A 209,754-nucleotide genomic window follows, 5' to 3' on the forward strand; every position below is an offset into this window, starting at 1 on the left:
CATGCTGTTAAGCAATGCAATCACAACAATTTTTAAGCTAGAGAGGGGGACACAAAGAATTACTGGATGGTAGATGAAACAATCAGAGTGGCACCATTATTTAGAATGTGAATAATGCCAAAGAGTAATGCTGGTGTAAAGTTTTAAGTCTATAACAATTCAAAGTGTCACACTCTAGGCAGATTAAAACAACTTGAGAAGGATGGCATACATTTCTTGCTGTATTCATTTACAGGGAAATTATCACTTTGTTTTAATATTCATTCATGGGATGTGGGTTCACTGGCAAAACTGGAATTTAGTGCCCGTCCCTAATTGCCCTTGAGAAGATGGTGGTGAGCCTCTTTCCTGAACTGCTGTCATCCCATGTGGTGAAGGTACTCCTGCAGTGCAATTCGGTAGAGAATTTCAGGATTTTGACCCAGCGACTATGAAGGAATGGTGATGTATTTCCAAATCAAGGTGGTTTGTGACTTTGAAGGGGTGATATTCCCATGTGCTTGTTACCTTTGGTGTTTATAGATTCTTCTAGTATGGCTGCAATGTGTTGTGAAGGGTTAATGTTCCACAAATAGCTGCTAACTTGTCTGTGATATTTAAGAAAATTACTCTGCTTGTGTTTTACATCTTTAATGAATCACTATTTTCCTTAACTGTGAAAGCTAAATATTATAGTCAAGGGAATCCAAGTAAAGCTTTTTTTGTCAGACAGGCATATAAACTCATTTATTCTTGAAAGACTCGAAATCAAACAGATTGTAGGTTTAAGTTGCCAAGAGTCAAGATTGAGATCTGACAGAGGTACAGTTGGCAAAAGCGGATAAAACACTGATAAGCGTCTCACTTTTATCCTGTTAAGACTATTCCCTCTGCTACACTGCTGCTTTGCATAACAAAAGTGAATTTAACATCTGCCATGAAGACCACCTCTTTCCTTTTGAGGTATTCTAACCAAAGCATTCTTATATTTTTATCAATTATGACCTCTTCATTTTCATCTCCCTGCCTCCTAATTTGGTGAATATTTAATTCAACTACCTTAATATGAATGTAATGAGATACCAGTGGAGGTTAAAGCCTTTTCTCATGTTGACAGCAAACTGGCACTTACTGAAAGATGGTCCATCAACAGAGTAGAAAAAAGCTAGATCAGTATTAACAAGTATAAGGTGAAGATTTGATGCTTCTTATCGCTGTTGGCTTACCTGTTTGGTTTTCAAGACTTCATGGTGTGATGTTCATGATGATTTGGGCTGCATTTTGCCCACTACCAGGAAGTCACAACAGGCGTCATTTTTTTATTACGTTCAATCTGTCTGTGATAACGAGGATCAATCAGCCATATGTTATGTTTATATTCAACTAGCTAAACTTTCCAATGTTTACATTGAGTATGAATATATGTACTGTCTTAAGTCTTACAATTTACCCTTGGTGTCATTAAAGACCTACCTTTCATATAGTCATTTTCATTCTTTGAATGTAGTTTATCCATGCATATATCCATCTTTGGGTCTATTATTTGCCATGGAAAGGGAGTCAGACACTGCCTTTCAAGGAGTAACATGATTATAACTACCCCAGTGTGTGTGGACACAGATGATTCATCACTTATTTTTAACAGAGTTACTTTGGAGTGTATCTTAGGTTTATTCAGTAAAGGAGAACGTATTAAAGTTAAAAAATAATGTTCCATTACCTCAATCCAGGATTAGAAGTAAGGGACAATGTATAAAAAAGCCACAGTCAAAATGACCCAATCTTTATATCCTTATTTCTCCTTCACAAACAATTTGGAATTTTGCTGATTTAATTCTTTAATTGAGAGATGTCCATTAAAAAAAACAACTTGCTGCTGGCCCATGCGAAGCTGCAATCCCCAGAATCACTATCTGTGCCCCAACTACTGGCTGGCTAAGTGTGGGAGCTGAACAGATACTTGCCTTTCTACAACCAGTCAGCTGCAATGGGCTACCCACGTGATGTTCAAGGATTGCCAGCGAGGCCTGAACCGAAAGCAGTCAGCTCTTGCCGCAAGTTAACAACTAAGCCCAGCATTCTAGGTGTCACTTTTGTATTTGGGTCAGCTGGTTGTGGGTTCAAATCCCAGTCCAGTAACTTGAAAACAAAATATAGGTTGACACTCCAGTATGGAATTGAAGCAGTGTTGCAATGTTGGAGGTGCTGTCTTTTAGATGAGATGTTAAACTGTCCAGCCCCTCAAGAAAATATCCCATTGCATTAGCTTGGAGGGGAACTCATGGTGCTGATCTGGGCAATATTTATCCCTTAACCAACATACGAAAAAAAACAGGTTATCCTGTCATTACATTATTGTTTGTGGAACATTGTTACAAGCAATTTAGCTGTCATATTTCCTACATTACCACAGTGACGACATTTTAAAAAGTGTTTAATTAGTTAAGTGCTTTGGGATATCCTCCAATGGTAATGAAAAGTGCTACATAAATGCAATTTTTAAATTTGAAATGAAACCTAACCAAGTTCTTGTACCAGGCTTTATATTAGGCCAACCTAAAAGTATGTCCTAATCTACTTGTTTTTGCTACAGTCCAACAGCATTGATCATGAACTTTTGTAGACTAATGAACTGTAACACCTAGGTTTCTTTTCTGCTTTCATTCAAAACTCTACACAGTTACACATATGCCCGTGTATTTAGCACGATCCACATGCATAAAACCTACATTAAATGAGATGTACCAGACATGAGCCACCTCCAAATGTATCTAGTTATGACCATAGTCCTTTATCTCATCCAAGGTTCTAACAGTAGCAGAAAACCTTTGTATAATTTGTAAGCTTGCATCTAGTTCCCAAAACACCTCTATCCAGATCATTAATACAGATCTTGAGCTTGCATCCCAAAACAGATGTATGTGACTCAACGTGTAACTGATCTCCACCCAAAGTACTAACATTAATAAAAGCCCTCTGTCTACAAGAATACAACAAAAAGTTTTATCTACCCTAGAGTTTGTCTTTCTATCCCGTAACATTTTATGTGGCATCTTGTCAAAAAAACTTTTAGAAAATCCAAGTATACGAGTTTGACCCAGCTGCTTCATCCACCAGCCTAGTAACCTTTTCAAAAATTTCAACCTAATTGGTGATAGGTGACCGTCTCTTCCAGATACTACAGAGTCTCTAACAAGCTCTCCTCTGTACAAGAAGCTAAAAATCCAACTGGTTCGCTAATGTCCTTTAGCAAAGGAATCGTGCCATCTTTACCTCACCTCTTCTATATGTGACTCCAGTCTCACACCAGAGCAGTTGATTTGTAACTGCCCTCCGAAGTGGCTAAGCAAGCCATTCAATTGTATCAGACTTCCACAAAGAAGGCATCCCCTCCCCACCTTCTCAGAGCAACTAGGGATAGAAAATAAATACTAGTCTTTCTATAGTCATCTACATTCTTAGAATGAATTAAAAGAAACATTATTTTTAACGATCCCTTCAGGGAATTTATTATAATCTGGTCAAACTAATGGCTGATAATTTCTAGTTCTGATTTACTGCCCATTTTGAATTATGTTAACCTCCATGGGAATAATCCCTGGCTCTAAGAAGCTTTAAATATATAAGCAAAAGACTCACTTGGCTTATCTTTCATTTCTATCAGCATCCTCAGGTGAATGCTTTTGGAATGTGAAGCCGATGTGATCTGAAAATCTTCATTCTTCCCAGGATTGCAGCTGCATCCATTTTGACAGTTACAAACTTTAGTGTTAACGACATATGGGCCACTGAGCATGGTCTGTTGGATGAGAAGCTGCCATTTAAAAGCTGTGCCGCATCCTGCAAGTTCACTTGAATCTATCTAGTGGAATCCTTTAAAAGCTCTATGCAGTCCTACATTGCCCTTTGATTCCTAGCAGAGTGAAACAAGATTTTATTACTGCTATTATAGTTATAAAACCAACTAACTATGGAATTGTGTTGCAGTCACCTAGACAGCTTCTCTTTTGCATTCCCAAAATGCTGCAGATCAACTCAATTAACAATTTCAAAACTAAGATTGATAATATTTTTGTTAGGTGGGAGTACTGAGAGTTAGAGAGCCAAGGTGGGTAGATGGAGCTAATACAAATGACCCATGATCTAACTAACTAAATGGTGGAACAGGCTCAAGGGGTTGAATATCTTTCTCCTGTTGCCACCACCTTCTCAAGGGCAATTAGGGATGGGCAATAAATGCTGGCCCAGCTGGCAGCGCCCACATCCCATGAATGAATAATTTAAAAAAATAAATATATGGATGCATGAGCAAATTAAAGAAAGAAAAGCACATTGCTGAATCAAGATAACTCTTTTCTCGCTCTTCAGAACATCAAGCCCAAAGCAAAAATGTATTGCGAGCCTGTTCTTGTTCGAAGCCTACTGCCTTATGAATGAGTCAAACTGCTTACCTAGATCCTAGCCAGTCCATTTCAAACACAATGGATAGTTGAAAAACACACATGTTGAATATCAGAAATTGACCTTTATTCTTGTACTAATCAATTGCTTTACATTTGATACAAAGTAACATTCTTCTTTCAGCACAGAGGAAAAAAACATCAGTACCTGTTTGCTCTGTACCATCTCTGTCACACTTTGACTGTGCCCTGCAACAACTTACACTGGCAGTAGGTGTGTAGGGAGCAAGTCAACAGATCAGTGGGTTTGGATTTTCATATTGAGCCAAAACAAAAATTCCAACAGTATGACCGGATACTTTGAATGTAAAAGGGAAGCTTCCTCACTGCTAGTTCAAGCTATTACAGAAATAACCAAATTGTTCTACATGTCTGCAGAATGTGAAATCAAATGAATGACCTGACCAAATGCTACTTTCGACCTTAATTCTAATTTAACTACAATTTTTAAAAATCGAATTGTTAAAACTTAGAACAATTTTTTGCTCTTTGAAACAGTATGCAAGAAAACATCCCTTTTCATCATAGAATGCAAAAATAAGCAATTTCGTTGAATGTATGAAAGGCTATCATGCACCAGGCAATTAGTGAAATGTAAGGAAATTGTGTTTCTTTAATGATTCAGTTGCATTGAAGTGTGTAGGTACAGTAGAGGACTACTTCAAAAACATGACACAAACTGGAGGACCAAAAGCAATCCCGTGTTAGGCACACAGGATTCACAAGTGCAACGTGAAAACAGAGGACATAAATGTTGACAATTTGGCACAATATATGGGGGTGTGGGGTGGGGGGAGGGGAGGGGCAGGGTTTGGTGGTAGGAGGAGAAAAACATAACATAAGCATTGCATTGCAGATTCAATGACCAATTTCCAAACAGTGGCAACACTACAATTATTTACTGTGCCTCATTACTACATTTACTTAGACAAACCTCCAAGCAAGGGAAATCATTTTTCAAAGTTAAATAAATCTATCTGACTCGCTACACACTCTGAATTTTACTTTTCTTTAAAAAAAAACTGCTCAACATATACTGCAAAATTGCACCAAGACGAGTTTCTTCAATATTTACAGCTTTTAGAAAGTGTCATATCAGCATGCCAGGCCTAGCTAATAGCTCATTACCCCTTGCTACATATCATTAGGCCCAACAATTAATGTATTAGTTTATACAATATGATCAGATACATTATGTTGTTTAAATATCAAGATCCATGCAGAAAAATATATCTTCGACAGACAAAAAGAAAACAAAAATGCAGTGGTCTGCCCTTTACAGGAGTGCACAAAAAATCAGAATTCACTCCAAACAGTACCAATCACAATACCTTTTCCCAACTACATGATCACTCTACACCAATTTTATTAGGTTTAACCTGCCAGTAGAATCACAGGGCACTATCATGTAACCAGGTAAACAAGTCCGTACACGTGCACAAACTTCACCCCATTCAGAAGAGTTGCTTTATCCAAAAAACAAAGAAAAAGAAATAGGATATAAACATTCAAGTAAACATTTAAAACAAATACTCAGGAAATATTACTTGTAAACGTGTGTTTCTAAGTTTTAGTTGCAGCATCACTTTTTCCAACTTCTATTTTAGGAGGAAGGGGGAAGAGAAGGTGGAATAAAATATATATATATTTTAAAATTAGTCCTGAATATATCCAATTTGAAGGGTATTTTTTAACATTGCAGGAGTACAGTAGATGCCAGGACAATGTGTAGTAGCCTATTTAACAGCGTTTGTCCAACACCATCAGGCTGAGATTTTTTTCGGTTCACTATAAATCTCTTCAGCATACTGCCCATTCCGTCTAATCTGCAGTCTGCAGACTGTTTTAATGTGTACTCAATACAGAAATCATCAGCTTCAGAACCTTTACAGGTGCATTTGTCAGTTTGAGCTGCCCAAGTGGGGTCCTAGAGAGTTCCAGCTGGAATCCACAGGACTTTGTTTTGTTCTTGATCAACAATTGTCATGATCTGGGTGCAAATGTAGGGCAGGCTGCCTCCCTGGACAATACCTGTAAAAAGATAGAGGATGATTAATAGTTAGAAAGAGACTGTCCGTCTTGTAGGGTTTTCTTTGATCTAAAAAAGTACAAAGCAATGATACAAGGTTAGAATTTCTAGAGGTGATCACAAGCACAAAACTATTTCAAAATCTTTACTTTCTGCTGGGTTAGTATAATCCTGCCTTTCACTCAACTTTCCTGCAACACATATTTAAACACAATTTGAGATCTTCCCCATTCATTATTTATATTTCAAAGGAATATGACAATAGAAACTAAATGATGTAAGGAAAACATAACATTTTACAAAGCTATCACAATAGATACATCAATACTAACTGTATTTAAAAGCAAAATAATTATCTAACTTTTTTTAAGCTCCAATGTCCTCCTATTTTTGCCCTCTCCTTCTGAAGGCAATGATTCATCTGGTGCAGCTTGGAAGGTGTCTTACCCGTTTGGCCCTTTTGCCATGCAGGAATCAGTTAGTATATTCAGTCAATTTTACAACCTGAGGCCCAACTGCTGAGCCTGATTCTGCCTTCATCCGGAACTTCACAGAGACACTTTCCAGCAGGTATCGATGGACAGCAAAAGACGCAGAATTCCCCCTCACTAGCCCAAGATAGCCAAGGCCAATTGTAGTGCCCCAACTGGAATGAGTTAGCTGATAAAAGACCAGGGATTCAACATGGGCTATCCCAGTCTAAATGGTTTAGTGCCTCAGGATACAGATCAATCACTGTGCCATAAGGAAGTCTGACTTTAAATATTTCAACTACTTAATGAATTATGTAAAGAGAACACGTGATGAAGAATCAAGCAATATTTTAAATACCTCACGTGTAGCACCAGCTATTAAATTACCCTACTTATAGAATATTAGTCATATCTTAAGGCTTATCATATATCCTGCAGTTTAGCATCAATTCTTTTCCCAGAAGAAGCGAAAGGCAAAAAATAAAAACTTACACAAGTGCAAAGAATATGAATTTACTCCACATAATTCTTATGCTGATCTGTTTTTCTTTTTAATCTGTCTACAATTCCAAGCATCCCATGGGGTAGCCCTGTGTGTATCATTTTAGTTCAGCAGATGTGTCAGAAAATCAAGGGCATTTAACTACAAGATCTTCACAATATTGAAAATATAGAGCTTGTATTACTGACAGCATATTTACAGAACTTTCATAGGCCTTTTTCTCTTCTTGCAAAAATAGATTAAATCCATTAAAACAAACATTTTCATATGGAGCAAACATATTGTAATGAATGCTCATTGTTACATCTGAAAACTTTGAAGACCAGAAAGTGGAAGTATAGTTAAGCAGTGTAATGTTGTAGTATCAAGACATTGTGCTTGAGAACAGATCTAATTCTCTACTTCCTCCTCATGATATTGAACGGCTTATCATAGTTTGGCATAGTAAATCACATCAAGTCTGTTCAGTGTGAAATTACTTTCAACATTACCACATTACATATCTGTGCAGAAAAACTATTAAACAACTTAAGGCTATGCATCCTTGAATTACTACTGTGCCCTTTGCCTGCTTTCATTTCTAACCACTGAAATCAATATGAACCATTATTGATTAAACATCTGATACCTGCAATCTCAAAGGCAATTTTAGATTCAAAATACATATTCTAAAGCTGTTTAATGTAGTTGGGAATGCACAGCAGAGTGGCATTGGGCACTGCCATCTAGTGTTATCACACTGTTAGTGCACAGATAAAGCAGTCAGCAAATCAAAAGTGCTCCTGGAACAGCAGCAGAAAAAGGAGAAATGAAACAACAACATTTAATGTTTTAGAACCAAGTTCAACCCTTGCATTGGACTATGCCACATGCAAAAATTAAGCTGGTGCATGGATCTGTGTTGAGTTGTTGCTTAAATAAAGTTTCATACTAAAATGCAGCATGAAACTAATCAACGAGGGCCTTACATTTTCCAATAATTCTTCATGTGAGGAGGACAGGATATTTCACTTAGCTTTTTCCCATTTCGTTTATAGAAACTACATAACCTCACTGTACTGGAAAAAACAAATGTCCTTATTTCAATAATGTTAGCATACAAAAACAAGATTAATGGAGATTTTAAAGTCTAAATAATCTGAACCATTCTTGCACACCAATTATTTCTAGTGAAACCTGTAACTCCATTTTATTTAATCTTTCCTTGAACAATGGTTCGCCCTGTGATAATGATCTAATATGGATTTCTATTCATCTTTAGTTACAGATTAAGGATGAACCTGAATATTAGATCTTGTCAAGTATAAAGCATTTTAACTGAATGCTAGAAAGGATTCAAATTGTTCAAATGAATGAAATAATCAGTAGGCAGAATTGAGATCAAGTGTTGTTGGCTATTTAGTAAATAGGGGTCAGGTCACAGTTTCAAACTATGCAATAACTAATCTCCACTTGGGAGTCCTTGAATTTGGGGCATTAACTGGTATTGAATTCTTCATTGCAAAATATTTTGGTATTATTGAATTTTAATGTCATACAGAAGACTTCAACATGCATGGAATTAAATGAGGTTTATATGTGTCCCAACAAGTTTTTGAGCTTTGTCAAACACCATACTGACATGAAGTCTCCTTGAATGAATACCTGATTAGGTACATTAGTGCTTATGATTGCCAGATAAAAGTTAACAAACCAGTAGTCTTACATTTAGATAAACACCTCCCCTTCAATGTAAAGGTTAGAATGCGAGTTATAAGTCTACCTTAACAGTTGCAGTCTAACACAGCAGATCCTTACCTGTGAAAAACTTAGTGTACTCCTGTTCAATTTTCTGAGCAGCCTCAAACTGTTCCTTGGAATGTTTTTTTTGCGTACCTTTATCCCGCAGAAAGATCGGGTCCTTTTGCTCTCTGTAAATGCAATGCAACCATTACAGTTTAATGAAACCAATGTAATTGAATTCTTAAAAAGGACTAGAACATACACGTGTTCTTACAATCAATCAATATTTAAATTATCAGTGTCTTGTATAAAATACATCAATATTAATTTGACATACCTTTGTAATTTTCTGTGGTATACTTTACTTACAGAAAACAATAATGAACAGCACAATATACTGTAATATAAACAGAAAACATTGGAAATACTCAGCAGGTCAGGCAACATTTGTGGAGGGAGAAACTGAGTTACTATTGCAGTCAATGACCTTTCTTCTGAATTAATGCTGCCTGACCTGCTGTTGTCCAATTTTGCACTGTTTACTCTACAAACAAAAATTTAGGCATAAAACAGCACTGCACTATTTAAAAGAAAAGTAAATTATGCAGAAACTAGAAAATACTGAAGCTGATTCAACTTCTTTGTCAGAAGGAAATTAGCCACTTACTTCATGGCTTGACCATGTCTAAGACATAAACTTGTGTAATGCTGGTATTGGAATATTGCCTTTGGATCCCATTAAATTATCAACTTAAGTGATTCTCTATTTTCCCCCCTCCCCTTTTCTAAGAATTCCAACAACCCTATCTTAGTTGAGAGGGCAGATCAGTAATCTCTGCCCCCAAAGTTTAACTGCTTAATAAATGCAAGTGAACATAACATAGCTGGTTGACCCTACAATCTCCATTTATCTTCTTAGAAGGAGAAGTTTGACTCCTAGATCACATGGTTGAGATAGGGTGCTTATAGTGTGGGAAAATATAACCTCAGGACCTACCATTCTATGCATTTTTATTAGTTTCATCATTAATATATTTTAAGATACACAACATTTTGCTATTGACAAATTCAAAATTTACTGCCTTGTAATTCACTGTCAATCACCACTGTTACATTACACTATCGCCACAAGTCTGCACTGACCCTTAAGAACAAACCAAAACAAACAGGAATTGACATGCTTTGTACATCAAGAAGAATGCACGTTACTCAACTTCAGAAATGGACACAAACATCTCAATTTGGATCTGAACAATGCTTTTTGCTGATTCTGTTTGTTTTTAAACTTGTACTTTCTTCAATGAAGAGGTCTTGGAGTGCAGTGGTAGTGTCTCTACTTGTGGGCCAGAGGCTCTGGGTTCAAGTCCCGCTTTAGGGCTTGATGGATATGGAAGGTGTATGCATAACCTGGCCAAACAGTTTGGTTATCAGCCTGTAACTCCTTCCAATAGCCTGATGGCTGGTGGTAAAGAATGGGACCGTTTCCTGGTCAGCCTAACTGCAGAAGGCAATGGCAAATCACAACCAAGCATAACCATGGACCAAACCAATGGAAGTCTATGGTCGCCATTGACCTCTTAGGGCATGGGGGAGGACTTTCTTCAACAGCAACCAATTACTGAGACTCTTTAAAGTGCAGCTCTGTTTATTCTACAGTCTTATTAGTGATCTACAAAGAAAAGCTACCTATTCATTATGCTTTAAATAATTTACTCTACTCACTTGATTTGCTTCAAGTTTTTGTACCGTATGAATATGACAATTGGATAGATGTGAATTCGGTGTAGACGCTCAATGGCATGTGGTGCGATATCAAGCAAGCAGTGGCAGTCCTATGAATAAAGTCAAAAACAAATTAAGGAAACCAAACATAATGGTAGACACTCATATTTTATAAGTAGAACTACTATCTGCGTAAGTGTCAGCCTTGGCTCAGTCAGAAAGTCACAGGTTGAAACCTCACTCTACAGACCTGAACACACAATCTAGGTTGACATTTCAGTGCAATACTGAGGGAGTGCTACACTTTCATCTTTCAATTCATTTGTTAAACTGAGGTCCCATCTGTCCTTTGAGCTAGATGCAAAGAATTCCAAGGCATTTCTTAAAAAAGAGCAGGGGTGTTCTGCTGGTGACCTGACCAACATTTACGCCTCAACTGACACCACTAAAGTAGATACTTCTACTGTTGGTCACCCCCAACACCTCAACCCCCTCCCACAGCACCTTCCCCTGCAATCGCAGAAGGTGCTACATCTGCCCCTTTACTTCCCCCCTCCTCACCATCCAAGGGCCCAAACACTCCTTTCAAGTGAAGCAGTGCTTCACTTGCACTTCCCTCAATTTGGTCCACTGCATTCGCTGCTCTCAATGTGGTCTCCTCTATATTGGAGAGGCCAAACGTAGACTTGCAAGCATGACCCAGACCTTCCTGTCGCTTGCTATTTAAACACACCACCCTGCTCTATTGCCCACATGTCCGTCCTTGGCCTGCTGCAATGCCCCAGTGAAGCTTAACACAAACTGGAGGAATAGCACCTCATCTTCGATTAGGCACTTTACAGCCTTCCAGACTTAACATTGAGTTCAACAACTTCAGATAATGAACTCTCTCCTCCATCTCATCCCTTTTTGATCTTCTTATTTCAAATATTTATTTTATTATTTTTATATATATATATTTTTCCCCACCTATTTTTATTATTTTAAAAATTTATTTCCATTCGTTGTTTTATCCCCACCTTTTAGCCTATTTTGATCCTTTTTCCCACACTGTCCCCTCCCCCAACTAGGGCCATCTGTCACTTGCTCATTCTGCTTTCTACTCTTAATGTCATTATTAGTACCTCCTTTAGCCAGTATCACCACCATCAACACCCCTTTGACCTTTTGTTTATGACATCTTTTGTAATCTCTCCTTTGCCTCCACCTATCACTGGCCTTCTATCCAGCTTCACCTGTCCCACCTCCCTTAAACTGTATATATTTCACCACATTTTTACTTCTCCTTAGTTCTGAAGAAGAGTCCTATGGACTCGAAACTGTCTTTCTCTCCACAGATGCTCAGACCTGAATTTTTCCAGCAATTTTTGTGTTTGTTTTGGATTTCTGCAGTATGTTTCAGCAACTGCAGTATTTTGCTTTTATCACTAAAGTAGATTATCTGGTCAATAACCACTGCCGTTCGCAGGACTATGCTGCGTGCCACATTTACCTATAATGAAGTGCTTTGGGACATCCTGAGGATGTGAAAGGTGCTACATAAATGCACATGCTTACTTTTTTTCATATCTTGAAGCAATTTAAAACATAGCTGCAATTTCATTGTTCTTAAATTTTGGAAAAGCTTGGTCACAGATGTTGAACACAGGACAATGCAGAGTTTGGAGCGTAGATCAAACTTATTAAAGCACTAAGACATAGAGATGGCTCTGAATTGTTCTTTTTACAGTCGAACATGTTATAGTGAAAAGTTGAGGAACAATGATCTGATCACAAAGAAGTGATACTGCAGACCAAATAATATATGCAGCAGCCACATCACAACTTCACTACAAGGAGCCATCATATTTTCGCTTGTACACATTTTAATGGTCTTGCAAGACAAGCGTTCCCTATCTAACATATAACTATTGTGTGTGAGCTTTCTGCACAGTGGAATGTTAGGTCCAAAGCATTATGAGAGTTATCAACTAGCAGTCAAATCTTCTGTGCTTTCAAAGACCTCATTCCCAATCTTATCAGAGAAGATTTCATTTAAAGAAATAAAATAACATTAAAAAGTTTGCTTTACTCCCCCATTCCTATTTGATAGCAGACTGATTTAATTCTGTAGCACACGGAAAGGTGGTGGTTGCCCGATAATTCAAAACTGCACTAGGTGTAGGAACTGGGGTCAAACAGTATATTGACTTGATATAAAGAGACAGGGCTTCCCAAGTGCAGCTATACATTGCATTGTCACATCAATTTGGGGGTTTCTCTAAACTTTTGCTCATAACATATGCATTTTTTTTCATGTGCTTATTGCTTTAGGCCAAGGACAATAAAATTTCGGGGCTTGAGAAATACCTGAACCAAAAACTCAAATACAAAGCTTTCTTCAAACTTGGTACATAAGCAAATAAACATCTGGAAAAGAGGATCTGGGTTTCTTTATTCATTCATGGGGTGAGGGCTTCGCTGGCTGGGCCAGTATTTATTGCCCATTCCTAGATGCCCATGAGAAGGTGATGGTGAGCTGCCTCCTTGAACCACTGCAGTCCTTGTGGTGTAGGAACAGTGCTATTAGGAAGAGAGTTCCAGGATTTTGACCCAGTGATAGTGAAGGAACGGAGATATACTTCCAAGTCAGGATGGTGAGTGACTTGGTGGGGAGCTTCCAGTTGGTGGTAATCCCATCTATCGGCTGTCCTTGTCCTTCTAGATAGTAGTGGTTGTGGGTTTGGAAGCTGCTGTTGAAGGAGCCATGGTGAATTCCTGCAATGCATCTTGTAGATGGTACACACTGCTGCTACTGTGCATCGGTGGTGGAGGGAGTGAATATTTGTGGATGTGGTGCCAATCAAGCCGGCTGCTTTGTCCTGGATGGTGTCAAGCTTCTTGAGTGTTGTGGGAGCTGCACTCATCCAAGCAAGTGGGGAGTATTCGAACACACTCCTGACTTGTGCCTTGTAGATGGTGGACAGGGTTTGGGGAGTCAGGTGGTGAGTTACTCGTCACAGGAATCCTAGCCTCTGACCTGCTCTTATGGCCACAGTATTCATATGGCTAGTCCAGTTCAGTTTCTAGTCAATGGTAACCCCCAGGATGTTGATTATGGGGGATTCGGTGATGGTAATGCCATTGAACATCAAGTGGCGGTGGTTAGATTCTTGCTTGTTGGAGATGGGAATGGCAGTTTTGCGGCGTGAATATTACTTGCCACTTGTCAGCCCAAGCCTGGATATTGTCCAGGTCTTGCTGCATTTGGACATGGACTGCTTCAGTATCTGAGGAGTCACAAATGATGCTGAATATTGTACAATCAGTGAACATCCCTACTTCTGATCTTATGTTGGAAGGAAGGTCATTGATGAAACAGCTGAAGTTGATTGGGCAGAGGACACTACCCTGAGGAACTCATGCAGTGATGTACTGGAGCTGAGATCATTAACTTCCAACAACCACAAACATCTTCCTTTGTGCTAGGTATGCCTCCTATGTATGAATTGATGCTGTCATTATAGTTCTTCTTTGCTAAATCTTCGGTGGAATAGCATTAAAAAACTGTGAGTGATGACAATTGTTGAAGACATAGCTGAAAAAGATGTGTTCCCCTCCTAGCCAACTATTTGCCAAGTTGCACTTTTATCTTGAACAGGAATTGCTCAGAATATTGAAGATCAAAGTTGGAAGAGAAAGGGGAAACCAAAGTTAACATGAGGTTTGGTAAAATAAAGTTGATGAAAAAGGAGATTTCACTAAATGGAAAGGGTTTATAGAGCCTACAACTAACATCCTTTGGATCATAATTCTGATGCAGCAATGTGATTCAACGCTACACATCATACCTTGATATGCCATGTTTTTAGGAACAATCTGCCTTCCATTTATAACAACACTTATGCACACTCCTAACAAGTGGCTAAGCTTTATCACTGGCTCATGTTCTGCCAGGACAGTGTTTTCAACCTCTTCCGTATGGAGACTTGCCTGCAAGTATTGTTACACTCCTGGGGACACCTTGCAAATACTGATAGACATTCAGGAGTCCATTATCATAACTTCCAAAGACACTGGCGTAATTGTGTAAAATGCTATGAGTAAAGAACAATACAAATAATGTGCTAATACATCAACCTTTGTGCTCGTGAATATCTCAAGGCATACTTTACCTCAGTTTCCTATGCACCTAAGTAAACAGAGGGCTTTTAGTCTCTTAAGGGCATGGGTGCAGGAGTACTAATGTCTTCATCATAATCCATGATTCAAACACATTTAATCTTGCTATTGGGATTAGAATCAATCTAGATTGCCATGGCATTTACAACTTTTGAAATGCTATAACTGATGTTGAACTGATAATATACATTGTGACGCCAACGTGAAGTATAAATGATCAAACTAAATCGTAGAAATTAATAGAGAGGGGAGAGAACACCTTCTCGGTTATTTCTTTAATGGAGGCAACAGTTGTGACATCAAAATGGCCACTCCTCCTCTTGTAATCAATGAAGAGATAGTCTGCCACTCCTCGTTCAATGGCCTGCTGGGAAGCCTTCATAACCTCTGAACAGAAAAATGGAAACACAAATTAGCATGTGGAGCAGCTCTGTCTTCAAACAGATTTCATTTTATCTGACTATCTAATAACAAACTGCTCATCATAAAACGTAATCTAGTCTTCAACGAACAATGAAGCTTCACTAACCTCTGAATGCTACCTCTAATGGGACAGCAAAGCTAACAAGAAAAATTCAGGTGTAAAAAATGTTGTTATTCCTTCAAAAGAATACTCCAATTCAAGCAACTGCCAGGGTAATAAATAAAACTGAATGTTGAAAAGTTGAAATAAAGAAACAAGTGTGCAAAAAGTCAAGCAATATCTTTTTTCTAAGCTTGTGGCAGCCCACAAATTCCCAGAGCAACGTGTCATTTTGGAATTTTAACTCTCAACTTTGGGGTTAATAGTCAACAGCATAACCACTGTACTATAGTACCAGTTAGTTCTCATGAAAGATTATCACTGAAATACTAACATAACTTTATTTTTCAAATGCCAGAACCTCCTGTGCATTTCCTGTTTTTAGTCTAAGTTAATATGTACTTCAAACTGCAGACTGACTCCTGATTTCATGTGGTAAATGAAATTGCAGTCAAATTATATGTTCAAGACTTTTGCAAACAGCGGACAAATCAGTCGATTTAAAGAAAAACACACTTTGAAATGATTTAAATGCTAGTAGAAAACTGTAGCAATTTGCCAAAGCTTCTTCAACAGCACCTTCCAAACCTGCGACTTCTACCGACTAGAAAGTCAGTATGGGAACACCACCAACTCAAAGTTCTCCTTCAAATCTCACACCATCTTGACTTGGAAATACATCCTTGGGTCAAACCCTGGGGCGCCCCACCCAACTAACAGCAGTGTGGCAATACATTCATCACATAGACTGCAGTGGTTCAAGAAGTGGTTCACCATCACACCACTTTCATTTGCAGATTGGTGGTCCGAGTACAAGAACAAAGTAAAAAGACCACTTAAAATTGGAGTAAGATCTATTATGAACAGTAACTGATTAAAAAAAGAATAAATCCAAGTGTATATTCTAACCTCGTGGTTAGAGGATAGCATTTCATCTACACCCTTACTGTTTATGAAAACATCCCGAGTCTCCTTTTAATTAGACTAACGTCTTGCAATAAATCCCAAGTGTCCACTCATTCTCTATATAACTCCTTTGTGACAATATTTCTACCTGACTAGCCTAACTATGAGCTTTACCTGTACAGTAAAGCCTCCAGTTATATGAATACTGTAATGTCTCACATGTATTCTTCACTAAAGTAAATAATGAACTATAATGAAGGTCCTTAACGGGATTCTTCAGAGTTTTTAAAAAAATGGGCTGAACCACGTTGACAAGATAAACTCATTGAAAGAGGCTCAACCTCTGGTTTCTGATGCAAGGATACATCATGAAACGTTAACTCTGTTTCTCTCCTCATAGATGCAGCAAGACTTGCTGAGCATTTCCGACATTTCGTTTTTATTTCAACCTCTGGTAATGTCACTGTACCTCAACAGTTTTTTCCCCCTCCAATTGTTGCAGAAAAGAGCACATTTTCAATGAAGTAATGCCACCATTTTTTGAAGTATGATTAAGAACTACAAACAGAAACATTTTAATGGCAGATGAGGTACTTAATTGCAGATGATTCTTAATTTTCTCCTACAAGGAGAAACACGGAGTAATTATAAAGAATCGCCGATATTCAGATAAATCTCCAAAATAAACCAAAGAACCACAAGAACATATTTGAAAATTAAATCAAATCTGTTGATTTACACTTACCTAGTGGACATCTGCAGAACTTTCCAGAGGAATCTTTAACCAACATGTCCTTCACAGCATCCACTAATGGTCCCAGGATAAGCACGGGCCTCGGCGAGATGCATTCTATCTTCTGCACTCTTTGATAAGCCAAACTTCCGCAATCTAGCAGTGAAAATAAATTCCAATATGCACAGTTTTAAAACATCTAAAATAGCAGCGATAACTGACAAATCAGAGCTGTATTTAGTAAATGAAGCAGACTGGTGGTCCTAGTACAAGAACAAAGTAAAAAGACTTCTTAAGATTGAAGCAAGATCTATTATGAACAGTAACTTGACCAGAATCCCGTGGCAAATAATGTAATAATCTTACAGCTTTAAAATTCACCTCAGTGCTCTCCATTTAATACATTAGGGTAGCATGGCAACCAACATTTCCTCAGAAGTTAGGCTTTCCCAATCTTCTTTTCGCATTAACCACAGTTAAAGCCTAGGGTTGGTTGTTTGAGTAGAATCATCTCTTGATAAAAATTTAACAAAACCAATACCTTCCAACAAAGGAATAGAATCAGTGCTTATGGCATCAAGGGCCAACACCTCTTTTCCATCTTTTGAATTATTCCTTTTATGTTTTTGCTTTCGTCGAAAGAATGATCTTCGGGCCGCTGCTGACAGAGTCTTCACCGAGCCATTTTCATCCTTGACCTCTGACATACTATGTCTTCTGCAAAATTCCTGATCCATCCTGCCAGAAAACAATTTATCAGTATGCCACGGTTAAAAAATAAAACGAGGACTCTAAATAGCAAGGAAGTGAGTCCGCAGTGGCACACAACCTAAGAGTTCTTTCTGACATATAATCTCTGCTCCCGTATAGGCAAATGAAGCAGCCGATTTGAGCACAATAAGGTGTCACAAATCACAATGAGACAAATGGATAGTTAATCTATTGTCATCCTGTCAATGAGGGTAAGAGTAGGTCAGGGTACTACAAAACTTGTCAACTCCTTTTTTAAAAAAAAGGGCCACAAAATCTCTCTTGTCCAGCTGTGCTGACAAACAGGGCCTCATTTTAACATCTTATCTGAGAGGTGGTGCCTTTGACATTGCAACATTAAGTAATTACTGAAATGAACTGTCAGCCTAGAGGATGTGCTCAAGTCCTGGATTACAGTTTGAACACAAGACCTACTGATTCAGAGGTATGCATGCGCTACAAAATGACGTAAGTTTCTACTTAATTTTGTAGAATGCACAAAAAAGTGACAGTCTATTATCACTAGAATCATATTAAAGATCATAACCTTAAAATCAATAATGAACAAAGGAGTAAAAATCCTAAGTGAACAAACGCAAAATAACAGCAATTCTGAAAAATTCTGGTATTACAGGTCATCATTACTGAAGCCTTTAACAATAGTGAGATAATCCCTGGCACTGTCTTTCACTCTGAAGAATCACTGGAGAGCAAGACCCTTGCTATAACCTTACTCATCTTTAAATTCTGGATATGGTGATAAAGTAATCTGTACTCTTTGCCAGAAGGAAGCAGTCACCTCCCTATTGGTGCCACTTTCTGTAGGCAATGCAAAATTTCCATCATAAGCCATTCATCACAATATTCCACTGGAGTTTTACCTCTGGGTGTTTAGGATGTGCACATGAAAAGTCACCATGACGTTGTAGGTTGGTGTTGCTATATGTTCATTCCTGTGTCCTACTAAACCTCAGGGTCTATGTGTAATTTTGTGTCATATAATATTGTGCCTGATGCTAAACTGAAAATGGCAAGTGGGAAACATTTGGTACAGCATGCCCACAGACCAAACAATTCATCTTTCTGCAATTCAATCAGTAGAAAAGACACAGGCTTCCCACCATATCCCGGCAAGCTTTCTGAATTAGCAGAAATCACCATGCAGACGGGCCATGTAACTCAAGCCATAAATGAACTTTGTTCAAAACCAACAATGCAAATAATGCCAAATCATCTCTTTCAACAGGAATTTTAAAGTCCAGACAACATGTGTATTTTTGTCATTCTACAAGATGATGAGAACTCTGTTTAGAAATTCAGGTTTCAATCTTTTACCTACTTGTCAAGTAACAAATTCATACAGAAAAGTACAATGCAGAAAATGATACAAATTGAAACTGACTGGGCCATAGGATCCATTCTACTCAGTTAGGAAACTTTTTTTGTTGGGTGACTCAAAGCAACAGACCTGAAAACATGAGGAATTCAATGTACTGTAGCTAAAGCTTTATTTACTACAATGTCACAACAGCAATGAGACAAATGTTCACACTTTCCATTTTTTGATGTGCTGATTGAGAGAGGAATGTTTTTAAAAAAACTGCAATGGGAGCTCCTACAAATGAACAGACAGAACCTTGGTTTAATTTCTCATTTAAAATACAGCAATTCCAACAGTGCAGCACTCTGCCTAATTGTCAGTCTAGGCTATAAGATGACTCCTGAAGGAACACTTGAACCTTTCGACATGGAAGCAAAAGTGTTGCCACTGATATTTATATAAAAAAAAAAGCAAAATATGGAGAATTTCTCATCTTCTGAGTGCAGTGTTTTATTTTAAACTTATTTATTCACACTCCCTCTCATTCCCTGATATGCTTACATGTATTTGCTGGGGATTTGCCCTCTTTCCAACTTCTGAGCATTTTCATCCAATTGCCAGGCCATCCAGTAACCAAAATTTCCTTGCGGCAGAGTGTCATCAACGTAAAGAATATCATCCTTCTTAAAACTCAAATCATGTTCCATTTCTGCAACTCGATCATAAAGTGCTCTGGAAGAACAAGCAGAGGGAAGTTCCGTGCAACTCAAACGATTGCTGCCAATCTGTGTTACTCAAACACACTAGTGCTTAGCTTGATGAGTAAAAATTAAAAATGAGCATCAAATTTTCAAAACAAAGTAAAAAACTGAAGACATAAGACAGCTGAAGATAAAATTAGAGCCAAGTAAAACACCACCAATGACACGTGAGCGTACATTTGTATGATGTTAAGTATCAGAAAAATACACAAATTTTCAACATAAAAAAACTGAAATTAACACTGTTGCCTGTGTAAAATTATTGCATTTGTAAAGAACTAACACTAAAGAAATAAAACTGTGACTTAATGACTACTATTTCTGGGTGCTATTTGACAGTCTTATCACAGAATTACTGTTGCTCAGCCCTAATCATTTATATGTATTCAGTTATCATTTTTGCTTGCCCCTGTATCCTACTGAATTTGACCATGAAGTGCTAATTTTTTCCATGTGATGATTATAAGAAACTTTCAGTTGATGATCTCAAATGATACCTGATATAGAATCCATCTCCGGCTTCACCTCTGACCTTGTTGAATTCCTCTATTCTGTACTGAGCCTTCACAGAGATTGCCTCTGCAGGTTTTAGCATTTCGACATAGGCCTGTTCAGCTGTCACATTCCGCATATCAGTGCCATTGTACTGTAATGAAAATGTAACAAAATTATAATCAAGAATTAACATACACTTCATCTACAATCCAGCAAATAGGGTTATAATAAAATTTCCTGTGTATTACTAAAAATGGTGCATAATACTTTCATGGTTCTTGAAACTTCTCTGAAGTTGAAGTTTTTCTTCCCTCTCCATCTCTTTTGTTTCCCTGGGTTGCATACTGTTCCCTTGCTAATGCAGTATGGTAGGGAGTGTGGACTGCCAATCAGCTTGAAGGCCTATATTAATGCTGTTCCTGCTCCAAATTGTCTAAACAGTCACAGTAAGTATACTTTGATGAGGATTTTCAGCAAAAAGTCCAACTTTTGTTTCACTGCAATTTCCAATTCTCTGGTATAATGTTTATCAGATAACGAGTTAAACCCCAAACAAAGGGAAACTTATGCTGCAGGAATATTGTTCCCATCCAGTTTCAATGCACTATTCATTGCTACTGAAAAATACCAAAAGAAATTGGTGAGTAATTCTCTTGGCTGCACAGAATTTGAAATTATTTCCAGTACTGACATGATTTTAAACACATGTAAAACTGTACAGCTGGGACAGGAAGACAATGGGTTAGGAAAACTACAACAGCAATTTGTAAATTGGTGCATAGTAAGACTTCGGCAAATGTGATTTTTTTCTCAGCAAAAACTTTGGAAATCAGATTTTTTCAAGCTATATGGTAAACAGAGGCCAACTATTCTTTCACAGGACATTGCCACAATTACTGCAGTGACCGAAATCAATATATTTGTCATACCTTCTCTAAGGCCTTTATGTTGATCTCACTATAAACAATGACAAACATAAACAAAAGGAAGGTATGAATAGTGCTATAAAAGCTTATAATGCACTAATATTGAGCAATGCCATCTCCATAACTTTACAAATTTTTCATCCAGTTAAATAATCACAGAACTGATAAAAATAAAATATTTAATGCAAAATGAAATTATGACTTTGTTCAGAAATTAATTATCAAAGATGATAATAAATCACTAATACGGAAAGCTTTAAATGTGTGAAAGCCAGCAATGTGAAAATTAATCATTCTAAAGTGCTGGCACACTGTAGTATCAAAGAACCATCTGGCTACCCTACTAGGCGCATACAGAGACAGGTCTAATGTCTGAGTGCAAAGTGAATGAAATAGTTGTCCGATCAGTAGTCAGGAACATAGCTACGCAGTTGATTTTTTTTTTATTTTAGGGAGCATGAGGTCCTACTGCCCTCCTGTGGACTGTACTGTATTTGCTTGATTAAGTATAAGATATTTTAATGCATGAAAGTTGCAGCACATTCTGGGTATCTCATGGAAGGACAAAATCACAAATGTGGCAGTCCTCTCAAAGGTATCACACCCAAGTATCTTGACACTCAACATGCAGAGGCAACTTCGCTGGCTCAGGCTTGTTCACAGGATGGAAGACAGTCACATACTTAAGGATTTTCTGATTCGCAAGGTAGCCAGAGTGGGAGTCAGTAGGATGCCAAAAGCTCCACTTCAAGGAAGCTTGTAAGCATGACATCAAGCCCCTAAACATTGATTCTTACACCTGGAAAATGGCAGCATCGTTTTTGGGCTGGTGTGTACCATCATGACAATTAGGTATCTAGCAGAGCAACAAGTGTCAACACCAAAAACAACAACCCATAATGACACCTGTTAGCCACTTCACTTATGGTAGAACTTGCGCCTCATGGATTGGTCTCTTCAGCCATTAGACAAAGTGCAGCATATGAAGCTACCCCATTTCCCAACTGATTTCATTTGCTGCATGTCCATCACCCTACACAGATGGAAGGATGACACCGGCACCGGATTTTAATGCATAAATTAAGTGTTCATACTTAAAAATTCAAGTATCTATTTATTTTCATTCAGCATCTTGAGAAGCCCTTCATCTTTTTTGGTGGATGCAGGGACAGGATGTGCTATGATGGTCTGCAAAGTTTGTTACTTCAGAAGTTTTGTACTTAAACAGAGTTACATTGGGAATGCAGTGACTTATGTTATATTGACAAATGTCGCAGCTATACTGTTGCAACCTTTACGGGAATTGCTGTCATTCCATTTGAGACAATATTCCTTTGAGGAGTTGTTGCTTGGGAACTCAGGTAATCTTCCCCAATCTGCAAGACAATAAAGCCTCGCTGATGTGCAATTAACACTTAATCAGAAAGAGGCAGCAGGGAAACCCCAAGTAAAAAGACTGAAGCACAACAGTAAACAATAATCACATCCAAGTTGGATCCGGTCAGCGAAAGAAACAAGACAATCCTGAGGGAGTTTTGCTAGTGGAGGTTAAACTTTTTTTTAAAAAGTGAAAGAATATCGACGGTTGCAAATCTTATTATCTTTCTCATTCATTCAGTCTCCACTTACAAATAGGGAATATTCGGAAGTATAAAAACTAATGGAGCATTCTGATGACCTGGAGCTCCATGCCAGCTTGGAGGACAATAGCGTTGCAGTAGTTGTCTCAAGCAGTCAAGACAATGACTTTTTTAGTAAAAGCACATTAACTGTGCCAGGTGCCTGCCTTGCAGATGTCCAATGCAGGAGCCTCCTGCTTAGAATAGAATCATAGAAAGTTTACTGCACAGTAAGTGTCCACTCCAGGTAAGCCCAAGAGTTGAAAACTACACACAGTAAGTTTCAAAAATGTTGCAGTGGGTGATATCCTGCAGCAGAGGAGGATGAACTTTGCTAAGCAATTTACTAATCTCTACTCAGTGATGTGTTTACTTAAAGTCTTGCTCCTAAAGGAAGGAAACCAGAGCAAGGAATATGCAGGGAATCCAAAATAAAGTGCATGAAGAAATAAAGGGACATTCCAGAACAGACCGCAAGATGACTCATCAGATGTTAACTTCTTCACGGGAAAGTGTCACAAACTGACTCCTTATTGCCATGACAGCAAGTTCTATTTGTATTCAGACAGTTGAACAAATAACAAAGATACAAACCAATTATATTCTCTTGGAAAATAGACTTCAAATTATGTCTCAAGAGATAGTGCTGTTAAACAAATCACTTGGAATGAGTGAGAGATTGAATTTGTTACTTGATTTCATTAGTTATATTACTCCTCTGGGCACAAACAACTAGTTAAATATTAATTTTTTCTTTTTTTTTATTCTTTCACAGGACGTGGGCGTCACTGGCTAGACCAGCATTTTTATTGCCCCTTTCTAAGTGTCCTTGAGGTGGTGGTTGTGAGCTGCCTTCTTGATTTGCTGCAGTTCATGTGGTGTAGATATGCCCACAGTACTATTAGGAAGGGAGTTCCAGGATTTTGACCCAGCAACAGTAAAGGAATAGCGATATAGCTCCAAGTCAGGATGGTATGTGGCTTGGAGGGGAACTTGCACGTGGTAGTGTTCCCACGCACAAATATCCTTGTGCTTCTTGGTGGTAGAGCTGGGTTTGGAAAGTGCTGTCGGAGGAGCCTTAAAGTTGCTGCAGTGTATCTTATAGATGGTACACACTGCTGCTACTGTGCATCGATGGTGGAGGGGACTGGATGCTGAAGCTGTGGATAGGGTGCCAATCAAGCTGACCGCTTAGTCCTGGGTGGTGTCAAGCTTCTTGAGTGTTGTTGGAGCTGCACTTATGCAGGCAAGTGGAGAATATTCCGTCACACTCCTGACTTGTGGCTTGTAGATGGTGGACAGGCTTTGGGGAATCAGGAGGTGAGTTACTCTCTGCAGAATTCCCAGCCTCTGACTTGCTCTTGTAGCCACAGTATTTATATAGCTGATACAGTTCAGTTTCTGGTTAATGGTAAGGCCCAGGATGTTGATAGGACGTTGTTTTATCATCTCTTCTGGCCTGAATGGGATGCAGATCTCCCAGCTAACCCAAATTTCAAGGGCGACAGCCAAATTTCTGGACAATCATTCATATTTCTAGTATACATATTTATCAGCAAACTAAGCAATAAGATTCTATTTAGTGCTAAACTGATAGACTGAATTGTTTGTAAGCTACAAAAGTTTCTGGAATCAATGTAATAAACAACCAGATAATCTATTTTGGAGGTACTGATACATCAGTCTGTAAACTGCCCTAGATGCAATCTGAGATAACCAGTTCCACAAATTTTTCTTGTCTTGCAAGGAAAGTAACTGAGCTTTGCACCAGATTTCTTCATGCCAGCACAGCCAAAATTATGGTAAACAAAGTAAATCCACTGTGTTAGCCACTTTTTGATACCTGGTCCTGAAATCTCAGGTAACTTACTTATCATACAACAAGTGTTTGCAAGGTAAGGAGGCAAGTGCATTGTCCTGCGAAGCAAGCCAGAATCAGTTCTTCAACAGAACAGTTATATAACATTGCAGATTATGTGAATGAATAAGAGCACTGAAAAGGTTCAAAGTAATTTGTCAAATTTTGGGGAAAATGTATACTTTTGTTTAAAAGTATGCTATGCTATTCAGGAGACAAAATGGTGCCTGAGTGCATAACATTTATAAATACAATTTGACACACTGTGGGTTAACAATAACCCCGATGAGAAGAGATAATCTATAGCTTAGTGAGATCACCTCACTTCAAGGCTAGAAACACCACAAATGTACAGCATTTAAATGTGACCACTTACAAAAGGAACCCAGAATGTGAAAGGCAAAGGGCAATTGTCACACAGTTACTGAACTAATGTAAACTGTTATGCTAGAAGTTTGTGTGCAGTGTTCTCACAATTACTCCATCGACTTACTGAATGTGTAAATAACCCAAAAAGCCTATAAGGTTCCATTTTTACTCTGTGTAGAGTTAGCTGACATCAGCTGGGTAGAAATTAGCCTCTGCACCCTGAGGTGACTGGAAGTTGCATGTCTGAAGATAACATCATTTTTGGCTTTAATTTCATCTTTCCCATATGCTGGTGAAATAGCCTACGATTTGCTGATTTTTTTTAAACTGCTTATGTGATTCATGTGGGAGATTTAAATGCAACTTTTAATGTTTGAAGAATTATGGGCATTATCAATATTCTGAAAATCACAGGGCTTCTGAGCGAAATGTTGGTACTGAGTAATGCTGCAAATCTTTCTATCTTCTTACCTCCAGTAACTTATCCCCAGGTACCAGCCCATCAGGGCTGTTTGCTGGACTGTCATCTTCCACCTTTGCCACAAATACTCCGAACAAATTTCCACCACAAATTTGGATCCCTAATTCCATCTGAGTTTTCTTTAGGAAAAGAAATCTTGGCTCAGGAATTTGATTGGTTGAATCAATTGACTTTCTGTTGAATTAAAAATACGGAGAAGAAAATTAAGGAACATAGTCATCTGTAGGTGAATGTTGATACACATACAACTGGCTTATCAAGAAATGGATGAATCAGGACATGATGGTTTTTGAAAATCCTTTTGTCCATTATTTATTTTTTACTTTACATTTATTACCAAATCATTGTAGGTTTCTTAAGTTTTTTAAAGACTGTTGCCCTGAAAACCAGTAGCAGCATCACACCAAGGTTAATCCTACATAAATGCTTTTCTTCTTTCCTTGTAAATTTTCTTTCTTGCCCTCTGTTACAAGGCAATGGTTGCTCACTTGGTTTTGTTCAACAGACATGTCATCAATTTTTCACTGTTAATAGCAAGGGTAGCATCACAGCTCAGCACATATTCTATCCTCAATTGATGAATACACACAGTCCAGCAAGGAGTGGTGCAATAGGTCAATAGTTGATTTACCCTCCTTTGACCACTGTACTGAGTCCAACCGTACTGTCTTACTATTGCTTTAGCTAAGATGATAAATTCAGCACAGATCTGACATCAAATCTGGGACTTGCTTGGTCTGTGTGGATCAGTTTATTTGCTGGAAAAATTTACCAAGCCATTTTGCCATAACTTCCATGGAACATCAAATTCATTGAAACATCTAGCAGTATGCCTTCTCCTCCTCTTAATTATTACCTCCTTACCCCAAATACCATGTCCTGTGATAGGGTGCAACTACTGGCACTGATAACACTCCAATACCTAATCAAATGGCAATTATTAGTGTGAGCCTGGATTGTAAGGTTTAATCATGGAGGAGACACAGTCAGGCCCTGTCCAGTCATCACCCAACATCCAAATATTCAAAGTTCTTCGAGCATAGTCTCTCCCTCTGGAACAACGCTACTAACCAGGAGAAGTTTCCTGCATTTTGGAACAGTCTCATAGATTTTAACAAGACCACAACATTGAGTTGTCCAAGACTGAATCTATGTGCCTCTAACCAGAGGAGAAAAAGTTACAATGTATGTAACAAGATAGATTCTAAACTATAAAAACAAAACCAGTTTTAAAATAGCAAAATATATAGGGCTGCAGAAAATATTAAACTTTCCACTTAATTATGCTGAATGAAAGGTTGACAACATTCTCAGTAATATTTTGAAATTAATTCTATTTGGAACAATAAAGTCATTGAATGGTTACAGCACAGTAGAAGGCCACTCAGCTTGTCATGTCATGTCATATCTCTGCAACTCACCTAGACCCACGCATTGCCTTTTACCTATAGCCCTGCAAATTTTCTCTTCCCAGATAATTATCCAATTTTCTTTTGAAAGCTTCAATTGAATCTGCCTGCGCCACACTGTCAGGCAGTGCATTCCAGTTCCTAACCATTCACTATGTAAACACCTTTTTCCTTATGCTGCTGTTGCTTCTTTTGCCAATCACCTTAAATCGGTGCCCTCTTGATTTCAATCCTTCCACCAATGGGAACAGTTCCTCCCTATCTACTCTATCCAGAAGCCTCAAAACTTTGAACACCACAGTGAGCAATGCCCTGTTTTAAACATATTCTTGTTGTTTTTGCTTGCCAAATTCCAAATCTGACCATTATCTTCAAAGTAGCACAACTATTCTAACATTGCAGGTGGTTCACTGGCCAGGCAACAGAAATAGGTGTGTGGAAGCTCAAAGAAATTCCACTTTGACCAGAGTCAAAATGGAATAAAAAGAACAAAGTTTTATTGCTACCCATACTGAAGATAGCTTAGTCAAAGTGTTGTAGAATAGTTCTGTTTACAACTGACCTGAGAGAGTTACGCGGGCTAGTAGTTGGGGTGGTTTGCTTTGATGGTGGGGTTATTGTCCCTTCATCTTGTTCACTCACAGCATCAATTATGGAGTGATTGTCAGGGGTTGTTGCTCCACTACCCTGGGGAGTCGTATGGTTGCTTATTGGTTCCAGTCGAGAACTAGCAACACAGATCATACAAGCATTAGCTTTCAGTTATTAAAATATCTAGAAGGCTTTCAGAACAGCCAGCATAGAAAACTAACAATGGTTATCATACACATTCACAAGTCCAATATACTCATAGCTACTAATCAACACCTTGGCTGCAATGAGGTGCAAACCCCAGGGACACTACTCTGCAGCAAATTTCTCTCTTTCTCTAATACCCACTGAAAATACTACAGGGCGAATGGTCAAAAGATAATTTCTGCCTTTGCCACTTAAAGCTGAAATAAACTGCAGTATCAACTTGGAGACAAAATAAAAAACATCCAATGTCAGTACCATAATTAATCCATAGAGGCATTTTTTTATAAATTACCATATCAATATTCCCATTCAATTTCTTTTATAAGCAGATTTCAAGAGAATATTTTTAAAAATATTCTGTAAAAACACAGATGTGCAAAATTGATGAATAGCAATTGTTTTTTAAAAATTACATGTTATTGCTAATTTATACCACTAGCCTAACTGCATTGGAAATTTGCACTGATTAAAAGGCACTAAAGTCACATAAAAAGCTCAATGATCCATTTAAAAAGAAAAACTGATTATGCTTCTTTGACTTGGTAATAGCTGAAGATGACCAAAGATGAAAGTACATATTCAAGAAAAGCTTAACATGTCAATTTCTAGAGCAACCATTGGACGTGACCTGCTGCATTGCTCAAAGAAATCAGTGTCCAAACCTAAGTTCTAGTTTGTACGATTGAAGTCTCACCTGGAACGCGAGTGGTTACCCAGTTGATACATATGTGGGTTATATTGTGCCAAGATGGTGATAGTCTCGCATGGCTCTGTCTGTCCAATAATTAATCGAGCCTGTTGCTCAGTGGCATTCCTCAGATTAATGCCATTATACTGTCAAAAGATATTAAAACATCACCTGTACTGCTATGTATGCAACAAAGAATGCTTTCTTAAAACCAAACAGTTAAGAACAGATGACAAAGAAAAAGACTGATAAAAAGAACCTGCGTTTTTGCTGCACCCTTCATGTCTCGAAGACATTAGAAAGCACTTCACAGCCAGTTAATTACTATTTCTATGAAGTAGGAGAATTCAGCAGTCTATTTTCACGCCATAAAACACAAGCATTTTATGAGATAAATTACCCAGAAATCTGTTTTGGTGGGGCTGTTTGAAGATAAGTATTGGCCAGAACATGGAAAACCTCTCTGCACAATATCTGGGATCATTCCATTTAACAGGTGGATGTGACATTAGTTCAGTGGTCCTTTAAAAATAGTTTTTAAAACAACACTCCTGCTCAGTTAAGCCCAAAATGTTGGATCTAGGTTATTTGCAGTGGGGCTTGAACTCTCGATCTTTTGACTCAGTGGTAAGAGTGCTCCCACCAAGCTAAACTGGCATATTGCTGATAGGAATGCCATAACACAGAGTATTTGGAGTATCAACCTACCTTGCAATGGCAATCACTTCAAACCGCTGGCCACTAAGCTGTTAGTTTCTGCTGTGCAGCTGTGGGAGATTGGTGGCGCCAGCCAAAGCTCTTGGCTGTCGGTGGTCTGTAGCCTTGGGAAACTGATTCATACCCTATCAATGGCTTTGGGGAAACTTAGGGAAGTGTAAAATGTTTGGAAAAACAGGAAAATAATTGCACTGTTAAATCAACTTGATCTCTCATAATTTTAGACCTGGTTAAAAGGAGCACCGCTACCATACTCTGACAAACCATCAGTACAAATTACTATTTTTTTTAAAGCTTTGAAGGAATATTGGGTGGACAGGAAACGGGATTGTCATCAGAAAGTACTTATTTGTGCAAAATATCTGGTCACACCACCAAGAATTTTCACGGTAGCAACTTATGAAGACAAAAGCAACAAGTTATAGTTCCATGCTATGGTGAAGTAGAATCTGAAACAAAACGTAGATAAAGTGCTTTTGGGAATATGCCAATTTGAATAGATAATGTACAGCTTCTAATTGGGATCAGAAAGCAACTACACAATATGGGTCTCTTTCTTAGAGATACCACTCTCAAGGAACATCACAGCAACCCTAATAAAAGTAAAGATAATTGAAAAATGAATAGCATCCTCTCTCAAAATTCCAAAATGAGTGATGACCCAGGCCAGGAGGACCCACCTGCAAAAATCTGCTCCAATCCTACAAAATGGCATACACACAAGCCCAGACAAAACATTAAAAGCAAATGCATAAGGTTACCAAAACTGACAACATAATGCAAACTGACTGAACTGAATTGCAGTTGGGCATTGACATATACTGGGATTATCCCCTTCCCCAAACATGTAAAATTTGTGCAAAACAACAAAAACTTCAAATATATAAGATTTTCCTCATTATCATCAGCTAATTTTGCTATCACAATTAACTAGTTAGATGCCTTTACCTCAAGTAACTGGTCACCATATTCAAGTCCTGCTTGATGAGCGATGCTTCCACCAATTACTTTGGAAACAAATATCCCTCCATTTTCTCCACTTACTATCGAAATTCCAAGGGGTTCAGTTCCTTTCTGTACTGTCACATGACGGGGTTCTTGTAAATAGGGCCTTTAAAATAAAATCATTTTGAATTCCATTAAGTGTAACACTCAGTGAAATCTAAGGTTTTTATAGGAAATTGAATAAGTCAACAGAGCACCTGAAGTTCAGTTTAATTTTTAAACTGAGCAAGAGATGACAAATTGAACTGGTATTCAAAATGGGATTTTAATCTGCACTGGGCGGACATGGGTGCATTACAAACAGAAAACAGAAACGCTAACATGGGAGGCTATTTGACCTATTGTCCCTTTGTTGGTGAGAACGTTTGACCTGAGGAAAACTGTACGGGGAGAAATTTGCTCATGTACAGTGGTAACATGGAGATATATGTCAATTTCCCGTGAGTAGGCAGGCAGGCTGCATTCTTCACTGATTTCATTGGAGAATGCCATGAAGGTAGCAGCTCTGCCTGCTCTAGCGAATCGAAGCCAGCCTGCCTAGCGGCACTACTCGAGCAAATTTCTCTGCTTACAACTTTTCCAATCCTATCATCCTTAAAATTTAATAAGCAGGAATGTACAGAAGAAAAAGGCAGTTTTGCATAGCCTGTCAATATATTCTATACTTGGTTAGTTTTCTTATGATTTGAGCACAAGATAAATTATACTGCATGGCACAGTGACAATCATGGTTGAAGGAAGCCACGAGAGCAACAAATGTCATTGAGGTATCGATGTCCATCCTGACAGCAGCCAACAAGGCAAAGATGTACTTGAAAATTTGTCTTCTACCAGCTTCCAGCAGAACCAATTTTATACATTATGTGCAAATCAAAGTTGCTGTATTTAGGCTATATTCCACACCAAAATGTATCAAAATATGTAACAGAGTGAGAAAGATAGCTGGTAGTTAATGCGTACAATTCCATCCTGTTTCCAGTAACAAAATCCTGAAAAATGTTAATATGTTTGTGGGCTCTTACAAGCTGTGTAACCAGCCTATTTCATTTGTGGTTCTGTATACAGTATTTTATTTGATATGCAAATCTAAATAACCCAATCAGCTAATAAAGTTTTTTGTTTACACATTTACTATCAAGTTAAATTACTAAAAAATACTGATGTCAATAAGCCAAGGTTTTTTAAATAGCATGCACTGCCAAAAGGTTGCTGACCTGAAATGTGAACTCCGTTTCTTCGCCCCACAGACACTGTCTGACCTGCTGAGTATTTCCAATTCCTCCAAGTGTAAATGCAAATTAAATTTTGCTCAATTGCTTCATGCACAGCTAATGTTAAAAGTCTGAATAAATATAGGGTTGAAAATGTAGCCACCAAACAATATTCATGACATCAACACGGCATAGATGCTAATTTATTTGGCTATCACTAGGTTGTTCTGCTTCAGTGCATGCTGTTTCTATCCAACATATGAATTATGAGGGCAAACCTCAAGCCCACCTACAAGTCATAGTGAAATTCTTATTTTTTTGTTCTTAGTGTCCTTGCACCTTTTGACACAATGACAGAAATTATTTTTATTCACTTTTTGACATTTAAATGTTCAATTAGCTGCTGTCAGGCAAACAAGAGAGCCTCAAACAAACAGCAACCTTGCATGGGGTTAGAGTTGCCATGCAAGAGCTTCCAAGCAGTCATTGAGAAATGGGAAATGACACATATAAAAAGCAAATCTTCAGAATCACAAGCAGGAAAATAGAAAGCAAGTTAATTTGTAACAGGCCAACCTCAGACTCCGTAGTGATGAGAATCGAGGCCTAGGAGTGAGAGGAATTCTCAGAAAGGACCTATTACGGAATAGGTATCTAAAAAGAAGGGGCAGAATTAAAGAAAAACAGTCGTAGAGAAAGAAGTGTTCAAAAAGCCTAAAACTTTCATGCTTCAGAAAGCTGAGTAAGAAATAAGAAAAATATAAGAAACAGTGATAAACACAAAATTATTTCTAAATTACAAACTTATTCAATAAGTTAATCAACTGGTAAGGACATGGCTATAAAGTACAGCTTTGGGACCCACTATTTGATGCTGTTTTCCAAGGAATCAAATTAACCTCAAGGAAGATGCAGATTTTTAAAAAACGCACATCGCTATCCATAATAATTTGGCTTCTGAGAAATCACAATTCATATTGAAAATGTGCCCATAGATAGAGGTGTTGCAGCGTTGGCAAAATGAATTTATTCAACACCTTAAAATACCAAAGCACTCACCCTTTGCTAATAGAACATTTGTTATTAAGCCAGATTCATTAAAACATCATTGGAAACTAAATTAGAACATTCCAGAATGCTGTAGACATAATACAACCATTACTTCATGCACTATAAGAATTATATAAAAAGTTTCCTTAATAGTTATAGATTAATCACATAATTCCTGTAATCTAGAAATGCTGCTTTTAGAGAGCACACATTAAAATATTTCTATATTAAGCAACAAGCCTAACAAGAGCACATTTTGACTTGTTTTCTTGTATTTCAAGGAAGTAGTGGTTACTTTGCTTTGCATGGAGCTGGAATAGTAAAGAAGATGTTATGTCCTGCCACCACAAAATGACTATAATCACAAAGTGAAACAATGCTTTTCAAAGACCAACTGCATGGCTTTGCTGCAATGAAAATGGTATTAATGTCATAAACTATAAAAACATTAACAAATCATTTCTGTTGGCTCTGTACAGTATTAAAAAAAATGATTGACTGAAAACACAAAACATGCAAGTTACTTGCATGAAGGAAGGGCTGGGCTCAGAAGTCTGAACCAGGCATTTAAAGCACAATTCCACCACCACAGGTGATGGAAAAAGCATTGGGAAAAGTATTTGAAGATTTCAATTGAAATTTTCTTTTTAAACTGTCTTCAGGTTGTGAAACATGCTGTGAAAACATACCAGTTGTTTACAACGTTTGGTTCAAACATATGCACCGAAAACCAGAAAGTTCTCACAGCTTAGTTAGAATCACTATTAAAACAAGGAAAGGAAAGCAAGGTACTTTAATTCTGCAATGACAGGAAAATTATACTTTGCAAAAACATGATGTTTTTCACTGTAGTCTCACTTTGTCACCTGACGTAGGTGAGCAACAGTAATCTACATGTGGTTGTTCAATGTTTGATTTTTTGAGTAGGTATGGAGTCTGATCCTCTCAATGCCATGATGGCAGATTGGACTGTGAGTAGTACAAAATAAAAAAATGCAACACAAATTAGTTAAGTCTCCACTTGTAAATATCAATGTTAGGATTTAATTAAGGACTCAATTATACTCCTACCAGAGGATAATTTTGTAAGAAATGTATTTTTTTTATCTCAATTACTCTTCACATTGAATGGACTGACTTTCCAATCATAACCCATGCATTTTAATGGATTGCCATTGAACGGCAAGGCTGTAATCTCTAGTAAAAGTACATTCATGTCACACATGATCCTGTGCTGACAATGCTCTGTGTATTTCAGTGAGTACTATTAAGTATTATCACAAGTACAATAGGAAGCAAAGCAGGAAGTCATACAATTCTAAATATAAAATGTGCAATAAGGACACACCATTCATACCTGTCTTTCCGGTGTTCTCCTGTTGATACAGGACTGATGGAGATCTTAGTTAGAGAAGAAATTGAACTCTGTGATTGGCTGCTGCCAAATGAAGATGTCTCCAGATTCATTGGTGACTGCGGGGGTGTAATCAAACTGGGGCTGCTACGCTCTGAACCTGATTATAAACACAAGTGGGTTATTTAGAAATCCTCTGTTTAAAACAAAAAACAAGTTTCTCTATGTTCTCTACAGTAATTTCCGAGGAATATTCAATTTAGTCTCAAGTGTATCACATGTACCAACTCAGTTAAACATCTGTGGCAGAAAATTTACTCACTGTTTTCAACAATTCAATTCTTCTCTATTTGAAAAGTAGCAGCCCTTCTTTTCAGTCAGCTTTCCTACGTGGGTTAACAGGCTTTTTTGTGAAATAAAAGGGCCACCAAAATCTTAATTCTTGGTTTTCTACAAAAAGTCGCCTGCAGGATTACTTTTAAGATATTATGTATTGTATAAGTATTGTAAAAATGCAAAAATTGCGTATTCTTTAAAATATTGTGCCATATTGCAAGCCAGAATCTACCAAACAAATAATAAGCAAATGAATCAACATCTAGCATAGCACAACAGGCTCTTCATTATATGTCAGATTTATGAAGCGTTTTGCAATCCAAATGCATTGCAGCAAAGCAGATCCATACAACAGTATCCCAGGCAGATGTTTTTTTCTTGCGCATGTGCCTTACTACTTGTGTATGATAAACACTAGAAATGGTTAACTCATTACTTTGTTGAGACAAGGGATAAGGTTTTAGGTTGAATAATAGCTTAGAAGCCAAACATTGCCATAGCAACACAAGACAAGGTGAACGTAAAAAGGGCAACTGTCATACTGCACCCAATGAGAAAATAAAAAGATTGTAAAGTACTAGCAAAGTCATTCCACTCTTCCACACACTGGCACTTCCACAATTTTAGAATTTGCTTTTGATGCATCAACATTCTGGGGGTTACCATTGACCAGAAACTGAACTGGACCTGCCATATAAATACTGTGCTACAAGAGCAGGTCAGTGGCTGGGGATTCTGTGGTCATCTTCTGACCCCCCAAAGCCTGTCCACCATGTACAATGCACCAGTCCCTAATGTGATGGAATAAATACTCTTCATTTGCTTGGATGAATGCAGCTCCAACAACATTCAAGAAGCTCCACACCACCCAGGACAAAGCAGCCTGCTTGACTGACAGCTCATTCATCACCTTCAACATTCACTCCCTCCACCATCAACGCACAGTGGCAGCAGCGTGCACCATTCACAAGATGCACTCTGCAACTCACCAAAGCTCCTTCGATAGCACCTTCCAAGCCCTCGATTTCTACCACCTAGAAGGGCAAGGACAGCAGATTTAAGGGTGCCACCTGCAAGTTCCTCTCTAAGCCACACACCATCTGTTCCTTGTCGTTGGGTCAAAATCCTGGAACTCCCTTCCTAACAACACTGTAGGTGTACCTTCACAATGTGGACTGCAGCAGTTCAAGAAGGCAGCTCAACACCACCTTCTCAAGGACAATTAGGGATGGGCAATAAATGCTGGCCTAGCCAGCGATGGCCACATCCTGTGAAAAAATATTAAAAAATGTAGAAAAATTAAGAGTTAAATTGATCTTATTTAAGGAAATGAAAATGCTTTCCCAATTTATCCACACAAAATACTTAAACACAAGCACTGCATCATCCTTCCCCGAGAGGGGCAAATTTAATTATTCTTAATAGATTAGGCTGGCAAGGCTGAAGGCCATTACTAAGTGCCATGACTTGGTGAGCACACCCAACCCCCAGTGGACTGAGCCAACAAAGTAACAAAGGTAAACGAGCAAGCAACTTGATAGAAAAAGATCCTCAAGAACACTTGATTTAACTTGTTATAGTTGACAACAATAGCACATTAGGAAGATTACGAACATCTGGTATAGTCCACACACTAGCTCTATTTATTTGGCAGTTTCCAAGTAAAACCAATCTCTTATTTCTGAAATATGTGCAAATAAAACTATTAAAATCAACTGACCGGAATTTAGTTGAGGGACCCCAAGTCGGAATCCACCCCTGGAGTGTTGCAGAGATATGAGCTGTCAGCTGTCTGCAGTATCATAACTCAAGCAACATCAAAACAGTTACAAGTCCTTAAACATTTTTAGTAATGTCTGATTTTTAACTTGAGCGTAATTCAAATAACAAACTTCCTTGCTATGAAACTCAAAGTGCTTCAATATAGATCTCTAATTTCCTATTACAAACCCTTTAAGGTTTTAGAAATGATTCTAGATGCTCACTTGCTGTGGTTGGAGAGTTTCATGACAACCACAGTCAAATCCATCAACTGACCATACACCAGTCATTCACCTGATATGTTCCTTACCTCCTCCTCCCTGAGCTCCAGAGGGAAAAAAATGGGGGAGCAAAAAGAAGAGAATGCTTGTAACAGTTAAATCATGTGTTGCAGAAGATTACCTCTGTCAGAACCTGTTGTCAATCGGGGATATCGGGTGTTTGAAGGGATTCGAATCCGTCCACTTTTACTTGGAGCAAAAGCCAGGCTGCTTGATGAACCTGCTGAAAAACCAGAAAAAGGTTCAGTGGTCACTCTTTTGCAAATAAATCTGGCAATATTCCAAAAATAAATCAACTGAGCAAGTGAAGAGTTACCGATACGCGCACTGGCAGGCAGAGACTGTGTTCCATGTGGTGTTGTGCTTCTGGGGGACTCAGACAAATCACTCGAGTGTTTGTGATCTGGGCCAGTCAGATCCAAGCTGTGGTGTGCATGATGCTGTGGGCTAGAAAGCAAATTAAGTTTTATTCTGTTCTAGTTAAATGTTCTTTTATAATAGCAAGTAAAATTATACAACAAAAGTGCAAATTCAAAACATTAATTTAGAAATGAGAATATTAAATCAGTTTAACCCTCTTACAATGTGTCCAAAACCAAATGTCATTCTATTTCTCCACCAAGCAGTTCTAAAGATCTTCTTACCTAACAGTTACAACCAATTCTGTAGCTTTTGAGTTGCAGGGATGACAACGTCTAGTCCAGAAGATCCGCTTCCCTTGAATCCCTTCCCACTAAACTGATCACCCAATTTCCCTCCCTGGCCCACAAGCTAGCTGACATGTAAATTGTCCCTTCTCAAATATTGTCCCTTTTCTCTTGCAGAACTACCATCATCTGCCTCTTTGCTATCAGAAAGCCTGCCTAAATTCATCTCAGTGCACTGTCTGCCTCAGCTGACCTGCTGCTCAAAGTCTTACCCATCCCTTTTCCAGACTCATCTATTCCAATGCTCTCTTTACTGGCTCTCATCCTCCATTAGATCCAAAGACAATGAAAGAACATAGTTCCAAGTCAAGATGGTGGAGTTTGCAGGGGAACTTGCAAGTAGTAGTATTCCTATGTGTCTGCTGTCCATGTTCTTCAAGGGGTAGAGGAAACAGGTTTAGAAGGTGCTGTCGAAGGAGGCTTAGCAAGTTGCTGCAGTGCATCTTGTACATGGTACTTACTTCTGCCACTGTGCACTAGTGGTGGAGAGAGTAGATGTTTTAAGGTGGTGGATTGGGCGCCAATCAAGCAGGCTGCTCTGTCCTGGGTGTTGTCGAGCTTCCAGGGTATTGTTGGAGCTGCACTCATGCCTTGGAGATAGCGTACAGGCTCTGGGTAGTCAGGAGGTGAGTTACTCGCCACAGAATTTCCAGCGCCTGATCTGCTCTTGTAGCCACAGTATTAATAAGGCTGGTCCAATTAAGTTTCAGGTCAAATGTAAACCCTATCACTTCCCCTTCCCCTATTAAGGCCCTCCTTACAACCTGTTTCCATGACCATGCTTTTGCTCACCTTCCATAAAATCATCTTCAGCACTAATTTTGTTTATGATGTCTGTGAAACAGCACGAGATGTTTTCAAGGTTAAAGTTGCCCTGTAAATCTTAAGTTGTTGTTGCAGCAGTAGCGGTACATTCAATGCTTTGTTATTTTATGGTCTTATTTTAAAGCTGCTTCATACATTGTGGCATTTTAAATTTTTTGATAAGTCTGGTTTAGCCAGACCATACCTATAATAAATGTTTTAAGTATTCTCACCTAAAACTGTCAAAGGCATGTACAGATTCTGGAAAGCAAATTGCACTCTGAGGCCTATGCCGGGTCCGTGGAGAACCATTAAAGCTTTCAGTTGGTGAATGGTTCCTTGTTCTACTTTAAACAGGAGGAAAACAAACTGTAAGTGATTTAAAAAGGTTTTCTGACCCAATGTATAATACTTGAGCCAGAATTTCTCTTCCTAAAATAGAAAACTCTAATTTGGTTCTAACGTGGTTTTTACTGTTGCAGATGTCCTCAGAAAGGTTTGTACAATAAACTTATCAATTGTATATTATTTGAACATAATAATGGTTTCAAAATACCTGTTTTAAGCCACTTACATTGAATCAAACCCAAGACTTTGTGCTATAATTAGTATTAAAATACACACATCTTTATCGAGTAAAGTTCAGCATGGCTGCATAGGCAGCTAACAGTGTTATTTTAAAAATTTGCATAGAAGTACCCTTGAAGAAGTATATGCTCGTTAGGTGTTGAAAGTGCACTATATGAGCATTTTTTGTTAAATTTTCTTCTTAAAGATTGTCCAAGATCATGGGGGGCTCAGCAGAAATAAGGAATCTGGATTGCTAATCAAATCTATTGGGTGATGAATACCTATGCTGTGGATGGGGGTAGCACATCTGACTAGCCACGGAGGGATAGTTGGCACTGTGGACCATGCGACTGCGAACGGTGAAGAAAGGAACATTCGGATTCCGCAGGACCGCTGTCACGGCTGGACAAGGCACAAAGTTTCTCTGCACGTTGCCTGAGTATAGAATGTAGAAATTAAATTTAAAGGGTTGCACCAACTAAATAAATACCTTCACTTATACATTCTTAAATGAAAAGGGTGTGACAGATCGAAGCAGAAGTGAGCAATGCTCACCAGAAAGCCAACAGTTTAGTTCAAGCATCCTGTTGCTCAATTTCAAAAAAATATAATTATAGTACACAGAGGGAGGCACCTAGTGAAAACCTAATACTTTATCCTCCTGCCAAGGGAAGAATTTCTCCTCACTCCATAAAAAAATTTCAAGATTTTGAACACCTCTGCCAAATCCTTCTTACTTTTTCCTGCTCTAAGGAGCACAATCTTAGCTTTTCTAGTCTCTCCATACAACAGAAGGCTCTCGGTCCTGGCACGATTCTGGTAGATCTCATTTGCACCCTGTCAAAGGCTATCACATCCATCCTGAAGTGTGTTGCCTGGAATTGCACACAATACTTCAGCTGAATCTAACCAGTGATTTATAAAGGCTTAGCTTAACTTGCTTGCTTTTGTGCTCTATGCCATAATTTATAAAGCTGAGAATTCAGTATGCATTTTAACAGCCTTGTCCACTTGTCCTGCAAAGATTTGTGCACGGGAACCACTAGATCTCTCTGTTCCTGCACCTTCTTTCAAATTGTACCAGATTACACAGTCTCTCCTAATTCTTCCTTCTAAAATGCATCTGCAATAAAACTGTAACAACGACATGAATATTTGAAAGTTTTTTATTTGAACTGAAATCCATAGTTTCAGCCTCCTACATATAAACCACTATAGTTGCAACATGTATATCTGCATCAAAGGTTAGAGACCTACTCTATCCAATGATATTTAATTTGTTGTGCAACATTTTTCATCTGCACATAATTACGTTCTAAAAGAGCATCCACCAGTTTAACTGGAGCTTTGGTTTGCCACCATTTAGATTTGACAGAGTAAACAATAAAATTTACTGGTCAACAATAACTCTCATCTTCAATTCCATATCCAAAAGTTTTGACAACAATTTTTAAATGACATTTCAAGAAAGAAATGAATCAGGAATGTGATTCAAAATGCTAAAATAAAGAGCAGATAAAGTATGTTTCTTAATATAGCACCAGATATCCCAAAGATTTCTTTCTCTAAACCAACCTGCTGTTGCTGCACCATTATAGACTGTTGACACATAGCCACCACTGTGAATATGTGAGCGTTTTGGTGTATACCGGTGCCATTCATGTAGTTCCAAAGACAGACATTCTTCACTTGTGTTGTATTTGAGAATTGGTGAGCAAGATGCATGACTGTCATACTGTGAATGAGGGTCAATATTTTCCTGTGAATATAAAAAATGGCACTCAAGTCATCTATAGTACAACAATTCCTCACTAAAAGACAAAAGGACTTCCAGATTAGATTCTGAACGTGCTTTCTCTATATTGTACAGCACTTTTTTATCTTCTCTATATGGCATCTTCATTACTCTCTCGGTGCCACAACATTACCACCCTTTAAAAAGGGAACCCACTCATGCTCTGTGTTTTTGCTTCTCTTCAACCAGCGAGCACAGCCCAGATTGGTTTTACTCAGAATTTCCCTCTTTCAATATTTGGAAGTCTCTGAACTTCCCAGGCATCTTACCACTCTGGGGCTTAGTATATTGGAAATCTATTAGATCCCTCCATCTCCCTCAACATCACTTCCATTAAACCTTTGCAACATGAATCCTCTTAGTTTTTAAACGCCCTTTCTTGCCTGTTTCTTGAACAGGTTTCCACCTGCAACCTTTGCCGCTTCCATGCTGCATTTTTCCAAGTCAATGCAACCAATAACATAACTTCACTTTAATACAAATTTTGCTAGCTATCAGAGTACTTTTAAGTTGTTCTTGTGGGTAATGGGTGAAAAAAAGGGGTAATGAATGACAAACTTAAAAATCTACCTACTTCTGCTTCTCAATTTCTGTTAATTTTAAACAATTTTTATATCAAGTATTGCTGATACCACTGGGCAAAGCTAGCTGCACGAATATATGAAATTCACCAAAGCAAAGGGACAAAATTCAAACAAAGCTGATGTTAACTGTTTTGCTCATGCACTTGAGCTGCATGTAATCGTGACCATAAAGCCGTGCTTAACACAGCTCCTCTGGCTGTACTTAATATTCCAGTTTCCCAGAAGTGTACCTTTGACTAAAGACATGCCTTCTTAAGACCACACTCAAAAAAAAAGCCAACACTGTGCTTCAACAATTATTTACATAGAAAAAGATCTGCTTTAAATCACTGTTTGCATATGTGAGAGCAGATCCAGCCTCGAAAGGTAGACAAACACACTTGAAAAGAAGTTGCTTTTTTTCATGTGAGATGGAGTTGCTATTCCAGTAGGGCATTGTATTTATTGACCTCCTACAAAGAAGGGCATTGAATTCACTTCGGTGCCTTGTTTTTCACTATACAGGGTACCTGTTTGTAGCACACAATCCTGAGTGCAGAAATTGCTTCATGGATGACTGGACATGAATAGATTACATTTGGGATATTTTCAGCTTGAGATGCTCACTTGTGCACAAAATACATTTACTAAATTCTGGACACACTCATTTCTCTTTTATTGCAAATTGTGAATCCTTAAAAGTACTTCATCACACCACATGGTGTTTATATCCCTGATTCCAGAGCATGAGACAGGTTAAGCTGACTTCAACTATTTAATCCTGCATCCCAAAACATGATTGCTCACAATCTGTACTGTTCATTTTATACTCTGCATAAACAGCAAAACTTGTGTGCTCATCTGGAAAAATGTCCATGGCCCTGATATTCTGTGGGGCTCTCCCAAATTCCTGCCACAATTTCAGCAGGAAACCACCTTTAAGTTTTTTATTCCATTTCTCCAGTTTGTCTGCTGATTTCCTGCCACAGAATTCCAGTGAAGTTCCAGGAGCATAGTTTTCACATTGCTCAGGATGAAGTTTTGCTGAGATGGTTCCCATGGTCAAATAACATGCCAAAATTCATTACCGAGACTCACAAATGAATAATGGCCACATGATGAAGTACCAAGGATAAACTGTACCTGTGGAACTGCACCCCAGCAAGGAATCAGCACCTTAAGGAAAGGAGGTAGGGGAGAAATTTGGCAAGAAAGACAAATTATTTTGAATCCTGTCAAATAGATTGTGTTCCTTTCTTCTAACATTCTCTTACAACAGCCCTTAAAAAGTTCAAAACTATCCAAGTAACACTATTTACAGTGATCAGAAAGATGTTAAGTTCTAGCCCTTGAATGGTGCCACTCCTACCGGCTGCCTTAGTTCCAACACCACCTAACAGTGCGCTGTTGATAAGGCCTTTTCTTGTGTTTGGCACGTACCATCAGTTTGGCATTGCCTGCTGTCCTTTTGATGACTTTAGTCTGAACAGCAACATAAATTTCTATCTCCATCTCCTCCAGTTGTTTCTGCATCTACACTGACCAAACTAAGCCAAACAGGTTAACTATCCCTCTTTGGGGAAGTCAATTCAAGAGTTGCTCAGATAGATAATGGAATGTATTATCCCCCATCACTGATCATCACCAATGCCTTTTCCTAAAAGGAATAAATGCATAGAAGTAGGCCATTTAGCCGCATGATCCTATTCCATCATTCAATGAAATCATGGTTGATCTGTGAACTGACACGATATCAAGAGTCATTCCACTACACAAACCGCCCTAAGAATCGCAAATACTCTCAAAATTTTCACCTCACAGTAGCCATGGGGTCTTCCATTAACAGGTGTTTGTGCAACTGAATCAGTCCACCAAACCTAGATAGGGATGTGTGTACTTCCATTGATTCCAACTTTTAATTTCTCATGTAAACAGTTATTGATCATATTTTATTAACTGGTTAAGATTTCTTAGCCAGTTTTCTTGTTAATTTTCCTCCCCCTAATAAAATAATGCATTGATTATATGGAACTCAATTTTAGTGTAAAGGACAACTATCATAATTACCTTTCATTATTTGGTAAGTTTTTCACACACATGAAGACTTCACTCTTCTGACCATTCTCATAAGGATATTGAAAACAGTCAGTGCTAGGTTTGGCATGTTTTTTAAAGGGAAGCTTGACACTCAACATGCAAGCAGATTCCCAAGAGATGCTTAAAGTCCCTCATCTGGTCAAGGAAGAGTTACTGTTTTGACTGCAGTGGAGATGGTCAACAATTTAGAGGAGTCTCAGCATCAACTCATCTGTTCAATGTCAATTATTACATTAAAAAGTTAAAAAGCCTGATGTCCAGTGCATGTCCACTAAAAATATATTGGATAGACATACAGACTTTGCACCAATCCACATCCCCATCATGCCGGTCAGTCATTTCTTGTTTTTTATTTCTGATCATGACAATCAGGCTTCTCTCAAAGAGCTGGAACTTGAGATTTACAAGCAGTTGCCAATCTTCAGAAATTCCACCCACCCACACAGGCATTAGTCTCTCATTCAGGACATTCTATATCAGTCTCTATATCAATTATATTTCCACAGGAATTACCTGAATGGCAGCCTTAAAATGATGATTGTGAATATCACATTTTTAACCTCCTCCACGTCTACAAAATTACTACCATTCGTGATGGCCTTAAAGAAAAAATAGAGATTTTGTCATTTACCAATCAAATGCCATTACGTACCTGAGGGGACAGTCCAGAGATGATCAAGGGAGCAAGTTTGCTCGGTCTCAAAACAGGAGCAGATTTTGGTCGACGTCGGTTCACAGGCTCTACCTCCTCAACTCTCTGATTACCTTCTGCCTCCTCAGAAGTCCTTGGAGGCATTAAAGTACTTCCCTCTAAGTACTGAGTAGGTTGATAGTGGCCAGCCTTTCTATCATGAGTTTCATGCGTTGTCTCCTGTTTTACTCCAAGGGGAACAGGGGATTGAGGCCCTGTGGGGCTGGTCGGAGGTGACCCAGTAGTTATCGTAGAGTCTGAAGCAGAGCTAGTTTGTTGTTTGTGTTTAAATTTGAATGAATCACTCCTCTTAGGAGGTGTGGGAGGTGTTGAACCAGATTCACCCTTTGAGGACTGTGAAGAATGTATCTGTTTTTGTGTTGGAGAGAGGTAATCCATCTTTGGAGGAGTCTGTGGCCTTTTGAAGGTATCAGGATCAAAGATGGGCTTCCTTTGTTTTGGCAGTTTGAATATGGAGAGTTTCCCAGGTTCAGAAGGTGAAACATCCACCATTGTTTTTGGCCAAGTGCCGCCACTGTGTTTAGAATTATGCCCTTTTTCCACATCAGTCTCTACCACCACACAATCCGTAACTGTTGGATCAAAGGTGAAGCGTCTTTTATTGTGTTCCGCAATCCCATAGCCTCGATCAGAAAATATCTCAGGACTGAAAGGACCAGCTTTGTGGTCAGAATAATTGTGGCGAGTATGTTCAGCTGTCCTATGTGTAGTAGGCTGCAAGGGACAGCTTGAAAATTGTTTGTGTTCACAATAAGTGCCATCTTCATGATCAGCTCTATCATTTTTGCTGTCAAGTATGCTTGAGTCTGTACTGAAAATATCAGTCTGTGTTGAACTGTTATGTTTCAAGTTTCGAGTATTAGGAACCTGTACTTCTGACTCATGAACCCTACAGTTACCAGATTTCTCAGACTCCTTTAGTGTTTCAAGTATATTCTGTCCACTCCAAGAGGAACTCTGAGGAACCACCTTCAAAGACGGGGAAAAATAAGTACACATTTTCAGTAATCCACAATACTACTCAACTAGGACCTGCTTTGAATAGCTTGTGTGCCAAAATATTGTCTCAACAATTAAGGAGACTACATCATATGTAATTAGGTTAAAAAGTAAATGTGTCAGAATATTTAAATTTCAAAACAGAATGTATTCTTATCTACACGAAACTTACAAAACATTGATAAAAAGCATTGCTATGGACAGAAGGTCTACCAAATGGTAATATATCTGTGGAGGTAAAAGATTGCAGTTTAATCAGGATTGAAATATTTATTATTTCTTAATGTTTGGTACAGCCTGCACTGCTATTAGTGTTAACACCATTTGTCCACAATAAATGGTGGACAATATCGCTGGTGTTTCTAAGCTTAAATAAAAGCAGTAATTTTTAACAGCTTACCATCATGGCTAGATACAACAAAAACGTTTGCTTTGAAGGAAACGTCATTGAAAGGTTTTATAAGAGCTCTAAACTTAAGACGATAACTATCTATTGTTAGGTTTGTAATAACTCTCCAAAGCAGTTTGAAAGCTCATATCCAAATACAAGCGTAATATGTATGCACATACTCCGAACCAAAAGAACAAAAGGTTTACCCTGCAGAAGTATTAAAACTAAGTACAGAGGATTAAAGTAATCGCACTTTAGTGATCTGCAAATTTTACTGAAAAGCTGTCTCTCCAAAATAACTGTTGTACTAGATTATAATTAGAGCATTGTAATTGATTTCTATGACGATTCAAAACATTTATTGTTATTTGTTCAATAAAGGTGATAAGCCTGCTATAGAGTGGGCGGGATGAGCGGTGGGGGTGGTACTTTTAAACAATGTTTTTCAAGTACGAAATTCAAATTCCACAAATTTCAACTAAGTTACAATAAGGCAGTTATCAGAATTACAATTGCTTTCTTGAAATATTTGGTTTTGATGAGCTATGAACAATTTAACGTAATTCTCTGCAATCGGTCTATATAACCATCCAATATAGCATGATGGCATGTACAGTCATAGCGTCTACAGCACAAAAAAAGGCCCTTCAGCCCATCGAGTCTGCGCCGGTCAAACAAGTACCTAACTATTCTAATCCCATTTTCCAGCACTAGCCCCATAGCCTTGTCTGCCATGGCATCGCAAGCGCACATCCAAATACTTGTTAAATGTTATGAGGGTTTCCGCCTTTACCACCCTTTCAGGCAGTGAGTTCTAGATTCCCACCACCCTCTGGGTGAAAAAATTCTTCCTCACATCCCCTCTAAACCTCCTGCCCCTTATATTAAATCTATGCCCCCTGGTTATTGATCTCGCCACCAGGGGGAAAAGTTCCTTCCAGTCTACCCTATCTATCCCCCTCATAATTTTATACACCTCAATCATGTCCCCCTCCTCAATCTCCTCTGCTCCAAGGAAAATAACCCCAGTCTATCCAATCTCTCCTTATAACTAAAACTCTCCAGCCTAGGCAACATCCTGGTAAATCTCCTCTGCACTCTCTCTAGTGCAATCACATCCTTCCTATAATGCGGATTCCAGAACTGCACGCTATAATCTAGCTGTGGCCTAAACAACATTTTATACAGTTCCAGCATAACCTCCCTGCTCTTATATTCTATGCCTCGGCTAATAAAGGCAAGTATCCCACATGCCTTCTTAACCACCTTATCTACCTGTCCTCTACTTTAAGGGGCTGATGGACATGCACATCTCTGATCCTCGGTACTTCCCAGGGTCCTACCATTCATCGTGTATTCCCGTGCCTTGTTTGTCCTGCCCAAGTGCATCACCTCACACTTATCCAGATTAAATTCCATTTGACACTGATCAGCCCATCTGGCCAGCTCGTATATATCCTCCTGTAATCTAAGGCTATCCTCCTCACTATTTACCACCCCACCAATTTTCGTGTCATTGACGAACTTACTGATCAACCCTCCTACATTCAAGTCTAAATCGTTTATATATACCACAAACAGCAAGGGACCCAGCAACACTGTGCTTCCAATATCATTTGCCATATTATCTAACAAAAAGGGTCTTATTTACTTTTCAGATGAGTTCTTCACACACTACAAAAATATAATTTAGCTTGATAGTTTCTGTGAAACCATGTGCTGAGCAAATATGTGGCGCTGCCTCCTATTACATTTTATGAAGCCACAGGACCAACATTGCTATACTTATCTACTCCAACCTAAAACAAAGCTGAAACAACTTACTGCTCCAATGTTACACCCTTTGCAGGGTGGGATTGTGATGTGTGCAGGACACATTCAAAGAACAAAGACAACCTTTTAAGGCAGGCAATATATCTTGCATTGATGATCTACATTTTCCACACATCTGGGAGCATATTCAAATATGGTAGATTTAGGATGGGGAGACTCCTGCAAAGCTGCTGTAACACCAGCTGTCAGGATTGATCTGCCAAAACTTTAGTCACGTGCTATAATAGTGTAGTAATTCTTCTCAGTGTTTGAGAACTCCACCATCTACCAACCTTCATTTCCCATAAACTGGAACAAAATGCCTATTAAGCATGGATTAACCTTTAACACACCTATGGTTCTTTGTTATCACTCCTACATAGTAGCCCCTCCCAAATTCACTTTTGGATAGCATCCCTCTAGCATAATGACTAGTGGATGAGTAAACAGTAGTTAAATAGCTAAATGTGCTCAATTTTCAGCAGAAATTTAAGGGTTCTTGATTGCCCAGAAAGACAAACATCGCTGGATGCCCCTAACTGCTGAAAATGTATTAAACGGTTTCTATATTAAATAATCTCTGAGTGTGTGGTCCATCAGCAAAGGTGTTCTAACCAGTGACAAAGAGGCTGGGTTGCTCTGTCGCTTACCCTGTAAAAAATATTAAACTGAACATGGAATCTAGTGATCTAGCCACCAGAATCCTATGACCTGATTCCAAAAAGGAAGCAGGGTTGAGTGTTCGCTCCCACAATGGTTAGTGAGTTAGTTACCAACTAGTGAGTTAATCAGAACCAACGCTGAGGTGATAGAATTAGGTGTTCCACACCAAATCTTTCTACACCTACTTATAAAAGGGCTAAATGGGTGCTTCTATTTTCATTTTTCTGAGCTCATTCTCTCTGTAGAACTTTTTTTTTAATATTCACTCATAGAACGCGAGCATCGCGGCATTTATTGCCCAGCCCTAAACTCACTTGAGGTGGTCGTGAACTGCCTTCTTGAACCGCTGCAGTCCATGTGCTGTAGGTACATCCACAGTGTTGTCAGGGAGGGAGTTCCAAGGTTTTGGCCCAGTGACAGTGAAGGAACGTGATATATTTCAAAGTCAGGATGGTGAATCGCTTGGAGGGGAGCTTCTAGGTGGTGTTCCCATGTGTCTGCTGCCCTTGTCCTTCTTGGTGATAGTGACTGTGGGTTTGGAAGGTTCTGTCTGCGGAGCCTTGGTGAGTTCCAGCAGTGCATCTTGTAGATGGTACACACTGCTGCCACTGTACATCAGTGGTGGAGGGAGTGAATGTTTGTGGGTGGAGTGCCAATCAAGCAGACTGCCTTGGTCTGGATGGTGTCAAGTTTCGAGTGCTGTTGGAGCTGCACTCATTGAGGCAAGTAGAAAGTATTCCATCACACTCCTGACTTGTGCCTTGGAGATGGTGAACAGGCTTTGGGGAGTTAGGTGGTGAGTTACTTGTTGCATGATTCCTAGCCTCTGACCTGCTCCTGTAGCCACACTATTTATATGGTTGGTCCAGTTGAGTTCCTGGTCAATGGCAACCCCCAGGATGTTGATAGTGTTTGTAGAGCCACTGAATGCCAAGGGGTGATGGTTAGATTCTCTCTTGTTGGAGATGGCCATAGACCGGCACTTGTGTGACATGAATGTTACTTGCCACTTGTCAACGCAAGCCTGATATTGTCCAGGTCTTGCTGCATTTGGACGTGAACTACTTCAGTATCTGAGGAGTCACAAATGGTGCTGAACATTGTGCAATCATCAGCGAACATCCCACTTCTGACCTTATGTTGGAACAAAGGTCATTGATGAAGCAGCTGAAGATGGTTGGGCCTAGGACACTACCCTGACGAATCTATACTGTAAGGGACATATCTGTTATGGCTGTCAAAGGTTGCACACTGTTCACCTGTAACTATCACAAGGACCTGGCTGAGGTCTGCCATGTCCTCACTCATCTGGAAAGGGAGGTTTTTCAAGGGATTATAGGTGTGAGCTAGGCATTCTTAAAACTATTTGAAATTTAAAGAATTAATACATAATTATTTTAGCTATATCTGAACTGGGTTGATATCTGTTCTGCAGAGGCATGCTATACAAATATAACTGAACAGAATACATGAGCAGAACAATAAAGGTAATTTAAAGGTGGAACTTTTAAAGATAGCAAAGTACATTTTGGACCTGTTCGTCGTATTACTCACAAAATAATAAAAAACAAAAATAATAAAATCATGTCATGTGAATCATACCTTCATCAGTGAAAGACTGACAGAATCCCTGCAATTTCGCAACAAAGCTTCACATTCTGTCAGTGACTTGTTTTCTAGTGCAATACCATTTATCTGTGAAAGAAAAATACTAATTAATAAAGCACAAGGTACATTAATATCAACTGTGAGAGTCCACCTTCAGTTTACAAAATCGTAGTGGTTACACTAGCTGATAAATAATGAGAATTAAGTTTTTGCATTCTGGTATCTATGATAATTAAACTGCTTACTTCCACACCATCCATATCTGTATTATGTCTCCCCTTAGCTTTTTCTCCAATGAACATGTTAGTTGTTTAAGTCTTTCTCCACATTTTAATCCTCTAAGGCATAGAATTATCCTGATCGCTTTTTGTCAATGCTCTTTCTAAAACGTCTATATCCTAGGACACTGTACTCTAAAACTGGTCTCACTACCGTGTGGATCTACCACTGATCTGTACGTTGGCTTATTAATAATTATCCCACACTGACCAAATGTTCTGAGTATGAGAAATGATCGCTCAAATCCTTTTCAGTTTCTTCCAATGCAGACCTTTCATGTTATGCACATGTTGATGGTTACCTGTTGCTATATGCATTAGCCTATATCTCCCAAGTCCCTTACCCTAATTTAGAGGGATAACTGACCTTCACTTGCTACCTCCCACAGTAGTATACCTGAGATTGGAAACTTAGTGACATGAGGGAACTGAATCTTTGTCCCATTGCTTCCATGGCACAGCATGTTGCAGCTCCAACAAGCTGTTTCGCCAGAGGGAAAAACTGCATATGCTTTAGGCACAGTCGTAAATTCAGATTACTAACTGTAATGAGTCTGTCTCCCACTGTTAAGGATCCTTCTCTTGCAGCAGAGCTGCTAGGAGCAACAGTAGCTACATATACTCCAGTCTCCAAGCTGATTCCAATGTCTGCAAAAGACAGAAATGCACAATTAACAGAGTATTAGCTATTCACCCTAAATTCAAACATCAAAAAACCCTTTGTACTTTAAAAAGCATCAAATACAGTTAATTTCTCCCATACATCAGAGGTCTCCAAGCTTTCTTTGTCTTCATAGTCCATTAGGCAAATGCTATGGTGATTCATGGGCCTTATAAAATATAACTCAATGTTCCCATTAATTTTCAAAGATCTCAAATTGTAGATCTAAAGATCTAAGCATATTGATTTAATATTTCTCTAACAATGAGACATTAGCACTAAAACAGCCCTTCTCAATTTTCCAGGCCCAAAATCTTCAAACAGGACAAAGTTGCGGGTAAAAAATAGTAGTGTAAATAGAACAGAGTTACCAAAGGTTCTAGGACCAGATTGTCAGGGCTCATGGTGTTAAAAAGTATTAGAGTCCATAATTTTGACACTTCTGCTTCATATTAATATCAAAGTAGTTTCATCTACAAGGTTTTGCCTGTTGGAAGAATGCACTTCAAATATGAACTGTATACAACTCAACAACTGATTGTTACTAAATGTTTAAAATGATTTACTTTTCAATTTGGGAACATAATTCATTTTCAATATAGCTGATTCCTTCAAAGGAAAGGACCCATATACTGAAACATGCAAGTTAAATGTGCCACTGTACAACCAACTAGTGGGTTGAAGGCCTTAGGTCCCACGTGTAAGATCCATCCTCAATGCAGAAATTTACCCTCCTTAACCATGTGCATTTTTCTTCTAATAGAATTTCAGCTGTAAATGAACATACCATTTTTTGGTTTTCCTTATTACTAAATCCAGCCTATTCAATATATCCCAAGGTCAGGGATGCAAATATGTATCTACATTACCAATGCAAATAACATGCGTAACCCACTGGGCACTGCACAACAGTGGAGATACAGTATGCCGGTGAACAAAACACATTCAGTTCAAGTAATTCCACTTGTCGTAAATTTCATTTGCATTTATTCCAAATACATTCTTAAAAGACACATAATGCTGAGTCATCTGGATCAGCAGTTAATTAGAATTGGAGTATTTTTGGAGTTAGAAGCTGCTTTAGACACAGACAACAAAATTTAAATTACCTTTGTGGCCCACAAGGTTGATATGAACTGGAGTAATAGCTCTACCTCCCAGGGATTTTCTCCTTCGAACTATCATATTAATGACCCCTCCGCCATTTAGTATGGCTTTAATGACATGCTTTCTGTCCTTATTGGTAAGGTCTACATCATTTATCCTGAGCAAGCAATCATTCACCCTAAGATGGAAATAAAAATATGCAGCAAACAAAGCCATGAAAGACAACTTTTGCATCATTTGAAAGAACTCTGTTTTTAGAAAAAAAATAATTTTCATTCAAAATGAGATCTTATAGTCACAGGAAATGAGAAATTAGCTCGTCATACCTTAACCTTCCATCTGCAATACTCCCTTTATCTACCTTAATAACAAATATCCCAGAGTCTCCAGGTAGATAAGGTTCATCAACCCCTCCAGCTACATCAAAACCTAAAGCCTTCAAATCCATGTCATCCTACATCAGAAAAAATAAACTGAAGTTTATTCTACAGGGTTTTGAGTTTACAACTGTAAGATAAGCAACAACAGATTCCTCAATACAAAAACATTCATCAGGGCAGGCAGAATATTTCCTTCACAAATTTGTTGTATAGCATGCATGTCTACAGATAGTGATGGCAGACCCAAGGGACACTGCCAGCTCCCATGACATGGGGCTATGGAGCCCCGCACATATTTGTTTGCTGCCATGCACAGAGCTCTGCTCATTGATAACCAAATGCTGGTTACAATTTAAATGTTACCTGAGAATGGACAGGAAAAGTAATGCTATGTTAATAGTAAGTTGTTAAGGAGAAAATTTTTAAAAGCTCCTAAGCAGTTCAATGGACATGACTTTGATGTACAGCATGAAAGTAAAGGCCCAGAGCTCCTGGAAATAGTCTTGCACTTGTTAGCTGTGTTTCAGGTGACTTTGCATCTTAATAACATGACACAGCAAGTTGGCTAAGAGCAGCAGGGATGGGAGATGGTGTCTGAGTTGGGGGGCGGCGAGGAGTTAGGTAAGACATCAAAGGCAGAATTAAGGGAGCTGTTGAATGCATAAACAGAGGTAGTGGAGCCATGGCAGCTGGAGGGCCAGAACAGAGAGTGTTGGAGAGCTAGTGTGTTAGTGAAATAGCTATGGAGATGAACAGTTCTTCTCCCAAGCTTGGGACTGAGGTTAATTGGTAGGGGGTACATGGGAAAATGTCAATGGTGAGGCAGATAAGGAAGTGGCAAGGGGTGTTCTGTAGTTACATGTAAAGGTATTCAAAATACAGAAATAACTAATTCTAATTTATTATGTAGTTACAAATCACTTGTTACAAATTATACTTTCATTTCTCAGAACTATATTCACATTCAACCCAAAATGAAGGTATGAGAGTTACGCTTTCCATTTGCTGAAAAGCGACCGAACAAACCAAACTCAGCTCCTAAAAGTTCAGTCCACAGCATACAATTAATCATAATTTAGTACAATTTATAAATCTCACTCAAAGGCCATATTGAAAACTGCCGCAGAGAAAAAAATCCACAGAAACAATAAGGACACTTCTCTCAGATATGTTGTTAAAGCAGTTTTACTCTGTTTATACTGCATCTATTCCAGTTCTTGGACTGATTATTTTTGTTGTGGCTAGCAATGAGAGCAAAATCATTACAGCACTAACCATTGAAGTTTATAAACATACCCTGTCCTTTGCAAATTCAACTACTTCAGTCTCCCATTCAAGGGAATCTGTGTCGATAGCAGAATCATGGGAATTATGAGCCATAAGCTGACGAATCCGGGCCTCCTTCTCCAGCTGGTTTTCCATCTTCTCCCTTAAACAAGGGAAGAAAAATGAGAAAATACAACATAATAACAGGTTCCAAATATTAAACAGGAATTAAACAGGCAATTCAGATCACCTCATTATTTAAATAGTGGTCACCCTGGTTCCAAGAATTGTCTAAAATTGTTAATTGGTTTCTGTTTTGTGTTGCAGGTTTGTTGAGCCTGCCTGATTTGCAGCTTTCTTCATCTGAAATTATAAAGTATGTAAAATAACTGAAATTTTTGATGCCAAATGAAATTTACCTCAGTTGGGGCTTGCCACAACAGTACAAAAAATTAACCTGGAAATGTGGAAATTACATGGAGAGAAGGACCAAGTCCTGCAATATCAAGTACTCTCCTCAAATAGGAGAACTCAAAATAAAGCAAGTGATATTTCCTTGTTAGCAATCCGAATAAGAACCAAAATACTAAGGGGATAACTTTAACCTAACCCATCTGGTGCGAACAGGTGTGGATTTTGCAAGAAGCCTGTTTTACAGCCCCTCTGATTTCACTTTCTATTAAAGTCAATAGGTGGAGTGCAAAGCAGTCACCTCAACCTGAACCTGCCAGGTGAGTTAAATTTAAATTTTCCACTAAATCTCAGCAGTGGAAAACTGTCACAACGGTCTCTTCCAGTGCTAAATAATGAGATCCACAGTAATATGGGTTGGTATTCCTCTCAGTCCTGCATACTGATCTTGGAGCTCCCAGTGGTGTAAGAATTGAGCACTAAATTCAGAATTGTTTAGTCCATGTAAATCTTAATCCAAATCTAAAATAGAATCCCTTCTTCACTGAGGTTTTTGGTTGGATTGATACAAAGGATCACCATACATCAATGTAAGACCTGTGGCATAATGCAGATGGTGAGTATTCATTTTAAATGTTAAAATCAAAAAATACAACTTTGGTTATCACCTTTTACTGTATAATGATTTAAATCTTTTAAGATTTAAATCTTGCCAGCTTTAATTGCTGAAAATTTCACCCCTAATCAGATGTCAGCAAGTGAAACTCCAAACATGTATTTGGATACATGTGCTTGGAATTACTAACTCAGCAGCAGAAATTGACTAGAAATGTAACTGGACCAGCTACATAAATACTGTATCCATAAAAGCAGGTCAGAGCCTGGATATTTTGTGGCAAATAACTCATCTTCCAACTCTCCAAAGATTTTCCATCATCTACAAGGCACAAATCAGGAGTGTAATGGAATACTCTCCACTTGCCTGGATGAGTCCAGCTCCAAAAATGCTCAAGAAGCTCGACACCATTCAGGTCAAAAGAGTTCGATTGATCAGTACCCTTTAACTTTTACTCCCTCCACCACCAGTGCATTGTGGCTCTGGTGTGTACCATCTACATGACATACTGCAGCAACTTGCCAAGGCTCCTTTGGCAGCACCTTCCAAACTCAAGACCTCTACTGCCTAGAAGAACAAGGGCATCAGATGCATGGGAACACTACCGCATGCAAGTTCCAACCCAAACCACACACCATCTTAACTTGGAAATATATTGCTGTTCCTTGGTCAAAATCCTGCAGTGCTCACATCCATGAGTGAATGAAAGAAAATCAGCAGGTGCCTTTCTCTTTGACAAAAACAGAATTACCTGGAAAAACTCAGGAGGTCTGGCAGCATCGGCGGAGAAGAAAAAGAGTTGACGTTTCGAGTCCTCATGACCCTTTGACAGAACTTGAGTGAATCCAAGAAAGGGGTGAAATATAAGCTGGTTTAAGGTGTGTGTGTATGTGTGTGTGGTGGGGGGGGGGGGGAGGTGTTGGTGTGGTTGTAGGGACAAACAAGCAGTGATAGAAGCAGATCATCAAAAGATGTCACAAACAACAGAACAAAAGAACACATAGGTGTTAAAGTTGGTGATATTATCTAAACGAATGTGCTAATTAAGAATGGATGGTAGGGCACTCAAGGTATAGCTCTAGTGGGGGTGGGGGGAGCATAAAAGATTTTAAAATAGTTAAAAATAATGGAAATAGGTGGGAAAAGAAAAATCTATATAATTTATTGGAAAAAACAAAAGGAAGGGGGAAGAAACAGAAAGGGGGTGGGGATGGAGGAGGGAGCTGAAGACCTAAAGTTGTTGAATTCAATATTCAGTCCAGAAGGCTGTAAAGTGCCTAGTCGGAAGATGAGGTGTAGTTCCTCCAGTTTGCGTTGGGCTTCACTGGAACAATGCAGCAAGCCAAGGACAGACATGTGGGCAAGAGAGCAGGGCGGAGTGTTAAAATGGCAAGCGACAGGGAGGTTTGGGTCATTCTTGCGGACAGACCGCAGGTGTTCTGCAAAGCGGTTGCCCAGTTTACGTTTGGTCTCTCCAATGTAGAGGCCCTTTCTTGGATTCGCTCAAGTTCTGTCGAAGGGTCATGAGGACTCGAAACGTCAACTCTTTTCTGCTCCGCCAATGCTGCCAGACCTGCTGAGTTTTTCCAGGTAATTCTGTTTTTGTTTTGGATTTCCAGCATCCGCAGTTTTTTTGTTTTTGCCTTTCTCTTTGAGATATACTGTGAGGGGCTAAGACCTCACACTGTATATTTTTATAAAATAAAAATAAATAAGCTCATTTCCATTTCTAAAATTTTAAAACTGAACAAAGACCTTTAAAATGGCTGTAGCTATGTTTGTCTGCGATCCTCCCAACAAAAGCTACTTGGCAGTTTCGGGAAAACTCGCACGTCGTTATCTCTGAGGAGTCATTGATAGCCACCAGTGGACTGTACAGCCCAACTTCAAAGAGAGCTATATAAAGTTCATCTGCATTTAATAAGCCAGACTGGCCTGAAGGAGATGTATCGCCTGCTAAGACAAAGGCCCCGCAACCTTCCTTTGAATTTCTAATGGCTGAGAGATGGCTCAGTCTTTGGAATCCAAATGATGGTTACACACCTTTTGTCAAAGACCTGGTGCAGAGCTGGGAGTCATGTGACATGGGTGTCTGGCTTGTGGAGCAAGTAACATTGCCTTGCTGAACTCCACAGCTCAGTCTGCTGTTAACCATCTGATTAGCACCCTCATAGGCAAGGAACTCTGCCTATGTGGAATACCTGGCTGCCATCTACACAGCTTCTCCTGAAACTTCATTACCATCACCTATAAGACTGATTCATCTCTGCATGCCTATCTTATACTGTGAAGTCAACACCACTGGAAAAGTGAATTATCCAGCATCAGTTTTCAACCTGCTGACCTCTGTGAAAGAATACCTCATTGGGCTTTGATTCTGGACTCTGGAACTCATGTGAACCAATATTTACTGTCTCTGTGGTCTCTGTATTGTAAAGCCTTTTCTCTATTCCTATCTTTACTGTCTGAGTTTGAAGGCAAAATTGTGGCCCTCCTTTCACATTTTGAGTGTGTGCAAGCAAACTAACCCTTTGAGTTAATCCTCTCTCGAGTTTGCTGTGGGATTATTAATAGAAAATTGGATCACACAAAAACCGAGAGTTTGGGAAATACACCACCACTTATAAAGAGGGAAACAAATCAAAACTTTCTGTTTATGCCGGAGAGATGAGAAATTAGTGCAATTTAAATTAATCCCCCTCCTGTCCATAACACTACCCAACATTCCACCAACTATTGCAGAACAAGTGCAGAAAATAATCCAACAAGATAGTCAGATTACTAGTAACTCTGAAACATGCAAGGAATTGAGCCCTTAGTGAGAAAGTGTCAAATCCGATGTGAGCTTTCAAAGTGTTAACTATGAATAAACTGAAATTAATAAATTAACAATTTGCTTACTGAGAATGGAGTTGTTTGTATCACTTTTTTTAAGCATGCAAGGTAAACAATCGATTTGATGGGTTGGTTGAACCATTGTTAAATTTTAAATACTGTCTGTGTATTTATGTATTCTTTTCAGTCTAATTCATATTTGAATCTTTCCAATGAGAAGAGATGGCATCTATGGTTATTTTTTCCAATTTTATTAGATTGTTTAAGAGCTTTCACATTCAAAAACAGAATTTCATCTCCGCTTGTTTATAACTCCCCACATTCTTCCTGGAAGTGAATCGGAAAGTGGCAGATGTGGAAGTCCTCCTCCTGTTCACAATTTACATGAACAATCTGGACTTTGAATCAAAGATACAATTTCTAAATTTGTGGATGACAACATTTTGGGTGGTGGGGGGGCGGGGTGGAGAAACGGGAACATAATTAATACAGAGGAGGACTGTAACAAATTATGGGACATTAATACACTTGCAAAATGGGCAAATAATTGGCAAATAAAGTTCAACACAGGTAGTACATTTTGGTAGGGAGGTCACATTACTTGGTAGGTGCAAGTCCAGGTGCACTAGAGAAACAGAGAGATCTCAGAGTACAAATAGACCAATCACTGAAAGCTGCACCACAAGTTAGCATGACTGCAAAAACAGCAAACCAAGCCCATGACTTTAAAGCTAGAGGGACAGATTTGGAAAATAAGGAAGTTACACTAAGCCTGTCTCGAACCTTGAGAGGTTACATTTATAGTACTGTGTGCAGTTCTGGTCACCATATTGATATAGTGATATAAAAAAAAGATATAGAGAAAATTTACAAGGAAGACATCAGAAAGGTGTGGATACACACATCAAGAAAGGATTGATAGGTTGGGTTCCTTTTCTCTTTACAAAAGGCTGAGGGGTGATCTAACAGAGGTCTCTAAAATTATGAGAGTGGATAGAGAGAGAATGTTTCCTCTTGTGGTGAAGGACATAACCAGAGGCTATCGATATAAAGTTGATAAGACCAAGAAATTCAACAGGGAATTGAGAGGAAACTTTACTCAAAGAGTAGTAATAATTTGGAACTCGCTACCACAGGTTGAAGCAAAGTGTATAGATGCATTTAAAGGAATGCTAGACAAACATAATGAGTGAAAATGAAATGGATGGTCGAGATGGTAGATTTAAATCCAAAAAGAGGGGAGGCTTGAATGGAGCATGAACACCAGCACGGACTGATTGGGCCGAATTGCATGTTTCTGTGCTGTATATCCTAACCATTGACTGATGCAACTTTCTGACTGCTCCACGGATTGCTGGGTTGTCACTGAATCCTTTAGAGGGTGCACTTTTCTTATGAAGGAAAATTACAAGATGTGTAGGCAGGAGGATGTGAAACAAAAAGCCTGCAGACCTAAATTATACTTGTTATTTTAAAGAAATGTTTTCAGGCTTGTAAATACAATAGCTCCTTAAATTAAACTCAATTTATTTTTAGGTCACCATTAAGAAATTTATATTGAACACTAAACCAGCAATATTATGAAATACCAAGCATGCAAATAAATGACAACGAGTGTAACCGAAGTCTTAATCCTCCTTTGAGTTCCACAGAATTACAAGGAAACAATGTGAAGGCTTAAAATACTGATCTTTTATATCCAGCGGGATGTAGCTGTTACTTCAGCTTTTAGGCAACTAAGTTAAAAAAGGCTTATTTCAAATAAATCCCTGCTTAATCCTAATAGAACAGTATAATCTGCAACACGTTGAAAGCTGAATAATGCTTTACCACACAATGTTTTATTTTGGTACACAATAACTGATTCATATAAAATTTTGCTATTGCCAAAAACATAGCATGCAGAATATGAAATTTACTTTAGCGACACTAAATTTCAGGATTTTTTTAAAATGAGAAATTGAACTATTTCTGAGAGAGATGCTTTATTCATATGTAATCTCTGTAATCGACTAAAGCAAATACATGAGTGACATTTACTTAAGTTGTAAAGAAATATATTTTATTTCCCCGAGTTGTAAAGAAATATATTTTATTTCCCTCAAAGGTTTAAGAACAAGTGTCAATTTTTAACTGCTACAAATTGGATATTGAGTGTATTTTTAATGTTGAGTATTTGTCGAAGACCATCTCCTGAATTTCACTCTTTCCTGACGGACCTGGAAAGATCGCTTTGCTAACATCACCAAAGCTTATCTGCTTTACTGAGCAAATGGAGGATGAATGGGGCTCTATAGCCTTCAAACTAATCATTTAATAATATTAAAACCTTATAGATTAGGTACATTTTACCATTGTACCACATCATCATACTAATTTCATCGCCCTTTCCCCGGGCAGTATTCAGTAAACTAGTGATCATTTGACTCCAGAAAACAATTTCAAGGCTTAAATTTAGCCAGTGTCTTTGAGTGAATCTCTTTAAAACTTTTTGTTATGGTTTTGAACCAACAACCTGGATCTTGTGAATCCTCAAATCCCATTGTGGTAAGTTAAAGGAGTGCACTGCCTGAAAGCAGGTGCAACAGTAACATAAAAAAAAACCCTGGATATGGGGAAGAGCAGGGAGTGAGATTAATTGAATAATTTTGCCAAAGAGGCAGCACAGGTATGACAGGTCAAATGGTCTCCTATGCAGTATCATCATATGAAATTTTTAGCAATTATGCAGCAGAAGCTTTAGTTAACTATTCCTGAATATATTCTGCATCTATTCTTTCAATTGGTAATTTAAAATGGAATATTTCCCTTTTTGAGGGCTGTGGTGCACTTCTAATATATAGCCCGGTTCTAATAATTATTTAAAGCTAAACTCGCATTGCTTTTTGTGAACCCTTAAAAGAGATACACTCCATTAATCAATTACAGCCAACTGCAGGGCTAACCTGGAGAGAAGTCAAGACCTTTTATATTGACTTAGGTAATGGATCCATCAGCAAATGTAGTATTATTGTAAGAACACAAATCTGCACATTTCCCAGTCTTAGGGTGCCAAATATAGTCCTTAAAGCAACTGAAAAATTATTCAGACATGGTTTGGGACACTTTACAGCCGATTCTCTAGCATTAGGCAAAAAATTTTAAGAAGTTAATTGAAAACCAAAGACGTATATTAGGCAAGGTTTAGAACATTTGTCCCACCATCCTCTGCCTTCTCCTCAACCAACAATTGAAACTCGAGATTAAGTTCTGCATCAATAGAACAGACTGGCATCAATTAAACCTGATTTAAAGGTGAAGACATCACTACTTACTTCAGTTCCTTCAGTTCACGTATAGCATCATTCTTCTGTTTCATCATATCATCTAAATCTCGAAGAGCTTCAGCCAGGTCACTCACGGCTCTGTCCCTTTCCCGCCGTAAGTTATCACATAAAGTTCTACACAAAAAATGTTAAACATTCTGGATGAGTTAAGCAAAAATTTACAGAATATAAACTTTGTCACAACACAGGTCACAGACAACACTTAGGTGAATGCTTGGAGCAGGATTGAAAACTGAATGACATGGCAAACCATGATAACGACACCTTTATTTTTTACAAATTGCCCAAGACAATTTTTCAGCCTGTATATCACTTTAACAGAACCCATTCTTCATATACCGAGGAAAATATTATTGTAACACTTTGAGGTGGTAATGGTAATTAAAATGCAGCAGGATTGTGGACACTTGTGAAGCAGCTTCGCCATGGAAGTCCATTGAAGACAGTAGAAGTTGGATGACTGTACATGGCAATCAGCAACATCAAAATATGTAAGGTACCTATGTGTGAGAATGAGAGAGTATGTGATTGATTGAGAGGAATAAGTAGAGAGAGAGGAAGCAAAAATTATGAGGGGATAAGTGGAGAGAGAAAAATGAGAGAGAGAGGAAACAGAGTATGAGTTGGACGGGGAGTGGGATGGGGAATGAGAAGCGAATGACAACAGAATAAAGGAGGAGAGAAAGAGCGAGAAAAATATTAGTACGTTATGGCTACAATGTCATGTGAAATCATGGCCAAAAGGCTGAAATGCTTTCATGAAACAGATTAAGTTACAAATCTGTTATTTAGTTCACTATATCCATGTCATTGTTTCAGGGGCCAAACAAAAATGTTGTGCAGCAAGATTTATCTCACCTAACAAACAAAAAAATACAAGTAAGAAGCTTTGCCCCTCCCTAACAATGTGAATAACTGAGACATACAGACCAAAAGATCTTAATTTTAATTCTTAATTGAGATAATAGCTGGTGGAAGCTGGGGTACCGACACTAAGATTGGTCTCAATAGAGTAGGGCCAGGGAAAGAAAAATTAAATTAGTGTTCAGACACTAGCACCCTACCCAGTAACCTCAGTATGTGAATATTAGATAAGGATAGGATTCTGAAATTGATGGCAACTGACAGCTTCAATTGACAGAAGATGGGTCTTTTTAAAGACTTCATGTTGAAAACTTCAACAATTTCATTTTAAAAAAAAGTCACTCTATTGCTAAAACAGTCAACAGTTTCAAGAGTGTGGCTGAGTTGGTAAAAAGATTGCCTTGGTGGCAACCCCAGGTGTGAAGTGGACTTTGCTGTCATACCCTTCCCCCATCCTCCATATTAAAATACCTGCCAGAAATCATTTCCAAAACTCTATTATAATATGATGGCCCAAATCTTCTGATCAGCATCAGAACCGATGCGGCCAACGCCGATCAGACCAAAAAACTACTCACTTACCTGGATACGTTTAAAAAAGCCACGCTTCCAATCCACGTCGCAGAAGAACTCTCTCAGGACGGGAATCCACACAAACTGCAGCAAAGAGAATCAGTGCAGAAGCCATGCTCCCTTTTTTCGGCACTAGCGGCCATAAGGAAAGTTCAGTTGCTCAGTGTGAATGTTAATGAATGGTTGAGTGGATGGATGAATGAATGAATTGGTAGGGTAGTAGGGTGTGAGGTAAGTGTGTAGGGTGGGTGAGGTGATAGGTGGGTAGGGTAGTACAGTGGAAGGGTGGTAGGTGGGTATGGTAGCTGATGGATAAGATGGTGGGGTGGCAGGTGGGTAGGGTGGGTGAATGTGTAGGTGAGTCAAGGGGTGGTTGGATTGAGAGGGGTCATCAGGTTGGGTCAGCAGGGTAGTTGGGTTGGGTTGGGAGGTTCAAGGTGGGATAATCGGTGGGGGGGAGGCAGAGGTGGTAGAGGGGGTCAGTGAGAGTGATTGGAGGGGTCAGCTATATAGCTATCCAGGAGTTAGACAAGGATTTTTCTGTCTAACATTTCCTGCGTAACTATCCAGATAAGGACGTTGGAACTGTCCAAAGCCTTCGACTCTAGCTCAGTGGGAGACATTTTCAGCAGGTCACAGGAAGCTGGGGAATTGCCAGTTGCAAGTTCAAACATCCAGGGCAATTCCCACAGAGTCATCATGCGTGGCTTCCATGGGGTCCTGACCCTGACCTTGGGTTTTACACTCGGTCTCAGATTATCCAGAGACCGGAAGATCTGGTGACTTTGATGACTGGCTAGCACGACGATCTGTATTCGGGATGTGTTGCTGCCTTCTCAGTAGAAAAAAAGAAATTGTGAACTATTAGAGGAGAGGCATAAACTGGAAATGCAAATGGTTCACAGATGCACTCACCGTATGCTTTCTCTTTCCGCAACTATCTTATCTCGCTCTTGGAATGCCCAGTCTCGCCTACGTTTAGCTACTTCTGCCTCCTGTATGCCTTCCTTCAGTTCCTGGGACATTGCCTCACACTGCTTCCGAAGCATCTCGATTTCCTTACTGGCCCTTTCCATATCCAATGTAGCTGAATCTTGTTTCTGTAAATTCAAACACTAAACAATTTGTGCTGCTTTGAAAATTTTAAGTGATCTAAAATTCTATTATTGTGAACCAATATAGAAACAAATAACTTATAAATAGACTGTATTTGTACAAAAATAGAAAATAGTTATTCAGTGCCAGATCTGAGGATATGCCAGATGTTCATATATTATTTTTAAAAATTAAAAAGGAAATCTATTGTGAAAAGCATTCAGTTTTGATAAGGGCAAGATATTTTTACTCAGTCACTCTTTGCTCACTAATGTTAATTCTGATGATTGCTACCAATGCCTTTATTATGAAAGTGATTGTTAAGTTACATCACTTTCAAAAGTACAATAAGAAACTTTCCAAATGTTAGTTTTGCACAAACCTATGTGATATTTATCCAGGAAACAGAATTAAAACTGACATTTGTAGAGTGCCTTTCATATCTTCAGGACCTCCCAAAGGTCTTTATGCCCAATTAATGTTTTTTGCAGAAAAACTGCTCTAATATGCACAAATACAGTCACCAATTTGCACACAAGACCCAGAAGTATCAAATGAAACAAAATAAGGAAAAATAATTTCAATTGGGTTTGTTTTAGTTTAGCTGAGTTTAGGAAGAACTGTAACACTTGTCAGGCAAAATAAGCACACCCACAACTGTCATATCAAGATTGCCACCTTAAGTACTAATTGTATGATCATTGTGATCACACAATTAGTAGTTCGTGATCAATTAAAGTATTTATTGATCTTTTACCATTGCAAGTGATTATTGATTGACCTAATCTACTTTTAAAGTGAATGCAAACAGCATTTGATGAACTCATGCTTATTGAACACTCATGAAAATTGCTCATTTCTTATAAGAGAACAATGCAGTTTAAAATAACGGAATAATGTAACTCCAAGTATTTACTTTTGTCTTTAAGGTAAAGGAATTTTTCATACTGTTGTCACTTGAACATTGGGAGACAATGAACAAGATAATTTTTTTAAAAGGCTGCAAATGCAGAAATCTGGAATAAAAATAGAAGATGCCACAGATACACAGCAGGATTCCTCTAAATAGTAGTTCGTGGAGGCCTGCCTCTTCGCCTTGCCCCGTGCTTGTGGAGTGGTGCCCCTCAAGCTATATATAACCAATTTCTCTCTCTCTCTAAGGAACAGGGATGCCTATGGTCCTTACTGGACGATGACTGATACCCACCTTCCTCTGTGAAGCCAGGACAACAGGCTGTCAATACGTGTTCCATACCTTCATCGCCCTTGTTTATTCCCCTCACATGTGACAAGAATAATAGAAAAATAAAAGTAATGCACTTTTAGGCAGATGAACAGGTTTATGTATGATCAATGGCAGAAGGTGGTATATCTTATTTTGGTTTCAAAGTGGCCACCATGTCAGACTAGGAATGGGATTGCCACAGTAAATGTACTGGTCATCAGAAAGCTGTATACATTTTTCAAAAGGTAAAGCTAGGAATGGCACTTCTCCTGTAGTGCACGCATCAGGGAAAAAGACCATGTTCCTTAATTGACCCATCTTTCAGCAGAAAAACTCAGGAACTCAAAACAACATTGAATAGAGAATGCTGAATTCAGAGGAAGCCCAGTATAAATAGAAAAAGGGCTGTGGTGCAAGTTTCCTGCTCTCCTGGAGAAGTTATCATCTAATGGATGTCCATTAAAAGAAAGGCTATCACCAAAGGATTCTATGGCTGTAATAGTATGAACCTATTGCAGAAAGAGTTACCCATCAAAACACTGCATGCACAGAATCAGTCACATCCAGGTGCAAGCACAACAACTAGCATCTTATAATTCTTCCATGTTGCAAGGCAAGCTGGACACATAAGCTCTAAATAATGACTAGAAATTGCTCAGCATTGGACATCAAAGATTTCTAGATTTCCTGCAAAATCCAGTCTAATGATTGCATGTTTCCAGAATAGCTGAATCCTGAACTTCTCTCATAAGAGGCATTATTTAATGAAGCAGTGAGTTCCAGCCAAGGCCATCTTCACATGGGGTGATTGTCCTGCACACCATGCAGATGAATTCCTTCATAGCAGGAATATCGGAAGTACCTTCTTCTTCTCTTAATATAACATCATTCCTGGAGGGTGTTCTGCAGAGGGTCAAGAGGAGATAGAAGTACCAGCTGCTATCATCACTCTTGCATAGGATGCTAATCTTCTGGTAAAACTCTATGTCACCATATGAAGGACAAAATTGCTCTAGTCATAATCAGCAATTCTTGGAAACAGTCAAGGACCAATATTCAAGCTGGCATCATTAAGAGGGAATCTGAGGCTTCAAGGTCATGTCTAGCACAGACAGACATGGACACGGTGTAAAACTACATGGTCACTAACGTCCACCTATCAAAACAATTGTCAGGATCCATGAGCTAGAAGAAGGTGACCTCAGCAAGTGCCTATTGTCCAAAAATGACCAGGGACATCAACTGATGAAGATAATGCTGCTGGTGTTCAGGATGAAGCCAACAGTGACGCCAAGGAAGGAGACTTCAGGAAGAGATGTTGTTCTATAGTAGAGGAGTATTGTATTGAAATAATTGCAACAGCAAAATGAACCCACACCCACAAATGTCATCTTCCTCAAGCAGTGACAATGCATGCCAACACTCAAGTTCAGAGCTTTTCTTTGTGTATAAATTCCACTATTGTAAGTTTCTACAGTAAATTTTTGTTGCATAAGTATTAGTGGAAGATTTGAAATTTTCCTCTTGTACACTATTTCTACAGTAAATACTGTACAGCAAATATTAGAAGCTTTGAGTTTCTCATCTGCTGTAAAATTTCTGAAGCAAACGCCTCCAAACCAAGACTATTTCAGAACTTTGAGGGCTCTTTGGTTCTGAGGTGTCTGTCATTGGTTCCTGCTGTATTTGATTTCTTTGTTGCAAAGAAAGACTTGCATTTACTTAGCGCCTTTCTTAACATCAGTACATCATAAAACGCTTCACAGACAATGAGGCATTTTTGAAGCATAGCTACTGTTGTAGGAAACACAACAGCCAATTTTCACAGAAGGTCACACAAACAGCAATGTGACAATGGCCAGATAACCTGTTTTTGGGGGTAAAGCTCCCTCAGTACTGTACTTGAATGTCAGCCTAGATTGTGAGCTTAAGCTCCTGGGATGGACTTGGAACCCACAACATCCATCGGTAAACTGTGGATAATGACTGTGGATTCAATTCAGTTGCTATGTATATCCAATTGTTAGAAAATTAATTTTAAACCATTGCGAGAGACTGAATGTTTCCAATCATACTGGGAACATATGAATTGCTATGGCTTACTTTCACCAGGTAGGTATTAGTGATAGTGCATTGCCCAAAGAGGACAACAATTTTTAATGATTTTTATATCCAATGGTAGTGACTAAACTGAGCAGCATGTCAGCAGCACCATTGGCTGGTCCCTTTCCCCAAGCACTTGACAGTAAGCAGCTCGCTGATGCTCTCGGCAGAATGAGGTAAAATGAAAAAGACAGTGGTGATTGCCAATATTCTAGTTCTACTTCAGAATTTTCATTTTCTTGAAAAGCAAATTCCAATTCTAAGAAATCAGCAATACTTCATGTCTATTTAATGATTTGTCAGAGTTGAAATTCTCCTTCAAAAAGGTAACATTTGAAACAATCTAGTTTTTACGATGTGTGCAAAAATGCAATGGGGTACTCACAGGATTAAAAGGAAATGTATAATAGATACCAATGAACGAAACAACTCCATACAAGGGCAAAATTCACCTGTCGGGCCTGGTAGTACTCCCGCAGCAACTGATCTCTCTGGATGATAGCTTCTGTTCTTTCCTTCCTAGCAACATCTCTCTCTTCTTTCACAGTCTCAATATCCTTACAAGCCTGATCAAGCTCCTTTTGAGCTTCTGCTTTGTCCTTCACTTCATGGCAGTATTTCTCCAGCAGTTCATTCCTTTCACAGATAGCATGATCTCGTTCTACCAACGCAGAATGAAGCTCCTGAAATTTAGTCGCAACACACAAATCACATCACTATTTTCATCCAACATAGTAAAAACACTATCTTGCATGTTGCTCCCATCTTGAACCCAAATACAGTTGTATTTTCAGAAGATGCACTCTGCAAAAGATCTATGACCGTTTTGGTTGGATTTAGTCATTTATGTAAAGGGGAGAATACTTCACATTAAATTTTCTCCCCCTTCTCAATAGAAACATGGGTCAAAATGTATTATTGGAAGAGTTAAACATCTAACGCCAGCAAACATTTAAAGACACTAGGTCATTAAAATGTTCAACTACTCTGGTAGCTTTGTGAAATACTGACTTGTTTTTCTTCTGTTTCTCTCCTTTTATCCTAATGACCTTGTTTTGCCTTCGGATTTCTTTTCTCTTTCCATTTTATCAACAAATAATCACCTTCAGTTTCACATCTTCCTCTTGAGTGTACTAATCCTGGTTGAGTGGCCAGGTGAGTAATGTGTTCTCAGCTTACGTGCTGTTAGTTAAACTGCCGGTGAATGAACAATGACTGGCCCTTTCCACGGTCATTGAGGGGAATTTCTGGCTCTTGCCTTGACTCTGTAAACATCACAACAGCTAACCCCAGAAACAGGGAAGTTTGTGAGCATATTTCCATTTTTTACTGCTGCAGGGTGTTCAGAGGACTTATCATTGTGCCATCTCGTTTTACTTCAAAACACACTACTTTAATCCTTTGATCAACATGCGATTCTTGCAATTATTCTAGTGCCCAATTTTCTGACCGAGCAGCGCTACATTTCAATATTCAATGTAATGCCATGAAGTGGTTTGAATATAGAAGTATATCAAATGAACAGTTAATTTCATTATATTGAGGTGGAACTTATTCAAGCCACTTGATGGCTTTATACCGAATAGGGCAACACACTGCAAACCTATCCAGCCATTGTGGCCTAAAGTAGTTACAAAACAACATACTCCTTTGTAACCTCCAGTGAAATAAAACCCATCCCTATAGCTTGCATGATGAAGTGTAGCCATGCGTATCTACCATCCACTCTGGTTTGCCACAATATCTACTGCCACCAAAAAATAAAATAAAACTGGAATGAAATCTATTCCATAGCTCCAGCTCATTGGGATGGACCTTGCTGGAAAAACAATGATGTGTTAACGTTGTGTGCAATTATTAATAAGCAAATCGGACACAGAATTCAGGGATTAAGAGGTACACCATGAATTGTGAATCTCCTGAACTTGCTGATCGATTTATGCCACTCCATTATTTGCTTTGCACAAAAAGCATTTGCCCTTGGCCTCCCTGTTATTTGAAGAACTTGTTGAGTTTGCACATTAATTGTCCATTAAACCTGTCACAGAAATTTAAGGCCGGAATTTAAATAGCATTTAGTACCTTTATTAACATGATTATTTTTTATGCAACAATTCAACCTCTCTGGCCCAGAAAAGGAACAATTTAAAACTTTCAATTTTACTCCTACATATCGTCAATTGTTGTTAGAGATTTTTAAAATGTCAAATTTTAAAATGTTTTCCTACTTTTCCTTTGTTCCTTCCTCTATCTCTCACAATCCAATTTCTCTTTCTGTCTCTTTATTTTTCTTTCTGTGTCTGATCTGATTCTAATTTATCCTTCTTCTCTGTCATTCCTTTGTTACCTCCCCAATTCCTAAATTCCACTGGTTAAGGAGTTACACTGTTGGCCTGCCATTTATTGAGGTGCAGATGGCACATTGCCCTCACCACAATGTTATCAGCTCACACTTCCAGCAAGCCAACAACAAATTTGAGCTGAGGAGTACAGGAAAATGTCGAACCGACTGTGCCAAGGGATTCCCACTCCAGCAAGATCTAGTTCAATGTATGGTAAAGAGATTACCTCAAATCCCACTGGGTCTTAAAGACTCAAGATACATCAATGGGTTTGTATGGTGTGGCTATCAGATGGAATTTTGAACAATCGCAGCAAAAAAATTGAATTTATCTCATTAGCATTCTGGCATGAAATTCCTCCTGGCTCAGACCAAGTAAGAGTAGATCCTAGACCTCAGACCAGCACTCAAATGCTCCTCCAGATTACAACACAAACAAAAACTCCCTGAATGCAAATTGCAAAATGTCTAAAATATATATGACAAAATGTTTAGGCAGGGGGCAAGGCGTGGGGGTGCCAATGCAAATAAGATTGAGTGATTTTTAGCTTCATTATTTGGGAGCAGACAAAACACACCCAATTTCATCCCACTAATTTCAACTGAAATAAAACCAGGCATCTGCTATGATGGGCTGATGATCTACTCCACTAAGTTACAGCCCAGGTGGCACAGCTCAAAATAAACCCCAATGTGTGGACTCCAAGGCTGTGTTAATTTTGGAAGGTGACAAGGGATGGAAGTTATTTGATATTGTTATTAGAAATTTTTGATTCAATTAAGCAGCGAGCATTGGCATACACTTCTCCAAACTCCTACTGAATACCTTTCTTGCAAAACCACAGTAATCATCGTCAATGGAATGAGTCATAACATAATTGAACCACATTTTAATAAAGGCCTTTGCTTGGCTTAGAGTAGCACTCCTAAAATAATGCATTTGTTTTCCGTTAATCATTTCTCTATTATCACAAGGATGAAATTTGTCCTGAGAATTTGGGAACTGTATAAGTGGCTAAAATAATTTCAAACTCCAAATGGCTCTAAATGGATGCTTTTATTGTCTGCTGTGCATGATACACCAATCACAATGAGCTTCAGAATAAGATAAAGCATACTACACAATTTTAAACCATACTGTAATTGTTAGTTTCAACTGTTCTATCAGACAGCTCTCAACAATACTGAATGGGGTACTCTATTATAACATACTATATATATTTTAGAAAGACTCTACTCCACCCAAATTGTAATTGTGGAGGGGCTGAAAAGTCAATATCCTTGGGAATGTAAAACTGCTAATGTCAGAAACTGGAAATCACTTATTCAGGGATTATGGATGGAAGGATACCACTTTCCTTCAAAGTTGTCTCCAATAAGCTGCTTTACCTGATTTTCTTTCTTGGGAATATATGAAGCATTTTAATTAAAAAATAACTGTTGGATCATAGCTGCCCACCCCACGGGAAGTGACGAAAAGAGAAACTGGCTACTCTTGGCTATCCAAAAACCTGAGTAAACTACCATATATTCATTTTTAATCCACCTCTTAATACGTGCAGCATGAATGAAAAGAAGAGCGAATCAGTAAAATATCATAATACATCTTTTATATAGAGAAACCTAGGTGAAGGTTGTGGATAGTAGGAAAAATGAAACATACGGGGAAGTAAAGAATTCCAATTTAGAGGTACTGGAAAGAAAGCTGGAAGAGCATTAAAAGGATATCCTGTTTGGCCTTACCTGTCGTAGAGCTTCAAGTTCTTCACCAGCCACTTTTCTCTCTGATGAGGTGTTCTTTAGATGACCCTGTGCCAATTCCAGTTCGGTCTGTAGCTTGTCAATCTCTTTGTGTACCTGGTCTCTTTCACTCATGACTAGGCGGTATTCATTCAGTACTGTATCCCTCTCTTCCTTGTACTTCTCTGCATCCTTTACTGCTTTCAGCTGTAATGTCTTGTATCGAGTCACTTCAGTTTGTAACCGTTCCATTTCCCTCTGGAGCTCTTTGTTCTGTACCGTTGCTTTACTTAACTCGTGCTGTATTGAATCATACCTTCAGAAACAAAGTCAAAGTAGACAAAGTTCATTGTTTTCCAATTAAAACAATCACAGAGATCATTTTACTGTAACAAATATATTTATTCTCTACTTTTTCTTAAGCGTGCCAAACAATATCATTGTTTTTAGAAGGTTCAGCAGAAATACAAAATTTCATAACGGATTCTCATTTGAACATTTCATCTTTTAAATCTTTGCCACCACCTCTTCCATCACTTACACTCCAAACACAATATTTTCTGATTAAACATTTACAGTGAAGAAATTGCCTTTATAGATGAACAGTCTTGCAAACACCATTCTTATTGCAATCACATTTGGTGCACTAGGTACAGATGAGTGATTTTTAAGTTGGTTTTCACAAACTGCTTGTGATGCTGTTTTAAAAAAAACAGAATCAGCTAAGGGGTGAAAAATCCCTGAAATCTGGTCTCCCCAGCCCATACACCAATTGCAGCATATATTGGAACCTGTACAACTCCCAGCTTGCTCTGAAATTTTCTCTCCTTCAAAATAAGCAATAGTGTGAACTTTTGTTCTATCCCTCACTGGAGCAACATACCCAAGACTGAGAACTCAGCTGTTTAAAGCTGAGTGTGAATGTGCATGTCATCATCTCATCACTCCTTGATATCATGCACCATTTACCACATCTCGAAATTCTAACTTTCATTTGGGTTTTACTATATGCGCCAAATCTTTGCAATACATTTTGCTATCACTCAATTTGTCTTTTACACTTCTGACAAATGTTTTTATGTCATCAAATTGAAAAATGCTACTAAAGTAGAAGACTGGTAGGTCAGTTGTATGTGGAATACAGGTGGTTTTGAAAAAAATATTCATGTTCAATAAAAAATATGAAGGGAGAGATATACTGGAAGCTTGAAAGGCTACAATTTAATAAAATCATATGCTAAGAGAGAAGTTGTATGTTTTTCTCCACTGGCCTAAAACTCTTGTTTAGGTTGATAGACATAACAGTTGGGGAAAAAAATGACACAAAATCATCAGACCATCACACTCACCTGTTCCATTCCACATTGTAATCTTTGATACCAGCCTCTCCTCTTAAGAGTTCAGTGTTCCAAAAGTACAATATTAAATATGTCTTAAAAAACTAGATTGTCAGAAGATTCCTCTTTGTGCTATTTATAATGGATTAATATGCTGCCTTTCTCATGCCACATTTTTTTTTTGGGGGGGCATATACCAGTTTCTTAACATAACTATTGTGTGTCAGGTTAGTCCTTACCTCTTCAATGTAGATAAATACTGTTGCTGAATTGATGTTTTCTCCACAACAGCAGCATCTGTCTGCTTCATCAACATCTCATTCTGTTTCTGAAAACGCCGATTCTCCTCTTCCACCCGCTCTAGACGGCTGAGGTCAGTGTTATGATTGGCAATCTTCTCATTGTACCGTTTTCTTAGTGCATCATAATCTTTCTTTAAGCCTTCTAATTTGTCCATGGCAGTATCGTATAATTTATTTAGAATCTCAGATGAGCCATTTTCCCTCATAACCTGCAAAGAGCCAAAGAAAATTGAATCCATTTATTCTGGCCCAAATCTTAAGAGCTACTATCCTGATGTCTTATTATTTTAAAAGATGTAACAGTGCTGGTGGATATCATCACAGTCTAAAATATCCTGAACAACCCTTTTCGATATATTAGTCATTTTTATTCTGATACTGATCAGCTGTATCTCAATAAGTTTCTGCTTCTCACTTAAGTTTCCTATACAAATCACAAAAGCAGAATTTATACTTTTTAAAAGCAGCTGTTCTTAATGTGAGGCTTTGTTGTTTATATAGAGTGAATGCAAAGAAGAAATGATAGTCTTATGTGGCTCTGCTATCCATCACAACATGATTTTCCAGGGAGATGAAGCGTAATATGCACTAAAAATACTCACTCCTCCTCTGCCCTCACCAATTTACCCATTCTTTTAATGAACAACACTCAACAAACTGCAAATAAATAAAAAATGGGTCTGCAGCTTTGAAAATATATCACTGGTAAACAAAATTAAATTTTTTATTAAATTTAATTAAATGCGACCAAAGGCTAATGTATTGCCCAAAACTAAACCAAAGTCCTCACTTTACAAGGTTTAGTTAGAATTATTCCTCCTGGGTTTCAGTGGTAGCTGAAGAGTAAAGACAAAAGCTCTGATCTTCACACACCAAGATCTCAGGTTTGCTCAATGTTGAATTGTCTGATCTCAACCAAAGCAGAGGTAGGGGCACCACAAGTGGCTGCAGTGCCCTGGTCAGGACAAAGGAAATCAACCACTGTTGACTTCTAGCAAGAGTTGACATGAGAAATTGTGCGCTGTGTAGGAATTAGTTGAGAACAGGATCAGGGACATCTTTGATGTATTCCACAGCTAAATTGCCTGCTGACACTACCAATATTCACAAATCAGCAACAACCACTTGAGCAAAAGGCCTAGAAAATGATATATAGTGTTGTACCCTGGTAAGGAACTCACACTACAAGTAAAAGGACTGGGAGAAAAACAGAGCAAAAAACAAACTCCTTTTGAAGCTGGTCTTATAAGAAATATTCCTTCACATTAATGTTATTTTAACTGGATGCTCATTCTATGGGTCATTGCTAATCAGCTGCAGCATTTTGTTTGATTTGATTTTGACCAGATATCATCTACATTATACAACCCAGAATTTTTTCCTGCTTAAAACATTTGAAAATGTAAGCAGTACAAACTTTGTTTATCTGCCATTAAGGCTAAATGAATATGGTTTCACAATGGTCTTATAACAATGTATCAGCTCTCTAAAGCATATATTTCCAAACTGAAAAATGCCAACTCTGATATCTTTGCAGCATTTCAAATGATAACCAATGAAACATATTGCTTTTTCAATCAGTTTCATCTCTTAGCGTTGATCACGTTCACTCAGAATCATAGACTCTTCAGTGCAGGAGGAGGCCATTCAGCCCATTGAGTCTGCACTGGCTCTCTGAAAGATCATTCTATCTACTCCCACATCCCTGCCCTATCCCCATAATTTTGCACATTCTTTCTTTTCAGATGGCAATTTAATTCCCTTTTGAATACCTCGATCAAACCTGCCTCCACCACCCTCTCAGGAAGTTCGTTCCAGACTCCAACTACCCTCAGGGTGAAAATTTTTTCCTCACATCACTATTATTCCTTTTGCCAATTATTTTGAATCTGTGCCCTCTAGTTCTTGATGATCTCTCAAGTGGGAACATTTTCTCACTATTTACCTTGTCCATATCCCTCAGTATCTTGAATACCTCTATCAAGTCTCCTCTCAGCCTTCTTTTCTCCAAAGAAAACAGTCCCAGCTTCTCCAATCTATCCGCGGAGTTACAGTTCTTCACCCCTAGGATCATTCTTGAATCTCCTCAGTACTCTTTCCATTGCCTTCACATCCTTTCTCCTATATGGTGTCCAGAACTGGTCGCAGTACTCCAGATGAGGCCTAACTAGTGTCTTATACAAGTTCAGCAGGGTGTCCTTCCTCTTGTACTCAATGCCCCTATTAATAAAACCTAAAATACTACATGCTTTTTTAACTGCTCTCTCAACATGTCCTGCCATCTTCAGTGGCTTCTGTACAAATGCACCGAGGTCCCTCTGTTCCTACATCTCATTAGAGTTTCTCTCTTTACTTTATACTGTTTCTCCATATTCTTCCAGCCAAAATGAAACACGTCACATTTCTCAGCATTGAACATCATTTGCCACTTGTTTGCCCAATCCACCAATAAGTCTATGTCCTTTTGAAGTTCACAACTATCCTCACAGTTGACGTTTCCAATCTTTGTATCATCTGAAAATTATTGCCCATTTTCCAAACCAGCCTCTAATGGGTTTACAAGAGGCACATGACAGTATAAAGAATTCTCTGATTTAAAAAATCTCAATTAAAAAATTGTTGCTGTGAAAATACATGAAGCCGATCTAACGCAACAGAGCCCAACTCAACAAATTCAAAAGATCAAGGGAGGGTGGGTCCCAGGGTGATAAAAGTAATAAACAATGACTTTCTGCTGTGGTCAACTGAATAAAGAAAGAAGAAATAATGATTTGCATCTTTCACAATTGCAGGATATCCCAAGTCGCTTTACAATGAAGTATTTCTGAAGTGTCATCAGTGTTGTAATGTATTTGTTCACAGCAAGCTCACACAGACAGCAATGTGATAATGGTCAGATAATCTGATTTTAGTGATGTTGATTGAGGGATAAATATTAGCCAGGGCATTGGGGAGGATTACTGTGTTACAAGGCTTTAAAGTTTTTAATTGCTACTGTCACTCACTCCAAAAGATCTATGCATCAGGAGCTGACAGTGGTGCACTAATGTAAAAGTGCCCTAATACTGAAATACATTGGACAGAAGAAAAAAAATTTCAGGCAAGAAATTATCTCTACAACCATACAAAAACTTGCAGTTCTCAAAATGGGCATCAGATGGTGCCATACTCAAATCAATGGAGTAACCAGCTTCCAAGCAATGGAGAGCAACACACAGTATATATCAGAAAAGAAATATAACAGAACCCTTGAAACGTCAACTTTACTGAGCCAAGCTAAACATTCCTTTAACCAGCAGTTTCAACCAAGGGTACAAGTCTGGTGCCAGATCAAATGTGGCCTTTAAAGATGTGATTGTACTGTCTGGGTGCTCAGTAACTGGGAACAGCTCAAAATTAAACTAAAAATTATAAAAAAGAAACAATGAGAACATATTTTCCAACATTTGGACTTATCTGTGTCAGCTGCCCCACACACAGAACAGTCTCTCAACAAAGGTTTCATTTCATGAAGCCCCTTTCTAAAATCAAGTATAATTAATTATTTACAATCTTGACAGTTCACAAATCTTGTATTAATTTCTGTTTGTTTTGAACATTTGACACGAGACATTAATTCTCTTATTTGTTCAGCTACAATGAAACTCATGCATTAACAGGCTGCACCATTAAGACAAAAAACTTATTTACGTTCTTAATTTCCCATAAACACATATCCCACTCTGCTTCCCAATCCAAAGGCATCTGTCTCTAAACTTTGATAGACTCTTGAAAGGTTTTACTCAAACCAAGGATGGAAAAGCTCCAACTCATATCAATTCAAATATCACAATGAGCTGGAGGGCAAACTCATAGACTAAATGCCTGAAAAGCACAAAGTGGAGCTTCCAGGTCTCAGTCAAATTTTCCTATATTTTCCCTTGTGTTTTTCTGTATACATATGCAAGTAAGAATCAGCAAAGTATGGAAACGGTTAAGATGTCCGTATAACAAGAAAATTAAGATGTGGTATGCACTTAATGTGTTTATAGCATGTTTTTTTCTGTGGTCTTTAAGAAGGGATGTCAGTGCTGGGAAATGGAAGAGTTTTTTTTGACACTTAGGGTCCAATTTTTACTAATTCAAAATCCACCCACTTGCAGAGAATTAAAATCGGGCCTTTAGTGTCAGAAACAACTAATTTCAGATTTAAATTCCTGCAACTGCACTCCAATAATGTGCTTTAACCCAGCAGAGAATCCAGAACACCACCAGTGTGAACATGTTCAATTCCCATTAAAGGCATCTCTAAGAAGTCCCTATTTTCTGGCAATCTCATGTCATTTACTAACCACCCCTTTGCTCCATCTCCTTGGAGAGGGAAAAGGAAAACCTGTAGTCAATTAGGGCGACCTCTAGCAATAAATCTTCGCCAACTCCTCAAAGACAGCCATGCCCAGAGAAATGGCAACACGCAATAATTATCCAGGAATAAATTGAGGGAACTGGATGGTGACCTAATCCTCTGTTCAGTTCCTCCAATTTTGTTTTTTTCGCTTTATATCTTTCTCAGTCCTGATTTTCTCTGTTACCCATGACTTAGATTTCCCTCATTTCACTTTGCTGCAGTGGCTTTCCTTCACTGCCTTGCCTCCCTTTTAGCACCACCCATCTAAATTAAGGATGTTAATTCAGGACCTGCTGAGATGTCAAGAACCAGCTGTTGGACCACACAAAGAAGCAATAATAATCATGACTGCCGAGTTTTGCCCGACAGGATCTGAACCTAATCAATGTTCGTTTTGTTCACTCTGAAATTCATAGTGGTTATACCTGAAAACGGATTTGATTATTTTACCCAATATTCATGGATTTGTAGTTTCCTGGGCCTGTATTATATCCCATTTGGAAAATGGGGCTAGCTCCAATCTACTAGGGTTTCTTATTGTTAATCAACTCCATCCTAGTTACTTTCAACACTTCACAGACATTATTCATTGTCTCTCAGAATTTAAGGGTAAATATCATCAATTGCTGGGAACTTATTTGCATTCAGCCACATAGTTCATTTGACAGTTTAATCTTAGATAATATTTCATAGTTCTAAATAGATTATTGCTATTTAGGGAAAGCTTGTTGTTCATGTCTTCTCCAGAGAACACATGAAAACAGTTACCATTTAATATATATTATGCTAAAAATTCTATGGCATTTAAGCAAATGAAGGACATTTACCTAGTGCCCTAAACCAACAATCCTTCCTCAAATCAATAACACCAAAAACAGATCAACTAATCATTCATTTTCTGTTTGAGACATCGCGGTTTGTGTTATGATCCCCAGCTGAGGTTGCCACTGGACAAGCCTGATCCCAGGGTGGAACCCAGCTTGACAGATCCTAATTTTTATTTGTTTGCTTTGATTCATGGCGAGCGGCTACTGAACAGAGTCACCAGAGTCAGCTAATGAACTTTTAACAAAAACATAAAACATTTATTTAACAAGAAAAGATTAACTATATTAAAATACTCCTTCACCCACAACTATAACTTTACAGATATATACAGGTTTGTAGGGATAACACAAATTACAAAAGCTCTCTTATACAGTAATGTTCAGTCCATGTAAGCCAATTGGCAACCTGTGGTCAGGCACACCACACTATAAAACCAAGTGACCAAGTGACAGATAGCACCCCCCCACCCCCCCAACCCTAGGCAGATGCCATGGATCTCTCAACTCCCCGCAGACGCTTGTCACACTATGAGCCAATCAGTCTCACTGAACTCCGGCTTTCACATGAGGGTTTCCAATCTCAACTTTCCAAGAACCTGCCTTGGAATCTTCTCCCAAACCATTGCTTTTCACAAAGGTTCATCTCCAGGGTTTCAAACTCTCCTTCTGAGGTTCCTCTGCCGTGGGTCACCACATGCATTCAAGCTTTCTTCCACTCACTCGCTCTCACCGACTCAGCTGTCAACAGTACACCACTGCTTCACATGCCCATAGCAAAGAGTTACAGACCTTCAGTTGCTTCTTTGGACCTTATGACTTCTCACAAGCCTTTACATCGCTTTGACTCCTGCAGCTAGGAGCTTTAAGCTTGAAGCCTTTCTCTGCCCCTCACTCTTAAGTTCACTTAACAGGACCCTTTCCAGGTTCCTGTCCTTTCTTTGACTGGAAGTCTGGTTGGGACTTTCTCCTGTTCTACTCCCCTGGATTCTGGGGCTTTTCCTTTAGCTTGGGACTTGCTATCTGTACCCTTTGCTCCACTCTCTAATAGCAGTTACTTTCAACTAACTTTAGTTTGGAACTGGCTATCTGAGCCTTCTAGGCTGCTTCTGCTTAGCAGCTGTCTTCAAAAACAACTGAACTCAAACAGCTTCCAAATCAAACTGCTGTCTCTAGTTTCTTGTATATGTGTGTCTGTGGGAGGGGCCTGCCTCTCTGCACCCCTGCTGCTAGGCAACAGCCCAGTTTTTCCACTCTTGTGTTTGCTTAACTTCTCTTAGTCGTAAACTCTCATTAGAAATGCAGGCACCTTTTAAAGTGAAACTAAAACTCAACTTGACCTTTTCTCAACAAACAGATACAGAAATACAAATAAACTTAAACAATAAAACTAAAACTCATTCCTATCACCCACAAATACCAATATAAATTACTTAAACTATCTATATTTCCTAATATGTGCAAAATGCATATCATTTTGAACTATAAAATAACCGTTTGATGCAACATACATGAAGCGCTTTCTCGTGACGCAATGAACTATTATTTAAATGCAAGTTCATTTATTCTTTAGTGAGCAGCATTCACTTAAATCTCAAGCTGCGCCTGCCAGACTCCTGCTTGTTAAAGGTGCATTAAAATCTACTGGGAATGTCAAGTCCCTACGCCAAAAGTAAAAGAGGAAGCAAGTAGAAGATGCCGAAATCAGGCTGTGGTCAGGTCTGCTCGGCAAATTGTACTGGAACAATAAAATAGGAAATTAAAATAAAATAAAATTGCAGAATCTGGGGATTGAGAAGGGAAACTTGTTCATGTTTTAATCAGGAAATCTGGTTTATCAGCATAGTGTAACAATGTGCAGATTAGCTTGAAAAGCAATTCTATTTTAAATATCAGTGGTTTAATAAATTGCAACAGTTTAGAATATCTTACGTATATTTGATAATAAAAATGGACCCTGTGCTGTAGAAATCAAAACTAAAGTTCTATAGCTTTCAGAGGAAATACACTTGATAGATAGCTATCAAATGAGCATTTTTAGTCAATCTATCCTGATATTAACCAACAAAAGAGTGTAATATCTGATTAACACTTAAAAGCCATAAAGCTTCTGCATAGTAGGCTTAGGAGATGTTACAACAGAGAATAAGAACTGGAATTTTAGTCGTGAGGGACTGATTTGTCCGATTAAATAGCCACACCATCAATCTGAAGTTGGATGTAACCAGATGTTAGCACTCATCTTACATTTTGATGCATGCAAATCCCACAACTGGTTTTGAGGCTCAGGAAATTGTAAGAATACACTTGTTAGTTTATGCAATCCCTTCAACTAAGCCTTTTGGCTCCATGGATTCCCTGAACAGTGCTGAGGCTCAATGTTTTGGCAGAAGCCTTCCAGTGCTACAGCAATGGATGTTCATTTTTCAATATGTAGTGGAAGGTCATGGAGGTATTACATGCTGAAGCATGCTAGCTAGTCTGTGTTTACTTTGGGCATACACTAGCTATGCAGTGGTATAAATAAGCCAACATTACATGCAAAGGTAAACTTCAAAAAAAACATTTTGTCCAAGATTAAATACCCAAGGGACTACCCCAAACACCCAAAGGACTCCCCCAACCCCCAGGGGACTCCCCCAACCCCCAGGGGACTCCACTCCCGCCCCCATCACGGAACTCCCCCCAACACTACCACCACCCCCCCAGGCCTGGCCCGGCCTGAACACCACCACCTAGGCTGACTGCCAGTTCCCTACCCGCTGTGACTGGCCTGATGTGCCCCCTGCAACTGGCCCGATATACCCCCTATGACTGTCCTACATCCTCCTCCCACGAGTATCTGACATCCCCTCTCACGAGTGTCTGACAACACCCCTCCCCTGGGTGTCAGACAACATCCCCGCTAACTGTCCGACACTCCCACCTCCCAATGGTCCGATAGCCCGATGACCTGACAACACCCCCTCCCCATCGAATGTCAGTGCCGGAAAAGTGGGGGGCATGGCCTCCTTCCATCTGATTCTGCAGCACTTGACTGAAGGCCTCAGAAGCGCACTGCCCCACACAGACCACACTCAGCCTGACTTGAAACGTTGGGCAAGACAGGATCAAGATGATTTCCAGGTAAGAAAGTAGGAGCAGAGTAATCCGACTCTGATTGACTTATTGGGCCTGAACCTCCATGGAATGGCAATGTGGTAAGGTTTGCTTTGCATGGATTCAGATCATGGTGCCAATCTCAAAATAATCCACTGCAAACTAATTAAGGACTAATTAACTAACACATATGGTACAAAGTTTTTGCTTGTACTTGTAATTAATGAGTTATTCTTCATGTGCACTGTACAAAGTTGCAGTACAGACTCAAATTTGGTTAGATTTGATTCACATTAAGAATTTGTATTGATAAAAATCTAATTCATGCACATATTAAGCACTGAAAAACAAATTATCCTCTAACTTCAGAAACTTTCCAAATGAAAAACAAACTCTGGAAGGACAAAACTTCACTTGTGTAGTTCACAGAGGTCTTTGACTTTCGCGCCTGTCAAGTGGTTACTCTGTTTGCAAACTCTGATTTTGATTCTGAAAGTTTACTTTCAATTTGGAGTTCAGGAATTGCTTTTCAGTCAAATAAGTCAGCTCCACTCACACTTTTGCTTATTTTGACGCACAGTGGCTGGTTTTACAAACTAAGCTCTTTTCTTGCATCAAATGAACCGCAGACTTAACATTTCCAAGAACCTTTGCCACATCGCTGCTTCAGTTCTTTCTTTCTAAACCATGAACTTTTCTATAAAATCTCCCCCTTGGAGATGTGTCAGCTAAATGTTTATATATAGTTCCAAAATGTTCACTTCATTCAATTTGCAAAGGCTTTCTTTTTCTAATCTGAACTTAAAAAGCATTCATCAAACAAGTAGCATTGTCCTACATGAATAGAAGCTGTGAACCTGAATAAGCAGGCTTTATTCAATCATTCCCTTGGCCTTTAAGTGTTTCAGGCCTGAAGGGAAAAGTCATCTATCTGCAGCTCCTCTAAAAAAAACAAAGCTGATGCATCACTATCAGGAATAAAAACATCACCCTTCACTATCAGTCAACCTTAAAGGCAGTGTTTTTTGCTCTATTTAATGTTATATACATATGTAAGTTTCAACACAAGCCAAGTAACCCTTTCAATTAATTCAGCTCATACGCTACAATATTAGCATTAATGACAATGCCAATAAAGCTTTTAATCACCTGATGGTTTTCAAAGATCACTACATTAATAAAAAATGTAACACAGAGAAAAATCATCCTTACATTTCCTCCCTCTCTAATTGAATCAAGGATTCAAGGGGCATGCTTACCAGAATGTATACTTTCCAAAAATTGCATTTTCAGAATAATCAGCATCTGGGATTCAGAAAATATCCATTTGTTCCAATGCAGAGTCTTAAATGTAATGTGCAAAGAGGAGGAAAATCCAGATGGTAGTGTTTTGGTCCTTATCATTTTGGAGTGAAAAACGTTATACTTAGAAGAATCTGATTTTTTGTCAACTGCAGAGAGATCTGCATGGTCATGTCTCCCTCCCTGCTAGGTGCCACTTTGCATCCCCAGTTGGTAGCAACACTTCCACGGTCATATCGGTCTGGATTGACTCCTGGATTAGTGTGAAGCTGTAATCCCCATTGTTTTCAATGGAATGGTCATGAAGCAGCTGAGCATGGAAGGATTTTGGATTTGATATGTAAAACTCCACTAAATTCAAGACATACTATGCAAACTACAGTGAGAGAATTGGACTGGAAGCAAATTCTGCATGCAAATTTCAAATCTATGGATCTCTCCCAGGTAAAATCATAAATAAATCATATAAAGAGAAAAGATTTTGGAATGATTTTTCTGGTGTTCCACTAGGAAATTCCAGTTTAGGAGCATCCATAATCTCTAGATGCAGCTGATACGCGAACACACTGCTCATGGAATAACTAAGAGGATAGCATGTTGATAGAACTCAGGTTCATATTTGTTATTGCCACACAGCGAACTCCTGAATTTAGCCAACACATATTTGAGAAGAACTAGGAATGCAGGCAGTAAATGGGGAATTATATGCATTTCTTCCCAATTTTGTGTCACCAACCTCAAGTATCCCCTAGCCTGTGCATTTCCCATGGAGTCCAGAAGCATTTTTTTATTCGTTCATGGAATGTGGGCATCACTGGCTGGGCCCACATTTATTGCCCATCCCTAGCTGCCCTTGTTCAGAAGGCATTTGAGAGTCAACCACATTGCTGTGGGTCTGGAGTCACATGTAGGCCAGACCAGGTAAGGACGGCAAATTTCCCTCCCTAAAGGAACCAGGTGGTTTTTACAACTGACAATGATTTCATGGTCATCATACGAATTTTCATTCCAGAGTTTTATTGAATTCGACTTCCACCATCTGCCATGGTGGGATTCAAACCCGGGTTCCCAGAGCATTACCCTGGGTCTTTGGATTACCAGTTCATTAGCAATGCCACCATGCCACCACCCACCTCTCAATGAAAAGGTTTGAATTATCACTTATTTAAAAAGTGCATTTTGGATCATTTTAAAACACGTACCTACTTCACACTAAGAAAAGAAAAAAGTGGCATGAGTTTTATGCGTATTCAGTATATCAACCAGATTATCGCTTCCCTATTCTTCACACAAATTCTCTCATCCCATCATAAATGAGACTTCTCCCTTCGCAATTCACAGAAGCACTCTCCACCCCATAACCTGGCTAGTTTCAAGGTATTTTCGCCCTTTGTCAATTTGCAGTGGCACTCTCCCTTCCTCATCTATTAAAAGCCTAAGAATTTCCAGTTTCTCCAAGCAATGTTCTTCTATTGGAGTCAAGTAACAGTGTCAGGTGAGAGCTGCAGAACAGTGTTAAAATTGAAGCAGAAGAACATCAAGAAATGGGATGAAAGCAAAATTCCAGGCAGATAATTTCAGACGTCAAATCACCTGTCGCAGTGAGAATTCCTAATTTGCCAAATGTCCATGTTTGCATATAGTGCACACATTCCCCTGAGGTAGAGCCTGGATATGTGAGAGAGGGAGAGGAAAAGGTGGGGAGGGGAGCAAAATGAATGAATCACTATGGCTCATTCACACAACTCTCTTTGTAACCAATTGGAAAACTGTATTAACAGGTGTCCAAATTATTCGTTTAACTGAGGAACAGAGTTATGCATTAGGGCACCATAAAAAGGAAAGAAATTAAAAGCCATTAAAAATCAAAAACAAATTTGTACAGATTGTGCGAAATTTTAGGATTTTATTAAAATCACCTCAGGTAAAATATTGCTAAAGCATAAGCACCATTCTCTAATGAATAATTTAAAGATAATTACAATTTGATAGATCAGACCTCATAATAGAAGAGTGATTTAAAATTAATGCATTGCCCATTGTGTACAGATCTTCCCTGACACTTTATAGAAAGCAAACCTATTCTTTCCCCCATTATTCAGCCTATACAAAATGGTGCATTGAATTATTCAGCTTCTTTCACAAAGAACAGGATTCTACTAAGTCCGAAAGTGGCTACACTTGGCAGTCTCTAGCAGATACACAACACCACTGAAAAATAAAGCTTTCTTCATAATGCTGGGGAGATAGATCACAACATTTAGCTCTTGAAAAGCACACTTAGGCTGCAGTAGGATGTAAGAATACAAGGAGTTCTCCCATGGCAACGCCCTATGAAATGGAGTGTGGTTTCCTATGGTCATCGCAGTCCCAGTCAATCTAAACACAACTATGGTTCATCCTTCATTGCAATACAGCAAACTTAGCAATGTGACACATGGTGAAAATACTGCACACTTTACTGACACTGAAAGAGTTGGAACTGCACAACATTACTATTTACTTATCTCTTTACAAAACTTGCTTCAGATGCAAGTAACAGTTTAATCTTCCCTTCTTAAAAATTCCTTATCTTGTTATCAATATTATTTGTGAGATATATGTTTTGTCTTGCCTCCAATGGTGAATTATTGTTCTTGCAAAGTGAAGAAAGAAAAAGCATTTATTTGGTGCTTTATTGTGCTTTTAAACTTTCACAACGGCGAATTGCTGTATGAAATGCAATGAGAAAATTGGGTGGCCAATTTGCATACAGCAAGGGCTGTTTTTGATGCTGTTGGTCAAGGAAGTAATGTTGATCACGTACAACAAAAAGAGTGGTGGATAGAACGGTGAGGAGCGAGGAGGCAAAAGGACAGCAGTTTCAGCTCCTGTGCTTGCATAGGAAAGTGCCATGGGAAGGGGATGGGGTGATTGAGGAGTGGGCCAAGGCATCACAGACTACAAGATCCTTGTAAGATCCAATGGGTAATCCACTGAATGTGGAGGCTTGTGGGGCAGAAGGGGAGAACAGGGGAATCCTAACATGGTTTTAAAAGGTTTATGAGTAGAAACACGGGAAATGAAACAAACACAGTCAACCGTAGATATCCGTGTTCTGCAGATGAGGGATGAAGCTGACGGCCACGTTGAAGTACCGCTCACTGATAGAATTTGTTAACATGTTCTAAAATGCTTTACTGTACAAAATAATGACAAAAATTGAAATTTTGTTTTGCTGCTCATTCCTCACTGGTACTTGTAAATTTTCCACTAGTGTGTCACATGCTATGTGTGGTTACGGAAATTTAGTACTCAACAGGAGAGAGAAGAAAGTGATGAAAAATTTTTCACACGCACGCACACAGGCGGGCCCGGGGGCGAGACGGTGCCATCATGTGTGGGAGTGAGAGCAGGCGCGGGAGCGAGAGCAACAGCGCGCGCGAGTGGGAGCAGGCATGCACGGGAGTGAGAGCAAGAGCGGACATGCACGGGAGCGAGAGCGGGCATGCGCGTGCGTGGGAGTGAGAGTGCGCGTGTGGGAGTGAGAATGTGTGCATGTGAGAGCATGTGTTTGTGGGAGTGAGAGTATGTGTGTGGGAGAGAGTGTGTGTGTGGGAGTGAGTGTGTGTGTGGGAGAGAGTGTGTGTGTGGGAGAGAGTGTGTGTGTGGGAGAGAGTGTGTGTGTGGGAGAGTGTGTGTGTGTGGGAGAGTGTGTGTGTGTGGGAGAGTGTGTGTGTGGGAGAGAGTGTGTGTGTGGGAGTGAGTGTGTGTGTGGGAGTGAGTGTGTGTGTATCGGACTGAGAGAGAGTCTATGTGCATGTGTGAGTGAGAGAGTGCGTTTGTGTGGGAGTGAGGGTATGTGTACATGTGTGTGTGTGTGAATGGGAGTGAGGATGTGTGTGTGTGAATAGGAGTGCGAAAGTGTGCATGTGTGAATGGAAGTGAGTGTGTGAGAGAGAGAGAGAGAGAGAGAGAGAGAGAGAGTGTGTCTGGCTCACTTCCAGTGTCAGGGTTCTCACTCACTGTCACCACCACGCACCAACACAAATATACAGAGCCACTCTCAGTGAGTGAGGATCCTGAGACTGGGAATGAGCCGGACACACACACTGACCCAATACACTCGGGTCATTTTTATTAATTACTCCTTTTTAACTAACAATTTGTTATGACATTGTTTTACTTTTGCTCAGGAATTGTTCCTTTTCTTAACACTTCAACTTTTTTTTAAAATTCAGTTTATTGTTGAGCCAAACCTTATATTTTCAAAATGTGCTCATCGGCCGCGTGAGTGACCAAAAAATGCAAATGTGGCCCCTCTGCGCAAAAAGTTTGGACAAACCTGGATTAGAGCATTTGGGGGTTGGACTCAGACTTCTAGACTCAGCCTCAATGAGCGCTCTGAAGCCTCAGACACGCACCTTCTATTCACCAATCCCCATCACCATTTTCAGATGGCAAACTGTTCTCAATTTCTTTGTAAGCTTTAACTATTACAGCAGTAACTCATGCAACAACCTCAGGCTATGCCAGCCCCAATACCACTTGTTTACTGCTTTCCCAGATCTTCTGTTTTCAATTTCATTTACATGTGTTCCAGCAGCTCCAAGTCTTTTAACCTGTCTGATCCTATACCTACTATTCAGCTGAGTAGGTGTTGTCCATTACCTTTTCTCCCCTACCTGTAAGATTCTCAGGATGCCAGAGATTTCCTTAAAGATGTTATAGTTACAATGGTAGCGTGCCCTGAAAAGGAGGCTTAAAAAAAGTAATGTGCATTCTTACAAAGTTTTAACAGAAAATGAAATTAATTCACTGTCTTGCATTTCACCTATAATGTCAGCTTTCTTATCTTTGAAATTTCTGGAATTGTTCCCATCTCAAATCTGCTCTGGATCTGGTAAACTTGAGTTACAATCCAGGGGTTTGTATCATCTGTGGATGCTCAACCAGAATTGGACAACAACTTCCAGACTGCATCACTGTCACCCTACACATAACTCCAAGAACAGAGTGGTGTCACCGATTGATTGCAACTCTCAAAATGCAGCTTCCGTCCATTTCCTTGAGCTCTAACTGAGGTTGTGTTTACAAACTGCAAACGATGAATCTTGTTGTCAATCACCACTTGGTGAAGTCATCCCATGTTTTAAATATATAAACAAAAACTCTCCCAGATGCAGTTTCTGATTGTGAGTAAGATTCAGGAAAATAAATTCTCAAAATACCACAACACGCCATCCGCTCAGCATTTTTTAACAGGTAAACCTTGTAGAAAAGTGGACTAGCAAATTATGTTTAACTTCCAACATGGAAGTGATGAACCTCAAAGCACTTTGGATGACAGTTGTAATAGAAATTGTGTGTAAGTAAAACATTTTTGTTTATTGTTTTGAGGCATGAGTTTGTGTTAACAGTTAAGTTATTGAAAGGAAAATCATAAAATGAAATCCAGTACACCTCAAAGTTTGTTAAAGTTCTGTACCCTACTCTTCAGCCTTTCAATGCTACCTGCCCATCACTACCTACCCCCTGCCAAAACCACCACCATCACTGCACCCTGTGCAGTACCTTGCTGGCTCAGGATAAAAGCATAATAATCATCATAAAGTTACTCCATAGCCCAGACCAAATGATCAATAATCTTTCAGTGTTCCAAAAGGAAGTATCTGAAGACTTACTATTGCCTTTTGCCTTATTACTAGGTAACAGTGATTACTGGCAGCATAAGAGCAAAAATTCCACACAAAACTTGCTCCCCATCCCTTATTTGCCATTGTGCTGCCCTTTGCCCATTGTTCCAATTCACAGACATCACATACAGGTGGGGAGAAATTCAATACAAAATGGATGATGGATGGTCCCAACTGTTCTGAAATATAATTCATTAAAACAGATGATAACTGAAAGACAACTTTAATTATACAGTTCAGAAGAAAATGCTTCACTGTGTGCTTAACACCTACTTGCTGCTGCTGACTGCGTAGGTCAGTGATCTCCTTCTGGTCCTCCTCATGGAGCCTCTTCAGCTCTTCACAGGTCTGTTGGACATGATTGTGTTCCCGTAGCAACTGAGTGTTCTCCCTCTTGATGACCTCCATTTCTTCCTTGAGTTGCGACTGATCATTTCGCAGGCGACTGTGCAATGTGCTGAAGGAGTAAGCAAAGAAGTAATTTGGAAGTACCGGCAAGATTTTCTTGTTGCATCACCAGTCTAACCCATTGTTTAATGGTTAACAAATTTAGAATGCAATCACTGTAAATAATTTACAATTAATTAACAGTATGGCCTCCACTTTTCAAGCTAAATATGGACTTGCTTATTTCAGAAAAATTGACCTCTGTTCCCCTCATACCTCAGTATAAACAACCAACTTTACTGGAAGACTGATAAGAACAAATTGTTGGATTACAAGAGAATGGACTTTGTGTTTCAAGTGCTATACATGTGGAAATTTGGCAAATATACATTTCAGCATCATAAATGATTGAGGTTATATCCATTGGACAACCAGTAGGTCCAAGAAAATGACAATCCCAATGGGTCAAATGGTTTCTTCAGTTTCAGTTCTTGCATTGTCATACTAAAAGAAACACCTTCATAGAAGCAAAGCTGCCAAACTGTCATGGGCATCTTTATTAGTGGATTATTAATTCCATGCTACAAAAATTCACTTTGTAAAAAAAATTACAAAGTCAAAGTTAAACACTTAGATTTTGCTCAATCTAACTTTTTCTGCCTTGATATTCTTGACCCTAGATTATCTCATACTTACTTAAATTTTCCTTTTATGTTCCATCCAATGTAACTTAATCTATTGACTCATACCACTTAAGAATCACTTTTACAGCACAGAACATAACCACTGAGTACAGTGTCTGCACCAGTTCTCTAAAGAGCTATCCAGTTAAACCTGTTCCTCCTGTTTTTTCTCCACATCCATAATTTTCTTTTAGAAATATTTATCCACTTTCCTTTTATTTGCAAATCATGGATTCTAATGTTCATTGCTGTTTATGGTATGGCATTCAACATCCTAACCATACACTGCATAAAAAAAAGGGCTCCTAATTTCTCCCTTCATTCTTTAGGTGAAAATCTTAAAGGTTAACATAAGGTCAAAAATCTAAATTTGTATTTAGCAGGCTATACAAGTATTCAAGTTGATTGTATTTCCAAATTATTTGAAACAAGCTGGAAATTAATTGTAAAGGCTTTTTGAGTAGAGTTTTGAAGGAAACCTATTTTCTTCAAAGGGATTTCAGGAACTGTGCATGCAGGAGTAGAGAACATACTAACAGGACTTGTATTTAAACATTCTTTTTATTAAAATAAACGATTACATAATTAATTATACAGCCATGTAAGTTAATTCTTTATCATGCTGCAGTGAGTACAAAAATATTAATTACTAATTTTCAGGAATCAGTCAAAAACACCTTTATCATTTTCTCCGAACAGAATTCTTAAAAATATCTTTCTACATTCTTTCAATCAAGGTGTGCATTATGTCCTACCTCTGCACTAGAATAACCATCTCTAATTCAATCCAATGGGATATCTTCCAACAGTATTCTCAAAACAGAAAAATTCAAATAAATGCCACATGGCCAAGTAAACTTTACAATTTTTTCCACAAAAGCATACACATTTCTTTAGGTGATGTAATTATATACCACAGTAAGGGATTTAAGATAATTAAAGACAGCAGGACAGTTAAGGACTATGGCTGTTAAGTGAATACTTTCAGTAACCTTTTAGATGATTTTTGTGATTTTGATGAGCAGATTGTACATTTGAAGTCATGTTTAGGTATTATAAAAATATCAGACTTTCAAAGTAAGTACTTGATGGTGATTCTAGGTATCAAAATAAGAACTTCAGGAATAAAAAACGAATGGGGAGGAAAATAGAGTAGACTTAAACTGCGCATGTTCTTCTATTTAAATGAGTAAAACTGTCTCATGTGTATAAAGTAACTCTTTTTGCTATACTCATGGGCAATGTAATTATTCAGTCAGCCACAGGAAAATGGTGCGATGCATTTACCCTTCAGTGCTGCTGTTGATGCCTACAGCACTGGAAACTGAGAGACAAAGCTAAAAAGGTGGTTTTCATAGCAGCAGTATAAACAAGGACAGAGGTAAACATAGTTTCTGGCTGTCTATACATGCTGGCAGTGCATTTTTTTTTTGCTCACCAGCAACTGCGAACAGTATTACAGTCAAAAACAAACTGTCAAGTTGAAGTGGTTCCGTAGGACAAATAAAGTATTGTAATTTACTTTAGTCCCTTTACACAGTTGGTTACTCCTGTATGTGTGTTACACACACCAGCAACCAACTGTCTAGTTGGATTAAAGTCAATTTTATTCAGCCCAAAAATGTAAACAATCCTCAAAGGCAAATCAGATTTTGAACAACTTTAACAAAACTAGTACAGAGATATTACAAAATAAGCAAACAGAATTACCTCATTATTTTGAAAATGACCATAGTACCAACCAGATTCCTTCATTAATCACCTTCAGGGGAAGAAATCTACCACACTACACTCAAAATATACAGGAGTCGTGGGCATGTTCACCCTCAAAAGCTTCAAAATAGCCATGAAAAATCAAACTCAGGGCATGAAAAATTGAAAATACCAAGAGAAAAGTCACTCCCCCCACCCCCGTACAAATACAGGAACTGAGCTGTAACTGTGTATGCTCAGTATATTCTTTAAATACTTCCCGCTGCTTTGCTTGCCATCACTATTCCAACTCCCCTCGCTCATTCCTGCCCACTAGCCCTCCCGAACCCCTTACCCACCGATCCTTCCAATACCCTCTCGCTTGATGGCGCTCCCGACCCCTCCCACTCACCAGTCCTTTTTTTAATTCTTTCACAGGGTGTGCTGATGCTGGCAAGGCCAGCATTTATTGCCCATCCATAATTGCCCTTGAGAAGGTGGCAGTGAGCTGCCATCTTGAACTGCTGCAGTCCATGTGGTGTAGGTACATGCACAGTGCTATTAGGGAGGTTAGTTCCAAAATTTTAACCCAGCAACAGCGGAGGAATGGCTATACAGTTCTAAGCCAAGATGGTGTGTGACTTGGAGGGGAACTAGCAGATGGTGGTGTTCTTATTCATCTGCTGCTCTTGCCCTTCTAGTTGCTAGGTTTAGAAGGTGCTGTTGAAGGAGCCTTGGTGAGTTGCTGCAGTGCATCTTGTAGATAGTATACATTGCTGCCACTGTGTGCTGGTGATGAAGGAAAAATGTTTAAGATGTTGGATGGGGCATTAATCAAACAGGCTGTTTCATCCTGGATGACGTTGAGCTTCTCGAGTGGAAAATATTCCATCACACTCCTGACGTGTCTTGTGGATAGTGGACATGCTCCTGACCCCCTTGCGTGAAACGGCCCTCCAGGCGCCCCTCCCACTCAGGGCACGTTCATCTCCCTTCTCTTTGTCCTTTTCTTGAACTCTTGCTCACAGTGAGGGCTTGGGAGAAAGTCAGCGAGAAGGGTGGCAAGCAGGAAGCAATAAGGGGGTCAGTGAGTGTGAGGGGGTGGGAGGGCAAGTAAGTAGGAGGGCCTGCTAGCAGGATGTGGTTCAGAAGGACCAGCAAGTGGGAAGCAGCAAGAAGACTGGTGAGTGGAGGCAAGTACTAACAGTAGTAAGTAATAATGATAGAGATCTGGAAGCTTTTCAATTGATTATTACTTTTATATTAGTGAGTAATTATACTATTGTACATAAGTCTTGCTCTCTGGTATTTTGTAAACAGTTTGCACAATTATTGTGAACAACTTGAATTTTTCATGAGGAACGCAAGATATGGTATCTTTCCGTTTTGTATTTGTGTCATCTATCCTAAGCAGGAAACCCTAAAAAAATGTCCAAATTAGATATAGAAGGAAATGTCACCATGTGATTGATTCACGAAATAAAGGAGTTAGCAAAAATGAAAAAGGAACCCCTGAAAACCAAAAAGTAGCCCTCAAGAAAATTAAGCTAGGCGTTCTTTTTTCTCCTCAAAAAGAGCCCGCGAAAAGAGCTCTGCTACTGCCCTCTGCCTTCATAAGCATAATACCTACATGGGCAAGGTGTCATAGGCCCTGGGGAACTGTACCCCAGAATGGAAAGGAAAAGATGAAGAAAATTGAAAAAGGAAAGATAAATACAGTTACTGCACTTATATATTGTTAATGTACTCAGCTCTGCAGCAGTTCCAAATAATTGATTCCAGATCAATATGCAAACAATTGTCAATTCCTGTCATACTCAATAAGATAACACTTCGCAACACCACAGAAGTCTATTTGATTACAATTCAATTTGCAACTTTAGTGTATCTTTGCACAGGAAAAACATGCAGGATTACGAAGAGCAGGGTGTAGGATTAATTAGATAGCTCTTTCAAAATATGCACGATGGACTGAATGGCACTGTACATGAGAAACTACTAAAGTTATCAACAGGGTAAGAAAAATGTCATGGCTTGTTATTATAGTCCACCGAATGAGAATTTGCTGTACATCAGAATGGATAACTACAGGAAGTTGAAAACATAATTACGGGGTACCGCATCACAGATTGCTCATGGACAGGTAGACTAGTATAGAATTCTTTTATTTTGTAACTAACATAAGAGAATGGGACTGGACTCGCATTCATCAATGAACAATCTGAATTATTTGTTTATACATAGCACTAAATTTAGCCAATCTTTAATTTTGACTTTTGTGTGCCATATTGATTAACTTTGAGACCACTATTTTGCAACTATACTCTGTGCTAAAATGACCTGACGACCAGGTGCCTTAAAGTTTTGACACTTTGAGAACTTGCGCTGACAAACTATATTAACAGAGTCTTCCAAAGTTAAAAAAGCACGGATAATTGGGACACATTACAAAGGTGAATGAGGTCTCAAATGGTTTTTAACCATTATCTGGACAAGAGTACAGACACCCCACACAAACAAATCAAAAACAAAGTGCAGGCTCACACAATTGCACATACATACAGTAATCTCAATCTCTCTGATTTAGTCACACTGCACACAGTAAACAATGTTCCTTTCCCATCCATTTCTGTGTGTGTAACTTTGGGATTCCAACAATTTCCATCTTGAGTGCTATGACTACGACAACGTGGATACGTGGATTCAAAATATGAAAATTAACTACTTAATGAAGATATAACCATAACTTGGCAATCCTAGCAAAAATGGAGCTTGCCGCCCATCGACCATGTTGAATTTTAAGAGAGGAGGCCCTCACTTCAGTTGGAGCCAGGTGGGTTATTTCGACAATCGACAATGGTTTCATGGTAATCATCAGACATCCAGATTTTTATTGAATTCAAATTTCACCATCTGCTGTGGTGGGATTTGAACCCAAGTCCCCAGAGCATTACCATGGGTCTCTGGAACGCTAGTCCAGTGACAATACCACCATGTCACCACCTCCTCTAAGTAAGAGTTTCTACAGGTACTTAAAAAGAGAGTAAATAAAGTGAGCATTGGTCCTCTAGAAAGTGAATCTGGGGAATTAATAATGGAAAATATGGAAATGGCAGGTGATGTGAACAGATATTTTATGTCTGTCTTCACTGTAGAGGATACAAATAACATCCCAGAAATAATTATAAATGTAGAGGTGAAAGGGGGTGGGGGGGAGCAACTTAAAACAATTGCAATCAACTATTGGCAGCATTTCAGAATAACATTTTATGGGTTTACTTAGGATGTCATGTGATTTGTTTTCTGTAGGGAAGGATTAAATTATGTAGTCTCCCAAAATTCTGACATAGGCTTCACAAACTCCAGAAACAAGTAGGCAAATTAGAAGAATGCAAGAAAAAGCTAAGGATCAGAAAATGCCATTCAGTCCATCAATACTTACGCTTCTAATTAACTCACTAAAAGACTAGCATTAAATTATGTCTTCAATATCCCTAATGGCTGATTCTTGGTAGATGTTAAATGTTGATAACTCTAAAGAATTACTACAAAGAAACTTCCATAAATATAAAAAATCAAGAGGGTGTAAGTTCTAATCCCCATCCACCTGCCCAATGTCATTCAACACTTCATATCTCATGATTATTTACTGTTCAATTTTTTTTTTAAACACAATCTCTTTAGTCACATACCTTAGTTTAAATTTTCAAGAATATGCCTTTCTACTGAATTCATCAGAGATTATTTGAAGGTACAAATAAACTATATACAGAGAGGTCAACGGTCCATTTTATTGATAATATATTTAAAGAAATCAAGGTGGTTTGGGAGACATGCTCATTTTTTTCTAAAGTGATCCTAATTTTTTTTTAAATCACGGATTCTCCTCCAGCCTTTTTCTTTAAATGGTCTCCATTTTTTTAAGTTAATGGAGCTGTCTTTGTTTCCTTTTTTAATATTAAGTTTGATTCCTATTAACCATGTGGAACTTCATTAGTAGCCAAGGCAATTCTTATAACTTTCCTCTACATGAAACATGTTGTCGGATTGAATGTTCAGGGATCAGGAGTTCAAGTCTCATCACGGCAAGTTGTAAAGCTGAATGTGATAAATCTGGTAATTTGTTGGCCAGCACCAGAAAACATTATCATGAAAGCTGTTGTATTGTTATGAAAAGGGACCTACCCAGTCAGGTTTACACATTTTGCACTATGTAGTTGACTCTTAATGCCCTCCAGACAACTAGGAATGGACAATAAATTCTGCCTTGTCAGTATCATTCATATTCCAAGAACAAATTCAAATAAAACATGCTTGCCTTTTCAAATGTATTTCCTTCAGTTGCTGATCACCTAGCAACCCTGGATATGATTTCAACTGAGTGTCAATGAGGCCACAATGACAGAAAATGAGATGTATGAGGTTAGCAAATCATTACCACCTTATTTAAATACACCCACTCATTTTACAGCAGTAGTTTCCACTGCCTGACAGAAAATAAGGTAAAAAATTGAGCAAGCGATAAAGTGTGCTAAGATGCAGCACACCAGCTTGCCACATTTCCCACTCACTGGAATACCAAACAAAAATTGTCTGATTTTTAATGTAAACCTAAACCCAGGGATCCGCGTCAATGGCCTCAGGGAGCAGGCTCTCTCTTTGTGGTCTCTCCTCTCTAATGAATATTACTTCATACTCCACAGGAGAGAAGAGTAAGTCTAAGACTAGCGTTTTAAACTTAAATAAGGGAAATTACGAAGGTATGAAGAAAGAGCTGGCTAAAGTGAACTGGAAAATTAGATTAAGGGATAGGTCAGTAGAGATGTGGTGGCAGACATTTAAGGAGGCATTTCAGAATGCTCAGCAAAGATACATTCCAGTGAGAAAGAAAGACTCTAGGGGACACACATTCTGTGGCTAACTAAGGAAGATGAAGATAGTATCATATTGAAAAAAAAGCGTACAATACCACAAAGATTCGTGGCAGATCACAAGATTGGACAGAATATGAAAAACTGCAAAGAATGAGCAAAAGAATAACAAGGAGGGAGAAATTAAGAGTTTGAGAGAAAGCTAGCTTTTTTTTATTTGGTCATGAGATGTGGGCATCTCCGGCTAGGCCAGCATTTATTGGCCATCCCTATTTGCCCTTGTTCAGGAGGTATTTAAAAGTCAACGACATTACTGTGGGTCTGGAGTTGCATGTGGGCCAGCCAAGTCATTAGTGAGCCAATTGGGTTTTTACAACAATCGACAATGGTTTCATGGTCATCATCAGATATCCAGATTTTTACTGAATTCAGATTTCACCATCTGCTGTGGTGGGATTCAAACCAGAGTCCCCAGACCATTACTCAGGGTCTCTGGAATGGTAGTCCAGTGACAATACTACTATGTTACTGCCTACATAAGAGCTTCTACAGGTGCTTAAAAAGAAAAAAAGAGTAAATAAAGTGAGCATTGGTCCTCTAGAAAGTGAATCTGGGGAATTAATAATGGAAAATATGGAAATGGCTGATGAAGTGAACAGATATTTTGTGTCTGTCTTCACTGTAGAGGATACAAGTAACATACCAGAAATAATGATAAATCTAGAGATGAAAGGGAGGGAGGAACTTAAAACAATCACCACAGAAAGGATACTGAGAAAATTATTAGAACTAAAAGCTGACAAGTCCCTGGGTCCTGATGGACTCCATCCTAGGATCTTAAAAGAAGTGGCGGCTCAGATTATAGGTGCATTGGTTTTATTTTCCAAACTTGCTTAGATTCTGGAAAGGTAACATCAGATGGAAAATAGTGAATGTAACACCTCCATTCAAGAAAGGACGGGGACGGATTACAGGCCAGTTAGCTTATCATAGGGAAAGTGCTGGAATCTATTATTAAGGAGGTTACGGTGGAGCATTTAAACCATTTCAATGGAATCAGACAGAGTCAACATGGTTATGTGAAAGGGGTGTTTGACTAATTCATTAAAGTTCTTTGAGGAAGTAAAAGCAACTTGGATTAAGGGGGAACCTGTGGATGTGGTGTACTTAGATTTCCAGAAGGCATCTGACAAGGTGTCACATCAAAGGTTACTTGCCAAAATAAAAGCTCATGGTGTAAGGGCTAACAAATTAGCATGGATAGAGGATTGGTTAGCTAACAGGAAACAGAGTAGGCATAAATGGGTAATTTTCGGATTGGCAAGATATAATGAGTGGAGTGCCACAGGGATCAGTGCTGGGGCCTCAACTATTTACAATCTATATCAATGACTTGGATGCAGTAACCAAGTTTATACTTTTGCTAAACTTGCTGATGATACAAAGATAGGTAGGAAATAAGTTGTGAAGGGGACATATGGAATCTTCCAAGGGATAAAGATAGGCTGAGTGAGTGTGCAATAATTTGGTAGATGGAGTATAATGTGGGAACATGAGATCTTGCCCACTTTGGCAGGAAGAATAGAAAAGCAGTATAAATATATTTAAATGGAGAGAGATTGCAGAACTCTGTGGTACAGAGAGATCTGAGTGGCCTGATACGCAAATTACAAGAGGTTAGTATGCAGGTACAGCAAGTGATTAGGAAATCAAATGGAATACTGTTGTTTATTGCAAGGGGAATAGAATATGAAAATAGGGATGTTTTGACACAGTTGTACAGGGCATTGGTGAGACCACATCTGGAATACTGTGTACAGTTTTGGTTTCCTTATTTATATTTGTCTTAGAAGCAATTCAAAGAAGGTTCACTTGACTGATTCCTGGGAAGAGGGGTTTTTCTTATGAGGAAAGGTTGGACAGACTGGGCCTGTATCCGTTGGAGTTTAGAAGAATGAGAGGTGATCTTATTGAAACATAAGAGATCCTGAGGAGACTTGACAGAGTGGATGCCGAGAGGATATTTCTTCTTGTGGGAGACCAGAACTAAGGGGAACAATTTAAAAATAAGGGGTCTCTCATTTAAAATTGAGATGTGGAGAATTTTTTTTCTCGGGGATGGGGATGGGGTTGTGAATCTGTGAAATTCTCTTGCCCTGAAAGCAATAGAATATTTTTAAAGCAGAAGTAGGTAGATTCTTGACTAACAAGGGAATGAAAGGGTATTAGGGTAGATAGGAAAGTGGCATTCAGGCCACAGTCAGATCAGCCATGATCTTATTGAATGGAAAAGCAGGGTCGAGAGGCTTCTACTCCTGCTCCTAATTTGTATGATCGTAGGTCACTGCTTTCCACTGATATATATTTAATGCCACGCTCTCCCAAAAACTTTTCTATTCATATTATTATCCCATACTGCATAGAGTTTTCTAAGATTTATTTAATTCCATTGACATATTTGATTTTTTAAAATTTATTTCTCAATACCCCGCAAAGCTTTTCCAACGAAAGATATTTATTTCTCAGTAATTCAGAGGTTTTCCATGGTCTGCTGTTACGTACATTTTATTCTATTAAATCTCTCATTTTTGACGTTTTATATATATATATATATATATATATAAAATTTAATTCCTGGCTTAACACTGAAATGTATTTAATGAATCTATTGAAGGATTACAGCGCTTTAAAATAGATTTTATTTTAATACAATTAATTTTTAAATACATTAATAAAGAATGATTTAATGCATCATGTGCTTAATGCAGGTGCACTGAAGACTCTCAAATGGTTGGGAATACAGTGATGTTAAAATTATTTCAATTAAGACTGCCTGCTCTCTCTCATTAGCTTTGTTGCTCCCTCTTAGGCTCCATATTCAGGCACCCCCCTGCTCAAACATCTGCCCCTGTCCCAATCACTTTTCTCTCCTGCACTGGTTCTAATGAAAAGGCGAGACATACAAATCGCTCCATACTTTTAAATTGGAATTACAAGCTTCCTTGATTGAGACATCAGCAGGAGGTTGAAGCAAAGCCTTGTTGTGGAAAATGTCAGCCAGTGTGGATGCTGTCAGGGTAGTCACCAGACTGTTTGCAGCCTCAGTGCCATATTTGACCCTGAGATGAGCTTTGACCACATGTCTGCACTACAACCACCTATTTCCATCTCCATAACATTGCCCAACTCCATCCATCTCAGCTCATCTGTTACTGGAACTCTCACCCATGCCTTTGTTACCTCTAACTATTCCAAAATACTCCAGGCTGGCCTCCCACGTTCCACCCTCTTTAACTCTCAGCGTCTCCCATTACCCCATCATCGCTGACCTACAGTGGCTCCTGGTTAAACAATGTCTGTATGATAAAATTCTCATCCTTGTTTTCAAATCCTTCCATGACCTCGCTATTCCTTATCTCTTAATCTCCTCCAGCCCCACAACCCTCCGAGATATCTGCACCCCTTTATTCAGGCCTCTTGAATATCTCGATTTTAATCACATCACCATTGCTAGCCGTGCCTTTAACTGCCTAGGTCCTAAGATCAACAATACTCTCCCTATGCCTGTCTGCCTCTCCATCTTGTTTTTCTCCTCCAAGATGCTTTTGGTCACCTGCTCTAATGTCTCTTTGTGTGGCTCAGAGTCACATTTTGTTTTGCAGTGCTCCTGTGAAGCTCCTTAGGTCATTTTAATGTTAAAGGCACTATACAAATACAAATTTCTGTTGTACTTACTGATAAAAATCTGCTTCTTTGACTGCCTCCTCACATTTTTTCAGTGTTTTTGTGTGTTGGTTCTGCAGAGACTGCAGGTCTGACATGGCTTTCATGCACTGCATTTTCAGTCTCTCATAGTCATGGCTCGGCTTTGGACTGGGTCTGTTGAGACAAAGAAACAACATATTGGTAACAGCAAAATCAAGGAGTCATTCTATACAAGATTAAGGAACATTATGAACAGGGATAGGTCATTATGCCCCTTGAGCAATTAGATCTGGCATTTCTGCATTTTCCCACCTTGGCTTTATATTCCTGAATACCTTTTCCCAACAAAAATTAATTGGTCTCAGTACTCAAAGTTCCCATTGATGCCCACTCCACCCCCGCCTACATCCACAGCCTTTCAGGTAGAGACCGTTTCAAATTTCTACGACTCTTGATGTGAATAAGTGCTTCCTGCTTTCACTCTTGAATGGCTCAGTTCTAACTTTATTATGCCCCCTATTGTCTAAAAAGGTAACAGTTGAATAAAATTGGCTCTAAGACAGAAAATCTACCTGTTAAAATTTATGTTTGAATTTAAAGTTGACCTTGAGTAAACAACATTAAAAACTGCAGTTTAGTATTCGATATTTCTGTCACCAAATGTCTTTCATATGTTACACCCCATCAGTGCTAAATACATTCAGTTAGCAAAAATGACATCTCCATGACAAATGTTGAGAAGTCTATTTCTCCCCAGTATTATATCCAATGGAGACTTTAGAGCGCACATCATTTTTTTGCTTTCCAACAAAATTTGACACTCAGAATAGCATTCCAGTAAGTATTACAAATAATATCTACCAGTAACATTAATATTTTTCCACAATTTGGTTAATTAAAGCAATTATCCTGGGAGGCTCAAATATCGCACTGGCAAGTCTTACCCTTGCCTGGCAGCTGCTAGGGTTCACAAATAATTGAAGAATTTATGTGATCTAGATTGATGTCGTCCAATAGAAATTGCTGGCCAGCTAGAGGCCTTAGCTGTGGAATGAGAGGTGGAATGAAACATGCAAGATCCTGAGGGGACTTGAAAGAGTGGATACGAGGCGGATGCTTCCTCTTGTGGGGCAAACTTCAACTTGGGGGTACAGTTTAAGATAGAGATGAAGAGAAATGTTTTCTCTGAGGTTCATTAGTCTGTGGAAATCTCTCCCCCAGAGAGCAGTCGAGGCTGGGTCACTGAATTCAATCAAGGCTGAGTTAGATTTTTGATAGTCAAGGGTGTCAAGAATTAGAGAGCGCAGACCGGTGGGCAGAGTTCAGACCACAACCAGATCAGCCACAATCTTATCGAATGGTGAAGCAGACTCAAAGGGTCGAAGGTCCTACTCCTAAGTCCTTTGTTTTAGACAAAAACACTAATTTTAATTAAAAATGCCTGACAGGCTAGATAGGCAATTGCACTTCATGTGTATATTTACCAAACAAAGGTCTACCACCATTTGTTTCAGGCATTCTCTTTCACTAAGATTTGAAATTCTGGCATGAGATCAAATCACACCTTAGTGCAGCTTCTGGTTTTTGTCTAGTAATTGCGATTGTTGCTTTGAATTCATCAGAATGCTTGCTCAGAAGGTTGACTGGCACAGTGAGATGTGCCAGATCCAACCTAACACTCTGCCCAAACAGCTGGGTGCTCTTTACTCTTCACCACATCATGCCCTGTTGGAACTGTTCGTTATTGCTTGGGCTTGCATTCTTCAGTATGCCTATAGGCTAATTCCAATTGATTGAGCTGATCATGGTGACAACTCTCCTCTGTGTTATGGATCTTTAACGATGATTAACTAAATGCGATGTTTTCATCCATGTTACATACTATTTTAGCAGATAACCAAGAAGTAATGTAATCAGATACAACTCTAATGGTCAACTTCTCATCTTCTCAAATATGAACAAATGCACAAAGTTAAGGTGAAGAAAAGTTGAAGTATATATGGATGCATTGTGTGAATAATTGGGGAAGAGGGGGTGGAACAGCGTAGCTAAGGGATATGGTCAGTCATGGCTTTGGCTATGTTCGAGACAATGGGAATAGAGGAGCCATACAAGATAGAATGGTCAAGGGGTGGCTGTAAATATGGGTAAGCTGAATACTATTTATGGTGTTTCTTTAGAGGTTCTTTGGATCTTCTCTTAACACAGAAAGTATACTGATAACAGGTGTCACAAGGTTACAAGTGCAATCATTAACAAGGTAGAACTTGCAATTCTCAGTAGCAAGTCTAATACAGGGAAATCACATTTGAAAGGAATGACTTGTGCTTATTACAAAATGTGTAATTATTTAAAAACATAGATAATTGTATGTAGCATCTTCAAAGTTGCTCTTTTAGAGCTTTAAAGCACCTTCATAGAATACGCTGAAGTTTAAGTCCAAGAATCATACCTGCAATCATCAAATGTAGACCCAGGAGAAGAAAGTGCTAGCTGTTTGCGTAATTCATCCCGTTCACGAGTGACCTGTCGAAGTTGGAACACTATGGCTTCTAACTTCTCACTCATCTGCCTGGTATCCATGAGTATTGGTGGAGGAGAAGCAGCTTTCCCAGATGTGCCTGTACCTATTTAAGAAAAACAGTGGCAACAGATTTGTGTCCATTATTCCTAGAATCAAAATTAATTTAAAATAAATGCAGACGATTTGCTGAAACAACATTTCAGGAGCAATTTTAACCCTGCCCTTGTAGAAAATAGATCACCCATGGGACTCACCTGCTGTGTCTTGCACTGTTCTGGCAGGCTAAAATTTTAACCTGCTCTTCGAATCAGGATCCAGGATCCAATAACATCGTTAGGATCAAACTACTTTTTTATAAAGCTTAAACAAGGAGTTCTAACTTTCCTACCAAGATCACCGAGGTGGTGGTGAAATCAGGGCCAGAAGCCCAATAAGGCAAGTTTTTTTTTAAAAACTTCTTTCAATTTGGCAGAGCAATCTTCTATGTGCAATAAGAAAAGTTTAAGCCTCTCCTGTCCCAGACATCCACCCCCAACCCCTGGCCCCCACCCTCAACCCCAAGCATGAGGCGCTCCCAATCTTACAGGAGTGCCAGTAGCAGATCCTGGCAGTGGTCTGCAGTTGCCCAACATTACTTGTTTCAGATGGGAAAAAGATTGGGCAAATGTAGATGAGGCCTTGACGTTAAGGTCTGAATGCTAACAAGGGTAACTGCTTAGGAAGGAAAATATCTTGACATAGTTCAAGGTTAGATATCTTGCTTTAGTCTGCTAGTTCATAAGCATATAATAAATACACAACTGCTGCAGTTCATGACTATTAAGCCGAATGTCAAGAGGAATTTTAAAATCTGAAACTTCCATGAGGTGAATAATATATTTGGTATATTATCAGGTAAAAGGGAAATGCGATCATCCACTCTGAAGGGTACTATTCTGGTGAATATTTTGTGTTCAGTCCATAATAATTAATGTTTTTCAACCTAGACGGTTAGCATCCGTGAAAATAAAACTTTAACATGTTACTCAGTTGTTCATGTATTTTGCCTAAGAAATACACAAAGAGAAATCCAGTTAGTCTCACTTCTAGTTCTTTCTACATATTTCTAAAATTTGTTCTTCATGTATTTATCCAACTCCCTTTGGCATTGTACAAATCAGTATATTTGAAATGTCCATTGATGCAGTTTGGAGTTTAAGCCCCACACGAAGACTTCAGTACATAATCACAGAATCTTTAAATTGCAAGAGGAGGCCATTCGGACCATTGAGTCTGCACTGACTCTCTTAAAAAGCATTCTACCTAGTCTACTCCCCTGTCCCCTCTCAGGAAGTTGGTTCCAGGCTCCAACCACCCTCTGGGTGAAAAATGTTTTCCTCATATTACTTTTACTCACTTAGCCATTTTTTTGAATCTGTGCCCTCTAGTTCTTGATGCTACCTTGAGTGGGAACAGTTTCTCACTATTTACCCTGTCCATACCCCTCAGGATCTGAAAACTCTATCAAGTCTCCTCTCAGCCTTCTCTACTCCAAGGAAAACAGTCCAAACCTCTCCAAATTTATCCTCAAAGCTACAATTCTTTATGCCTGGAATCATTCCTGTGAATCTCCTCTATACTCTCTCTTATCTCAGCCAACATTCCTCCTTCAGCAATAAGATAAATTAATCTTTTTGCTGTTTACAGGAAGTTGTCGGTACAGAATGGGTGCTACCATTCCCAGTGTTACTGTTCTGGAATCCAAAATTTATGTGAAGTGTTTGAGACATGATATGATGCTGCGTAAATACTAGCATTCTTCTGTTTAAGTTCAAAGAAAAGCTATTCTTTTCATTTTGCTTAAGTTACTAGCATCACACAATATTAGTATTTGCAGTCATAGAAATAAGATATTAACACCAACATATTTTATACCAAAGCTTTTGTTACCTTTGGAATAAAAGAAGCCCTTTGTCAAATCTTTTAAAAAGTGTCAAGATAACCCCAACATAGTTTCCCCTCCCATATCCATCCCATGTAGACGTTACAGAAATGAAACTTTAGGGAAAAAATCATATCGCACAAAAGTCCAAAAAGAAAATGAAAACATTTATCACCAGCTCTTCCCTTCTGAAGAAGACACATTATAATATATAACCGTCATGCTGCTCAAAAGCCTTTAGTTCAAAAGATCCTTAACACTTACACAATGCTGCCACAATGCTGCATGCATTCTATTTGATTTACAGTGCAACATGCTTTTTTCCCAAATTTGTTTCAACCAGTTGGTTTGCACAATTGCCTCAACTTTCAACTGTAGCTGTTTGTTTGAAATAAAATAACCTTTGTGAATTTATTTGGGCCACTATCTTAAGTCATGTTTTCCTACTGCAAATTCACAAGGAACAACATTGGTCTTTATAAAACAAAAAGGCACAAAACAATTGGTATTACAGTTTTCCAACATCTATATACAGACAGTTCAATACATAGATGTTTTATGCATGGAAGTTTTTTGAAAATCATTCCAATTCATTTATTAAAGTTACAGCGCACCGAATTTGAAAATAATGAAAAAAGATCACTTATCTCAAAATGCTTTTTAAAATATACTGCATGTTTGTTTTTCTATAAAAAAATTGTCAAAATATTGTGACAAATTCATTGTGGCAGTTCTATCTTTCATCAAATAAAATCATAGAATTTTACATTTTGGTTCACTTGGTTTCAAATCCTAGTCCATTCCCCATACCACTTTTTCTTTTTCAAATATTTAACTACTTCCTTTTTAAAAAGTATTGATATCGATTCTGCTTCTATCTTTGGGAAATTTCATGTCTTAATCCTTTGGATAAAAAGAAATTCTCCCTTTGTCTCCCTTCACTTCAGGTGATGATGGAAAATCAATGTCCTCTAATTACAACAAATGCAGTCATTATTGGAAAATTTTATTTTCCAATTTACCTGATCAAAGTCCCATATAATTTTCAACACCTCTGTTACATCTGCTCTTAATTTCTTTGTTCGAATGAAAAGAGCTCCAGTTTATCTATTTCCCTACCTCATATATAAAGCCACCTAGCCCTAAGATCATGCTAGTGAATCTCTTCTGCACCATATCCACTGGCCTCAATATCTTTTGCAAAGTAAAGCACCAAAAATTGGACACAGAATTCTAACTGTCATCCAGCCAATAATTTGTATAGGTTTAGCATATTGTACTTGATGAAATTGTTGAATATGGTTTTTTAAATAGATGGATTCAGACTTCTAAAGTGATTAAATAGAGCTCATAGAATCGTACAGCACAAAGGAAGCCATTCGGCCCATTGTATGAATCAAAGAACAATCTATCCCCAACTCTTTCCCCATATCCCTGCTATTATTTTCTCCTTCAAGTATTTATGCAAATACTACTATTGAATCTATATCCACTACCCTAACAAGCACTGCATTCCAAATCCCAACTACTTGTTGCGTAAGAAGTTTTTCCTCATGCCTCTGGTTCTTCTGCCAATCACCGCCCCAAATCTGTGCCACCTGACTATTAACCCTTCAACAATTGGAAAGGGTTTCTCTTCATTTACTCTACCTAAACCCATCATGATTTTAAATACCTCTATCATATCTGTTCTTAGCCTTCTCAGCCCTAAGGAAAATAACCCCAATTTCCTCAGTCTATTCAAACAGCAATCCTAATCCCAAGGACCATTCTAGTAAATCTGTTCTATATCCTCTCCAGAATCTTCAAGTCCTTCCAAATTGTTAGGTTTGATTGGTTATTTTAAATGGATATGGATAATAAGACCAAAGATTATACTGACACTAATCAATAGGCATGGAGTCATGTTAGATGTCAGGAACTACTTATTTTCTCAAAGCTACTGGCTTCGAAAACAAACTTTCCCAACATGCAGTGGGATCACATCTGTCCTTTAAAAGGAGGTTTTATAAGTCTTGAGAGAGGAGCACATTAATCCAATGTAGAAGCTTTTGGTGACTGGGTTGTTTAGATTGCGATATATCATGAACAACTATAGTTTCCTGAAGCCATTTTAGAGTTGGAGAGGAATTTCCCACAGCTTGCCCTGGATTGGCCAAGTTTGTTTTTGTTTTTCTGAAGAGCTGCATCATTAAGAGTGCACTGGGCTGCACTGCCTGACGGATGGGTCTTTCCCACCCTTCTTTTCATATGGTCGTACTAGGTTTGCATTTTTCAAAGAATAAATGACTGAGTAAATGTGCAGAACCTGGACTATCACAGTGAAAGCATGAGAACTTACCAATACTGCTGAGGGAGCTGCTACTTTCTGAGTCGGAAGGCATTGTTGACAGCACACTGTAGGTAGATCCTGAAAAAGAAGCATACAACTTCAGACTCAAAATTCTTCCTCCACAATGAGGTACTTTTGATTTGTAAATGCTGTTGTAATATAAGGCAATGTGGAAGTTAACCAGCATACAGCAAGATCTCATAAACAATACAAATGACTAGATAATGTGTTAATGGTGTGATTTCAGGAATAAATATCGGCCAGAGCATAGAAACAGCTTTCCTGCTCTTCTTCTAGTGGTGCCATGGGATTTTTTTTTATCAACCTGAGGAGGGAAAATATGGTCTGGGTTTATTAACTCATTAGAACTGCACCAAAGTGCGAGTCTACGTGCAAGTTAAGACTCTGGAATGGGGCTCAAACTTAGCGCAATGGGACTCAAAGTAGTATTACCAGTGGCAGCTGCAAACATTAACACCCCAAGGTGAGCAAAATTAGTCACTCAGCAGAGGTTTTAACACCACACCTATCAGTTGAGTAATCTCATGAACTACTCAGGGCATAGTTTATAGATATTTTAAAGCTGTGAATAAAATAATTGCAGTAGGCGGAAGTGCAATTGTGTAAACAGTGCTTAATAGCACAGCCTTATTTCAGCATTGTTAAGTTACTAATGTTCTTGCGCATGCTTAGAATGTGTAAACAAGAACAAAACTCAAGCTTACAGGGAGAAACTCATAAGATGCTATATTCTATCCACTTTCCTATATGCCTCTGAAAACTGAGCAATAAGTAAAGATCTATGGAAGAAAATAGAAGCCTTTGAAAGGGATGCTTAAAATTCCATATACAGTCTGAGACAAATAAAGAGGTGCAAAAGGAACACTAAAAAGTGACATCCAGACAAAAAAAAGTCTGTATTTCAGTCATATGATCTAAAGATCTCAACTAGAGGACAAAGTGGAGGCCAGCAGAAAAAGGGGTCGACCTAGGCATGGTTGGATGACGGACATCACAAAACAACTGCAGATGAACCAGAGTGCATGTGAGGGTGACGCAAGACAGACGAGTGTGACAGAAATGATAGCAGATCTCCTGGGAGTAGCAGCTACAAGCAGCAACAGACTGGCTAAAATTTGAGCTATAAAGTGGAGCCCAGCTCCAATAATAGGTTGTATTTTTGAGTTATGTATTTTTGTTATTGTCATATTTTAATAAGTAGGAATGAAGTATTTTTATGGGCACCATATTGCAGCAGTAGAAGCCTTGAACCAATAAAGATTTCATTTCAACCAGCTACTGAAATAATAATGTCCTTTAATTCCTGCTCACAGGTTTCAAAAGCAAGTTAAAGAAATCTTCTGCGGAATATCTGAAGGCATTTAAAGGTATGTTGAGCTTGCAAGTGCCTTCCAAACTTAAAACACCCAAGATTAAAGCAAACTTGGCATAATATATAGCATAGTTTCCAGTTCAATTTACAGCAGACATAATTTGAATATTCAACGGCAAAGCATTGAATATGGGATATCTTTCCCTCAAACATGACCTTTGCATTCTATTTCACAACACTTCCAAGTTATTTGCGAAGTTGAGTGTACATTCAGCAGCTTGACATCAGGCATAATATATACTACAAACATCTATCCCCACCTCTGAAGGAGGCAGATGTGCACAGGTGGCAAAACAAACCTTCCAAGATTTTCTTTTTGTTTATTCATTCATGGCATGTGGCCATCGCTGTCAAGGACAGCATAGACTGCCCATCTATAATTGTCCATGAGAAGGTGGCAGTGAGCCACCTTCTTGAACCCCTGCAGTCTCTGTAGTGTAAGTACACCCACAGTGCTGTTAGGGAGGGAGTTCCAGGATTTTGACCTAGCAACAGGGAAGAAACGGCCATATGTTTCCAAGTCAGGATGATGTGTGACTTGGAGCGGAACTTGCAGGTGGTGATGTTCCCATGCATCTGCTGCCTTTGTCCTTCTAGGTCATAGAGGTTGTGGATTTGGAAGGTGCTGTCGAAGAAGCTTTGATGAGTTGCTGAAGTGCATCTTGTTGATAGTACACACTGCTGCCACTGTGCATCGGTGGTGGAGGGAGTGAAGGTTTAAGGTGGTGGATGGGGTGTCAATCAAGATGGCTGCTTTGTCCTGGATGGTGTTGAGTTTCTTAAGTGTTATTGGAGTTGCACTCATCCAGGCATTTGTAGAGTATTCCATCACACTCCTAACTTGTGCCTTGTAAGTGGTGGACAGGCTTTGGGGACTCAGGAGGTGAGTTACTTGTCACAGAATTCCTAGCCTTTGACCTACTCTTGTGACGATAGTATTCATATGGCTGGTCCAGTTCAGTTTCTGGTCAATGGTAACCCCCTGGATGTTGATAATGGGGGATTCAGTGTTGGTTATGCCATTGAATGTCATGGGGAAATGGTTAGATTCTTTCTTGTTGAAGATAGTCAATGCCTGGCACTTGTGTGGTGCGAATGTTACTTGCCATTAGTCAGCTAAGCAAGTGCCGCTGGATAGCACTGTTGATGACTTCCTCCATTACTTTACTGATGATGGAGAATAGACTGATTGGGCGGTAGTTGGCCGGTTTGGATTTGTCGTGCTTTTTGTGCACAGGACATAACTGGACAATTTTCCATATTGCCGGGTAGATGCTTCTGTTGTAACTGTACTGGAACAGCTTGGCTAGGGGCGTGGCCCATTCTGGTACACAAGTCTTCAGTACAATTGCCAGAATATTGTCAGGGCCCATAGCCTTTGCACTACCCAGTGTCTTTAGCTGTTTCTTGATATCACACGGTGCAAATCGAATTGGTTGAAGATTGGCATCTGTGATTCTGGGGAGATTATCCACTCGGCACTGCTGGCTCAAGATTATTGCAAATGCTTCAGTTTTATCTTTTACACTGATGTGCTTGGCTCCTCCATCTTTGAGGATGGGGATATTTGTGGAGCCTCCTCCTCCGATGAGTTGTTTAATTGTCCATCACCATTCACAACTGGATGTGGAAAGGCTGCAGGGTTTAGATCTGATCTGTTAGTTGTGGAATTGCTTAGCTCTGTCTTGCTGCTTATGCTGTGTGGCATGCAAGTAATCCTGTGCTGTAGTTTCACCAGGTTGACACCTCATTTTTAGGTATACCTGCTGCTGCTCCTGCCATACCCATCTACACTCTTCATTGAACTTCGTTGATCTCCAGGTTTGGTGGGAATGGTAGAGTGGGGGATATGCTGGGCCATGAGGTTACAGATCGTGGTTGAGCACAATTCTGATGCTGCTGATGGCCCATAGCGCCTCATGGTTGCCCAGTTTTAAGTTGCTATCCCTGTTCAAAATCTATCCCATTTAGCACGGTGGTAATGCCACACAACACGAATGTATCCTCAATGTGAAGACGGGACTTTGTCACCACAAGGATTGTACGGTGGTCACTCCCACCAATACTATCATGGACAGATGCATCTGCCGCTGGCAGGTCGGAGAGGATGAGGTCAAGTATGCTTTTCTCTCTTGTTGGTTCCTTCACCACCTGCCACAGACCCAGTCTAAAAGCTATGTCCTTTAGGACTTGGCCAACTCGGTCTGTGGTGGTGCTACCAAGGCACTCTTGGTGATGGACATTGAAGTCCCCCACCCAAAGTACATTCTGCACCCTTGCCACCCTCAGTGCTTCCTCCAAGTGGTGTTAAATATGGAGTACTGATTCATCAGCTGAGGGGGTCAGTAAATGGCAATCAGCAGGAGGTTTCCTTGCCCATATTTGACCTGATGCCACGAGACTTCATGGGGGCCGGAGTCAATGTTGAGGACTCCCAGGGCAACTCCTTCCTGACTAAGCTGCCACCACTGCTGGGTCTGTCCTGCTTGTGACATGACATACCCAGGGATGGTGATGGTGGTACCTGGGACATGATCTGTAAGGTATGATTCCGTGCGTATGACTACGTCAGGCTGTTTCTTGGCTAGTCTGTGAGACAGCTCTCCCAACTCTGGCACAAGTTTCCAGATGTTAGTGATGAGGACTTTGTAGGGTCGACAGGGTTGGCTTTACAACTGTTGTTTCCGGTGACTAGGTCGATGTTGGGTGATTCATCTGGTTTCATTCCTTTTTAGCGGTTTGATACAGTGGAGTGGCTAGCTAGGCCATTTCAGAGGGCAATTAAGAGTCAAACACATTGCTGTGAGTCTGGAGTCACATGCAGGCCAGACCAGGTGAGGATGGCAGATTTCCTTCCCTAAAGGACATTAGTGAGCTAGATTGGTTTATATGACAATTGACAATGGTTTCATGGTCATCATTGGACTTATAATTCCAGATTTTTATTGAATTGAATTTCCACCATCTGCCGTGGTCCACCTTTCAAACCTGGATCCCCAGAGCATTACCCTGCGTCTCTGAAATACCAGACCAGTGACAATACCATTGTGCCCACACTGCTTGGGGCTGAATCCAAAGCAGTTCTGCATCCCATTTCTGATCTATTGCCAATGGTAAGTCTATATATCAACAAAATACCCCATGTACGTTTTGACATCAAATATCTGGACGCTCCTGTAGCCCATCCAAAGAACGTCCCTGCAGTTCTGGTGGCATCCCTGAACTTACTAATCATTGGGACTAAGGACAAACACATTGTAGAACTGTTAATACTCCACAGAAGCAGTCTACCACGTTATCCATGAATAGATCACTCATTAACTCAATACGCCATATGTATTGAATTTTATATATTGTGATGAAACAAGTGAAATTAAAAGAAAAATAGGTAAATATGCCATTTTAATGAATGTCTACACTTCCTGTCTGGGTCAAAAGCTCTCTTTTGCACTTCAAAATTGTAATCTGAACAAAGTTATGAGGAATAAGAGCCTTTAATATTATTTTATAACAAGTTTCTTTTTTGTCAATATGAAATGAAGACAGTAGCTGCAAAAATCAGTGAAGAATGCACCAAAACAGGTCTTCATTAAATGACTGTCATTCAGCGTAACAAAGCAACACAGTTTAATCCCTACCATGTTTTCTCTTTTATTCCTCACTCACTCTCCTATGACTATCACAGGTGACAGAAAAACCACAACATGGTAACTGCAGAAAACACTTGTTAAACCACTGCATTATGCATTCAAGATGCTTATGCCAATCCTAGCAATCATCTGGTCACTACTCTGGCTCTATTACAAGTCTGTTGAATCACATTACTATTCAGGCAATCTACTTCTACAAGTGTGAGAATGTGTTCAATACATCATTGACTTGTAGATAAGCTTTTTGAGAGCATCATGGAATAACTAACCAAATGCTTCTTAAAGTAGCAATGTGCAAAAGAGTTTGAGGAGTTGAGGACAGGGCACAGTTGTGTATAGTCCTCAATCCTATGTGACAGGTTATAAGATACAGTACAGACTTTGCCTCAAAAATTGAAGATTGCACATTAAAGCTAACATAACTTCTTCATGAATATTGCTGACAAGAGAGACATGTTGCTGAAGGTTTTTGTCTTGCACTCTTCAGGACAAACACAAGAATGTCCTCATGAGCGCATGATGAAAACCTTCAGCAATATGTCTCTCTTTTCAGCAATACAACTTCTTCTATATTATATAATCAATATAGCTTAACAATAAACTATAACTTCTTGTACAATGTGCAATGTCGTCATTACAACTCTAAATGCATTAACAAGCTTTTCAAGATAACATGCAAGCCTTTTATTATATCAATGTCCCACCGGAAAGAAAAGGAGGAAGCATTTAGCCATGTTTGAACAGGTGAACAGATTTTCCTTCACTGGGTATGTAAGAAAGCATACACATTATTCATTTCTCGATTTCCAAAGACTTCAAACAGTATCCATCTTCAATAGCGTGGTGTGTATATACAGCATGTAGATCTGAGATAATGATCTGTCCTTATGTTATCACTACACCTAATATTTTGCAATATTACTTCATGATATACAGATTTAAAAATTACATGGTTTCAGCAAAAATGTGCTCAAACAAATTTAAGACTTCAGTAACCAATTTACTAGCCTCATCTTTGGGATGGATTTTTTTAAAAGGGGTGGAGTGAATTAGATCTGTCACAATGCCAAACTACTGACCTTAACTGACTGTCCTGTTTACCCAGTGAGATTAATAAGGATGTGGCTCCTTGTCTTCCATACTCCAACAGTACATATAACAATTATAAACCATAGAATTAGAATCATAGAATGCTTACACCACAAAAGGAGGTCAGTTAGTCTGCTGTTTTCTTGCCAGCTCTCTAAGTTACTCAGCTAGTCCCACTCCCTTGCATTTCCCCAAAGCCCTGCAATTATCTTCTTTTTACATAATTATCCAATTCCTTTTTCAAAGCCATGGTTCAACCTGCCACCACCACTTTCAGGCATTGTATTCCAGATCCAGACCATTCTCTGCGTAAAAAGACTTTCCTCATTTTGCCATTGATTCTTATGTCAATCACTTTAAATTGGTGAACTCTGGTTGTCGAACCTTCAGCCAATGGCAAGTTTCTCCCGATCTACCTTGCCTAAACCCCTCACGATTTTGAGCAATTCTCGAGATACTACATTTTTGAGATTGTTTTGATAAAATATTGCCAGCCAAAGCTTAAAATGTTTAAATCTCTGCACTTGAACAATTGATCTTTATGACAGAGGACCCAGATATTCCACAATTAATACCAATAGCCTCAGATTTCCATGCTCTTTTAGACAGTATACTTGTCTACTGAAGGGTAGTAACCTCCTTGGCCCAAAATGGGAACAATTTAAAGTGTTCAATATCATTTCAGCATGTAATTTACTTTTTTTCTTACTCTACTGTCTTTTCTCTCTATCTGGTAATCCAGTATTTCGTTCTCTATTATTTCTCTTATTATATCTGATTTGACTGTAATTCACTCTCCTTCTCCATTGTTCCTCTATATCTTTCTCAATCCTTAATAGTTGATTAAGAAGTTACACTGTTGGTCCCACCATTCACTAAAGTCCCAGATACCCTAATGCCCATGTTGTACTATTATCAGCATGCATTTCCAGCAAGTTATGGCGCAAAAATCTTTCAGCTGAAGGGTGCAGAAAAATGTTGAACTGGGTGCCCTGCAAGATGCCCCACCCCAACAAGATTTGACTGATTAAATAATTGTGTTGAAGTCAACATGTAATGACTACATATATATCTAATCACAACACAGGCATTTTAATCCACCCACTGTATATCAGTAGTCTTTCAAGAAAAACTATCACAATAGTTTGACCAACATATGTACAGAAGTAAACAATATCTATATTGTAAGTTGATAACACCGAATTTTTTTTGTTACCCTTGAATTTCATTTAAGTGGTATATAAAGAGATAGTGTCAGTTTTTGAGGAAATTAATACAAAAGGTACATATTCTTAAATCGCATCTTTTTAAATGGTCACTGTTGTCCTTTTTGCAAAACAGTGTATTTTTGTTCTTCCATAGGTAACAGCTCTCAGCTTCTCATCTGTCACATAGGTCAGTTGCTGAGGCCTGGTGCTCAAAACCTTACGTGGCGGACAAACACTTCAGTTTACTGTATGTGGCTATCTACACAGTGAATCAGATGTGCTGGCAGCAGTCCAGCTTGCTGTGGGGTACCAGAGTGCTAGACTGAAATTGGAAGAGACCCAGCTTACAAAGTCCTTTTACATTTCACCATTGAAAACAATGTGCCTGAACACTAAAGGCATCAGATGAATTTGCCACACTGAACCTCAGTGGTTGTTCTTTCCCATGGGTCTGTGTGGCCGGGAACTGTCAGAGAGGGCAGACTACACAATAAAACAATTACTTCTTCAGTAAGTCACATGATTGAACAGTGTAAATACAAAGAAGGTTAAAACTTACAAGGAACACTTGCAGGTGCAGCAATCTACTGCAGCATTACTTTTACATCATCATGCATAGAAACTCAACAAAGTATTTAGACACCAATTTTCTCCTGGCACGCTTCATGCCTCCAGCATTTCCCTATGAATAAGTTGCATGTCTATCACAAATTCACAGTGGTTACAATTATGTCTTTGCTCCTTTTAAGAAAGGAACATCTTAATTGAGGGAATTAGACAGCAAAACCTCATGGGCATGGAAATTTCCCACTGACTGATTGCCACAGACTAGCTCTTGCTTTAAGCAATCATGCATACGTATGATGCATAAAAAAGAGTTGCATTTTAGATTTAAAGGAGGTTAGGAGGGAAACAATAGGGCAAAAATACAAATGCCTGGAGAGACCGGTAGTCATCAAGTGATACAACAGTCTGTCGTCCCTGCACAAATGAAAGGACACTTGATTCAGCTGGTTGTGTCCTTACTTCATATGTGCAAGAATAAATTAATGTGGTAAGGATGCACAACTGCCTCTCCATTCGTTCTCAATGGCTTTGACTTTGTTCAATCACTGTGTTTTGAAGTCTGAAACCAATATCTCACTCTCTGCACCCTCTGCTTGCAAAATAAGGTTAGTGGTATATTGGTTCACCCATCTCTCCGTTTACAAACTCCACCTCAAAATGGGTGGATGTCCAAAGTTAAAAAAAATTTTAAACACATTATATGATTAATTTTGATGTTTGATATTAAATTCAGCAAATGCAAACTGACTGCTCTTATGAAAGTGGCATTAGACATCAGTGGTCAGTGCGCTTCAGTTTAGCTTCAGGTAAAACAAATCATTACTTTGGGATTATCAAAAATCAATTAATTTCAGGTTTAGAAAATATGCACCATGCCTACCTGGTCTTGAACATCATTCACATTAGATATAACCTGTCAGTAGTCCTACTATACAGTACATAGCAAGGCTGTTTCTATCAGTTCAAACTCATCACTTCAGTACAGTACTAAAGAGGTGCTGCTCTGTTGGAGATGCTATCTTTTGGATGAGATTAGGTCATGGTCCTGTCCACACAGGTTCAAATTGGGTTATTAGAAAAGCAGATTCATCCAGGAGTCAGGTGAGTGAGTGTCAGCCATATACTCACTGGAACTGAAGCTAAACAAACTGGGCAGATAGGGAGAAACTGCTCCCACTCGTGAAAGGGTCAAGAATGAGAAGGCACAGACAATTAGTAAAAGAAGCAAAGGCAACTTGAGGAAGACCTTTTCACAAGAGCAGTTAGGGCCTGAAACACGCTACCTGAGAGTGCGGTGAAGGCAGATTCAATCGAGGCATTCAAAAGGGAATTGGGTCAGTGTCTGAAAAGGAAGAATGTGCAGGATTACGGGGAGAAGGTGGTGGAATGGCACTAGGGGAACTGCTCATTCGGAGAACCGGTGCAGATGCAATGGGCCAAATGGCCTCCTTCTGCGCTGTTACAATTCTGATCTCAAGCCATTTCCACAATTGTGCTGCTTTAGTTCTGATTCCGAAAGACTAAAGTTCATGAACTAGTTCCTTGCATTTAAACAGCTAAATTCAGCTACAAACTGGATCGACAAGTCAGTGTCGAGTTGAGGCACCCAGTTCACAGGTGCCAGTCCCTGACAAACCAAACTATAACAGTTCCATGATAAAACAGGCACACATTCCCTCCCCACATTCCCAAGAATACATCCCCCAGACTGGCATTTTATTCAAATGTAATCTGAAGGGTTGCTAAGGACAAGTAAAGAGGGAAAGACAGCCAAGTATGGACATTGGAAACAAAGGTGATTCAGCCTAGTCCTGGCAACAAGTGAAGGAGAAATCAATGGTAAAAACGGAAAGGGAAGAAGAAAAATCGGATGGGTGGATAACATTGAGATGTGGACTGAGGGAGGCTTGAAGCAAGCCAGAGAAGAAGCCAAACGCTGCCAACAGTCCACTAAGTCAACAGCGAACAAACAAATTAAATTGCATTGTGTTTCCATGTTCATCCAACTTGTTTGTGTGATTAGAAAGTGTGGGGGATACTTCATTTCATACTTTTAAGATCCTTTTCCTATTATAATTCCCTTAACAAATACCCAATACTGTACATCCTTCCTGCCAATTTCATTTCCAGGTTTTACCTTGAACTATTGTTTCAAGCTTATGTCTCAAGTCTTTTATAGGGAACTTGGTCAAAGACTTCCTTAATACCCAAGCACAACACATGATATGGTTTTTCCATGTGCTACACATGCCCACATGCTGCATCACTTCTAAAAAGTCAAGATAATTGGTTCAGCAATATTTATCCTATTTGAAAGATGTGCTAGCTCTTTAACTTTGCCTTACCTGCTAACCTACCCTTGCAGAAAAGCTCAAGGTGCTTTCCATTTTTAGTTATGACAAAACAGAAGAGAGGCAGAGGACACAACCTTCGCAGAAGCGAATGGGCTGGCCCAGGCCCCGGAGTTTGCAAGGGTGCAAGATTACATGTGGCTCTGCCTTTCTGCAACACTAATAATATTTTCGCATGTATGCATTGCAGCTGCTTTACCATCAAGTTAGGCTTTACTCCAGTATATGGAAGATATTCAATGAGATGCCATTTAGTGTTGGCTCCCCTCTCTCCCTTATTACTACTCCTGTTTTTAGTGAACCAAAGAGAGAGAATTAGAACTGGATGGCGAGACTGGGAACCAATTAGCATGTTTCAGTACCCAGCCCGAGAAACTCTGTTAAGATGTTGACTCCAATCAGGAGCTCAGCCATAAACCTAAGATCATAAGAAAAAGGAGGAGTGGGTCATCCAGCCCCTCGAGCCTGCTCTGTCATTCAATAAGATCATGGCTGATCTTGGATCTCAATTCCACTTTCCCATCTGATCCCCATTTCCTTTTATTTTCCCCTAAGGTTCAAAAATCTACATATCCCAGCCTTAAATATACTCAAGGACTGTAACAAAATAAATCTCCCCTTACTGGGAAAGGGGAAACTTACATTTTTTATTACAAGGGGGAGATGGAGTGTGTGGACACACAGGGATTGTAGGGCTTTATCAAAGTATGTTAATTTAAACAAATATGTTAATAGTTACGTTGAAGAAATTGAAATGAAAATTAAAGCTATGTCCAGTACATAAAAAGCAGGACAAATCCAACCCGGCCAATTAGTACCCAATCAGTCTACTCTCAATCATCAGTAAAGTAATGGAAGGGGTCATCAACAGTGCTATCAAGCGGCACTTGCTCAGCAATAACCTGCTCACTGATGCCCAGTTTGGGTTCCGTCAGGGCCATTCAGCTCCTGACCTCATTACAGCCTCGGTTCAAACATGGTCAAAAGGGATGAACTCCTGAGGTGAGGTGAGAGTGAATGCCCTTGACAGCAAGGCCGCATTTGGCCGAGTGTGGCATCTAGGAGCCCTAGCAAAACTGGAGCCAATGGGAATCAGGGGGAAAACTCTCCACTGGTTAGAGTCATACATAGCACAAAGGGAGAGGGTTGTGGTCATTGGAGGTCAGTCATCTCAGCTCTAAGATATTACTGCAAGAGTTCCTCAGGGTAGTGTTCTCAGCCCAACCATCTTCAGTTGCTCTGCTTCATCAACGACCCTCCTTCCATCATAAAGTCAGAAGTGGGGATGTTAGCTGATGGTTGCACAATGTGCAACACCATTCGCACTCAGATACTGAAGTAGTCCATGTCCAAACGCAGCAAGACCTAGACAATATCCAGACTTGGGCTGACAAGTGGCAAGTAACATTCACACTACATAAGTGCCAGGCAATGACCATCTCCAGAGAGAATCTAACCATCTCCCCTTGATGTTCAATGGCATTATCATCACTGAATCCCCTACTATCAACATCCTGGGGGTTACCATTGATCAGAAACTGAACTGGATTAGCCATATAAACACCATGGCAACAAGAATAGGTCAGAGGCTAAGAATCCTGCAACGAATAACTCACCTCCTGACTCCCCAAAGCCTGTTTTCCATCTACAAGGCACAAGTCAGGAGTGTGATGGAATACTCCCCGCTTCCCTGGATGAGTGCAGTTCACACAACACTCAAGAAGCTTGACACTGTCCAGGACAAAGCAGCTTGCTTGATTGGCATCACATCCACAAACATTCACTCCCTTCACCACTGTCACACAGTAGCAACAACATCTACAAGATGCACTGCAGAAATTCACCAAGGCCCCTTAGATAGCATCTTCCAAACCCATGACCACTACCATCTAGAAGGGCAAGGCAGATGCATGGGAACACCACCACCTGGAAGTTCCCCTCCAAGTCACACATCATCCTGATTTGTAAATATATCGCTGTTCCTTCACCGTTGATGGGTCAAAATCCCAGAATTCCCTCCTTAACAGCACTGTGGGTGTACCTACACCACTTGGACTGCAGGGCTTCAAGAAGGCAGCTCACCACCATCTTCTCATGGGCAACAAGGGATGGGCAATAAATGCTGTCCCAGCCAACGAAGCCCACATCCCATAAATAAATAAAAATAGAATGCCAATGACGTAAAACCAGTTATAACTTGGTCCTAATTTCTTTCTGGGTCGCTAGTCTTTTACAGTACAGGCAGACCCTCATGAGGCTGCTCACAGTGAATCTGAGGATTTAAAAACCATTGGAACATGATCAATTAATTGCTACAGATATTACAAATGCACAAAGTACTGGAAATCAAGGTAAAAGTACTGGGAAAAATAAAAAGGAAAGAACTGCACTGGTGGGAATTTGAAACAAAGGTGAAAGGTGGGCCACCCAGCAGTAGCTCAGCATCTATGGAGAGAACAGACAAGTTGCAACTTCAGTGTGGGCCCTTTGCCAGAACTGGAGCTAGGTACAGACAGCAAGGTAGAGGGGAAAAAAACACAAATGCACATGTGCACGCATGCACGAAGAAGTGGATTGGTCAATCAAGCGGTTGGATGAAGGGCAAGAATGATTGATGGACTGATATTAACATGAGTTAATAGGCATATAACAAGAAAAATTGGTGACTTTTCTAATACTGAGAACGTACATTGCTGGAGCATGTGAGGGGGTGAGGTAGGTGGAAGCGGAGATGGGAATGGAGAAGGGCTGGTGAAGTGGAGTGGGCTTTAGTGATCCAAGAGCCTCAGGGAGAAAAAAAGTATTTTGAACACCAAGCTCAATAAGTACAAGAGATGCAACACCCGTCCAGTCATCATCTCCCACTTTACTTTCCAGGACCCCAAAAAATCCTTAATATAGTGTTAGCCATGGCTCAGTGTCAACACTCAGCTCAAAATCAGAAGGTTGTGGGTTCCAGAAACTTGAGGACAAAATATAGTTCGACTCCTCAGTGCAGCACTGAGGGAATTATGCACTATCAGAGGTGACCTAAAAGATCCATAGCACTATTTCTAAGTAAAGGAGGAAAGTTCACCTCAGTATCTTGCCCAATATGCATTCCGTAACCAACATTACTAAACAGATTATGTAGTCATCATTACTCTACTTGCATTCAACTGTCTATGACATGTATCCTGCACTACAATAGTGATTATACTTAAAAAACACTTCATTAGCTGTAAAATACTTTGGAACATTCAGAGGTTATGAAAGATGCTATAAAGTCTTCCTTTGAAAGAGGACAATTTAAGGGAACTGTGACATACAGAAAGCGCGTACTTTTTGCAAAGCTTTTAATATATTATAGATAGCTTTTCCCACCCAGTAATTTGGGCTACTATCTGTGGAACTCTGAAAACTCTCAGAAAATAATGCCTGAAACTTGAATCTGTCTTGTTCAGATTCTGAGTGACCCCGACTTCTCCAGCACTTTAGTTTCATTATAGTGTGGCCTTTCATGGCCTTTTTAACAACAATTGGAATTATAAACATTACAAGGATTCGAATTCACTTATTCAAATGCATTAATACACATGTGAAAAATAACTGGCAATAGAACATTTGTCCCAGATGGAAATTGCTCAGTCTGAAAAGCACAGAAACTCTACTGCAAAAACAATTCAATAAATTGACAAGAAATGAGAAGACAAAGCTAAAAATGTATTTTCAGTGAGGTGAAAGTGGAGTGATTATGGTATCATAGCACAAATTTATATTAAATAACATTAATTGATTCTTTCCTTAAATGGAAAACAATAAAATCAGTCAGCTCCGTAATATCTCAGTTTTGAATAAGCTGTGGAGAGGACAGATCAATTAATCACTGAAAATCTTGTTTCATCTGCACCAAGTGAAGCATTTTGAACATAGGCCAATGTAACACACACGCAAATTTAGCCAGAAACAACAAAAACTATTCTCCATGTTCCAGCTGAGTTTAGTAATGGAAGAAAAACAGGGCAAGTAACCACATGTACTGTAAGTTCTAACTATAACATGTAGATCATTAACAAGGGTTTCCATAATTATTCAGTTTACTAGTCAGAGCTGACATATATCAAATTGCATGTGGCTCTACATATTGATGCAGAACTGTTGATATTTTGAACAATTTAAAAACTATTGTGTCAACTTTGTGTTTCAATATTTTAATTTGAAATATACAAAATTGAAATTCAAGGTTGCAGAGGTAGCTTCATTTTTAACTCCTATAAGTATGAATGTCATTAACAAGGATTGGTGTGCCATGCAATAGTTCCAGTGATTTGACTGAGAACCATTAAATTTATCAAAAGCAGGCAAAATATAATATGAACCATGGTTTGGTTTCGAACATGCTGCCTTCTGGCTTGGCAATGAATGTTCTGAAGCTAAAGGTTACTGTGTTCTTTATCAGCAACATTTAACATTTACCCAAAATCGAATAAGTGGATTCACTTTGTTCAGACAACAGTATTTTCATTCAAAGGATTTAATAAAAGTTAAAGTCAGATGTTCCAATATTCATGATGCCACTATGCACCTTGACCCTCAACGAATGCACTGACACACATAGTGATCATTCAACCTACATTAGACTCAGTGCCCAACATATTAAAAAAAATGCCTTCAGTCAATCTTACTATTGTATTAGTAAGCTTCAGATTATTAATTTATACAAAGTTCTCTTCACCAATCCTAATTATGATTCTAAGTGTTTAGAAACAAGTTAATCTGGAATTTTAGTGACACCTTGGAACTTAAGATCACTATTCTGAAGAACATATATCCTGAGTATGAGAGGCAAGCCTTACCTTGCTTTATTTCACATGGGTGATTTGGTATTGTCGAGTACATCAAGATCTAGAGGACATGTCTAAACCAGTACACTGAGTGCTGATGAACAAATTCAGACAGGCTACAATGCTTCTAACTGCAGAGCCCCTTTTTAGTTTCATTATCTGGACAAATTATTCCAAGAAAATTTCAAAGACAATTGTTGTTTTAACTTTAAAGGCTCCACAAGCTGATTCAAGGTTTCCTAGCCATTATTCTGTCAATAGCAATTAAAAATTGAGATTTTTAAGGTACTTCTCCCATCATTTTAAAATCTGCAAGTCTGGCACTTAGCTAATTACCAATGTGTGTGTAGGGAAATCTAGCTGGCATTTCAGTTTAGGATTTTACTATGGTACTTAACCCAGCTCAAGTTGCCTTACACAAACTGAGTCAAATTTAAAAGATCCAGTTCGCCAACTGCAAAAATGCAGAACATTAGCTTACCAAAAAGTCATTAAGGAATAATTTGATATATGTATAAAAAGCTATTTGATTTCATACCTCCACGTAATCAAGGTTAATACAGTTGTGAACAATCATGAATAATTTGGTTTCAGAATTACAACAGTACATCTAGCACAATATTAAATAACTGTTTCAGCATCAGAGCCTTCCATGTGCGGTTTAGTAAATTATAACTCAATTACAGTAATGCAATCTTAGTGAACTGTAATGTATAATTTCAAGGGTTATGACAGTTACATGTCAAAGTTAGCCTCCTGCAGGTTAGACAGTAATGAGGCATGTAGCACATAAACATTTATGTATGACTGTAAGTTACATTGCATATAATCTCATCAGTTTTCTTCCATAGGTACAAGTTTTTATTGTGGGGTACATCTTCAGTGAGTTGGCTGAGTATGTTTTTCACTAATTTGAAAGCAGATTTTTACTTCCAGGTGTCCCTCACATTTTTGCTTGCTTGCACCACTGAGTTAACAGTTGGATTACACCCCATTACACATAAGCATTGCTGCATTCTACATCATCTCCAAATAACCTTGCACTCTTGAATTCAAATTCTGACTGGTTTTTGATCATCAAGAACAGCGGTAACAGAAGTATCTTAACTTAGCAGAGCCAAAGTATGCTATGTGCAGTGTGAGTACTCTTCATAAAAGTTAGAATTCCAATTAAAATGTTCTCAAATGCATCCATTAATTTTAGTTGTTTGACTAACTTAATCTTTGTAAATTCTTTTTACCCGTATTTCATAAATGGCAGTTGGGGAGTACATTACTGTTGAAGTTGTCCTAAAGATGTGGTTACTCCCTCAGTCCATTTTTGTCCAGTACAGGATAAACAGAAAAAGGTTCTTTATTTGCAAATACCCTTTGCTTATCCGTGTCTCTTTTAGGATTAACAGGTCAGATGTATCAGTGTGCTTGGGTACACAAATCTTGTAATGAAGCTAACACATTTTGTTGATTCTTTCTAGATTAGCCTGCACAAGTTCAAAGCAATTAACTATTATGACAAAAGATCAGCAGTGCAGCAATGTTATCAGTAGTGTATGACTGTATGTATCTCAGCTTGGGATGAACTGGAGGTCATTGTTTAAAAATAAGGGTCGCTCATTTAAGACAAAGATGAGGAGAAATTTTTTCTGAGAGCTGAGATTCTTTGGAACTCTCTTGCTCAAAAGGCAGTGGTAGCTGAGTCTTTGGATATTTTTAAGGCAGAGGTAGATAGACTCCTGATTAACAAGGGGATGAAAGGTTATCGGGGATAGGTAGGAAAGTGGGACTTGAGGTTACAATCAGATCAGCCATGATCTTACTGAATAGCAGAGCAGGTTCGAAGGGCCGAGTTGCCTACCCCTGCTCCTAATTCGTACGTTCATATGTATGTAAGAAAACTCTCGAGATGGATTCAGACTAAAAGCAATTTTTTTTCACTTCAGATCAGTTCTGCAAGAAAACTTTGAACACACTCTCTACTCTTTCACTGTCTTATCAGATCACGAAGCTTTTGCCATCCCATATTAAACACAAACCACTTAGAACTGAAATAGCTGTTCTCGGAAAAACAATTTCTCCACAAGAGCAAAGTGGAGGCAACCTTTCAAATTGCACCAAATCATTACAACACACCACAGTACTAAGAGTTACTTTTTATGTCTTGTGCTGTAGCTTTTCAAAGATAGATAGGTGCCCTATGCTTCCTATTGATTTACACAAATTCAGTTTAAGTCATGTGTAGTCACACAATTTAAAGTAATGTAACTATCACACTAAAAGTCAACAATTATATTTCAATAGAAGAGTTCAACACAACATCTGGTAATATATTCATCCAGAGCCATCAGGGGGAGTACATATTAACGTTTCAAAGGAATATTAAACATGTCTTAAAAGGAATACATAGTCACTGGCATGTTATGCACAGGATGCAATAATAAATAAACAACGAGGAACTGAATACCATTAATATAACAATGGTTTCACACTCGATTATATACAAACTACATCTGTTAGAAGTTCAGTTAATTTAAAACCCTGTTGCATTAAGCACCTGACTGAACCCAATCCTGCTTTCTATCATGATCTAAGAAATTTTTCTGGCCTCAGTGCTGAACATAACATTTATACTGAAAGCACACACAGGAAATTTATATTTAAAACATGGTTGAATAACATCTTGAAGAGCAGAAAATTTGGAACTGGTTAGCCCTTCTGAACTGTGTAAATGTGCTGGGCTAGTGCTATTAATGGCCAAACTACAGCAAAAGCATTCAAATCAGAAAGTATGTCTAAACATACATACATAACTGTAAGGCACATCTATCGAGATCTATTTTATTTTCCAACATTAGATATGTTTTAGCAAAAGGTGGCAAGCATGTTAGTGAAGCTGTTACATCCCCTGAAGCGCACACTGCCCAAGGGCTGCAAAATCATATCTCACATTATTTGAAGTTTGCATTACAAGATTCAGACGAAGTCTAGCAACATGTAAAACAAATATACCAATATCAAGAGGGTTTTATCTGCATTATTTGTACAAAAGAGAAACTTGGCTTAAGACAGCAGATAATTTTTGTCTGCTAAACAGTCTATGGGTAATTTTGATAGCAATGGTAGTGGCAGACAGCACGAGAAATTAAAGTTGATTTTATAATTACTCTGACGCCAATACTTTTTATGTCTATCTTTGATGTCTTTCCCAATGTCTGACTGGAAATGCAATGGTCAGTATTTCTGCAGTTAATGCGACTCTTTAAGAGCCTTAATAGCTCAAAGTAAGATGTATAAACAAAAAAGTACAGCATAAACAACGAAAGTACAAGTACAGTTGAATCTTGGCACAAATTCTATTCACTTACATAATTTCAAATTGTAATATACACAGCCAGTGTCTCATTGTATATGACATTCAATACATAATAAAGCCAAATAATGAACAATCCCCAATATCCAAATGCATTGGGAAGCCACGTCTGGTTCTCAGATAAGCACAGCATCCTACAATATCTTGGTGCACTCCTCTCTATACAATGGTTCTTAAAGGCTTTGAAAAGTGTTATTTAAAAAAATTCAAACATGTTTTAAACTAAGCTTATGTCAGTGCTGTGGAAACAATAAACTAAAACTTTAGTACTTCTGGAGTACGCAGTGGCTTAGTATTGTGTATACAGGACTGCAATTATAATGGTAACTGGGAGAACTCCACGTATGATCGAAAGGCATGACTTATGGGAACCATCAGGCCTCCTGTTAATTCAGTTAAATCAGTTATTTTTCTAGTCAGAGTATAAAAATAATGCTGCTTTGGTTAAAAAAAAATCATCAACGTATCGCCCAAACTTAGTTCTGGAGTTTTCAACTCCAAAGGGGATTGTACAATATGCAGTCAACCATTGGTTTTCTATTATGTTGTATTTCAATAATTTTTTTTAAAAACTGCAGCAGAGGCATATAAAACATGAATGAGCAGACTAAACCCCTAACATCTTCAACATCAATTAGCAGAAATCATTGGATAGGGATCGTAAGGGGTAACCTTGCTTATTCCTGTCCCAATCTCTGGAGAATTGAAGCCAACTCTAATGACCCAAGCATTGAGACAATCGAATGGTAATAAATTGTCCAGATTTTGGGATTGGTCACTGAATGGATATTAACAAGGTTATTAAAACTTAGAATCCTACAGCACATAAAGGAGACCGTCACAACTGGCACAATTCTAACCTCCATGATGACAGTTGACAATAGCCATATTATTCATAAAACTGATGATTCACAACAAAGAATGGGACATAAAATGCTCTGCAGTGTGAAACTATTTTTCTACTTGTTTGTTAATGCAATCAAGAGTTCAGAGCATCATCACATTCCTTATCTGGTCAATAACCGAAACAATATGCATGTCCACCAAAAATTTATTTGTATATGTGCTCCCTAAACAAAGACAAGGGGGTGGGGGGGGCAATTGAGATTCTGGGTTTTAAATACGAAACACCAAATACATAAGAATAGGAAATAGAAGGAGTAGACCATTCGGCCCCTTGAGCCTGCTCTGCAATTTAGCTAAATCATGGTTGATCTTCTACCTCAACACCATTTTCCAAGGCTATCCCATATTCCTTGATACCTTTAATATCTAAAAATCTACTGATCTCTGCCTTGATTATACTCAATGACTGGGCCTCCACAGCCTGTGACATAGAGAACTCCAAAGGTTCACCAACCTCTGAGTGAAGAAATTCCTCCTCATCTCAGTCCTAAATGGCCTACCTCTCATTATGAGACTGTGTCCTCTGGTTCTAGAACCCATTTGGGGGAAGCATCCTTCCTGCATCTACCCTATCGAGCCCTGTAAGAATTTTGTATGTTTGAATGAGACCATCTCTCATTCTTCTAAGCCCTAAAGAATATAGACCCAGTTTCCTCAATCTGTCCTCACAGGAGAAATGCAAGGAAGCGAAAATGAATCTGGGTAGGCCACAGCTGGAGAATTAGGTGCAGTTTTGGGTACCTCATTATACAAAGATATATGGAAGATTGGACTTGCTGAGATGCCCCCAGTTAAAAAAAAGACTTACATTTTATATAGTGCCTTTTATGACCACAGGACATCCTGTAGCATATCCAATGAAGTATTTTTGAAGTATAATCACTGTTGTAATGAGAGAAATGTAACAAAGGTATCAAGAAATATGGGAAAGTCTTGGAAAATGATGTTGAGGTAGAAGGTCAGCCATGATTTAGCTAAATAGCAGAGCAGGCTCAAGGGGCTGAATGGCCTACTCCTCCTATTTCCTATATATTTGGTATTTCATATTTAAAACCCAGAATCTCAATTTCCCCCCTTTGTCTTTGCTTAGGGAGCACATATGAATGAAATGTAATGAAAGAAATGCAATAGCCAATTTGTGCACAGCAAGTTCCCACAGTCATATGGTATTGACCAGATAATCTGTCTTGTCCCGTTGATTAAGATATAAATATTGGCCAGGATGCCGGGTCTAACCTTGCTGCTCCTCTTCAAAATACAGCCATGGCATCTTTTACATCCAACTGAGAAGGCAGACTGGACCTCAGCTTAACATCTCATTTGAAAGACGGCACGCTCAATAGTGCAGTGCTCCTTTAGTGGTGCACTAGAGTTTCAGCTTTGATTTTTGAGCTTAAGTCCTGGAGTGGGACTTGAGCCCACAACCTTCTGAGCAGATAAAGTTATAATTGTCATCTTAAAGCTCTGGTATTATAAAGACTAGCTTTAAATCAAATCATTTGAACCCGTCAAGGCTATAATCCACAGCTACAGTCATCAGGATAGATTTTTGCTTAGAAATTTAAAAATATTTTAAGCATTAATTCCTCAGAAAGGTCTGAACAATTTATAAGACAGGTGCTTTTCACTAGTAAAGTCAAAGTAGGGAAGCCTTTTGGATTGCTATTTTTCTTCAGTTAGTTGCTAAAAATGCCAGGAGAGCATACATTGTTTTGAGGACAATTGGTTTAAAATTGACAAATTAGGAGCTTCAAATATGTGAAAATATGATGTTTCAGTTCATGCCTTAGCTCGGTGACATACACCTCTCTAATAAGGTGTCTTCATTTTGACTACAGAATTTCTGGCATCAGCCATAAGTAAATATCCAAGATATCTATGGCATGTAGGAGAGGGAACTGAACGCAAAATTCTGCTTAATGTATTTAACAAACTTCACTGACTAACATTTTCCAAAACATCAAAGATTTAGACAGCTATCAGGGTATGAACTAAATGAAACTAAATAGAGGCATGCCCCTTAAATACAGGCAGCCAGCAGTCATGCAGGGCACCCAGAATCCAAAAGCATGTCTCACTGAATTTGGAAGCTGTGCGCAAGGCATGAACTGAAACATCATATTTTCACATATTTGAAGCTCCTAATTTGTCAATTTTAAACCAATTGTCCTCAAAACAATGTATGCTCTCCTGGCATTTTTAGCAACTAACTGAAGAAAAATAGCAATCCAAAAGGCTTCCCTACTTTGACTCTACTAGTGAAAAGCACCTGTCTTATAAATTGTTCAGACCTTTCTGCATCTTCTTTGGATCATTAATTCCTGCTGCAGCAATTATAGTATTGGCAGGTTCATTTTGCAGAAACTTTGGCAGCATGGTCATTAGCAGCAGCTGCTTGCTTTCCAATAACCAAATTGCTAAACCTAGGCATTCCATTGGCATCCCAAATGAAATGCTAGATTTGGGAGATGAAGAGTTCAGGCAGAGGGAATGCCAGCCATGGCACAGGATCCCAGTGGCCATGGTGCACTCTTCCAGTGCTTGGGGTAATTTGCATTGGAATATTCAGCCTGTCTGTCTTATTTATTCCCAGGTTTTAGGCTAATCCCCAATGATTTAAATTTGACTAGTAACTTTTGAATTGCAACTTCAAATCTATGTCCTTGACCAAATTTTTGGTCACCCCTCCTATCTCCTTTTGTAGCTTGGTGTCAAATTTTATTTGATAATGCACCTGTGAAGCATCTTGGGACATTATACAACATTAAAGATGGTTATAAATGCATGCTGTAGTTGTAGGCAAATACTTTTTTAGAACTCTGGATTCAGCATATTGCAGGGCTTTCCAGAGTTCCACATAAATCACGAATCTTTCCCTTTCTACATTTTTGCACAGTAGACGTCCAAAACCAAACACAGCGGTCCAAATCTTCTACAGCAGGTGCGTCCACTATTGACTGTGATTTAATTGCCCTTTTACCATTTTATGTTGGAGCCTTTGCACCTTCCCAGCTTGGCTCCAGCGACTAGCAGAGTCAGGAGGGCAAGCGGCAAGTGAAATCCAGCGAAGCCACACTCTCTTTTTCAACAATCTGAAGTTCATAAATTTACTGAACTCATCACTGTTGAATGGGGTCTATTGTCACTTCTCATCACTGGAGAAGTTCCAAACAAAGCGAAAATATGGTCAAGCTTTGGGATGATTGCTTTCGTCAAAGTAGACATTACTACTTCCACGGCTGGAAATCTGCTGCAGTCACCAGTGACAACAGGCAGGTATTCACCGGTGTGCAAATCTGCAAAATCAATGCAAACTTCAATCTATGCTCCTACAGGTAGTTCACACATCTTGAGAGGGTCATGAAGACTTGACGTTGTGATTCCTTGACAAGGCAAACACTGATTTTGTGCTGTACATGCAATCAATTCCTAGGAACCACACTTTTTCCCCTAATGTGTTGTTCAATTTTGATAATTCCCTGGTGGCCTTCATGTGCTATATCTACAACACATTCCCTCAATGATTGTGGAATGACAATGCAGTTGCTGCGTAAGACAAGATTCCAAGTGGTTGTAACAGTGAGCTCATTTGGAACATTGTGAAGACCTTGTAGTGTGTGAGTGATTTCGTTTGTAGACAGTCACGTCTACACATCTTTCAAGTTTCATGATCCCTTAGCTGTCGTGCATGGTTGCAATGCCTCATCTTGTTTGTTGCCGCTTTAATGTCAGCTAGTTTTAGTGACTTTTCCCTGCATTTAGGCTTAGATTGTTAAGATGTTATTCGGCAACATTTTCTTCACAACTAGTAGGACAGACCGTTGGCAATGGATGTCACAAAAGATAGTCCACTGGGTTGAGCTAGCCTGCTTGAAACTCAACATAGAACTCGTACTCTTGTAGTTTGAGTAACCAACACTATTAGAGTAGTGGTTTACTATGTGGGTTGCTGAACAAGCTGAACAGTGGTCTGTGATCAGTTGGTATTTCAAACTCGCTTTCATACAAGTGGCGATGAAAGCATAAGGCCCCCATGTGATAGAATGCTTCTGTGTTTGTGAATAACGTTGCTCTATGGGTGTTAGCGATCTGCTTGCCATTGCAACGATTGACGGGTTGCCTGCCTTGCCTTTCTGCACAATAAATGCAACTAAGCCATTCACAGCTAGCTAGGTGATTTTCTTAGGGTTGAAATCGGCATTTGTGCAACTTGCTGATAACCATAGTTTGATCTGGTATACAGCCTGTTGGTATGATTCAGTCCACTCCCATTTGGTGGTCCTTTTTGTCAAACCGCATAAGGGATGGGGTGGGGTGCAGATTATGTCGCAAGATCAGGAATGAAGCGACTAAAGTAAATGGTGAGTCCAAGCAGAATCTGGACTTGCTGCATGTTTGTTGGATCTGCAGCATTTGCAATGGCTTCAACTTTCCACAGATCAAGTGATATTCCTTCACCATTGAACATGTGACCAAATAATTCAATTCTGCTTTCATTGAACAAGCTCTGGTCTTTGTTCAAGGTGAGGTTACAGTCTCTAAGATGTTGCAGGCATACATGTAGGCGTGTCACGAGTTCACTTTCAGTGTGACTGCTGATGAGAATGACATCACTGATGTTCAGTGTGCCTTCAAGACCTTGAAGTGCAAACTGAATCATGTGCTGAAATACCTCAGCTGCTGAAAAGAATCCAAAGTTGAGCCTCTTGTATCAAAAAACTCCAATGTGAGTGGAGAATATTGTAAGTTATCTCAGTTCTTCAGCGAGCTCTGGCATTGAGGTCAAGTTTAGAAAAGTGTTTAGCACCTTTCACTTTCTCTATATCATTGACTGTCGGTGTCAAGTATCTTTCTCGGTGCATGGCTTGGTTTGGTGAACGCATATCAATACAGATCCTAATCTCTTTCTCACTCGAGTTTCTTAAAGACTTGTATGGGTGAGATCAAAGGGATACACTCAGCCTCCACTTTCCCAATAATGTCAAGTAAGTACTGAAATTCATTCTCTATCTGCTTTCTGACATGAAATAATATTTGTTGTCATGATGCACAACTAGGGGCACATTATAGTTTACATGCACCTTGCATGTAACACCTTTCAGCTTACCGACACCAGTGAAGTGGTCAGCATGCAATTTGAGAATACTGCTGGTATGCATAGGAATTGCATATGTGACTGCAATCATTTGCAGATCTGTTGCTATGTTGAAACAGATAAGTGTGTCACAATCTCCAGATATGACAAGAGTACAGCATTCTTTCTAGTGTCTTTGAATGAAACTGGCATTTCAAAAGTCCCAAGAGCTTTAAGTGGTTTGTTGCTGTTGTAAGGGAAAATATCTGTATTCCCTGGCTTGCAAAGAATGGGTTAGTTCTGAAGCTTATTGAACATTTTGTCTCCCATGATATCCACGCTTGCTCTTGTATCTATGAGAGCATCGACTTCCAAACAGCCAATGGTCATTATCACATGTTAGCTGGCTGCTGTGTCTCAAAGAGAGCAAAGAAATATATTCAGGGTAATTCGCCTCTACATTGGCTACATGCTCTTGCCCTTTTGTGGTACGCGTACGTACCACCCTTCTGGTAGTATTGGTCTTAGTAGTTGATTTTGCTGATGAGCAACAAACATGAACAAAGTGGTTGAGTTTTTCACAAATTTTATGCTGTCAGTAGCAGGACATTCTGTCCAGTGTCAATAAGCACCCTCACAGTGGAAATATTGTTTGAACTAGTCGCATCTCTGTTTGTGAGACTGTCGTTGTTTTGCAGGTGGTTTCCTGGCACACGAGTGTTGAACAGTATTCACAGGAGTTAAACTTGAAATGTGGTAGTTACTGTTGGCAGCCTCAACTTCCGTACTTCTGGACGCTGAAAGCAATAGTAATCTTACTAACTGCAACAGCTCTGACAGCTTCCTGTCTTTCTCGAGTGCTTTACAGCATAGTTGTCTAGAGAGTAAACTTTTGATTTTTGTAATAAAAGCAAAACACTGCGGATGCTGGAGATCTGAAATAAAAACAGTAAGTGCCGGAAAATCTCAGCAGGTCTGGCAGCATCTGTGGAGAGACAGAGGTCCAAAGAACAGTCACATTGGACTTGAAATGTTAACCCTGTTTCTCTCTCCACAGATGTTGCTAGACCTGCTGAGATTTTCCAGCACTTTGTTTTTACTTTGATTATTTGTGCTTTAAGCCAATGATGTCATGCCACGATAAATAATTGTAGGAATAAATTGAATCCACATAAACATGCTTGAAGGGTGAAACAATCAGTAAAGTAACCTTACGTGATTTCAAGACTAGTCAATATAAATCATTAACACAGGAAGCAACACAGGAAGTCTACAGAGATAAACACTTATACTTGGTCAAGTGCTTCTAGTTCATGCAAAATTTGCTTACTGTACACATGAAATGCAGCTATTGATGTTTTTTCCTTCAGGGTTTCATTTGCTCAATTTCCCACCTATGCAGAATACACCTGGTTCCCCAGAAAGGAACTTTTTAAGGGTAAGCATTTAATAGTTTGCACACAGTGGAGAACCAAAAATGTAGGTAATTAGAAAGTTTGAAAAGCTATTTATACTACAGGTTGGATCTTGGGTGAGTGGCCAAACAGCATTTCTCATCTAAATGTAAGTCATGTCGCCAGTCTCTTGTAAAGTAGCTGCCAAGTGTATTCTAGGAGATGAATGCATCCAGAGCAAATGTGACCAAGTATCCATTCTGTATGTGCAAAGTGACATATCAGGGAGTTACATCTTGACATCAATTTAAAAAAGGCAGATAAGCTTGACTTGTACCATTATAATATGCAGGGAATTTGGTTCAAATGCACAAAGATCACACTATCAAATTCAGCAATTCAACTGATTGCTGTTAGACCAGCAATAGACAGGAAGACCAAGGATCATTATTAAAGCATTGAATACTTTACCAAAGACAGTAGTTTAGGCAGTGATCAGTTCATCTTTTGAGGGAAAGTGGATAAATTTTTGAAATATGAAGATGTTGAGGATAACAATTGGTTTTTGATTGGTCTAGCAAAGAGCTGATCGAGACAAAAATCGGCAAATGACCTCCTTCTGTGTTTCAAATTTCAAAATTACATGGGTAAAATGGATCTTTTGGGCACCTGTCTAAGAAAATATAACAATTTTATATTCATCTGGTTGCTGGAGGCTATTCTTGGTACGCCAAACAATCAGACAGACAGGAAGAAGGCACGTATTATATTCACTCAGTGACTATGCTTCATGCTATTATTCAACTCTGAATAATTCAGCTCTAAATAAAAAGGCATTAGCTGAAAACCATCTTTTATATGCACTGATCCTTAGAGTATGTGTCAGGAACATTGCTTGCTATCAAGAGCTGGAATAACACAGCCACAACATCAGAAAAAATCTGCCCCAAGCTAGCAAGTAGGCATTTCATCCAAATGAACTATGATCTGCTGCAAATACAATACTTTCTATCAGTAGTCTTGCATCTTTATCAATACAAAATCACACTTCATTTAATTTGAAGAATTGATATTTTTAGATTGTAATTTTATTTCCAGTTCTTTTTATCCTGCAAGAGTTACATATTTAATTTCCTTTTTATTCTATTATACAGAAAATGTCAAAATTTCATCCATTCGTTAAGTAAACTTATTTCATGTAAACAAAGCACACAATGAGAAAGGCACATTCAGTGAATTAATCCCTTTCTCTCCAGTATATCATGCACTATTTAGAATGTGAGAATGATACAGCACAGAAGGAGGCCATTCAACTCATCATGCCAGTGCCACTCTTTGGTAGAGCTATCCAATTAATCCCATTCCCTGCTATTCCCCATGGTCCTATAAATTATTCTCCTTCAAGTGTTTATCAAATTCTCTTTTGAATGTTACTATTGAATCTGCTTCCACCATCCTTTCAGCAATGTGTTCCAGATCACAACAACTCACTGTGTAAAATGTCGATCAATCTTCATGTTAAGGACTCGCTGACACTACTCCATACAATTCAAGCATAAATTGGTTACCATGTCTGCCGTCCAAACCGTGACTATAGGAATCCGGCAACTAAAACTCTTTACAAGTGAATAACTATAACTTCCAAGATGGTGCAAAATAATCAAGTAGAAATTCTAGGATTTCAATCAAAGACAAGAGTTCATTGTTTAGCCCTGACCTCATCTCCTCTGGGGATCTTCCTCCCACAGCTTCCAACCTGATAGTTGCCCAACCTCAGACGGCGCGCTTCTACCTCCTACCCAAAATCCACAAACAGAACTGTCGCGGTAGACCGATCGTGTCAGCTTGCTCCTGCCCCACAGAATTCATTTCTCGTTATCTTGACTCCCTTCTCTCTCCCCTTGTCCAGTCCCTTCCCACCTACATCCGTGATTCCTCTGACACCTTACGTCACATCAACAATTTCCAGTTCTCTGGCCCCAACCGCTTCTTCTTCACCATGGATGTCCAATCCCTCTACACCTCCATCCCCTACCAGGATGGTCTGTGGGCCCTTAGCTTCTTCCTCGAACAGAGGCCCGAACAATCCCCATCCACCACTACTCTCCTCCGCAACAAAACAAAAACAGAATTACCTGGAAAAACTCAGCAGGTCTGGCAGCATCGGCTGAGAAGAAAAGAGTTGACGTTTCGAGTCCTCATGACCCTTCGACAGAACTTGAGTTCGAGTCCAAGAAACAGTTGAAATATAAGCTGGTTTAAGGTGTATGGGGGGGGCGGAGAGAGAGAAGTGGAGGGGGTTGGTGTGGTTGTAGGGACAAACAAGCAGTGATAGAAGCAGATCATCAAAAGATGTCACCAACAATAGAACACATAGGTGTTAAAGTTGGTGATATTATCTAAACAAATGTGCTAATTAAGAATGGATGGTAGGGCACTCAAGGTATAGCCCTAGTGGGGGTGGGGAGAGCATAAAAGATTTTAAAATATTTAAAAATAATGGAAATAGGTGGGAAAAGAAAAATCTATATAATTTATTGGAAAAAAAACAAAAGGAAGGGGGAAACAGAAAGGGGGTGGGGATGGGGGAGGGAGCTCAAGACCTAAAGTTGTTGAATTCAATATTCAGTCCGGAAGGCTGTAAAGTGCCTAGTCGGAAGATGAGGTGGTGTTCCTCCAAGAATGTCCGCAAGAATGACCCAAACCTCCCTGTCGCTTGCCATTTTAACACTCCACCCTGCTCTCTTGCCCACATGTCTGTCCTTGGCTTGCTGCATTGTTCCAGTGAAGCCCAACGCAAACTGGAGGAACAACACCTCATCTTCCAACAAGGCACTTTACAGCCTTCTGGACTGAATATTGAATTCAACAACTTTAGGTCTTGAGCTCCCTCCCCCATCCCCACCCCCTTTCTGTTTCCCCCTTCCTTTTGTTTTTTTTTCCAATAAATTATATAGATTTTTCTTTTCCCACCTATTTCCAATATTTTTAAATATTTTAAAATCTTTTATGCTCTCCCCACCCCCACTAGAGCTATACCTTAAGTGCCCTACCATCCATTCTTAATTAGCACATTTGTTTAGATAATATCACCAACTTTAACACCTATGTGTTCTTTTGTTCTATTGTTGGTGACATCTTTTGATGATCTGCTTCTATCACTGCTTGTTTGTCCCTACAACCACACCAACCCCCTCCACTTCTCTCTCTCCGCCCCCCCCATACACCTTAAACCAGCTTATATTTCAATTGTTTCTTGGACTCGAACTCAAGTTCTGTCGAAGGGTCATGAGGACTCGAAACGTCAACTCTTTTCTTCCCAGCCGATGCTGCCAGAACTGCTGAGTTTTTCCAGGTAATTCTGTTTTTGTTTTGGATTTCCAGCATCCGCAGTTTTTTTGTTTTTACTACTCTCCTCCGTCTGGCTGAACTTGTTCTCACACTGAACAATTTCTCCTTCAACTCGTCTCACTTCCTCCAAATAAAAGGTGTGACTATGGGTACCCGCATGGGCCCCAGCTATGCCTGCTCTTTATGGGGTATGTGGAACATTCCTTGTTCCAGTCCTACTCCGGCCCCCTTCCACAACTCTTTCTCCGGTACATCGATGATTACTTCGGTGCTGCTTCATGCACTCGTCTGGACCTAGAAAAATTTAATAATTTTGCTTCCAATCTCCACCCCTCCATCATTTTCATGTGATCCATCTCTGACACTTCCCTTCCCTTCCTTGACCTCTCTGTTTCAATCTCTGGTGATAGACGTCCACCAATATCCATTACAAGCCTACCGACTCCCACAGCTACCTCGACTACAGCTCCTCACACCCCGCTTCCTGTAAGGACTCCATCCCACTCTCTCAATTCCTTTGCCTCCGTTGCATCTGTTCCGATGATGCTACCTTCAAAAACAGTTCCTCTGACATGTCCTCCTTCTTCCTTAACCGGGATTTTCCACCCACGGTCGTTGACAGGGCCCTCAATCGTGTCCGGCCCATCTCCTGCGCATCCGCCCTCACGCCTTCTCCTCCCTCCCAGAAACATGATAGGGTCCTCAATTATCACACCAGCCTCCGCATTCAAAGGATCATCCTCCGCCATTTCCGCCAACTCCAGCATGATGCCACCACCAAACACATCTTCCCTTCACCCGCCCGGCGGCATTCCGTAGGGATCGTTCCCTCCGGGACACCCTGGTCCACTCCTCCATCACCCCCTACTCCTTAACCCCCACCTATGGCACCTCCCCATGCCCACGCAAAAGATGTAACACCTGCCCCTTCACTTCCTCTCTCCTCACCGTCCAAGGGCCCAAACACTCCTTTCAAATGAAGCAGCATTTCACTTGCATTTCCCCCAACTTAGTCTACTGCATTCGTTGCTCCCAATGCGGTCTCCTCTACATTGGAGAGACTAAATGTAAACTGGGCAACCGCTTTGCAGAACACCTGCGGTCCGTCCGCAAGAATGACCCAAACCTCCCTATCGCTTGCCATTTCAACACTCCACCCTGCTCTCTTGCCCACATGTCTGTCCTTGGCCTGCTGCATTGTTCCAGTGAAGCCCAACGCAAACTGGAGGAACAGCATCTCAGCTTCCGACTAGGCACTTTATAGCCTTCCGGACTGAATATTGAATTCAACAACTTTAGGTCTTGAGCTCCCTCCTCCATCCCCACCCCCTTTCTGTTTCTTCCCCCTTCCTTTTGTTTTTTCCAATAAATTATATAGATTTTTCTTTTCCCACCTATTTCCATTATTTTAAAATATTTTATGCCCCCCCCCCGCTCCCCCCCCACCACCACCACCAACCTTAAACCAGCTTATATTTCACCCCTCTCCTTGTAAAGAAAAATCAGTTCTGTTGAAGGGTCATGAAGATTCGAAACGTCAACTCTTTTCTTCTCCGCTGATGCTGCCAGACCTGCTGAGTTTTTCCAGGTAATTTTGTTTTTGTACCAGTTCTATTATGTTTTCCTAAAGATCTGGGTTTACATTACACCATTCATTTTATGATCAAAGTTAAAATCTTCAATATTATGTTAAATTCACGTCGTGAAATTCATATTCATCAAGATAAGGAGTAGTATAGTTTGGAAAATAAATACTTTGCATTTAAAACACCCAGAAGCATGACTAACTAATCACAAGATAAAAGCAAACTACTGCGGATGTTGGAAATCTATTTTTGTTTCTAATTAATCACAAGCTCTTTTACCCCATAACTAACTATCTTCAGAAAATACACACCTTTACCTACCCACTACACTTCCAATACCAAACTATCATGAATACGAAAGAAATGAGCGGAAAACTTAACATAAGTAGCTTGTGGAGATTATTTACTAACTCTTCAACAGAGAACAAATGAAATATCTTTTAAGGACCAAAGTGGAGCACGCAGGATACATAAATACTGCGAATCAGCAAGCCCCAATGAAACAGTAGAGCAAATGGATTAATAAACCTATCACAGGTAAAATAATTAGAAAAAAGGCCATTACAACTCCTAAAAGGAGAACGTAAGAGGAGTCATTAGGATGAATATCAGAACATGTTAATATGATCAGAAGAACAAATAGAGAGACAGAGAAAAAAGGACAGACACAAAGTGTAACAATGAGAGATTCTTTCAGTTTCAAGAGGTAACAAGGTAGTCAGAGAAATTATAATAAAATATGTGAATAGGTTCAAAACAGCATAAGCAGAAAAAGTAAACATTCCGAGTAAAGAGACAAGCAACATGTCCTCTTCAATGCTCTCAGAGGAAAAATGAATGAGTGTAGATGAAAGGCACAACTCAGAAAATACAGAACAAGGTAGACAAAATATGTAAATTGTCAGAGCTATGGTAGGTGAATTACTAGAGACAGAAAGACAAATGTAAAGTATCATATATTGGAAGAGAAAAAAGAAAAATGCATATTCTATGAATGGTGCTCCATTGCTTTCAGGTCCGTAGGTCGTCCAGGTGTCCGAAGCATCTAAGAGGTGCGGGCATCACTGCTGCCTGGTAAACCATGACCTCAATCTCGAGTTTCAGATCCTGGTTTTCAAATGCTCATTTCCTCAGTCTGCGATGATGAATTGCATCATCTATGTCTGCCTTCACGAGAGGAGGCTCCTAAGATATGGAAAATGGTCCACATTTACCTGAGTCTCACCAATGATCTTAATCAATAGGGGGAGACGTTGTGCTGTGCGAGCTGGTTGGAAGAGAATTTTAGTTTTCGGGGTGTTTAGTGAAAGGCCCATTTTCTCATATACTTTAGAAGAAGCAGTTGACAATGACCTGGAGCTCAGGTCCTGAGTGAGCACGCACACTAGCATCATCAGCACACTGGAGCTCAATGGCTGAAGTTAGTTTTAGATTGAAGGTGGCATAGGTTGAATATTTTTCTATCTGTTCTGTAAATTACTTCCATGCCTATGGGTAATTCGCCACATCTTCAACACACTTCTATCTTCTACACCATCACAGCATTCCTGAGATCCCCCAGCAGGCATGCCTTTTCCCAGATGAGGGAGATGAAGGGTACAACCTTGTCAGTGCGTTTCAGAATTTCAGCAGAGATTCCACCTGCTCCAGGGGCTTTGCTGTTTTTCAGCTGTCAAACAGCTTTTTCAACTTCGCTCCAGATCATGGTGGCACTGAGACTGAACTGGATGGGGTATTAAGGAATGGAGTTGAGGGCGTTCAAGTCAAAGACAGTATCAGTTGAGGAATTCTTCAAAACGTTCTCTTCAGTGAGCACTGCCTACTTGCCTGTCCTCGATGAGTTCCCCTCCATGCTTGCATGCTTGGCTCTCAGCAGGGTGGGCCCTTGATTACTCAGGTCATGGATAGCGTTGACAGCGCTGAAGAAATCACACTCTCGGACTCTTTCTATCCACCTTTGTTCTTTATGTTGTGGGTTTTATGCTGTACCATTGCTTTCAGACACTTGCAGAACTGCTGTTTTTCTCTTGAGATAAGGTGAAGTTTCCAGTCTGTGAAAGCTTTGTGCTTACGCCCAATTAGGTTCTAAATCTCTTGGTCGCTTTCTTGACGTTTCCAGGTAGAGAGGCCTAGGAGCTCCTCACAGGTGCTTATTTTATTGGACTATAGAGTCGATCAGGCACTATATGCACATTATAGCTCCCGGTGGCTGGAGGTTGGCAGTGACAGTAAGAAGAGCTATGCAGGGAGTTCTTCGAGGCCTGCGATGTTAATTTTCTTGTGGCATTACTTCTGTTTCTTCTGTTGTTTGGGGGCGGCTGATGGAGATGATAGATTTGATAAGGCGGTGATCAGTTCAGCAGTCATTATCAGTACCTGTCATGGCACAGGTGACGTGGACAGCTCTGCAGTCCTTTGCTCAAATGATGATGTAGTTGAGCAGTGCTTGGACTGTGGGTGATGCCACGAGGTCTTGTGCTTGTCTCCCTGGCAGAACAGGGTGCTGGTGATGACAAGGTCATGTTTCAGACATTTTGTCAAGAGGAGGACTTTGTTGGAGTTTCTTTCCCTACTCCTTCCTTGCCATCACACCCTTCGAGAGCTTGCCCCCTTCTAGGCCATTGCGTTGAAATCTCCAGATTGGGCACAGTGTATGGAAGAACCATAAAAATGATTCCTAATGCTGAGAGCCCTTCAGCCTTGAAAGATGTCTGAGAAGTGATCCTAGAGGTATTTAAGATTGTCTACAGTATTGAATCAATAAATTTGATACATTGTTTTAGAATAAAGCAAGAGGCAACAGGTTTCAAGTAGTTAAATGCAAATTTAGGGGTGATGGCCAGAAGCTTTTCTTTACATAAAACGGATGGGCTGCCAGATAAAGTAGTGGAAACGAAAGCCCTGGAAAAATTCAACAACCGATTGGATCATATAATTTAGGTCGTCAGGGTCTTTGATAGGTGAACTGAGATGACCCAAGAGGCCTCCATACTAACTCTGCGAAAAATACATTTCGCAAGACAATCACTGTGAGAAAAACCTCACACATTTTGACCATCTTAAATCTATAGCTATCATACATCCAGTTTGAAAGGGAGAAGAGTGGGTCTAAGATTAATATCTTAAACAAGGGCAAATATGTGGGGATGAAAGCTGAGCTAGCTGAAGTGAACTGGGAAACTAGGCTAAAGGATAGATCAATAAAGAAGCAGTGGCAGACATTTAAGGAGATATTTCAGAGTATTCAGAATAAGTGCATTCCTACTATAAAGAAAAATTCTAAGGGAGGGCCCACCATCCATGGTTAACTAGAGATGTTAAGGAAAGCATCAAACTTAAGGAAAAAGCATACAACTCCACAAAGATGAGTGGCAGGACAGATGATTGACAGAATATAAAGAACAGCAGAGCATGGCTAAAAGATTAATCAGGAGAAAGAAATTAGAGGGTGAGAGGAAGCTAGCCAGAAATGTAAAAACAGATAGCATGAGTTTCTACAGGTACTTAAAAAGAAAACAGTAAGTAAGGTGAGTGTTGGTCCCCTCGAGAGCGACGGCAGGGAGTTAATAATAGATAAGGAAATGGCAGAAGAAATGAACAAATATCTTGCTTCTGTGTTCATTATAGAGGATATAAAAAACCTTCCAGTAATAACCAAGAGGTGAACGGGAGAAAGGAGCTTGGTGAAATTGAAATCACTAGGGAAACGGTACTGAGCAAATTAATGGAGCTGCAGGCTGGCAAGTCCCCGGGTTCCGATGGACTACATCCTAGGTCTTAAAAGCGGTGGCTAATGAGGTAGTTGATGTGCTGGTGTTTAATTTCCAAAATTCGCTAGATTCTGGAAATGTTCCATCAGATTGGGAAGTAACATGCGCAGTGGACAAAGGGAGCCTGAAGACATACTGAAATTGGATTTCCAGAAGGCATTTGATAAGGTGCCACATCAAAGATTATTATGGAAAATAAAAATGCATGGTGTAGTGGGTAACATATTAGCATGGATAGAAGGTTGGCTGGCTGGCAGAAAGCAGAGAGTATGCATAAATGGGTCTTGACAAGGTGGACGTCAAAGATGTTTTCTCTTGTGGGTGAGTCCAGAACTAGGGGGCACTGTTTTAAAATTAGGGGTCGTTTTTTTAGGACAGAGATGAGGAGAAATTTTTTCTCTCAAAGGGTTGTCCGACTTTAGAATTCTCAGCCTCAGAAGGTGGTGGAGGCAGATAGACTATTGTTAGGCAAGGGAATCAAAGGTTATTGGCATTAGATGGGAATGTGGAAATCAAAACACAAGATGATCAGCCATGATCTTATTGAATAACGGACAGGCTTGAGGGGCCGAGTGGTCTACTCCTGTTCCTATTTCTTATGTTCTGATACTCACAAATAAAATTGATTTAGAAAAAGCCACCTCCGTCGACATCATTCATCCCATTCATCATTTTGATTTACACCGTCTCTTCATCATCTTCTGTAAATACCAGCTTAGTTTTACAAACTGTTCTTATAGTTAGGAGTTTTAAGTTTTAAAATCATCCAAATAATTCTTCACTATAGTCTCTCTAATAAATCCATGGCTTTTTCAAGATATAGCCTCAGTGATTAATACAGTGATTTAAAATAAGTTCCTTTGATTCGTGATTAAATGCACTAGAGATGGCTGACTTACCTAATTCACAAATCTTTCTCCTCTTCCATTTCGATCAATGGAAACTCATCTGTTATGTACATACAATCCTGATCCCCTGAACCAATATTAATTCTTTTAAACTTCTCTACATTAAATACTAGTTGGCATTTGGTTAGCCAGCATTACAATTTCCCTAGATCTGTTTACTTTCTATTTGCAAATAGCACATCTGATCATATGGCTTGGTGTCGTCAGTAAAATGCAGTTGTATCCAAATATCAAGAAAAATGTAAAGGTTAGTTCATGTTGTAACTTTGGATATGTTTACACTACAACTTCAATGTTGGTGAAAACAGCTTCCATTTTGCAACACCACTAAAGATGTGGCCTAAGTCTGGAATTAGAGTACAACATGAATGTCTCCCTGTGACAGCTAGTGTCAAGGACTCTTAATTTTGACACTGTGTGGAGCATAACTGGAGTAGGTTAACAAGTATCTAACTGGTCCATTGAAGATCCTGGCTACTTTATAAATTAAATATACAGTGAAGTCCCGCCATTTGCAGAGGTTATGTTCCTGCAAAACCTCGCAAAAAGTGAAATTGCGAACAACGAACGTGCTTTACAACCGGAGTCAAATAGATAGGTTCCGACAACGGAAGAGCAGCGTCGCTTTATGCAGTTACTGTACAACAAATTGTGGTATATGACTGACGGGGGAAGCCTCTGAGCTCAGTGTTGTTAACAAAAGAAACCAACTACAGATTCATCTGCTCTTTTAACATCCAAGACATGCATTGAAAATTTTAAAAAGAGGCAATCCTCATTTAAGAAAAACATGAATCACCTCCAAACTGGCAGACAAGCGTAAAACTTAAAAATAGATAATTGTAAAATATTCTCATTTTAAAAATGAAGTAATATTCTCTTTGGCTCTAGCGATTGCATTATCCCCACTCTAACTCCCAAGTTTTACTGAATCAGATATTGACACATTTACATAAAAAGACATAAATCGGTGAACATTTCAAAATTGAACAGAGACATTATTGCAGCTCTGAATCGAGCGATTTGGACATTGTTAGGTTAAACTTTTCGCTCGGGTTGCAGTTCAGCTGCAACCATTCTGTCGGAAAGGTGCTTAAAAAAAAGTGTATTAAATGTCCACAGCCAGAAAAAATGGAAGGAAACCGTTTTCAGTGACTTTAACACCATCTCCCTGTTAAAACGTGCTGAGGTCTCTGCTCCATCATTGCTGCTGTCTCCTCGACACCAACCACTGAATGCGGCCACAACCATTCAGAATAGAATTAATAAAGTGGAATAAATTTCATTTAGAATAAAGTGTCTTTAATGCGAGAGGAGAAAGAAAACTTGGTTAAGTAAACAATTGGTCATGCAATGGGTGATCTGGTGTACAAAGGTTTTAGCGCAGGTAAGCAAACACGTGAACAAGAAAGTCATGAAAGGCGGGATTTTACTGTAAATGTTTAAATAATGCAAATGTTGCCATTTTAACTCTCTGTATGTTCAATTTTAATTACTGGGGAGAGAGAGCGGTTAAACTCTGCAGAAGTGTAGCTAAGTTTAAGTCAGGGCTTCAAACAACCGAGTGTCAGCTACTGAGATAGTGGATGTGCTGGCTATAATTTTCCAAAATGCCCTAGATTCAGGAACAGTCCCCGCAGATTGGTAGTGAGCAATTCAAGAAAAGAGGGAGAGGAACAGGCCAGTTGGCCTGACATCAGTAATTGGGCAAATGCTGGAATCTAGTAAGGAAATCTTAACAATGCACTTGATCTAATCAAACTATGCTTTACTAAGTCAATATGGTTTTATGAAAGGAAAATCCTACTTGACAAATGGGCCGAGCGGGTTCTTTCTGTGCAGTAAAGTTTCCATGATTCTATCAGAGTTTTTTTGAGGATGTAACTAGTAGGGTAAGTAAAGGGGAGCCACTAGATGTAGTATACTTGGATTTCCAAAAGTCATTAAGGTGCCACACAAAAGGTTAATACACAAGGTAAGGGCTCATGGAGTTAGTGGTGATGTATTAGCACGGATAGAGGACTGGTTAATGGGCAGGAAGCAGAAAATAGGGATAAATAGGGCATTTTCAAGTTGGCAGGCTGTAACTAGTGGAGTGCCGCAAGCACCAGTGCTGGGGCTAAGCTATTTCCAATCTAAACTAATGACTTGGACAAAGAGACAGAGAGTAATGTATCTAAATTTGCTGACGAAACATAGCTGGATTGGAATGCAAGCTATGAAGAGGGCACAAAGAGGCTGCAAAGAGATAAAGGTAGCATAAGTGGGTGGGCAACAGGTGGCAGTTGGAGTATAATTTGGGGAAGCTTGAGGTTATTCATTTTGATTGTAAGACTAGGAAAGCGTGAAACTTGTAAACATTAATGTTCAGAGACACTTGGATGTACTCATACATGGAACACAAAAAGTTAGCATGCCGGTACGGCAGGCAAGCAATTGGAAAGGGGACTGGAGTACAAGAATAAAGAAATCTTGCTACAATTGGGTTTTGGTGAGACCATGCCTAGAATACTGCACTTCAAAAATAATGCATTGGCTGTGAAGTGCTTTGCAACACCCCGAGGATGTGGACGGCACTATATAAGCGTAAGTCTTTGTTCCTCGTTATAGCAAGCCTTCATAGGTCGCCTTTCTAATTGGCAAACTAGTAATCTTCAAAACATAACTCCATAGGATAAGCTGTACTTGGGCAAAGGGAGCAAGTTGGAACATTGTATGCAATGAAATACAATCAGGCTTGTCCATTGCTTCCCAAACTCTGTTAATAAGTTACAAATAGCATGTGAATGAAAGGCACAAACACAAAGGTGATCTATCAGTATTCACCAAATTATTAATCTAATTTACCTACATAATTAAATTCACCCTTATGTCTTCAATACAAGCTACACTAAACATTTTTTCTATTGTAAGAGCATCACCAAACTTTTAAATGTTCCATTTGAACTACAGTCTGAACAAGAAGTGGTGCTTCAAGGAACAAAAGTTTTATTTACTTAGCACGTCATGGGGTGGGTACAATGTTTAGTGGTAGCAATATAAGGGTCATGAGTTCAACAGGGAAAGTTGTGTAACTGAATTTAATAAAATTTGTTAATTGTAGGTTAAACCAGAGAAAATGACAATGCAAGCTTCTCAATGGTCATAACATCTTAGCTGGTTCAATAGTGTTCCTCAGGAGTGTGAACCTTTTGCTCCACACACAGGTTTAGTTCCAAATGATGTGCTTGTATCTTAAGTAGCCCAGCAAGCCACACAGTTGTACAATGAACAAAACTTGTATTTATATAGCACCTTTTAATATAATAAAACATTCCAGTGCACATCACAAGGATATTATGAAATAAAATATGACACCAGACCACATAAGATGAGGGCAGAGGACCAAAAGCTTGGTCAAAGAGGTAGGTTTTAAGGAGTGGCTTAAAAGAACAAAGTTAGTAGAGAGATAAACAAGTTTAGTGGAGGAATTCCAGAATTCCAGAGCTTGTGCCCAAGCAACTGAAGGCACAGCCAATAATGGCGGAGTGATTAAAATCAGGGATGCTCAAGAGACCAGGATTAGAGGAGAGTAGATATTTGAGAGGGTTAGGGAGTTGGAAGAGATTACAAAGATAGGGAGGGGTGAGTCCATGGAGGAATCTGAAAACACAGATGAAAATTTTAAAATCGAGCCGCTCAACAACCTTGCCAGTGTTACCCACTTCCTAGGAACAAATAAAATAACTCCCAACATTGAATTTGGATGGTAACCTTCAAAATTGAAATAATATTTATTCAAATATGCCACTATATATGCAGAAATGTCAATTATTTTATGCAGCATGAATTGCTAACCTTGCATTATTTAAACATAGCCTTGCATTAGTTCATGCTGCTTTTAAACCTACTGCATCGGAACTGAATATTCAAAGCATGAACAGCAAATAGGGTACTCACCAACACAATCCTCAGCCATGCTGCTTTTACAGCATTCTGCTTTGGTCTGGGGAGATTCAGGTTGCAATTTTCCAATTTCTTAGTATAACAGTAGTGTCATTCATGCTTCTTTCTGTAACAGAATCAAATACAATGTTATCTAAAAACTGCCTACAAATATATATCAAATCCAAACAAAATGAAACCACTGGATTAGTAAATTACTCTTACAGTTAACAGCAATTTATTAGCAAGTGATATACAACAAATTGAATTCATAAGAAGCAAAGTTTGAAATATGTTATAATGGGGCACGTCACAAGGTGGTGTGTATGTATGGTATTATGGGATTTAGTATGGTCATACAGGAAGTGCAACTATTAACAATCAGAATAGGAGTATATCACTGAAATATTATTTAATAAATTGGCTGAAAGAATTTTTGACTGAATAATTGTTATGTTTCTTCTAAATGAGGTAACAAAAATCACAGGCTCCTGTAACAATCATCCTGGGCAATTATTGGACACATCCTTATGCGTGCTAAGACAATACCCCTAGAAATGGGTTGGGGCTAGGGCACCTTCTCCATAGGAAGATTTGAGGAGGAATTAAAAAAGAGCTTCTACAAATTACGTTACCCTGGATTGTGGCAAATCGCAGAACACCCTAACTTACGTGGAAGAGAAAAAATGAAGGCCGGTTCAATTCTTCTGATATTAATTACTCCAATGAGCGACTGAATTGATAAATTATCAAAGTTATTACAGCTGGTGTAATTGAGTAACTTAGGCAAATAAAGCATGTGGAATTTAAATTTATCTACACAGTTTGCTTAAATGGGAAAAGTGAATATACAAAACTTTTATTTCCCAATGATCTACATAATTCAGGTAAATGGCAAGTTCCAAATTCAATATTTGAAATCACAGAACATACAGGTTCTGATTTGAGCTGAAAAAGTGAAACCAATACTCTAAAAGTCCTTACACCACAACTGAAAGCATAACAACACAAATACAAAAACTTACTTTCTTTTTATGATTATTTATCTACGAACACAGAAATAATATTTTAACCGGTTCAAGTTCGATACAATCATGCCCAGTGCTATCAAAGTCCCCACAGCAGCTGTGTTGCTGTCACTGCTTAAGCCTGCTTTTGGCTGTCTTTAAAAGCGTGGCTGAAAGCAGTGTAGGCTGAGAACGTATCAACTGTCTTCTCAGCACCAAGTGTTGATACAAGTTCCAACAATCAGAGCGGAATTTGACAAGTTTTTGACCAATCTGTGACCTATACATTTGCCATGTGTCTGCCATACACCCATTGTTACAACCTGGAAATTGCTACACTGAATTTATATATAATAATTATAAAATAACAGAACATACCAAAAATGACGATCTGAAATCTTAGCTCAAAGATGACATAAAAATGGTTCAACTTCCACTTTTACATTTAATATGAATCCCTCTACGTGATTACATAAATTTATAAACAAATGCTTGGGAGCAACTACAAATCTTGTACTTTTTTTAACATATGGTTTGTCATATGTTGAAAGAAATTCTATTTAAAGTGCATGAAACATGCAATATCATAAACTTCTTGTAAAATAACAAAAAAATCTTTCTGCCAATTCTTCATATCTCATCTCATGCCAAAGATCTTCAAAAGTAGTAAATCTTACTCGATCAGTTCAGATAGTATCTCCCCACAACCTTTATCAGAAGCACTAATGTTAACCACAGGAAAGTATGTGGTGCAGTTTTGTGTGAAAGACATAATTCACCACAATCCATTTTTACAAGAAGAGGGTTATTAGGTACACACAAGGAGAGCACAACAACACTGACAAAACTCCAGTTCCTTGTAAAATGGCTAACTAGAAAACACCAACAAAAGCCTTGTTTACTTATTTTAATGTAGTTTGCGGATTTCCAAGATAATTGCAACACCATCAAAAGGTCAAAGTGATAAATATAAAAACCATTGCCCCCATAAAGTTATTCATCTTAAAAGGTGTATCAAAGAAAGGCAGGAATTATATTAAGTACAGTGCTCCATTTGGTTTCTATTCCAAGTTATTGGTTGTCAATAGTGAATGGCTTCCGCTGTTTGGTTTTCAATGTGCACATTGGACTCTCTTTTTATCGACCTTCATGCCTTTTCAGTTTCATTATATGACATCACTTAATTGCAGGTAAAGTGTCTTTCTCATATTGTCCATATTGACCTTAATCCATCATATTACAATGTGGAACACCCAAGGTACACAATTACATTTTAATCTTGAGTAATGCTGAAAAAATACATTTTGTTAAATCTTTTCATCTTGCACTCGTCAGGACAATGGCGGTGACATAGTGGTACTATCAATGGACTGGTAATCCCACAATAGCAGGTGTTGGAATTTGAATTCAATAAAAATCTGGACAAAGTTTTTGACTATGAAGCCATTGTTGATTGTCATAAAAAACCATTTGGTTCACTAATCTCCTTTAGAAAAGGAAATCTGCTGTCCTCACCTGGTCTGGCCTATATATGACTCCAGATCCGCAGTAATGTGTTTGACTCTTAAATGCCCTCTGAATTGCCAAGCAAGCCATTCAGTTGTACCAAATTGCTAAAAAGTTCAATAAAAAGGAATGAAACCAGATGAATCACTCGGCATCGAACTAGTCACCAAAACGACAATGGCAAACCCAGCCCTGTTGATGGTGCAAAGTCCTCCTTAGTAATATCTGGGGGCTTGTGCCAAAATTGGGAGACTTGTCTCACAGCCTGACAGTTATACTCACAAAATCATACCTTACAGATCATGCCCCTGACACCACCATCACTGGGTATGTCCTGGCCCATCACAGGACAGACCCATCAGAGGTGGCAACACTGGCATACAGTAGGGAAAGAGTTGCCCTGGGAGTCCTCAACATTGACTTCAGCCCCCATGAAGTCCTGTGGCATCAGGTCAAACATGGGCAAGGAAACTCTTGCTGATTATCACACACCACATCCCCCTCAACTGATGAATCAGTACTCCTCCATGTCGAACACCGCTTGGAGGAAGCACTGAGGGTGGCAAGGGCGCAGAAAGTACTCTGGGTGGGGGGCTTCAATGTCCGTCACAAGATTGGCTCAGAAGCACCATCACAGACCAAGCTCACTGAATCCTAAAGGACATAGCTGCCAGGTTGCATCTGCAGCAGGTGGTGAAGGAATCAAGACAGGAAAATATACTTGGCTTCATCCTCATCAACCTGCCTGCCACAGATGCATCTCTCCATGACAGTATCGGCAGAAGTGACCACCACATGGTCCTTGTGCAGACGGAGTCCCCTCTTCACACTGAGGATATTCTCCACCATGTTGTGTGGCACTACCATCATACCAAGTTAGGTAGATTTTGAACAGATCTAGCAACTCAAGACTGGGCAACTATGAAGTGTTGTAAGTCACCAGCAGCAGCAGAATTGTACTTGACCACAATCTGTAATCTCATGGCCCGGCACAACCCCCACTCTACCATCACCACCAAGCCAGGGGATCAACCCTGGGTCGACGAAGAGTGCAGGGAGGCAAGCCTGGAGCAGCAGCAGGCATACCTAAAAATGAAGTGTTAACCTGGTGAAGCTACAACACAGGTCTACTTGCATACCAGCAAATGATAGACAAAGCTAAGTGATTCCACAACTAATGGATCAGATCTAAGCTCTGCAATCCTGCTACATCCAGTTGTGAATGGTGGTGGACAATTAAACAACTCACTGGAGGAAGCGGCCCCAACCCTCAATGATAAAGGGGCCCAGTGCAAAAGATACGGCTGAAGCACTCACAGTGATCTTCAGCCAGAAATGGCGAGTAAATGATCCATCTCGGCCCTCTCCAGAGGTCCCCAGCATCAATTCAGTCTTCACCCAATTCGATACACTCCACGTGATAAAGAAACGGCTGAAGACACTGGATATTGCAAAGGTCAATGGCCCTGACAATATTCTGGCAATAGTACTGAAGACTTGTTCTCTAGAACTTGCCACGCCCCTAGCCAAGCTGTTCCAGTACAGCTACAATACTGGCACGTATGCAGCAATGTGGAAAATTGCCCAGTTTTGCCCTGTAAACAAAAACCATGACAAATCCAACCCTGCCAACTAACGTTCTATCAGTCTATTCCCGATCATCAGTCAAGTGATGGAAGCGGACATCAATAATGTTATCAAGAGGCACTTGCTTAGCAATAACCTGCTCAGTGACGCTCAGTTTGGGTTCTGCCAGGGTCAGTCAACTTCTGGCCTCATTACAGCCTTGGTTCAAACATGGACAAAGGAGCTGAACTCCAGTGTTGAGGTGAGAGTGACTGCCCTTGACATCAAGGCAGCATTTGACCTAGTGTGGTATCAAGGAGCCCTAACAAAACTGGAGTCAATGTGAATCAGGAGAAAATCTCTCCACTGGTTGGAGTCATAACTAGCACAAAGGAAGATGGTTGTGGCTGTTGGAGGTCAGTCATCTCAGCACGAAGGCATCACTGCATGAGTTCCTCAGGGTAGTGTCCTAAGCCCAACCATCTTCAGCGGCTTCATCAATGATCTTCATTCCATCATAAGTTCAGAAGAATGGGTGTTGGCTGATGATTGCACAATGTTCAGCACCATTCGTGACTCCTCAGATACTGAAGCAGTCAATGTTCAAATGTAGCAAGACCTGGACAATATCCAGGCTTGGGTTGGCAAGTAACGTTTGCACCACACAGGTGCCAGGCAATGACGGTCTCCAACAAGAGAGAGAATCTAACCATCGCCCCTTGACATTCATTGGTATTACCATTGCTGAATCCCCCACTATCAACATTCTGGGGGGTTAGCATTGACCAGAAACTGAACTGGACTAGCCATATAAATACTGTGGCAGGTCAATGGATAGGAATATGGTGAGTAACTCACCTCCTGATTCCCTAAAGCTGTCCACTATTTACAAGGCACAAGTTAGGAGTGTGACAGACTCTGCACTTGCCTGGACGAGTTCTGCTCCAACAACACTCAAAAAGCTTGACACCATCCAGGACAAAACAGCCCGCTTGATTGGCCTCCCTTCCACAAACACTCACTCCCTCCACCACAGGCACAGTAGCATCTACAAGATGCACTAAAGGAACTCACCAAGACTCCTCAGGCAGCACCTTTCAAAACCACAACCACTACCATCTAGAAGGACAAAGGCAGCAGCCACATGTGAACTCCACCACCTGCAAGTTCCCTCCAAGCTGCACACCATCCTGACTTGGAAATATCTCACTGTTCCTTCAGTGTCACTAGGTCAAAATCCTAGAATTCCCTTCCGAACAGCACTGTGGGTGGACCTGCACAACAGAGACTGCAGTTCACCACCACCTTCTCAAGGGCAATTAGGGATGGTCAATAAATGCCAGCCTAGCCAGCGAAGCCCACATCCTGTAAATGATAAACCAATCTCAAGATTACCAATGTCAAGAGATCAACTTTACACGATATGAGACTGTGTTAATTGGTTGGCATGTGAACTCTGATTGGTACAGCCGCTGCCATGGAGAATGCACCAGTTACTGGTGACTGACAGTTAACTGCCAAGCATTATTTGAACTCTTAAACCAAGCAGCTTGACCCTGATTGGTCAAGACATTGCCCCAAGGAATGATAGCGAATGGCTATCACTTATTTTGTTTAGCTGAAACAGGTGCAATGTGTGCATGTTTTTTCCATCTGCAAAGAACAGTGCCCTCTGTATTAACATATGTAGCTTCCAGTACACCCAAATGCACCACAATGCGAACCGTAGCAACACAAGTGGTATTCACCACACAGGATGCTGCCATCAAGCCAAAAAGACATTCTATCACACAAATGAATAACGGGTATATGAATTTCAGTGCCAGTGTGATGCAAGATATGTCGGCTGTATGTCCCAAAGGCTGGCAGATCATTACAAACAGCATGTCCCTTCCTCTGTTCGCAACGGGCAAAATACAGACCGTACCCAACCAGTCCGTGCTTGCAAAACTCAAAATACAGTGTCCAACATTAGGTGTGATCCCACAATTGGACATTTGCTAAATAATCCTCAGCTTGCTAAAAATCACGCTAATAACTAATTTAAGATTGTCAGTCAGGCTCGCAGTGTGGCGAATTTGCGTGTATGACTACATTTTAATCACTTGGTTTGGCTGCATTTTTGGTCATGCCAGTGTATATTTTAATTCTCAACATCAAGAGCATTTTTCCAGCTTATTTACTTCCCCACTTTGTTCACACACTTATTATCTTATATAATCTTATACTGGAAGAAGCTGTTTGTGCTACGCTGGTCAATTATTTTTTGATCCTGCTGGCAACGCACCAACTGTATTGAAACTGCTATTCACTGGAACAGAAGGACAATTCTGCAACAACTTCTGTTGCCCAAATGAGACAAGGAATAAGCTCCTTTGTTCTAGTCAAGACAACATGGCTGAAATTGGCAACTGAGTAAAGGTTTGCAAATTTAAGTCTGGTTTTCCCATTGTCATTCTTGTGATATTGCACATACAATGGAAATTGTAACGAAGACAAAGCCTAGCTTGACTCTTGCAAGTTTTATTTAGTGGCCTGAAAAGCTTGATGGAGAAGCCAAGTGGCTCTGGAATAAGCAGGTTGTGTAATTTATTCCACATTGTGTGTGACAGTCAGTTGTTTATGAACGTGGTCCTAAGTTATTCAAAAGTGAAGGAGCACCAGAAATAGCTTTCAGCCTTATTTAAGGATCAGAGGTTGATGAAATCTGAAAGTCAGCTTGGTGTTAGCAAGAGTCTATGCCTGTATTAGCGCCTGCAGCAGGAAAAAAAAGGAGAAAAACACCATTTATATCTAAGTATTCTCCAAATCACACACCACTATGTTCTAGACACATCACTGTTCCCTTAGTGTAATAGCATCACATCCTGGAATTCCCTATTGAATACCATTGTAAGAGAACAATCACCACAAAGAATGCAATAGTTCAAGCAGAAAGACCACCACCGCCTTCTGAGGATAAAAAATGTGGCACTGGCAGCCTCACCCACATCCCTAGAGCAGATCCAGAAAACAATAGGTAAACATTAGGTGGCAACACCTTCTGGTTTATTTCCAATGACCTGGGTAAAAATTTTGTATGTAACTTTATATGCATACTTACAGCAATGTTGGTTTATTCACTTGCTCATCTTTATAATGACTTGCATTTATACATCATAGAATGTAGAAAATGATTGACGAGACCTTGGAGGAGGATGTGTGGCAGACCATGTCAAAGGCTGCAAAGAAGCAGGGAAGGGCAAAGAGAAATACTACATCATGGTCATATTTAGAAAGGGTGTCGTTTGTAACTTTGATAAGGTCATTTGGTGCTATGGCAACTGTGTAAAACTGATTGGAGAGATGCAAAAAGAGCTGCTGCAAATAATAGCATGATAGGATTTAGGCCAAAATACATATCTTTAGGCCTAAAGAAAGTAGTCATCCTGCCACACTTGTAAATGTAAGTGACCACTTCCAGTTTTTCAGTTTGAGGGTTTCAACAATGAAAAGTGGGTAGCCAGCATTCAACTGAACACTATGCGAACTGGAAAAATAAACAAAATGCAAATTCACACAGAAGATCTATCACAAAATGTTTTAAATTCAGAAGGTTGAGTACTTGGCACAGAATTATTCTTCCTCTCTCTGCCCTCCCCAAGGTATACTTAAAAGTGAAACAATCTTACCTGTTAAAACATTCCTTCCCATCACTATCCACATGTTTGCTGCAGAAACATGCCATTCCTATAACTACAGAATGGTGGAGTTCCACAAATTATTAGTTACCACCCATCAAAGCCAGAATTCAAGAGCAACATATTTCTTTGTTCAATACAACATATTAAATCCGCATATAAACAACACCCACTTGACAGGTTGAACAGCTGATGCACACAGATGTTTGCTCACAATTTTTGACTGCATTTTCAATCTTGTGCTTAGCTTCTACCATTCTTGACAGTACACCCAACCCAAATAATTCAAAGCGCAAATGGCTGTCTCCAGTGGTACCATTTATTGTGGTCAACATGGAGATGATTGGATATTTCCAACCCCCCACCCCCTATCAATCATGTCTGGAGACCCCACCCAACTCACAGGCTGGCATAGTGGTTTTAATAGACAGAGAAAAATACTGCACTGTTATTTTAAATAACTCACGAGATTGGGTGATATTATGAAAGTTTTAGGACCTTTGCAGATTTGATCCATTCCTCCTCTTGGAAATTGGGACCTAGTGGCCATTTAAGCAATGATGCGACTTATTCTCAAGAGCTTCAAAATTCAAATGCACTGAGGAACTGTGATATCAGTTCAATGTTACGTAAAGGTTTAAACCATGAGGTTTGCAGCCTGAAGTGGCAGCTGGATTCCAATGAAGTAGTGCTGTAGCTGAGTGGAGCTCTTCAGCAACAGCTTGGCCACGTCCCTGTGACAGAGCTTTAGTACTTTGACTAAGCTGTGCTGTGCTTCGAAACAAAGAAACTGGTGCAATAGAACATATGCATTTCAATAAGTGGGATTTTACTTGTTAATTGAGGATCAATTTAAACACTGTAAAATAGATAATTCATTTGTCGACACAACTATCCAAAGTACCACCAAGTCAAATCCAGCCACAAGCTCTCAAAACGCTGACTCCCGCTGCTGGCAACCACATCTGATGGATTTTTAAATTTCAGTCTGGTAGTGAGGCAGACTATCCAGTGAGCCTCCCAGACTGTCAATTACCTTACTGTAATAGGTTAGAGATCTTTTTTACTTCTTGTTTTTTTGTCTTTATTTATTCTTTCACAGGATGTAGGTGTCGCTGGCAAGCCCAGCATCTGTGGCTTATCCCTAATTGCCCTTGATCTGAATGGCTTGCTAGGCCATTTCAGAGGGCTGTTAAGAGTCAACCATATTGCTGTGGTGGAGTTACATGTAGGCCAGGCTTCCTTCCATTAAGGAAATTAGTGAACCAGATGGGTTTACAACAATTGATGATAGTTGTCATGGTTATCATTACTGAGACTAGCTTTTCGATTCCAGATTTATTAACTGAATTTAAATTCCACCAGCTGCCATGTGGGTTTTGAACCCATGTCCCCAGAGAATTAGCCTGGGCCTCTGGATTACTAGGCCAGTGACATTACAACTACACCACCATCTCTCCATCTTGTAGCGATTTTGTAATGTATGGTAATGACATAACTACTCTATGCATGCACAGTGGTCAAAATATTGAGGCTACCTTGTGTATTTGCAAAATGTTGCACACCACAATGCAGCTAGTTGATAGAAAGATAGCAGCACACTAAAAAACCATATATGTGACAGCAACTTAATTAGCTCACTCTACTATGACTAAGCATTAATTGTTTTTCCATAGCTTAATCATGGTAAATGTGCCAAGGAAAGCGTTCAAGTGAACATGTGAATTTATGCAAGAAGGAGAGGTAACATTTTTACAAAATGACACTAAATCAAAATCTACTGATTAAATCAAACACTTCATAATATTGATTCTGATTTTAAAAAAGCAGAAATGGTAGGACAAGTGAGTATAGTATATAATTAAAACACTTTGTACTTTGGAACTTTATCCGAACGTGACTGCTGAGAAAGAATTGTAGAATCATGTAGCATAACACATGACCATTTGGCCCACCAGTAAGAGCTACCACTACCCTGCTATTTCCCCACAGCCCCTCAAATGTCCTCATTTCAAGCATAAATCCAACTCCCTCTTGAAAGTTATTAGTGTATTGACTCTACTTTTGACATTCTGACACCATTTCATGCACTGCATTCCAGATCATAACAACATGCTGTATAAAAATGTTTTTCCTCATCTACTCCTGGTCTTTTTGCCTATTATCTTAAATTTGGGTCCTCTGGTTATCAATCCTCCCCTCCTGCAAGAGGAAACTATTTCTTCCTATTTACTTTAATAAAGCCCCACAATTTTCGACACCTGAATTAAATCTCTCCTTAACCTTGCTACTCTAAGAACTCATCCAGTTGCTCATGGCTCTCCACAGGTGAAGTTTGTCATTGTTGATACCATTCTAGTAAATCTCTTCCTCACCTTCGACAAGGATATCCTTCACAATGTGTAGTGCCCAGAATTGCAGGCAATATCCTACTCAGTATGTAGAAACAGTACATCCAGAACAACACCAGGCATGCCTGAAAATGAGGTGCCAATCTAATAAAGCTACAACACAGGACTACATACATTCTGAACAGCAGGAGCATGTTATAGGCAGAGCTAAGCAATCCCACAACCAATGGATCAGATTACTCTGTCGTAGCCTATGTTATTTCTGGTCTGAAGGTGCTTGATGTTGACTCGAGCTGTCCAAATCAAATGTTCTGTACAGCAATGATACCAGATTTTAATGACCACAACGACTTTTAAAAGAGTCCATTCTCAACCGTTTTGTTAATAAAGAGCCAATGTTCATTCATGCAGTTTCACTATATTTTGTATGCATGTATTTCAAGTATTGATATTGTACTTTGAATTGTATAGCACTAACTTGTACAGTCAGTTGCCATGGTGACAGATAAGATGCCCAGGGATATGGAGCCACCATGAGGGTACTCAATTGATATGTCAGCTGCACTGAACAAGTTTTTATTGTAGTACTAGGCACCACAGAAATCACACAGAGTAATTGGACTCAAGTTACTATGGTTACTGCTGCCACTGGATGGTGTAGCAAGCAAGTGCACAAAGGTTTGATTTCTTCTCCCACTTCTGCCAGTGACTCTCAGCAGTGCAAAGTCAGTCAAGTTATTATCTCACCCACGTGGAATAAAATTTGTATTCCAATTGTATGATAAATAGTTATCACATAACTAGACATGGAAAACATAGAAACTAAGGATACTTTCAGTAAATAAACAGAATATGGAATTTCTATATCAAAAGACCAATAACTATTAATATGGCCACTCAATTTTAAAATCAGTTAACACACGCAAAACAAAAATGACAATTTCCCAATTTTTCCTCCCTCATTAACCATATAGTGATACATTTTCAGGCACTGGGTAATTTGTCGATAGTCCATTTGATCCCTGAGTGCACTTAGGACAGCTAAGTTTAGACAAAGGTCTGTTGTTCCTGGCCAGCTCTTCCATTTCTCCAGTGGTGGAACCTGTTGGCCCACTACTATAGAGCAACCCTGTGAAGCAACAGACACTCACTATGACCTTAGCTAGCAATTAACAAACTGGTGTAGAATTACCACGTTCTGATGGGGCGTGTGAAGCCTGAACTTTTGCACATATAGTTAAGCTCACATTTTATATATTTTATCATAGTTCAGTGAGACCACTTAGATGGAGCTCTATGCTAAAAAAAAATCACAGACCAATTACTCCACCCCCACCCCACAAATAAACATGACCACAACTAGACTGCACGAGTCTGTATTTGAAACTGTCTGGGGCAGATAATAGTTTCAATCCCTCATGTCCACAGCTGAAGCATTGTGCAAGACTAGAAAGTTGCTGAAATTTAAACCGACAACAAACTTTCAATCTATGATAGAAGAGCAGCCAAATTTATGGGCAGACATGAAAGCTGCTGGGAATAGGAATCTTATCAATCTCTGACACTTGTCTGGCTGTTTATACATGAAAAAATACACACCATTTTAAAACGTAATAACTAATTGACCGATTCTCTATATATTAAGCTCATAGATAACTCTTATAATGCACATATATCTAATAAAAAATTGCATATCAATAAGTTAATAACATGAAAATATTTCTGTATCAACGTTTTATCTAGTTAGTTTTAGCCCTAGCCCTTAACGAGTAGTTTAGTTTGTGTATTCCCAGTCCAAGATGAGAATGATGATAAACAAATAAATTAAGTCTACTGCTTTTGGTCCTTCATCATACACCATGAAAGGGAGCAGCAGGTATGGGAGGGAGGGAGGGGGGGCTAATTCCATTACATCTTCACCTCTGCATTAAAATTCCAGTTTCAGTTTAGCAGCACAGTCCCTTGCTTATTCATACAAAATAACATTATAAATGATTTGCAACTAAATTGCAAGTAGAACAATTCTGACTAACAAAATTCAATACAGACAGGATACTTTTGGTAATAAATTATAGCTTAATTTTAAAGTACTCAGGATAGGCAAAAACATGAGTGAAGAATGAAGATACTCAAATACATTTTTAATGCATTGTGAAGTACTGGAACCTCAAAATCCTGCTTTAATAAACTAATACACTCGCATCACCCACAAATCCACAATTCATTCAGCTGTTTGTCACCTTTCATATAAAGAATTTACCTTGATGCGTGTCTTACTTTTGCTCTTCACAACTTAACCTGATGTATCGATGAATCTTTTTTTTCACAATTACTCTCTGTATCCCATACAGATCTTGACAATCCACTCTAAGATATGTTTTCAAAAAGGAAAAGCTCTAGTTTATCATCAATCCTCAAAGCTCCACCAGTCATAATGGACATCAATGATCTTCTCTGCACTATTGGGTACCATATGTAGAGTAAATGAAAAGGGATACTAAAGGTATAAGTTAGATATAAAAGACAGGACTTGGCTCAATTTTGAACTACAGCTATTGCCCATAATAAATTTAAACATAAAATGCTGAAAATAGTCAGCAGGTCAGGCAGCATCAATGTAGAGCGAAACAGAGTTAACCTTTCAGTTTGATAACAATTCATCAGAACTGGGATGATGTACAGGAATAATGCATGCAGCCCTTATCTATCTATCTATATTAACAGTCTTTCCTGCAAGTATCCCACTTTTCTGTTGCATTTGAACTCATCCATTAATTTTTAAAAACTGGTCCCTCAGAACTGGCTATTGTAGCCACAGTATTTTTATGGCTAGTCCAGTTCAGTTTCTGGTCAATGGTAGCTCCCAAGATGTTGACAGTGGGGGATTCAGTGATGGTAATACCATTGAATATCAAAGGGTGATGGTTGGATACTCTTTTGTCGGAGATGGTCATTGCCTGCTTGTGTTGTGCGAATGTTACTTCCCACTTGTCATCCCAAGCCTGGGTATTGTCCAGATCTTGCTGTATTTGCACATCAACTGCTTCAGTATCTGAGGAGTTGCGAGTGGCGCTGAACATTGTGCAATCATCAGCAAATATCCCCACTTCTGACCTTATGATGGAAGGAAGGTCATTGATGAAGCAGCTGAAGATGGTTAGGCCAAGGACACTACCCTGAGGAACTCCTGCGGTGATGTCCTAGAGCTGAGATGACTGACCTCCAACAACCACAACCATCTTCCTTTATGCTAGGAATGTCTCCAACCAGCAGAGAGTTTTCCCTGATTCCCATTGACTCCCATTTTGCTAGGGCTCCTTGATGCCACACTGCTAAATGCGGCCTTGATGTTAAGGGCAATCACTCTCACCTCACCTCGGGAGTTCAGCTCTTTTGTCCATGTTTGAACTAAGATTGTAATGAGGTCAGGAGCTTAGTGGTCCTGGCTGAACCCACACTGGGTGTCAGTGAGCAGGTTATTGCTAAGCAAGTGCCACTTGATAGTACTGTTGATGACCCCTTCCATTATTTTACTAATGATTGAGAGTGGACTGATGGGGCAGTAATTGGCCGGGTTAGATTTGTCCTGCATTTTGTGTACAGGACATACCTGGGCAATTTTCCACATAGCCAGGTATATGCCATTGTTGTGGCTGTACTGGAACAGCTTGGCTAGGGGTGCGGCAAGTTCTGGAGCACAAGTCTTCAGTACTATTGTCAGAATATTGTCAGGGCCTATAGCCTTTGCACTATCCAGTGCCTTCAGCCATTTCTTGATTTCACATGGAGTGAATGGAGTTGGCTGAAGACTGACATCTGTGATGTCTGGGGACCTCCGGAGGATGCTGAGATGGATCATCCACTTGCCACTTCTGACTGAAGATTGTAGCAAATGCTTCCGCCTTATCTTTTGCACTGATATGCTGGGCTCCTCCATTGTTGAGGATTGTTGTGGAGTTGCCTCCTCCAGTGAGTTGTTTAATTGTCCACCATTCGCAACTGGATGTAGTAGGACTGCGGAGCTTAGATCTAACCCATTGGTTGTGGGATCGCTTAGCTCTGTCTATTGCTTGCTGCTTATGCTGCTTGCCACGCAAGTAGTCCTGTATTATAGCTTCACCAGGTTGACACCTCATTTCTAGGTATGCCTGATGTTTCCTGGCATGCCCTCCTGCACTCCTCATTGAACCAGGGTTGATCCCCCGGCTTGATGGTAATGGTAGAGTGGAGGGTATGCTGTGCTGTGAGGTTACAGATTGTGTTTGAGTACAATTCTGCTGCCCACAGCACCTCATGGATGCCCAGTCTTGAGCTGCTAGTTCTGTTTGAAATCTATCTTATTTGGTTACTAGCGACAGATGGGAATATGGCTCTTAGGATTTTTTTTTAACAGGCATAGATCTCCCAAAAGGGTACCACAATATTGAGCAAAGGCAGACTCTGTTACTTTATCATGCTTTTGAGGAGAAGGATCTACAGATTATCATAAAAGATCAAGATGATCTGGGAGTATTGTACTTAGATGTGGAGCACACACCTAATTACTGTAATCTTTTAGCCCACTTATTTGATGTGTGTGCAACTGAGCACAAATACACAGGAAATTCCAGGCACAGTCGGCTATTACACAGTAAAGGCAAAGTATGTACTTTGAATGAAAGGCTTTCGCAGCTCACTGGTAGGGAAGCCATTTTGTAAAACTTCGAGGAGGCAGGAGGGCCATTAAAGATTCCATTCTCCACTACTGCCTCCCCCAGCCCCCAACATGAAACATCTACCCATCATCTTCATCTATCTTGACCTTTAAAAAAGCTATAAAATTCAGTAATAGGTATATAAATAGAGAATAATTCCCATATATACGTGGACTAATTAAATAATCTGAACCTTAAAATACAAATAGTCCCATCATGCTTAGTAACCACAATGCAAGTTCAGTTAGTAAAACATTATAGATCAGTGTCCCTTTATAATATATTCAATGGTAGATTGGATAAAGCAGCATATCTCTGACTCATCACTTGCAATGCTATTATTCTATATTAAAAATCTTGCATGTCATTCTTCAGTTTAGTGCTTTCCTATCACTGCAAATTTATTCCAATCTAGGCAAAAAAATACTAACATAACTGATTACATTATTCTCCCTACATGACTGATTTGCAATCTTGACTTCCACCTTCTAAAGAGTTGCAGCAGACTACAAGGATAAGTGCAAATAAGCTAACAGAAAGAGTAGGTTGAAGTTAGGTAGGAAGGTTTAAACAAGTCTTATAATTAGGGTAGTTACTGAATGCACTGAGCTATTATTCTTGCAGATGCTAAAGCAATGCTTCAGTCTAAAAACATGCAGATTCCACACAATCTTCAATTTAATTGACCTATTAATTAAATAAATGCAGAGTTCTCATCTGCAACCTGATTCATAGGTGAAACCACCAATCATTTCAACATAGCAGAACTAAATAATCTTTCAGCCTTAAAGAAACACATAATTACATTCTATTGCTCCTGTTATATACAACACATCCTCTTAACACAAGCAGCAATGTGGAACATTCACTTGCACAGAGAAAGGTATCTGGCACATATCCATCAAAAACCTGGTAATGATATAGCAACTAGTCAGAAAATAGAACAAAATGGAGTTACGAATCAAGGTAAACACACTGGCAGGTAAGAGTACAAAACACAACTACACATGTCCAAATTCCTTGAGGACTTGAGTCAATTTCTGTTAGAGATTATAGCTAAATAGTGGTATGGAAAATCCTTATAAAAAATTTACAAATCACAAATATCAAGGAGGGAAGTTATTTGGCTCACCATTGTTCCTTCACTCAACACAACCTTACAGTTCCAGCTATTGCAGCATTCATTTTTTCTGAAACAATTAATTCTATTACCTCCATTACCCAGTCTAGAAGATGTCTTAAAAATCTGAAAAGGACTTTATAAAAAGTATGGAGATACTAAAACAACACCTTGCATTTATATGGTGCCTTTAACAAAAGTAAATATCCTTCGGCAATCAATCAGATAAAAATTACCAGCCAAAGGAGATATAGAAGAGAAATAAAATAGAAGGTGCTGGAAAAACTCAGCAGATCTGGCAACATCTGTGGAGAGGGAAACAGAGTTAACGTTTCAAGTCCAACATAACTCTTCTTCGGAACTTCTCTGCACTCTTCTCTGGATATAGAAGAGCTTGTATTTATTTATTGTTTTTCACAACCTCATGTCTTTCCATGGCCCTTTAAACCAGGAGCGAATGTAAGCCCACAAACATGGAGGTGTCTGGTGAACATAGAAGTAATGATGAGTATACTTTGGTGCAGATTGGGATACAAGCAGCAGAGTTTTGCATGAGTTCAAGTTAATGGAGGAGGGAAGATGGCAAGCTAACCAGAAGATTTTGGAATAATTGAGTCGAAGTGTAACAAAAGCATAGATGAAGGTTTCAACATTAGATTAAGTGATACAAGGAGACAGATGTTTTTATGGAAGTGGAATGAAGCAACCTTTATGATGAAGAGAATATGTGAGAGGAAGCACAGCTTACAGTCAAATAGAAATGAGGTTAACTGACATTTCAGTCTGAGACAGCAGCCAGGGAAGGGTTTGGAAGTGGTGGCATGGAAACAGTGTTTGTGGTAGGAGCCAAAGTCAATGGTTTGTCTTCCCAAGATTTAACTGCAAAAACCTGCAGATCACAGAGAGCTGAATGTCCAACCTGGAGGGACTGAGAGGTGGTGGTGATGAGATAGAGCTGAGTGTCATCAGTGTACATACAAAATTTGATATTATGTCTTCAGATGATGTTGCCAGGGAAAAGCATGCAGATGAAAACTGGGAAGTCAAGGGTAGTTATATTTAGTGTCCCCAAGGATCTACATGGGAGTGGAAAGAGAAGCCACTGTGGGTAGTCCCCTGGCTACAACTGACTTGGTAACAGTGGGTAATCCACTCAGCTGGACTTTGGGAGCGAGGCATTGGAGGAAGATAAAAGCAAAATACTGTGGATGCTGAAAATTGGAAATAAGGTCAGAAAATGCTGAAAAAACTCAGCAGGTCTGGCAGCATCTGTGAAACAGAGGTAACGTTTTGAGTCCGTATGAAGCTCTGAAGAAGCGCTGAAGAGTCATACGGACTCGAAAAATTAACTCTTTGTCTCTCCACAGGTGCTATCAGACTTGCTCAGTTTTTCCAGCATTTTCTGTTTTTATTGGAGAAAGATAGAGTGGTTTAACAAAAGAGAGGTTGAGAAGTATAAGAAGGGACAATACACCTCAAACACAATTAAGAAAGATTCCTTTGTGACTCCAGTTAGAGCTGTTTCAGTGCTGAGGCATGAGGGTGGATTCAATAGGTTCAAACATGGAGCTGTTGGAAAGATGGGCACAAATTTGTGTCATTCAATGAATTCCAAATTATTGCACTCTAATAATAATTCAATATGTGAAGAGCTTTTTGGGAAGTTCAGATGTAATGAGGCACTGTATAAATGCAGTTATTATCAATTCCTGAAACTCAGATTGGCAAAAGTTGCTGAACTCAAATCAGGGACAAAACACCCTCAGAGTGGCATGGTTTACAAAATCTTTTAGGTGTAATCACACCAAGTACAACTCCCATGATGAGGAATTGGATTGGGACAACTGCCAAAAACGGTTTTTCCATTCTTATTGGTTAGTAATTCAAATGCTCCATATATTTTAATTATTTCAAAACAACGTTGCAAAACTCCCAGAATGACCTAAAACCATGCTGCCTTCAATCTGAGCCCAATTAGATTCGCTGGCAGTGTGTGATGGAATACAAAAATGCAAATGATTTTGAAATAGGTTTAAAACAAAAGCTGTCTTTCCTCATAAGAGGCTGTAGATGAGAAACGGGCCAGATTGTCTGACCTGCTAATTTATCACTTCAGAACTGGTGATACATTATCTACATTTAGCAATTCTGAGTTATACAGGATCTGGGCGAGGTATGGATCAATGCTCTTCATATGGTGTCACGTCCAAGATGCTGAATGTTGTCTTTAAAATTGACTTGGCTCACAGCTCAAAGCTTGGAGCTTCATCTATAAATATGGAAACAATAGGTCATTTCTTTAACTGAAACTTATTTCCAAGTCACTATGACATTTTCTACATGTGAAATATATTTGTAAGTCTACCTCACCACAAACTACATATATATCAAATTATATTTAGCCTTCATTTTTCTCTGTAGAGGTCTCTAACTATACCATTTCAGACACCAGCAACGTGCTCTCAATTCTGCTTTGTACCCAGCTAGCAGAAAAAGAAAGGTGGTTAAGATGAATAGCCTCTAATGTCCCCCATCTTTCTGGATTACATAGAACCTTTTCCCAAACTGATACCAAAAACTCAGTATTACACTGATCCACAAGGCAACTGTTTAAAACAGCTATGATAGATATCCATTTAAGATGTCCAATTGCCGAGTGTCAGCTTTGGATAAGTGATAGGTAGCACGCATGACCTCAGGTCAGAAGTTTGTGGGTTCAGCCACACTCCAGCATCAAGCACATAATTTAGGCTGGCACTTTAGTGTAGTACTTCATGTCAAGAGATGCTGTCTTTTGGCTGAGATGTTAAACCAAGGTCTTGCCTGCAATCTCAGATGGACAAAAAAGATCCCATGGCACTAATTGAAGAAAAGCAGATCTCTGGTGTCCTGGTCACAGTTATCCTCTAACCAACACCTATTGATTAGTCAATTATTTCCATAGCTCTTTGTGGGATCTTCTTGTGTGCAATGGCTGCTGCATTTTCTTCAGAACAACTAGGGCTACATTTCCAGACTGCCTTAAATTGGCTGTAAGGCACTTTGGGATGTCTACAGGCCCTGAAAGACACCGTATAAATGCATTTTTTTGTTTTTTTTTTCAATATCAGGGAACTGACCCATGCACCCCAGAAAGATTTCAATGTAAAAGGTCAGGTAAGGGGAAACCAACTTTTCATCCATCTTTACTGTGGTTTCCACAGTTGGATAACTTTGGTCTATGTCCAGCAGCTCAAATGGATTCAACAGGATAGCAAGACAGGTATAAATAAGGTATCCACCTTTATAACATTAGATATTATGTGATAATTTCATAAGAACATAATTCTCTTAAAACTAAATTATGACACGCCTAGGGAACTTCTGAAAGAAAAAATATCAGACCTGGTTAAAAATATTTATGATTTTTTAAAAAACAATTAAAATTGTAGTAAAGCACATCAATTAAATATCTCATTGAAGAAACTCTTTGTAATGTGCTTCTCAGGAGACTAAGTGTCTAAGAGCCTGCAGGCAGATGGAAACATAAAACGCAGGTTCATCATTATAAAAAGTGATGTCAGAGAGTATGACATAAATCAAGTGATACCTTGTGTTATAACTTTAGTAGGTGCCAAAGGCATAATAATCATGTTTCAGCTTCCATTGTGACAGACTGAAACACAAAAAAGCAATATGGTAATCCAAGTATTTTTTTAAAAGTTCCCTTAATATCTCCTTGTTCTAAATGAATAATGCAGAACCTTAATAGCAATGCTACTTACTGACAAGCATCCAGATCAATGACTTGGCTTGTCTGACTGCTATCAGAAAGGGCTGGATAAAACCCTTCAATATATTTTTAAGACAATCGATGTTTTGTTAGTGTACTGTATAGCACCTATGTTTCAGTTCCAAGTTAAAACCATTCAGTACACTTCAGTGGACAAGTTGGCATTCATTTCCATTGCATAATTTGTCCATTTGCAATATGCGTCAAGCCTTTAATCAAAGACAAAAGACGAATCCCTGCAGCTTTCTGCAATTAGTTTAGCAGTACTATTCTAAGCTGCAAAGGGGAATTTGAGCCAGTGTAGTAAAAACCTTTTCACCTCACTAAAGTTTTGATCATTTTACCAGCTTCTAATGCAGCATGTATAAAGGATCTATTTAACAAATTAATTTCACAGTATCCCATTTTGTAGAAAATGGTGACATTCTACAAAACTTAAAAATGAAACAGTAAAGTTCTTCATTTGAAATAGTACATCAACTGGGTTAGTTTGAAACATTAAACAGCGGGATGGAAAGATGAACTTTTTCCAAAATGCACCCCATTAACCATCGGAATTCTTCTTGCTTCGTGGAAAGTTTTCAATCACATTCTATCCATCGTCTCTACTGATTGCTAGCCAAGCACTCATTTAAATACAGTATCCCTCTTCGAATCTACATAAGTCCAACTATTCAAGACAAATATACTGCTGCAATTAGTCTTGTTGCAATAAACAGAAATAATCTTTGGGCTCATCAACTAAAAACATTCCGCTGTATCTTTCCCATCAGTATTAAAAATTAATGTCAGCACAAAAGTATTCTCTACTTACAATATGATCTGGCAGTAATGAAGGGCAAGCTTTTGTTAAACTCCACAAATAAATTATTTCAAATGGAAGGTGATCTTGCAGAAAATTACATTTGTTGCTGGAAATATAAACAGGCAGTGTAAGAATCTGTAAACCTTACTGATCAGAACTAGTATAATACACTTTGACTGAAGAACAACAAGTTGTTGCCAGGGTAGTGTGTTAGTGACAATTTTAGTCAAAATATTCTTTACTTTGTATTTTTAAATGTGTTACTCCCACAAGACCTAATTTCCAGCTCATGACTGTTTATTAGCCTCTATTGGAGAGTGGTTTAAGTCATGCATATAAACCAAAGAATTACAGTCACAATAAAATTCAAAACCATAAAGTTTGTGCTAATCATTTAAAACCTGTTCATGTGTTGAGAAAAAAAAATCACACTCCTCAGTTATCTCTTACCCCTTCAAAGAAACTGGAAGCTATAGCCCATCAGGAAAAGTGAAAAGTATATCTTTCTCCAGCATGGAGAAGTTTTAGGTCTGAATTCTCCAACAAGTAGTATTATAATTCTATCTGCCATTAGTCCCCAAATTGTTGCAACATTTGTGAGATCTTATCCAGGAGATCAGTTTGGGAGGGGGAGATGAGAAGAAAATGAGGTTCAATAGTTACTTTGGGGGAATTTAATTATCCTAATATAAACAGTTGTTTAGTAGTACAGAATTTGAGTATTGCTGAAAAAAGAGACATGTTATTGAAGCTTTTTGTCTTACACTCATCAGGACAGGTTCACAAGACTATCAATTATAAAGGGAACAAGAGTTTATACTGCATGAGAAGAGAGTGCCCATTCTTAATGACAGGTCAAAATTCACATCCACTGGACCTATCATGAGGCCTGACTGGACAGCCCTGCTCAAAAGCTAGTTACAAAAATGCTTGTTGGACTTGTGTAAGAGTAACGAGCTGCCGGGTGGTATAAATGATCAGATTCGTCCTCACGGTTTACTGTATCTGCATATGTATGGGCTGCCCAAGACACACAAAAGTGATGCCCCTTTACATCCTATCTTATCCAAGACTGGTTCTGCACAACATGAATTGGCCAAATGGATTAGGCGAGTTGCTATAACTAGCTCTGAGCAAGTTTTCCACATACATGCTGAAGGATTCCTTCACCTTTGCAAAGGCCATACTAGGCTTGCATATCAATAGCAATACCATGTCCGCACGCTCGTTCAACAATGCTAGCCTATTCACCAATGTACGGCTCAAGGAAGCCATTGACATTTGCACTGCGTTATTATGTCTTGCTGATCTAAACGCATCATCATTGTCTAAATCTGTATTCATTGAACTTATAAACTCAGCAATTCGCGCAGTTGAGTTCAGTTTTAATGATAACATGTACGCTCAAATAGATGGTGTTGCCCTGGAGTTCCCTCTAGGCCCAGCTTTCAGAAACATCTTTGTCGGTTTCCACGAGAAACACATCTTCGATGGAATGGCACCTAACCTCCTACCCCTTGTATATTTTCGATACGTAGATGATATGTTTGCTACATCCGAATCTGCAGCTGCTGTGCTCAAATTCGTTGAAATGGAGCAGTCAAATGAGCTCCCTTTCCCCAAAGTGCTGGTTTGGAACCCATCTGCCAGTGGGTTCTCTGTTACTATCTACCGCATGCCACCCTTCATTGGTCAACATACACACTGGGATTCATACAGTTCCACAGGTTGGCCTTATTGGCAACCTTGTAAATAGCTCACTGTGCAAACTTGATGCTGAAATGGGGCTAATCAAAGTCATCCTGCGGGATAATGGCTACCCTGATCAAATTGTTGTTCGCGGTATATCGCACAAATTCATTAATGGGTCTACGGCCATCACTTTCGGTCCTAAAAAGTGTCCAGTCTACCTCAGATTACTCTGGAAGGGTAAGGTGTCTCAAATATTTGAGCAACAGATGAAGCTAGTCGTTTCACACTGCTTTAATGCAGTAGCAACGAGTGGTATTATTCATAAACAGGATGGTGCCTAACACACAAATGAGTAACGTGTTATATGAATTTCAGTGCCAGTATGATGCCAAGTACATAGGCTGTACATCCCAACAACTGACGGATCGAATCAAACAGCACGTCCCTTCGGCTGTTCACAACAAGCAAAGTACTGACCGTATCCAACAACCAGCCGGTGCTTGCAAAACTCAAAACATAGTTTCCAACATTAGATGTGATTCGACAATTGGGCAGCACTTGTTAAACCATCCTTACTGTGCTAAGAATTACACTGACAACCAATTTAAGATTATCAATCGGGCTCACAGTCTGCTTCACTTACGTGTGCTAGAAGCTACATATATTCACATACAGGACTCGTCCTTTGCAGACAGAAGAAGCATGTCCACGCATTGCACCTTCTCCAACTAAACAAAAGCTTGAAGGACAGCCATTCTTTGGTTCAATCTCCATGGCAATACCTTGACCACTCAGAATCAACCTGACTGGTTTGAATTTAAAAAGCTTGGCAACTAACTGTTCCCTGGTGCATTCACCATGACGATGCCTTTACCAATCAGAGACCATATGCTAACCAATCACCACTCTCTTCTCATGCAATATAAATTGTTTTTCTCTTTATAATTGGTATTCTCATGAATCTGCCCTGATGACTGCAAGACAAAAAGCTTCAACAGCATGGCTCTTTCTTCAGCAATATCCTTGGGTATGGTTCATACTTTGCCTGTTGTGAACAACCGAAGGGATGTGCTATTTAATATAATCCATCAGTTGTTGGGATGTACAGCCTACATACCTGGCATCATATTGAAGTGTGTTCAGAGAATTATGTAAATTAGCATGTTTCCAACCCAACGAGGGAGACAGCATTGCTAGATCTGGATCTGGGGAATGAGGTAGGTCATATGGATTAACAGTCAGTCAGGGAACATTTAGGAGACAGTGACCCTGACCCATATGATCCTATGGAAAAGGCCATGGAGCAATCCAGAGCAAAAATAATTAAATAGGGGAGGGCCAATTTCAATGGGGTGAGAATGGAACTAGCCAAGTAAACTAGAATCAAAGACTGGCAGTTAAAACTGTAACGAAATAATGGGATGCCTCTAAAGGGGAGACAGATTGGGTACAGTCAAGGAAGATTCCCATAAGGGGAAAAGTTAGGACAAATAATGCCAGAGATCTTTGGATGTCAAAAGAAAGAGAGTAAGATGAAGCAGAAAAAGGGTGTGTACGACATATGTCAGGACGATAATACAAGCGAGAAGCAGGTTAAATATAGAAAGTTCAAGGGGGAAGTGAAAATAAGAGAAATGAAATAAGAGAAGCACAGAGGGTACATGAGAAGAGACTGACAGCTAAAATAAAACAATTGAAGTCTTCCATAGACATATAAATAACAAGAGGTGGTACGAGGAGGAGGGGAGCCATTTAGAAATCTAAAAGGGGAGTTAGGCCTGGAGGCAAGAGGGAATGTCTGAGGTACTAAATGCGCGTTTTGCACCTGCCTTTACCAAGAAGATGCTGCTAAAGTCAGAGTAGAAGGAAAGAAAGTTGAGACATTGGATGGGCTAAAAATTGATAAAGAGGAGATATTAGCAAGGTTGACTGTACCAGATCAGATGATCCCAAGCATACTAAAGGAGGTAAGGGTCAAAATTGCAGAAGGACTGATAATCTTCCAATCCTCCTTAGATACTGGGATGGTGCCAGAAGACTGGAGAATTGCAAATATTGCACCCTTGTTCAAAAAAAGAGTGCAAGGAAGGATAAGCTCACCAATAACAGGCCAGTTAGTTTAACTTTGGTACTGGGAAAGCTTTCAGAAATAATAATTCAGGACAAAATTAACAATCACTGAGACAAATGTGGATTAATTAAGGAAAAAGGACACAAATTTGTTTCGGGTAAGTTGTGTTTAATTAACTTGATTAAGCTTTTTGATAAGGTAACAGAGGTGGTTGATGATGGAAGCCAGTTGATGTGGTGTACGTGTACTTCTGAAAAGTGTTTAATAATGTGACATCACAACCTGTCAGCAAAGTTAAAGCCCGTGGAATAAAAGGGGCAGAAGGCACGGATAAAAAGTTGGCTGAGTGACAGGAAACGGAAAGTAATGGGAAACAGTTGTCTGTCAGACTAGAGGATGGCACATAGTGGTGTTCCCAGGGGTTGCTATTAGAATCACTGTTTTTCTTGATCTATGTTAATGACCTAGGCTTGGGTGTGCAGGGTACAATTTCAAAATCAATGGAGGACACAAACTTGGAAGTATTGGGAACTATGTAGAGTATCGTGATTGACTTCAGGAGAACAGAGACAGGCTTGGGGCATCTGGCAGATAAAATTTAATGCAGAGTGCGAAGTGATACATTTTGACAAGAAGAACAAGGAGAGAGTCATGAAGAGATATTAATGTCAATAATGTTATTGGAAATTATTTTTAAAATGGAATTGTAGTGAGGTCTGTGTCTGTGTGTGTTAATTGGATTTAAGCCAGCTAGTCTGAGTGCTTTGATGTATAGTAATTTTGAGATGTTAATTAGCTAAACGTGAGGAGGATAGAAGGTAAAGTGTAAATCTGCATTTGTTGAATAAAGCATTCAAGAGTGGGAGTAAAATCTTGTACCTAGCTAGAAGACGCCAAACAATGTGTTTATTTTTTCAGCTTACTAATAAAATTGGTGGGATGAAAGGATATTATTGTTAAGATATGTAACATTAAAAGCCTGGTGATACAATGGAAAATTTACATTCAAAGGAAAAGCTAGGTATAAACAGAAAGGAGTTTGTGTGTGTAAGGCAGCATTTAAGATCTAAGCAGCCTGTAAGCCTACAACTGTGTCTGCAAAGGAACCAAATTGCAAGGAACCTCATTGTGAATTCGTACAGTCAAATGTGCTTTGCCTGGTGTCGGTTTAAAGTCTATGGGTTATTGTTGCCTGGGTGGGGATTTACCAGAGAGTGATTAATTTGGGGATTTGTTTAAAAGTTATTATGGTAGTAATTTGTAGACATGTGCATGTGTTTAATTTGTTCTTAAATTATTAAATTTTTATATAAAAAACCTCTTGAGGCCCGGTGGACTTATTCCTGAATTCAGAGCTGCATCTCAAACATACCAATTGAAAATATAGGTTATGACAGTTGTTCAAATTTCCCTCTGGGGTTTAAACAGCTCAGCTTTTACCAACTGCTGTGTCATAACAAGAGGCAGTATAAAATAAAGGATACATTCTAAAGGAGAAGGACCTTGAAGTACATGTGGACAAATTGTTGAAGGTGGCAGGGCAGGTTGAGGAAGTGATCAATACGCTATACAGGATCCTGTGCCTTATAAATAGAGGCACAGAACACAAAAACTAGGAAGATATGTTAAACCTGTATAAAACACCTGTTTAGCCTCAATGTGAAGGCATTAGAGAGGGTCAAGAAAAGATTTACAAGAATGGTTTCAGGGATGAGAGACTTCATTCACATGGACAGATTGGAGAAGTGGGGGCTGTTTTCCAAGAGAACATTTAGAGGGGATCAAAATTGCAAGGGGTCTAGTAAGAGAGAAACTGCTCCCATTGGCAGAGGGGTTGAGAATCAGAGGACACTTATTTAAGGTGAATGGCAAAAGAATCAAAGGCGACGTGAGAATTTTTTCTCGATACAACAAGTGGTTAGGGTTTGGAATGCACCACCTTAGTGTGGGATGGGAGCAGATCCAATTGCGGCTTTCAATGGGGAATTAGATAACATCTGAATAGAAAAAATTTGCAGGGCTACAGTCAAAAGGTGAGGGAATGGGACTAGCCAAGTTACTTTTGCAGCGAGCCGGCATGGACACAACAGTTCAAATGGCTTCCTCTGTGCTGTAACCATTCTATGATATCAATAATATTTCAGAATTGACTTACTCAATTTGCAAAATACAGTCAAGCTCATGTTTTTTGATTGAGATCTGATTTCAAAAAATTTAACAAGATGCCTGAACTCCAACAGAATTAACTAGTCAACCAGTGGCATTTCAGTTTCAACTGGAAATATTGATTTTTGCGGAACAGTTATTTGTAAATAGTTCAACCATTGAGCTTTCCGATCCACGTAAAATAACAGTATTCCAGTAGCAATGAAAAACAACAGTTGTTCTGCACATACAGAACATCTAAATTGCTTCAATGTTGACTCAATGGTAGCACTCCTGTTGGAATCAGGAGGTTGAGTGTTACAGACCCACTCCACTGATTTGAGCATATAAGCTAGGCTGACACTTCAGTGCAGTACTTAGAGAGTGCCCCACTATAAGAGGCACTGCCTTTCAGATGAGATATTAATCAGAAGCCACAACTGCCCTCTCAGATGAATGTAAAAGATCCCATGGCCCTATTCAAAGTGGAAGAGGGAATTCTCCTATGTCCTGGTCAAATTTATCATTCAACCAACACAACTAAAAAAAGATTATCTGCTACATTAGCATGTCTCTAAATTCAAAGTTACTAGCTTCAAAAGTACTTCTTTGGCTCTGGAGCACTTTGGGATGTCTGAGGATGTGAAAGACGCTATATATGGTAAATGCAAGTTCTTTCTTTAAGTATAACAGAATTTACACACAAAGAAATATAATGCAAAATAGATCCATCATGCCAATTTTTGAGGAAGCTCGTTCTTCACTGGACACAAGTTGACAAGTCAGGTATGGCTCCACACATGCAAGTCCCTGTTGCATCACTCAAGTGGACATTCTTGTACACATCAGCCAGTTATTCAATTGTAGATGCCTTCACAAAAGAGCACGATCCTATCAGGACATTTTTACACTGATGTTTGTGGAAGTTTGATGAATGCAAAACTGTCTGCTGCGTTTCCTACATTACAACTGTGTCCACACTTCAAAAGTACTTCATTGGCTGTAAAGTGTTTTGAGATGGCCAGTGATCGTGAAAGGTTTTATATAAATGCAAGTCTTACTTTCTTTTCTGTCCTTATCAACTGGCCAGGCAGAGTGGTCCCACTAAATGACAAGTAGAAGCGTTTACATTTTTAACCCAGGGGTATTGACCAAATTCTGCAGCCTTGACCATTGCTCTGACTGAGACCATCTCAGCCAAACCCACTACATTCCTGGCCAATACAGATCAGATATTCATTGTGTTAACTATCTAATCCATTCTGGCTGTGCTTAATCTTGACTATACAATTTCAACAAACTGCTTCTCTAAAGCTCATGTAAATTCTCCCAATCACAATTTTCCCATTTACTCCATAGTTTCCTACCTGGCTCCCATCAGCCAAGTATGTCATCATTTTCCTGTACACATTCATATGTGAAACAGGAAAGGTGCAAAACATGAAACTGTTCATACATTACTAATGTCAAATAGGTGCAATATATTAATCATTTCATCAATCCCTCAAGAATTTAATGACACCATTGTAAAGATCCTCGGAACAGAAAAGAGAATATGACGATGTTTTGTTTTGCTCTTAAATATGAAATTTAAGCACAGTCAAATATAGAATCCCTGTCAGTTTGGGCAGAATTAAATTAAATTAACATTTACTACTTTGATAAATATTGAATTGTTAAAAATTTAGAATTGGCCAAGTGTAAACTGAAATTACTGTTAATGTGAGATTCTCATGATCTGGTTTAGTTTAGGAAATCTAATGCAGAGCTCTGGGTTACAAGCCATACTGGGTTAATTTTTTTAAAAATTGAAGCAGAAACAAAAATAAGGTTGCAATTTCAACAACGAAGCTTATACAGTAAATGATATCATTGTAATCGCCATTTGAGCTTTTTGTCAAGAGGTTTGTGGCATTTTCAGTTATGAGATTGTTGCAGCTCAACATGTATACTTCTTGCACAGTATTTAGTCTTTTTATCCTTCACATCCAGGAGCAAATGGGAGCTAAATCACTAGGAATGGGCAGTGGGGGGGCTTGGGGTGTGGTGGAAATCACCCAATGATATTGCTCCTGCTTCCCAGTAGATCAATTCATTTCGGTAATTTGAAACAAAATATAACTTCACGTTCTCAAAACACATAATTTACCATAAAGATCTTGGATTAACGGCAGCAAATAAATGTCTCTTTCCCCCTATTCTTTCTTCTTTTTCCCGCTTTCAATCTGTATTTTTTTTTGTCTTTTTTTCTTGCTTTTCCTTTTTCTCTCCCACCTTCCTTTGCCCCTGCACTGCCCTGCCTCCACCCTGATGTTAAGACTCCAGTACAATATACCAAATGGCCTGAAGCAGGCAGGGAGTTCTCTGATCTCAGAGCATTAGAAAATTTCACAAGGTAGGCAAACCGTATTCTATAACAAAAGGATAAAGATGCCAGATTAAAGACTTTCAATTATATGGTGCATCATCATGTCACTCAGAAACATCCAAAGCATGTTAAATGCGAATAAATTACCTTTAAGTGCAGTGACTACTATGTGATAGCAGGGGCACATCAGCAAACATGGAATGATTTGGCAATAGAATTTATATATCCAGCAGAAAACAATAGGACATTTTTTTTATATATATATATGTAGCATCCAGTAGTGAAGGAACAACATATGTATCATTGTGCCCCATGCACTCCAGCAAAACTAGGCTTTTGAAAACTGGAGAGTGATGCAAATGATGTACTATTTTGATACTCGTTGGGGATTTTTTTCCCTTTGTGCAGCTGTGATATAGATAATTTCACAGGCTAATTGAGTAAGGATGGATATTGATATATAAATATGCATCTTTACCACATATATAATGTTACAGCACCAGCATGCAATTGCAGAATGCTCTTTCAAACTCCACCAATAGGTCAATACACTAAACCATAGACCACAAGATGTAATCCTCAGTCTTGTTGAGTTAATTGATCTCAGCCTAGATAGTAGCAAGGGAGGAGGTCTGTGCCTCTGAGTAAGAAGCTCCAGGTTTAAATCCCACTCTAAAACTTGATGGCAGGGAAGTTGCGTACATTTGTGGCCAAACAGGTTTATTATCCTTCTGATATGCCTATGGCAGGCAGTACGAACATAAGAACTAGGAGAGGCAATTCAGCCCCTCCAGCCTGCCCCGCCATTCAATACGATCATGGCTGATCTCATTTCGGCCTCAACTCCCATTTCCCGCCCTCTCCCCATAACCTTTCAACCCGTTACTAATTAAAAATCTGTCTATCTCCTCCTCAAGTTTATTCAGCCTCCTGGCATCCACTGCACTCTGAGGTAGTGAATTCCACAGATTCACAACCCTTTGAGAAAAGTAATTCCTCCTCATGTCTGATTTAAATCTATCACTCCTTAGCCTAAAACTATGGCCTCTTGTTCTAGAATGCCCCACAAGGAGAAACATCCGCTCCACGTCTACTTTGTCTATCCACTTTAGCATCTTATATACCTCAGTTAGATCTCCTCTAATCGTTCTAAACTCTAGAGAGTACAGATCTAAACTGCTCAATCTCTCCTCATAAGACAAGCCCTGCATCTCTGGAATCAATCTAGTGAATCTCCTCCAATGCAACTACAATCCTTCCTCAAGTAAGGGGACCAAAACTGTGCACAGTACTCCAGGTGCGGTCTCACCAATGCCTTGTACAGCTGCAACAACACTTCCCTATTTTTATACTCTATTCCTTTAGCAATAAATGCCAAAATTCCATTTGCCTCCCTTATTACTTGCTGTACCTGCATACAAGTTTTCAGTGATTCATGCACAAGGACACCCAGATCCTTCTGCACTGAAGCATTCTGAAGTTTCTCTCCATTCAAATAATAAATCACCTTTTTATTCTTCCCACCAAAATGGATAACCTCACACTTATCCACGTTAAACTCCATCTGCCAAATTTTGGCCCATTCACCTAACCTGTCCATATCCATTTGTAAATTTCTTATTTCTTCACTGCAACTTACTTTCCCACCTATTTTGGTGTCATCTGCAAATTTAGCTACAGTACTTTCTATCCCTGAATCCAAGTCATTAATATAGATTGTAAATAGTTGGGGCCTAAGGACCAAACCCCACTAGTTACAGCTTGCCATCCAGAAAAAGACTCATTTATCCCAACTCTCTGCTATCTGTTGGTTAGCCAATCCTCTATCCAAGCTAATATATTATCCCTAACTCTGTGTGATCTTATCTTGTATATTAATCTTTTGTGTGGCACCTTATCAAAGGCCTTCTGGAAGTCCAGGTATACTACATCTACAGGATCCCCATTACCTACTTTGCTTGTCACATCTTCAAAAAAACTCTAGCAAATTAGCCAAACACGATTTACTCTTCATAAAACCATGCTGACTCTGATGGATTGCATTTTGACTTTCCAAAGGCCCCATTACTACTTCCTTAATAATGGATTCCAACAATTTCCCAATGACAGACGTTAAACTAACTGGTCTATAGTTTCCTACTTTCTGCTCTCCCTCCCCCTTTTTGAATAAGGGTTTATATTAGCATTTTTCCAATCCACTGGAACCTTTCCAGAATCCAGGGAATTTTGGAATATTATAGCCAATGCATCCACTGTCTCCGCTGCCACTTCCTTTAAGACCCTGGGTTGTAGGCCATCAGGTCCTAGGGACTTGTCAACCTTTAATCCCAATAGTTTGCTCAGTACTTTTTCTCTAGTGATGGTGATTATTCTAAGTTCCTCCTTCTCAATACCCTCTACACTACCTGTTACTATTGGGGTAGTATTTGTGTCCTCCACTGTGAAAACTTAGGAAAAAGTGCGGGAGGGTCTCCTGTTCAGCTAGAACACAGCACAACAGCCCCCCCACTTTAAAAGACTCAACATGCAGGTTCTTGCCTTGGGCTGTCTCTGTGGCAAATGCCCTCCTAGCTTCGTTGGACTACTAGGGAGAGAGAGTAGCATGGATGCGACAATGAGCCTTTGTGCATGGGATTCTACATTTAACCACTGTGCTCCAAGGGTAGACAAAGAAAGAAAAGGCACCATGATTCCTGCTTTCAATTGCTATTGATTCCTGCTGAAAAGTGCACATATGTGGACTTTGGCAAGAACAAAATTCGACTTGGCTGTGATGCCCTGCATGACTGGCTCGCCTGCTGACCTCACAATTGAAGAATGGCCACTTGGCAAAATACGAGAGGGTTGCCAATGAGTGTGGAATTGTAACCAGCACAAGTGAGTAGGTTGAAGAAAAAAATTCATCCTTGTGGATAAAATCAAAGAATCTTATCAAATTGGCATGGAAAGCTAAATTATTGGCATATGCTTCTCAATGGGAAAACAGAACCATGGAAAATATTAATTTGGAATGACCACTCGTAAAAAGTGGAGAAATTGGTTTATATTTGAAAATATGAAGAGTTACTGATTGAAAATACATACAAAATTATGTCCATTTATTAGTACAACTAGAGAAAAGGAAAGGGTGAACTGATCAGAGAAAAGAAATAATTTTTTTAGTTTCTGTTAGTTTGTTTTATTTTAGTATTTATTTTTCCTCCTCCTTCCTTTATTAGCTTGTTTCTATTTGGTTGTGTATGTGCGGGGTTTGAATATTATTGGACCTTTCAGTTCTTGAAGTCAATATTTTATATATGTATATTACAAGAATTAGGCAATTTTGGCTAACATGATTATTTCTATATTTTATTGTTTTTCTAAATAATGTTAATCAACAAACCTAACTTAACAGTACTTTGCTTTTTACAAATATATGCTTTCATTCAAACCAATTTTTCCAAAATTTATTTGTGGATTTCCATAGGCATTGCTTTTGGGTAGTCGAGGAATTGGATTTGGTGCATCATTTCAGCAACTTGCACCTATGTTACACATTTAAAATCGAGGTTTTCCATGGTGTGTAATTGTGGGGTTTTGGGAGGAAGAGGGGGCAGAATTAAAAATATTACAATCCCATTGAGCCAAAATGCAGTATCTGTTCTGCAAATGTTGTAATATAGTTAAAAATATTAAATGGCCTAATGACACTGAAATATCAAGAGACCTGCTATTTTACACCAGAAATAGCTCAACACTTTTCAGCAAAAATTTATCCCAACTATACAAATGGACACAAACCAGAGCTTGCATTTTCCAAAATATTTCTTTAATTCTTTAAATATATATCTTCTTAAAATCACAATCTCTCCATTGAGGATCCTTGCATCTTTTTCAAAATTTATGAAGTTGCTAAACACACCACTGAACAGAAATTTCATTTGTTCTATGCTCAAAGTACAAATATTGTTCCAAAGAGTAAAACATTCACAAACATGGGGGGAAAAAAAACTCTTGCCAACCTATGACCTAAAAACAATTCTGAATGCTTTGTGCCTGTGGGGGACTACATGATAATATAAAAAAAGCCATCTTAAAACATCAATGTTTCCTGCAAGGATGTCAAAATTATGAGAACAGCAGACAATCTGTTGATTTGATATTATGCAAACATCGCATATTAATTGCTTGTAACTACATTACTTACTTGTGTTAAAACTCTAAAAGATGTGGTATAAAAATAAATTTACAACCCCTTGAGCAAAACACAACTACCATAGATAATTCACTTAGAACTAAAAACATCAGTTGTTATGCAACAAATTATTGCAGGTACAAATTAGTATGTATGGCCACTTCCTGATAACAGATGCCTAATAAAACTTACATACAACATCCTATCACATTTAATCAAACTGAACTGTTTATATCCAAAAAAGGGAAAAGGTCACAAATGGATATCAATGGGCAAAGCATTTTAACTGAAATCAGGTGACCCAGAGATATAAAAAGATACAGCAAGATGGCACATAAGTAAGTATAACTCCAAGAACCATTCTTTAAGGCAGGCTATAAATTCATCCTAAATATATGTATGAAAATTAGAACTCTGACTAGTTTTTGGCAATGTATGGTAATAACACTATCTATATCTAACAAACTGACTTTCTTCACACTGATTATTTCAATTGATATAGTTTCATAAGATAATTAATGTTGTCACAAAAGAGAAATCACAAAAGTTCCCAGGAAATTAAGTGAGCAAAGGTAAAGAAAAGTGAACCGTATTCCCTATGCTTCATTGTTTGAAAGTCAGTTTCACTGGAAAATATGTTACAACTTTTGATATTAAAATGAAGCAATTTGAGAAACCCAGTAGGTAAAGTGTTGGTTTCCCATTTGGAGGATTTGGAATAGCAGTTTAACATGATTATTCCTGGGGGTGCAGGAGGGGAGGAAAGGGAGATTGATACTGTTTCTCACCCAAGCCACAAAATGAACTATCTTATTAATAATAGAGAAAAAAATCTTTACAACCCCAAACTGTGCCTCACAGCCAAAAGAACATTCTTTGTACAATCGAAGCAGTGGACATTGATTGGCCTGAGTTTCAGCTAGCCACTTATTCAAATGTCAGCAGTTCTGCTTAAATGAAGCACATCTTAATTCATTGTTATTCTTCATTTTTAAAAGTTTTCTCTCAAAAAGAGTGAAGATATCGCACCATGATGTCATATTCAGCAAACTATGGGTAAAGTTGGGTTCAGAGAAAATGTAAAGAATAAGGAAAGGAGATACAAAAGAAAAACACAGAAGAACATTAAAAAAACATGCATGAGAAGCATTGAGGGACAGAAAAGATTGTTTTAATTGTCCATAAGCAGCATGAAAAGTCAATTGGCGTTTTGACTTAAATCACAGAATCGTACAGCACAGAAGGGAGCCATTTGGCTCATCATGCTTCTGTTGTTGCTTTGAAAATGCCACCCTGTCAGTCCTACATTTGTGCTCTTTTTCTCATAGCCCTGCACCTTCTTTGCTGTTCAAGTGCCACAATTACATCCTGAAACAAAAGATGTAATGAGTTCATAGATCTTGAGATCACAGTCCAGTAACTGGCAAGATTGGCACACACACTCATTGTAAACAGTCAGTTTTAACAGCGTCTACATTTTGAATCCCATCTTTTTCCGATTCCATAAACAAGCTATGTGTGAGCTTCATCAGACCACACACCTGATTATAATGTTCAGAATTTTTAACTCTCTTGGGCTGCATTATAATAAGAATGACACCCAATGTGGATTTAATCTGAAATGCTCCAAACACACCATGATCATTTAATGCTGTCAACTTGAATTTAATAAATTCTACCAAACTGGATTTATCACACAATGGTGGCAAAAGTTCCCAATCACATTCTTATATTCCAAAATAACCGAACAATTAATTTTTGCTTTCATGAGGTTATTTTGTCACACCACCAGCACAGTTTAGGGTACAAGACAATAGGTGCAAAACTGAGACCATGACTTTCAGAATCAAAAATTAATTACTAATTCTAATAAATTGATCATTTCACAAATTATTCCTAAATTTCAAATCTTCAAATTCTAAAGGCTGCAGGTTTCAACAGAATAAAAGATGTTTGACAAAGTGCAGGCCCCTGTTAGTTTCAATTGAGCATGTGCAAATCTTTTAGAAATGGACAGTACCTGAAGAAAAGACAGTATTTGAAATGTTCTGTTCCCAAAAATAATTCCCAGTTCATAGTGGCATTTAGAAAGTATAGGGCTCTAAATTTCCCAACACAATCCAATTAATAATTGCAAATTAAAGGCCATGATGTGTACTTCCAGACCATGGTAGACATTTGGTAGGTGCACAGCTCCCAAATTTTGGAGAAACCTGTTAAACGACTGGCTGCTTTCTCTAATCAGGTTTGCAAATCATTTCAATTGATTTTCTTTTCCTCCACTATTTTTGCTCTCTACCCTTCTGAAGGAGTTGATTATTTGGTGAGAGCTAGTCACCCTCTGGTACTCCGTCAAACTGCACATTAATTACAGGTGAGCCTTGACAGCTGTATGTGCCGGTTGTTCAACCATAGGCCAACACCTTTGCTATAATAGTGTACTGAAGCAGTTGTTTTGAGTGCCACATTATAGAAACCATATAAAAGATGCAGAGTCAATTCACTTGGAAGGAAGAAAAACTTGCTTTTTTATCACTCCTTTTATGACCTCAGGGCATCCCAAAGAGCCATACAGCCAATTGGAATACTTTTGAAGTGTAGTCACCAGTGAAATGCAGGAAAGGTAGCACTCACAAACATGAGGGGGTTGTTGGTTGAGGGTTATATTTTGGCCAAGACTCCCCTACTCATCTCTGAAAACGGGATCTTTTATGTCCATCTTAAAAGGTAGATGAGGCTTTGATTTAACGTCGCATCAAAGACAGCACAGCACTCCCTCAGTGCTTCATGGGACTGTCAGCCTAGATTTTGTGCTCAGGTCTCTGTAGTGGGACTGAAACCCACAACCTTCTATCTCAGAGGCAAGAATATTACTCCCTGATCTGTGGCTGCCACTGAAATGTTACAAGGATGATGGGTTACAATTATGAAGAAAACTGAGAAGTTACAACTTTTTTCTTAAAAGTTGTGAAGGTAAAGAGATAACCTGAGAGAGTTCTTCACGATTCAGGAGGGTTACAGATAAGATTAGTAACAATAGATTATGCCCAATTGTTGACAGAGGGTACAAATTTATGGTCACAAAAATGACTAAAAAGGTTTTTAAAAAACAGCTTTACACAGATGCTGCTGAGAATATGGAATTCTCCAACACGTTGTCAAAGCAAATCTTTGACTCTGAGTACAAATTGGACTGTTGCTTGACAAAGAGAATAGGGAACAAACAGAACACAGATTTCAACTCAGTGCCTCATATGGAGAAAAATACCAGTAAAGGTGTGAAGAATCAAATAGACTGTTGCAAGACAGAAACAGGCCACGGTTATTTATGCAAGGCGCTAAAATGTATTCAAAACATTATGACTTTTAGAATTGGATTTTAAAATAAATATCAATAGAAGGAAAATCATTACCAAAATAGCTTGATGTGTGCCTCTTAAGTTAAAACAGTTTGAAGATAATTATTGATTCTGAAGCAATTTATTAAAGCCGTAAACACAGCTGTTATAGACTTCACCCACAAAGCACAAAAGAAAAGTATCACATTACATTTTTAAAAATTCAAATGCACACTTACAAGAGCAGACCAGAGTGAGGGACTGTACAGTGCTGCAACAGTCTCCCACAGGCTGTGGGTGGAATGTTAACCAGTGTGTTTGCACAAAACCTTCCTCATTAATCTCAGGCTTCCAATAGCAACTAATGTGCTTTAACAGTGTCATTTCACAAAGACTTTATTCCTTACACTGAAACAGCCTTAAGTTCAATATTTCTGTGCAAAATTAAATTATCCATGGTGATAGTGAATTATCCAGATAATAAGGATGTTCTGAAATAGAACAAATGAACATTCATTTATGGGCAGATACAAAGGAGAATTTAGCTTGCCCACGAAAGGTGTAAAATACACCACGTTTCTAACCCGTTTAAGAATTCTATTTTGCTCTGCCAGAATTGCTAAGAGATCAAATGAATCTCAGGTTTCCAGGTGGTCTGGTGGCACAGTGGACTCAAGCACCTCAGTACAACGGCCTCTCCCTCCCAGTTCTAACCTGTGGAAGTCCTGAGCGAAGATGTCATGTCTCCTCATGTAGGAGAGTGGGTTGGGAAAGAAGAGGGTTAGTAACACCTTGACCGTACTTTCCACCAACTGAGCCTTGTGCACCAAAACAGTTATGAAGGCAAAGTAGCATCATCTCCTATTATAGTTAGTTTTGGACTTGAGGAAACTAAAGGAAATCAAAGAGAAAGGAGAATTTTGTTTACTCACCAAATATGAAATGTGAACATAGGTACAGGAGCTGCCTATCCAGCCAGCTCTGGTAGGCTCCACATTTCTTCCATATCCTTTAATATCCTCAATTCCCAAGTAGCTTCCTCTTTTAAACACATCAATTGATTCTGCATCCACAATTTTCTACAACAATGCATTTCACATTCCTACCACATAACCCTTAGGCATGAAGAATATTCCCCCAGATATTCTTCTAACTAGCTTAGTTGAAATGTTATACATTCCCTATTCACTCACAATTCTCTTTACTACTTGAAACATCTCAACCAAAGCAGCCTTTAACCTTGCAGCACCATGGAATACATTGTTTACTCAATCCCTTATCTTGGGTATCATCCTGTGGATTGTTGCTGGATGTAAAATTTTATGGCCAACACCTTGACAATATTCAAAATGAGATCTGACGAGCTAATCGCATTTACTTGTAACATCCCTTGCAAAGTGCATTGGCACGTGAGTGCACACACAAAAAAGATCAATGTTTGCATTCATATACTGGCAGGAAAACAGATTCCCTACCTCACTCTCTCACACGCAGCCAAGGATGCAATCTCACTCTCTTCCAAAGGTAGGCAGCTTTATGCACACACGCTCTGGCAGATGCAATCATACCTTTGTAAATAAAAAGAAGCAAATACAAGATGCACAGTTTCAGACAGGCATACCCAGACATGCAAATTTTCTCTTTCATCCACAGTATCATTCTCACAGGCATGTAAACAAAGGCATGAAGAGTGTCTCACTCCTGCAGTGTCAGGTAGACACAGACACAGTCGGCAACCCAGTCTCACATTCTGCACGTGGAAACAAGCAAGTGCATGCACACGTGCAGATGTGCAGTATCATTTAGAGACTGACTGGCACATAATCTCTTTCACACAGGCAAGTGTGCAGAAAAGTGCACAGCTTCCCTTGCACAAAGACATATAATGTATATCATACACAAGCAGGTGCACAACTAACTTTCATGCAGACACACAAGTCAGGAAGGCATGCATAGGAAAAGACAAGCAAAGTGGCACGCAAAGACACAGCCAGGCCAATTCCGTTACATGGCTCTACACACAGACGCACATGCATAGAGATGCATAATCATACAGGCAGAAATAGTCTGTTACAAAGTGATCAGCAAAACACTTAATTCTCACACGTGGTGTACGCTTCCACTGTCTCATTCAAACCACACAAGCACTCAAAGCTTATTCCACTACCATGTGCAAAATTAGGCACATATCATGCTCAGGCAATCAAGCACAGTAAATTTCATTCTCACAAAGGTTAAATCCTTCACACAGGCAAGCAAAATCACAACTGCATTCACTCCCGCATGCAGACAGGTACCTGTTCATACTAACAGGCAAAGATGGTCTCTCATCCTTACATGGATAGAAGCAGGCAAACAGTTGCATAAGACACAAACCTTCACAAAACTGTAAACACACTCTCACAAACATAAGGTACTCAGTCATCCATGATGGGCTGAATTTTTCCAGACCCTTCAAGGTGGTATGGGGGAACAAATCTGGACAAAAGGCATCAGGCCAGTGGGCCAAAGAGTTCTGACTTCTTCACGCTTTTCCCTGAGGTGGGCTGGGTCCGAAGTCGGCGTCTGCCGCAGGATCCCAATTAAGGTTGTTGCACGACTAAATATCAGAAACTTTTAAAGCACACTGCAATTTTGCTGGTGTCACACAGGCCAACCACCACCCCCACCCCCACCCCCCACCATGTCAGCAATCCAGAAAGTGAAAGGAGGCAGCTGCACAGCAGAAGTCAAGGCTGTGTTAAAGCTGAATGAGATCTAAATGTTTCCAGCAGAAAATGGCAAGCTTGCTGCTTCCCATGTCAAAACCTTACCATTGAGTGTGGAATTCGTGGAGATGGATGTCTCTGATCATCAAGGGCCTAATGACGTCTCAGCCATTCCTCTGATACTGATGGCAGCTCCTGTGTTTACCTATTGCTTGGGCCTCAGCAGCACACTCATTCATCACATAGCGAGGGCTGCTGGCCTTCCTTACAGTAGGCCCTGCTGTCTGCAGCTCCCGCCTCCACAGCCTATTTGGTCGGTGAACACTTAGGCAGCTTACTAATTGGCCGGCTACTGTAAAATTTAGCCAGAAGATGCGCTACCCTCTCAAGTGGATTAATGACCTGGAAATGACCCTTACGCGTGTGTCAAAATTCACCCCAATGTGTCTCAAAGTAGATTGTCAAACAGTTCCATTCTCCCTCATAAGCAGACAACCATCCATCTGCACAGGCGTAGACACAGTTCTGTTCATACACTGACAGCTGCATATCTCACTCATGAAGCAAATCACACATGCAACAAAGCACCTCATCACACACAAACAAATCACTTCAGAGGCACATAGGGCTGGATTTTCATTGCACGGTGGGTTTAGAGAAAGGCATGCTGGTAATTCTGTGCTACCTGTCGACAGCCCGCTATGTCAGCATGTTGCTGCCTCTGGACTATTTTCAGGGAAGCAAATTCTGGGAGGCAACAGCTACCCATCGGCCAGCAGCTGGAAGCTAATTGGGCCAATTAAAGTGCCAATTGTGGGCACTCGTCACGTTGTCTGGACTTTCCAGACAGCAGCTGGGAGCCCCAATGGCTGGAGCCTGTAGGTGGTATGGTGGTAACTTTCCAATGACAGGCTGGGGCAAAGGCACATCCTGCAAAGCAACCAAGCATGGATCCATTAGGCTGGCAGGGCTACGGCCTCAGGCCAACCCGTGACGGGATACTCCCTCCACTATGATGACATGACAGCTGTGGTAACAGTATATTTTGCAACATTTCCAAGTGTTCTGACGACACTTCCATTTTGAGCGCCCTCTCAGTCTCACAACTGCAGCAGCAGCGCCCACATCTCCCAATGGGACAAGCAGCCACCCTTAGACTCAGCACTCCCACTGGCCCCCCTGCCCGTAGATCCTGCCCACCATCCTTAACTAGACGGGGCTCCTGGAGACAGCCTGGCAACGGGCTGCTCCTCAGAAAATTCCTCCAAGGGCCCACCATGGCCAATTCCAGGCTCCCAACCAGGCACTCAGCACTGCACAAGGATCAAGACCCCGGAGCTAAAATTCAGCCCACAGCCTCACATACAAATGCAGTCTCAAACTCACATGTCTACAATGGCACAATCTGTGCCATGTCTCACACAAGCACAACATTCCAGCAAGCAGCCTCTCACTCACAGGTAGCCTTCCAATTTCATACACACAAGCGGACAAAAAGGCAAGGGCACAGTTTCACAAACCTAAAGACAGAGTCAGCCAAGGTGCACATTTGTTACACGTGCATGGTCAAATGCCCACATTTTCAAATAGGCAGACTCATAGCCTTACAGGCGAGTGACAGACAGACAGACGCAGAGCATCAGACAGACGCAGAGTCTCAGACACACAAACAAATGGGTGCAGAGTCACAGACAGGCTCAGACACAGAGGCGCAGAGAGAGACAGACAGGCAGACAGAGGCCGAGACGGGGCTCAGGCAGACTCCTTCTCAATCAGCGGCCGATTCCTAGTTTCTTTCACCAACAGAAACCCCTGGTTACCCGGCAGAGGCCGCGATCGGGGCTAACTGGTCTCTAATCTCGGGAGGTGGGCAGCGACCCAGCACCCGCCGTGCCGCATCCCCGGGCTCTCCGGACCAGCTCCGCCGCCTCTTACCTCAGCGGTCCCGGCAAATCGATCCCTCCACAAGCCTGGCCTGACTCGCCCACCGCTTCTGTTATTTGCCACACGTGGTAAAGTGATGGAGGGGAGCCGGGGATGTTCTGTACCGGCAAGAGAGGCCGTTTTTCGGCCCCATTCCTTCTCCCAAACCGCTCGGTGTTTTTTTTCCAACACCCCCCCCCCCCCCCCGACGCCCCCCCCCTCCTCCTCCTCAACCCCAAGAGGGGCCGTTGCGTGACGCCAACGCCAGGTGCTCAATGCGCAGGCGCTAGAGTGGGAGGAGGGTAGGGGGCGGGGGGAGACAGAGGAGCTCCGAACTGCGCCTGCGCGCTCATGGCTGTCCCGGCGCTGGACGGCCTCACTGCGCCTGGACAGAGCCGCCGCTGGACTGCCTCGCTGCGCCTGCGTGTGCAGGACAGAGCCGCCGCGGGACGGCCTCACGGCGCCTGCGCGTCCCCTCGAGCTTGAGACAGCCTTCCTGATGACGCACCATTTGTTATCGAGGAGCAGGTTTTTTCGCCATTTGTTCAGCAAGGAAAAGAAGTAAATGAAGGATAAAAACAAAAAAACTGCGGATGCTGGAAATCCAAAACAAAAACAGAATTACCTGGAAAAACTCAGCAGGTCTGGCAGCATCGGCGGAGAAGAAAAGAGTTGACGTTTCGAGTCCTCGTGACCCTTCAACAGAACTTGAGTTCGAGTCCAAGAAAGAGTTGAAATATAAGCTGGTTTAAGGTGTGTGTGTGGGGGGCGGAGAGATAGAGAGACAGAGAGGTGGAGGAGGGGGGTGTGGTTGTAGGGACAAACAAGCAGTGATAGAAGCAGATCATCAAAAGATGTCAACGACAATAGTACAATAGAACACATAGGTGTTAAAGTTAAAGTTGGTGATACTATCTAAACGAATGTGCTAATTAAGAATGGATGGTAGGGCACTCAAGGTATAGCTCTAGTGGGTTTTTTTTATATAATGGAAATAGGTGGGAAAAGGAAAATCTTTATAATTTATTGGAAAAAAAAAGGCTGAGCGTCAACTCGCAGACACTTCCTCCTACCTCTCCTTGGACCATGACCCCACCACTGAACATCAAGCCATTGTTTCCAGGACTGTCACTGACCTCATCTCCTCTGGGGATCTCCCTCCCACAGCTTCCAACCTGATAGTCGCCCAACCTCGGACGGCCCGCTTCTATCTCCTACCAAAAATCCACAAACAGAACTGCCCCGGTAGACCGATCGTCTCAGCTTGCTCCTGCCCCACAGAACTCATTTCTCGTTATCTTGACTCCCTTCTCTCTCCCCTTGTCCAGTCCCTTCCCACCTACATCCATGATTCCTCTGACACCTTACGTCACATCAACAATTTCCAGTTCCCTGGCCCCAACCGCTTCCTCTTCACCATGGACGTCCAATCCCTCTACACCTCCATCCCCCACCAGGATGGCCTGAGGGCCCTTAGCTTCTTCCTCGAACAGAGGCCCGAACAATCCCCATCCACCACTACTCTCCTCCGTCTGGCTGAACTTGTTCTCACGCTGAACAATTTCTCCTTCAACTCCTCTCACTTCCTCCAAATAAAAGGTGTGGCTATGGGTACCCGCATGGGCCCCAGCTATGCCTGTCTCTTTATGGGGTATGTGGAACATTCCTTGTTGCAGTCCTACTCCGGCCCCCTTCCACAACTCTTTCTCCGGTACATCGATGATTACTTCGGTGCCGCTTCATGCTCTCGTCGGGACTTGGAAAAATTTATTAATTTTGCTTCCAATCTCCACCCCTCCATCATTTTCACGTGGTCCATCTCTGACACTTCCCTTCCCTTCCTTGACCTCTCTGTCTCAATCTCTGGTGATAGACTGTCCACCAATATCCATTACAAACCCACCGACTCCCACAGCTATCTCGACTACAGCTCCTCACACCCCGCTTCCTGTAAGGACTCCATCCCATTCTCTCAGTTCCTTCGCCTCCGTCGCATCTGTTCCGATGATGCTACATTCAAAAACAGTTCCTCTGACATGTCCTCCTTCTTCCTTAACCGAGGTTTTCCACCCACGGTCGTTGTCAGGGCCCTCAACCGTGTCCGGCCCATCTCCCGCGCATCCGCCCTCACGCCTTCTCCTCCCTCCCAGAAACATGATAGGGTCCCTCTTGTCCTCACTTATCACCCCACCAGCCTCCGCATTCAAAGGATCATCCTCCGCCATTTCCGCCAACTCCAGCATGATGCCACCACCAAACACATCTTCCCTTCACCCCCCTTATCGGCATTCCGTAGGGATCGCTCCCTCCGGGACACCCTGGTCCACTCCTCCATCACCCCCTACTCCTCAACCCCCTCCTATGGCACCACCCCATGCCCACGCAAAAGATGCAACACCTGCCCCTTCACTTCCTCTCTCCTCACCGTCCAAGGACCCAAACACTCCTTTCAAGTGAAGCAGCATTTCACTTGCATTTCCCCCAACTTAGTCTACTGCATTCGTTGCTCCCAATGTGGTCTCCTCTACATTGGAGAGACCAAACGTAAACTGGGCGACCGCTTCGCAGAACACCTGCGGTCTGTCCGCAAGAATGACCCAAACCTCCCTGTCGCTTGCCATTTTAACACTCCACCCTGCTCTCTTGCCCACATGTCTGTCCTTGGCTTGCTGCATTGTTCCAGTGAAGCCCAACGCAAACTGGAGGAACAACACCTCATCTTCCGACTAGGGACTTTACAGCCTTCCGGACTGAATATTGAATTCAACAACTTTAGGTCGTGATCTCCCTCCCCCATCCCCACCCCCTTTCTGTTTCCCCCTTCCTTTTTTTTCCAATAAATTATAAAGATTTTCCTTTTCCCACCAATTTCCATTATATAAAATAAAACCCCCACTAGAGCTATACCTTGAGTGCCCTAATTCTTAATTAGCACATTCGTTTAGATAATATCACCAACTTTAACTTTAACACCTATGTGTTCTATTGTACTATTGTCGTTGACATCTTTTGATGATCTGCTTCTATCACTGCTTGTTTGTCCCTACAACCACACCGCCCCCTCCACCTCTCTCTCTCTCTATCTCTCCGCCCCCCCACACACATCTTAAACCAGGTTATATTTCAACTCTTTCTTGGACTCGAACTCAAGTTCTGTTGAAGGGTCATGAGGACTCGAAACGTCAACTCTTCTTCTCCGCCGATGCTGCCAGACCTGCTGAGTTTTTCCAGGTAATTCTGTTTTTGTTTTGTGAAGTAAATGAAGGAAGTCTGTACAATAAACGTGAAGCGAGAGGTGTTATGTGGGTCCTTAATGCGTGGCAATCTTCAGACTTGTATATTTAAACATGAACCCTGTATTGTTAATCCTTAACTATTTACAAATCCAAGGTGTGGTCATGCTGGCAGCTGTTGTCTCTATGCTGGCTGGTTCCAGAGCGTTCTCTTTAGACTGTTCTCCAAGTCTATTACCATGTGACTCTAAACATCATACCATGGGAAGCGCTATTCTCCAATTCTGCATTAACCCTTAGATAAAAGAAAAAAAACTGCGGATGCTGGGAAATCCAAAACAAAAACAAAAATACCTGGAAAAACTCAGCAGGTCTGGCAGCATCGGCGGAGAGCAACACAGTTAACGTTTCAAGTCGGAATGACTCCTCATCAGAACTAAGTAAAAATAGAAAAGAGGTGAAATATAAGCTGGTTTAAGGGGGGAGTGGGACAAGTAGAGCTGGATAAAGGGCCAGTGATAGGTGGAGATAACCAAAAGATGTCACAGACAAAAGAACAAAGAGGTGTTGAAGGTGGTGATGTTATCTAAGGAATGTGCTAATTAAGGGTAGAAAGCAGGACGAGCAAGGTACAGATAGCCCTAGTGGGGGTGGGGTGGGGGTGAAGGAATCGAAAAAGGCTAAAAGGTAGAGATAAAACAATGGATGGAAATACATTTACAAATAATGGAAATAGGTGGGAAAAGAAAAATTATTGGAAAAAAAGGGGGGGGAATAGGAAAGGGGGTGGGGATGGAGGAGAGAGTTCATGATCTAAAATTGTTGAACTCAATATTCAGACCAGAAGGCTGTAAAGTGCCTAGTCAGAAGACGAGGTGCTGTTCCTCCAGTTTGCGTTGAGCTTCACTGGAACAATGCAGCAGGCCAAGGACAGACATGTGGGCATGAGAACAGGGTAGTGTTGAAATGGCAAGCGACAGGGAGGTCTGGGTCATGTTTGCGGACAGACCGAAGGTGTTCTGTGAAGCGGTCACCCAGTCTGCATTTGGTCCCTCCAATGTAGAGGACACCACTGAACATCAAGCCATTGTTTCCAGGACTGTTACTGACCTCATCTCCTTTGGAGATCTTCCTTCCACAGCATCCAACCTGATAGTCTCCCAACCTCGGACAGCCCGCTTCTACCCAAAATCCACAAACAGGACTGTCCCGGCACACCAATCGTGTCAACCTGTTCCTGCCCCACGGAATTCATTTCTTGCTATCTTGGCTCCAATCTCTCTCCTCTTGTCCAGTACCTTCCCACCTACATCCGTGATTCCTCTGACACCTTACATCATATCAACAATTTCCAGTTCCCTGGCCCCAACCGCATCCTCTTCACCATGGACGTCCAATCCCTCTACACCTCCATCCCCCACTGGGATGGTCTGAGAGTTCTCAGCTTCTTCCTCGAACAGAGGCTCGAACAATCCCCATCCACCACTACTCTCCTCCGTCTGGCTGAACTTGTTCGCACACTGAACAATTTCTCCTTTAAATCCTCTCACTTCCTCCAAATAAAAGATGTGGCTATGGGTACCCGCATGGGCCCCAGCTATGCCTGTCTCTTTATGGGGTATGTGGAACATTCCTTGTTCCAGTCCTACTCCGGCCCCCTCCCACAACTCTCCAGTACATCAATGATTACTTCGGTGCTGCTTCATGCTCTCGTCTGGACCTGGAAAAATGTATTAATTTTGCTTCCAATTTCCTCCCCTCCATCATTTTCACATGGTCCATCTCTGACACTTCCCTTCCTTGACCTCCCTGTTTCAATTTCCGGTGATAGACTGTCCACCAATATCCATTACAAGCCTACCAACTCCCACAGCTACCTCGACGATAGATCCTCACACCCCACTTCCTGTAAGGACTCCATCCCATTCTCTCAGTTCCTTCGCCTCTGTCGCATCTGATGATGTCACCTTCAAAAACAGTTCCTCTGACATGTCTTCCTTCTTCCTTTACCGAGGTTTTCCATCCACGGTGGTTGACAGGGCCCTCAACTGTGTCTGGCCCATCTCCCGCGCGCATCCGCCCTCACACATTCCTCTCCCTCCCAGAAACATGGCAGGGTCCCCCTAGTCCTCACTTATCACACCACCAGCCTCCGCATTCAAAAGATCATCCTCCGCCAACTCCAGCATGATGCCACTAACAAACACATCTTCCCTTCACCCCCCGCCCCCCGGCGGCATTCCATAGGGATCATTCCCTCCATGACACCCTGGTCCACTCCTCCATCACACCCTACACCTTAACCCCCTCCTACAGCACCTTCTCATGCAACCGCAGAAGGTGTAACACCTGCCCCTTCACTTCCCCTCTCCTCACCGTCCTAGGACCCAAACACTCCTTTCAAGTGAAGCAGCATTTCACTTGCACTTCCCTCAATTTAGTCTACTGCATTCGTTGCTTCCAATGCGGTTTCCTCTACATTGGAGAGACCAAACGCAGATTGGGTGACTGCTTTGCAGAACGCCTTTGGTCTGTTCACAAGTATGACCCAGACCTCCCTGTCGCTTGCCATTGCAACACTCCACCCTGTTCTCATGCCCATATGTTCGTCCTTGGCCTGCTGCATTGTTCCAGTGAAGCTCAACGCAAACTGGAGGAACAGCACCTCATCTTTCAACCAGGCACTTTACAGCCTTCCGGTCTGAATATTGAGTTCAACAATTTTAGATCATGAGCTCTCTCCTCCATCCCCAACCCCTTTCCGATTTCCCGCCCCCTCCCCCCGCTTTTTTTCCCAATAATTTATATAGATTTTTCTTTTCCCACCTATTTCCATTATTTGTAAATGTATTTCCATCCATTGTTTTATCTCTACCTTTTAGCCTTTTTCAATTCCTTCACCCCACACCAACCCACCCACCACTAGGGCTATCTGTACCTTGCTTGTCCTGCTTTCTACCCTTAATTAGCATATTCCTTAGATAATATCATCACCTTCAACACCTCTTTGTCCTTTTGTCTGTGACATCTTTTGGTTATCTCCACCTATCACTGGCCCTTAATCCAGCTCTACTTGTTCCCACCCCCCCAAACCAGCTTATATTTCACCTCTTTTCTATTTTTACTTAGTTCTGTTGAAGGGTCATTCGGACTCGAAATGTTAACTGTGCTCCTCTCCGCAGATGCTGCCAACCTGCTCAGTTTTTCCAGGTGTTTTTGTTCTGCATTAACCCTTGCTCTGCTGAGCATCTTTACATTATAATGGTGTACAGGCACTTAAAACATCATACAACAAGGGGGAGAAACAGGTCACACTATGTGTTTTTCAATTCGTTCATGAGGTCTGGGCATCGTTGGCATGGCCAGCATTTTTTACTCATCCTTAATTGAGAGGTCGATGGTGAGTCAATTTCTTGAGTCACTGCAATCCTTCTGGTGCATGTATATCTGCAGTGCTGTTAGGAAGAGAGTTCTAGGATTTTGACCCAGAGAAGGAATGGTGATATGGCATAGGAGTGACAGAAGTAGCAAAGTCTTGCTTCAATTTTATAGAACCTTGTTTAGACCACACCTGGAGAACTGTGTGTAGTTTTGGTGCCCTTAGGAAGGAGATTGTTGCCATGGAGAGAATGCAATGAAGGTTCACCAGACATGTTCCCGAGATAGTGGGACTGTCATATGCAGAGAGATTGGGGAAACTGGGCCTGTTTTCTCTAGAGTTTCGTGAGGGGTGAGCTTATTGAATCCTACAAAATACTTAAAGGATTACACAGGGTTGATACAAGTAAGATGTTTTCCCTGGTTGGCCAGTCTAGAACCAGAGGGCACCAGTTCAAAATAAGGGGGAAGTTACTTAGAACGGAGATGAGGACAATTTTTTTTAACAGTTATTTGGTAGTACAGAACTTGACTATTGCTGAAAAAAGACATTTTGTCAAAGCCTTTCATCCTGCACTCATCAGAACAATTGCAGGAATACCAATGTCAGGGGAAACAACAACCTTATACTGTATGATAAAAGAGTGCTGAATGGTTAGCAAGCACTTGTCAACCAATCAACACTCCTCACACAGTATAAAGTTGTTGCTGCCCTGACATTGGCATTCTCACGATTGTCCTGATGAGTGCAAGATGAAAAGCTTTGACAAAATGCCTTTTTTCAGCAATACAGCAAAGTCCCGCCTTTTGTGACTTCCTTCTTCACGTTTTCGCTTACCCGCGCTTTGTAGTTCACCGCATCACCCATCGCGTGAACAATGTTCACTTATCCATGTCTGAAATATCCTAATATCTGCACTGATTCTTTGACAGGTACACATTTTGATCACAGCTTGAGTGTGGGATCGGTTAATTTACTGTGAGAGAGTAGGAATAGACTAAAAGAATATTAGGTAGTATGTCTTTTCTCAGAGAGTAGTGAGGCTCTGGAATATGACACAAGCTGATGTAGTAGGTGCTGACTCTCCGAATACTATCAGCAGGAACTGGGCTAGGTCCTACCAAGGTCAGAAATCACATAAGACAGAATGTAAGTGTCTTTATAAATCTTTGGTTCATGCAACCACTTTGGCTGGTTAGTGATCTGAGTGGGGAGAATCGAAGAGGAATTTTCCATGATATATTTTACCCCTCGTTGGCCCTGGGTTTTTCTCTTTTTTATAGACCGTGATTTTTAAATGGGTTGGAAATAAAGCTGCCAGTGCTGGAAATTGGAAACAAAAAGCAAAAACATGGAGTATACACAGCAGGTCTAACAGCTTCAGTGAAGAGAAACACAGGTCATTGTAGAGTACTGTAACAGCCCAAACCAAGGCCAACCTTGCAAGGCTGGGACCTACATAATTGAGTTCCATAACCCACGTGAACAGCGGGACTTTACTCAAGGAATTTTTTTACTCAGAGGGTTGTGAATCTTTGGAATTCTCTACCTCAGAGGGCTGTGGAAATTCAGTCATTGAGTATGTTTAAAGCAGAGATTGACAGATTTCTAAATCCCAATGGCATGAAGGGATTTGAGGATAGTGTTGAAAAAAGGCATTGAAGGAAATGATCAGCCATGACGGAGTATGCCTCCAGAGAATGGCGAAGCAGGCTCAATCGGCTGAATGGCCTCTTCCTGCTCCTATTTTCCTATGTTTCCTATATAGTTCCAAGTCAGGATATTGTGTGGCTTGGAAGGAAACTTGTAAGTAGCAGTGCTGCCATGCATCTGCTACTCTTCTAGGTGGTAGAGGTCGCAGGTTTGGAAGGTGCTGTTGAAGGAACCTTGGTGAATTGCTGCAGTGCATCTTGTATATGGTACACACTGCTGCCACTGTGCGTCGTTGATGGAGGGAGTGAGTGTTGAGGATGGTGGATGGGGTGCCAATCAATTGGGCTGTATTGTCCTGGATGGTGTTGAGCTTCTTGAGTGTTGTTGGAGCTGCACTCATCCAGGCAAATGGAGAGTGTTTCATCACAATCCTGACTTTTGCATTGTAGATTACGGGAAACCTTTGGAGAGTCAGGAGATGAGTTACTCGCAGCAGAATACCCAGCCTCTGACCTGCTCTTGTAGCCACAGTATTTATTTGGCTGTTCCAGTTTGTGCTCAACTGTAACCACCACGATGTTGATTTTAGGGAACCCAGCAATGGCAAAAGTAATTATGGAAATCCAAGGCTTCAACTGCAATTATCCTGTTTCTCATTGTTGATCTATGTTGTGTGCATTTCTAATGTATTATTTTCATAGGCCCTGTACACTGGGAGTCATGACCAAGTATAGTCTTCAAGTGAAGCAGGGTTGGAGATCAGGAGATAATTAGACCAGGACAGAGTGATGTAATTATCAAATCATATATATTCTATCCTTCTAGCACTTCAGTAACCAACAGTGAAACCAGTCCTTCTTTTGATCTGCAGTATCCCACACCTCTTATCAATCAAAGCCCAAATGGAAAGGTTTCTTTTGGTTTGTTTTGGCAAAAACTAGAGGAATTGCCTCAATTAGATATCTTCATGTTATTTGCTTAACCATTAAATGAAAGCAACATAGTTATAGTAACACGTTATGACTGGGATAGTTACATGTTATTTGTTGCTGATAAATTTGACAATGAGGTACTCTACTTTGGTTTCTAAACCAAACCTGCTGCAATGTTAATTTTATATGGTTTGAGAAGCCAGCAGTCAGTAATTATAATATTTTCCAGATTGGGTAATTGCATCTTTTTTCATAATTGCCTTATTCACACAGTAGAAACCGTAGAAAGAAGAGTGTTACAACCAATGAAATACCTTTTGAAAGATGATAACTATTGTAATTTAGGAAATGCAACAGACAATTTTTGCATAGCAGGGTTTCAATAACAGCAATGAGATAATGGGTAAATGTTATGTTTTAGTGATGTTGATTAAGGGTAGAACCTGACCGGGACAGCTCTTGCTACTCTTCAAGTAGTGCCATGAGATCACCCCCCTGAGAGCCATGACGGGGCCTCAATTTAATAGCTCCTCAATGGTGTCAACCCAGATTTTGTGCTCAGGTTTCTGGAGTAGGACTGGGAAACAAATTCTGACACAGCTGACCACTGATCCAACCAGAAGATTGCAAGGCGAGATTTGAGTCAGCAAATTCAAATTGAAGGATTGCCATATGTTACTGTTTCTATTGGCAAACACGAGAAATAAAACAAAGTCTTTTTCATTGTGCTCTGTAATGTAAATCTGTTACAAGCTGATATTAAGTAAACATCAGACTTACAATTACAACCGCTGCAACAATTGTCTTGGACAATTGGCTGCCACGTTCATGTTTTACAGAGCCGACAGATATTTGACATTCTGGCTCGGACAGAATGATATTCCACCGAAAATTCAGTAATGGATTAATTTTGTATACGCTGTGTGTTTCTGTGAGACACCGATTGAACATTCGAGTAAAAAGGGTTCAAGCAAAGGTCATTGAATCCACTCGTATTCAGACAAGGGATTGGCACTATGTTTTTGAAATAAAAATCTCAAACACGATTAGCTTCAGACCAATGGATCTCACATACCACTTATAAGTAGTCTTCAAAATTGCTTTGATTTGACAGTAGGAAAATGGCTGCACTGCCACCTGGTGGTTTCTGTGTGGCAAAAGATGCTGACTCATGGCTCAGCAGCAATTGTTGAGAGAATCTAATTTTTATGTAACACATTATTCCAAAGGTCGATTGCACTGTCACAGCTAAAACAGCAGGACTTAACTTTCCTTTTTCACTTTACACCTCTCAGGCCCTTTTCTGCTCCTCCAATATAACCAGCAAACTGAGACTTGCTAAAACACTCATGCTGCTGTGAGGATGGAAATGTTTTGATTCTGCTCAACTGTTGATTCTGCTGACCTCTGCCCACTCTCTACACTGCCTCAATGCCTTTAAGGTGTACAGTATTAATATTACATGCAGTTGAATGTAGGATCAGCTTACCTTTAATTGGTGTTTGGTATTCAACTTCATGGAAAATCATGAAAAAACTGAAAAGAAAGGAGAGCCCAGGAGAGGCTATTAAAGTCTCCAGAACACAAAATAGGACAGACTGTTTGGAAAAGGCTAGGAATCTAACTTCAAGCACATCAGATATAGAGACGACAATGAGAAAGGGGAAGGGAAATACAGGACTGAAGGTGCTGTATCTGAATGCACGCAGTATACGAAATAAGGTTTGTGGCGCAGATTGAAATTGGCAGGTATGATGTGATGGGCATCACGGAGACATGGCTGCAAGGGACTCAGGACTGGGAGCTAAATATCCAAGGATATACATCCTATCGAAAAGATAGACAAGTTGGCAGAGGGGATGGGGTTACCTTGTTAGTAAGAAATTAAATTAAATCGATAGCAAGAAATGATGTAGGGTCAGATGATGTAGAATCTGTGTGGATAGAGTTGAGGAACCGCAAAGGTTAAAAAAAAACATAATGGGAGTTATATACAGGCCTCCGAACAGTAGTCAGGGCACATGTGGGGCACAAGATACACCAGGAGATAGAAAAGGCGTGTAAGAAAGGCAAGGTTACAGTGATCATGGGGGATTTCAATATGCAGGTAGACTGGGAAAATCAGGTTGGTAATGGATCCCAAGAAAAGGAATTTGTGGAATGTCTACGAGATAGCTTTTTGGAGCAGCTTGTGGTGAAGCCCACTAGGGAACAGGCAATTCTAGATTTAGTGATGTGTAATGAGGCAGATTTGATAAGGGAGCTTAAGGTGAAGGAACCCTTAGGAGGAAGTAACCATAATATGATAGAATTTACCCTGCAATTTGAGAGGAAAAAGCTGGAATCAGATGTAACGGTATTACAGTTGAATAAAGGCAACTACAGAGGCATGAGGGAGGAGCTGGCCAGAATTGACTGGGAGATGAGCCTAGCAGGAAAGACAGTGGAACAGCAATGGCAAGAGTTTCTGGGAGTAATTTGGGAAACACAGCAAAAATTCGTCCCTAGGAAGAAGAAGCATACTAAAGGGAGGACGAGGCAACCATGGCTGACAAGGGAAGTCAGGGACAGCATAAAAGCTAAAGAGAAAGCATGCAATGCGGCAAAGAGCAGTGGGAAACCAGGGGATTGAGAAGCCTACAAAGACCAACAGAGGACAACTAAAAAAGAAATAAGGAAGGAGAAGATTAAATATGATGGTAAACTAGCTAGTAATATAAAAGAAGATTGCAAGAGTTTTTTTAGATATGTAAAGGGTAAGAGAGAGGCAAAAGTGGACATTAGGCCGCTGGAGAATGACACTGGAGAAGTAGTAGTGGGGAACAGGGAAATGGCAGAGGAACTGAATAGGTACTTTACGTCAGTCTTCATGGTGGAAGACACAAGTAACATCCCCAAAGTTCAAGAGAGTCGGGGCGCAGAGGTGAGCATGATGGCCATTACCAAGGAGAAGGTGCTAGGAAAACTGAAAGGTCTGAAGGTGGAACCTGGACCAGATGAATTACACCCCAGAGTTCTGAAGGAGATAGCTGAAGAGATAGTGGAGGTGTTAGTGGTGATTTTTCAGGAATCACTCGAGTCAGGGACAGTGCCAGAGGACTGGAAAATCGTTAATGTAACCCACCTGTTTAAGAAGAGAGTGAGGCAAAAGATGGGAAATTACAGGCTGATTAGTCTGACCTCGGTCATTGGTAAGATTTTAGAGTCCATTATTAAGGATGAAATTTCAGAATACTTGGAAGTGCATGGTGAAATAGGGCAAAGTCAGCATGGTTTCATCAAGGGGAGGTCATGCCTGACAAATCTGTTAGAATTATTTGAGGAGGTAATGAGTAGGTTAAACAAAGGAGAGCCAATAGATGTTATCCACTTGGACTTCCAGAAGGCCTTTGACAAGGTACTGCACATGAGGCTGCTCAGTAAGATAAGAGCCCATGGTGTTCGAGGCAAGGTACTAGCATGGATGGAAGATTGGCTGTCTGGCAGGAGGCAGAGAGTTGGGATAAGGGGGTCCTTCTCAGGATGTCGGCCGGTGACTAATGGAGTTCCGCAGGGGTCAGTGTTGGGACTACAACTTTTCACTTTATACATTAATGATCTCGATGAAGGAACTGAGGGCATCCTGGCTAAGTTTGCAGATGATACAAAGATAGGTGGAGGGACAGGTAGTATTGAGGAGGCGGGCAGGCTGCAGAAGGATTTGGACAGGAGAATGGGCAAAGAAGTGGCAGATGGAATACAACGTGGGGAAGTGTGAGGTCATGCACTTTGGTAGGAAAAATAGAGGCATAGACTATTTTCTAAATGGGGAGAGAATTCAGAAATCTGGAGTGCAAAGGGACTTGGGAGTCCTAGCCCAGGATTCTCTTAAGGTTAACTTGCAGGTTGAGTCAATAGTTAGGAAGGCAAATGCAATGTTGGCATTTATTTCAAGAGGACTAGAATATAAAAGCAGGGATGTGCTGCTGAGGCTTTATAAGGCTCTGGTCAGACCACATTTAGAATATTGTGAGCAATTTTGGGCCCCGTATCTCAGGAAGGATGTGCTGGCTCTGGAGAGGGTCCAGAGGAGGTTCACGAGAATGATCCCAGGAATGAAAGGCTTAACATATGAGGAACGTTTGAGGACTCTGGGTCTATACTCGATGGAGTTTAGAAGGATGAGGGGGGATCTGATTGAAACTTACAGAATACTGAAAGGCCTGGATAGAGTGGACGTGGGGAAGATGTTTCCATTAGTAGGAGAGTCTAGGGCCCGAGGGCACAGCCTCAGAGTAAAGGGAAGACTTTTTAGAACAGAGATGAGGAGAAACTTCTTTAGCCAGAGAGTGGTGAATCTATGGAATTCATTACCACAGAAGGCTGTGGAGGCAAGGTCATTGAGTGTATTTAAGATCGAGATAGATAGGTTCTTGATTGGTAAGGTGTTCAAAGGTTACGGGGAGAAGGCGGGAGAATGGGGTTGAGAAACTTATCAGCCATGATTGAATGGTGGAGCAGACTCAATGGGCCGAATGGCCTACTTTCTGCTCCTATGTCTTATGGTCTTATAACAAAAGAACAATGAATACTGGGGTTGTACATGAAAATGGATGATTCTATGTAACTTGATTGAGTGCAAAAATACGTACTAAGCACAAGTGCTGCATATTAGCATATGTTCAATGCACAGAACTTTAATCCTCTAGACGAATATCAGCCCAGTGATTTCCCCTGAATAATCAGTAGATTTATTCTGATTGTTGTGCAGGATTAATACATTTAGAAAAATGGCAAGCATTCGATTGTTGTCCAACAACTTATCCAGATTCAGAATATCTCCGACTTAAATTGTGAAGGATGCATAAAACATTAATGATGTGGAAAATGTGGAATGGTGACTTTAAGATACTTGTGAAGCTGTATCCATGCATGTAACTAACTGCTGCCTGTACAGTTTCAAACATTTGAAGAGCTAACCAGAGTGTTCCATTGATATTCATAAATTCTGGGAGAGCATTTAGAATAGTCACTGCACCTTCATGTAATTGGACATGTACCTTTTCATCAAAGAAATTTCTGGCTTTTCAAAGATTCTCCTCCCAAGTTTAAGTGTTATAGCCCTCCAATAATGAGCAACTAAATGGCACCTTAAACATAATAAAATCTCTTAAGGCACTTCACAGGAGCATTATGAAACAAAATATGACACTGAGTCGCATATGGTGATATTAGATCAGATGACCAAAAGCTTGGTGAAAGAGGTAGATTTTGAGAAGTGTCTTAAAAGAGGAAAACCAGGTAGAGAGGGAGAGAGGTGTAGGAAGGGAACTCTAGAACTTAGGACCTAGACAGCTAAAGGCGCAGTCACCAATGGTGGAGTGATTAAAATCAGGGATGCTCGGGCTAGAATTAAATGAATGCAGATATCTCAAAGGGTTGTGGGGCTGGAGGAGGTTACAGAGGTAGGGAGGGGTGAAGCCATGGAAGGACTTGAAAACAATTTTGAGAATCTTAAAATCAAGACATTGCTTGACCAGGAGCCAATGTAAATCAGCAAACACGGATGATAGGTGAGCAAGACCTGGTGCAATTTGTTGTGAAGCCATGCTGCATATGAAAAATTATTATATATATACTGGCTGAAAACCACTGATTAAATTTTTAAAAGACTAAAGCAACATTCCAGTGAATTGACATCACAGTTTCTAAGATGGCTGAACATTTGCATCACTATACATGACAAATTCCAAAGCCATTAATTGGCGTCAACCTGTCTGCAGGAACCCATCAAAGATGATCACCTGAGGAGAATGTGAATAAGCCACATCTCCTGAGCCATTCATAGGACATCTGGACTCAACTGGGTGGGGAACAAGCATTAGACCTAATCACATCAGCCAAAAGGCCTTGGCTGAGAGAGGAATTCACTCAGCCTCAATCTAATCAAGTTACACCTGGGGCAGAATTTTATATCCCACGGGCGGGCGCGCGCCCAACCTAATCGGGCATAACATAGTGCGCGGTGACGTTGGGCGAGTGTCATGGCATCATCGTGTACTTGCGCAATATTTCAGTCAGCGGGCACGTGTGAGAGTCAGCAGTGTGCCTGCCAACAATTAAGAGGCCTATTAAGACCATTAAAAATATTAATTAAGTCAGATTTTTCGCTGTCCGTCCAACCTTGTGGTTGGCGGGGGATGGGGGGGGGGGGGGGGGGGGGGAATTGGCCAGATAATCTTTGCATTTTTGAGGAAACCTCATCCACAGGTGGGATGAGGTTTCCCACATTAATTAAAAAAAAATGTTGACATAATTTTTATTATGTTTATGTTCACGTAAGTGAATCTTTATTTCTGATTTTAAAATTCTTCAACTTCCTGAGGCACCTCTCTTCCTTCAGGGGGCTTTCAGTGTCCACTCCCCAGCACATGCGCAGACTTTAGCACTTGCCCTCCTCCCGCCCCCATCCCAGCAGCGCTGAGCGTGCATTTCATGCCGGCTGGTTGTTAATTGGCTACCCAGTGTGAAATTGTGGTCGGGGGCCATTTCCTGGCCGCTCCTGGGCCCATCCACCGTGCCCACCTGATGACCCGAAAATCCTGCCCCTGGGATCCACTAGCCATAACCATATTTGGGTGACTGGTCAGTTGGAGAGAGAGGAACATGTAACAAGCCAGCTAACCCTCTTGTGTTTTAAGAAACTGTTTTCTTCGAGCCAGAGATAGAAGCAGGAAAGATGCCAAAATGACAAGCCCTCTTTGTGGACCTGCCCCCTCTCTCTTTCCCCATCCAACTTGCAAGTTTTAGTCCTATCTATTGCTTGACTAACCACGCACAGTAACCAGAGATTTTTTTAAAAATCAATCTAGCTGCTGCTGTCTCTGGAATAAAAGATAAATCAACTGTCAACTTCTTTAAAGCGCCTCGATGCCAAATCCTGAGGGACGACATGAGCTCAGCCTGGATCCACCCAAGTCATCAACCTACTAGATCCGTTTAACATTAACCTTCATTGGGGACTTTAAAATATTACTTAATCTATCCTCCAACTTCGTAATCTATTTTTGTGTGTGTGAAACCGTCTGTGTGTTTGTGTGTGTGTGTGTGTGTGTGTGTGTGCAAAAATTGAAGCATTTTTAATTATTTTACTTAGATTGGGTTAAGTACAATAAATGCTATCCTCTTTTCTTTAAAAAAAAACTCAAGTACACCTTTGTGTGTTTTTTACAGTCACAGCACGGAAAGAGTGAAACACTGAATTGGTGAGCATTTCCTTCAAAAACAACCTGTTGCAGTCAAATGAGGAATGGGAAAAGAGGGAAGCCATTCCCCCTCCTCACCTCATCATAACAAAGTTAAGACATGGGCAGGAGAATTTTGGATGTCCTTAAGCTTACAAATAGGACGTGGGAGATCAGTCAGAGGTGGATTGGAACACTTAAGTCTAGAGGTAACAACGGCATGAATGTGGATTCCAGCAGCAGATAAGCTGAGACGTTGGCTGATGTTACAGAGGTGGAAATAGGCGGTCTTAGCAATGGTACAAATATGAGGTTGGAATCTCATCTCGAGGTCAGATGTGACAACAAGATTGTGAACAGACTGACTTAATCTCAGACTGTTGCAATGGAGGGGGATGGAGTCGGTAGCTAGGGAGCAGAGTTTAGTGTAGGGGCTGTAAACAATGGCTTCAGTCTTCCCAATGTTTAGTTGGAAGAAGTTTCCGCTCATCCAATACTGGCTGTCGGATTAAAAGGGCAAAAGTAAAACTGTAAGTTATTGCATTTCCATCAGCACTGTGGAAAGACAGATTTCACTTTTCACAAGCTAATAATACTCAAAATAAAAGTGGAAACTTTAATGACATGCAGCTTCTTTTAGGCTCAGGTGATACCAGGAACTTTTATCTGTCAAAGAGGCTTCCCTTTCCAATTTTCTCTTGCATTTCCCATTACACATAAAATATATATATATATATAATGTATTTCCTTGGATGACGGTGTGTTCAGTACAAAAACAATCTATGTCAATTGTTCAGTGTATTAAATGCATAACAACCAGTTTTAAAGATGTTTTTGTGAGATTATGTTATTTATCTGTTTTAGACGTTTACGCCTGAATTATTGTCTCTATATTACAGCGTTAATGATATCTCCTACGGACAGTACACTAGCATACTATCAAACTACACAATCAATTGGTAAACATGTGTTTGCTCTATGATAGCAAGCACAGCAAAGGTGGAATCTTCTCAGTCTGTGGAAGTGGGCTTAAATGTGGGACCAGAAGGGAATTTTGCCAGCCCAACGCAATTCTGCCTCCAAGTGACCTTGCCAGCAGCAGGTCATCAGCAGCACTGGCTACCTGCCCGGCAGTTTGGGTAGCCAACTTAAACTTTTAAATCAAAAACAGAATTACCTGGAAAAACTCAGCAGGTCTGGCAGCATCGGCAGAGAAGAAAAGAGTTGACATTTTTAGTCCTCATGACCCTTCAACAGAACTGATTGAATGTTAGAAGAGGAGTGAAATATAAACTGGTTTAAGGTGGGGGGGGTGTGGGGAGAGAAGTCGGGGGTGGGGGGTGGTGTGGTTGTAAGGACAAGCAAGCAGTGATAGGAGCAGATAATCAAAAGATGTCACAGACAAAGGAACAAAGAAGTGTTGAAGGTGGTGATGTTATCTAAACGAATGTGCTAATTAAGAATGGATGGCAGGGCACTTTTAAATCCCCACCTCCCCACCTTGGGCACTGGGGTTGCTACTGGGTTCACTTAATCACTGAGGGCAAAGTCCAGCATGTGCCTGGAGGTGGCTTGCAAGGCCTCCTATCCCTACGTCCCCACCAGAGCCACCTCTACTACAGGGCTGCAACTGCAGGCCAGATGGAGGCAGGGTGGGAGGGAGTGGAGGTTCCTCTCCACAATGGTGGCCAGGCAGCTTTGGCCACAATCTTAAGACATCTTCCGTGGATACCCCTATCTTGAGACTCCCTCATGTTTCCCTGCCTGCCACAGCAGAAGCCACTTCTGCTGGGGCTGCTGGTAGGACAATACTATCGCCCCTCAAGTGCCTGTGGACCTGGAGTCAGCCCTCTTATTGCCCATCAGTAAGATCACACAGGTAGGCGCCCAGGCATTACCAACAGAATAGAGGCTCATTTTTGGCCCCAACCACTGAAAATCTTTAAAGGCAGTAAGATTCCATCCCAAGGTCCAAAAAGTGGCAAGTGATGGCAAGCCACTTCTCATAGTCATAAATCAATTTGTTGTTGGTTTGTGAGCTAGTCACCTCTCTGCCTGTGTCTCAGTTGGTAGCACTCTTGTTTCTGTGTCACAAAGTTGTGGACTCAAGTCCCACTGCAGGACTTGAGCACAAAATCAAGATTGACATGCCAGTGCAGTACAGAGGGAGTGCTGCATTGTCAGAGGTGCCATCTTTCGGGTGCGATATTAAACCTAGGCCCCATCTTCCCTCTCAGCTGGACATGGCATCATCACGATGTAAAGCAGGGATATTATCCATGGTGTCCTGGCTAATATTTAACCCTCAACCAACAATAGTACATTATTTGATTATTATCAAATTGCTGTTTTTGGGAGCTCGCTGTGCGCAAATTGGTGGCTGCATTTCCTACATTACAGCAGTGAATGCACTTCAAAAGTCCTTTATGGTCTGTAAAGTGCTTTGAGACATCCTATGGTTGTGAAAGGTGCAATGTAAATGTAGGTCGTTTCGTTTCTATAGCCATGAATTACAGAAAAGGATAGGGAAGGCACAATCTCAAGATAATTAAAGAAATAAGGAGATCCGAAAGAAAGAGAAATAAAATATAACATTCTGTAAATTAGTAGTCATATTAAAGCAATGATTTATAAATAAACTAAAATAATAGGTTTTGATTCCTGCCAGCAGTCAATCATTAATAATGCAGTTAGTGCGCCATCTTGTGGCACCTTGTCAATGTACTATAAAGATTGTGAAGGTGATGGGAAAACCAAAGTGTATAAACTTTTGTCAGTGAACTTGCTTTTGCCAGCAGGAGACAGACAATCTTGAAATATAGGAACTCTGGTTCTTCACCCGCTGTGACAAATTTGCTGACCTGACTGCCCACTAGTACTACTAGTGCTACACAAGAGTTTCATCGAGCCACTTAATTTAATATACATTAGACATAATGAGTTAATCATATTTTGGTATTATTCCACAAAAAACTAAATGTGTCTCTTGAAGCCCATCAGGAACAGTTCACTTTTTCTCCCTGCCATTCCACTGCAAAATATAAGGAGTACTGTCTGGATGATTTCATCCAAGTACGATGAAGGGATGTCACCAAGATAAAATGGCATTAGACCCAGAATACCTGCACCAAAGAAATCTACAAGAACAGCTAGTTGCCAATGATTGAAAAGAGCTGCCTCTGCAAGCTTAGGTTGAGCCGCCTCAAGAACTGTATCTTTTGTAGCAAGGAGACCCACAATCAAAATGTGAATAAAAGCCAATTTACTTTCCACAGATGAATGAAAGAGGTAACTTCTTCATTATTGTGCAGTACCAAGAAACCATTGCTGGAGAGTCTTTGGATACAATTGGATAAGTAAGAGTAGAATCAAGTGAGGACAGTCCGATAGAGCTGAGCAACAAAGGAGAGGCATTGTAAGAGGAGGCCTTGTTCAACTGTGTCAAAGGATGTAGATGTCTTGGAGGGAAAATGCACCACAGCCACAGGAAATATAATTTGTGATTTTGATTAGAGTCATTTCAGTGCTTTGTGCAAACCTGATTGGAGTAATTCAGAGACTTAGATTAATGGCTATGGGACATGGAGCCTGTTGGGAGTTTGGGTCTGTGGGTAATGGAAAGTGCAAGAAGCAAAAGAAGCAACTTCCCTCAATCTCCATAACAAAGAAATCCACGAGCTCCTTGCACGATTTTGGAGGTCAGACTGCATAGGAGGGGGCATGGGAGCTTAAGGAGATGGTCATTGTAGAGAAAAGAAGTGGACCTGTGTTTGGTCTTCAAGATGATCCTGGAGTCGTGACTAGAGTTGGCAGAAGAAAGAAAGGCCCAGTAGATCTGGATGTGGTCTAGCAGATCTGGTAATGGATGGGCCCAGATACATTCATCTCTTCCACTTGGACAAAGATGGGAGTCATGCCACGGGGGACAAATAAAATGGGAGAGATTTGAGCAGCAGAAGTATCAAAGCACATAAAAGGCCAAAGGCTGAACATTTGGTCATTCGAAAGTGCAATTGTAATTGACCAGAGGGAGGATTTTTTTCAGAGGTGGGAGCTGAAGGATGTGGAATTTGAAGAGGGAAGAGGGTTGTGGATGTTGAGGAACATCAAGAAGTTGTCATCTTTGACCTTATTTGCAATTTAAAGCCATGAGAGTGGAGGGGCCAGGTGAGATGGCTGGGTCAAGTAGATGGCTATGATTATTAGAGATAAAGAAGATGTACTGTTGAAAACAGTGGTTCACCCAATCTATGAAACTGTCATTTTCCTCTGTTTTCAGAAATTGAGTTACTATCTTGCTTAATCCTTAATCGTTTTCAATAAGCTACCAACACGGCACTCACGAACATTTTCTATAATGATTCATTTATATTTCATAAAATGAGATGATCACTGTTAGCTTAAATTTAAAACATTTATTAAATTCAGAAATCTTTCATGACTGCTTCTTTAAAGATTCCTGGTGGTTTTATTGATGGCAAAATGAACCAAAAAATTATAACACTGTAGAGAAATGCTGTAAGAATTGTCTTAAAGCGTGTCCCCAAAACGGAGTCTCAGTTCTCAATCTTTAGTTCTTAGTTTAATTTTAGCCTTGTTAAAGTAATACTTTGTCCACTATATGTAGAAGACACTATGGGTGGAATTTCATGGTCCTGTTGCAGTGGGGGCAGGGCTGTAAAAATATGGTGAGCCATTCAAAAGTCCATTGACTTTGGTGGGAACAGAAAATCCCGCTGGCAGGAGGGGGCCGTAAAATTCCACCCTATATGTAGTGCTTATTTCCAAAAGGGAAAGAAATGGTGACAGACATTAAGGTCATCTTCCCACCTTAGCCAGATACCTGCAATATAAGTATGCCATTTAAAATTACAGTTTTTCCCGAGATCAAGGGAGGTGAGATTGAGGACAGCTGGTCCTCCATAAAAGGTCGATTTACCCATGAGAAAAAAAGGAACAGATAACTCCTCTATGGATAGAGGTTCATCACTTTGGTTTTCCAGAAGACTAATGCCATTCTCCCAGAGGGCAGGCATGGAAACCAGTTCACTTGTGCCATATATAGACTTTAAGCTATTCAACAGACTAGCTATCTAATACTGTTAACTTGTCAGTTATATAATGAGTTTAATCCTAAATTAATCTCACTAAATTATATCAATTTTAACTGTGATCTCAACCATAAATTTATAATCAGCATGTAGTTAATGCTGAATTACTGTGACATAACTGAACTGCTTTTGTTGCTAGTTATTTATTTTGCCAATCAACCCTGGCTACTAATTATTTGCATACTCAATGTCCAAATGCTGCTGACTGTGATTCTAACATTAAGAAGCAGTTAGTTCATGATTTTGTTGTCAGACTTCTTTGGTAGTCAGCAAGGAAGGATAATTCATTCATTCAACAACTTGTCCTGGCCCCAATTGGAGGATGTTGATGTAAATGGTAATACAATCAGAACTGGTAGATAAAAGACAGCTCAGCAAGCTAAATATGGGCAAAATTTACTCCTAGACATAATTTTGGTGGTAAAACCCATATGGCTCCTTGAAGATTTGTTGGGGGAAAGAATTATTGATTAATTTGTTGCCTTTGATAAATATTCTAAAGGTATATATTCTAGTGTTCTTACAACACCGCACATTCTTATTAAACAGGTATATTTGTTTAAAGCAGAAAACTGAAGTATTGGGTGGTATTTAATGGTATTTTATAAGCAATGGCTTCCAAGGAATACAGTATGATCTGAAGAACAGAAAACTATTTGAAGACAAATCTCTGCTCCACTCTATGTGGTAAAATAAGTTGAAAAGCCTACTTAGATGTATATATTGAACAAACTCTACAGATTTTATTGCTGAATAGCTGTCAGAACTGGCCAAGGCTGGTTCCTGCACATCTTTTGGACCTGCTCCAAAAGGAACCAACCTGAAGATTGACTCAGGATGTTACAACCACCATAAGATCTGCACTTCCTTCACTGATGGATGCTCATAGACAAGCAAACTTTTCACTACAGTGCAAAGCTCCTGCCTGCTACCACAAATCTTGCAAATAGAGAATTAGGACCAACTGATGTTTGATCTCGGCAGAAATTGCCTGATAAATGGAATCCAACATATTGCATCACCGCGATTGAATTTCTTCATTTGCTCAAGATAGCAAATGTCTCTTGGTATAACATGTACTCATATTAACATGTCAGCAGACTGGTATTGAAGCTTTACGAACATTTTTGATATGAAACCCAATGACAATGCAAAATTATATTACTTAAGTGTATGGGAGCAAAGTAATTTTATGGACAATTATAAATTAATTGCAACCATTAAATCTTTCAAGATCCCAAAAAGATTCAGCATGATACGAGGTTGCTACAGAAAATGAAGGTCGTTCTTAACAAACATAGCAAGCTTCCAAACATTTCCTTTTTAAAAATGAGGACATGGTTTTTGATGTGAGATCAAAATGTTCATTTGTCTTACAGTGGCTAAACTCAAGACAACATTATAAGGAACAGTTTTTATTTTTTAACCCTAATGCTTGGGCCATGGAGTAGTAAAGATTTGTTTTGACAGTTGTTCTTGCATTGTGGTTGCCACAGCCGATGCTGCATTTATTGTCAGTCCCCAGTTGTTCTGAGATGGTGATGGCAGCTCTTCCTATTGAAAGGCCATAGTCCCTGGGCCATAAATGTATGTTCACAAGAAGCACAGCATCATTGTGAAATAGGTTTATTTTTAAAAGATTTGTAGCTGTAGGACTTCTTGAAACTTTAAAGCATCTGCTACATATAAACAACTTGTCACTTGATAGTACAGAAATTGAATATTGCTGAAAAGAGAGACATGTTGGTGAAACTTTTCATCTTGCATTTTTCAAGACAAACACAAGAGTGCCAAATTTCAAATGATCACAGCAATTTATACTACAGGAGAAAAGGGCACTGAAAAGTCAACTCTCATTGGCTAAGGTGTTGCCATGAAAGAAGCAAAAGGGAACTATAGGCTCCACAAGCTCCCAAATAATTCAAAAAATGTACAAGGCTTGAACATATTCCTTTTGTTTGCAGAAAATGTATCCCTGTGTATGAATGTATGCTGCTTGTAGCAAGTGCAAATGAGCCACTTTATAGCTCAACTGATTATCTTAAATTGATTGTTTGTTTGGCTATTAGTGCACTCAGGATTGTTCAGCAAGTGCTGCCCAATTGCAGAATCACATCTAACAGTGGATGTCTTGGTTTGGGTTTTGTAAGCGCGGATTGAGTATGGTCTGTACTTTGCCTATTACAAACAACCCATGGAACATGCTGTTTCTATACACGACTCCTGAATTTAATAAAATGCAGATGCTGTAAGTATTGCCATTGAATGAAATGAGATTTAGAATAGAGTTGAAAAGATTATGGTCACCATCATTTTAAATGAAAATACAAGTACACTGGACATCAATATGTCTAAAAACTGTACTGAAGATTGTCTATTTGAGGACTTGCAAATTTTGGAGAACTTTTAAATATAGGTTTCAATATTCCACCTCACATTACTACGTAATATCATTCTCACTTGCCTCTAGGTCATAAGGGTGTTGGCTTAAGTCCTACTGCAGAAACTTTAGAGGTATACTGAAGGAGTCCTGGAAGTGTTGACTTATGGATGAGACATTAAACTAAGACCCTCCTACATTCTTAGGTGAATATAAAAGATCCCTCTGTACTGTTTGAAGACAAGCGGATGAATATCCAGATGACCGAGCCAATATTTATCCCTTAACCAAGATCTAAGAGAGATTATGTTACTGTGCACAAACTGGCTGTTGCATTGACTAATTTGCAATGGGGGAGGGGGGGGGGGTGGGGAGCATACTTCAAAGTACTTCATTGGCTCTAAAGTGTTTTGAAACATCTTCAGGTTATGAAAGGTGCTATATAGAGCCAAATCTTCCTTTTTCTTTTCCTATAAAGAATGCATTTGTATATTGTTTAATGGCAGTTTATTTACATTTGCTCTAACAAATTTACAGCTTTGGCCTCATCACAGTCAAATAGCTTGCAGTTTTTCGGGG

The 209,754-nt window shown here is 39.8% G+C and overlaps 1 protein-coding gene across 15 annotated transcripts; it reads right to left on the reverse strand.

Annotated features, from left to right (window-relative positions):
• Window positions 1-4,487: 4,487 nt before the first annotated feature.
• dlg5a (discs, large homolog 5a (Drosophila)) lies at window positions 4,488-185,460 on the reverse strand. 15 transcript variants are annotated; one of them, XM_041176338.1, is made up of 37 exons: window positions 185,277-185,449; window positions 182,109-182,201; window positions 144,360-144,471; window positions 104,993-105,061; window positions 100,659-100,833; window positions 98,237-98,380; window positions 87,142-87,325; window positions 71,519-71,790; window positions 69,946-70,258; window positions 66,314-66,544; window positions 62,354-62,553; window positions 59,990-60,115; window positions 52,844-52,976; window positions 51,494-51,621; window positions 51,170-51,345; window positions 49,944-50,047; window positions 49,116-49,208; window positions 43,589-44,617; window positions 40,057-40,240; window positions 38,763-38,916; window positions 38,145-38,258; window positions 36,717-36,847; window positions 36,522-36,623; window positions 35,348-35,392; window positions 34,017-34,182; window positions 30,351-30,513; window positions 28,692-28,831; window positions 27,762-27,926; window positions 25,781-25,964; window positions 20,540-20,688; window positions 19,843-20,013; window positions 17,752-17,948; window positions 17,223-17,366; window positions 15,308-15,435; window positions 10,888-10,997; window positions 9,241-9,353; window positions 4,488-6,470 (listed from the first exon to the last, which is right to left on the reverse strand). In XM_041176338.1, exons 3-37 carry the CDS (start codon window positions 144,376-144,378, stop codon window positions 6,367-6,369), a joined length of 6,060 nt encoding a protein of 2,019 aa, XP_041032272.1. In that variant the 5' UTR covers window positions 144,379-144,471; window positions 182,109-182,201; window positions 185,277-185,449; the 3' UTR covers window positions 4,488-6,366. The 15 variants fall into 15 exon arrangements, with proteins under 15 accessions (XP_041032272.1, XP_041032271.1, XP_041032278.1 ...); XM_041176337.1 differs by lacking the exon at window positions 182,109-182,201 and having other exon boundaries at window positions 185,277-185,460; XM_041176344.1 differs by lacking the exon at window positions 182,109-182,201 and having other exon boundaries at window positions 62,354-62,538.
• Window positions 185,461-209,754: the final 24,294 nt, after the last annotated feature.

The sequence above is a fragment of the Carcharodon carcharias genome, chromosome 28, assembly GCF_017639515.1.
Source record: "Carcharodon carcharias isolate sCarCar2 chromosome 28, sCarCar2.pri, whole genome shotgun sequence".
In the NCBI taxonomy this organism is placed as follows: domain Eukaryota; kingdom Metazoa; phylum Chordata; class Chondrichthyes; order Lamniformes; family Lamnidae; genus Carcharodon; species Carcharodon carcharias.

Coding starts and splice junctions, on each gene's coding strand:
- dlg5a (XM_041176337.1), bottom strand. Junction 38,917..40,056: donor TAATGGTGCAGCAACAGCAG/GTTGGTTTAGAG, acceptor TTCTATACTCAG/GCAACGTGCAGAGAAACTTT. Junction 34,183..35,347: donor GTGCTATCGAAGGAGCTTTG/GTGAGTTGCAGA, acceptor GTTTATAATCAG/GTTCAGAGCGTAGCAGCCCC.